We start from the raw sequence: 288,358 nt of genomic DNA, 5'->3' as shown, positions 1-288,358 counted from the left end.
CTATCTATCTATCTATCTATCTATCTATCTATCCATCTCTCCCTCTATCAATCCATCCATCACAGACTGACCTACCAAATAAATTTGTGGTGATAATACAGTGGGGAGAAAGAGATTAATGTACACCACCAGAGATAAATGAATTAAATTTAGAGTATAAATGAAATTATAGAATAAATTCATTGTATAGAACTAACATGTTTTCAAAAGAGGATTAATAATGGTTATATTTAAAGCAATACTTTTGGAGGTGTTTAGTTGATTTGAATAAACCAAATGAGACTAATTTTACGCCAAAGAAAGTACAAAATGAAATTTGCTTGATATTTTTTCTTTATGGCTCAACATTTACAAGCTCTATAGGGGGAAAATGGCAGCAAATGCCATTTTGCATTGTCAAACAAAAAACAAACACACAAAATTTTATTATGGTTTTAGGTCAGCATAAGGGGAGTGGAGTACAGTCTAATAGAAGCATTATACATAAAAAATCATTATAGTCTAAGCTAAGAGCTAATGTACAGAGTTGTATTAAAAGGCTTTCTTCTGTTCACTTTGGGAACTCTTCTGCTTAGTGTCTCCATGTGCCAATGGACAACTGTCAATCTGGAAGTGCTATTTTATTTAAAATTTACTCTCCTTCTTACTTATTATCTATAACAGGGGTTCTCAACCTGTGGGTTCCCAGATGTTTTGGCCTTGAACTCCCAGAAATCCTAACAGCTGGTAAACTGGCTGGAATTTCTGGGAGTTGTAGGCCAAAACACCTGGGAACTATCAGTACCCTATAGTACTGACCTATAGGGTAGGAATCTTTATGTTGAACCTGAACCCTGAAGGCAGCAAAATATTATCTTTCCATAACACAGCAACAGATGGAGTACTCGCATTAACAGATGGAGGCATACCCTCTTTCAGCTTTTAAAGATAGATGTGCCCCCTCCCTCCAGCACTTATATCTCTTAAATAATGGTCCAGGACTATGCATGGGTAGCCAGAGTGAAGCAGCTTAATTAGAATGAGTGTCATATATAAGGATAATGAGTTGATTCAATTTGATATTATTGTATTTGTTGATTTAACAAATTAATCTTACAAAATGTATTGCCATAGATTGGAAGTGGTGCTTGATACTTTTGCAGTTCAGGAGATATATATAAGTAAAAGTCTTGTCAAAGCAATATTTATTTGCATTGTTTCCATCAATTTGAATATTTACATTGAGTTTTCAATTCTACATTTCAGAACAATGCTACATTGTTAACAATAGAATGCCTCTGGTTGCAATCCTGCTCACATTTTTCTGGAAGTAACCACTACTGAAGATAACTATACATATTACTATGCACACTTCTAAAGGATTTCATTACATTTTGCAGTTTCACAGAATACTGCAGATAGAATTTAAACCTCCTGTCCACTATTTTTGAGATTTTACAAGTAGACCTACTCTTTGTGTTGCAGCAATTAAAGTGTGTGGTAGCTTTCTTTTAGTCAAAAACAAGTCTAGTTAAAAAAATACCTAACAAGTTTATTATGGCGTAATGTTTTATGAGCTTGAATTCAGATAGAAGTTTTAGGAACATTTGTCCCAACTTCCATTTATCTTTTATAGTCAGGCTTTCCTGATACAAATTAGGCCCCTCAAACCACCGCCATTACCATGAAAGATTACTTGGTTCAACCCCCCCCCCCCCCCCCCGCAAAATTGTGATACTTCAGCAAAGGGGACCTTGTGTGTATCATTTTCTACCCTCTTCTATCAGTGCGGGGTAATTTATATCATATTAGAAATGTCCACAAGGCAAATTTATTTATTTAGTTATTTGCTATATTTATACCCCACCCTTCTCACCTCAAAGGGTGCTTTACATTTAGGCAACAATTCAATAAAATAAAACATAGACATTTAAATTAAATGACACATAAAGACCCAACTGAGTACACAATGTTGTGGCTACATTGCATTAGTCATTTGTGAAAGTACCATGTCAAAAAGATGAGCTTGACACTATAGCAGATTTCCTACATGAAGCATGCATGAAATAATGCTGAACCTCCACAGTACCATGTCATCTCTTCACCCCATAAGGTTGTTAAAGCTTATGTTATATCTTATCAATGGAAAATGGAAGATGGAGGGTGAATCAGATTATGAGCGGAGAAGAGATGGGCTGCTTATAGACCATCCATAGCCTTTCCACTAGAACAAAGACAAAATACTTCTTCCATCTCCAAATGGCTTCCTCCTTCTATCACCACTTCACCAGTAAGGATCAGCAGTTCTTCCTGGGACTTGACAGGGGAAGATTTAAGAGCAGACAGGAAGGGCTAGAGTACTAGCCCAATGTGCCACTCCAAAAATACACATGTCAAACTTATACATGCATAACTTGTGATTAGAATTCTGACGGGAGTATTAATAAGGACTGACCTCCCACGCAGCCCCAAGTGATTGGCAGCTCCTTCCCACACCTTCCTAGGAATTAGGACAGCATATTGAGCATTCATAATTGGGAAAGGATTCAGTCATAAGGATGAGAGCTATCCAAGAAAGCCATTTAATTGAGAGAGAGAGAGAGAGAGAGAGAGAGCACATGATAGTCAAAACACAGATTTGTGATTTGAAGTGTTACATCACAGTGGAGGTAGGCAAAGTGCTGACTTGGGGCTGCACATGGCTTCTCAAAGATGGTTTTGTGGCCCAATGCTTCTGCAGATTCCATGGGCCACATGGTATCTGACAAAAAAAGCAAGCTGCCATTCCTGGAAGCTTCCACAAACAGCTTTTTTAAAAAATAAATATTTTGGTCTATATCTACATTGTTTAATTTTTAAAAAACCCAACAAAACTACCAGTGGAATTAGAAGTCCTTATGGCTATTGTGTGTATATTTGTGTGTAGCATGTAGCACTGGGGGTGGGGGGTGTCAAAGCAGACACAAACAGTCTTTGGACCTACACATTTGTCTGCCCCAATCTACAGTGAAGACTTTATATTTGCAGAGCAACTTAACAATTTAAAACTGAAAGCCTATGAGACTCTTCAATCTACGAAGGAAACAAGATCTGGCAAAGGGAAATTCTAATTGCTGACACAATTGTGACATTATCCACAAATACAGCTCTGTCAGCTAATCTATCAGATGTCTCTGAGGTGACAAAATGATGTGTTTTGTTTGTGGGAAAGTTACTTGCACTGAAGTAAGAGTTTTCTGGAGGAAGACCTTGTTATTTGTTATAAATAACATATTCATATATACGATGTGCAAATAAATAGTTATCTCTGGTTAATCCTCTGAAATTTGCCAAAGCACCAAATTGCATTTGTCTCTCTTTTTAATCTTTACTTGAAATGGTTTTATGACAGAAAAGCTACTCAGAGGTCACTGATTATGTGCTTTGGTATTCCTATAAGTAACTAATTAGAAATGGCACAACTGCAAAGCTTCTTTGCACATGTTGTGATGGCAAACTTCAAGCAACTCAGTTATCATTAACTACATATTAGAGGTGTGTGAAATGCCAAAAATCCACTTTACTTTTATTTATGAAATTTGTGTGACCCTCAATTTGATTCTAAACCATTTTGAAAAATTAGTAAAAGGTCTGTGTTATATCTATTATGAAGTTCTGAAAATTTTGTTAGCTTTTTGTATTGTTATTCCACACATTCATGCCAATGGGGACAGTTCCAGGGTTCCTCCTTCCCTCATTTTTAGGGCTACTAGGATAAAACTTGCTACAATCATATCCCACATTTACCACTGTAAGCTGCCCAAGTTTCAGAACATTTCACTCATACACCATTTTTTAGGAAATCTTTGGATTTTTTAAGAACATCTTTTTTTAAAAAAAAACCCACAAAATCACACAACACAACCAGGGCATCACTCCCCACAAGTTTTTGAAAGATTTTCACATCCACTGATCTTAGGGAAATTTTAAAATGTTGTTCTCTCTTTTTCACCTAACTCCACAAAACACAGACAGTCAGACATGCTTTGCAGATTCTGAGCTTAGACTCTTGCATAATTTTATCCTGTGTGGCAACTCAATAAAGATGACATGACTGGCTGGGAAGGCTTTCTGGTTCAAGGTGGAAATACAAATCCTCTTTTCCCTGAGATTACTGGATGTACCTTGAAGTTTTCAAATAGCATTAAGACAGGCATAATTGAGTTAATTGCACATTAGTATCCTGGAGATGTACTTAAAATCATTGTGAAATTTCACTACTCCCATTTCACTACTCTTTGACTACCTCCAGATCTCTCAGACATGAAACAATTTTGAAATTTGTTTCAAATTTCATTTAGGTGAAATCACATTTCTGGTGACAATCCTTTAATTTTTTTTTATTTATTTATTTCATGTCAAAAGCATTGCATAAATAAATTAGTATAAAACTGATAAAATAGAGTGAACACAAGTAGCTAAATATTTTTAGACCAAAAACAGGCAACAGTAACCACATTGTCTGTAGCTTTAAATAGTTCTTCCTCTGTGCATTGCTTTACAATCCTTTAGTATATGTGCTCTACTCTTAAAAAAATGCCTGCCTTCACTCAACTTTTTTTATCTTGTTTTGCTTTGCTGAAAGGGATGTGCACTGCACACACACCAACACATATATCCATGATTTGACTATCAATTTGAATAAAATTTGTAATGACATCACTATGAAACAAATGAGCTCACTGTGTATAAAAACTGTTTATATCCCTTGTAAAACCAAAGGCGGTGAACAGGTAAGACTTCAGAGCATGACTAATGAGAATGTCAGGTATCTTTCAAAAAGAAGAGGTGACCAGTACTGAAATATATTCAGAAGCTCATGAACCCATTTTTTTTACAGGGGAAGCAGCATAAAGAAAAGCAGTGATCAAGGTCACTGTTCCCTGGAACAGCAAAACAACAATAATGACATGGACTATTGGAAACTTCAAACATTTTATCAAGCAGGGAAAATGGAATTACTGGAGAACAAGTACATCATTACCCACAGCAAATATCAAGAGGCGTGCTTGGAAATTGCTGTACGGGCACATTTTGAACATCAAATACTTCACTCTTACACCCCAATAGACATGCAGGATGAGTGAGATCAATCATACCAAGCCAAGTGCAACTATTACCTTCAAAAGCAGCTCTCAGAGAATTTTTCCCTTTTTTTCTCTCATGCAGCCTTTTCACATGATCATATTTACTAATCAAGCAACAGTGAGACCCATACCTCTGGGCGACATTATTAGCACACTCTAGATGCTGGAGTGTCAAGGCCAACCCATTGATATATAAAACAGACGGAATCGTACAGAAGGTAAATTGCAAATGGAAATACTAATGAGAAAGAGGAGAGAAACCATGCAATGAACAGCATCCTATTTAGATACAAGCAGAGGAAAATTGAACACTTATCAAGAAACTAATGAATTGAAATTCATTTTGTCTGCCAATGGTACATATCTTTAAATTGGAGATTGACTGATCAGAGGTTGTGAGCTCTCTTGGCTTCACTCCACTGAAACATTGTGATAACTATGAAATAGGTAGGAGCCAGGGGAGTGTAGTCAAAATACTGTCATGCTTGCAGCACAAGCTTTTCTGGAATAAAAGGTGAATAGTGCCATATAACAACTAGGATGTGGATGTGGCTCATCTTCCCAATGCACATCATATTTGCAGCATATATATACTGTACTTGTGTATAAGTCTAGAAACTGTGGTCAAAACATTAACAAACAAAAAAACCCTTGAGTTGTCTTATTCATAGATCTATGCAAGCACCGCAACTCCATTCTTATTCAAAAATGAACCATCTCTGAGTAGAGTGGCAAAAAGCAAGAACTTTGTCTGTCCTGGAGAAATGTAAAATAAGCACCAACACCTACTACTTTATCTGCTGGCATTTTCTCCTCTATTCCGAACGATCCTTGACTTATCCCTGGATCACATAAAAATCCATAATTTTGTCCTCCAAACCAGCCCTCAACAAATATATAAGGTTGACATATACACTAATATATAGTAGAAAGTAAGCCTAATTCAGCAAGCTGCTCTAATATGGATGATCAGAATTACTCTAACTTCATAACCATAACGATAACTAAACCAAGTTTTTACCCCTCTCACATTCTCATTTTCTCTCTCTTTCTCTCTAGAGGCATGAACACAGGAACAGTAGAAATATTCAAAAGTAGCTTCATTGTTTCAGGGCAGCCAGTCAATGATGGATTTCATGGAAGTGACTTGACTCAGAGTATAACAGGGGCTAAATCTTTGGAGAAATATGTTCTACTCTTTCTGTGAACAATTCTATTCCCACCCTGCTTGCATAGAGAGAAAGCAATAGAAGTGGTAGTTATGAAGCTTCAAGCTAAACACCTGGCTTCCAAGAAATCCATGTAGTTCATGCAAAAAAGGAGAGGTGTTTTGGAGAACCATCTCTTCCACAGAACTGGCAATTATTCCATGTACCTTGTCCCCTTCACTAGACATTTTTCTTTACTTACCAGCATTACTGGTATGGTTTTCTTCTTGCTATGGTGTTTTTCCTCAGCATAACCACACCAGAAATATCACTAATCTCATATTTAATCAGAAATAGACAAAAATGAATGTTCTCTCTTTAGCCCTGTGCTACTAGTACCTAAATTTTTCATATAGAACTAAAGCCCTGATTGCCCAGTTAGTATTTGTCACAAGTTATTTAGACATAATGAGGACCAGAGAGTGTACATTCTGAATTATTTGCGTTTTGTTTAAATAAAAGAATGGAAATATATTGGTTTTGGACAAAGGAAGTCCTGTCATTTCTTGTGAAGTGAACCAAATAATAGAATACAAAACAGAGACTGGATATTAAAAACCAATTAGGAAAAGTTATGCTAATCTGAGGTTTATATTTCTGGGGTTTTTAAATAAAAAAACATGCAAATTACCAGGGAGAATATAACATTTCCACTTGACATTCTCTACCAAGTAAGAAGGCAGTCAGTTTCTCTCCTAAGCATTTTATGGTTGATTGAGCCATGAATAGCTTGTTTCTTGTTGTATGGAGAATAGGCATGAAAATTAAAGGCACATGAGCTTTGGGTATATTTTGCTTTACTTTCTTAATCCATTTTTTCCTCTTTCTCCTCGACAACCCCCATTTTTCTTCTTCTCCTCCTTGTTCAAAATTGTGTATCACTTAGGGATGTACATGGTTGTTAGTTTGTTTTCTTACTATTTCTCATTTTCCAGTTTTAACAAATCAATTCACCACCTTTTCACCCATGTTTCCATTTTTAGAAATACATGTGAATATTCCTTCTATGTTTCTCCTAATACATGTATTTTATACACACCCTTTCTTACTGTATTTTTGTTATTTGGCTTCCATAATAGAATGCAGTTTTGTATTTGATTTTCATATTTTATTTTTTTTTACTGTCTGCATGGTTGTACATCCCTTTCCTTATACTGACATTTTGGTATTCATTTTCCTTCTACAAAACTATATTGCATAGTTCAAATATATGTTCACCAACAACTGATACATAGGTACATTCTGCCCCTGCTAATGAAAGTTCCATAAACTTGGAAGGTTTCATGCACTCTGCTACCTTAAAGCCATTTAATTGTATGACCTCAACTAATTTATTAAATTCCATAGTTGTGCTGTGCATAACTCTAAAGTCATTATTTCTATTGCTACATTGTTTTGGTTAGTGATATGCATGTACAGGTATAAAATAATATGCTATATTATTTAAGCCTACGTATCATCTCTTTTTGAGTGATATTTTTTATAATAATGTTCTATTTAATGATGATTTTAGGACAGATGTGTATGCTCTGCCACCCACCTTAAAATATGTAACCACTGGCTGGTGACATCTTTCAGATCCATACTTTGCTGCCTGGAATATACTGTGTTCCCTCACTTCGTGATAAGTGAAATTCTACGAAGTAGGGACTCTCCCCCCCCCCTCACTCACTCAATTGACTTTTCTTCCCTCCAGGGGTGGCTCTCCTTCCCTCTGGGGGATCCCTTTGGTGGGCAGCAGAAGCAGCAGAGACCCAGATGGCGATGATGTGCCTCCTACACCAGGACTATCTGCTTCTTCAGTGATTGAAGAGGCAGTGGAGGTGTCATGGGGCCCAAGCAGGAATGAACTTCCTCCTCTACCACATCTGGAGCAGCAGCTGCGATGCCTGGGCCGAGCCTGTTGGCAGGAAGGGAGATGCTAAGGAGGAGGAGGATGAAGGTAAAGAGGGCAAGGAGACTGAGCCTACACTGCCACTGCCGCCACCACTGGTGGTCCGGCCTTGCAAGGTCTCCCAGATCTACATCTAAAAAAATTCCACAAAACAGCAAGACCATGAAAACCGAACCATGAAATAGCAAGGGAACCTATAGCAGAAAAGCCATGCCAATGCAGGATATAGCATATAAAAAGTGGTGGATTTGTATTCAGAAGTCTTGTAGGGATAAAAAAAAACTCAAAATGAGAGTATGGCTTCAGTCAAGCACCTAGAAAAATAAAACAACAAATCAAAAGATGGATGGAAAAATTGGGATTCTTCTCTGTCTTTAGAAGTACAGTAGCTTGGCCTACACAAAAGCAAAATTCTGAAACATTATCTAAACCATGCTAAAAAGCCGATGACTATGGTATTGCCAATTGTCAGGTATAATTTTAACACAAATGCTTATTACCGACTGAAGAAATTATCACAGATACATGGTAGGCTAAAGCATATAACATGGCAGGTTCATATGGCTTCACAACAAATTCAAATTCTGTACTTTTCCTTTTTAAAGAAATAACTTCTCACCCTCAGATGCCTCTGCCCTGTTAACCCAGATATGGTATGACTGATGTAGAAAGAAAACAAAACTCCCCTTATTTCTCCATGAGAGGAGGAGAAAGAGGAGGCAGTGGAACCATGCAATGTAATCTTCCAAAAAAATGCACAGTTAATATTTGTTGTGAAACAGAATGAAGTTGGTGGAATCTAAATCTTCATCAGGTATAGATGAGGGTTCCCCCCCCCCTCCTTTTTCTGCTTGAGCATGCCACTTACTCCTGTGCTGATTAAGCTCTATTCTACAACTGTAATTTAGATGGGAGAGCTGGAATGGCTAGATTGAATCTAATTGTGTTCCTTTGTATTATGAGAACAAAAAACAATGTATGAGCACTGGACCATAACTTTAGGAGTGCCTAAGAAAAGGATATCAACAGACAATGATGTATGTCATCAACAGGATTCTAGTCGCAGTCTGTGTTCGTCCTTGCCTGTCATTCTGTTCTTTCCAAGCTGTTTGAAACCAAATACATGGAAGTCACAGATGGGCAAAACCTGGAAATACTAATAAAGTTTAATTACTATTTAATTGTGGAATGTTAATGATTTGTAAATAGCATAACACCTTATTTGGTATAAGTTGGAACTACAAAAATGTATCAGAAAACTAAATACCTTTCTTTTTTGTGATTTGTTTTTTTTAAAAAAAATCTCCACATCTTGTCTTTTTTTAAATTCTGACATTATGACTAATAAAACAATGAATTAGGTAACAAAACATGCATTTAATGTCACATTCCTATGGACTCTCAATAAGGTAATTTACGTGCAATTTGGGACTTTTTGTTGAGAATATACTTGTACTCATATGTACGTTAATAACCTGTGGCATTAAAGGGGAAATACTTTACTGGGAATAAATAAAAAAGAAGCACACAGCAATTTTTCTACTTAGCCAAAGGGACAACTATGGTTACACTTGTATGATTTCCTAGCACGGCTTGATAAGCCCTGCTTCAACAGTTATCCAAATTATTTACAGAGAACTTGCTACACTGCTACTATCTTAAGAACATCTGCCACATTTTGATGCCCAGGATACCAATTCAACATTTTCCTTCTCTCTCTAGTTGCTCAATCATGTAACTAATACCCACTAGATGACTTTTGTTTGTAACCTTAAACACACCTATTGGGAAATAAATTTCATGAGTATTTCTTCTTTTAAGAAGACAAACACAGTTGTGTACTGTAATAGAAGTGAGATGTTTTTGAAGCTATTTGTAACATTTGCATGCCATCCATTCTCCAAGGACCTTAAGATAACACATGAATAATCACTTCCTGTTCAAGACCAGGTGCAATGTAAATTTCTTCTGGTGTTGTTTCATGAGTCTTCTGCTGTTCCTCTGGGTTTTCAGATATACAGTCACCATGCAATGAAATTGAACTGCACCCTTATCACTATGAGCTTCTAGGTAGCAGCTGCCTGCAGTCAATAAAGAATAAAATACTATTATTCTTCCTGACATTAGATGTACTGTTTCTCTTTCTTAGCTGCACATATACAACTGGAAAGTTCCCAATGACCCATTTCTTCCCATTATTGATTGGTTATGGGTTTTCACCCTAGTACAGTCATTGCAGTTGTACAAGGGGAGAACTGTTGTATGAAGAATTGCTGGATGCCTCATGCAACAGTGACTGATAACTATATATACTTGTGTAACAAAATGTTATGGCAAATTCTCTGCCTAACTTATCAGGCAGAGACATTGCGGTGGTGAACAGTCCTCCACCTGCCAGCTTCTTGTGGGACTTCTCCTTCCCAGGACCCCCTTGCACCCTGTTTGCTTTGGGGCCTCTCAGGTGCACAGCCCATCAGGACCAGACTCTGTCCTGAGCCATAGCTATCTCCATGTTGGCCTCAATCTGCCATGACAGATTCAGAGAAGTGTGCTGGCTCTCAAACCAGGGCCTCCAAGCTGCATACTCCCTCCTGCTCTGTGGTTATTTGACCTGTGTTTGGTGTTAGTTTTATTTCATAGTCATGTTTTTTCATCATAACTTGGGGGTATTTGGCATGGGCACCGTATCCCATTTGGAGCTTTGCTTACCATATGTGGATTTAGGTGGCCACTCATTCAAGATTGGGGCAGCCACCACAACCACCTATGGAGAGGTCCCAGCAGATATTAAGTGGATGGGAAGGTGGCAATCCTTTGCTTACACCTCATACATTCGGCCAAGCCCCTTGATGCAAGAATTGGAAACTGCCGGATATTCTCTTCATTTACTTTTGCAAGCCATTGCAACAGTGGATACTCCCCCACCCAACATTTTCTCTTGGGATTTCTCCTTCCCAGGAGCCCCTTGTGCCTTGCTTGCTTTGGGGTCTCTCAGGTGTATCCCCCCTTATTGGAAGGGGGGAGCGTCCAAGTGGCTTATTAGTGTTGCGGTAGTATCAGTGTCTCAGGATGGAACTGGACAGAAAACTGCTTGCAACCCTACTGTTGTTTGGTGAAATTGGTAAGCAGCGGGCTGTCCGATTCATGATCCAGAATGCATGCATGGCTGCCAACCCTGTTTGCATTGCAACCAACAAACAAGTTGTGGCCTTTGGTTATCACAACACCATTTATTTGTCTATTTGTTAAGGGAGAATGAGTTGAGGACGAGTTGAGAACGAGTTGAGGATGGTCACCCCTGCCCATCCAAGATTCCTCCCCCAATTTATATTCTCAATTCAATTTCAAACACCATTAAGCAACAGAGGTGTAGGATAGTATCTTGCTAGCTGCCTTAGGAGGACGATCAGGTGTAAAAACTGTCCTGGCATCATGTACCAGAACAAAGTGAGAGGAAATAAGGCCAAACTTGTGTTTTAAAGGTAGCTTTACACTTCATATTTCCTCTTGGAGAGAATGAAAATGTGTGAGGAAGGCAGAGGACCCTGCCCTTGGAGTAAAAAAAACATACTCCCTTAATCAACTGGAAGATATGCAAGCCATGGCTCGAAACATGTTGATGAACATCATCTGGGTGAATATGAGGGGCTTCATGGGTCAAGAGTAGAGCTGGGGTAGGATAAAGAAGGAAGACATGGAGAAGGAGGGGAAGAATAAAGCCCAGAAAGAATGTGGCGATGCCCATTTGAATCTTTCTGTAAGAGACTATATTACTACCTTATAAGCTTGCCTGATTTGTTTGAAGACTGTCATCCTTATTTACATTACCCACATAGCAAATGAAAAGCTTTCGACATGGATGCCAAAGCTCATGCCATTTCTCTTGCCTCCTTACACAGTGTGATGGCTTTGATTGCTTTGGAGCTGAGTAGGAAATCCTCCCCTTTTACAGGAGTGGAGGGATTAGGCAAAAATTGGGTAGAATGGAAATTTGAACTGCTTGTTGGTATACTATGACTGGGGAAAATCTCCTGTCCTTCAGGCTAGTCTTTGTGTCCTGTTCCTTCACAGGAGGCAAAGCAGCTTGGAATATTACACCCTTTGGCTAGCTTTCCATTTATTAGCTGGACCTGGAAGCAACTCAGAAGTCAGATCTGGCCACGGTGGTCCACGCTCTTGTCACATCCCGGTTGGATTACTGCAACGCACTCTACGTGGGGTTGCCTTTGAAGACTGCTCGGAAACTACAATTAGTCCAGCGAGAAGCAGCCAGATTGCTCACCGGGGTGTCATACAGGGAGCATACCACCCCCCTGTTATGCCAGCTCCACTGGCTGCCGATCCAATTCCGAGCACAATTCAAAGTGCTGGTTTTAACCTACAAAACCCTATACGGTTCCGGCCCAGTGTATTTGTCCGAACGGATCTCCCTCTACGTCCCACCTCGGAGTTTAAGATCATCTGGGGAGGCCCTGCTCTCGACCCCGCCTCTATCTCAAGCGAGGCTGGCGGGGACGAGGAGCAGGGCCTTCTCGGTGGTGGCCCCTCACCTATGGAACTCACTCCCTGGGGAGATCAGATCAGCGACCTCCCTTCTGTCGTTCAGAAAAAAACTGAAGACCTGGATCTGGGACCAAGCTTTTGGACATTCTGGCAGCTAAAATAAGGACCCACTGATGAGCAGGAATTGTTGGAATGAATGGACATTTCGGAACTCTGAATTTCACTGTGCATGAAATTGTTTTTATTATATTATGTAGTGATATGTTTTAATGCTGCTAAATGTTTATACTGTTTTATATATACTGTTTTATATATGACAGGCATCGAATTTGTGCCTTTGTTTGTAAGCCGCCCTGAGTCCCCCCTCGGGGGTGAGAAGGGCGGGGTATAAGTAACTGCAATAAATAAATAAATAAATAAACTCTGAGTTCCAGGAATTCATCTTGCGAACTATGATGTTTTTGCTCAGGGGAAACTGGAGAAAGTGGTCTGGGCAGACCAGCCACTTCAATCTTTCCTATACTAAATTGTTCTACCCACTTAGATTTACTTATTAACAAAAAACAAAAAACAAAAAGAAACCAAAGGAAAAATCAAACCAAAACAATGTAACAGCTAATAAAGTTGCCCTTTGTTCATTCCTTCTCTGTTGTCTGGTTTCTTAATACCTTTGGTTGGGCAGCAATAATACATTGAGATAGATAACACTATGTGACACCATTTTTGTTCCTGGATTATAAATGTTATTTCCTAATTGGTCCTATTATAATAACCCGGGGAAAGCTTATTAAACTGCAAAAACTTTGTTTTTGTTAGACACCCTGCAAGATATTTTGCTATAGTTTTTCAATGACTCTGAACCAATGGAACAGTTTGTGGCAGCCATAAAACTGGAATTTCTGGAGTACAACAACTACTTTCAAAGTATCACACATTTAAGCAGGAAATAACAGTTCAAACTAGGAAAAGATTTTTTCAAATTTTATTACATAGTATAATTTGTGCCTAATGAGTGTTGAGTACATGTTTGAAACGTTCGTCTCTAAACCATCTGCTATAGCACTAAATGCCATACATTTCTACACAACATGTAGAATGGGGAAAAAAAAAGATATTTATCAGTTTGTTACATGATACCAATAAAAGTAGATATATTGGATGGGTTGTTTGTATATCAATTGATCTTTCCTTTATAAACTGCTACATGAAGCTATGTAGAGGTATCACAAAAAGTAGACCAATTTGCTGCAACCCCCCCCCCCCCCCCATGTTTAAACTGCAGAAGATTCCACATGGCAGAATATTTCAGAACAAAAACATCAATTTGGTTTTGGCCTTACCTCTCAGCCATTGAGAGGTAGGGCAAGAGAGAGGGAGCTTGCTATTTTTTTAAAAAAAAAATGTGGTGACAGTATGATTTTCAACATATATTTGTTTTCAGAGTTTAAATATTTAGTTATTGTAGTATAGAGAGCAGGTGTTTCTTCTGATATTTCAAGAGGTGATAGCTGTAATTTAAAATTATACATTGTTTTTCACTGATCAGTAAAAAATTGACATGGAAGTTGCTCAGACACATTGAGTTGCAACTCATGAGGTAGGCAGAGTAGGAGTGACCTTTGCTTGAGGACCAAAAGAAAGCACAGAAGTGATCTGAGCCACTTTTTTGTTGAACCTTGACATCTTCACAGCATGGATTCCAGGATCTCAGCTGGAAACCAGGTCTCTGATCTCCCAACTAAAGCTGGTGAAAACTCATACGTCTGACTCAATTATACCTGAACTTCTGAATATTAATTTGGCATGGTTTGCAATTTTATTAACGTCTTTGTCAAGTCAAATCTCCCTTTCTTGTTCAGAATCTATTACGGTACCAAGCTTTAAGAAAGGTGATAAATGTGACCCAACCAGTTCTAGGCCGATTACGTATTATCTGTTGTAGGAAAATTTTATGGCTTCTTATCTAAATATAAAGCCGCTTCCTAAATTGAGAATTAATGTATACTGAACAAGACGAAAACAGGTTTCAGAATACTGGAGAAATACCTTCTCCTACCTTGTAGAGAAATTGATGACTTTTTATGTAAATGCTGCTTTGTTTTCTTGGATTACTTTAATAAGGCCTTCATTTTATTATACGGTATGTATCATAGACAAAATTACTCTCTTCTTCTGTTGATAAAAATGTTTTGATCCTTGAAATCTCACACCTTGAGGCCTAATGCTAGGTATCTGGATGATTCAACCATTCTCAAATACCATTTGATTTTTACTTGAGATAGGTTCAGTTGCTGCATCACTGATTCAAGGGGACCACTTACAGTGAACAACTTTGCACCTGTAGAGGTAGTTATATAGAATCTTTGACTCAAGTGCTTTATGTTGGTACATTTTATAAAAATGATTGATTCAGAGTAGTAACTCCTATTTTCTCGATGTCAGATTTTGAATGGTATTTGGCTTGCCTGTTGATATATATGAAAATTATATTGAGAAAGAATAATTATTAAGAAAGAATTTTTAAAATAATTAGAATTTAGAAAGGTCAAGAACTGAAGAAAAACAGCATGAAATTTCCTGAACTGTTCATTGAGTGGCTGTGATCTGGAAGTGAAAGACTTCAATGCAATGAGTTATTACCACTGGAGGTGTCTGCGCCCTAACACCACTGGAGAAATTACACTGCTTAGCCGGTATTGCAACCCCTGACATCTGCCGGAAAGTAGCAGCCAATAGTGAAAGGACCAAGACAGTGACATCTCCAGCTCATCCCTTGTTTGGGTATCAGCCAGCACATCAATGACTTAAATCAAGAAATAGTTTTCTAAGATCTACAGAGACACTCGCTGGAACACCTCAGCAAGTGAGAGCCCAAAAGTGGCAGGCTCAAACCCAGAACTTCAACCAATGGCTGATACCAGATGAGAGACTCCCCCCTGGGCACACAGAAGACTGGGAGACTTGGAAGGCGCTGAACAGACTGCGCTCTGGCACCACAAGATGCAGAGCCAACCTCAAGAAATGGGGCTACAAAGTGGAATCCACAACATGCGAGTGTAGAGAGGAGCAAACTACAGACCACCTGCTGCAATGCAACCTGAGCCCTGCCACACACACAATGGAGGACCTCCTTGCGGCAACACCAGAGGCACTCCAAGTGGCCAGATACTGGTCAAAGGACATTTAATCAACTACCAAGCTTGCAAATTTTGTGATTTGTCTGTTTGTTTGTTTGTTTTGTTCTGTTAGAAATGTAATACATTGTCTGGTTGCCCCTGACACGATAAATAAATAAATAACCGAAACTAGGAAGGCTTTTCCCTAGTCAACTAATGTTTCACTTTAGATGGCAAATAGAGGTTACTACAAATGAAGAACAAAATACTACTTACTTATGTTTTACATATTTTTTTACAAATCAAATATGTGTGGAATTTGAGAATGTGTAGGTGGCTCAGAAGACAAACTTGGGATGTACAAAACTTACCCTTACATTTCCATTGATACTTTTGTTTTGCTTTCCATTATTAAAGCACAGAAGAAACAGTAACATGCTTGTATGACAGGCTTTTCCAAAGCAAATCTAAATTCATCTTGCATGTGACATCTACTGTAATATTTTCAATAGACCTAATTTTATCTACTGCTCACTCAAAAGCATGGGTAATACAAATTTCCATATCCATATCTTTTGTGCAACTAACAACAGCAAAATAACTTCTATTCATTTTGGACATTTATGCATAACAGCAACTATGATGTTTCACATTGGAAGCAGAAAGCCACAGCTATTCAATGTACACAAACACATATTCTACATATTATTCCATTTTCTAGACTTTTTTAAATATCAGAGACCCAGGTCTGTTTTAGTCTTATCCTAGAAGACTTGTCCTCCTTTTAAAGCACCTTATATAAAATTCTTTAGTGAGGATAGGTGGAAAATGGATGCAGTAAAATAGAAACTTGTCTCACATATGAGAAACATTTTATTTAACTTAATGTGCATTTATATTCAACATCAAAACAGTGAATTTCATCATGAACTACATATAAATAATATATTTCTCCTAGTGAAATGAATCATCTATACCTTGTTGACAAACCTTTGATTTGATTTAATACAACAGTCTCCAAAAATAGTTAATGCTACTAACCATGAGTTACATTAAGTTAGACTACAATTCATCATCATATTTGAAACCAACAAATCCTGTAAGCATGTTTGTTACAGGAAAGATGTTAATCGCTCTTACACACCTTACCCAAACTGCTAGATACCATTACTTGAAAGATACACCGGAAACCCCTTTTATTGATAATATGCAACACTGGTAGCAATGATCAGCATTTATATAAAAAAAAGTCACCTGTTTTCTGAGATTATTTTCTTGCCTTATAATATTGTTGCTGCTAACGGTGTTATGCACATGTTGCAATATTGTACTACCACATAGGAAATTAATTTCAGCTTTATTTGTACTGCCCCACAATGATAGTCATAGTGGACAACCACTTAGAAATGAAATAGTCTCCAAGTAACCACAAAAGAAAACTTTAAGTCAAATGTGGACAAGGATAACATGTACAATGAAACACAACACAACTGAGAGAATGTGTATATTGAAATACATGTCGGATACAAGTTTGCTTGGACCAGCCATTTTGTCTTTTGATTCACAGTCATTAGCAACAGCTTAATAAAAATCATGGGCAGGTGATGAATTATGAAGCCAGTGCATAGGAGATAATATTTTGAGTCTCCTTATGAGGCAAATTTCTGGAAACCTGTGCAGATTGGCAACACATTTTCAGAGCAATAGAGAATGTCACAGAATAGAGGAACGGGGTGATAATTTTCCTGCTTGTGGTTCTTTACTGCCTGATGCAATCATCCCGTTGCATCAAATGGGAGAGCCAGTCTGAATTGAAATATTAGAGTTTAGCTCTATATTTTGCATTAGCTGTTATCTTTATCTGTATTGTATGTTACCTTACTGATAGACTACAGCTAAAGTGAATTATTTTAATTGAAACTCATTCCTAAAGGGTAGGAAAGAGAACTAATGTAAAGCTGACTTTTCTTTCATTATGATCCTGGCATGAAAGATCCATCACACTCAGGATTTCTTTCTTATTGTAGATCAGTTGGCAACTTTTCTCCCATATTCTCATAATTTAATAAATTATAGGCTTGTGCAGGAAGTGTTTCTTGAAAACCAAACTTTTGCAAAATTCTTTCAAAAAAGAACTTGCCTAGCCTCTATATAATATTTATTAAGAAAAGTAGTTTACATGTTTCACATGTTGGATGTATGGTACTAAAGTACTGGTGAAAGTTTGCTCCCCTCAGCCTGATATTTAGTTCAGGGTCTATTTTCTGTAAAATGTTAAATCTTTGTGGTTTTTTATACTGACATTTACCAGAATCCTGCTCATTATTTCCAACTAAATCATTTTTGAATGGGGAATCCAAACCTAGGTAGAGTAAATTGATTACATAAGTCTGCGTTGGTCATATGGCCCAATAGGATTTTGCCATGAAGTGTGCATTGGCAGATTGAGTACAAACATTTTCATTTGTGAATGGAAAATATGCTAAAACTTTACGATTTGCTTACTGAAGCAATACAGAAGCCATTTCCATTTTCTGGTCCACTGACATCAATAAGTCCTCTAATCAAATAAAAAAGGAAGTTCTTACCACCACACAAAGTTAGAAATCATGAATTTTGATACATTTTTCTTTTTTTAAAAAAATCACACTAATTTATCCATCAAAATGTGTTACTTATGCAGCTCCCTAAACTTTTCTCTTATTTAATTAATAGAGTATTTCCACAATGAATAAAAAGTGTGCAAATTCTCAAAATCACTACTTTCTAAAATATGTACACATGAGGAAACCTAGTAAAACTGCTGTGTGAAAATGATTTCCCTAAGAGAAACAGGTTCTTTAATCTTTTGCTTTAGCCTGTCAAATGATCCCGTTGGGTTTATTCCACTGCTCATTACCCCTCCATATCCATGATTTTCTGCTTTGGCCTGTTGCTTTTTTTTCTATTCCATGATACTTAGCTTCACATACCCCTAAATAATCACCATCTGGAACTGACCCCTGTGGTATCAACTGACCAATATTTAATTATTTTAAACCCTTTTAAATACTACTTTTTGGCTCAGGCAATTTTCTAATTAAACTGGGTCAATTAACAAGCTGCTAGGCAGCAAGCAGGGGGAATGAGAGGTCAGCTTTTCACCAGAGTCCTCTTCATTTGTATTGAAACAGATGGGCATTTCATCTTCTTACTATATTTCCCCTCTTTACTATATTTCCTCCCCCAGCCATGCAGTTTTTGTAAAGATGCAGGATGCGGGGGGGGGGGGGGGGATGTGTAGTGAGAATGGAAGTGAAAGCTGGTGTCAATAGTACAACTAAACATTCCTAGATTTTTGTTAGATAGTTCTGAGCTGCAAAGTTCTTGTTGACCCATCTTTCCCTTAAGGAAAAGAGTTTTAGAGAATAAGAGGTGACTTGCTGAAGATCCTCCAGTTTCAGTTATATATTTTTAAAGCATGATTCAAGTTTTAGCTTAAACTATGCCTGTCATGGGAAGAGCTCTTGGATGTCAAGGCTAGCTGTGTGTAAGGATGTTCAGGGAGATCAAGCTGTGCTCCTTTTTTGTGGAAGTCCTGCCAAAAACATGACATCTCTGAAGAACAGTGGAAGAATTTTAAAAAGTTGTCTTTGTCCCTCTTAAACAGTGGGGTTAAAGGACATTAGAAGGGGGGGGGGTCACCATTCCACCTGTAAGGAGTAGAAAAAGGAAAGAAAAGATGGTTAAAATCTCCAAGAAGCCTTCTTTATCCTTTTCTGGCTATGAAAAGTAGACTTTCTTTAGAATGTTAGATGGATCACTGATTTTTTTTAATGATAGGAAGATAATGGTAATCAATAGCCATGTCCGAGCCACTAAAATGGTTCAAAAGTCATTACAAAACTGTGTGTGTGTGTGTGCTAGCATTTAATTTCTAAAGTGTTACTGTTGTTAGCAAAAAAAAATTGTTAGTATAATGAGAATAATGAAATTCCATTACTTTTTCGTTATTTAAAATGAATTTTTGTTACTTTTTCATTATTTCTGTTAGTGCCTACCGGGGAGATTTCTAGAACTCCCTTTTCCTTCATTTTTGCAGCTATTGGAGTGAAATTTGCTACAATGGTAGAACACATGTAACACTGTTACCCCACCAATTTTAGGAACATTTTATTTATCCATGAATTTTTGGGGAAGTTTTTTTTAATAAATAACATTTTAATAATAAAGAAAATATATTCCTAGATTGAAAGTGTTATTTCCTGTTTAATGGTGTAGTCCTTACTTTGAAAGTAGTTTTTCTACTCCAGAAACTTTGTTTGAATGGCTCAAACTATGTTAAATTGGTTGAGACTTGATGATAAGCTATTCATTGAAAAATGATTGCACTATAGTACGATATCCCTCACACAAAGATGAAGTTTTTGCAGTTTAATAAACTTTTGCCGTGTTTCTATGATAGAACCAAATAGGAAATGACATTTATAACAGCAAGGGAAGTTTTAACCTACAGCAGTGGTTCTCACCTTTGATCCTCCAGCTGTATAGGATTTCAGATCCCAGATTACCTGACAGTTGGCCAAGCTTGCTGTGGCATCTGGAAGTTGAAGTGCCAAACACCTGGGTTACCAAAAGTAACCATTATCCTATAACAGAAGCAATAAAACGGGATGTTTTGTTTCTTTAAATGGAACCCTTATCTTCTTTGCCTCTATTTATCAGTATGATTATGGATGAGCTACTTAGCTATGCAAGTACTCTGAAGAGCAATGATGGATTTAACTAGTCAGACTGTGGAGTCTCAAGATTTTGTTCAAGGTCCTAACCATCACTTCTTGGGAACATTGATCTGAGAAAAATTAGAACTACAGCAGAATGGTGCCACAGGTACCACATAAGGTAAAAGACCCAAACAGTTATTGTAATCTATAGCATTCAATAGCCTGTGAATCAATGAAAAAAATGTTTCAATACTCATTACTAAAATAGGGGGGATTTTTTCTAAAGGGGGGGATTGCATCTAAAATAGGGGGGATTGTATCCATATCATAACTATAATTATTTTGGTTACTTTTTTTGTTAAGTAATTGTGCCAATGGGTAACTTCAGGAGCTCCTTTTTCGCTCATTGTTAGTGCTGTCAGCATGAAACCTGCTACAATTATAGGACACATTTACTAGGCCTGGGTAACAACGGAAAAATTTGTTTCTAAAATTGATTTGTAATTGGGTTTTTTTTTGTTTCGATATTTAAAATAATTACAAAATTTTCCCTTAAAAAAGTTCGGTATTTACGAAATTTTGTAAATATTTACGAATCGATTCGTTAAGATGGCGCCCGCGTTGGCGCATGCGCAAAGCATTTACAAAATTCGTTATTTGCTTGCATCGTTAATAACGAAACGATTCGTTAAGATGGCGCACCGCGTTAGCGCATGCGCAAAAAGGCATTTACGAAATTTCGTTATTCGTGCTAATTGCACTGTATTATATATAGCACTTTGTGTTGGCAAGAGGAGCGCACTGGTTGGAACTACACAAATAATGAGCGAGCACTGTATTATATAGCACTTTGTGTTGGCAAAAGGAGCGCACTGGTTGGAACTACACAAATAATGAGCGAGCACTGTATTATAGCACTTTCTGTTGGCAAAAGGAGCGCACTGGTTGGAACTACACAAATAATGAGCGAGCACTGTATTATAGCACTTTCTGTTGGCAAAAGGAGCGCACTGGTTGGAACTACACAAATAATGAGCGAGCACTGTATTATAGCACTTTCTGTTGGCAAAAGGAGCGCACTGGTTGGAACTACACAAATGACAAACGCACACACAGGCACACAAGATTCTTTCCTTTTTTTAGAATATTTTTTGATTTTTTTAAAAATAAAAGAAAGGTATTTTTCAAAAATATTTAAAAATGGAAACTTAACAAAATGCTCTCCCCGCTGTGGAGCCAACAGCCACAAGACAGGGGGAAACACACACACACAGGCTCACAAGATTCTTTCCTTTTTTTAGAATATTTTTTGATTTTTTTAAGAATAAAAGAAAGGTATTTTTCAAAAATATTTAAAAATGGAAAATTAACAAAATGCTCTCCCCGCTGTGGAGCCAACAGCCACAAGACAGGGGGAAACACACACACACAGGCTCACAAGATTCTTTCCTTTTTTAAGAATATTTTTTGATTTTTTTTAAGAATAAAAGAAAGGTATTTTTCAAAAATATTTAAAAATGGAAAATTAACAAAATGCTCTCCCCGCTGTGGAGCCAACAGCCACAAGACAGGGGAAAACACACACACACAGGCTCACAAGATTCTTTCCTTTTTTTAGAATATTTTTTGATTTTTTTTAAGAATAAAAGAAAGGTATTTTTTCAAAAATATTTAAAAATGGAAAATTAACAAATTAACAAAAACCGCCCTCGCTCTCCCAACAACAGAATTAAGGAATTAAAGAGTCAATGCAAGGAAATCCAGCTTAGCCAGCCAACCAAGCCAATGCAAGCCAATGCAAGCCAATGCAAGCCAATGCAAGCCAATGCAAGCCAATGCAAGCCGCCCTCCCGGACCTCCCTTCTCCCTCGCCTCCGCAACAATGAGCAAAGCGGCCACGCAGAGCCGCTTTTAAAGGGCTTCCCGGCCAATCAAAATCAGCCACGGTGCACTGCTTGGGTGCTTGGGAGCGCCGGATTGGCTCCCAGGCACCAGCATCCTCCATCCCATTTCCGAAACGGGCGGAAGCTCATAAAAAGGATGGAGGATGCCGTTTTGTTATTGAAAAACCCTTCCGGGTTTGAAAAAATGTTTTGTATTCATTTCGTAATTGCTAAAAATAACGAATATTTAACGAATTACGAAATTAACGAACGAAACCGCCCAGGCCTAACATTTACCACTGCTACCCTTCCCCCCCCCCCAAACAAGTTTCAGAATGTTTCACTCATCCTGAGTTTTGGGGATTTTAAAAAAAGTTTTTACAAACAATATATTTTTTTAAAAAAATACAAGAGATATTTCCTTGATTTTGGCTACAATGACACAAGATAACCACGGCATCACCCCCCCCCCCCCAAGCTTCAGAAAGATTTGCACATCTACTGATTTTGGGGGGAAATTTAAAGTTTTGACAAAAAACATTTTTTAAAAAAAGTCACAACAGATATCCCCTTGACACTATATGACAACAGTCACCCATGAACTGTTCCTGGGGGGCGGGGAGGAGGGTCACAGTAGTCTTTTGGAAGTCCATTGCCGTGGTCAGATGCACTTTACTGCAATCTTCTGGGTTTGAGTGTGTTCACCTGAGGGTGGGAAACCGTGATAGCTTTGGGATTCTGCTGGTGTACCGCCCATCCCGTGACTCAGCAATTTCCCTGCCTGAGCTAGCAGATGTGGTCTCCAATTCAGCCCTGGTCTCCCATCACCTGATTGTGCTGGGGGACTTTAACATCCATGCAGAGACCTCTTTAACAGGAGCGGCTCAGGACTTCATGGTCGCCATGACGGCCATGGGGCTATCACAAGTTAAATCTGGACCCACCCATCAGGCTGGACATACACTCGACCTGGTTTTTGTTGCGGACAGCAGAATGGTCAGAGTGGAAGAGCAAAATATTCTTCCATTGTCATGGTCTGACCGTCATCTGATCAGTTTTAGACTTGCTGTGGCATCTAACCTTCACAGGGGTAGAGGACCAATTAAGATGGTCCACCCTAGGAGACTGATGGATCCGGATGGATTCCTGAGGAATCTTGGGGTTTTTCCTGTCATGGAGCCTGGTGATCATGTCAACACCCTGGTTGATCACTATAACAGTGAGATGGCCAGGGTGATAGATGTGATCACTCCCGAACGCCCCCTCTTGTTGCGTAGAGACACACCATCTCCTTGGTTTACTGGGGAGTTGGCTGTGATGAAGCGCACGAGAAGGAGGCTAGAAAGAAAGAGAAAGAAAGAAAGAAAGAAAGAAAGAAAGAAAGAAAGAAAGAAAGAAAGAAAGAGACATCTATGTTTATCATCATCAACTTCCATTTACTTTAACACATTGGTCAGCCTTTAAAATATTTTGCTCTTGATAAATCCCAGTTTGGTACAATTGGTTTCTTTTCACAGAATAAGAACATTTGTGATGTTGTCATGCCCTTGGAAGCAAGTAGCAACATCAGATGAGATTACACAGCTTTCACATGTGCTGAATCTGACAGGGTCAGTAGCTTTTTAGCCAATATTTGTGGCACCTCTGAGGGTGCTTATATTTTCACTATCCTTTATAATGTTCTTTCTTAACTCTGTCCACAGAGAATTTATACAGAAGATATGTCAGTTGGAAACAATTGCTAACTGGAAGACTATGTTATAAAAATCCAATTTCATTCTTTTTTTTCTCTTTACAACTTGGTTCTTGAGGCATAGTTTTATGGACCAAAAGGAAGGACAGTTATTTCATTTTTACGTTTTAGGAAGAAAAACTCAATAATACACATAGTGAAGATTTAAGACACATCCTTCTTGGACAAATTATAATGCAAACAGAGAGTTAAAGGCATTTATTTTGTACAATATATATTAATATCAATTTTAGTAGAGATGTGTGACCTCCATGATTCAAGAAATCAACATAATTTTCCTGGATTTTTTATGGTTCCATCAAATTTCCTAGAGTTTTTAATATCATGGGATTCTAAAGTTTTGTCTCATATTTTTTGTTATAATCAATATTGGTAACATTTACATAAATCCTGTATATACATTCCTTACTATCTCCCAATCTTGCTAATTTCAATGTCATGAAGTTGACATGCAACCCCCCTCCCCCCTGTTATGTTCTGTCAAGGGGGTAATATGCACAAGATGTCCAAGAGTTCCAATTTTTACCTCTCCCATCCCTACAAACTTAGTTTTGTTTTGGTTTTTTCCATGTCAGGAGCAACTTGAGAAACTGCAAGTCGCTTCTGGTGTGAGATAATTGACTCTCTGCAAAGACATTGCCTAGGGGATGCCCAGATGTTCAATGTTTTACGATCCTTGTGGGAGCCTTCTCTCGTGTCCCCGCATGAAGAGTTGGAGCTGACAGAGGGAGGTCAACTCATTCTCCCCGGATTGGAACTGCAGTTCTGCTGGCACAAGGGTTTAACCCATTGCGCCCTCATGGGCTCCAACCTAGGGGTGACTTTATTATTGACTAAATTAACTTATAATGTTTTCTTCCTCTTTTTCTACTGTCATCATCTTTCTTAGCATTGCTGACCTCTCTTTAGGGATGGAAATATAATTAGAAAACATACTGGTGGACACTGATGATGTGTCAATGGGACAGCCTTTTCTCAGTCAATATCTCCTCTCTTTTTATTATAAAAATCATTTGATATTGACTGAATTTCATTTTCAAGTGGGGGATGACTTCACTTCCTTTCTGCTCATTCACTCTTTGTATCTCGCCCTCTCAAGTACATAGTCAAAGTAGCACCCTATTTCTATTGGTATTTCAATCTCTTGCTGGATTTCCTTCTTGTATTTTTTTTGTTCAACGTGGTCTTTGCTTCTGTTGGAGCATGAATGGGTATGCATGACAAGTCTCAGAAAATTCCCAAGTAAAATATTGCCTTTGTTGCACAGGATAACTGGCAGAATCTCTCTCTCTATTAAAATGTCACTGCTTACAACATGGCACACTTCACATGAGCATAAATGACTCACATGACACATTATTAGTAAGAGAAATCTATAATGAAATATGAACCAGATACAGTTCCTGCCAAATTTCACCTGAATATTTTCAGATAGATTTAGAATTGCCAACTTAGGAGAAACACCAATAGAATTGAAAGGAGTCCCAAATTCTTGAAAATACCAAATAAAACAATTCTATGTATACTTATTAAACCAGATCTAAGTATCCTAAACATCTTTCCTTAGAAAAATAAAAAGGTATGAAAACCAGAGCCCCGAAGAGCTTCTCAATATTCTGGAATTACAAGAAATGAATAGAATTGATAAGAAATTAGAAGAAATAGAGAATAGATTAAAAAGAAACCCAAAAGATGAGCAAATTAAGAGTCAGATTGTAGAAATAAAAAAACAAAAACATCACCTAGAACTAGATCAATGGGCAAAGAACTTAAAATTTTTAAAACAGAAAGAATTTCAAAATGCGAACAAACCCGGGAAATGGCTATCAAGAAAGCTGAGAAAGAAGAAACAAGCAAATCAAATTACTAAAATCCTCACAAACAATAAATTAAGCACAACGGACCAAGAAATAGGGAACGATTTTCATGAGTTCTATAAAGATTTATATGCAGAAGATCTGACTGGTTTAGACGAGATAACAGAATATATCGGCAGGCAGAAATTAGAAAAAATAAATGACCACCAGAGAGAAATTTTAAATAAAGAAATAACAACAGAAGAGATACAGAAGGCAATAAGAAAGTTGAAACCGTCAAAAGCCCCGGGCCCTGACGGCTTCACAGCCATCTTTTATAAGACAATGATGGAGGAGATTACGCCCTATCTGAAAACCCTGATGAATAAGATCATGACAGATCAGAACATCCCGGAGACTTGGAAGAAGGCAAATATAACACTCATACATAAAGAAAATACAGATGAAACAAATATCAAAAATTATAGACCCATATCGCTTCTTAATTTGGATTATAAAAATTTTTCATATATATTAGGGGAAAGACTCAAAACCTTCTTGGTGAATTGGATAGATGAAGATCAAGTTGGTTTTTTACCAGAACGGCATATAAAAGAAAATATAAGAAATATACTGAACGTAATCGAATATTACGAGACGCATTACGAAAAAGAAATGGCTCTAATGACAATTGACGCTGAGAAGGCTTTTGATAATCTAAATTGGAATTTTTTAAAAACTATATTCAAAGAATTAGATATTGGTTATAACTTTCAAAATGCAATTAATGCAATATATAACGAGCAAAAGGCGACAATCTGGGTGAATGGAATACCATCTAAAGAAATAACAATTAAGAGAGGCACGAGACAGGGGTGTCCCCTATCACCCCTCATCTTTATTATGTCATTGGAAATATTACTGAGAAACATCAAAGGAAACAAAAAACTCCAGGGATTGAATATTGGTAGACAAAAATATAAATATAGGGCATACGCGGACGACTTGATCTGCATAATGGAAGACCCAAAAGAAAACATACTAAATTGGCTGAAGGTTATTGAAGAATTTGGAAGGGTGGCAGGTTTCAAAATAAATAAGGGAAAGACAAAGATACTAACAAAAAATATGTCTAAGGAAAAGCAAAAGATATTGGAGGATTTGGCAGGAATTCAAACCTGCACAAAATTGAAATACTTAGGAATTTGGATAACGGCTAAAAACTCCCAACTTCTAAAAAATAACTATGAAGCTAAATGGTCTGAAATAAAGAAAGATTTGAATAATTGGAAACACTTAAATTTATCAATTTTGGGGAAAATTGCAACAATAAAAATGAATGTTCTTCCAAAAATGCTATATCTCTTCCAGAATATACCTATAATCAGAAATAATAAATTATTGGATAATTGGAAAAAAGAGATCTCAAATTTCATATGGAATGGGAAGAAACCTAGGATCAAATACACAAACATGATTGATCAAAGGAATAGAGGAGGAATGGGCCTACCTGATTTAAAATTATATTATGAAGCCAGTGGACTCTCATGGGTAAAAGAATGGATTTCATTGAAAAAAGAAAGAACTTTAACAATCGAAGGCTTCGACCTCAGATTTGGTTGGCATTCGTATTTATGGTATAACCAAACATCAAAAGAAAAAAACTTTAATAATCATTTTATCAGAGCTGCGCTAATAAAAATTTGGAATAAATACAAAACAAGAATGTACTCTAAAACTCCACTATGGGCATCACCATTAGAAGCGAAACAAAGAAGACTGCTGGGATGGACCAATTGGCCTACATACAAAGATGTACTAAAGAAAGAAAACAATGAACTACAACTAAAGACGAGAGAGGAGATAAATGTCAAGTTTACAAACGTATCATGGTTCCAATACTTACAACTTAAAGAATACTACAATCTAGACAGAAAAATAGGTTTTATGATAAAGGAAGATATATGGGATCAAATCTTAGGAAAAAAGAAGAAAAACATAACAATAATATATAACAAATTATTAGAATGGGCTACTGAAAAAGAAATAATAAAAGAATGTATGATTAAATGGGCTAAAAATATAGGAAGACAAATACAATACAAAGAATGGGAAGAAATTTGGAAAAAAAAGATCAAATATACCTACTTGACCGACATGCAAGAGAATTGGCTAAAGATGTTTAATAGGTGGTACATGACCCCACAAAAATTAGGTTTGATGTATGATACTGTAAGAAATAAGTGTTGGAAATGTGAACTTCACACCGGAACGTTCTACCATGCTTGGTGGACATGCCCTATGATCAGCACATACTGGAAAATGATAAATCAAGAATGTGAAAAGATCTTAAAAATAAAGATACATATGAAGCCGGAATATTTCCTACTGGGAATAACAGACGAGGAATTGGAACTAGATCAAAATAAGGACATTTTATTTAACTATTGTATTACAGCTGCAAGAATAGTTCTGGCAAAAAAATGGAAACAGAAGGAAATAGCCACAAAAGAGGAATGGATAAGCAAGATGAATGAAATCAAAGATATGGACAAATTGACGTTTGCATTAAAAGATTCTTATGGAAAACCAATGAGAAGAACGGATTGGAAGCCATATGAGGAATACCTAATAGAAGATCAAGAAAAGAAAGATACAAAAAAGGAGGAAGAATGAACTCGGCAGAAAAAGGAAGGAAATAAGAAAATGGAACCAAAGAGAAGGAGATTATGGAAGTCAAAAGACCCCCTCACCCCCCCTACCCCCATACCCCTCTTCCTCCTCCCCCTCTCCTTGATATCCCTCCATACTTGCCACCCCCTCTTTCCCCAACCCAATCTCTCACCCCTTGACCTAACCCAATCTACCCCACTAATACTCCTAGACCTACCTAATCCCGCCCTATCCCTCCCTTTCCCCCCTTTTTTACCTATATATTTGTATGAATATACTTCAATAAAAATTTATTATAAAAAAAAATAAAAATAAATATTCTGGAATTAAGAATCAGAAAAAGCTGGCTGCAAAAATCTACCCAGTTTTTCTGTGTGGTATTCCAGTGCCTGGCTTTCAAGAACATTGGTGGATATTCTTTAAAAAGTAGGGCATTGTCCTTAAAACAAATAACAACACAGGCACTCTAACTGAGAAAGCAACATCTCAAAATGCACAATGATTATTGTAGCAATGTAAGCATAAAGTAGTAGATAAGAACCTCAAGGTCAAACTTGGTGTGTTAATAATGCTGGATTTTTCTTCTAAAGCTTTCTCAGCTTAACAACTGAATTCCCAGATGTGTGAGCCTCACAGGAATTGAAGATGGCAGGAAGAGGTCATTTCCTTTACATTGTGCTATTTTATATGGACGTTCAATCTAGGAACTATTGTATATCATTATTCTATTTCCTCTACAATGGTATTTTGCACCAGTGCTTAGATCTACCTGATGTGCATGACCCGGATATGAATTTGATTCTCCTCCTCCAAAGAAAAATATAATAAAATCTAGAGCAATCAACTCTGATATGTCCCAGTTCTTGTGGGTTTTTTCGGGCTATATGGCCATGTTCTAGAGGCATTTCTCCTGACGTTTCGCCTGCATCTATGGCAGGCATCCTCAGAGGGTGAGGTCTGGAGCTGGGAGCTCCAGACCTCACCCTCTGAGGATGCCTGCCATAGATGCCCGAAAAAACCCACAAGAACTGAGTGATTCCGGCCGTGAAAGCCTTCGACAACTCTGATATGATATAATGGCAAGTCAAATTCAAAGACAGCTCTTGGGAGAAGCCCAGAATAAACTTTCAAGCTGTGCATAGATTTGGTGCCTGAATATGAAATAAATGAACTTGACTGCCATCCAAATTACAATGTCTATAAATGACTTTATTTAAGATGACATGATAGTTTGTCACTGCAGAAAAGCCACAGATACATTCAGATTTAGGTGTTTCAGTCATTGCATAATTCCTGTGTTCCACTTTATTAGTTGTAAGAAAGCAACTTGGAGTCCTTTTATACTGACCATATAGTGCAGTTTAAAGCTGACTTGAGGCTGTGGTGGCCACAAAATGCACATCTAGGAGTATACATGCATAAAAATTATCTCAGGAAAATCCAAATCCAAATTCAGCAAAAACAAAAATGCCAGTAAATCCTATATCTAGGGTAAAATCAGTTCTTCAAAATGCAAAACACATTCTACACACCCACCACTGCTGAACTGTAGTAAAGGATCTACAATTGGGGGGTTGCCAGAAATGGCAGCAGGGGCTAATCGATCCCTAGAGAGATTAATCTTCGTCCCCCCCCCCCCCTTTTCCCATCCACATGCCTCTGGTGTATCCCATGGAAATGGGGGTGTATATTAGGCATAGTTAGGTTTGGTCGGAATCTTCTTAATTTGGAATAAATTCAGAAAGATTTGCTTTTCGAAGCAATTTCGAAGTTTTTTAAGGAAATTGGAAGTCCCTTTGCCTTCTGAAACTTTTTCCACCATTTCTGTTATGAAGCAGTAAGTGAGTCGGAAATGATTCAGCTTTTCCCTGCTTCTGTCTCAAGCCTGGGAAGCCGTTTTAAACCAGAGTGGATGAATTTCCTCCCTTTCTTCTCCCCCACTTCTGTCTCAAGCCTGGGAAGCCATTTTAAACCAGATTTTCTGGTGCCTTCGTGAGATGAATTTCCTGGGAAGCCGTTTTAAACCATAGTGGATGAATTTCCCCCCTTTCTTTTTCCCCACTTCTGTCTCAAGCCTGGGAAGCCATTTTAAACCAGAGTGGATGAATTTCCTCCCTTTCCTCTCCCCCTGCTTCTGTCTCAAGCCAGAGAAGCCATTTTAAACCAGAGAAGGATGTATTTCCTCCCTTTGTCCCCTCCCCCCCATCCACTTCTGGAGTAAAACAACTACTTTCAAAGTAAAGACCACCCAATGAAACAGGAAATAACACTTTCAAACCATTAAGGAAGGATTCAGAAGTCTCGGAAGTTTTGAAAAGCTTTTAACATTTTTTTCTGAAAAATCAGAATTGACTTTATAATTGAACCATCAGTGCCCCCTACATCCAAAAGGAGTTTTGAACCAATTTTGGAGCAAACAAGCCTACTGTATATCATGAAAATGTAAAAGTGTTTGAGGCTAGATCCCATCTTTAATGTCATCACCTTCCTGGCATCAGATCAGTTCCAGTTCTATTTATCTGTTCACCTACCCAGAGAAACCAGTTTTTCCCAAACCAGTTCTTCCCAAACCAGTTCCAAGCTGGATCATATTATAAGTGTAGAAGGACCTTCAGGCTGTAGCCCTAAGTCCACTCATTATAGGATGGACAAAGTGAGTTAATCGAGGAGAGTTCATTGAGGTGATATGCACAAAAAGGTTTTCCTGTCTTGTTTTTAAAGTAGAATTGTACCATCAGAAACATGCATTTGTTTTAAAGCAAGGTTCATTCCACAGAGAAGGAGTAGGTTCAGATGCTTTAGTTTCAAAGGAAAATGCTACCAAGCAGGGATACAACAGCAATCACTTTTTAATTCTTTAAGTCTCCGTTTGGGGCAGAGACCACGACTACCTCATCAGATGTGGTCATTTTAGCATCCTAGGACACTCTTGACCCACCTGGGGCATGGAGACTGACTCAGGACATCAAACAACTTAGTGTGACTTCTGGTAGGCCCCACTCCCAACTGGAGTGAAAGTGTCACCGGATACTTCTACCCCAACATAGGCTTCCCATATTGTGCTGGTTCCAATTGAGCCAGCATGAGGGCCTCCCCACAAGGGTGACACTTTCTCTATGTGATAGGGAAAGCTTCATGAAGAGGGAGCTGTGTGCGTGGCAACAGATTTGCCCTGCTGCTCCCACTTTCCTTGCAGAAGCCTGGTAAAGCAGGACAATTCACCTGGGCTTTCTGATAAGGTCTTTGCAACGCAGTTTGTTTTTCCTTGTAGCTTACTCAATGTTGCTTTAATCCCTTTCCCTGATTCCTTCTGGATTGTGAAAGTGAGTCAATACATCAAAAGGGAAGGCAACAGGGATATATAGTTCTTTTGGGGACATGTCAGGAACTCATCATACTAGTGAATGAATTCACTTTAAATCTGGTTGCTGCTTCCTGCAGAGTTTACAGGGGAGCCTTTTACAGCCTCAATAAACTACAAACCACAGAATTCTGCAGGAGGCAGAAACGGGATTTAAAGTGGATTCATTCTCTAGTGTGATGAAGTAGTTAGATTCTGTAATTGTTGTTTTTCTTTGTAGACATGATGGGCACAGTTCTTAATGAGGAAATTTCTGCTACTAAATTTCTGCTTTAAAGTCTTAAATGAAGATTATTGGGGGGGGGGGGAATCCAAGTTTTGATAGATTTTCTGGTGCCTTCATGATAGATTTTCTGGTGCCTTTGTGCTTCTTGACCAAAATAATACAAAACAGGCAGAATGCATAGAGCTAGCATATTACCACATATTTCTCCAAAGATTGGGGAGGAAGAACAGAGAAAGAAAGAGGTTGCTGCGGTGTAGGGAGAGAGGAAAGAAATATATACATATTTACTGGAAACCTCTCCTCAACATAAGTGGACAAGGAAGACAATAAATACTTTATTGTTCCGGTTCCGGTTATGGCGGTCGGCAGCAACAACGCGGAGCTGCGCCGCTGAAGGAAAAACAATCCAAAGAATCCAGGGAATCCACCCCCCCTACGACCACCAGAGTAGGGGTGCAGGAGGGTCAACACTCCTACGACCCTTTCAGGCCCATGAGGACTGGAACACAAAAGAGGACTGGAACACAAAGAGCGCGGACCAGGAGACGGAGGTCGGGCGAGCAAGCGAACGCCGCCGCCATTGCAGCTCCCCTAAGACGCGGAGACGCAGAGACCTACCCAGTTTGCTAGGGGGCTCTGCCATCGGAGAGCGGCGATCTCTGTGGTTCCCGCCGCTGCTGGGCTGGCTTATCACCTTGCCACCTTGTCACCGCGTTGTTACAGGTGCTGCTGCGACCGCTGAGTGTTGTGGACGCCGCCATTTTGGCACCGGCCATCTGGCTGTTCGCCGCTGTTGCTGGTCCGCTGGTAGACCTCCGAGCCCCCTCAAGGCTGCTGTTTGCTCATTACCACCACTGCTGCTGCCCTGTCCCTGGTCGCTGCCGCTGGTCGCTGCTGCCGCTGGGCGTTGCTGCGCGCCGCGGCTGGTGCGGTCGCCATCTTGGCGCCTCGGCGCCGGCTGTTCACCACCGCGGCGGCTGCCGTTGGGATCGCTGGTGAGCCATCGGGCTGTCTGTCCGTTCGTGGGGGCCGCGGCTGACCACTGGGCCGCGGCGAAGCGCTCCCGACACCTTATCGACCAGGCCACCGTTCGTCGTTGCTGCCGCTGCGGCCTTGGCGTGGCTCGCCGTAGCTGCCGCTGCGGCCGGGTCTTCCTTGAGCCGTTGGGCCAAAACAAAGCGCAGAGCGCAGCGGCGGCGGCCGCCATTTTCTGGCATCGCGTTTTCCATCGCCACCGCCCTCCCGCAGCCGGACCACCGCAGCGGGGCCATCGCGGAGCCGCGGGGCCGAGCCGGGGCACGGGAGCACCGCTGCTACAGCCGCCTCTGTGACGCTTTGCCTCACCATCGCTACGGGCGGCCCACTGTTACCGCTGCAGCGATCGAGCTGCCTTGCTCTCACTGCTGCCTTCCATCGCAGCCACCACTATATGACCCGCCACCTTGTTACAGCGGCTTGAGGTCGCCTCTACCACCAGCTAACAGTGACTATGTTACCGTGTTAACTATTTTGTGTAGAACTTGTATGTGCCTGATTTGTGAAGACCTTTTGTGCAGACCTCAATTTAGTGTGTAGATCTCTTGAGCTGGCATTACTACTATGCAAAATTCCTGTGCTGGCCTAATTGTGTAGATCCTGTGCCAGCCGAATATTGTGTAGATCGCTGTGCTGACTTAATATTGTGTAGTCCTCAATACTGTGTAGACCTCTTGTGCGGGCCGAATATTTGTGTAGTTCTCTGTGCTGGCTTAATACTGTGTAGACCTTAATACTGTGTAGATCTTGTGTGCCGGCCTTAACATTGTGTAGACCCTTGAGCTGGCCCACTTTGGATTGATAGATACGCAACAGACTAACGGCGCTGACCGCCGCCGTGTATACCACCGCCGGATGCCCCATCCGCTCTTAGACCATCCGTCTAGAGGTACACCTGAATCATAGGAATTTTATTAATTGTTATTACCATCATCCTCGTAAGAGTGTGACTATATATACTATCATAACACACTCCCGGTTGTCCTCGCTGCTAAGTTGATACAAGACCTCTTTAGCACTTTAGGGCGCCTGCCACCGCTGCTAAACATCACTGGCACTTACGCCCCCTTCCTTACCCTCTATGCCGCACCTTAGTGAATACTGAGACTCAGTTTCAGGCACTTACTGCACTTTAAATCTTGCACTTTATGTAGGTGCCCAACAGAATATAGTGTTGTCAACCGAGTGGTACTGCTGTCTGTATCGCATCTAAGACTCTTGCACTCTCGCACTTTACAAACTGTCTAACGGGTGCGGCCGAAACGCCCCCACCACCTGTAGCCATTATCATCCATGTGGCCCCCCACCCCCCTGTTAATACTATCTCTGTTACTAGTAGTTAGCGGAAAGGCCAGGGGGGGAGGTGGGCTGGAGCCCAATGGGGCCGAGAGGAGGGAGGAAGGAGAGAAAGGATGTTGGCAGGATCCAACAAAGCATACAGCCGATGAAGCAGGAATCAGGTCCTTGATATTAGATCGCGGCATGGAGGGAGGGAGGAGTTCCACGAGCCGCGGGGCCCCCATAGAGGTCGTGGTGGGAAGGAGGAGATGCGGAAGAAGGAGACCTCGAATTCGGCCTAATTCGGACCGCCTATCTAAATTAATAACTCCCAACCGGTCTCCTAAGGTAAATTGGTGTAGCCAGGTGAGCGGGCCCTCGGGATTGAAGGTGGTGCTGCTGAACGCCAGATCTGTCAACGGAAAAACTACCTGGATCCAGGATCTAATCCTGGAGGAGCGGGCAGATCTGGCGTGCATTACGGAGACCTGGTTGGATGAAGCTGGAGGGGTAAACCTGACCCAGCTTTGTCCTCCAGGCTTCTCCGTACAGCACCAACCTAGATCCGGAGGACGGGGAGGCGGGGTCGCAGTGATCTACAGGGATTCCATCCATCTGACCAGGAGCCCCATCCCGCAGACCACAAATTTTGAATGCGTCCACCTGAGGGTGGGTGACCGGGACAGAATAGGGATTCTGTTAGTGTACCGTCCACCTCGCTGCACTACAGTCTCCCTGCCTGAGCTAGCGGGGGTGGTCTCGAGCCTGGCGTTGGAGTCCCAACGGCTTCTTGTGCTGGGGGACTTCAACATCCATGCCGAGGCGGCCCCCACAGGAGCGGCTCAGGACTTCATGTCTGCCATGGCAACCATGGGGCTGTCCCAACAAATAACTGGCCCCACCCACTGTGCTGGACACACATTGGACTTGGTTTTCTGTCAGGGATGGGAGCAGGGTGGCGGTGTGGAGGAGCTGTCCATCTCTCCGTTGCCGTGGACTGACCACTTCCTGATCAGATTTAGACTCACTGCGCCCCCCAACCTCCGCAAAGGTGGAGGACCCATTAAGATGGTCCGCCCCAGGAGGCTTATGGATCCGAATGGATTCCTGACGGCTCTTGGGGATTTTCCCGCCACCTCGGCAGGTGATCATGTCGAGGCCTTGGTCGCTCTCTGGAATGGGGAGATGGCCAGGGCAATTGACACGATCGCTCCGGAACGTCCCCTCTCAAGTAACCGAGCTAAACCTTCTCCTTGGTTCACTGAGGAGTTGGCAGCGATGAAGCGAAGGAAGAGGGAACTAGAGAGCGTGTGGCGCTCAGACCCAAGCGAGCCAAACCGAGCACGGTTTGTGTCCTTTTTGAGGGCATATGCCGTGGCAATAAAAGCCGCAAAGAAGACTTTCTTTGCGGCTACTATTGCGTCTGCAAAAAACCGTCCGGCGGAGTTGTTTCGGATTGTCAGAGGTCTTTTGACTCCCACCACTTCAGGTGGGAGCCCTGACAATTCGGCCACGCGCTGTGAAGCATTTGCTCGGTTCTTTGCAGACAAAGTCGCTTTGATCCGCTCTGGGCTGGACACCACATTAAATGCAGTCTCTGTGGATGTGACACGAGCGCCTGCTTGTCCTATTTTGTTGGATTCTTTTCAGTTTGTGAAGCCCGAGGATGTGGACAAGATACTTGGAGGAATGAGGCCCACCACGTCCATCCTAGACCCCTGCCCATCCTGGCTTCTGAGGGAGGCCAGAGGGGGATTGGCTGAGTGGGTAACGGTGGTGGTTAATGCCTCCCTTCGGGAAGGCAAGATTCCAGCGAGCCTAAAACAGGCTATTATAAAGCCGCTGTTGAAGAAACCATCACTGGACCCCACTAAATTCGACAACTTTCGGCCTGTTTCCAATCTTCCCTTTTTGGACAAAGTCATGGAAAGCGTGGTGGCTTCACAACTCCAGGTATTCTTGAGAGACACGGATTATCTGGATCCGGCACAGTCTGGTTTCAGACCGGGACATGGTACCGAGACGGTCTTGGTCGCCTTAGTGGATGATCTGCGCCGGGAGCTAGACAGGGGGAGTGTGTCCCTGTTGGTGCTCCTGGACCTCTCAGCGGCCTTCGATACCGTTGACCACGGTATCCTTCTGGGGCGCCTTGCGGAAGTGGGCCTTGGGGGCACTGCTCTGCAGTGGCTCCAGTCATTTCTGGAAGGCCGTACCCAGAAGGTGTTATTGGGGGACTCCTGTTCAACTCCACAGCCGTTGACCTGTGGGGTTCCTCAGGGTTCTATCCTGTCCCCCATGCTGTTTAATATCTACATGAAGCCGCTGGGTGAGATCATCCGGAGTTTCGGGGTGCGGTGTCATCTGTACGCAGATGATGTCCAGCTCTGTCACTCCTTTCCACCTGCTACTAAGGAGGCTGTCGAAGTCCTGAACCGGTGCCTGGCCGCTGTAATGGTCTGGATGAGGGCGAACAAACTGAAATTAAATCCAGACAAGACAGAGGTACTCCTGGTCAGTCGCAAGGCCGAACAGGGTATAGGGTTACAGCCTGTGCTGGATGGGGTCGCACTCCCCTTGAAGGCGCAGGTTCGCAGCTTGGGTGTAACCCTGGACTCATCGTTGAGCCTGGACCCCCAGGTTTCAGCGGTGACCAGGGGAGCATTTGCACAGCTTCGGCTTGTGCGCCAGCTGCGCCCGTACCTTGGGAAGTCTGACTTGGCCACGGTGGTACATGCTCTGGTCACATCCCGTCTTGACTACTGCAACGCTCTCTACGTGGGGCTGCCCTTAAAGACGGCCCGGAAGCTGCAGCTAGTCCAGCGCGCGGCAGCCATGTTGTTAACAGGAGCAGGACGCAGGGAGCATACAACGCCCTTGCTGTTCCAGCTCCACTGGCTGCCGATTTGCTACCGGGCCCAATTTAAGGTGCTGGTGTTAACCTACAAAGCCCTAAACGGTTCCGGCCCAAAATACCTTGCGAACCGCATCTCGGCCTACGAGCCCACGAGGACCTTGAGATCATCTGGGGAGGCCCTTCTCTCGATCCCGCCTGCCTCACAGGCACGTCTGGCGGGGACGAGAGAGAGGGCCTTCTCGGTGGTGGCCCCCCGGCTGTGGAACTCCCTCCCTGCTGATGTCAGACAGGCCCCCTCCCTCATGGCCTTTCGTAAGGGCCTGAAGACTTGGCTCTTCGAGCAGGCTTTCAATTAAGTGCTATGCTACGGGTAAAGACAACCGGACTGAACTACGACGACGAGATTGACTACGATTCCTTAAACATGACGGAGCGGATTTTTAGTATAAGTTGTTGTATGTATTAGTGATGTTAATTGTTGTTGATTCTTTTGTAAAGTGTCTTTTGTACTGTACGCCGCCGCGAGTCACCCTAGGGCTGAGAGCGGCGGCTAACAAATGCAAGAAATAATAAATAAATTTACCTGTCCTTGTTCATTGTATACCTGAGCTGCATTTCAAATTGCTCAACTGCAGTTTTAAGTTCCTGCTCTTTTAGAAATTTAGGTATATAAGCAACATTTAATGTATAGAGGATAGAATAATGTTGCCCTCATTTTCACCCCCACATCCTGGCCTCAATTTAGCTCTTTAAAAATACCTGCTTGTATCCATCTTTCACCCTTCTTTCCACTGTCATTATATCTGTTTGTTTGTTTACTTCTGGTTCATTGTCCTTTTTTGTCCTTCTGAAAGAGAGTTGAGAGGATAGAGACAGTGATTAATTTAAGCTGAATTCTAATTCCTGCTGGTCAGTACAGCTTTTGTCTGATTGTATAAACTGTTCTCCAGGACATACAGGTAATTATTTTGTTGTGCATTGAAGGTTCAAGGACAGGTGTAGGATAAAAAGGATTGTGCCTGTGGTCTGGATTTAAATCCTTTGAAAATGATCTGTCCCTCAGAGGTCCTGTCCTTCTGCTTTAAATGCAATGGAAAAACCAACTGTAAAGCACACACATTAAATTCTCCAGGTTTCAATATTAATACACAGAAATCCATATGCATATTTTAGTGTGCATTGTGATTGTGAATTCTAGAAGCTGTTAAGGACATCTTGCTGCCTGCACTAGAAGATCAAATGGCACCCTCACTATCCATACATTCATGGATTGACCCCTTTTAATAAAAAGTAAAAACAATAATAACAAAGTAAATTATTGGAATTTCCAATCACTAGTGCTGCCTTCATTCATGAGAGTGAAAAGTGTCAATGCATGAATGTATGAAGAGGTGTGCATTAACATATAAAAACATGAACTTATTATTAGACTGGGCAAATGAAAAGCAGAACATAATATTTGTGGTTACATGTGTGAGAAAAGAAAAGTGTAATTATGTCTGGGATTGAAATCATGTCAGAAAATGGCCAAAAACTAGACAGAAGATTGGGAAAGGACAATGGACAGCAAAGATATGATCATGAAGAAAGGAAAACACATGATGAGAGTTCATTGTTGCAATCTTTTGATTTAAATTGGAACTATGTTGAACAAATCCTGGACCTGACCTTGTCAGGGCGCTTCAGGCTTTCACTTTCATTTTGCATCTTTATCTCATGAAAATTAGTGGTCTTGACATTGTCAGGCACATTGTGCTAAAATACTTATGTGGACTCACATAGCATTTGGTAATTGTCTACCTTTTGGTACTTGTTTGGAATATCTGCTGTTTGGGATAAAAACTGTAATATATACAAATGTCTATGTCATAAATGTTATCAGTACCTTTAAGGTTCATAGATTTAAAAGAAATGACAATTTTAGAGAGTAGTATTATCTCCCCTTTCAATAAAAACAATGATTTTTTTTAACTTTACAGCTAGTATAATTACAATATTAGGATTAAATGTTGCCAACATCTTTGTGCCCCCCCCCCAAATTATTCAGAATCAAAATAAAATTGAGATGACTATTTTATTAAACCTACAAAAATCCCAATTTTTTGCTTAATTTTACAATCACATTTACACCATTGTCCTATTTCTGATTACATTTCCTCTGCAATAGTGTTTTACATCAGTGCAAAAACCAAATGACATGACCCCCCCCCACAAAGGGGGGGGGGGTCACCTAAACAGAGAACAAAAAGTGATTTTACAATATATTGACTTTTGTTATCCATTTTAATCCAAAAAGTGGCACATTGAGATAATTTTTGATACTGTTTGTTACTGTTAAGTAATGATTTTGGATAATATGAAGGCATTGTTTTATATGTTTACATGTTTTAATGTACTTTATAATTCTATTTAAATGTTTATTTTAACTGTACATTGTTTGAAGGAAACAAATAGTTGCTTAAGTGTAAGCCGCCTTGAGTCCCCTCCGAGGTGGAGAAAGGCAGAGTAGAAATGTTGTAAATAAAAAATAAAATAAATCCAAATAGTCTTTCATCGATTTCAATTCATTATCCTGTTGCACCTCAATACAAAATAAAGGGAATACAAATAACTGTGATAGTGGCGTTAAACGGTTTTTTGTAAAACTAGTTTTCATACTGTTGTATGGCATGGTCATATATTTGTGCTCTAGAGAGATTCAGTCAAAGTGAAATCACATTAAATTCACCAGAACAAGTGACACTAATTTCAATAAAACTTGAGAGTAATTATTTACTCTAGATTTGGATCTTTTCCTTTAAAATTTCAGTGATAGCTTGCCTTAAGATTTTAAGTCATTCTGTGACTGGGCTCTTAACTCAAAATGCTCTTATCTCAAAGTGAATGACACATTGAAATGCTATTATCTGTTTCTGCCCCCCCACCCACCCCCTACCCCATCCCATTCTTTATGTGTTTTAAAATATGAAAATATACTTTATAAATAACAAATAATGTATAAATGCGCGTTCACATGGAACAATTAAAAAAGAAAGACCAACTTTTAAATGGTAAAAAGCACTAAATTGTAGCAAGGAAGCACAAAGAAAAGAGGCAGAAGCATCATTTTCTTCAACCAGACTTCCTCCCTCTCTTGTTCTTTTTCCCTCTCTCTTTTCATGAAGCCAAACACACCAGGAATAAAAACCATGCAAAATCAACTAACCCAAACTTCCTCTAAGCTGACAGCAACCTCCCAAAGCAGATAAGAGCATGAGGCATAGAGGCTGCTTCCTTGAAGTTCTAAAGTTCTGTACTTTTTTGCTAGCTCTCCCTCTGGTGCTAGCCCTTAACTCAAAATGCTATTCTTATGTCAAAGTGAAACCCTGGTCAAACAACAGCTCTTAACTCAAAACACTCTTAAGTTGGAATGCTCTTAAATAGAGGTTCCACTGTATTTCCTTTATTGCAAAAAAGTTTCTATTAGCTAAATAGTGCCGTCATATAGAAATATGGTTTCATTTTGAGAAAACAGAATCCATTTGAATTATATTTAGTTTCCAGAATGTAGGAATAGTATACAAGCTCCCAGCTTGCCAGGTGTTTATCTCTTTCCATTTTCTAGATGTATCTCTACTACCTCAAGTAATACTTTTGAATAATTAACCAAAGTAGACTGGTTGGTCCAAGTGATGTATTTTTGCTGGCATTATAACATCAGAGCAACGTCACTTCAGTGATGAAATGCCTTGATAAGTCATTCCAGCGATACAGTTCTGATGATGTATGGTGCTACAAAAATACCTCAGCAGTCACACTTATGGTTTATTAGGTCAATATATCACCACAATACTACAACTTTGATGATATAGTACTGCTCACTAATATAATGCTAGCCTAAAATCCTGCATTACTTGATGTTATATTTTTCAACATATATCTTTATAAACCTTTGTTTAACCCAATCTGTTCTCTCATTGCTATTAACCGAATCTAGGATATATAAACCTATACAGTTATACTGTATTTATTTACCAAGGACAATCTTTATTTTGGGGTATATGTTTCTGGTAAATCCATACTTTCTTGTTTAAAATGGGGGCATCTGTTCATAATGTTAACATAAAAATACGTAGTGATCAATTTCATTTGTTGCTGAGCAATTAAAGTTTCCAATTCTTAACTATCATCCCAAATATCTAGAAGTTAGATCTTTGAGTGGGAATTGGCTGTCTTTCTGTTGTCGAACACCTGCATGTACAATATTAAAAATGAAGAAATATTTTATCCAACATAAACATAACTGTATTTCAGTGGAAGAATCCAGGGGCCATCCAGTACAACCTCATAGTGCAAGAAAAGCACAATCAAGGCGCCCCTCAACAGATGGCCACCCAGCCTTTGTAATAATAACAAGTTATAATAATAGTAAAAAGAGCAAACCCAGGGGCCATCCACTCTAACCCCCTTCTGCCATGCAGGAAAAGAACAATCAATGCACCCCCTGAGTGGTGGGAGGAAAATAGGATTTTGGAAGCAAGGAAGGTAGAGGGGGAAAGATCAGGACAATGAGGAAGGTGAGGAGAAAATGCTTTTGGTGGCAAGGGAGGTGAGGAGGAGGAGGTGGAAAGAGGAGGAAAAACTTGGAGGGGGCAAGTGCAAAGCCCCTTAGGATGCTTCCCAGGGGCTCCCCAGAGCACACTTTGTGAACCACCTAATTTGGCCTCTTGTGATAGCTTATTTCTAAAGCTGGGAGAGGAGATTTTGCTTAATTTTGGCCATATGCCCTTGCTGAGGATATGTTCTAGGAAGAAGGGGCATCTGCCGATTCACTGACTTGTTTGAGGAGGCATACTATATGTCAAGAATTCATATCCCCTTAAATAAATTTGTGACTTAAATCCAGGAAGCTAGGTTGAAAGCATCTGCGAAACAATTAAGAGGGAGAAACAACAGTAGCAGCACTATGAGGGTCCTAGATATTCTTCCACCCAGAAAATTGTGGGTGTCTTTCTGTTACAGATGATCAAACATTCAGAAAGAGAAGATACATTAGATCAAATACTCAGAAAGAAGAGAAATGTCATCTATCCTAAAATGTATTGGAAGTCAAACTCTTCCAAGAATATAAGGTCCAACAACTTTCATACTTGAGTCACCTCTGGGCTAGAGAAAGGCAGGGTAGAAATGTTGTAAATAAATAAATAGCGCAGACAACATTGTTCTCTGGAAGGTGGAAGACATAACAAAGGGATCGACTATTTTAGATTTGTTGCAACCAGTGGTGAGGACCTGGTTAATGGTTCAGAAATGGTGGAATCTTTAAGCACATGTGGTCTGGCTATGTTTTTCTGGAGTTTGTTATACAGACAAAAGGAGAAGGCGAACACACCCACACATTCCAGACTTTAAGAAAATTGGATTCAATAAATATGCAGAAATACTGTGATTCCATACTCAGGAATACTAAATGAAAAGAGAGTCTATGATGGATGAAAGGTTCTTAAAAGTGAGATATTGAAGGCATAATTTCAAACAGCTTCAATGAGGAGGGAAAATGAAATATGTCTACAAAATCAGATAGATGTTTAAAAAACTTTCAATTGAGCTAAGATTTCAGGGGGACCAAAAAAAAAATGGAAAAGGTGAGTGGAAAGCAAAAGATGAATTCAAGTTAGCCAGAATATGGAGGGAGAATATCAGAAAAGCTAAAAAACAGAATGGGCTCAAGATTGCAAAAGAAGTTGGAATGGATATATTTGTTATATTGGTAGTAAAACAAAGTACAAGGAAATGGTAAAGTCTCTGTGTAGAGAGGACAGCAAAATTCTAACATGGAACAGATAACTCAATGTGTTCTTTGTCTCAGTCTTCACCCAAAAGGAAACAGTGTCCATCCTGGGGGAAATGGAACAGATTACGCAGTGGGAGAAATGCAACATAGGGAATAGGTAAAGAGATCATACAACAACACCTGACTACTCTAAATGAACTAATCCCAAGGATATTAAAAGAACTGGCAGAAGTTATCTCAGAACCACTGGCAATAATGTTTGAACATTCCTGGAGACTTCCAAGCAGATTGGAGCAGCACAATGTGGTTTCCCCTTCCTGCAATCCTGGGGAGATAGAGCTATTTACTACCCCAATAAATTTGAGGCAAACATGCAAACGTAAATAGTCCCTGCCAAGACTAGTTGCAGGAGGCAGAGCACTGCTCTTAAGGCTGCCACCCCTTTAGCTCCAGCATCTGGGCTGTAATAGTTGGCCCACACTTCTCATCCTATGACAGTGTACCAAGGGGTTGCTTTGGGGCCAGGTAGGGATTTGTTTCCCCTTTAAGAGGGTGTTTTTCCCTCTACCCTACACTGTTGAGGTCCTGGGTAACTGGCATTGGATGGAGCCTTAAATAGGTTGCCATGCAGGAAATGGGGATGCAAGTTTACATCTCAGTGTGCCCCTAAGAAACCCATTTTGGTGAAGGCCAGAAATGGAAACCCTAACTGTGCATTCGGTTAACCAAGGTGGGAGTGAATAGCAATGGTCTGGGAGCTGCTGAGGAATTTTAATCCCACTGAAGTAATGAGACTGGGGGTTGGAATACTCTATGAAGTTTCCCTAAGCAGTTGCCCTGAATATGACTCAAGTGGAGTTATGCTCAGGGAACTCAGGTGTCTCACTCAAATTAGCTGAGGAGTGTGTCTGGATGGCCACTGCCTCAGCTTGTCCAACATAAAGTTCTACCTTCACTTTTAGTTTGTTGTAGTTCATGAAGCTAGTTTAAATAGGTAACAATTAATAAAAGTTGTCCATAGTTATCCCAACACAGTTGTCTTGTCACATTCATTGTAGGTTGGCTAATGGTAAGAGCTATTTTGCAGTGGAATATGCTTCCTTGGAGTATGATGGAGACTTCTTTGGAAACTGAATGGCCATATGTCATGGTTACTTTGATTGTGTATCCCTACATGACAGGAAAGGGTTGAACTAGATAGCCCTTGCGATCTCTCCCAACTCTATAATGCTATAATTTGTCTCTGTTCTTCTGTATTTTAGGGAACTGGGCAAAACCAGTCCAGAGGTAACACTGACATACAAATATGAATATAATATATTTATTTATTTATTTATTTATTTACTGCATTTGTTGACCGCCGTTCTCAGCCCTAGGGCGACTCACGGCGGTGTACAACATATAAAAACAGTTTACAATAGGCACTATCACAACAAAATCAACATAACTATCAATAATACAATTACACTAAATCATCCGCGCCGTCTCATCGTAGAATCATAAACCAAACTCGTTATCCATATTCCGTTCCGATCATCATTGCCAATTGTTGTAGCACTTAGTCAAACGCCTTCTCAAATAACCATGTCTTTAGGCTCTTGCGGAATGCCATAAGGGAGGGCGCCTGTCTGATATCTATGCCATAATTGCAAAATAACATGAAATGTAGTCAATGAAATCAACCCAAAGGCAGAACTTATACATTGAAGGACATTTTGAGGCAACTCTAGGAGACTCAACTCTTCAGAATACTGCTTGAGATTGCTCTAACATTGTTTCTGAATGATTCCAGCTAATCTAACAAGATTTGCATGATACAGGAAAATGAATATATTTCAATACAATTTACAGTTCATTGTATGTGCTGTATTTTGATATATTGCTCTCTGCCTCAATCCATGAGGAGCAGTAAGTAAGATGATGATGATGATGATGATGATGATGATGATGATTCACCATTTTTTCTATGTCAAATGGGGTTCACATTCTGGGATGCTTTAGTTTGTTCTTTTCAGTTTATTTGGCTCTCTCATGTCATGGCTCCAACAAACACAATTCTAAGTATAGGGAGATACTTGGAATTCTGTGCTAGAGAGCTCCAGAGAAAGTCACTAAATCAATGAAAAACATCTTTCCTGGAGAAGACTGACATCAATGTATAATTCGTTTTCCCAATGCTTGATGGAAATATATGATAGGTCTGGGCCAAAAACAGAACAACGTAAAAGATAAATTAATCAGATTCTGACACTTTTAACTTGCTGTACTTGGGTGTTTTTTTTTTTTACATCATTCCTAAATTAGTTTGAAATCTGTCACAAAGGTAGATCTCATCAAATTAATGATGGATGTTGCGTTCTTTATACATAACAGAATTTTATATCTTACCAAAGGAAAAACTTTATATGAATGTGCATGTGCTTGATTTTAAAGGAGGGCTCCCATGCCACTTAAATATATAATCAGCAAGCTGGTTGCTGCAGAGGTCTTGTTACTGCTTTCAGCGTCAGCAGACTGAAGCCTGATAACCTTACATGTATAAGCAGTACTTCTAGCTTAAACAACAATAATAAAAAGATACTGCCCTCTCCTTGCTAAATACTCTTGGGATGCAATTATATTGCTGTTCTCCAAAGGGATAGGCTGAAGGTATTATTTTTCCTCCAGTTTCACATTCTGTGCTCCAGAATTGTGATTACATGGCTCCAAGGATTCTTTGAAAAGAGAAACTCCCAAAGCACCTCCTACATTTCTGTTTTTCCCCTTCCCCATTTGTACAGACAATGCATTCTTTGAAATACATTTTGAGAATGGACTAATTAGCATGACAAAGCATCATTTATCCAGAGTGCTTCCTGCTTTTCAGTTGAGGCATTGAGCAATGGGCTGTTTGAAAGACACTTAAATGTTTCCCAGTGCTTCTATATCCTGAAAACATATAGTTTTCACAACTTCATCCATATTGCTCATGAAGTACAACTGAGAATCAAGAAGGGCTAAAGTGCCTATAGGCAGGCATGTAGCCGGGGGGGGGGGGGGGCTTGGGGGGCTTCAGCCCCCCCCCCGAAATTCTCATGGTGGTTTGCGAAAAGACCTTACTGGTGCATTATTTAAACTGTTATGTTTATTCATATCATGATCTGATCACCATACTCAATATATCCCATGTGCATGGGGGTTTTGGGGTAATGATACAAAAGGTTTGCTAGGCTAGACCCTCTTTCACTCAGACTCAGCCCCTCCCCCCCGAAACTCAGCCCCCCCCACCCCCCCTGAAAAATATTCACCCCCCCCCCCCCCCGAAACGAAATCCTGGCTACGGGCCTGCCTATAGGACAAAACATAAGGGAAAGCCTTTTCTTTTGACATAATACATATTATTTGTGACAGTGTTGTCACCTATTTTCTATAGCAAATATAGGGTAAAGGTAAAGGTTGTCCCCTGACATTAAATCCAGCCGTGTCCAACTCTGGGGTGTGATGCTCATCTCCATTTCTAAGCCAAAGAGCCAGCATTGTCCTTAGACAACTCCAAGGTCATGTAGCTGTCATGACTGCATGGAGCACCGTTACGTTCCCACTGGAGCGATACCTATTGATCTACTCACATTTGCATGTTTTCGAACTGCTAGGTTGGCAGAAGTTGGAGCTGACAGTGGAAGCTCACGCCGCTCCCTGGATTCGAACCTGCGACCTTTCAGTCAACAAACTCAGCAGCTCAGTCCTTTAACCCACTCACCACCAGGGGCTCCAGGTATAGAGGTGAATAAATTGATCAAGTATGCTTTTGCCTTCCTTTTCAAGCTCTAAGTCCAGTTTGCACTGATCCGATGCAAATTTGTTTAAGTGTGGGGGAATTTCCATCTTTTGGAATGTTTTCCTCTTCCAGACTGTGTTTGCTGTCAGTTTTTGTTTTATATTCTGTGGTTGAGTGGTATTTTTGTTTTATATTTTAGACTATTAAACAGCCAGAAAGTAAGTGTTGTTTTAATTAAATTGTTTAGCACAAACTGGGAGTCTGTTTGGTTCTTCTCTACCTGAATACGGCAGAGCCCTGGCAATGTGTCAGAAAATAACGACACCCCCTGCAGTCATGCTGGTCACATTATCTAGGAGGTGTTTATGGACAATGCTGGCTCTACGGCTTAGAAATGGAGATGAGCACTATCCCCAGAGTAAGATACAGCTAGACATAGGGCCCTTCCACACAGTCCTATATCCCAGAATATCAAAGCAGATATCATCTGACATCATCTGAGTGTGAACTCCGATAATCCAGTTCAAAGTAGATTTTGTGGGATTTTCTGCCTTGATATTCTGTGATATAGGGCTGTGTGAAAGGGCCTTTAATGTCAAGGGAAACATTTACCTTTTCTTAGCTGCTACCACAGAGGGACAATAGCTCTCCCCTATCCTAATTGGGGTTTTTTTAAAGCTGAGCTGAATTCTGGGAAAATGTAGTTTAGAGCAAGTCCTTTTGAATTCTCTGCCACAGGGGTCTTTGCCTTCCCAAACTACATTTTTCCAGAATTCTGTGCTCTTTCAGTCTCCTTCCCAGCTCACTCAGCTTCTTTAAAAAGGAATGGCAGCCTTTTTGGCGTTGCCTCACTTCCCTGTACTGAAAATGAAACTGATTTTGGGAGGCCTCTGAGGTTTATAGAATTTAAATGAAAAATATTGAGTGAGTGTTTTGATTCTTAAGTTTTTGCTTGGGCGCCCCCTCCCCCATTTCTTAATATTTGTTTGTATATGCAAACCCTATGATATAGATACAAACATGAATTCAAACACGTATGTGTGATTTAGCCTTCTTTGTGTCTAACAAGCCAAAATCAGAGAAACTGGTTTTGGCTGTCTTTGGTTACAAAAATGGTGTCTGACCCCTAGGACATCTTGACAGGGCAGAAAAGGTGTGTTACCCCAGATCAGCACTACCAGAAGCTACATTACACATTTCAGATGTAAAACCCATGGGCCAAATCTGACCCGCCATGTCATTTTATGTGGCCTGTGGGGCTTTAAATGCAAGGACAACATAGCATACTGTCTTGCAATTACTGTACTGTATATTCTCGCTATAATAATCCAAGGTCCATTCTTTCCTCTCTCCAGAGTTATATTTTAAAAGCAACAAATAATGTGATCCATAGTTTAAAAATGGAAAGCTAGATCATTCTGTTTATTAGAATCACTAAAATGTTCCAAAAGTAGCATGACCTTGCATGAGCCTTCAAGAGTTAAATAACACTGTTCGACTCAGCTGAATTTATACAACTTTCTTGAAGAGTCAGGACTAATTAAAATACATGAACTGTTTAGCCACTTCATCCTTTCCATCACATTTAAAGGTAAACAGTTGTTAGCAATACAAATAAGTCCCCCCTCAAATAAACATCAAAGAAGAGAATGCTATGTACACAGGATGTTGGAACACAGTTGAGAGTGGAGTGTGACTAACTTTAAGGACAAATATTGTCCTTACAAACTTTTAATTAACAATTTGCTTTTAGGCAGATTATTCCTCCTGGTCTTTCTGTAATTAACTTATTCAGTGTTTAATGTAATGCAAGCAGTGAGTTATTCCAGTACCTCTGAATAGTTTTGCCCTGCTTGCCTATATCCATATTATTTCCTAGGGCTTAATAGTAACATGAACATATACACGGGAGGTTGGCATAGTCTGGTGGCTCATTATAAAGGAGCTGGATCTGAAGCTAAACTGTAAATCGTGCTTGGGGATGTTTCTGCAATCTTCTTTCATTGTATTGACATATTGGAGTGGCCAATAGATGTCCCTGTTGTTGCTGGTTTGGAAAGTATACTGCTAAAATTAGGTAGTGTGGGAGCAACTTAATGTTCCACACACTTGGCTTTAATTCTTGAACACAGTATACACCTAACACAGGTTTTTTTTGTGAGAGGAGAATGTTGATCTTATGTGTATACAGAAAGTATTGTTCTTTCCTAAAATAAAACCCACACATGCTACATACTTGGTTTTAGCACTTTTATGAGGGAAATGTGGAGCATATAGCTCTAATAATATCTTATCAGATTTGATACTCAAAGTTAGTGTTTGAGCAAAACAAGGAATATTCCAAATAATGAGTTTTTCTGTCAGTCATAACAGAAGCAGTGGAGGAAGAGGAAGAGAAGGAAATATAATTCAAGCTTCCATAAAATCATTCAGAAAGAAGTTGGGAAGAAAGTCATTTTCACGCAACTTCTTTCTACATTTACATTCTCTTCAAGATTTCTTCTTCTGTGATACTCTAGATCATTACCATGTCATGAGCTTTAAGAGCCAGAAAAATGGACCTGGAAATGCCATTTGGTGATGCCATGGGGGATGGGCCTGATTTTAAGCATGATTCATTAAAATCAGTCATATTTTGTCAGAATGAGTCATTCAAATAATAACAAAAAATCAAACAAAATAATAAAGTTCTGCAATCCGAATGTGAGTACATACAACCCATTGTATCCACAGGGGAGAATTCCTGAACTTCTTGTGGATACATGAAACCATGGGTGATAGTGAAACTTATTGATTTGAAGAACCTCTGGGTCAAGAATATCATGTCACACTGAAGGACCTAGAAAATGACTAGAAAATGCATATTTTGTCAAAGATTGATCAATGAAACCCTGTCCCCTGGATATAGGGTTTTTATTATATTCCAAACTTTGCCTTGTACCAGGCTTGGAGGGGAGTCATATCTGTTTTTGACAACTTTTCAAGTAGTCAATTGTTTGGAAAATTCAGACATGGTCAACTAAAGAAATATTTACCTTGAAAAGGAAAAAAAACCCTGTAATCCAGTCTATTTTAAAACACTTTTCTAAACACAGCAATAATGTTAACGCAGGTTACAGGCCAATAAATATTCTATAAAAGATTTAAAAAGGAATGCAGGGTTCCACAGTTTCTTTAACAAGGAATACCCAGAGGTCGCTTTGCCAATTCCTTCTTCTAAAATATAGCCCATTGCACTTAGTATTCATTAGTCGGCTCCCATGAAAGTACTAACCAAAGCTGGCCCTGCTAAATTTCCAAGGCCAGGTGGGATTTGGTGCTTTTTGGGTATTTGGGAGCAGCATTTAACAAGTGATTAGCTGACAGATTTTGCCAGGCTTCTACTGTAAATAACCAATTCCTACCAGCTCTGTTAGAATTCTATCATAGTTAAAACATTTAGCCCTACCTAGCAATTGACAGTTTGGCAACCTTAAACATATACATTTGTGCAGATATTACATCTTTAAAAAGGCATCCTTAAGTTCAATTCATTCATGCAAAGGTACATCTCTTAAGTGAGTAATAATTTCCATAAAGATATCCAGCTTTATTATAAAAGAAGTTTACTACCAAAACTCAGATGAAGAAAGTAAAGAAAATGGCTTCTTACTTTCAGACTCTGATATGACAATATATTTGTGTGCAGCAGTGGTGGAATGAAAGGCATGGGATATACTTAGCAGTGATACTTTTATCATGGGAATGCCTTCAGATCAGGGCTTCTTTAAAATAAAGGGTACCAAGGGAACTTTCAAAGTCATGGGTGAGTGGACATTTTGACCGTGTACTAGAAAGGCCATAGACCATCAAGCAAAGCACATCTTTCTCCATGACAGCATGAAACTATACATCTTTTCAGTCTGCAGAAGTTCTGAGCTATCTGTCAGTGACTTGGAATATGAACCCATAAGGAGTTCTCTCTCCACACAAAAAGAAAATAGCAAGAACTCATGGCTGGAAACCTTAGAATCTATGTATTTAGAACTTACAAACCATTATTTCCCAAAAGACTACCCATCTTCCAGGATATCTTTCAAGTATCCAGTTTCCAAAAATACAAGAATATTGTTTTGCTTCAACAGTAGAGAATTGCATCATACATCTGCATGAAGAGACAAACTGAAGACAGGGGTAGTCACAATACCACTGAACAGATCCAAGACATTAGAGTGAGTTGTCAATTGTGTTTAACTTTTCTCTCACACATCGTTGTTTCTCTACAAATCTGTTTGATTTCACAATATGGCAAAATATTCCGAACACTAGTTAGATCTCTCTATATGTAATACATAAGATGGGAAATGATTTACTAAGGATAGTAGATATACAATCAGCATCAGAGCAAAAAAAAAAAAAAATAGTATGAGTGGCGGGGGGGGGGGGGGGGATAACTATAATTGTCTCCCCGCCCCCACTGACCCCCATTCAGAACAGGTTGTCTCAACCTCTCAACATCATGCCAAGGAGCCTGCAATCCCAAAAGAAATATTGTTTTCATTCATTGTGGTTTTTGCTAATATTAAAAATATGATTTTTCACATAACAAGCATCTTTCACCCTAGGTAAAGCTAAGGGTCCTTCTATATTGATTCAGACATCAGATCAAACCCACTAGGTGGCACAAATGGTACTCCTTGGCTGCTTTGGAGGCACTGCCCAACTATCCAAACACCATTCAGTGCCACTGGTCAGCCATCCAAAATGTCACCCCTCTCTCCATTTCACAGCTGTTACCAGCCACAACACCTCTACCTACCTTACTCTATGGGCACCCTGGCTGCCATCAGCAACTGCACCACTTATGAAGGTGGCTGGGTGTGGAAAACTTCTCCTTAGCAAGGCCTGAAAAAGGTAGGTTGTGGTGTCACAGCTGGCAACAGCTATAAAACAGGGGGATGAAATGGGTCTTCCATCATGCATCCCTGGACTGCCTGAGCTCAGGGACCACAAAATGGCTATCAAGACAGCTTCAGCCAGTTCTGCTTCACAACTGATCTTGCTACAGGATTCAAGTTTTTCCAGAGGAAAGCCACCTTAAGGCAGACTTCCCTTGGGTTAAGCTGGGATCACCCTCGTGCAGTATTTAACTGCCATGTGGATGATCTAGAGTCACACCAACACTGGTCAGTGTAGATATGTTCTAAATCAGTACATACAACCAGCACACACAGACAGGTTGGTTCATCACAAAAACTTACTCAATCCATGTAGTGTTACTACTTTCACCAGTGCTTTGAAAAAAATCTATTTTTGAAAAATGTCAATCACTCACTCCAAATCCCATTTTCAAGGAAACGTGTACATTTGCCTTATTTACTGAATATTTACATCCCTAGAACTGAAGCACACCTTATTCCCCTATCTTCTTTCCCTGATGCCTTTCACCTTTGTTTTTAATAGTATCTCATTTCTTTCCAAAAGAGATACTATGAAGTATTGCAATGGGGGGGGGGGGGGAGTCCTCCTTCACCTATTATTTATTTCCAGCTTCCTAATGTCTAGCATTATTGACACCTTTTGTGGATGCTTCACGTTTTGCCTGCTCTGGTAGCCAAAACAGAGACAGATTGGGAAGATGAGAAAACAAGGATTTATTTTAAAAGGTTCTGCGTAGAAAAAGAACATGCAAAGGGTTCCATCCACCCAAAAGCCCACAGTTCTGACAAACAAAGGCAGTCTATGTTTTTATAACCCTAACTTTCACAGAGTGGTATTCTCCTAAGAGCAGGACCTTATATGATTAAATCTCCTCTTGTCTCTACTTCCTTTTTCTCTTTCCACTAATCAACACATGCCTTCTTACTACCTTATCAGATGGGCTATTTGGCTCATTGTACATAAATTGTTTTCCCCTTTCAGAATGGAGCCCATTACACAATGCACATGTACTTCTGGCTGGGCTCTGTCCAGAAAGTGGGGACAAGCAGTGTATGTCACCGCCACAGCAACATGGGGGATTTCCCGTGTTGCCTTTCCAGCAATGTGCTGAAACCAGGTGGTGCCTCTTAATCCAGGGGATGGGGGAAAGGTAAGTCACATGATGTGGGAGTGATGGGTCTCCATACCCCTTGCCAGGAGCCCATGGATTTGCCACAATGCATGGTGAATTCATGGACCTTTGTGATGAGGTCCTTAATCTACGTGATTCATTGAAAGGCTGAACATGGTGATGAGAAAATTCCACCAATTATTTTTGTTAGGCCCTTCATTACTGTTTGGAATTACTGTACATGCTGCTTTACAATAAAAGAGAAGAATACAAACTTTTTTTTTGGCTTTCAGACTTACAATCTAAAACATGACTCATAAGGAAAGAGAATGACAGTTGGGGAAGGGGTCAAGTTCAATGTGTACTATCTCTCCCCCCCCCCTAAGGTCATGGCAGTCACATGACCTTAGATGGGGTGTCTTCCATCTCCATCTAGGGCTAAGTATGGTAGAATTATGACTGCCTCTTCTTTCCCACCTCCAAGGCCAGGGCAGTGGCAGTTAGATAGAGAAAGCTTTATATAAGCATCTGGGCCAATGTAAGATGCCTATGTCTTCTCTCCCTCTGAGACCACAGCAATGGCAGAGGTAGGGCCTTCTACCGCCCATTGTTGTCCTAGGCCCACTTGTGGAAAGTGCTATACTTTTGCTTTGGAGGTAAAGACCATTCCTGACATAGGTATCATTATCCAGGGCCCTTCCACACAGCCATGTAACGCAGTATATCGGGGAAGATAATCCACAATATGTGCTTTGAATTTAATTATCTGAATAATCATTGTCATATAATCCAGTTCAATGCTGATTTTATACAGCTGTGTGAAAGGGGCCTCCGTCTGGATCTACAGTGCCATATAATGTGATTTGCAACTGCATTCTATTGTCAGTGTAGACCCATAGAACAGTTCAATTATTTCTAGACACATTGTGTCTGTTACCACCCCTGCCTATGTTTAAAACCTTCAACATTATTGGATTTTGTAACAGATTTCCTCAGAAAAAAATGCCAATCTCCACCGGTAACCTTGTTGTATGTATATAACCTTGGAAAACCTTTCATTCTGGCTGCATAAGTTTTGAACATTAAAAAGCAAGAATCAGGTCAAAATTTGATAGCATGAACAATTATCCAATCCCCTCCCCAACCAGGCCAGCTAAACCCCATCTGGCCATTTCTGGACTGACAGTTTGTTTATCCAAAATAATTATTTTAGTAATTCAAGGGATTATTCCAATCACCAGCCACATGTCAGGCTAGAGGTAGACACCTTGTACACAGCTCAGCTTAATCTGAAGATCTGCTTTCTCCTTCAACTAGCTGTTTTTAATGTATTTAATGATATAACACTGCATGGGGAGACAGTTACGGGAAGTGTGAAATATAAGCTTTCTTTTGCAGTGTGAGGCTTTTAATACCAGACTACTGTTATTTTGAAAGTAAAAAAAAATGTATGAGGTGAATACATGAAATGTATAAAATAATTAATAGAATCTATTGTTGTGCCTTTTCTTTGCCATTTACAACCTGCATTTCTTTCTTTACAAAAATAACCCATGAGTTTAAAATCTAAACAGGACAGAGAAAGAAATGGAAGACAGTAGATTGTCTGGCTTCTGGATTCATGGTCTCCTGGCAAGGAATTTGCTTAGTGAGATGGCCTTATTTGACAAACCAATACAAATGCTGACCCTTCCTTGGTCAAACCACATGCTAGAGAATGGCTGGACACTAACCTGACCCCCCCCCCCCCGGATAACAAAGTACCCAACAACAGGGTTGGGACCATAAAAACGGTCCCTACCTTCCTCATGAGAAGAGAGGAAAGCTTAGAGAAGACAATTGTGCTGGGGAAAATGGAAGGAAAAAGGAAGAGGGGCTGATCAAGGGCAAGATGGATGTATGGTATCCTTGAAGTGACTGCCTTAACCTTGAAGGAACTGGGGGTGGTGACAGCCAACAGGGAGCTCTGGCGTGGGCTGGTCCATGAGGTCACGAAGAGTCAGAAGTGACTAAATGAAAGAACAACAACCACCTTCTTCTGGTTTAACAGCCTCACTAAACTACAAACCCCCCAAATTCTGTAAGAGAGAGAAACCTGATTTTAAATGGATTTTTTTCTCTAGTGTGATGAAGTGGTAAGACACTTCTAAAAATGCACTTATGCACTTTAGTGTATGAAGAGGAGGAGGACTAAACACGTTACCCATTCAGAATGCTGGCCAATTCTACTTGCACTATATGGCTGCCACGATATATCTTAAAGGAACACTGGTGCCAGCCATTTTTAATGTAACTGTATTTAAAACTGTTTTGAGGGTATTTGTTGTAATGTTTATATATGTTTTATTTAATTATGTCTTACTGACTATTTTGTTATATTTTTATCTCAATGCTTAATCCTTTGTGGTAAACTCACTGTTATTATTGTGCTCTATTGTGCATTTTGATATATTTCTGATATGTTTTGTGCTCAGTAGAGGAACTATATGGCTCCCTCCTGGAGCCCGAGGTCCTGCTGCGAATATCTCTCAAGTTACTGTGATTTGCACCTGGCACTTTTTCCTATGCCCCTACTTAATGTCAATTACACTGCCAATCTGCCGATTTCTTGCCAATAAGAATTGCACTGTGTAGGAATACCTCTGTAGTCTAATCCCCATTGCACTGTTATGAAAGATGACTTGTTAGCACTCCAGCATTTTAATTAATGGTGAGATCTCTGTTAGTTACTAATGTCAATGGTGCTATTGTGCGGTCACTTTAATTTTGCATTTGCACTTTACATCGTGTATTATATAATCACTCCCAACAATGGTTGAATGGCCGGGGAAAATTGGAGATGGTTTTATAAGGCAGAGGAATTGAACTACAATAATGGCGAAAATGATGGTTTAACAACCGCCAGGGCTATTGACATATCATATAACAGCGCACTAGTGAACTACCAGGATGTGGAGAATGATAGAGGGGGGAGGGAGGGAGAGAGGGGGTTCCGGTGCTTGGGGGGCCCCCATCGAGGTGATGATGGGGAGGGGGAGATATGGGAAAGGGAGAGTTAAAAAACCACTTCGGCCAATTTGTGAGCAAACCTTAAGAAAAATTCCCAAATGTCCTCCCGACATGGTAAACTTGGGTTCCAAGGTAGACGGTCCTCCCGGATTAAAGGTGGTGCTGTTGAACGCCAGGTCTGTCAATGGTAAAACATCAACCATTCAGGATTTAATCCTGGATGAAAAGGCAGACCTGGCGTGCATCACAGAGACCTGGTTGGACGAGACTGGAGGGGTTAATCTCACCCAGCTTTGCCCACCAGGTTATGCCGTGCAACACCAACTGAGACCCGGGGGGCGGGGAGGCGGAGTTGCAATAGTCTATAAAGATTCCATCTCCTTGGTCAGGGGCCCGGCCTTACAGTCGACCTTGTTTGAATGTGTCCACCTGAGGCTAGGAGACCGGGACAGAATAGGGCTGTTGTTGGTGTACCGACCACCCCGCTGCACCACGGCCGCCCTACCTGAGCTTGCAGAGTTGGTCTCGGGCCTGGCATTGGAGTCCCGGCAGCTTGTAGTGCTGGGGGACTTCAATGTCCATGCAGAGACCACTCTTTCAGGAGCGGCTCAGGACTTCATGGCTTCCATGGCAACTATGGGGCTGTCCCAATTAATATCTGGCCCTACCCACTGTGCTGGACACACACTTGACTTGGTCTTCTGTCAGGGCTGGGAAGAAGGTGGTGGTGTGGAGGAGTTATCAATCTCCCCTTTGCCATGGACTGACCACCACCTGATCAAGTTTAGACTTGCTGCAACTTCTAACCTCCGCAGGGGTGGTGGACCCATTAAGATGGTCCGCCCCAGGAGGCTTATGGATCCAGAAGGACTCCTGATGGCTCTTGGGGATGTTTCCGCTGCCTTGGATGGTGATTCTGTCGATGCCCTGGTCACTCACTGGAATAGGGAGTTGACTAGGGCAATAGACACGATTGCTCCGGAGCGCCCCCTCTTAAGTCACCGAGCGAAACCGGCCCCTTGGTTCAACGAGGAGCTGGTGGAGCTAAAGCGAACAAAGAGGTGGCTAGAGAGCGTGTGGAGGAAAGAGCCCAGCGAGTCAAACCAAACATGCCTACGCCTCTATCTAAGGGCGTATGGCATGGCAATAGAGGCCGCGCAAAATGCTTTCTACTCGGCCAATATTGCGTCCACAAGGAACCGTCCGGCAGAGCTGTTCTGAGTAGTCAGAGGGTTGTTGAATCCCACCTTGAGTGGGTCCCCTGACAACTCAATCTCCAGCCTGCTCCCAGGACTCCTTGTGAGTAGCCAGCAGCCCAGGCCTCCTCCAGTGGGGTGTGACTCAGCAATCTGCAAGGAGGCCTCTACATCTATAAAGCTCTACATCTGCGGCTGCCATCTTGCGTCTCGCTTTTCCATTGCCGCCGCCGTCCCTTCACCGCTGCCGCTGCGACCGGACCACCGCTGGGGCCAGGGCCGAGCCAGGGCTTCCCGCTTCTCCATCGCCGCCGCCGTCCCCTCACCGCCGCCGGTACGACCGGACCACTGCTGGGCCATGGAGAGCGTCGCGGCCGCTGAGGCCGCCATCTTGGCGCCCCGCCTTCACCATCGCTGCCGCTGCTGCGACCGGTCCACCGCTGGGGCCGTTGGGCCAAGCCAGGGCACGGAGAACGCCGCGGCTGTTGCGGCCGCCATCTTGGCGCCTCGCCTCACCATCGCCGCCTTTCCATCGCTACCGCTGCAGCTGCTGGGCCGCCGCTGGGCCATTGCTGCCGCCTTCCATCGCGGCCACCACCATTTGGCCCGCCGCCTTGTCATCGCTGCTAGATTTCACCTTTGCCACCACTGCTGGATCTTCTAGAGTTTCATCTTTTCAGCGTTGACTAATATTGTGTAGAACCTTTGTATGTGCCTTAATATTGTGTAGACCTCTTGTGCTGGCCTCAGTTGTGTGTAGACCTTTGGTGCTAGCCTTAATAGACCTTTAAGCCAGCCCCTATATTGATACATACTGAATGAGAGTTTGATTGACCATCTGTGCTGCCCACCGCTGAGTTGTCACCTCCGGAAGCCCCATCCGCTTGTATACCAACCGTCTAAAGATTCCACCGGGGATCATATCAATAGTTAACTAATTTGCCATCACTTTCATCCCCATTGGAGGGTAATATATACTACCAACTTAGTATATGCCTGGTTGTCATTTGTACCAATATGGTGAGAACATAATAGAGCACTTTAGGCGCCTGCCGCCTGCTGCTAGATTGCACCAGCACTTTCGCCCCTTCCCCATCCCTCCGTGCCGCACTTTAATTATTGTCGAATAGAGCACTTTAGACCTAGCACTTTATGATTGTGCCCGATAGCACGTAGTGTCTGCTGTTGATTAAATACTACTATAGACAGGGCTGCATTTAAAAACTTGCACTTTAAGATCTAGCCCATTGGTGTGGCTGGAACACCACCACCATCTGTATTGCTGCTATCCATGTGGTTCCCCATCCCCATTTATGTACTGTCCCTGTTACTTCTGTGTAGCAGAGGGGGCAAAAAAGGAGGTGGGTTGGAGCCTGCGAACGAAAATGGGATAGGGAGGGAGGGGGAGGGGGAGAGAGGATGTTGGCAAGAACCAAAAAATCTAACAACGAGCAAAGTAGAAAGCAATTTCTTGACTATGGATGGCGGCATGGAGGGGGGGAGGTCTTCCACTAGCCGAGGGGCCCCCATAGAGGTCGTGGTGGGAAGGAGGAGATGCGGAAAAAGGAGACCTCAAATTCGGCCTAATTCGGAACGCTTATCCATATTAACAACCCCCAATCGGTCTCCTAAGGTAAATTGGTGTAACCAGGTGAGCGGACCCTCCGGCTTGAAGGTGGTGTTGTTGAACGCCAGATCTGTCAACGGAAAAACGACCTGGATCCAGGATTTAATCCTGGAGGAGCGGGCAGATCTGGCGTGCATCACGGAGACCTGGTTGGATGAAGCTGGGGGCGTAAATCTCTCCCAGCTTTGCCCTCCAGGTTTCTCTGTGCAACACCAACCAAGAGCCGGAGGACGGGGAGGCGGGGTCGCAGTGGTCTATAGAGATTCCATCCATCTGACCAGGAGCCCCATCCCGCAGACCACAAATTTTGAATGCGTCCACCTGAGGGTGGGTGACCGGGACAGAATAGGGATTCTGCTAGTGTACCGTCCACCTCGCTGCACTACAGTCTCCCTACCTGAGCTAGCGGGGGTGGTCTTGAGCCTGGCGGTGGAGTCCCAACAGCTCCTTGTGCTGGGGGACTTCAACATCCATGCCGAGGCAACCCTCACAGGAGCGGCTCAGGACTTCATGTCCGCCATGGCAACCATGGGGCTGTCCCAACGGATAACTGGCCCCACCCACTGTGCTGGACACACAATGGACTTGGTCTTCTGCCAGGGATGGGAGCAGGGTGGCGGTGTGGAGGAGCTGTCTATCTCTCCATTGCCATGGACCGACCACTTCTTGATCAGATTTAGGCTCACTGCGCCCCCTAACCTCTGCAGAGGTGGAGGACCCATTAAGAAGGTCCGCCCCAGGAGGCTTATGGATCCGAATGGATTCCTGATGGCTCTTGGGGATTTTCCCGCCACCTCGGTAGGTGACCATGTCGAGGCCTTGGTCGCTCTCTGGAATGGGGAGATGACCAGGGCAATTGACAGGATCGCTCCGGAACGTCCCCTCTCGAGTAACCGAGCTAAACCAGCCCCTTGGTTCACTGAGGAGCTGGCAGCGATGAAGCGAAGGAAGAGGGTACTAGAGAGCGTGTGGCGCTCGGACCCAAGCGAGCCAAATCGAACACGGTTTGTGTCCTTTCTAAGGGCATATGCCGCAGCAATAAAAGCCGCAAAGAAAACTTTCTTTGCGGCTACTATTGCGTCTGCAAAGAACCGTCCGGCGGAGCTGTTTCGGATTGTCAGAGGTCTTTTAACTCCCCCTACCTCAGGTGGGAGCCCTGACAATTCGGTCACACGCTGTGAAGCATTTGCTCGGTTCTTTGCAGACAAAGTCGCTTTGATCCGCTCTGAGCTGGACGCCATATTAAGTGCAGTCTCTGTGGATGTGACACAAGCACCTGCTTGTCCTATTTTGTTGGATTCTTTTCAGTTTGCGAAGCCCGAGGATGTGGACAAGATACTTGGAGGAATGAGGCCCACCACGTCCATCCTAGACCCCTGCCCATCCTGGCTTCTGAAGGAGGCCAGAGGGGGATTGGCCGAGTGGGTAACGGTGGTGGTGAATGCCTCCCTTCGGGAAGGCAAGATTCCAGCGAGCCTAAAACAGGCTATTATAAAGCCGCTGTTGAAGAAGCCATCACTGGACCCCACCAAATTCGAAAACTTTCGGCCTGTTTCCAATCTTCCCTACTTGGGCAAAGTCATGGAAAGCGTGGTGGCCTCACAACTCCAGGTATTCTTGAGAGACACGGATTATCTGGATCCGGCACAGTCTGGTTTCAGACCGGGACATGGTACCGAGACGGTCTTGGTCGCCTTAGTCGATGATCTGCGCCGGGAGCTAGACAGGGGGAGTGTGACCCTGTTGGTGCTCCTGGACCTCTCAGCGGCCTTCAATACCGTCGACCACGGTATTCTTCTGGGGCGCCTTGCAGAGATGGGTCTCGGGGGCACTGCTTTGCAGTGGCTCCGGTCATTTCTGGAGGGCCGTACCCAGAAGGTGTTATTGGGGGACTCCTGTTCAACACCACAGCCTTTGACCTGTGGGGTTCCTCAGGGCTCCATCCTGTCCCCCATGCTGTTTAACATCTACATGAAGCCGCTGGGTGAGATCATCCGGAGTTTCGGGGTGCGGTGTCATCTGTACGCAGATGATGTCCAACTCTGTCACTCCTTCCCACCTGCTACTAAGGAGGCCGTCGAAGTCCTGAACCGGTGCCTGGCCGCTGTAATGGTCTGGATGAGGGCGAACAAACTGAAATTAAATCCAGACAAGACAGAGGTACTCCTGGTCAGTCGCAAGGCCGAACAGGGTATAGGGTTACAGCCTGTGCTGGACGGGGTCGCACTCCCCTTGAAGGCTCAGGTTCGCAGCTTGGGTGTGACCCTGGACTCGTCGCTGAGCCTGTATCCCCAGGTTTCAGCGGTGACCAGGGGAGCATTTGCACAGCTCAGGCTCGTGCGCCAGCTGCGCCCGTATCTTGGGAAGTCTGACTTGGCCACGGTGGTACACGCTTTGGTCACATCCCGCCTCGACTACTGCAACGCTCTCTACGTGGGGCTGCCCTTGAAAACGGCCCGGAAGCTCCAGCTAGTCCAGCGCGCGGCAGCCATGTTGTTAACAGGAGCAGGGCGTAGGGAGCACACAACGCCCCTGCTGTCCCAGCTCCACTGGCTGCCGATTTGCTACCGGGCCCAATTTAAGGTGCTGGTACTATCCTACAAAGCCCTAAACGGTTCCGGCCCAAAATACCTTGCAGACCGCATCTTGGCCTACGAGCCCACGAGGACCTTGAGATCATCCGGGGAGGCCCTTCTCTCGATCTCGTCTGCCTCACAGGCACGCCTGGCGGGGACGAGAGAGCGGGCCTTCTCGGTGGTGGCCCCCCGGCTGTGGAACGCCCTCCCTGCTGAAGTTAGACAGGCGCCCTCCCTTATGGCCTTTCGTAAGAGCCTGAAAACATGGCTCTTCGAGTTGGCCTTTAACTGAGTGCTATATCTTGGCAATGATGACCGGAATAGACCACGACTATGAGACTGACTATGACCCATGATATGACGAAGCGGATTTTTAGTATAAGTATATGTCAAGTAGTAGTAGCATGTTATGTATTGTTCTGATTACTGTAAATTGTCTTTTCTATGTTGTTGTTCACCGCCACGAGTCGCCCCCTGGGCTGAGAGTGGCGGTAAATAAGTGCAAGTAATAAATAAATAAATAAATAAATAAACTCGGCAGCGCACTGTGAAGCATTTGCTCAGTACTTTGCGGACAAAGTCGCTTTGATCCGCGCGGGCTTTGACACCACATTAACTGCAGTCTCTGAGGATGTAACTCAAGCATCTGCTTGTCCAGTTTTGTTGGATTCGTTTTGATCTGTTCAACTTGACGAGGTCATCAGGGTTCTGGGAGAGGCGAGGCCCACCACATGCATCCTAGACCCCTGCCCTTCCTGGCTGGTAAAAGAAGCCAGAGGGGGTTTGGCAGAGTGGGTAAAGGTGGTGGTTAATGCCTCCCTTCAGGAAGGCAAGATTCCAGCCAGCTTAAAACAAGCTGTCATCAAACCGCTGTTGAAAAAGCCATCACTAGACCCCACTCAATTCGTCAACTTTAGGCCAGTCTCCAATATCCCCTACTTGGGCAAAGTCCTGGAACGTGTGGTGGCCTCGCAACTCCAGGAATTCCTGGTGGACACGGACTATCTAGATCCGTCACAGTCTGGCTTTAGGCCGGGACATGGTACTGAGGCAGCCTTGGTTGCCTTAGTTGATGATCTGCGCCGGGAACTGGACAGGGGAAGTGTGTCCCTGTTGGTTCTGCTGGACCTCTCTTCGGCCTTCGATACCGTCAACCACGGTATCCTTCTGGGACGCCTCGCGGGAATGGGACTTGGGGGTACTGCCTTGCAGTGGCTCCGGTCCTTTCTCGAGGGTCGCTCCCAGAAGGTGACACTAGGGGACTCCTGCTCAACTCCTCGGCCATTGCACTGTTGAGCCCCGCAGGGCTCAATACTGTCCCCTATGTTGTTTAACATATACATGGAGCTGTTGGGAGAGATCATCCGGAGTTTTGGGGTGCGATGTCATCTGTATGCAGATGATGTCCAACTCTATCACTCTTTTCCACCTGCCACTAAGGAGGCTGTTCAGGTCATGAACCGGTGCTTGGCCGCTGTCACGGACTGGATGAGGGACAACAGATTGAAACTAAATCCAGACAAGACAGAGGTACTCCTGGTCAGTCGTAAGACCGAACAGGGTACGAGGTTACAGCCTGTGCTGGACGGGGTCACACTCCCCCTAAAAGCACAGGTATGCAGTCTGGGAGTTCTCCTGGATTCATCGCTGAGCCTGGAACCCCAGGTTTCAGCGGTGGTCAGGGGAGCATTCGCACAATTAAAACTTGTGCGCCAGCTGCGTCCGTACCTTGGGAGGGCTGACTTGGCCACAGTAGTACACGCTTTGGTTACATCCCGCTTAGATTACTGCAATGCTCTCTACATGGGGTTGCCTCTGAAGACTGCCCGGAAGCTGCAGCAAGTACAACGCGCGGCAGCCAGATTACTAACGGGTGCGGGGTACAGGGAGCACACCACTCCGCTGTTACTCGAACTCCACTGGGTGCCAATTAGCTTCTGAGCACAATTCAAAGTGCTGGTGTTAACCCTAAAGCCCTAAACGACTCCGGCCCTGTTTACCTCTCCGAACGTATTCTCCCCTACAAACCATCAAGACCACTAAGATCGTCTGGAGGGGCCCTGCTCTCGGTCCCTCCGCCTGCACAAGCATGGCTGGTGGGGATGAGGGACAGGGCCTTCTCGATGGTGGCCCCTCGACTTTGGAACTCCCTGCCATTAGAGATCAGAACTGCCCCCTCCCTCATGACGTTCAGGAAACTAACAAAGACCTGGTTGTGGAACGCAGCATTTGACAACTGATTTAATTGTTTGCCCACATGAAAGGAGGAGGATGAATGGGATTGTGATGGTGTTGGACGATTTGGCTCTTTTAACTGGGATGATAATGTTTTAATGTGTATGGTGCTGATATTTTAATCGTGTAATGAAGTGGCATTGTGTTGTTATTGTATATTTTTTGTATGTTAACACATGTTGTGAACCGGTCCGAATCCCTCTTTGAAGGTGAGAGGGTCGGTATATAAAACCTCGAAATAAATAAATAATAAATAAATACTTAGGCATTGAATGTCTGCCTTCTTATGTGCAAACTGCCCTGAATCCCCTGAGAGAGAGAGGGTGGTATAGAAATAAATAATAACAATTATTATTATTATTATTATTATTATTATTATTATTATATAACAGTTGTCAAACAAAATTATGGATGTTTTAGTTAAACTCAGAGGCTGAAATTCTACATATATTTACTTTGACATGTGTATCATTGAATTTAATTGGATTACTTTGTCACAATTTGATGAAACATCCGTCATGGTTTTACTTCATCCACCTACATGGTTGATCAAAGTACAAAAACCAAAATAAAACAACAGCAACAGTAGTATTGGAAAGACATGAAAGTGGTTGATTTACGCGCTGATACAATTCCTACTTTGCTGCTTAATGTCAGCTTAAAGCCTAATACAAAGTCTGAAACCTTTATTTCAAGATTTTGAGTAATGGTGACCTCTTGGAGTATGATGGTTGACAATTCGGATATTTTCAGCCTCTTACATTGATATAGCTATGAGGAGAAAAGGGGAATCATATGACTAAATCTGAGAAACAAACAAACCCAAAGCTCAAATACCACACCTCCTGCTTTAGGAGAATCTATATCAGACCATGTAGCCCCTTCACAGAACCAAAGTACTTGATTCCATCACTTGTGCAAAAGTTCCATGTGCCTCCCTTAAAAAAAACAACAATCTACAAATTGCAGAGCTTCTGTGAGGCCTTTAATCTGGTTGGGTATTGTGACTAGTGAGTATACCAAATGCCCATACTAGATCTATTAAAACTTTGATCTAAATCCTGTTTTAAGTATAACTCAAGTATATCCATTCAATCAATGGGATTTGCTTGATTGATTCACCAGTTCAATAATTTGTTGAATAAATCAGCTCTTGTTGGGACTAACCAACAAGATACCAGTTCTGTTATGAAATGTATTTCAATGTGGTATTTGTTATTTCTAGCTTGGTGTTTAAAACAGAATTATTTACATTGAGGACACAATCTATACAAATTTGGGCATATTTTTTTAAGTGAGTGTGTATGTGTAAACAAGTTTTTACAAGACTAAAATAACTAATCTACATACCATATTATATTTTTCTTCCTGATGGAAGAAGGGTGATTTAATATAGTACGTGCCTCTTTATTATGCCACCTGTATGATTTATTCTGATCTATCAATCACTGATAAAGACAACATGTGTAGAAACCTTTTCTGGATAGTACAAGACATATGCATGTCTACTAAATCATGCAAAGCTGTTGTACATTTATGAAATGTTACCTTATTCCCTGATTCACATGAAGTATTTGTGTCTGTTGCAGTTGTTTAAGACTTATAAAATGTTTTGTGTCTTCTTTGGTAATATGGTGCAGGAAAGTCTAAGTAGTCTGCAGAAGGATATAGTTAGCTGCTCCACATTGTGGAAATGTATCAATCTACCACCATATTTTTGTTCTGTACCACCCTAAATGCACCTGATCTCATCAATATTGGAAGTTAAGGTGAATTAGATCCCCATCTACACTGACCATATGTTGGATCAGTCTGTGAGTGGCTACAAAATTAATTTGGTTTAATCTGGATTAATCTGGGGAAAGCCTCTTGATATAGCTGTACCCTTGGTTAAAATAACATGGGGGAAAACCTGAATCCTGCACCAGTATTTGGACTTTCTACTATGTTCTGGCAATGCAGATGCCCACAGCCAGTTCATATGTGGAACCCGAAGCAGATGTCTCAACAGCAATCCTGCACTCTCCAGGCTCAGGTGGCCCAGGAATGCAGATGACAGGGGTGTCGCAGCTATGGTGTTGCTGCTTTATAGTTGGGGTTGCTTTCAAGTATTCAAACCCCCTTCTCGGAAGCTGCGCCCCGTTGGGAAAATAATACAATCCACAGAAGACAAACTTTCTTCAATAAAGTAAATGTTTATGCAATAGTTACAAATAACAGATTCAGTCCATCAATCCCAATATTCCAGCAAACCTTCCTTGAGCTTTTATAGGAATCTATTTCTCTTCCTTGCTCTCATCACCATCATCAGCATTCTCTGCTCATACTCTTCTCTACTCTTCTCTACCTCTTCTTTCAATTTGTAGTAGTTAAGCTCTCACAGGTGGCTTGACTGTTGCTGACCACACAATGACTGGACATGATTCCTGCAACCACTTATCCATTTTTCACTTAAGAAATGATCTAAATAACATAAAACTCTGACAAGGGGAACTTACCTCCTACTGGATAATCTTCTTTCCCACTTTTTGTGCCATGCAACTGGCAAATCAACCTAGGGAATGGATATTGGGGCTTCCCCCTACTTCTTCCAAGCTCCTTTGCCAGTTACATGGCACAGAAGTATGAAGAAGGCAGCAGCTAGGTCCTCTGTCACTAGTGTAGCTGGCAGTGACAGGGATGGAGAAGGGATAGTATTTGGGCTTTTGCCTTGTGGCACCAAACTTGACTTTGTCACAGTTGGGCAATAGGAATAACTTTCTGCCACTGAGGTGACTGGGAGTAGTCCTATAAATGTACACACACCATTAGACCTAATTGGCATTTGGATGGAATGCCTCCACAGAATACTTGAAATTACCAGGTACAAGGAAGAACCTTGCCTGAAACCCTAGAGAGATACTGCTGGTTACGTAAACTAAACTGGGGTAGATAAATCACGGACCAGAGGCCCTATCTACATTCCCATATAATCCAGTTTTTGAACACAGATTATCTGCTTTAAAATGGATTATATGGCAATATAGACTCATATAATCCATTCAAAGCAGATAATCTGGATTCAGAAACTGGATTATATGGCAGTACAGATCCAGCCTGACTCCATATAAGGCAGCTTTCTATTTTGACCTATCCTTCTTCTATACTTGAATTTGGAAATAAGGAGGCATCTGCCACTTTTGCCCTCTAGTATCTTGTGGAACTCTCAGAGGTGAAGGATGCAATATTTCTGCACTTTCTTAAAGACCACGCAAAAAAAGCTATTCAAGTTTTCAAATAAAGCCTCCCTCGGCTGTATAAAGTTCCTCCCAATAACAGAAGTAGGAGTTCAAGCTTTGCTTAAGTGAAATGGAGCAATCAAAGACTTCATTTATAATCTACTTTCTCATTGCATGAGATTGTTAGGAGTGGTTTATTATCCTGTGTTTCAGAGTGGCCTGTTAGCTTGTTAGACAAACAAACTCAGTAAACAAATACCAAGATTGTTCTTGGTGGAAATAATGAAGAAATCCATTTCAACCATTTGCACTCACAACTGCTAAATGAAACACCATTTTAAGGAGGGAAACACACAAATGAAGCAGACTGTTATTTTGATTGATGCAAACAAGTTATCTCATATATCTTGCTTAGACCACATGTTTATAGTTTAAGATTCAGGAAAGAAAACAGTGGATGAATGCAACTTCTTAGAGTTTATATTTTGTAAGCATTTGGTATTTTCCCCCTTTGGGGATCATTTTTCTCACATCTTATATTAATGAATGTTTTTTTTATATTGCTCTCTTTTGTTTTCAGATTGATTTTAAGCCTTCAATACGACTAGCAGCAGGCACATCTGATTGACTGTATGGCCATTTACTATGCAATGCCTTTTCGGTTCTAATTTCTCACGTGAATAATCTAGGAAGTACTTCCCTCACTCTCAATTATCCTCATTTAGCATCAGTGATGTCAGTACATAAGCATATCTAATTGGTCAAATAGCATGACAGCATCCCATTCATTGCATCTCTTATTGGTGAAGATCATCACAAAAGAGACTAATCTATGAAGGAAGCATTAGGTAAGGGTAAGAGAGGCAGGTAGAAATGCAAAAACAGCAAGCACTGAATAGGACTGAAAAAACCCATAATTAATTTCAAACACAGGAATAGTGTTGGGTGGGTTATATGTTGGGGTAAAGGTAAAGGTAAAGGTAGTCCCCTGACATTAAGTCCAGTCATGTCTGACTCTGGGGTGTGGTGCTCATCTCCATTTCTAAGCTGAAGAGCCAGCGTTGTCCGTAGACACCTCCAAGGTCATGTGGCCGGCATGACTGCATGGAGCGCCGATACCTTCCCACCGGAGCGGTACCTATTGATCTACTCACATTTGCATGTTTTCGAACTGTTGGGGAAGGATTGGTAAAGTTAAGATTTTCTCCTGACATTAAGTCCATTTGTGTCTGACTCTGGGGGTTGGTGCTCATCTCCATTTCTGAGACGAAGAGCTGACATTGTCCATAGAAACCTCCAAGGTCATGTGGCTGGCATGACTGTATGGAGCACCATTAACTTCCCACCGGAGCGGCATCTACTGCCTGTTTTCAAACAGCTAGGTTGGCAGAAGCTGGGGTGACAGCAGGAGCTCACACCATTCCCTGAATTTGAACCTGCAACCTTTTGGTCAACAAGTTCAGCATCTCAGCAGTTTAAACCACTGTGCCACTGGGAGCTCTGGGGAAGGAATACATTTATCGTATTGAAATCTCATGGTAGCCTAAAATAGAAGGTGGAAATGTAACACAATAGAAATGCATTTGGCTAATACTGATTTCTCACTATTACTCTTATTCTCCATGTGATGTACACTTTGCTTGCAACTTTAATGCTGGATTTTGTTGTTTATTTTTTCCAGATTATTTGTACCAGTACATTTTGACAGTGAAGACTATGGAAATTTTAAAACTACAACTCCCAACTCCAAATTTTAAAACTACAACTACAACACTCTGATTAAGAACTCCTCAATCAACTTTGACATACGTCAGCAGCTATGTACATCGGAAGCCCTTCCACCCAGGCTTTATGGACTCCCAAAAATCCATAAGGACTCCACCCCACTCAGACCCAACATAAGTGCCATTGGATCCCCCACATACGACCTAGCAAAATTTCTTGCTGCACAGTTACAAAGCCATATTGGGCTCACTACACACTACATCAAGTACTCAGCCCACTTCATAGAAAAAATCAGCAATCTCAAGCTAAATACCAACGACAAACTGATCAGCTTCGATGTGGTATCTCTATTTACCATGGTCCCGGTACCAGACACCATGGCACGCATCAACCAGAGGTTCCCAGAAGACATCACGGCTCTGTTTCTCCATTGCCTCACCACCAGTTACTTTCAGTGGGACAATGAATTCTACGAACAGAAAGATGGAGTAGCTATGGGGAGCCCTCTCAGCCCGGTCATAGCTAACTTCTACATGGAACACTTTGAAAAACAAGCCCTGGAGACAGCAACCAAAAAGCCCACGATATGGTTCAGATATGTGGATGACACCTTCACCATTTGGAGCCATGGAGAAGAAGAACTCAACAGATTCCTGGACCATCTTAACAGCATCCACCCAAAAATCCAATTCACAATGGAAAAAGAAAATGAAGGAAAACTGCCTTTTCTAGATGTCCTGGTCATCCGCAAACCAGATCAACAATTGGGTCACACCATCTACAGAAAACCCACACACACAGATAGATATCTACATAAAAACTCCAACCATCACCCAAGTCAAAAAAGAAGCACCATTAAAGCCTTGGCAAACCGTGCAAAAAGAATCTGCGAACCCCACCTCCTCCAAGATGAACTGAACCACCTCAACTGGGCTCTCCAGGCCAATGGATACTCCACCTCAGACATCAGAAGAGCTGCAAGACCAAGAACAAGCCACGAGAGTAAAGATGAAGATCCACCCAGAGGAAAAGTGTTCCTGCCATACATCAAGGGAACCTCTGACCGCATAGGGAAGCTGATGAGGAAACATAACATACAAACAATCTACAAACCCACCAAGAAAATCCAACAAATGCTACGTTCAGCAAAGGACAAGAGGGATCCTCTCACCTCTGCAGGAGTCTACCGTATACCATGCAGCTGTGGACAAGTCTACATAGGGACCACCAAACGCAGCGCCCAAACACGAATCAAGGAACATGAAAGGCACTGCAGACTACTTCAACCAGAGAAGTCAGCCATAGCTGAGCACCTGATGAACCAGCCTGGACACAGCATATTATTTGAGAACACAGAAATGCTGGACCACTCCAACAACCACCATGTCAGACTACACAGAGAAGCCATTGAAATCCACAAGCATGTGGACAATTTCAACAGAAAGGAGGAGACCATGAAAATGAACAAAATCTGGCTACCAGTATTAAAAAACTCTAAAATTACTACAGCAAAACAGCAGAGAGGAAACAACCAGGCACATCTTAACACCTCTCAACAGAACATTTTCCCAGGCTCAGCCAGGCCTTCAAATGCTAATAAAGGTGGTCAGCTGAAACATTCACACCTAGCTTCAGCAGAGAGCTCTTTGCCCCACCCCAGTCATTCCACAGATATATAAACCCATTTTCCTAGTTCCAACAGACCTCACTACCTCTGAAGATGCTTGCCGTAGATGCAGGCGAAACGTCAGGAGAAATGCCTCTAGAACATGGCCCTATAGCCCGAAAAAACCCACAAGAACCTACAACTCCCAAGATTTTATAGCACTGAACCATGTGACTTGCAGTGTGATGAGGCAGCAGTATTTTTTTTAGCATTGAAGGCTATGAAACTTTTAAAACTTTTAGAACTACAACTCTCAATATTTCATAGCATTTAGCCATGGCAATTAAATGGCACCAGATTGCATTCATCCTACAGCATTAATTCTCAACCTGTAGCTCCCCAGATGTTTTGGCCTTCAACTCCCAGAAATCCTAACAGCTGGTAAACTGGCTGGGATTTCTGGGACTTTTTGGGCAAAACACCTGGGGACTCACAGGTTGAGAACCACTGTCCTACAGTCTAAGACTCCTTGACACTGTCCTATATTTCAGGATCTGATCCTAGATTATCTACTTTAAATTGGATCATATGAATCTACTCTGCCAGATAAACTGGGATAAGCAGATAATTTGAGTTCAGATCCTGGGATATAGGAGCAGTGTATATCCAGCCTTAATGAATGTTGAGCAATTATACAATCTAACTTTTAGAGATATCCATTGCATGGAGATTCCATTAATAGGAATGGTGAACAGACGTGGGAACTTTTCCCTTCCTTAACTGGCAGTGGGAAAGCCTATTTGTATTAAAAGGTTTGCCCAAACTATCGAAATATTTGGAATAAACCCTTTCCCCCATTTTCTCCATTATAATTACAATTGATTGTGTAATATAGGACAATTCCCCTTAAAAAAAACCCCAAACCTTTGATTGGCATACCTTAAATCACCTTCTACGTTTGGGATGAGGGAGGAATAAAGCTTTGTTCAGATAAAAAGATACACACTAGAGAACCCTACTTTGTACTTTCTAGGCTCTATCTCCAATGCAAATATTTCAGTCCTGACCCAATTGTTTGTAATTTTTTTAACTTAATCTGATCCAAATGAGATTTCTATCTTAATTTGCTGTTTAAAGTTTCACTGCTGAAATAAAGGGATAGCTTCATTAAAGAAGAAAGAGTGTCAATTCCAATTTGCCTGCTTGTGAATTTTAATGAGCATTTAAGTGATAAAAAGGGTTTTTTAAAAAAATAAAAAAATAAAAAATCCCACCCTGGCATGCATGATCTTATAGCAGAGTGAATTGTGCACTACAATAGTTTACTGAACTCATTCTGTCATGGAGCTGGTGAGAAATTATTTCTCTCGATTTTGTTTCACATGTCTCTCAAAGGAATAATGAATCTTTGTTTGAACATGTTTCAATATATATTTTAAATATGTTATTAGCTTTTAAACATTGAAAGGTCATAAAGGAGAGTAATGTTTCCGTAGAAAAGAGTCCTGCATTTCAGGATTCCCAAATGGGATGTAACTGAAGGTGCACCTACACTGTAGAATTAATACAGTTTGCTATTACTTTAAATGCCATTGTTCAGTGCTATGGAATCATGGGAGCTGTAATTTTACAAGTCCTTTAGCCTTCTCTGCTAAAGTGTACTGGTTCCTCACCAAACTACATATATCTGGCTATCATAGCATTGAGCCATGGCAGTTAAATTAGCGTCAAATGCATTAATTATATAGGCTAGACTTTGGGGAAAACATCTATACTTACCATTTAGGTCAGCTGGGCCTTGGATCACTTCCGTGGTGGCCAAATACCACACAGAGCTGATCCAGAGTAATATGAGACAAGGCCACTTTTAAGTGGTTGGGGACTAGTCCAAATTCTGGGCCAGAATTCAGAATTTCTCAACTTTGTTTCTGTCTGAACAGTTAAGCTGGTTATAGGACTTGTTGCAATTGCTCTCTCTGCCATCCTGGACTAGAGCTGCTGTGGAGAACAGGATGGCAATTAGCATTCCATCCTCCTTGTTTCAGTGGTTTCCTGATGAAACACGAGTCTTACCTATAGGCCATTGCTTTCAATGGTTGGAGCCAGGTCACCTGGGCAATTGGGGAAGGAAGGAGGGGGGGACTCTTACTCTCCTCCCTCTTTCCTGTCTCATCACTCCGGCCAACATCACTACAAGCAATGGCCAGCAGATTAGATCTGTATCTTGACCAGAGACTGCAGTGACAACAACTGTGGGAGGGGACAGGAAGCATGGCTGTTTGGTGACACTGTACTTGTTCAGCCCACATTTATTGGTCTGTATAGATCTACCCTAAGTCTTCTTTCCTGATTGCCAGATCCAACATTTCTAAGAACATATATGTATACTCTGTAACTAACTATACAAATGCACTCCTGTCACTAGTAAAACAAGTAAAACCTGATCTTCCTGGCTCAGGGTTGAATCCCGAAGTATACCTTTATTTTCAAGTGTAACACTCTGCACCAAACCCTATTACCTGATTTCATTTTTGTTCAACAAGTAATCCAGTGGATCTCCTTCGTTAGAACTGAATTTAAGACAAGAAAAATGGGAATTAAACAAAATAATATGGGTATTTAATGTATCAAGTTATATTTTATTACAATAGGGAGTTTCAATTAGTTTACTCTTGAAAGGATCAGCTAATCTGATGTAGGTCAATGATCAAAGGAATTGCAGTTAATAGGATCCACATTTACACTTGATGACTAAATTTTTTAAAGGAATCTTCATCTGGTTGGTCCTGGTCAGGTATGAAGTATGGACTTAAAAATGTAAAAAAACCCAAAACCTTGGTTAAAAACAACTATGAATTGAAATATCATTGATTAGATTACACACACCCTTCTCTCTCTATATATATATGTATATGTATGTAATGTTACTGTTATGTTATGTGGCCATCTTGAGAGAAAAGGGATAAAAAAAGTTGAAATCTGAAAATATTTGAAAAATGGTAGACAAATAATAATTTTCATGGACACGAATGACATTTTTAAAAATCTGCATAGTAAAACAGGTTTTCTGCACAGAAAATCCAATGTCATGTTTAATTTGTGGGGACCATTGCTGAGGAATCTGGCATCAAGAATTTAAATGATTGTCTTAACATGTGTATTATTCTCTTTTTCTATATCCTCCGCAATCACATATCTTTCTAATCAGCACAAGTAACTCGTGTTTGGAAACATGTATGCTTTACTACTACAGTAGAAGTATGACTGAATTATCATCATTTTGTCTTTAATGTCCCAGTATTAGTGGAAATCAGAATTCTTTTCTCCCTTATGTCACTTCAGAAATCTTTGTAGAAATAGTAATCGTATCTGTAATAGTCCTATCATAACAGAAAACAGATAACATTTAAACACAGCAAAACTAATCACCAAGCTTTTTGAGTTACAATCTTTAAGATAATCAGAAGGAAGGAAGCTATGAGCAAACACTTCCCTTTGTAGGCTAAGCAGAGGGAAATTGGTAGCTACCACCATCAATCTCATTCAAATGGAGTATTGCATGTTTCTTATACTTGCATAGGTTTTCCCCCAAACTTTCTTACCACAGGCATTTTTCATAGCTTAACATAAAGAAGCTTAAATGAACCTGCCATGCCCCATGTTTGTGTAGCACATTTCTCCCAGAAATTAGATTATACTCTATTTTTGAAACAAATGTGTGTTGTTAATTCACTTATCTTTAAAAGACCAGATGGACAATTTAGTATTTACAACGTGGCTTTAAAATTTTAAACCTGAAAACCAATTTGCGTCCCAGTAATATGTATTGCTTTGTACAGGGCACATATTAGCTTGAACTCAGCTAAGTGATATTTATATGTACAATATGGATGTGAAAAGGAAGGAGGAAAAAAAAGTCATATGGTTTTTAAAGTGTTTCATGCTTATTTCCAGCATTTATTTTTCCCTTTCCACTCACCTTAAATAGCTCAAACAATAAGTGTTATATCCATTGTATATTTGGTTGCAGTAATTTTATGTTTTAGTCTACACAAAGATTAATTTTATGTAACACTAGTATTTTAGAGGTGATTTATTTGTCTTGAGTTTTTTTTACTATTCTGTGCAACTACTTTTACGACTTGATATTATGAGATGCTGTACTGAAGTAGTATAATCTGTGAAATTCTGCAATAAGGTGGACCCTCAGTGTCTGCTCATGTTTGTTTCCAAGTCCTCCCATGGATACAAAAACAAAAAAAGAAGAAGAAAAACATGGCTTCACAAGTCTCGTTACATGCAATAATGTTCAGTATATAAAATGGTAAAATTGAGGTTTGCTATTTAGAATTTTTTTGGGGGGGGGGCGGGAGAAGGAGATATTTTTAAGCAGTGGTTGATAGGATCCTTGGATGCAGAATCCATGGATATGGAGGGCCATCTGTTCAAAGTTGAGCTGCTGCCCTCATGCTCGTGATAAACTTCTTACTTAAATTGGCCAAAATGTTTGTTCATATTATCTAAATAATCCAAAACAGTTCTTAAAGGATTGCATTTTCTATTAGTCTGAATTAGGATGAAAGGAGGGACAAAAGGAGACAAATATCTTAAATTATGACACTTATTTAAGAAGGAATCATACGAATCATTCGATAATAATTATAAAATAAATCATGTACATTGTTAAAAATACAATTTTGATTTGTTACATTTGAATGTATGTATTTACCCTGCACAGCGGAGCCCCTGGTGGTGCAGTGGGTTAAACCCCTGTGCCGGCAGGACTGAAGACTGACAGGTCGCAGGTTCGAATCTGGGGAGAGGCGGATGAGCTCCCTCTATCAGCTCCAGCTCCTCATACGGGGACATGAGAGAAGCCTCCCACAAGGATGATAAACATCAAATCATCTGGGCGTCCCCTGGGCAACGTCCTTGCAGACGGCCAATTCTCTCACACCAGGAGTCACTCCTGACACGACCAAAAAAAAAAACAACCCTGCACAGCAAAAGTATTCACCAAGCTTCTCTCTCCCGACCCCTCCCCCACCTCATTCTTTAGAATCCTTACAGAGACTAAGGTGGGGAAAGCCTATGACCACCTGAAGCATAGGGTGAGCAGATTTCATAATATTCACATAGTTGGAGGCTAAGGCTATCAAAAAGTATAATGGTGTACCTTATCCCAAAATCTGGTTGTTCATTGACAGGAGAAGATGCCAAGCCTAAGAAAAAGGCGAAGAGCAATTGGCCTTGATCTTGTCAGCAAGCCCACAAGAGTGAAAAAAAGAGAGTTGCTATGTTAAGATTTCCAGGACTCCTTCCATATAATTACAATGCTATGATTTCATTTTACATGACACAATTCCATCCTATAAAACAGTGGTTCTCAATCTATGGGTCCCTAGGTGTTTTGGCATACAACTCCCAGAAATCCCAGCCAGTTTACCAGCTGTTGAGATTGCTGGGAATTGAAGGCCAAAAACATCTGGGGACCCACAGGTTGAGAATATTGGGATCTGATGTTTATGGAGAGGTAATTTGGAATTCCAGCCAGAAGGCTGATATGCCTTCTGGATTACAAACACTAGGGTTTTAGAGTGTTCTATCATGGCTGTTAAAGTTGAATCAGAGTGCTATAACTTTGAAATGTGGAAGACTGCCAGATTATTGTGTATTTTTGTGGTGACCAAGCAGCCAATGGTTGACATGTGATAGGGGCTTAGCAGGCCCAAATGAGTTCCACTGTTAATTGCACTACAATATGTTAGGTTGTTGAGGGAAGGCTTACAAGTCCCGTGTTCAACAGTTCTTTAGTCTATATCAGATGTACTTTTTATACTTAGGACAGTCAAACTATTTAAAGGGGGATCAAATCCTAGCCACTGGTATCTGTTTTAGGCAGTAAGTAGAACATCCTAGGTGAGACCACAGTGCTAGGAGGAATACTGGTTAGAGTTCCATCTCCAATTCATTGTCTAATGTTGGTTTTTAACGGGGAATACAATTGTTTGTTGCTTGGACTAAGACTTCAGCTTCCTTTAGGCAACTTGGATAAAGAGTGTTCAATTCCCCTTTCTTGATCTCCTGAGATGTCTGAGTGAATTGAGTGAGGTTACTGGGTAAGTTACACAGCAATGTGCCTCATAAAGGGGCAGGGGAAAAAAACTTGAAGAAATGAGAGCATGGTCCAAAATTTGGGAATTGTTATTCTGCTCTCTGATGTGTGACAAGTAGAGTCAGTACTAAGACACAATTATGATGGTTCTTTCTTAAGTAGTGAGAATTTCAAACTCAGGAGAATCATTTCCCATTCCATTTCACATTAAAGTACACACTAACCTGATTAGATGTGGTGACCAATGTCATTTGATTTATAATTTTTCAAGACCATAATCACATTAGTTGATATGTCATTCACCACTTGCTTCCAGTAGTTATATAAACTGACATTGGTAGTTATTTCCCTTATTTTAGTCCAAAATCTTTTAAATAAATATTTATCATGACAAACAATTGCTTCCATATTTATTGTTCTTGCTTTTAAAATAGCAATAGTCTAAATCCAGCAGTGAACTGATTGGATAACAGAAGCTTGTCTTCCTTTTTACTCCCTCTTCTGATTACAATCTTGTATAACAACCTAAAATGTATTATGGGGAATTTCTTAGCCATTTGTGGCAGGTTTTGAATGAGCTGTACAGAGCAGGGACATTGTTTTCAGAACTATCTTATCCAAAAAGCTCAAATTGCCACATATATTTACTTTTAATTATAAACATCACATGGTTCAATTGAAAATATTCACAAGTACACATGGGTAGATCATTCTCATTTGGGATTAGCTCATTTATTTTGGGCTTTTACAGAGAATTTAATTATTTTTTTCAGGAAAACCTGTCAATGTATTGTTATTAATTGCTATCAAGTTGAATTTGGCAGCTAGTGACCCTAAGAATCAGAAGCCTCCACTCAATCTGTCATCAGTATCACTGCTGAGATCAGTTTTAGGTATAATTTCCTTTCTCACCTCTTCCTAACTGTTGCTGCTGTTTGAAAACACATGTTGGAGAAAAGGAAACGAATGAAAGCTGCTTCCCCAAACCTCTTTGTGAAAAGAGCCCAAGTTCAAATGCATTTAGACTTGAATCTTTAAAAAGCTAAGTATTTACTTAGGAAAACAAGAAAAGTTAATTTCACACCTCCTCAGTTCATATGTTAACACCATCCTTATTCAGAATAAAACAAACTCTAACTTGCAACAAAATATTCAGCATTCCATCCAGGTCCACAAACCTTCTTGTTGGATCGATTCCAGATCAAAGGAGCTTCCAAATTTTTACCTGAGTTCAGTTTTTGAGATGAATGATGTGGGCATGAGATTCCTATGCCTGACAGATATCTGCCAATTCTTGGGGGGGGGGGGGAAGGGAGGCATAATCCTCTCTAGTAACAGGTTATTAATGAATCTGTGCTGTGTCTATCATACCATCTGTCTCACACCAGAAGCAGATGTCTGGTCTGAAGCTGGCACTATGGTTATCAGGAAACTCTGTGGCAAAATAGGAGATTCTGTTTCTGAAAAAGAGCTGAGGAATTTTGATAGAAGTGAAAATATATGCCAGGTGAAATTTCTGTCAGTATTTCCAGCGTACTGCATGCTTCATTATTATCTTTCTCAGGAAACTGCAAAAAGCTGCTTGGCAAATGGACTCTCTGTGTGTGATTGTGTTCTCTTGGACTGGTTTTTTAAAATATTTTGTTTGTCAAAATTCTGAACAAAGGAAGAGAGAGAGAAAGAGGAAAGAACCCCGGGGGGCTAGAGGAGCTTCCAAAATACATGGTTGGGTAGGAAAAGGAAATTGCATTTCAGAACAAAGATACATAAGTGAGGAAATCAGAAGCATAAAGAAAGCAAAAAATATATACAAGAGGTGGGGGGAGATGATGAAGAAATAACAAAAAGGGCCATTGGTAGCTATTGAATTTTGCTGGTAGGATAAGATATGGATGTTCAAGCAAGATATTCCCAATTTTAAGTCTCACAATTGTTGCATAAATTCACCATCCAGTCCAACCCTTCACAATGCAGAAACATACAATCAAAGCACTCCTGACAGATGGCTGAAAAACTTTCAGAAGAGACTCCACCATATTCTGAGGTAGCATATTCCACTGTGAACAACTCTTACCATAGGGAAGTTCTTCCTAATATTTAAGTTCCCTTCAATTTGAACCCATTGCTCCACGTCCTAGTCTCCAGAACAACAGAAAATAAGCTCGTCCCTCCTAAATCTGACATTGTTTCAAATCTTTAAATGTGTCCCCTCTCATCCTTCTTCTCTCCAAGCTAAACATGCCAAACTCCCTAATCCACTCTTCATATGTCTGGGCTTCCAAACCTTTGAACATTTTGATCACCCTTCTCTGGACATGTTCTACTATGTCAACGTCCTGCTTAAATTGTAGTGCCCAGAACTGAACATAGTATTCAATTTGAGTTCTGACCAAAGTGGAATAGAGTGAGACTATTGAAGCATCCTAGAATCACACTACCACAACACACTGCTGACTCATGTTCAGCTTGTGGTCTACTAAGATTTGTAGATCCCTGTACTGGATACAAGAATGAGACCCTTTCCTTGTCAGCAAGAGGGAGAGTTTTCAAAAGAAAATTCCAGTTGTAATTTAAAATGAGGCTTGCTTTCTTCCTAAAGGGCCAGCAGTCCAGGATGTCATTCCCTACCTACCTCTTGTTATAGACCCTGGCTGGTAATAGGCAGCTGCATGCCTAAAAGCTTTTTTTTTTTTTTGCAAGTCATATTTATTTAGTAGGGCTGGGCAATTCGTTTCGTTAATTCGTAATTCGTTAAAAAATTCGTTAATTTTTGAATTACAAAACGATAATGAATCAGTCTGGAGCAATTTTTTAAAAAAACGAATTTTTAAAGCTATTTTGTAATTGTTTTGTAATTGTTTCGTTATTATTTCAGCTCCTGGCTGCAAAGGGGCCCGAGCAGGGGCAAGGAGAAGGGAAGGCAGGCGAGAGAGAGAGACTGAGCGAGCAAGCTCCCTTCCCGGCCTGGCTTCCTCCCCTCGCTCCCCTGGCTCCCCCCGCCCCCTTCTTCCCCCTTTTCCCGGCTCACCTGGGAGAGGGAGGGAGGGATAGAGAGGGGGCGGACTAAAACTATTAGCCCTATGATTTAAGCCCTATGAGATTTAAGCCCTATGAGGAGCAGCTGAAAGAGCTAGGCATGTCTAAACTATTATTAAAAACTATTATTATTAAAACTATTATTTAAAACTAATATTTTCATGTTGCACAACCGCGTCCGCCATTTTAACGAATTGATTCGTTAATAATAACGAAATTTCGTAAATACCGAACTTTTAAAAAGGAAAATTTTGTAATTATTTTAAATATCAAAACGCAAAAAAACCCAAAAAACGAATCGATTTTAGAAACAAATTTTTGCGTTGTTACCCAGGCCTATTATTTAGCATAGCTCAGAACAGAACATTACCATTGTAGCATGCAAGGTATATAGGAAGAAACACTTTGAAGAAACATTGAAGAAACACTTCCAGTGAGATGTTTCTATCACCAAGACCAGGTAGTCTTATAGTGAACAATTAAGTTTGCAAAAAAGAGGGGTGAAGTACAGCTTAGGTGGTTCACATGGCATGATGGTATACTTTGAGAAATTTAAGGCAAATAGGGATATTATTCATCACTTATTTTTCTTTTCTAAGGAACAATAGATTATTTTAGCAATATTCTCAGTGTTTCTCCAGAAACTGCCCACTTTTCAAGACTGAGATCCTGTGCAAACAAATTATGATGGAGCATGATGGCAATGCAGGCTAACCTTTTCTTTCGCAACAATGCACTGAAACAGCCCGCTGTTTAGGTGGGAAAGCTGTACCTCTAGAAGGGAAGATACTCCATAAAACCTCTAGAAGGGAAGATCCTCCATAAAACAAGGCACATGTTTTCCTTAATATGTTTTCTCTCCAAACTGACAAAAATATTTTACAGAACCAGAAATTATCTTCCAGATACTTTGGGTGTTCCTTTTGTGTGGAGACTGGAGTTTCCTGAAGTAGGTTATGTGAACTGAAAATTAGCCCCATGTTATTGGACTTGTCAGTACTCCCCCTCCCTTTTCTTGGTTCATTTTTAAATGTGGCAGAATTTGTGGATATGGGGACAGTTTGAAGTACATCCACTTAAAGACATATAGAAGTGCTCTCTTGATTTTTATGCTCAAGGCACTGGGGTATTTTAAAGCAAACACTCCCAGGCCCCATCTAACATTTGAACACTCGCATCTCCCAACTAATGCTTGCATATAGCTTGTGTTCTTAACATTTTCTGGAAAGAGGGATCCAAGGAAACTTCATGTTGATTGAAAGTGTTCATGGAAAGAATGCTCTGTTTCTCATACCTAGACTAGCAATAGTACTCATGCTAGCCAGACATTCAGCCACAAAGCAAAGAGGTTGTGTGTCCCAGTGAATCTCCTCTGTTGCAAAAAAAGTATTTTAGACCAATGAGATTTTTCACTATGTGCAGGACAGGAAATGACATATACATAAATTCTAGCAGGTCATATGGTTGACAAGGAGTAGTTTGGCTAGTTTAGGCTGAGCTAGACCTGACTCCACATTCTTCTTACACTCATATTTATTTATTTATTTATTTATTTATTTACTTACTTACTTTATTTGTATACTACTCTTCTCAGCCCTTAGGCGACTCAGAGTGGTTTACAACAGTTTAGATATACAGAATACAAAATTATTATGCATTTAAAAACAATTACTAGTATTATATTGCATTACATTACAATATTATAAATATTATAACATATTAAACATTCAATTATGTTTCTCAATAATATGTATCACTACCCAGATCTACAAAATGCATCTAGCCTTAATTTCCACCAGCAAATTCTGACAGAAGAGTTTATTCCCAAATTCTGGACTAGGCAATGAAATAATACATGAGATGGACCATGTTAGGAGAACAAGGCTTGAAAACCAACGCTCAATAATTTTTTCTACCTATATTGTTGACTTTTCTTGACAAATTTTCTCCTTCACCTGTTATCCCCTCCACATTTAACCTCTGCTTCTACTGTATATAGTAAGTCTTGTTTTTGTCACAGGAGAGCACAAATGCTAAAAATGACACAAAACAAGCAAAGCAGTTCAAATCCCTGACCCCCAATCATCTGACCTGCTGCTTCAGCACAGCCAGCATGGGTTCAGGCAATTAAACAGACCTTGAATTACCCCTTTAGCTTTCGTCTTTAAAACAGAAGGACACTGACAATCCTTGAGCAGATTTCAGTGCTTTATATCTAATTGTTTTTGGCAAAAATTCAAATTAGTGCATATATTTATGTATGCGTATGTCCCTCTCTCTATGTCGATGTTTTCAATCTCCTTGCAGCAAGATTATTAATATTCACCAGAGACTCACATAAATACTTACATTTTACCAGCCAGTTTTCTGTACTCAAGTAATGTTTTATTTTGCTCCACATAGCCTGAAGGTTGGAAACCACTGCTTAAGGCAAAAGGCATGATGGATGTTTGCCCATTAGATTGCCCTGTGTTGCTATGTGCAAAAGGCAGGCGATGTCATTTTTAAACTATAAATGGAATGGGGCGGGGGAGGGCATATTTGAATGTTAATTTTTTAGATTTTTTTTTAAAAAATCATATTTTGGTACTGGTAAAGCATCTATAACATTCTTTAGTATGTTTTAAATCCTATGTTACACATCAACAACAATAAAAATTAAGGTATCCAAGCAGCTCGGATTTATATCTCCCTGGAGGAATTCCTTCCCATTCGGAGAGATCTTCTCTTGTCAATTCCAATTTTAAGAAATGAGACACACACACAAAAAAAAAAAAACCACAATTGTTCATCAGGAGTCAGAAAAAGTATCATCAGTGTACAAAGGTCTCACCAAAGCTGATAAAATGGTACAGATTTTGCTTCCCAGAAAAATAGGATTGAAAGAAATGAGACAGATGAGAAATTTATTGTGCCAGAAGTGTCTTAACTACTTCTGAGTACTAATATAACTAGCTGTTGTGGTTCAGTATTTACTATTCTCTTGACCATAGAGATTTCTTGGTGAAGAAGTAACGAGGGAACAGGAACATGCCTCTGTGTCAAGTAAAACACTTCAGTTTCTGAATCATAAAGTGGGGAGATTCACATGACTCTTTCTAAATACTACAAAGATGAATGAGGATTAAGACCTATCATTTCATTGATCCAATCTCTACAAGTCTGAGATACACTGGACAACAGAGTTTGCATTCACAAGCATGTAGAAAAACTTTGAGTGAGAAGGAGTCCTGGTCTAACATACCCCTCCATCCAAACAGCAGGAATAAATCAGGGCATAATATCAAAGTTAGAAAATCAGTGTGATATTTAGTGAAAGAGGATGAAATATGCAGATTCATTCATGAGATATAATAGCAGGGTATATTAGGCCTGATCATTGATAGGTCAAGGTATGATAGAGCTACGGTTGCCTATGTCTGAATGCTATGTCTCACCTGCAAAACCAATCTGCCTTTGATCCCAGCCTGCCCTATTTAGAATGCTTCATTTGCTATCCCATTAAATCCCAATACTGTGAGCAGAATCTTCATTTCTCTGAACATGTCAGGTGTTTGGAAGAGTAGGTTTACCATACAGCTCAGGCATACTCCATTTTGAAATTAAATTGATGATTTTCTTCCTTGCATCACACACTAGCAAACTATCTGCTTTATTCAGGAGTTCTCAGTTGATTTGCTATCACATTGTAGAGAGTCGTTCCTGCCTGCTATCCCTCCCTCATTTTCTTTGTGAAAAGAAACACCACTTCTCCTAGACTATGATTTTTGTTCCTAGGTTATGAATGTCATTTTCTAATTGGTTCTATCACAGACATATGGGAAATGTATATTGAACTCCAAAAACGTTGTCTTTGCAAGAGAGACATCCGGCTATAGCACATGTTCTCTAGTTTCTCAATGGTTGAATATCTTGTAGAGTCTACAGCCATTTAACATAGTTTGTGGGCACAAAAATGAAGTTTATGGAGCACAGCAACTACTTTCAAAGTAAGGATTACACAATTAAACAGGAAACAAGACTTGCAAACTAGGAACATATTTTCTTTATCATCATCATCATTATTATTATCAGAGGCAAGATGGTCATCAGTTCGGGCTGCTTTGATTGTGTTTTTGCTGCATGTCAGAAAGAAGGGGGTTGGATTAGATGGCTCTTGGGGTCAACTGAAGGAGGAGGAGGAGGGAAGGAGTTGTCTAGGGGCTCTCCCTTTGCTGCCTTTCTGGTGATCCTCAGTCTCTCACTCTCCCTCCCTCCCTCCTTCCCCTTCCCCATGTTGGAAGAAAGAAGGAAGGAAGGAAGGAAGGAAGGAAGGAAGGAAGGAAGGAAGGAGAGGAGGAGGAGGGAACACTTGGCACACACAACACAGCGAAGGAAGGAAGGAAGGGAACAAAGCCCCCAGAAAGTGCATGAGACAGAAAGGAACACAACATACTACTGATCTTCCCTCCTCCGTGAACAAAAGATAATAGTGGAGCTTTATCTCAAGGAGCATTTCAGCTCCTCCCACAAATTGCATAACTCTGTCATTTTAAAGCTGAGAATGACGAATACTATCACATGACAGTATTGACCATTTTGCCCATCTCTATCCAGATACTTTGCAAAAAAAGTCACTTCCCAACCAGCTTAGAAAGCATCTAAAAAGATAACCCTTTACTACCCTTTTAAACAGCAAAATATCTCTACCCTACACTTGAAGTCTACATCATGTGATGAACACAGTAGATTGCCGTTTCTTAAGTGGGTGGTTCAGTAGTATTTCATGAATGTGATGAAGTGGCAGGTGTTGTAGGAATGATATGAATGATAAAAGAACATGCCATGGTAGAAATAAGTGGAACATTGTTTTTTTTCTTAAGACATCTTGCAGTTGACTGCCCTCTTTCTGTTCTCCTCCTTTGCGTTACCATTCTGTATTTATGAACAGATTGAAAGTTCAATTCTGAAATGCCTGGGACCAAAAGTGCTTTCTATTTCAATTTTTTTAATTTTCATTTTGGAATACCTGCATTGGCATATGCATGGCATATATGCATAAGCAAAGAAATCATTTAATTATTTTATACCTTGTATACCTAGTCTGAAGACAATTTTATACACAACAATTTTAAAGAATTTTGTTTATTAAAAAAAAGCAAAGTTATAACAATCCCATCCACCCAAGTGGATAATTTTGGATTTTGGAAGGTTTTGGATTCCATAATGCCAGATAGGTGCTGCTCAACTTATATTAAGAAATCAAATTTTGAGAGGACAGAATATGCAAAGCAGTTTTCTAATTCTTAGGGCTCTAACATAACTTAGAAAAGGAGTGGGTAGTTTTCTGGCTTCTGAAGTGGCAAGTTATGGGGAGGAACAAACTTTATATTTTCCCTTCATATTTGATGAATTGTCCCATGACATGAAAAAGAAAAACAGGCATTGTTGTGAACCAAGAATTTGCCTCCTATCCCAGTCTGTGTTTACCTCACAATCTGTCTTTCCTCAATATGTGAACCTAATGAAAGACCCATTGAGCCCAGTGCCAATTTCTGTCTTACGCAGAAGTGATGACTTCACATGAGGGCTTTGTATAGATCTCGTAGTTTAGTGATGAAGTACAACAGCTACACTTAAAACAGGGATGCACCAGAGGTGCTGAAGCAGGACCAGCCAAGCTGGCCCATGTGGACAATGACATCACATCCCACAGGATTCAGTCCAGTGTGCATAGCCACTATTGTTGAAAATGGTGCCAGTTTGAAGCATAATGCTCTGGACTGGTCCCAGATTAAGAGGCATGTATAGACATTCCAAAAGAATCCCTACTTCTTTAAAGGCTTTCAGATAAGCAATCGATTCATTGCCTCCACTCTTCTTCTCCAAACCTTTTCCTCCCTTTCAGGTCAGAACTCACTTTTTCTCTTATTCTGTTGCTGCTAAAGTTACTTCATCTCTTCTCTCTTTCATATGAGAAAGTAGATGGATTACCCCACAAAGCATTCAAACAAGAAAGTTAGAGCAATGCTACATGACAGTTTTTCTGATCCTGTTCTTTCATTAGTGACTTTCCTGTCCTGCTAAATCTAGCAGAGAAAGGGCCACCCTGTTCCTAATGAATTCTAGCAATCTAAATTAATTAGTTATGTGCAGGATTAACATTGCCATTGATCAGGAAATGTATGGAGTTCAGACACATTAGGGGAAATGTTAATCAATTAATATTTTAATTAAATGTAATTATTTTCTAAGCCTACTTTTGACCTTCTGAGAAGAAGCACAGTTAGTTTGGTGGACATATAATAGACCTCTGGGTGTGCTTTGATTGTGTATTCCTTCAAGGAAAAGGGTTGGACTCGATGGTCCTTATTATCTCTTCAAACTCTATGATTCTGGGACTTATTGTTATCCTGACTCAGATCTCCTCTAGTACTAAATTATTCTATAAATGACAATAAAAATGGCAGCAAAACAAAATAAATGAAGGTAATCATAGTATTCAAGTTCACTGTGTTTACTTTACATGCATATCTGCTTTGAGTAAAGGGATAAAACCTGATGAGTGGAACATTGGGTATTCACCTGTTTACTTTTCCAGTGAAAATAAAAACAAAAACAAAACGCTTAATGTTCTTGGAATTGCTTGTATATATAAATCTGAAATGAATCATGAAAAACTTATCTTTCAATAAGCTCCCAACAGCACCATGAAAAATTCAGAAGACATCTTTATTGCAAAGCCATCTGACATTCCCAAGGATACAGTAGAGCTAAACAGTATAAAAATGTCTTAAAGAAAGGCAAAAGGAATCTGTGGAGTCAGGCACAAGACAGAAAAGCAAATGCATGAAAAATAACCATTGCACAATGCGATTATTTACATCAAAATCAATCCAAGAAGGCAGAAATGGCCACAATATTCTCCTAAGGTAGATAAACAAATACTTATGTTCTTTTTTTGTGAAGGAGTTTTAAATGTATTTTTTCTATATTTTTTTAAAAAATAAAGCTTCATTCAACTTACACTATCATTATTATTTTAATCCTAATAATATCGTCATCAGAATGTATAGGAATATTGTTAATTGTATAAGAATGTGCAACAATAAAGTACAGGTTTCCTTGTATTTTGGGATGAAAAGGAGCTTGCCTTTTGGTGGTTTAGATGGTTTTCCTCAGGGAACCATAAAATAATGAAATCAGACAGAGAAAATGGAGTTAATCAAGGGCCACTTCATTTGACCAATAATCTATTTAAGTTATTCATACTTGAGATGAGCAAAAAAAAAATGGGGGACCAATTTGATGTGGTCTAGTTGGGGCCAGGTGTCAATCTGTGATCACCTCTGTGAAATTGCATGATTGGGGTCTAGCAAGGGCCTATAAAGGCTTGGCAAAACTGAGGACACCATCTTAAGATATTTGGAACCTGCATTATGGAGAAACATAGGAAGTGAAGAAAAGTGCTGGTGGACTGCTGAAATAACTGATCTGGGAACTCTTGGTTAAACAGAATATGTTTACATGACCAGAGAAAATTGGGAAATCAAACATAATGCTCCTTACATTAAGGAGGAAAACAAACTTCTGTTATGGAATAAAAACAACATATGTGTAGAATTTGGGTGTGTCTGCAACTTTTAGTTAAACAATACATTGTCAATCAATTTAGAACAACAACAACAGGAAAATTCTCTACATAAAGAGATACATTCTTCTTGGGAAAGTGTGACAGTTCTGTGAGAATACAGCCTGTTCAACCACTGCCTCCTTTCCAAGATGACCTGAATGCGGAGGTGGTGAGTATGCATGATGAATGAATGAATTATGAGTGATTTCTGAGTAAATGTGAATGTTTTCCCCTTGTCTGTGTAATCAATATAGCTATTATCAAATCAGTACTATATCTGTGAGTCTACTTCTTTCTCTGAAAGTATCAAATGCAACCTGTCACACTGAAAATTGATTAAAAAGATTTTAAGCTTCAAAAAGTATTCATTACATTTCCTCAGCCTGTCCTTTGGGCAAAACATCTAACCCTAAGACCAATCCAAACCAACTAGAAGGCAAACCTAGGGCACCCTCTGCCAAGTTAAACTTTGTAAAAGAAAGGAAACCCCCCAGGCTAGCCCCAAGGTCAGCCTCCCTCGCGCGCGCGCACACACACACACCCACACATGGACACATCAGGTCCTAGGACCCAAAGAGGCTGTTCTTCACCACAAGAAGAAGGTATACATCAAACTCCTATATTCTCCCCTCAATACTTGTTTGAGGCAACATGTTTATCAATATCACCCTTAAACAACTGTCCAAGCTCCGGAAATACAGAATGGGGTTACACAAGAAACCCCAAGTAAAGGGGAAAAAATCCTACCTGATTCTGAAATGATTAGCTAAGCTCACACTGCACATAATGTGGGGAAAATGAGTTGTCAGTTGGAAACAAAAAGAGCTGGCCTTAAATAACCTAGACTCCACTAGCTACTTATACCAAGTTTTGGCACATCACCTCAGGCTTCTTTAATGACAGAAGCCATCAGTTCCAGTTGCCACACAGTCATGTGGGATAAAGTGAGAAATGTGTTAACACAATCCCAGAGGGTTGAGTGTTTAATTCCTTTAAAATTTTGAACTGTTTTATATTTAATTCTGTTTGTAGTGTGAAAATAGAGGGTTTGCAGTGGTGGTTGGTAGCTTCCATATCATAGGATAATGGAACTGCTCTGGATTTGTGTCTGAATTTCAAGACAATTATTATGGAACATATGATCAGTTTATATTATGCTACTTTACATATCAAATCCATGATCACATCATATATCCTGCTTCCTTCCCCCCCCCCCCCTCTTTCTCTCCCACCTCTCTCTCTTTTCTTCATTGACTATGACATAAATTCCATTTGGTACATCTTTGACATGTTTCATTTCTAGCTATTCCATTATGAAAGGCATTAAAATAGAACATGCAATAAAATGAATACATCTTTCCTGGTTTTAATTGCTATGATGGGAGTGTTTTATTGTTTTACCAGCATCACAGATAAATTACAAATGTTTTACTGAATGTTTTAGTCAGTAAAACATTCAGTAAATTCAGTAAAAAAATACATTCAGTAAAAAAATACATTACAGCACATGCACAAAACCACATATATACACAAACGCACCATATATACCCAAATATATACATACACACGTGTGTGTGTGTATATGTATGTGTGTGTATGTATATATATATATATATATATATATATATATATACACACACACACACACACACACACACACACACACACAGACTGGGCCACAGCAACGCGTGGCAGGGGACGCTAGTATATGTGTGTGTGCAGGCATGTAGCCGGGGGGGGGGAGGGCTTGGGGGTCTGGTAAACTGGGTCTGGTAAACTGGGTCTGGTAAGCTACCTTGACAATCCTAGAATCGTCTGGATGATGAATTCTATACAGAATAAATAACATGAAATGGATACATTGAGTTAGTAGATATGGAGATAGAATTTTATTTACTAAATCTGCTTTAGCAAAGTATGTCTACTAAATATGTCTACTAAAACAATTTCACATATGTGGACAGGTTGGGGGGGGGGGGGGAATCACAATCCAGACAAGATAGGATTTTGTTTTAAGATTTCTTTTGCTGCTCAGTCATTAAGTATACTTTTTCATTTTCATTTTAATGTGCATTGAATTAGCAATGATATATTGAAAAGATTTTTATTTGTGTAATTCCAAGGGCTTTTTCAAATGCAAACACAGAAATTACAAGTGTCTTAAAAACACACACAGACATAAACAGCTTCAAGCAAATCAACTGGCATATGCCCAATTATTTTTTTATTAACATGAATTGTTTCCTTAGGTAGTTTTTCTTCTTTGTAGGACTTTAAACTTTTATCGCCTATATTAGTTTAGCCATTCCTGTTTATTCATCTAAGAATGTAAAAGCCTTTTTTTATTTTTAGTAGCATTTTACAAATTTTAGCCTAATGGATTCCTGGAAGAAAGGTCACTTTACGCTTGCAAGATGACCTTTAATTTCATACCATAAAGATTTCATTCTGCTTGTTACATTTAGTTTATCTTTTGAGGGAGGGTGGGGGAGCTAAAAAATGTCAGCATTCGGCTGGCAAATCCAACTCATAACTAAACCTCCTGGGATTAGAGGAAATGGCATGATAAATGATATCCTAAAACTACAAATTACTACTCAAACCCCTAAAGGCAGGATTTTTATTTTAATATGAAGGCTTTAAAATCCCCCCCTTTCCTTGAAGCCAGACTGATTAAAATTTAAAGTGAAGTATAAGCTGGAGTAGCCAGCTTACTATGGTTCACAGGACAAAGCAAAAAAATGTTACTCAGTAATATCACCACTGCTACTGAGAAGAACAATATGGTGTAATTGATGAAAGATCCAGGCATTATGTTAGAAAAACAAGCATCTGTACTCAAGGTCAGATACTAGGCTCACTGGGCAGCTTTTACCCAGCCAAAGAATCAATGTTTTTTTTGTGCAAAATACAATTGGAGTCCCTACCATTTGATCACAGGACCTGTCTGGTGGTGTGGTTTGAGTGTTCAGCAAGGACTTTGGGAAATCAGGGTCTGAATTTCCATTTGGCAATGGTAATATGCTGACCTTGGGCAAGTAACATTTATTCACTGAGTGGTCTTGGGCAAATCACTTTTTTCAGCCTCAGAGGAAGGCATGAGCAATCCTCCTGAATAAATTGTGCTTACAACAAGCTCTTCTAAAGGGCACCATAAGTCCAGATCCATCCACTAGCACAGAATATATTTTTCCTGACTAAGATTCAAAATGCACACAGACCTGGACATAGTTGTCTTCTTCTGCTGTTGAGTTATTAATTAAATGTTGTTACAGTTGTCATACGATGTTTGAAATCATGTAGCCAAAGAACAGGAGTGGAAGACTTCGATTTTGCTTGTTCTACTTTATAATTGCTAATGTAATGTCCTAATAACTCAGGATTAATCCTCTACCACAATGAAAATGTTCTCTCTCTGTGTGTGTGTGTGTGTGTGTGTGTGTGTGTGTGAATCCTGAATCTTTATGTTGTCAAAACCATCCCTGCACAAGAAGATGATGTCAGAAGGCGTGGGAATCTCATAAAGAATGGGATACTCTGAGGCCCCTTCTACACTGTCCTTATATCTCAAGATCTGCTTTGAATTGGGTTACATGAGAATCCACTGCCAAATAACTTGGGATAAGCAGGTAATCTGGGATCAGATTCTGGGATATTGGGGCAGTGTAGAAGGGGTCTGAGATGCTGTCACACTGCACAATTACAGTGCTATGATTCTACTTTAACTGCTATGACAATCTTCTGTGGAATCCTGGGGTTTACAAATTCTGGGAGATATTTAAATTTCTCAGCCAGAAAAAAGTAGGTACTGGGAAACTAAATCACAAATTTCCATAGAATACAGACATGACAGTTAATGTGTAGGTACAGCCAAAAAGTTAATTTTTTGTGTACAGAATAGGTACTGAATAGTGAAGTTCTTCATCAGTCATGAACTCCTCTCATCAGGTTTTACCGAGACCTAAGAAACACTTTTAAAAAAAATAATAGTTGAAATATTATTTATGCTCCTTATGGGAAGATGGTCTAACGCCCCTTCTACACTGTCATATAATCCAGATCATCAAATCAGATAATCCATATTATCTGCTTTGGACTGAATTATATGAGTCTGCAATGCCATATAATCCGGTTCAAAGCAGATTATCTGGATTTTATATGGCAATGTAGAAGGGGCCTCAGAAATTGGACACATTCTGAAGTATACTTTCAATCCATATTGCCTTGCTCTCACAAACTATTTGCTAATATTTAAAGGAGCAAGCGATCCAGTCACAAATGTCTATGATTCTATCACCAGCGCTGTATTGCTAATGAAATTATCCACTATTCATCTAAGACAAGTTGGCAATCAACAATGAAGTATCCATTATTTTGTTGTGCTCTGTGTGATATACATATGCTGCATATGGTACAATAGATTTATAAGAAGCACTTTTCAAATGTTCTTAACGGCAAATGAAGAAATGATTGAAAGGAAAGGAAATAACAAGAAACCCAAAGTGTTGCATTCCTATCACTATCTTCTAGTAAGAGTGAGGGGGCAACAAGTTAGGAGCTTCTGTTTGATTACTGTTAATGGAACATCATTTTCTGCTGATTGACTATTCAAAATGACCTGGTTACTTCACAGGAAGTGTGGCAAGATTTGTCACTATCCAAAATGAAGTCAAAATGATGTTTAGCTTTTGTAACTTAAGACAAGCATTCTGAAATAAGAATATCTTGAAAACAAAATTCTATGTTTGCTTTTCCTGACAATCCAGAGGAGGAGAAATGGTGTTTGTTTACATGTATCCAAGTGGCTGGTGGTTTTCAACTCAGTGGGGTAATGCATCTATTGAATTGCATTCCAATGTTAAAAGACCTATCCCAATGTTCAGAACCTCAGACAGTGTATTTAATATTTTGATTAAGAAAAAAACTGACTTCTGACATGGAAATAAATAGTTGCCACTTTAGTTATATTCTGTTTGGTTTATAAATTAGTAAATCTCCCCTTTTTTTGCGGGGGGGGGGGTTCACCTACATTCTTCTTGATATAATTCTGGTTCTACATTCTTCTTGATATAATTCTTGATTGTCACCTGACCTCAGTTTTTTCCATGGTTGAAACTTCTAGAACATTTGGTTGATAGGCATTGAGAGATGTGTGACCATAAGATAGTAAAAGGGATACATGATTTTGGGTTCACTGATTTTGATTAAAATGTACAAAAATTCACACATGGCAAAAAAGTAAAAGTGACAGATTTGTCCTTCTCTTGATGAGAGATCAAAACTTGCCAATACAATTACAAATCAAAAATGCAAAATCAAGGTACAATTGACTTCCAATGAAAGCATCCTTATAAGATGATGTTGATGAATGTAGAGAATATAGAAGTGGGTGAAGAGAACACCTCTCTAGCATTTCTAGGTCCTCCATCTTGTTTCTTTGGTCTATTTTTAATTCTACAATATGACTACACCCTAGATCTACCCTGTGAATAGGCTGCCCACTTTTATTTATATTCTTGTCTTAAAGGTTTAATTTGTACATTGCCAACCAAGAACCCAGAACAGATCTTAGAACATGTGGCTACAAATTCTGAAGAAATAGAAAGTATGAAAGTGAAAGAAAGAGATGGGGGAGCAAAAGAGAGAGGACTGTGAAAATCTTTGAGAAGGAACTGTAAAGTAACTGAGGTCCCCCCCCCCCCAAAAAAAAAAAAACCTGGACATTCAGCTGGGACTGACACATCATTCCCTTTATGGAAAAGAGGAAAGAAAACATCAGTCACTAGACCCAACTACACAGCCCAAATGGGGTGGGATGGGAATGAATGAACTTTGTGGTCTTCATATGATACATAAAGCCAATGCCTACTCAGCTTTGTCCCACATTGAATAAAGTTGTGGGATGCACTGGAACTTCTTTGAAACTTTAGAGCTCTCTCACACTTTTGGAGAGTTTAAACAGTTGGACAAGTTCCCATTTGGAATTGGCCACAGATGTTTCAATAGTCATACCACTTTTCCCAGGCATGGGCAGCTCAGGGACTTACTATCTCTGTCCCATTCGCAGCATAGGAGTGACCTTTAGGCACAAACTCGCTAGTAGTCATCACTTCGCAAATGTAGTAATGATGGCCAGAATGCCAGAGCTATCAAAGAAGGGAATGGCGGGGGGGGGGGGGGAGGAACAGAGGATTATTTCTATTTTGCCCCCACTCTTCTCCCAAATTACTTCAGCTCTCCATCCAGTATCACTACATGTGATGAGGAATGACTTCCAGCAATTTTGTGCCCAGTTGCCCCAGTGAAACTGAGATCACAACGGAACAGTTAAGGATACCTATGCAAGAGTGATGAAATGGATTCAGTGCAGCTTACTAACTTCTCCCCACCATTGATCCAACTTGGTGACACACAGTATGGACAACTGCCAGGCACAGCTCAGCAGCTGGCTGTGCAGACTCCCCTAGCACAGATCTGGAGAACCTCACTTTAGATCAGCACTGGTATATATGGGCATAGCTGGTGCTACCAGAAATTGGATTATTAGGTCCAGCCTGCTCCTTAAAGTACAGGCTGGGCAAGGAGAATACAGTGTGCACCTCTCTGTCCCAATGCTGAATGGCAAGATGGTGGTAGAATTTGAGCACATTCTCCTGTCTAACCCACTGGTTCCCAACTAGCAGAGTTGATTCATAGCTTTGTGGGGAAGCTGGGCCATGTTTGTAAAGGACAGTTTAATTTTCCTCACCATAGCATCAACTTTATGCATGTTGTTGTTAGCACATTGATGGGTGTTTTGTTTTGTTTGTTTGTTTGTTTGTTTTTGAATTGTTGACAGAAAGTAGAAAGCAAGAAATAATTCTAAGTATTTGAAACTTATAAAACAGGTACTGGCATTTGTGAAGAGAAACATTTCTGGGACAAGAGGGACCTGCTGAACTCCAGGAAATGATTCTCAGTTAATTATTAATGACAAAAGAGGCTGACAAATGAAATTAATTTTAAATATTTTATGGGTTCATGGAGCAACGTGACCTTGTGGTCACATTCCCCGGAATCATTTGTGAAAGAGCTGGTTACTCATTCTTGTACACATTCAGAATCACATTTTCACCCCATTCTCTCGCTCTTAAAAATATAATCTTGACAAACCCTTCCAAGTAATAACAAATCTTCCTCTGGTCCATCTATTCTGTTTTCTGAAACCTGCTTTATAAAACAGCAAGTTGCATTATGCTAATCATTTGGCACATTGCCAAACAGCTCTTGCTTAGCTCATTTGCTAGCAGTCATTTCTCTTTGATGTTTCCTTTGCCCCACAAAGTCAAAATAAAGTGTTCTGGATTCTCTGTATTTTGCTCATCAGAGAGATGTGCTGAACCCTTTGCATCAAGTTCAAATCTTTCAAAGATTTCTTGATTGATAGATGGCTTAATTGATTAAATGACCAATACATTTTCATATTTATGTGTGTTCCTTTTCCATTTGCTAATCCAGTCAGGCATGCAAAAAGCTTATTTATAAATATGTGTATTTCTAAAAAAATATGTGAGATAAATTAATGCATTGATTTTGAATTTTGGGATTTCATTCCTCTATTCCCATCAACTGTCTTGTGGGAAAGATCATAGCAGAATGGGAGGGATGCAGGAAAAAAAGATTTGAACATTTGAAGATTTCCCAGCACATATTGAGCAAATGAGAAGGGAGACACAGCTGAACATAAATCAGGCCATAAAGCAAGCTATCTCTCTCTCACACACACACTTTTACTTGTGTGTATCTTATTAGAATGCTGCTTATACTCCCAAGTTATTTACATGGAGATCCTATACTTTAAATGACATACCAACTCCATCAAGCTTCCCACTGAATCTGGATGCCATCCCATGCTAAACTATTCAAATTTTATGTCAAAGAACATGCTTTGTGGAGTTAAATTCTTATCATATTGGGGACAAGGCCTGATGAGTGCCATCACATGACACTCAGCAGGCCTTACCCATTTACCCTACAAGTGCCAGGAAGCATTGGAAGCTGCTTCCTCGGCAACTACAGAAAGGTAAGTATGTTTTGGATAGCTCTGATGGAGCTTTCCATATTTTGTTGCCCTTTCCTCCATCTGATGGGGGAAAGGGCAATGTAGCCTGTCTTCACCATGTGATGGGGGAAGGAGGGAGAGTGCATAGGGTGGCATGAAGTGCCTCGCACACTTGCCATTTCGCCAGCGACTGCTGGTGCAATGGAATAGCGCCATAGGCTGTGTGAAGAGGTCCTTACTAGTGACAGCAAAAAATGAACGGGGTGGGGAAGACAGACAAAATTCTCAAGCTGGCTGAGCTTTTAATAAAACGGACAGCCTTTATGCTCAATGTCCTAATCAGAATGAAGTCACCATTCAGGTTTCTTTGACCCTCTGCCTAGTACATTCAGATTTGATTAACAGGTTCTTCCCACTCCTTCCCAAAGACCATACAGGCTTATGATAAGGAAATATTTTTAACTGTGTCACTTCCATTCACTTCCCTTCACAAACTCTCAAAAATGCCCCAAGGTAAGTTGTAGAGTCCTACTTGCAGAGCCAGAAGCAAGCAATGCCATTCAAACAGGTCAGCTCAGACTACACCACAATTGCATCAATATATGCCACAGTATTGACGTAATCTCACTTTACCCACTTTACTCAATAATGTAAATCTCTTACATGCCCCAATATTATTTTGTGCCAGTTTGACAGTGGTCACATCTGGTGGTCTGTCTCACTTGACCTGCCCAAAGTTCTCAACCACAATTAAGTTCCACAGCATTGCTATCTTGCCAACTTGGGTGATATATGCAAAACCTATTCCTGGATCTGTCAATACCATTGTAGGAAATGCCCATTCTCTTATACTGCAGTTCTATCATTAAACAAGAACAGAGTCAGATGAAGATGTTTAGAGAAAGAAAATGTATATTTTTAAAGTCCTAGGTTTCAATTTTTCACATGCTTGGAGTACCTCTACAAGCAGAACCATGTGAGGCGAAATCAGTTATCATTCAGGAAAACTGATATCTTGTGATTCTTATATAAGGATCTGTAGAATGCAGTTATCTAATACCATATTTCTTACTTTCTGAGCTGATCACCACTTCTCAACTGTAAAGCTAGATACCACCTTCCTCACCCTTACAAACTCCAAGACTATGCTTGCAAAGATAACTGGAATATTTCATACACAGGGTTGTACACCTCTGGAATGATTTTGCCAAGTAACCAAAATGAAGCAGGCCACCTACAATCCACCTGAAACTGTGATAACCTTTTTCATGCTTCAACAACCTTTCTTATGAGGAATGTGGAATAGAGATCGCCCCAAACTTCTTATCCTGTTAAAAAGGTTGAAAGCAGACAAGTTTAAAGTCATTATCTGAGGGGCAATGTCCATGCTTCTTTAATTGCACTAGGTTCTTCTTGAATACAACAGCATATCAGCATTAAAGTGAGGCTAAACCAAACATAATTTAGTTTTTTTAAAAAATACCACAACTCAAATGTATATTGAAGATCTTCAGATCTTATCTGTGAATCCAAAGAGACGTATTAATTTCCTTTGCAGAAAAGCATTGCACTCTGAAGATATCTTAAAGGAAAGAAAGGAAAGGAAAAGAAAATAGCCCTGGATGTCATGCTCTTTTCACAAAAAAGGACAAGTATTTTCTACAGGGTATTGGGAGGAACCAACATGTTAGTTTTCATTTCTAACTGAAACAAGATTTATAGGCAGGTCTGCAGAGGTGAAAAGCTTTTGCATTGTTTCACAGCCTGCCTTCACCTTTGTGACATCTTGTGTTAAAACTATGTCATAGAGTTCAGACTAATGGAGTTCTATTTTTAATTTATCTGTCTGTCTCTCTGTCTATCTATTTATTTATTTATCTCACTCATCTAAAATTGCAAAAGTACAATGGCTTATTTTAATGCAAAATCATGTAAAATTGTCCCTATTGGATCTTATGCAAATAACTCTTTTGGTAGGCATGTCTAGGGTCACAGTCTTGTAGCATACATAGTTCTAAACATGCTAATCAAAAATTAACATGACCATTTGTCCTCTACACTTATAGGCCTGTCTTTTGCAGATTTGACTATTCACATATTTGATTAAAATGTTCTGTCTAGAAATCTCTAGGTCATGCAATGACACTTCTATAAGAAATGGACCATAGAGTCACATTGGAGTACCCAGAGATTTTTAGACTGAACACATCTCTAGGAATCTCTGGTCCTCCAATGTGACTCTTTGTTCAGTTTCCATCAGAAGTTGATCAGAGTGCATGCTAGAAGGTCCAGAAATTCCTAGATAAGTGATCTTTCAGGTAAAACAAATAGCGATTTTGGTTTCCCCGTTCTATTGAAGTTGTGTGCTCCTAAGCTTGGCAAATGTGGAGGGCAAACTGCAAATAAAATTTAATCCATAATCAAGCAACTTTCAGAAGCAATTCAGGACCTTTTAATCTGAAAGCAAGTCATATTGACTTCAGAAATAATATATAGGATTCTGCAGTATAGCCTGGTGATCGTTTTCACTGTGCTTATTGCAGTTGATGTTCATCTTTTAAAAAGTAGCCTATGGTTTAAATTTATAGCAGTTTTATGGAAGCAACATCATGGGAGCAGGGGACCATTTGCAACACTATATACATCCATGGGCCACTACAAGTTGCCAGAAGCAACATCACATCACTTCTAGCCATCACTTTTGGGCTAGAATGTAGCAAAAGGATTCACATGATAGGGGGCAACCCAAACTGTCACACACAACTGCAAGCTTTATTGACAGTTTCAGGTAGCAAATTGTCCATATACTGCCTGGATATCCATATTTTTTTAATTGAACCTTTCAGGCTGGATCAACATTGCCTTAGAATTCAGTTTCTGGATCCAGATTATCTGCTTTGAACTGGATTATATGAGTAGATAATCTGGATTCAGAAACTGAATTATATGGCAGTGTAGATGGGGCCTTAGTGGCCCTAAACATATATTCATGTGGCCAATACACTGTGGGTTTTCCACCATGGCCTGGTGAGGGGAAGTATAGAGAACAAGCAGATATGGAAACAAAAGTTAAATGTCTCACTACTATTCATTCATGCTAGAAATTGTGTTAGTAGAGAATGTTTAGCTTGCTTAACAATAGTTGAACTTATTCTTGAAAATCAAGACCGTGTATAAGATAATAAACTGTTTTCTACATGTTGCCTTGATTTTCCAGAGTAAGATAAAATTGGCTTCATTTGACATGCTTTTATACCATAAGGAAATTTGACTCCAGAGAAATACAGGTTCTTCAAGGGGAGATCACTGAACATTGTCAAAATAGCAGCTTTTAGGATTCATTTGATGGGATTAGAATAGACGTCAAAAGAAGAAACTTTGTGGTTGCAATGTCATTTTTGACCTTCTTTTGCAGGCTTTGTCCTTATGGCTTCCTTGCCTTTTGTTGTTGTTTATTCGTTCAGTCGCTTCCAACTCTTTGTGACCTCATGGACCAGCCCACGCCAGAAAGGCAAGGTGAAAGGCCAGTGACTAGTTTTTGCCTAGTACTGCCAGGGCTAGTCTGATGCATTGTTGCTTTTGAGAGCCCTGGATTCAACAGAATATGTTGATGGGCCTAAAGGTTTACTTCATACTATAACCAGTGTCCCAGGACCCTTCCAGACAATACGTTTATCCCAGGAGGTCCCACAGCAAACTGAGGCGGCGGGGGGGGGGGGAGGGCAATTGCTGTTCCCTGTAAACACAGAAGCAGTCACTACAAACAGCAAAAACCACAAGATTTTCAGGTGCAGGAATATCCCAGGTCTGAGCTGAAAATCTGCATCTTCAAGTGTCTGTATATCTCTGCACTTGGAAAACATGGAATTTTTTTATCTGGGGTTTTAGGTGTTTGTTCCTTATTGATCAGTTCCTAAAAAGAAGGTGAAAATTTAGTAGAATGCAAAAACTTTGGTTTTTTGTTAGAAACTTCATGAAACATGTGGAGGGCACATTTTCTCTGGCCAGGACAAAATTGAGACCCCCCAGTCAACACTGTACATCTTTTCACAATAAGAACAATCAGGAACAGACATGTTTAACCTAGGAACAACACCCTGTTGTTTCATGCCATAATTACATCATGAAACCTGTCTGCATTGATGACCCTGCAGCTTATATAACCCAGAAACAGAAAGTACATAGTGATTCACATCATCACATGTTCACATCTTAAGTTTCTTAAAAAAAAAAAAAGAAAGCTGAGATTTCTGGTGAATATCCCGCAGTGCCCATCTTGGGACCTCCAAAATCCCAGGACAAAACGGCAAGTATGGATGATAAAGGCAGAAATCCCAGGACCAACAGATCTGTGTGCAGACCTCTTCTCAGGTTCTTTTTTTTTTTTTTTTTTTGCCCCTGACTAAAGCACACAATTTGGTGCTGGCTGGAACCACCCCCAATGATATTGTAGTCACAAAATGCCAGTGGTTACTATCAAGGGAAAAAATGAAGCAATTTCTTATGAATAACTAATAGAAATCCTGGAGGCCAAAGAGACTTATTACAATTGAGGAATATTTCTGTTACTGCTGCTGCCTCAGTTTAGTCTTTGCTATTTTGTGATTACTGCCTTGCCACATTCAGCGCCTTCATTTTCCCACCAAATACAAAACATCCACTACACATTCAAAAGTGAGTTTTAGTTAATCTAAACACTTCATTAATCACAGCCACTTAACATGCTGGAGTTCAACAGTAAAAATACACATAAACTTTACCTAACCTTTGCAAGGGACCTAGTGCAATAGCATATCTAATGCAGCATTTATGCATCTCAAAGGTTTTCAGCAAGAAATGTAAGGTGGCAGATAGAGTATTTGTTCAATATAATGATCTGTAGGTTGTAATTTATTCATATTTATAATGGTGATTGGAAGAGACAGGTGCTTTTAACCTGGATTGTTTATTCAGCAGAAGTTTTCAAAATCGTACATTCCACTTAATAGACATGCCTATCGCTATAGAGGAGCTAGTCGTTTTGTGCTCATTTGCATTCCTGCTGCATAATAAAAAAGCTTGTTGACATTTTTCCAATGCTGAAAGATTTTCAGTATTTTTCTTCCAATATTTATAAGGAATGTTCAACATACAGATATGCTGGGGAAACTCCCATGGATAGACTTCATTAGCGTACAAGCAAATTACCCCATAGGGCACAATCTGTTCAGAATTTTCCCCTTCACAAAGCCCCACTGAAAAGAATGGAAACAACATAACTCACAATATATAGTTCTATAACTTCTGAATTTGAAAATTCTGAAATCCAGTTAAAGGTTCGCCATTATTTAAACTACAGACAGATAAATTAGTTTATTATCAGTCTATTTCATGCATGCTTACCTTTCATGCCCTTTATATCCTATTTCTGCTCTAACCTGCTATTTTGAATGCAGCCAGAAAAATCACTTTTAAATACATACTTTCTTATGATGCACATTTCTAAACATATATCTACTGAAAATGTCCATTTATTGTATTATAATAGGTTTGTATTTCTGCAGACTGAATTTGGGACGTTTGGGACGTAGAATATATATATTCTACTAGATCATTGAGTTCTAATCATAGTTTATCTGCATTCTTGAAATGGATCTAGATAATCCTTTTCATCCAGAAACCCTTGGATTTGGAAGGTTTCTAGATGAAAAGGATCATCTAGATCCATTTCAATCTGGTTTCAGACCTGGATATGGGACATAGATAGCTGTAGAGAATTGGACATGGTAAGAATGCTCCTATTAGCTCTCCTGAACCACTCAGTAGCATTTGATACCATTGACCATGGTATCCTTCCTATGACATTCTTTAAGGGCAATTGATTTTGAAATATTCTTATGTTTGAAACCTTATGGCATGATTGTCTTTTGTTTTATTTTTTTTAAGTGTTCTAGTTTCTAATTCTTTGGCATGTACTGGGGTTGATGACCACCAACAATTTATAAATTGAGGAAAAGATCAGAAGCAGAATCTTGTATGTAATGTTGTGATCACTGGGGCTGGAGAAACATACAAAAATATCATTTCTAAAGTACCTTTATATAAAAGTAAAGAAAATAATGAATTTATAATAGTAGAATTTTAAAATACCATATATTTATCAAAAACAAAGCACAACCACCTGTAAATAAACAAAGTGAAAGATTTTTTTCCTATTTGATGCAGCATTAAATGCTCCTTTCATTATTTTCAAACATAAAAACATTAATTATGTCTTTATTAGGTATTATACATACAAATAAGAAATATCTTGTTTTCTCAGACTCCTAAGCATAATGTGATCCCGCTTCTACATCTTTTGCTTCATTAAATACCTCACACAAACTTTTGCTTTTAAATGTACACATGTGGTATACATTTCTTCAACACCTGATTTTTAATAGTTAATCATAAAACAGTAATAAATAAAACTGTTTATGTTCATTATAATATAAAATGCAATTGATATTTCCAATTGTCCAAATAGTTTTGATGTTGCATTCTTTACATGGGTTTCTTGAAATAAAATACTCTTTTTTTCCCAAGAAATAAAAAGTGGGTTATTTTGAAAAATAAAATATGCATGTTCCTCTTCATCCCAACTAATGGGAATAGTTGAAAAAATGTGAGATTTTTTTTTCTGGAACAGTATTTCTTGTATAGCCAAAATGGTCATATTTTGTGCAATGCCCCCTGTCAAAATACATGCATGAATATTTAAAATAGAATTTATTTGTCTCACTAAGGACAGAGTGAACATTTCTGAAAGTATCCAGCACCATTATCACAAGGTATAAAAATAATGATTCAGTAACTGGGACACAGCTGAATACCCCTTAGGCAAGTACATAAGTAGAATGGACACGTTGTGCAAAGTAGGCAATGGGGGCATTGTGGGATTGGGAGTAATTGCTAGGGACTGAATTATCATGGGTCCAACTGGGAATAGCAATGGCTGCATATATTAAAGGTGATGGTCCAGTTCCAAGGCCAGCGTGCATGCCTTGTGTGATAAAGTCCATTCAGAAAAGTGCTGCAGTATCTTGAGGAAGGACAAATACTATAAATATTCAAATGTAAACTAATCTTCTATCTCTATTACAATGAATAGATGTAACAACAAACATTAAATGTACCAAATAAAAACAAAAATATTATCTTTTCCTTTTCTTTTCTCCTTTCCTTTTTAAAACTGCTTAGTTCTTATTGGGGCTTCTTGAGAATGTGTTAAAACAACATAATTAGCATACCAGATGGTTCACATATTACATTTCTCAACCCACAGGATCATTCTTTATCTTTAGTTGTTTCAGATTCAACAGGTCTTGTTATTTGTGCTTTTTAAATAGTAACTTAACATTCTGTTCCACATGGCAAACTGTTTTTGAAATTGAGAAGGCTTTCAACAGATTTAATTTGAACAGAACCAATTAAAGATCTCAGCTGGCCCCATGTCTTGGGTACATCCGAGGTATATTTTCAGTTTGGAGCTCCATTCTCATATAATGTCTGTGCATATATAGTGTAAAAATGCAGTAAAGTGCTAAAGTACAGCCATAATCAGAGACATGACCTAACATAAGGTACAGAGTGTGCCAACAGATACTGTTGTGTTTTGTGATTTATCTCACCAAAAACAGCAGGTACAAATATATAGCAAAAAAGATAGCAGTGCTGTTGATGTTTTATTCTTCCAGCTGGAAAGAAAGTTAGTTTGTATATATTGGGCTAGGCCATGGACAAGTCAGAGCCAAGGAACAAGGCAGCAGTAGAAGGGGCAGATAGCCACCAGTGAAGAACCAAGCCAAGATTCAGTGGACAACAAAGAAGTACATGGTCAGCAAAAAAAAAAAAAGGTTTAGCAAATATCTAGGCCAGAGCATTCAGGAAATGTTATTTTGTTCTATCCTAGAAAAGATGAAGAAGAACCTGGAAATACTTGATGGACCAGGAAAATGATCTCATTGGCAGTTCCAGGAATTCAGCACTGAGGACAACTATACACAGAGAAAAGGGGTTCTCACTCGAGCCCTGAAATATCCTTCTAATATAGTTTAGAATATTCAAAATGTTTGAAAAAGGAACAAGCATGTTTTTGAGTCTCTGTGATGGTGAATTCTGGACAAATGATAATGTTAGCAATTTATTATTTATTTTGTGTATGGTTCTTTTGTGTATGGTTCTTTTGCACTGATAACAGCATTTTATGTGTGGGATACACCTTAATAACTGAGCAAACATTATTTTGTGACAAAAAAAATCTGCTTGCTGCACAGACAATTTTGTGCATGGTAGATTAGCACAGATTTATGCAGGAAACACTTTTTTCTGATGCAAACCCCATATTTTAATGGAGAAATATTTCTTGTGAAGAGAATGCTGTTTTCTGCAGAGAAAATGATTCCTGTGAAAAACAACCATGTGCAAATTTTATGGAATTGCAATTATATTTTGAAATTCTTGGAAGGGGTTTTCAAAGTCTTTCTCACAACAGGAAGAAAATTGTTAATGTTACTTGCTGCTTCAATATAGAAGAAAATTAGTGATTAACTTTATCTGTAGTGTAGCACACAAAGTAGCCTAACAGTAGGGCCTAAATTAGATTTTGCAATGTTAACATTTCCCTTCCATCCAATTTACCAGTGAAGGGGGGAGGTAGGGAGTTAGGTTTGCAATTACTGGACTATGCTCCCACTTTGATTGTCATGACATTCAATGGCTTGCTGGTATTTTCAGTTTAGTCTGGTAGTTAGTATTCTCAGACAGTGGTTTTGATGTTCTCAGCCAAATAGTTCTAGTGGCTTACCAAACTACAATTCTCAGGACTGTATAGCATAGAGTCAATTAAAATGGAATCTAAGGGCAAGCATTCTGTCAGTGATATATACATGCATAAGTGTGACTTAGACATGCATATGTTTCTTTTTGGATGGGGCATTTTTTTCTGATCCATGCAAAATTGTCAAGATAGCTGTTAGGGATGACAGAGGACAGAAAACTGTGGAAAATGATGTTTGCTTGCTTGATGTAGGATCTCACTCATTGTGACCCCATTAGGTAATGTAAAGGGGTCTTGAGTCATTTAGTTTCAGTTACTACATCATGCCTGGTTTCACATACATTGATACACAACCTGAACATATTGGAAGTCTTTCCTACCTAATTCCAAATCCCACCCTCCCTGAAATCTCTGGAGAGTACAATTTCTCATCTAAACTTAATTTCATCCACTGGCAGGAGCAATTTTGCCCAATCTTCTCTTTAAATAAATATGGCCTCACAAATGTGCTAACATGCTGTAGCACCTGATCAGTGTTTCTGAAAGACCCATGGAAGGGAAATATAAACAGGTGTAATAACAAACTTGGGGGCAATATAATAAACAAATAACAAAGCTACAATGTCCCATTGGGGCAGAAGACAGAGTGTAATCACAGCATCTTTGACAGATTAGCATCTAACAATCTGGCCAGCTGAAAGTGTTTCGGATTGAAACTTGAGAAGGTGTGCATTTGGTATGCAGTTTAATTGTTCTGCCTCTGAGTTTCAGTCTTTCATTGACTCTGGGAAATTTCAGTCATATTAACAACATAACAACAGTAAACAGAGTTGCCAGATTGAAAACTGGAGAGGGCTCTTGCACTTTGAATATAGGAGGAAGTTTCAGCATGGGTTGTTTGTTAAACAACGAAGTAACAAGCAAAGTCTCCTGAAATTTCCTCTTCTTCACAATTACTAAGTTTATTAGAGGACTCTTGAATTCCCATTTTGGCATCTCTACACCCCAAAACAAATAATTTATTCTGTTGTTGTTTACCCCTGTTGACAAATAAGTTTTCTTCCCAATAAGGCAACAACTTTCCAGATTTTAAAATGTTTTTATATAAAGAACATCAGTCAAAATTTCCTTGATTCATATTGCACTTTAAAGTATTTATAGAGGCTCTGCTGTCTTTGTGGTCTTTGGTATTTTGCTGAATAGTTTGTGTTTCTGACATTTAATAAATCAGCTCATTTTGCTTGCTTCAGCAAGAGGTGATGGCATCTGTTAAATAAATGGGCCAAAGCACATGCTCTATTGAAGACTTGAAGATTAATCTACAGCACCTAGACTTCCTGCTCAGATGGCTGAAAATGAGATGTTAACATAATTCAAAGTCGGGTGTGCATTCTTCTCTGGAAAGATGCAATGACAGCTCTTTCTAAGTAGTATGCGAATGAGACAATGATCTCTTCCCACTTCTTTCTGGAAATGTTTCTCCCTAAGGAAGGAAGGTGCTTGTGTGGGTGGAAGCCAGCACTAACTCTTTTGGCTGCCATCAGGAATTTTTATATGCTGGTTGCTATGCAAGGCACATGTAAAAGGCAATGGACATGTCTAGAAAGTGAAATAGTACAGTTTATGGTATCAGGCGGCTTTCATGTGAAAATAGTTTTGGCTTTTTGTTGAAGTTTTAAAGAAACTATCCAAAATACCAATTTCAATCTCAGAGTAGGTTTAGCACTCAGAATTATACATTTGTAGTGATGCAATTATGTACCCCTTTTGTTCTCAAAAATGGTGAGTAACTTGAGCAAATGCATTTCTAAACTGAGGTAATATTTTAAATCTCTGCAATTTTCAGAGACTGTTTTTGAGTTTAAAATGCATTCTGCACAAAATACACATGCAAACATGCACTACTTTCTGTGTCAAAATTATTATTTCTGCCTTGATTTTTTTCTGCCAGAAAATTGTGAAGTTGCAAATTTGTTCTGTGCAAACTTTATATATAGCATTTTCTACACCAAAGTATCTTTGTCTTCCTTACCCCATACTTTTCCAGGTAATGCTGTTTGCCCCTTAACCCCTGAAATAACGAGACAGACAACAAAGGTATGGATTCAAATTGGGCAACGTTTATTGAATGTTACCTATTTAACTTTTCCTGAACTAAACTAAGTGTCAAGGAACTTGGTGGCTAACCGAGGCAGCGTCCTCGGCTACTTAGTGTGTAAAATTTGTGTGCCCTGGATCCCCAACCAGGCAACCTGAAGGTAAAAGTCTGGAGAAGCCTGTGTCCGATTATTGATATCAGCTTATCTCCTTACTGTGCCAATTGATGTCCCCTCACCCATTTGGTGACTTCTAGGTGAGAGTTTGTTGTATAGTGACCCCCACCCTTAAGGGGTGCCTTGCGTATACCTCCATGCCTGTGTTTTCCTGATCTATTTATGCCACAGATTGGGGGCAAATGTCTATTTCGCCCCCATCCCCCCCCCCCCAAGCCCCTTAAAACTTCCTGAATGCCTAACTGCAAATCAGCCAAAAAATCGTGTGTTACCCAAATCTGTTAGTTGTACCCCATCGTAACGGTAAAACTGTGTTTTGTCGTGCGTGATATCTCTATGGTATATGTAAGATCCCCTGCCCCATGCCAAAGCCGTGCGCATGGCCCGGTTCACCCGCTTTCTGGCCTTCTCGAGCTTCCTGACGTCACCGCCTCCTGGCCACCGAAGGCGTGGAATGATGGCCGACCAAGCGATGTGAACCCGGGACCATGGCTGCCAGATCTTAAAAATGTCAGCATGGGCTTGTCAATACAGGGCCCTGCCGTTAAGCAGGCCCAGATCGTTACCTCCGATATGGAGCATCGGCCCAACGAAGGCCCCGAACACCCTTCCACTCGACCAATGCAGTGGAAGCGCAACCCAGATGCTGGCCAAAGGATGAGTTCCTGGCATATCTCTCCACCCAGTGGACATAACTATGCCCACAAACAAGGATTCTCCATCTATGCACCAGTCTGGCAGTCTCTGCAAAATAAACAACAAACAGACAAGCGCCAGGCGAACATATCGCCTTTAAGCGTCCCATTTCCCCCTGCCAATTGATTTAATGGCCACATCATTATAACCCAAGAGAGCTGCCAAAGATGCCGCCCCTATACGAAAAGAATGAGTGCCAAATTTATGGGAACCATAACCCCAGCATCTTCAGCGCCCTATCTGTGATGGCCCAAACTGATATTTTGCGAGGGGGTGGAATCCTGAAGGCAAAACAAATATCCCCCGACTTAACCCTAACCTGTATGAAATGTGCCATTGCCGCAACTGGGCATAGCTCGGGGTCACTGCATCTAGCTAATGCAACCGCAGCCGGCACGCGCAGGGGATCACATCAAACTTAACATTTTTGGAATTTTTCCTATACTAGTTGCAGTTAAATTATTGGTTGAGGCCTTTGCCAATTCGACCGTTCATTTTGGTGTGATAGGGAGTTTCACGAGTTTAGGCAGTTTGACAAGTTACCATCCACAGTACCGATTCCTTATGGGTATTTAGCGCAATTCTGTGTGTACTCACCCCGAAGGGGCCTAGCGCCGCACACTATTAAGTCCCAGCTGTCGGCGTTGGCCTACTGGTCCAAAGCGCAGGGCCTTTTAGACCCCCACGAACGATTTCTGCCTACATAAAATTATTGTGGGTTGGACCCGTCATCGAGGTCCATCGCAGGATAAGAGGGAACCCCTGTCACCCACAATTTTGAAGGGATTGAAGGAAACATGGCCCAAAGTGTGTCGGTCCGAGTATGAGCAGCGGTTATTTTATGTGGCGGCCTTGACGGCCTTTTTCGCTGCTCTTAGGATAAGTGAGTCACTCGCCCTGTCGAAAAGAGATGTATCTCAGCGGGCGTTGCTGTTGCCAGGTATAACAGTAACTTCCTGCAATTACCCGACCTGGAACGCCCTACGAAACCCTTCCATCCCTATAATGGATCTCAAATTAGGGGATAATGTGGGAAACCGGGGACCCAACACAGGAATATGAAAACCCTCTGAAAAAACCTTCCCATAGGTACTTAGCTGCCCCCCTACCTGGGTACTGATCCAGCCAAACCTTCAACTGATTTAACTTAATTGGGCTGGGGCCCTTGTGAAACTGCGGCCTGTCCTGAAGGTTTCTTAACAAATTGGGTGTCCCTAGTATTACCTCTCGCGGCTCTCCCCTTGGGGCAATTTCGGGACGGGTGGGTCCCATAACAAATAGAGCACGAGTGCGCATATCGACAGTCCTTCCATGAACAGGCTCCCTGAGCCACAAATTCCCAGCATAAAGGCTTTTGGCGCTGAGACTGCAGCTGGGGAGCCCCCTGCCAAGAGGGCTGTCCCGCTGTGTTCTGAATAGTGTGCCCACTGTCCGCCTTCAAGGCAGAGGAAGCCCTAGATGGATTCATAACTTCAATCCAAATTTGGTCATCGATCAAGTCCCAACGTTTGTCTGGGTGGCAAGCCGCTTCAGCTCTAAAACGCCTATCATACTCTAGACAAGCGTTAGGAGGGCCGCTAACATAAGCCTTGTTAATAATATTCTGATACTGCCACAAAGCTGTAGCCCTTTCCGGGGCAGCATCAGAAAGCAGATTTGCGTACATCGTGAAACAAGGGAGCCAGTTCTCCCAATTCTGCTCAACCTTGCGTTTCTTAATTTTCTCCTTACTGTCCTCATCTAACTCATCCTTCTCCTTCTTATCCAGATCCCTAAAGTATAGAGAAAATATATCGATATATTCATTTCTCAATATCTTCTCCATAGTTTTGGTTGCCAAATGGGAACCTAAACCTGAAAGACTGACAGTAGGAGTCGCCTGCGGTGGCCATTTTGCTGTGCCCCAAAATTTGTTAGCTTCCCCAGATCGGGCCGATTCCAAGGTGACAATAGCTGGTTTGGCCGATTGAGTGGTGGAATCATCCCTATTATCCCCTATACTGGGTTCTGACCCACTACCAGACTGAATCCCAACTTCCGCATGTGACTGAACCCCCACCACAGGTTGAGCCCGCCCCTGGTCCCAGGGCCATGTGAGTGAGGTGGAAGTACTTGCTGATGTGAGTGTGGTGGAAGTACCTGCTGGGACAGCCGTCACCAACTGCTCGTGCCCTGCTACATCAGTGGAAGCAGCAGTCGACCCCACTGACTGAGTGGACCCGGCCACGGCACTGGACGTGGAGGCCAATGCCACGGGCTGACTGGGTCCGGCCACAGCAGCCGCCATGGACACGGACGAAGACTGCACAGATGGACATGCTTCGGGGCTGGTGATGGTCTGCACAGCCGAAGACACCGAAGAAGAGCCCTCCGCAGCCCCCCAAGCCGCCGGTTGGTCAGGAAGCCGAACCGCCTTTTCAGCCCCCGCGGTCAAGGCCGACTCTAAAATAGAAACCCGGGACAACAAGGATTTAAACAATTGCTTCTTGCTTGCCCGGCGAGTGGGGCGTGAACCAGCCCCACCAATCCCAACCCCCCTATCCTTTTCGACTTGGTTAACACGCTGAAGAAGGGCCTCCAGATCTTCCATAGACACTCCATCTTCATCCGACGATGACCCGTCCTGGCGAAAAGGGTGCTTGTGACCCGTCTTCGCTGCGGGACCCTTCCCTTTAGGGCCCCCCTTGTTTTTCTTTGAAGGCATCCTAAGAAACAAAGGGGTGGAAGACAAAAACTCATGAGCATACTATCCTCTTATGAGGCCAGAACGCCCTACCATCCCTTCTCCAAAGGAGGTAAGAACATCCATACAATCACTATTACTAAGAGGGAGGATGGGCCAAGGCCCCCAAACATCATAGAATCAAAGAGTTGGAAAAAACCACGCATATTCGAATAACGCTGCCTCTATACGAAAAGCCCCTTCCACGCGTGTATGCACAAAACATCCCATTTACGGAGGTGGACAATACCTGTCGCATAATATATGGCCATGCTGATGACTAACTATAGCCCACACACTTTCTTTTTATAAACAGTGAATCTAATTTAGCCCTATAGTCATTCAGCAAACAGGGGAGAGGGGCTGTGGGTCATGTTTATTGCCCCCCATAGAACCATAAATTAAAGAGTTGCTGAAACCCCAAGTGCTAATCATAGAATCAAAGAGTTGGAAAAAACCCCCGAGGGGTGTGAGTTTTTCCTAATGTCCCCCTAGAAACATAGCATCAAAGAGCTGGAAGAAACCCCATGTGCCATTCATAATCCAATGGCTGGAAGAGCCTCCCAGAGCTAATAATAGAATCAAAGAGTAGGAAAAAAACCCAGGGGGAGGGTGGAGTTTGCCCACTGCCTAGAGTTGTAAGAAGCCCCCAATGCCACTCCTAAATTCCGTGCCACTCATATAATTAAAGAGTTGGAAAAAGACCCATGGGTCACAGAAGTACAAGGTAATAACATGAAACCCATGTGTCCTTAATTCACAACCCCACCACAAATAGCTATCCCACTAAGAGGCTTCAATAGTCCCCAGCTACGACAGGCCATGGCCTTGTCCCCGAATTTAGCGGGTTGCTGCGCTATTAAAATGGCGGCCCTTGCCACCACTGGACGCTAACTGCGTCATTCCTTCCAAAAAATGGCGGCCGTTGCCGCCAATCGCCATAAATTCGGCGAAAATCGCGGACCCGCCCCAAAATGGTGGCGACCCGCGAAAACACTTTAAATGGCGGCCATTGCCGCCGATTGACGCTAAATGCGTCATCTTTTATGCAAAATGGCGGCCGTTCCCGCCACTCGCCTCCCAAACAGGCGAAATTGCGGATGCGCCAAAATGGCGGCGACCCGCGAAAAACAGAAAGAAACGGCCCCCGCCGCAGGCCCGCAAAGGGCGGCCGAATAAAACCCCCAAAATGTATCGCCTCACAGGTAGGCCGCGGGCTGCTCCTTTTAGAGCCGCGGACTACACAACAGTGATGCGCCGCCAAAAAATGCGGCCGAGGCTTGTACTCCCCAGAGGCGCCGCTCCGCCACCGAGGGGAAAGGGAGCTCAAAGGCCCACCATCCCCGAAATCCGGCGAAGCCCACAGCCCCGGACCGGAGCCAGCCCGAGCACCAGCCTCCGCCGCCGCTCCAACCCCTCTACTCCTGAGGAGACGGAGAGAGGGTGTCCTTATTCCCGGAGCGCTCCAGACCGACCTGGAGCAACGTAGAACACGTCTTCCTGCCTGAAACGTCTAGCAAGACTGAGGTAAGGAGGCTGGCTCACGTGACTAGCCAGCCCCCGCCCCTCTTCCAGGAGGTTCTAAAGGAACCTCCGATTCTCTCCCTTCAGGGGGTGGGGCAAATCGCTCTCCCCACCAACTGTGTTGGTGTGGAGAGTCCCTTCCTGCAAAGAAAATTGTGTGTGTGTGTGTGGGGGGGGGGGGGGATAGCAAAAACATTGTGTACATTTTGTATTATTTATTTATGAAAGTAATAATTGTTGTGCTTTGGATTTTTTTTCAGATTTCCTGGTACATTCATATGCAGAATAAAAGGTTTTTTGTATATATTTTATATATTTTGTAATGTTAAAAAAACACTGAAGGGAGTAGGGGTGCTTGGAATGAAGGTTGCCTTACTTTTATGAACTCATACACTCTCTAGTTGACTGTATGCTCTTATCAGTCCTCTTTATTAGTGGACTTTCCTCCTCTCCATTGTCATCAGATGATTGACATGTACATTCTGATTTCAATTTTTAAAATGTGTGTCACACCATATATTGATATATTGTGTATATGTTGACTGGAACCATAAGAAATGTAAAAAGAAATCAAATCCTCTTTCCCCTGTGAGGTCCATACTCCACTTCGGAAAGCAAGGCTGTAGACTAGAGGCTAGAGTTTGAATCCCAGAGTTTCAAACTTTGGGTTACCCTGGGCAACTCAGGCTTTATCTTCATTAGCTGTGTAGTCTTGCTTCTAGGTGAATTAAAAACACAATAAACATAAGGCTTATGCTGCCCATGTGCACTGCGATACAGTAAATTCCCTGGAAGTCCAAATTTAGCCATAACATGCAGTGCAGTAGACCCAAATATATCCAAGATAACGAGTGAAATTGGCACTGTAAAAAATAGTACACAGTGTAGACACCTGCCCCTGTTGTAGTGTAGTAAAGAATGTAGAACAGGGACTGCCAAGAAGGGACACAAAAATATAGATATAAATATGTACTTTTCTGGATAGTTTCTCTGCAGCATGTTTGTGAAATTATATAAAATTTATGCTAGCTTTCAAATAGCTTTTTTTTTTTTTTTTGGCAGGGGAGCTTGCAAAATACAGTGGGCCCTTGTTATCCATTGTTATTCATGGTGTGGCTCCATGACTACCATCAACCCAGGTACCAAAATGTGGAAAACCTCATTATATACAGTTGTGTATTAAATTACTGTCCTTTGCGTAAATGTAAAAAGTCAAGTGGGTTTTTCAGATTTTTTCAAAAATGCAAGATCCTGTGAAATTTATTTTTACAAATTACTTTCAGTTCTGAGACATGCCAATTGGTCAATCCCTCTTGAAAATGTGAGTCAAACAAATTACTCACTCAACCTTGAAAAAGATTCACTTTGTGGTATTTCAATAAATCATCTTGAACACCAAACTCTATGAAGAAAACCTGCTAACATATTTCTTTAGTGGGACTTCCTCCTGGGTAAGTTTGTATTGACTGCAATCTCAAATACTATCAATTTCTTTGGGAGATTAAAGATGTAGACCAGGCCTGCCATGACCTTCAGCCCTCCAGGTGTTTTAGACTTCAGATCCTAAAATTCTTAGTCTCTGAAAAATCTGGCTAGAGATTCTGGAAGCTGGAGGCATAAACACCTGGATGGTCACAGGTTGTGAAGGATCTGCTGTAGACCAGTAGTTCTCAACCTTTGGTCCTCCAGGTGTTTTGGACTCCAGGTGTTTTGAAATCACAGCCATCTTACCAGCTGTTGACAACTGTCAGAGCTGAAGTCCAAACACCTGGAGGACCAAAGGTTGGAAACTAGGGCTGGGCAACCACGGAAAAATTTGTTTCTAAACTCGATTCGTTTTTTGGGGTTTTTTGCGTTTCGATATTTAAAAGAATTCCGAATTTTTTCTTTAAAAAAGTTCGATATTTACGAAATTTCATAAAATTACGAAACGAATAAGAAACAAATACGAAACGAATACGAATCGATTTGTTAATGACGGACGCGACCGCGCAATACACTAAAAAACCTCCATATGGGACAGGGGGAACTTCTGAAGCTTCCCTCTCCCTCTGTTGTTGACTGTTGGTGTGATATTTATAATTTTTTTTCACTGATTACACAAACAACAGCTATAAAACTTGCTCCAGACATGCGGAAATAATAATGAAACGATTTCGAAACGAACACAAAACGAATACAAAGCAATTACGAAACGAATTGAAAAATTCGTTTCGTTTTTTAGATGCTCCTGAATGGTTCGTTATCGCTTCGTAACAAAAAAAATAACGAATTCTTAACGAATTACGAAATTACAAAACAAAACCGCCCAGCCCTATTGGAAACCACTGCTATAGACCATCAAAATTTCATTGAAATAAATTGGACTTACTACTGAGAAGATATGGATAGGATTTGACTGTGAGTACCCACTGAAATACAGAGGATTTGAGATGCTTAACAGGCTGAATAGAGCCTGTAGTCCTGTTACTTTTCCTTCAAAGGGTTCCTGATAGCAGTATGATAGAATCAGATGTTAAAGAGTTTCTTTGAGTTCTTTTTCCTTTAATGTTCAGAGGAATGCTTTCAGTGTCATCAGGTTTATTTGATGATGTGCATGGCAATTTGTTTTTCTGATTACTTCTATTTTATTATTATTATTTTAAAAAAAGAAACAGAGTGCAAAATCTCAATGTGTGTATTTATTTGCCCCTTAACCCCTGAAATAATGAGACAGACAACAAAAGTATGGAATCAAATTGGGCAACTTTATTGAATGTTACCTATTTAACTTTACCTGAACTAAACTAAGTGTCAAGGAACTTGGTGGCAAGCTGAGGCATCGTCCCCAGCTACTGAGTGTGTGATGTCAGTGTGCCCTGGATCCCCAACCGGGCAACCTGAAGGTAAAAGTCTGGAGAAGCCTGTGTCCGCTTATTGATATCAGCTTCTCTCTTTACTGGGCCAATTGATGTCCCCTCACCCATTTGATGACTTCTAGGTGAGTGTTTGTTGTACAGTGCCCCCCACCCGTAATGGGTGCCATGTGTATACCTCCATGTCAGTGTTTCCTGAACTATTTATGCTGGCCTAGTTAAACCAAACCACTCCATCTAGCCCCTAATAACAGTATAGGGTAGGCGAAAAAACCCCCCAGAACATGAGAGGCAAAAAATTCCTACCCGGCTCCAACGGGCAACCCAAATTATACTGTCAATGGGCGGGAGTGGCGGGCGAAAAGTCTGACAAGACTGAAGGTAAGGGGCTGGCTCACGTGATAAGCCAGCCCCCGCCCCTCTTCCAGGAGGTTCTAAAGGAACCTCCTAAACTCTCCCTTCAGGGGGTGGGGCAAATCGCTCTCCCCACCAACTGCGTTGGTGTGGAGAGTCCCTTTCCTGTGTTTGTTGCATAGTTGATTGCTTAGGGGAAAATACCATCCAAAATATGCACACAGTAAAAGCCTTTATTTTTTCACTTCATGAACTATGCCAATCAGAATAAGTTATAAGAACTATGAGAAAAATAATGCAGTCCTATGCATGCCCCATGGTTAGATACCCCCATGTGAATTCATTTAGGATTGTAGCTTAAGGCTTTAGCTAAACTATACCTCTACGTTTTCACAAATTTTACTCATCACTTTAGAGCACAGAACAAATTTCTCTTGAGCAGAAGACATTTATTTATTTTTATTTATTTCGAGTACTTCTAACCCGCCCTTCTCAACCTCCTAGAGGGGACTCAGGGCAGCTTACAACTGGCACAATTCAATGCCAACAATTCAACAAGTAAAATACATAGCAGCAGTAATCACAAATAGTTAAAAACAATCAATTAATACAATAACAACTAAAAGAAAAGCCAATCTATTGGCTAACATTCACCGAGTTCTAAAATTCCATTTCCAATCTCCCCTACTTGGGCAAAGTCATGGCCAGTTTCCAATCTCCCCTACTTGGGCAAAGTCATGGAACATGTGGTGGCAACACAACTCCAGGGATTTCTGGCAGACACTGATTATCTAGGTCCGGCACAGTCTGGGACATGGAACTGAGACAGCCTTGGTCGCCTTGGTAGATGATCTTCTCCGGGAGCTGGACAGGGGGAGTGTGTCCCTGTTAGTTTTGCTGGACCTTTCAGTGGCCTTCAATACCGTCGACCATGGTATCCTTTTGGGACGCCTCGCAGACATGGGACTTGGGGGTACTGCTTTGCAGTGGCTCCAATCCTTTCTCGAGGGATGGTCCCAGAAGGTGTTACTGGGTGACTCCTGTTCGGCCCCACAACCATTGTTGTGTGGAGTCCCAAAGGGTTCAATTCTGTCCCCGATGTTGTTTAGCATCTACATGAAGCTGCTGGGGGAGATCATCCGGAGTTTCGGAATGCGATGTTATCTCTATGCAGATGATGTCCAAATCTGTCACTCCTTCTCACCTGTCACCAAGGAGGCTGTCCAAACCTTGAACCGGTGCTTGGCCGCTGTGTCAGACTAGATGAGAGCTAACAAATTGAAATTGAATCCAGACAAGACATAAGATTAAATAATGAATACAATACAGAATAAGTGATGAAATTGATAAAAGATAAATCGAAATAGGTAGTCCAGGGCCCCATCTACACTGACTACTCTATGCAGTTCGAAGATAGCTTCGAATTGCAGGAGCCAGACAGCAAATTCCCATGTGCAAAAGAAAGTACTTATTGTGCATCAATTCTCTATGGTTTGTGTAATCACAAGCCATGCTTCAAACTGGTTCCAGGATTCACTACATAATTATCTGCACAGCACAACTATGTTCTTCAATACTGGTTAAAACTACATTAAATGGTCAGTCTAGATGAGGCCTAAGATCCCATTGTTCAGTAGCATGTAGGTTATTCACTAATACAACAATATTGAGGTTTTAAAATGCATTTTTTTTTTCTTATCAGAGAAAATAGAAGCCAAAATGGCAAGCACTCATTTTCCCCACTTCCCCCAAATTGAAAGGAACCAGATCTCAAACTTCTAGGAAAGTATGAGTTTAATAATATTGCTCAGGGCATTTCAGCCCACTGTATGCTCTGGGGCCTTCCTCAAAGACTAAGAATATAGAAGGCATTAATACATAATAAGTAATTAAGGAAATAGTAAAAGACAAAACAAATAAGATTTCCCAAGTGCCTATGTATAATTACCCACTATTAAAAATGCTGACACGATCCTTGAGGAGGTTCAAAAAGAGATAACCAATAACTGAAAGATTGTTGGAAATAGCTTTTTCTTTATCTAAATGCCCATGTTGCAAATTGTCAAAAGGAAATCATCATTATCAACAACATTTTTTTTTCAAATCTAGAAATATATGTAATTTATTTTCCATAAAATATTCTGGAGTCCTTTGCAAACTATAGAATGAAGAAAATCAATTTATTCATTTTAACCCTGCAAGGTCAAAATTTTCAATCTATAATTTCTCAATTCCCTTAGTTACTAGCAAAAACATCCAAAGTTTAGCATTTACTAGTATTTTAATTAATTACCCAATATTTTCTATTTCATTCTGTGCATCCTCTCCCCATGCCATGTTGTACTTGTGGAACAAATTATTTACCATTTCTGATAGAATAAATGTGTTCTCCAGTTCCTAGATTTTCCTCAATGCCACATTTCTCTCAAGGTATTGAATAACATACACTGTGCAACTGGTATCACATGTTGTAACATGTCTCAAGACACTTTTCTTTTTCCTGAGTAGTGTAGTTTTCAAGTCTATGATTTAGCTAGTATGTTTCAAATAAATTTATTGACTACAATGATAATGCCCCATAAGTACTTAAATGTCAAAGTGCAAGGAGACACAGTAGTTTATAAGTTGTGATGACACCTGACTCTCCTAGGTTCCTCATAAAAGAAATGTTTTCAGAAGTGTGGGTGGAGTATTAAAGCTAAGGGTTTACTGTTTTGTATTAGAAAAAAATCCAGCATTTTGTGAAGATTGTAGGGCATTATGGTGGGTACAGAAAAGTCTAGGGGTGTTCCAGGAGTGAGGGGGGGGGGGAGAGATTTATTTCCTTACAAATGATTTTTTCCCTTATCCAAATGTTTAGCATTGCATTAACTAAAAAGGTTACTTGAACATTTAGAAATTCAAAGGAAATGAACACACCCATGTTATCAATAGAAAGTAAACACAGTGAATAGATTTTTTTAAAAAAAGATGCGTTTTCAATATTTTATGCTCTGCAATGGTAAAATTTTCAAAATTGGAGGTAAATTTAATTTAAAGAGAGAGATTTGTATTTCAGGGGGACTAATAGTCTCATTTTGGCACCAGTACCTAAATCCCTGGGGCTCTCCCATCGCCATTTGAGTGAACAACATGATCCGCAAAGTTCATTTTGCTGACTAGATTATTTATATATTGAAACAGAGTTGTGCAACACCGAGGACCTTATCAAATGCCTCCCACCTCCTGTGCTATTTTGCCAGCAAGCATGCTAAAATGGCAGGCATGCTGGGCAACTTTGTTGCCCTGTGTGCTGCTCCGGCATGACAATGGTTTCCCCATCAGGCTAACAAAGACTTTAGTAGGTACCCGATAAGAGCTAGCCTTCTAGCATTGTGGAGAAGATATGAGGAAGGAATGGAGACAAAGACCACTTTATGGCTGCGTCCTCTGGAAGCGGTACTAAAACCAATATATAATGAGGAATGTATAGGGGATGCCTAATGGAAGCAAAAGGACAATGGAAATTGAAAGGGAGAGAAGAGCTAAAGATAAAGGAATGGTTTAGATATTATCAACTACAAGATATTTGAAGGAAAGAATTTAAAATTGGGATCCCCCAAAGGAACCCATTAGAGAAAACATGCATAAAATGTTCTATTTTGTTGTTTATTCATTCAGTCGCTTATGAATCTTCGTGACCTCATGAACCAGCCAACGTCAGAGCTCCCTGTCGGCTGTCGCCACCTCCAGCTCCTTCAGAGTCAAGCCAGTCACTTCAAGGATACCATCAATCCATCTTGCCCTTGGTTGCCCCTTCTTCCTTTTTCCTTCCATTTCCCCCAGCATCATTGCCTTCTCTAAGCTTTCCTGTTTTCTCATTATGTGGCCAAAGTACTTCATCTTTGCCTCTAATATCCTTCCCTCCAATGAGCAGTCAGGCTTTATTTCCTGAAGTATGGACTGGTTGGATCTTCTCACGGTCCAAGGCACTCTCAGAATTTTCCTCCAACAGCACAGTTCAAAATATCTATCGTCCTTCGCTCAGCCTTCCTTATAGTCCAGCTCTCACATCCATAGGTTACTACAGGGAATACCATTGCTTTAACTATACAGATCTTTGTTGCCAGTGTGATGTCTCTACTCTTCACTATTTTATCGAGATTGGTCATTGCTCTTCTCCCAAGAAGTAAACATCCTGGCTGCAGTCTACATCTGTAGTAATCTTTGCACCTAGAAATACAAAGTCTGTCACTGCCTCCATATTTTCTCCCTCTATTTGCCAGTTATCTATCGGTCTGGTAACCCCTTGATGGATTGTCACCTTGTCATGGTGAGGGGGATTGCGTGTTCTAATAAACCTGTGGGTGCAATGACTGGATCCTGCACTCCCAGGAGCAGCCATGGGGGAGAATCCAGATCAAGCACAATCCAAAGACCCAAAGACCTCAATGGGGGAGCAGGCGCAGGATAACATGGTACATGTTACAACATCTGTGAAGGCAGAAGAAGACTGCAACAGACTGAGAAGCCACGGTCATTGTGTTAACCATGCCAATTGGTGGAACCTCACTCTATGAAGATTGTGTGTTGATCAGCTGTGCACTGACCTCCACACATTAAAAAAGAAAACTCACACACAGATGTCTTCCAAGAAAAATAAAAACAAACCAACAAAAGTCCCAGGGCGATCAGTGAGTGGCAATGGGGGCAGGACTGTGAAATCTGGAAGCCCCTAGTCACAGACTGGCACATGGGTGGTGAATACGGACTCAGTTGTTTTACCTCAAGGTCCAAGACAGTTGAGTAGTTTGGCAGCTGTATCCATGACTGAGCAGCCCTTTTTAGGATCCACACTGCTCACCCCACACGGGGAAGGGGCTAGAAAAGATGCCGTAAACATAGTCTCCCTTCCCTGACTGAACTGCCGTACTGACACTGATGGACAACACTGGCAGTGAATGCCCTGAACGCAAAACTGCTATCATTGCAAGAAAGCTGGGACACATTAACATGTGCAGCACTTCATAGCAGCACTTCAAGAGAGCCGGAGAGCAGGAGAGGGACAGCTGAAGGAAGACAAAGGAGGCTACACCTTCTTCTGGAAGGGACTGCCTGGAGAAGAACAAAGAATACATAGAGTTGGCTTTGCTATCAGAAATGATCTGGTGAAGTATCTGACCGAAGCACCCACTGGCATCAACGAACGACTCTCAACCCTCCAAATTATCCTTGCCACAAACCAACAGGCAACCATCATATGTACCTATGCACAAACACTAGATGCTGATGAAGTCATCAAGGAAAAAATTGACTGTCAGCAGAACACTGTCCTATCAGAGATACCTAAGGAGAACAAAATCATCCTCTTGGGGAACTTTAATGCAAGAGTCAGATGAGACTTCGACCTGTGACCAGGGAACATAGGAAAAGACGGGGTTGGAAACAGCAACTCGAATGCCATCCTGCGTCTCTCCAAATGTGCAGAACACAACCTTGTCATCACCATCACGTTCTTCTGCCAGAAAAACAAGCTGAAGACATAATGGAAGCACCCCTGGTCAAAGCACTGGCACCTCTTAGACTATGTAATAATACATGCCAGAGACCACCGTGACGTGCTTTTCACAAGAGCCATGACAGGGGCTGATGACTGCTGGACAGACCACAGGATAATCCAATCCACTATTGCTATCAAGCTCGCCCCCTAACACAGACTCCAAGGAAGAAAGACAAGGCACAAAATGAACACCCAAGCCCTTCAGGAGCTCTCCAAACAAGCCCTTCAAACAGCACTCAAGGACCATCTACTCATAGAACACCCCGAAAATGCTGAGGAACTTTGGAACAAACAGGAGACCTCCATCATCACAGCTTGCGAAGAAACTATTGGATATCAAACCAAGAAACATTTAGATTGGTTTGATGAAAATGACAATGAGACCCAACATCTATTTGACAAGACAAGGAAAGCCTTCCAAACATAGCAGAGAGACGTCAACTGTGCTGCTAAGAAAAAGATGTATGCCAGTGCAAAAGCTGAGGTACAAAGAAGGACCAGAGAACTTAAGAACATCTGGTGGACAAAGAAGGCTGCAAACTTAAGAACATCTGGTGGAGAAAGAAGGCTGAAGAAATCCAACACCTGGCAGATACCCATGATGCTCAGGGATTTTTCAAAGCCACAAAGGTCACCTATGGACCAAGAAACCATGGCATACACCCTCTACACTCATCCAGAGTGGAAATCATCTATCGGATAGATGGCAAGCTATTTAACCTCAGCAGACTGAAAGCCAAAACCAAGGTTACAACAACATCGGTTATAGAACTCCAATATGCTGATGACAACATCATCTGTGCGCATTCAGAAGAAGACCTGCAAGCCACTCTAAACACATTCGTAGAAGCATACAAGAAGCTCAGCCTATCATTGAACACTGAGAAAACCAAAGTGCTCTTCCAGCAGTCACCAGCCAATCCCTTTCCAATGCCAGAAATAAGGCTTAATGGTGTAACATTAGAAAATGTTGACCATTTCTGCTACCCTGGCAGCCACCTCTTGACAAAAGTCAACATTGACAGTGAAATACAACACTGCCTGAGCTCTGAGTGCAGCATTTTTCCAAATGAAGCAGAGTGTGTTTGAGGACCTGGACATCTGTAGGGATACCAAGATACTTGTTTATAAAGCTATTTTCCTCCCAACCCTGCTTTATGCCTGCGAAACGTGGACTATCTACAGACGTCACATGCAACTCCTGGAACGATTCCATCAGCGTTGCCTCCAAAAATCCTGCAAAACTTCTGGGAAGATAGGCAGACAAATGTCAGCGTGCTGAAAGAAGCAAAGACCACCAGCACTGAAGTAATGGTCCTCCGCCATCAACTGGACTGGCCACGTTGTCTGGATGCCCGACCACCATCTCCCAAAGCAGTCTACTCTATCTACTCTGAACTCAAGAACAGGAAATGGAATGTTGCAGGACAGGAAAAGAGATTTAAAGATGGGCTCAAAGCCAATCTTAAAAACCGTGGCATAGACACAGAGAATTAGGAAGCCCTGGCCCTTGAGCACTCTAGCTGGAGGTCAGTTGTGACCAGCAGTGTTGTAGAATTTGAAGAGGCATGAATGGAGGGCGAAAGAGAGAAACATGCCAAGAGGAAGGTGTGTCAAGCCAACCCAGATCAGGACCACCTTCCACCTGGAAACCCAAGCCCTTACTGTGGGGGAACATGCAGGTAAAGAATAGGGCTCCACAGTCACATACGTACCCACCACCAGTTCATCAAACTTGGAAGACAATCTTACTTGGTCAACAAGGGATCGCCTAAGTAAGTAAAGTAAGTACCAGTCTGCTTGCCACAAATGTTCAATAGAAGTTACATAAGTTACAAAATGGCACTTGCCTTTGGATGTTTTTAAAAAGAAGGCAAAATAGAGTTTGAAATAGTTGCACAAATAATTTATTAATGTAATGATAAGGATAGTTTTGTTATATACTAGTTCCATATGACGTGGTGTCAGAGGTCATGGGTGGTGGTTCACGGGTGGGACTGGGAAGTAATATGTGTATCCCGATTGTTGAATTTGGAAGATTGTATATTTTTTTCTTCATATACCGCAATAAAATTTTATACCCAAAAAGAAAACAAACAAACAAACAAAAAGGGCAGTCTATATGCAAGAGGATTAATAGACACGAATTAGAGACACAAAATGGGAACTGCCCATCAAGTGACCTGAGCCTAGATGAGAAAGAGTTGAGTAGTCCTTATCTGAAATGATTGGAACCAAAAGACTATTGAATTTTTGATTTCTTGAGATTATTGAATATGAGTGAATATATTTGCAAAAATGTACATAATCTTGCAGATAGGACTTGTCTAAATTTGAAGTTTTTTATGTTTCATATGTATCTTAAACACATAGTTTGAAGGTGACTTCTTACTGTATTTCTAGTACTTTTGTGCATGAAGCAAAGTTTGTGTAGACTCAACCATCAGAAATAAAATATGTCTCACTCCTAGGGCCTTTCAACAAAACCACATAACCCAGAATTTCAAGGCAGAATAACCCACAATATCTGCTTTCAACTGGAATATCTGAAACCACACTGCCATATAACCCAGTTCAAAGCAAATAATGTGGGATTTTATTCAGCTGTGTGAAAGGGGCCCTAGCCACTCATGCAAACAGTTTTGGATTTTGGAGATTTTGGGTTTTGGAATGCCAGATAAAGGCTGAATAATCTTTATCAGGAATTTCTCTTAGCACATGGGAAATAACATTTTCTATCTTAAGGTATAAAGTGGTAGAAGGCAAAAGATGAGAAGAGGAGAGGAAGTTTAGGAATGGCTGGAGCAAAATGGAATGAGCCACCAGAATTTATAAAGTTACTTTTAGAAACTATCAATACAGTGATAATTTCAAGGCCTCAAAAGATGTTTGTTACTTGTACAGTTTTAGGGTTTTTGAAGTTAACTTTTCACATTTTTTAAAGTAATGATGATAAATTGCTTTGAAACATATGAGTGCTCCTAGCCACTGGTCTGTGGCAGAAATCACATTCTCTTCCTGTCTACCTTGTAATTGCCTTCACACCCACAACAAGGTACAAAGCTACCATATGACATAGAATATGAGCAAACACTCAAGACACATGATCTACACTGTAAAAATAAGAGCATTTTCTCATAAAGTTATAATTGCAATACAGCTTAATTAAATTGAAAGTTTAATAAGAAAAGGGATGACTTCCAGTTAACTACCCTATATATTCATGTATAAGTTTCGAAATTTTAATTAAAAAGTCAACCCCACAAAACTGGGATGACTTAGCTATCCATGGACTTAGCTCCATGGGTCAATGTGAATACTGAACCTTAACTCTTTTCTAAGAAACTATCCCCCTCATAAGAATTTAAAAGAAGCACCAACCTTCTCTTCAACATGGGGCTATCTGGCCTTTTTGAGTATCTGGGCAGGGAAATGACAGTGGCAGCCAGGGACTACTCACCCCATGACTTATCCTTGGATCAATTCAAAATCTGTAATTTTGACACCAAAACATGCCCTTGACTAATGCAAGAAGTTGACTTATGCATGAGTATATACTGTGGCTATGTGTAACTGATTGATCTTAAGCTTTTTGAAACTTGTATTGTTGAAAGCTTTCATGGCTGAAATCACTGGGTTGTTGTAAGTTTTGTAGGCTGTATGGCCATGTTCCAGAAGCATTCCCTCCTGACATTTCATCTGCAGCCATGGCAGACATCCTCAGAGGTTGTGAGGCAGGCATCCTCAGAGGCTGTGAGACCTCACAACCTCTGAGAATGCCTGCCATAAACGAAGGCAAAACATCAGGAGATAATGCTTTTGGAACATGGCCATACAGCCCAAAAAACTTACAACAGCCCACTTTTTGAAGCTTTCTTATGAAGGAAAGAAATTGAGTGAGATGTGAGAACAAGGGAAAAAAGGGGGGGGGGAAACCAGCAAGCTGGGAGGGACATTACATTTCACATAGCTTTTCTTATTCAAACCAACACAGACACATTACAATGTGTGAGAATTCCTCTCAATACATTCTGAAGTTTAGCTCCTGAACACATGTTAAGATAGCCTCTCTTCTCTTTCTGTTATAGTAAAATCCACATACCCAATTAATGAAATGTTTTTATACTTGAATCATAAATTTTAAGAACTCCTATTAAAATAGGTTAGACACTTGATAACTCCCTTTATAAATGGGTGATAGATGTTAATTCCAAGGAGTAAAGGTTTCTCCTGAATGAGAGAGATGATGGCTTTTATAAGGAGGTCTACGTTTCTTGGAACTGTGGTAGAAATAATTAATTACTGATCAATTAAAAATGTAATTATCCTTTCTACGGGTTTTTGTTGCCCTTTGGTGCCCTTGTCCAGAAGATCATTTATAAGTTTTGCAACAGCATACTTTTAGCAGAGAATAATTATTGTATAGAGAAGTTACAAACAGGAATGCCAAATAATGTTAGTGGATATAGGTATAGTGGGAAGAAGAACTGACTTCCAATTACTGAATACGATACACAAACAACCTGCCTCATATATATTCGGTCTCCACTATTTCTTATTATATCTCCTTAATCTTGTGTTAGAGGTCTGTTAAGGTAACCACATTTGCAACTCATAGGGAGTATATATTCCAGAACTGCGTATAAGATGAAACAGAATTCTAATAATGTATCAAGGTTGTTGTGTTTAAATGGTAAAAAGAATTCTACTGACTACAATTTGGGTTTTTTTTAAAAAAAATGTTTAGTCATGTTTAGCTATATTCTGCATTATTTGATTTACTCTGGCAAGCACATGCTATTAGGAAATATAATAGAACCAAGATTTCATATCATGGATAAATTAGACATATAACCACATTTTGCTGGAAATAAAAATTTGAATTAAATTTGGAAGGCCAAACTGTACAATTAAGGGCCAATTTACCTATTAATAGTGTGTACATTCAGCATTACAGTATAGGCAGCCTCACAACAGCTTTGGGGCCGCATGCTTTGATCCTGGTTAGTATCCTCCCCTCCCACCTCTGCAAATGATAGTTCTACATAAAGAGATCCTACAGATTGAGCATTCCTTATCCAGAAATCTGAGATACAATATTTCCAAATCCAAAATTGTACACAAGGGTGGCCAAGATAGTGACACCTTTGCATTCTGAATGTTGATTGTACACAAATTTTATTTCATGCACCAAATTATTAAACAAAGTTGCACAAGATTATCTTCTGGGTGTGCATATAAGTTATATATAAAACAGAAATGAATTTCTATTTCAATCTTATTATTCAGGGGTGTGTGTGTGTGTGTGTGTGTGTGTGTGTGTGTGTGTGCAAATACAGGTAATCCAAAATTTGCAAAACTAGAACTCAAAAACACTTCTGGTCTTGACCACTGCAGAGCAGGGGTACTCAAGCAATAACAACTTTTGGCAATAGCAGCTTTTATCTTGAGTGAAACAGTGGTTTTCTCAATCTAGAGTATATTTTCACCACAACATAACATATACATTCACATTGTGGTCCAGATCTTGCCCTGTTGTCCACTGCTAAGCTGCTATGTGATACACACACACACACCAGTGCAAATATTCATTAAACAAAATACGGTGTTTGGCTATAGGCTCCCAAGCTGTCACAATGAGAACATTTTTATTTAATGCACTGAGAGATTCTAGAGTACCATAGATATAAAATTACAATATAGTACAGAAATATTCAGATGGTGATCTGAAAAAAGGCCTGGATTTTCAGTGGCAGAAGTAAATAACAGGTTTTATTCTCACAATTTGGATTTTTTTCCAAAGGAGATTGGATTGGGTTGCTGACAGTTTTTTGGGCTGTATGGTCATGTTCCAGCAACATTCTCTCCTAATGTTTCACCTCTGAACCTCTGAAGATGCCAGCCAGAGATGCAGGCAAAACATTAGGACAGAATGCTGCTGGAATATGGCCATACAGCCTGAAAAACTCACAGCAACCCAGTGATTCTGGCATGAAATCAATAAGATTAGATTGATGTAGACCTTGGGTGGATCTACACTGACCACTTATCCTGGGTTCAATCTGGAGTGATGAATGCATGATTTGCCCCAAGTTTGTTTAGGATATCCCACTCTTCTGGTTGCTATGGGGGTCAGAGTGAGTCTTGACTGTTCAGTGATGTCAAAAATAGTTTGGTGCCATCAGATGGTCACCCTTACCAGCCTCGCCATTCTACTGTTCCAAAGGCCAACAGGTGTAACATGGCTCATGTTAGTCACTCATCACCTAAAATGACATTTCCCAGGGCACCAGAATTCTATTCCCCTCCCTTCTCCAATTGCCTTGTTGCTCCTGCCAGGATCACTCTAGGCAATGAAGAACCAGCATGAGCCTGTTTGCTGCCTTGATAATGAGAAACAAGGAAGGAGGCAGTGAGTGCTGAGACTGGGGAATATGGGATGGCAGTGTAAACATTTGTGGTTGGTTCCATCTTGGGCCCGAAGTTGTGCTTTGCTCCAGATTCTCAGGGATGTTTCTCCCATATAGATTATTTCTTTTTCTTCTTCTTTTCTCCCCTTTCCTTAGCTATTTCCAGAAGTTTCATCTAATGAACAACCTAAAAGGTTGCTTCGTTTTACCATTTAAAAATAATGATAGTTGAAGATCTATAACCCTATCCCCATATGTTCTCTCCAAAGCACAGCTTAGCTGTAACAATTTTGTTACAAACAGTATGCTTTCCTAATTAGGATCTGAGCAGTTTTAAAGTACTTCTGTCATACCAGTAAAGAGATGGTCATTGTTATGCATGGTGTATAGAGCACCTCTTGCAGTAATTTGAAAAGTACAGATGTGGCCAAATGATTAGCGAGGTCTTAATAATCTAACACATAATATGTTTCTGCCAAGGTTAATGTAATGATATGATGCAAGACGCTGCAGTTAGTGCCTGCGATTAAGTACTGCCGTAACAAGATTTCCTTCAGTTTAAAGAAAGGTCAAGAGTGAAGAGCAGATTTTTGTTTTCAAGGTGATTCAGAGGGACTGTTCATCTTTACTGTTTAATATCAACAAAATTGTTTGACTGCTGCTATAACATTAAATTAAATCATCTGACAATGCAGTAAAAGCTAACATGAGAGTCAAGCTTCCTCTTTAACAGTATTTCTCAAACTCTGCTCCTCCAGGTGTTTTGGACTTTAGCTTCCTTGGTCTTTAGTCTAATTTGAGAAATTAACTCTTCCCCAAAAATAAATTTGAAGAAAGTTTATAGAATTGTTTAGATGGTTCAAATGAAAGGTGTTTGGAAGAAGGAAAACAAGAGAATTCATGTAAAGAATTCAAAGCAATTTTATTGACCATATGGATATTAGCAAAAGATACACATTGAGGAAGGTATGTTTCTTCTAAATTTTTAGGTGTGGGTGATAAAGGGCATGGTTAAAAAGGGAAAAGTGTCAGGTATGGAGAATGCTAACAAGCAATCACGCAGGCAGAAAAAGGAAGGGGTACTCATTTCCTCCAATCCTTTTTCCACCTACCCTATTTTTCACTGTTTGTGGGGTGGAAAGCAGTGTGCAAGTGGGCAATCAAAGAAAGAAAAAAGTGGTTGGTTCCCTCTTTCCTTTGCCCAGGTGAAACAGGTAGAAGTGCACATAGCAACAGAAAGAGAAGAAGTAGACACCCATAGGCCAGACACTCGCAGGGTAATAATAATAATAATAATAATAATAATAATAATAATAATAATAATGAACTTGTTTATTTATTTATTTTCAATGATCAGTGATGTTAACTGGGCTGACACAGTCTACAAGCCCAAATATAATAACAATTCTCAATCAGAAGTAGAATAGTGGTATATCCTCATATAATTTGGGAATGAGGTAGGAGCTTAAAATCAAGTGTACCCAAGTTTTCTATGTGAAACCATTAAGTTGTTTCTTAGAACTATTTGAGAGAAAATGTATTTTGTAGTGTTTTCAGAGGAAAGTAGGAGAAGGATGGTTCAACACAGGGTCAATTCAAGACAGTTTCCAGCTGAAGGCAGAACAACAAAGTCAAAGCACATTATTGTTAAAGACAACCAAGTTATTTAACACATGGGACGGAGATAATATAATAATCACAATATAAGTAGCTGACAATATCTTGCTCCTTTATACACTTTTGAATGTATTTATTATCATAAAATGAAAAAATAATAACAACAGTAAACTCAGATACATAAAAGGGGGATTTGCTCACCTAAGCCACATATTATATTATGCTTAATGATGGGGACAGTCCTATTTATCTGTTTCCTACTTATTGAAATAAGCCCCTGGTGCCACTGTTTTGTATGTGTTTGACAACACAATTAGTTTTGCCACTCTAAAGTCTAATTTGGTTTCTCCCTTCTTGTGCCCTTTAGGTTTTGTCAATTTTCAGCAATTTGTATTGTTTGTCTGGAGTTGCTGCCCTGCTATGTATTGATGAATAAATGGACATATTGATAAGAAAATAAATGCAAGCAGCAGCAACATACATACATATAGCTTCTTAATAAGACAACACAAAGGCAACAACACAGAAAAGAACTGAAATATCAAATCATCTTGGATCATTTTGTAGAACATGAAAGAGCATGTTTCACTTTATGACTAGGAATATGGTATCAAACAAACAACACAATATTTAGGAGAAGGCTCTTTTAAAATTCATAATCAAAAACCCATAAAAATATGAAAAGACAGTTTTTAAATCTGGGGTGGGAATACTATTTCTAAGTATTGATCAGCATGCACATGTGGTTTTGCAATCATATCACAGTTTGAACTAATGCAAAGAAAGGTCTTAATAACCTAAGGAAATGTTCATCTTAGGATCTGACTTGTGTGATTTATTATGCTTGGAAATGGTTTATAGAAAAGTTTTTAAAAAGCAGTAAAGAAGGTTCATAGTAAAGTAAGATAAGCCAGCATTATTGTTATCGGTTATCAGAACATATAAATCAAGTGCAAGGCCATCCTGAGTCCCTACATACCAAATATCACTTACTTTGAGTACCCCATCCCCCAATATCCAAGAACATTTCAGTGGAAGGGTGGGGCCATATAGACCTAATAGACCTAGAAGTCACACCATAACAAAAACAAAAACAAAACCAAATAACATAGGGTTCTAGCTCATGTAGAAGCTTCTGTCCTTATAGTTATAGATCTGAATACCCCTATCTGGAGGAATGTCATTCTTTGTGTGAATAGTGCAGAATGGGCTATTTGGCATGTGCCAACCCTAACCCTAACCCCTCCTGATTAGTCATTTAAAATAACTGACTACTAATTCTAATAACAGACAATGATGTTACAAATGACTAGTTGAGGACAGAGTGGAGATTTATTTCCTAGCAAGCCTTATGTTAAGCTGAGCCAAATTCAACTTTCTGGAAATTTATCCTCGGGACTGTCTAATTCCTCTTTCCTAACCAATAGAAATACATTATGATTTATTTTGTGCATTTAATAGAAGATGTCTATAGGTTCTCTATCTTAATATAACTCCACGGTATCTGAAAAGCCATGTTCAAAATTGTATATGATTGCAGAATACTGAAAACAACCATGCAGAGATATGTTCTGTCTGCATTGTGCAGTCCCTATATTGAATACAACTGTCGTGCAACATAGATGGATCAATGATAAATGCACATAGCTAACACCCTGTTGTGCAATTCCACTGTGATCTTCATTGATACCTGTTTCACCTGGGTCTCTGCATCCTACACAAGGGGTCTCTGCATCTTCAGGCCCCATTATAGCATAAGCAGAGACCCATTGCAGATTTTCCTCCCTGTCAGCTGAAATTGTTGTTTCAGAATGTCAAATAAAACACTCCACATCCACTGTGTACTTATGCCTGTGTATCTTAGTAATGAAATTTCTTCCATTATTCAGAATTAAGTTAGAGATCTATACACCTGTAAGTATCCTATACAGACATGGGAGGTCCCTTTCAATGCATTATAATGGTTATATTATTGAATTTTAGTGTGGTTTCTGACCAAGAGTTTGAAATGTCAAAACATTAAAATCAAAGGTTTTTTAAAACTTTTAAGCCAGAAGTTCAAAAGATTAAAACCTGAAAGTCCAAGATGTGCAACTATCATAATCGGCTTCATATTTGAAACATATCCATAGCAAGTCTAAAACATGTGGGTTCTGAAGCATGGTTTACAAATGATGATTAAAATCTCTGAATATAGATATTAAAATGTGTAGGTTAAAACATAATCTGCAATCTGGCTCCTTAATTTTATAGCTAAAGCACAAAACTTAGTCACTATTAAAGTGATCCATAATTCCCTATCTTCTATTAGATATTTTAATAGGGATATTCTGTACAAAAGGGATATTCTGTACAAAAGGAATAATAAAAACAGATTGTATGTCCTTGTAGAAGTGGCAATGTAATAGGACAGGCCTGACAGTTTTCACTTCCTCCAAACTGCATGGATACTTGCTCATGTTAGGGGATGTCTGCAAACCTACCCATTTCTTCCAGATATGCTTGCAACTCTACATCCCAGATATGTTGCTTGATGGATTTGGCTTTGTCATATCCAGGTTATTGAAGACTGGGGTAACAACTCCAAGCTTTTCAGCTTCTCCTGCAACATTGATTTCCATTTTGTCTGAAACTTGTATTTTAAAGTGAGAGGGGCCAAACCCGTGGGACAAAAAAAATCAATTTTAACTATAGTGGTTGGAATTAATTACTTCCCAAAGTCTCTTTCCTTTTTAGTGTAAAACCCACGAAGAAGCTTTACATAGGCATTCCCACACTTTGGAGCAGGAAGTGGAGAAGGCCCACTGGGATGTCACTATGAATTTCCACAATGAATGAGACCAATCCTGAATACACCACTGTTCTGAGGTCCTCAAGAGGGGCCCTTCTAAGGCATACTCTCTGTTGTTCTCCCATTAGCAGACAACCTTTGGAAACAGAAGGGTTTTTTAAAGAAAGGGCTTTAAATAGGGTGATATACTGTTGTGACTATTGTTTCTTAAACTGATTTTAATTATTTTTAACTGAATTGTTTAAAATGTTTTTAATGTTAATAATGTTCACTTTAGTGTTGATCTTTTGTAAGCCTTAAATATATTGTGTTTATTTTAATGTTTCAGTAATCTTGACTCTTGCTTTTGGGGAGAGGGTGGGATAGAAGTAAAACAAACAATAGTCTCAGTGGCAGTGACAACATAGATTCAGACGTAAAGATAGCTTTAAAATAGAAGCAGGAGTATCAAAGTACACTCATAGACTAATAAAAAAACAAATCTTACCACACCAGACTTCACGGATATAAAAGTAAAGAACTAAGTCATTTAAACTGGAAACAAAACCTTTTTAAAACAACAACAAAACAAAAACAAAGCCAGAACCTTTTCTAAGTAATGGTGAACTCTTGGCTATTTTGGAAATGCTCCACTTATTGAATCCCATGTCACACACACACACACATATGCAAACAGCCCCTAAGATGACAGCAAGCAAAGGTCTGACTTCAGGTACACCCTCTTCTATTTGTAAATGTTCTTTTCTCTGAATTTTGGCCCGTTTATTCTGTTTACTGTGTTTTTAGGGAATTAATTAATTTAATAAAAGCAAAAACTAAGAACAGAGGGTAGAACCGGAGAAGCAAATAGAAAATAGAGCAGCTGGAATACCTTGTGCAATTTTCATTGGCAGTATTATCTAGCGATAACCTTTCATCATTGCTCAGGATTGTGTGAACTTTGGAAATGTCAGAAAACAAGCAAAATAGCCTTTTCAGTGCACAATCTGGATGACTGGAGTTACATTTTGGTCATTTGTTGAGAAACAATATTCCCAAGAAATAGGTTTTATTTTCTCCTTGAATGTTGAATTAATGTCTAAAAATTAATAACAACAATAGTACAAAATGAAACTTCTACTATGTATGAATCTTGTTAACTCGAAAGCACAATGAAATTACTATTTTCCTGTTTTCTTTCCAGAAAAGATAATGGTGATATGTAGGAAAATGCTAGAAAAATGCATATCACTATAAGATTTCATGTGCTCTGATATCTCATTTAAAGGGTTGTTAGCCTATGTTTGCAAACTGGCATTTCAGCTAGCTATCACACAATGCTGTGTACCTCCCACCGCTGGTTTGTTTCTGTCCTGTGATTTCCCCATCCCTTTTAGTTGAGGAGTAAAACACATCACTTCCCCTCTCCGTCATACTATGTTTCCACTACTTACTTTAGTGCTATGTGTCCCTTCCACATTTGTGCCAGCATGTCAGCAGGTGCATGATGTCAGTGGACACGTTTCATCTTCTTTGCTTCTTCCCTTTCTCCTTTGGTATTCCCAAAGTTTTGATCTCTCTCAGTCACTTAATGAAGATAGGTGTGAATATCATTTAAAGGCCATCTGATAGATTTTTCTCTACTATTGTTTGTGTTTGCTTACCTATCACCATACAACAATTTAAAATGACCCAGGGCAGAGACTAGAAAATGGTGACCAATATAGTTATTTTACCAATGCAAAACCAAAATCAGAAACTTATGGGAGAAATCAATCAGATGTGCATTCTGCCTCTGAGAAACAGTGATACATTTATTCAGAATCAAAAAATATTTGGCAAAAGTATAAAAACAAATCAGTTTAAAAACAAAAAGAAAACCTAACATAATTGTCATATTGCTGTATGTGAGAAAAGTGGACTATAAATTAAGTAATGACAAGTAGCCAGATAAATAACAAATTGTCACAGTAGAGACTGAAATAGCCATCAAGAGTGTTTGATATCAAAAGGAAAGAGCTTATCAATAAACAATAATGAACTAATATCAAATATTTAAAAAATGTAATGAGTTAGTTGGCTCTCATGGTATCATTCAGTACCATGTACAGCAGGAATGAAGAACATACAAAAACTTATAAGATTTTTCCAAGTTGCATCAAGATAATATCTTATGAGTTAAAAAGCTAATACTTAGGTGAAACTAAATGATGCCCAATCAAACCTTAAATTCAAATTTGCAATGAAACCGTTGATGTTAATTTCTGTAGATTTAGTACTTTGAATTACTTTGGTAATTACTGGATATTTTTTTGACAGGCATCAGATATAAAACTTTGTTAAAATGTCAGCTGTGAGGTATGGAATGTTATTGAACACCAGTCCTTCAATATTGTCAAAGTGAAGTATTGCTGCACACCAGGTGTCATATAATGTCAATTTCTTTAAAATGATTCCATGTCAATTATGAAGGACAGTCATACATTCAGAATTAATATATACTTATACGAAACCAAGGACTGGAAATCAAATATAGATGTCACATAGTTTGCAAAGATCGTTCAAAGAGTATTTGGCATTCAAACTTTACAGAGGAGAATTTTGACAAATGAATTCCAACTTTAGGAACGATAGCCCACTTTACTGTCAATTGGCAGCAATCAGACTCACTCCAGGTATACTAGCAATGGCTGTTTTTCTGGTTTAAGCTTGTAATATGAAATGGAGACAATGACTCTTCCCAGATGATTTGATGTCTAACACCATCCAGTATTTTGGGGCAGACCATGAAGAGGACACATGTTGTTGCTTTCATACATAGCACAACACTGCAGCTCTGTTGGAAATAACTTGAGAACACTTTTCCAAGAATCTTATGGGATATTCAGGGATCACATTCTGATTGCCATTTTGGGCAGTTTCTGTAGTTATTTTATGTCATCATGATGGCTATTCTGTGTTATGCCACCTCATCATGATGGCTGATCATCAGCTAGGGTAAATAAATATATCTCTTTATGATAGCATTTAAAAGATACAGTCACCAGCCTTATCTGAAGCTCTGCTTCTGTAATGTCCAAAGATTCCAGTATATATATTTATGAGAGAGTTTAGAGTGTGAAACAAGGATTTATCTTTCAAACATGAAAGGCGGCTAGTGAGTTACTGAAGAGTTTGCATAATCCAGTACCAAAATCCTATTGGGTAACATAAAACAACATCCATCCATTTTAGCTCCTATGAAGAGTGATGAGAATACAAAGGGTTTGCATGCTGGCCCACATCAATCATATTCTATGATATCTATAGAACTATAGAAAAGTCCATAAGGGCTACCCAGTCAAACCCCATGCTGTGCAAGAAGGCAAGCATTCATAACAAATGGATGTTTAAGCCACTTTTGGTGTACAATGAATTGAAATGAGTGATGAACTCGCTGGATTCTTAATCCATTTGAAGGATCCAAGACTAAACAAGAAAGATTACTTTCAGAACTAACTAACATCCATTGTAATGATTATGACATTGTAATGTAAGTAGTTACTAATACAATTGCAATATTCAAAAATGAATTTTGTTTACCATTTCTAGAAGTAATTCAATTAAAAACCATTCTAACTAATAAATATAGAAGAATGCAAGAAACCACTGGCCTAAAAAACACATATTCATCTGATTATCATCTCAATACTCACAAAGTACAAGTCATCACTTCACCTTTGTGATTTCTAAACCCTTGTTTTCAATTGGCCAAACCCCCATATTGATCAAATTAGCTTAAAACTTGGAGTTGCCAGGAAAAGAGTGAATAAGTTTTTTTTATAGTAAAATCATATCTAGTAATGTCTTTGGTATTGAGAAGAAAGAGTTATTTGTAATCAATTATTCTTTACTTGTAACTTCCAAGTTTCAAAAAGAGATCAGATGAAGGGCCTTGATGATCTCATAAATCTTGGCTCAGGGTGATATCTATGATAGTTGCCATGATCTATAATGCTCTTGGAAATTGTAGACTAGGAAGTTTTGGAGCATGCTTTCTGTTGGTCTGTCATTCAAATAACTTTGTATTGTTGAGATCTGGGATCATGTTCATACTGGGTTGTTGTAGGTTTATCCGGGTTATATGGCCGTGTTCTAGAACCTACAACAACCCAGTGATTCCAGCCATGAAAGCCTTCGACAATACATGTTCATACTGTTTAAAATCATAGGTAATGTAGTTCTAATATATCAAAAGTTTCTAGATTTGTAGGTCTTGAAACAGGCTGGAATCATCTCTCTCAGCTACCTCAAACATACCCTGTTGAACACTGTATTGTCGAAATCTGAATGGAGTCAATCATTTAGAGCAAAAAAATGTATAAGTAGCTCCTTTCCACAGCTCCTCTGCTCTGGAGAAGTTTTTCCCTTTTGATCCATACAAAATACATTCATTCATTATTTTTAAAAATTAAATAAAAGAGCATATATTTGCATGTAATGTGTAGTTAAGCTGTATACAGAAGGGGAAAAATACATAGTGAACAGCAGGCGGAGAGGCACACAATGTATGTCAGGACACTCCTCCTCCTTCTGTTCAGCTGTTTCTAACCCAGAAGCCCCATTGAAGGACAACAATGGCTTGCAATTTCATTCTGGGCATTTGAAAGAATTTAAAATTTTCTAAAGCGGTTTGCTGAAGCCATGTGATTATGCAGTAGCAAAAGCTCAGGAGACCTTTTCTTCCTTAAAGCAATTTCCCTTTTCATTCTTGTAACCTGTAAATAAAAATGTGCTGTAACAATAGTGAATACATCCAATCTATTGGGGTTTTCCTAAGGAAAAGGAGTGCAGAAGCCTTTGACAGTGTAGACATCCTTCTTCCTCCTAACATATGGAGTATAATCTTTGCAGCCTTAGGGAAGAACAGGCTGCCAATAAATGTTTTCTAAACAAAATAGATTTAATCCCTTAATCCAGTCTTTTCTTAACATACCATCCTCCTGATTTCTTGGACTGCAAATCCCATTTTCTTAATGCTGGCTGGGAAGAATAAGACTTGCTTTACAGTATATGTGAAGGGTATGGCAACAGATAAAGGTGGTTCATTTAAGAAGAATTGTGGTATGATACATTTTCCAGCGGAGTATGTTGCAGCAAACCCAAGAAAGGATACTATGGCAAAGTACAGACAAAACATGACAAACCACGTATATTCTGAATAACCCTTCATAAGATGTTGCCCAACTGTGCCTTTTGATGAAATGGGCTGCTTTTTAAAATAAAATTTTTTAAACAATAATGATTTTATAAATATACATACTCCTTGGCTAATTTGGCAAAACATCCAGTTTCCTGTCTGAAATAACCCTGGGTGACCATTAAGGGAAATGTGATGGAGAATTCTGACCCAAAGATTTATTGAGGCCAGACTCTCCCATTCCTAGGCCATTTCCATTCACCCTCACCTCAGTTATTTCAACCACCGGTGAGAGTTTTCATTCCTGGCCTACACACAATTGTGTGCCTTGGGTGTAAACCAAAATATAAATCCCTTGCTGTTTTCCAGTATGGCCTATTTTAAACCGCACTTTCTCAATTCACTCTCTTTGAACAATATAGAGTAGGCAACCCCCCCCCCCCACCAGAACATAGGGGGGATTCCTGCCCGACCCCAAAGGTGACCAATTAATTGTTTTGTTAATGGGTGGGAGGGTGGGTCAGCTTCCAGAACATAATGAATACAAGGGGCGGAATTCTAACCCATGTAGCTCTACCCCAGAAAGTAGCTCTGGCTGGAGCTACTTTCTTTTTGTCTCTTCCCCAGTGGAGATGGCAAAGACCCTTACCTCCCAGCTGCACAGGGAGAGGGAAGTCAATTCCATTACTACTAAAAATAACCACATGTGCACTACACCATCTCAGGGAAATAGCTCTCATTTTCCCCTCCTATCATATAAGAGATACTCATCACACTTACTGAAAGGAACAGTCACTGGACTTCCTGTTAAAACCCCAATCCCAACTGGAGTGGAAGCATTAACTTTCCGATATTCAATATCCCAATGAATTTGTAGTAGTTGATCATCTCTAAAACAGTATAGTGATACATCAATTTCTGGCATTAATTCAGAATTTAAGAAGGCCATTCAATATTCTGAATTAATTATTCTGAAGCAATTATGTGGTTCTGCACCTTGGATAGCTCGTATACAAACTAATGCTTATGATTGGCTAACTGAAATTGAAGTCACAAGCCACCATTGCAATACATACAGGCTCACTTACTATATATAATGTATACATATTGTTCCTAGATCATGTGTCCCACGTCATATGCATAGCTTGCACCTCATGTTCAAAAGTATCTTGAACATAAATATATTGTGGAATGGGAGCAATTACTTCATGGAATTCATCTTCACACATCCATATCTATATTGGATTACAATCTGTACAGAACTAAGTAGGTGAAATAGAATTTTAAAAGTATGTAATATCATAAAAGATTTCAGGACTTCCTGCACATATGTATGTTGTCTTATTGGGCTGGAACCTGAATTCAACCAAAACTTGTCTGTGTCTGGAAAGGGGGCAGTGATACAAGAGAAAGATTACAAATATAAAGGAAGCCATGTTTAACCTGAAACATATCCCAAACCTTTTAACATGGTAATACAACAAGACACCCCCCCCCCCCCATGGATACCTGAAAGCACAGATAAAAGTGAACCTTGTGTATTGATTATTGGTCTAGAAGGATACCTAGACCTAGAAACAGTTCTGAGGAGAATTTTTTTGGAGAGCAAGTAAATACAACCATGGGTATCAAGTCTTACTGTAATCTCATTAGATCTACCAGAAAGTCCAAAGCAGTTTGGTGTTCCAGCTTTGGAAAAGAAAATTTTGAAAGCATGCATGGTCATGATAATGGGTGGTGAATTTAGTGTCACATTTTTTTTTGTTTTCTTGACAATGTATGAAGGAAGGGTCTGCATCTGCAGATTTCAACTTAAAATAATAAGACACCCCAGCCAATGGTCCTGGTCTTGTTTGGAAAAAGAAAGACAATGAAAAGAGCAATAAAAATTGATTCTCTGTTTAAGAATGCAACGTTTTTTTTTTTGAAAGCTGTCTCAGTGTGGTTTGTGATTTGCAGTCTACTTTTTTTGGAAATGAAAATTTCTACACATATAGTCTCTGTATTGTCAGCGATGGAGATTAATTTACATGCTTCATGAGAAAAAGCAAACCAATGAAAGCCCAGGTGTGTAGCTTTGCCTTTTGTTAAAGACACACATGACTCCTTACATGGAAAAATGACAAATGTGGAGAAATTGCTGGTATAGGTGCAAATCTATCATAGTTCATTAATGATGGTGGCCTCCACATGACTGCCTTAAGATACTGCAGACTTTCAGCTCATGATAATGCTCATGAAGGTGAGTGCTATTTGCTGTTTGTTGACAAACTGTGGAGTTCCTGGGAACTCTTCCTCTTACCTAGAGAAGCCAATAGATCAACTGGTGAAAAAGAGGAGGGGAGAAATCTCCAAGTATAGCCGAGTCACTTACAATGGACTCCCTCAAGCCCCCTGACACAATGCTACAGCGTGTAATGAGCAAAAGGATATCATGATGGCCAATATAAAATAATTTAACAATTTTATACCCAAGGTAATAATATGACATCATTTTGTTCAAGAATCAGTTAATCTACTGTCATTACTCTCTGGGCAGAACCTACTGACACAAATATGATAATTCAGATTGCCTAAATTTGCATTGCTATATTTCATTGACCTTCCATTGACCCTCCCTGACCTTCAATTGAGAGTGTTAACATGATACCCCTGGCACATAATAGAGACCAAATGCATCAATTTAATATGTCAATGTGTAATGCTATATATCTCCTAGTAATTAATTCCTATGCAACACCAGCTACAATATTCTTTTACAAGATGAGTCAGAGTTAGCTTAACTTAATCATTGCTAACTCTGCCTTTGACACTTAACAGAACAGACTGAAATTATTAGAAAAGATTATGCTTATTCAGGCTCTGTGTTCAATCAGCTATGAAGATTGTGTCACAAGGGAATGGAAATGACTTAATTAGGGAGGGGGGAGTCCTTATAAACCATTTGAACATAAACCACTTTTATGAATGACTTTTTAATCCCAGAAAATAACAAGACTGATATGTATTTGAAAAGCATATTGATCATGGAATTAAATCATAATGTGCCTGTCACAACTTGGCATGCTGAAAATATTGTAGACATTTGTAATGGATATGTATGAAAGATTTGTTCATAAATAGAGCTTGATTTGATCATAGGCTGTAGATGATAGAGCGTGAGACAAACCGAAGCAGTTTTTTTCAACTCCTGTCTGAAAAAGTAGCAAGGTAACTTTTAATTGGGATACAAGTAAAGTAAACGTTTCTCAAAGTGATCAAAATGTTTAGGGTCTGTCAAAGCATCCAAATGACTGTCCTTGTGTTGAAAAAATAAATAAATACACTTAACAGGCTGTCATGCTCAGAATATAGCAAGAATTGAGATGAATTAATCTGTCATTTTTAAAGTGCTCAAAACACTCTGTCTAGATAGGCAAATCGATGAGACTTACTTTCTCCCAAGTTCATTAAAGCAGAATGAAAAACAACTCAAATTGCTTCACATGAATTTATGAAGGTATATACTATTTTTGCTAATTAATATCAGGGATGTGTATTTCAAGTTTTTTTTTAAAGGCACATATACTGTATATGTTCGAGTATAAGCTGAGTTTTTCAGCCCTTTTTTAGGGTTGAATAAGTCCCCCTCAGTGAGAGTCCTGGTGGGAAGGTGTGGGGCTGAAAGAAGCCCCTCTTTGAGCCCCACAAAGACCCTCACCTCTCCACACAGCTCCAGCCCTTCTCCCTCTTCTGCAAGGCTCCCAACACACTCCCTCCCTCACTGGGCTGCTACTGCATTCTAGCTGGGCATGCAGGCCTCCCTTGTTCTTTTTGCCACATGTGTGGCCCTCCCTCACTCTTTTCATCACGAATTGGCCTCCCTCATTCTTCTCACTGTGGCAAGAGGAGGAGGGAGGGAGGCATGTGCAGCAAAAAGAGTGAGGGAGGTCCATGCATGGCAGGTCTCCCTTGCTCTTTTCACTGCATGAAGGGGCCTCCCTTTCTCTTCTCACCCAGGAAAGAAGAGGAAGAAGAGAGGCACATGTGGTGAGAAGAGTGAGGAAGGCCCATGCACATGGCAAAAAGAGCAAGGGAAATCTGCACACGGGGGCCTCCCTTGCTCTTTTTGCCACACCGAGAAGAGTGAGGGGAGCTCACGTGCAGTGAAAAGAGCGAGGGAGGCTTGTGCATGGAGTGAAAAGAGTGAGGGAGGTCCATGTGTGCAGCTAGAAGAGTGAGGGAGGCCCATGCACACAGCTAGAAGGCAGATGCAGAAGCAGTCTGGCGAGGGAGTGGGTGGGGCGCCCTGCAGGGGAGGGACTGGAGCTGCAGAGACGCACAAGGATACAGGTTGCAACTCCTGATTTGGTGTCACCGGCAGACTTTGGTGTCACCTGCATTTCCCATCCTTGGCTTATACTTGAGTCAATAAGTCTTCCCATTTTTTGTGGTAAAAATTAAGTCCCTTGGCTTACATTTGGGTCAGTTTATACCCGAGTATATATGGTATATCCTTGCAAATTATTTTCCCCAAATAAGCTGTAATTTAGATATTCTCTAAAACTATTCTTGCCAAGTGTTCTTTGGAATTTGACTTTTTTAACAAGCAAAAATAATTAGCAAAAAAGGAGCCCAAAGCCTACAAGTGCTTACTCAAACACATCATTAACAAACAGCCAATTCTGAAGCAAAGTTATTACATGTTGTATTTCTCATTAATGAGAATGAGAATTAGCACTGGCAAAATTATGGATGCCATAAAGACCACAGGCTAAATCTCCTTGGCACCTCTCTACCTAAAGGTCCAAATATAGATTAGACCCTACACAATAAAGACCTGTAGATTCATTGGCAAAACTTCATAAGTTACATCACATTTAGTCTGCCTAGAACTGGATTGTCACCTGGCTTTCATAATTTCTTGAATGATCTCTATAGTTCCATCTCTTTACATGAAAATAATCTATAAAAATTCATTTTATAAAAATACATAAAGACCCGGCTGTGCTGGTTCTGCTGAATTAAAGGACAAACATAAAAATGAAACACAATGCAACTTATTCATGTTTCAACTACTGTTACTAAAAAGTTGTAATATTTCTTTTAAAAAGAACCACATAGATTTTAAAACACAATATTTTAAAAAGGATGGAAGAAAACAAGTGTGTGAGAGAGAGTTATGGGGAGTGCCTTGTGGTTTGGGAGAGAATATCAAAAAGGGGCGAGAAACAGCAGTCTGGGGAAAGAATAGATAGTATGCATTGAAAAAGTGAATGTGCATAGAAAAGTATATAATAAAGCATCTAAAAACTGTCATGTAAAGTGAAACTGAAAATGCAAGGATTCTCATGAAATGATGTTCAGCTGAGATGGATTTTTTTAAAGTGTAGTTCATCACTAAAAGATAAAGAACAGTTTAAACAATGGAATGAATGTGAAAGTAAAATGGAGCAAAAACAGAAAGATTCATTGTTAAGTGCTAGTCTTTAGCTGGGAGGCTAGGAATTTCAATAGAACTGTCTTGTAAATTCTTTGCATTAAATCGACAACACTGCCACTATTTTTTTCTATTATTATTTTTGGTTTCAAAATTTAATAAGAATAATGGAAGAAAAACTATATTTTTCTATTACCTATTTAATTGATTTCCCCCCTTTTGTATTTCTTTTTTAAAGCCAAGCAGGATATTTACAGGAGATCAATGAAGGAAGATAAAAGGAGACATCAAGGAAATATCAGAGTGGGAAAAGGAGAGGTTTATGGTGGTTGAGGGATTCTCTGAATTGTATTCTAGAATGTAATTTGACCCATTAAAGTCAATGCTGTTTGTAGACACCATGATCATAGATATTTAGGTATTGGAGGACTGAAAGAATAATCTGGGTCTAAATCATAATTATTGGTCCCATCTAGAGTAGAGAAATTAATTTAATTGAATGCATCAATGTGCTGACCAATTGATTAAGTGACTCTACTAGAGGTGACACCAACCAAGACAATTTCAGCCTTGACTATTGAGCCACTTTCTTGGTAATTCTGTGCGCTGATTGAGAAAAGCAAGTTAGGAGAGGAAACCTTTTCATAATTGCTTCAGCACACAATCAGATTCCTAGCAAGATCTCACACTGTGCTACAGTGTATTGAATCAGAGAGAAAAAGCTGTTTCCTGTGCAGAAAATTCTGTACAAAAGCAAACATGTTCCTGTTTTGCACAGAATAGGTTCTGAATTGCAAATAAACTTCAACAACATGAAGGCAGTGGGGAGGAAATAGCTAAATTTGCTTATTTTTCTTTTGCAACGAAGCCAGTCATACTTTTTTGAAAGAGGATTAAAGCTTTCAGTTGATCAAACCATCTTTTTTCTCTCATTCTCATTTCACTTTTTAGGCTACCAGATTCCCCATAACAGCATGGGTGGTGCAGCCATGTTTTCTTTGGCTGCAACAACACACATGGTTGCCAAACCCCCCCCCCCTCCTGCTTTCAGTTTCTTTTGGCAATACGTGGAGTGTGGAGAGGCAGCTACACATGCACCTGGGATTCTCTTTGAGGTTGTGAGCCCTGCTACCTATCTGAGCCAATCAGAAGAAGAAAGCCACTCATGTGCTAGCTAACTCCATGTTTTACTGTAGTTCTGTCACTACTCTTAGAATCACTTCACTTGCTTTTGGACTCCATTCCTCCTCCTCCTTTTCTATTTTGCTGGGGGAATGAGGGTGTGTGTGTGTTGGTGGGGGGGGGGGGGTCAAATGGCATGTTAGGGGGAAGTGTTTATTTAAACATTGGGGTGGTTTATTGAAGGGAGGGGATAGCCTGACTCTCTTGAGTCCCCATAGAGAGAATTCAATTCCTCCGCAGTCCTATCTTCTTGCTTCTCTCTATACCCAGTCCTTCCGCCACTATCAAAAAGACTATTAAAAATTACAAAAAAAACCCTTTCTTCTTGTCCATCTCTTTGATTGACTTTCTCATTTATTTCTCTCCTCTGCCCTACTTACACTCATCCTTCCCCAGTTCACCTGGCTTGTATGAGTGTGTGTGTGCCCTCTGACTTGTGTACTTCTGCAAAATTCTAGCACTGCAGCGTTATTCCCCCAAAACAATTCTTTACAAAAAAATTAATAAATATAATAAAAATCCTCTGTATGCAGTTTGTTGTTCCTCTTTTACTCTCTCTTGTATTTTTCTCATGACTTCTCTGTGTGTGCACTCCTTCCCTCACACAAGAAGCCTGAGCCTACCCCCTCCCCCATAAAAATGGGTGAGAGCAGTTTTTAAAAAAAGTGATTTATAACAAAACAAAACAAAAATCAGTTAAGACGGCATAGATTTTTTTTTAAAGTTCGAAGTGCTAAAATTTGCAAGAAAGAGGCACTAATATCATGGTTGCCATCATGATCTGGTATGAGTTAGTGTCCAAAGAATGCTCAGCCACATGGGAGAGAAAGAACAAGAAAGAAAATGTTTGGGTGTTCAGGGATCTGTGGCATTGATGATGGTTTTATCAGGAGGCGCCCATACATAGAGAGAGAGAGAGAGAGAGAGGTATCTGTTTTGCTCTGAGAAGATCCAGCCCATGGGGGCAATGGGGAGACTTCTGAGACTCCCCTTAGTCTTAAGAAACCACTTTTTCTTCGGTTGTTTCCCCTAATATCCTTCAAATAGACATGGATTAAGGCATCAGACTTAAGAAACCACTTTTCCTGGGAAAAAGAATGAGGGTTATTAAATTAAAACAATTAAATTGTCAAGAGAAAAGATTGGAATGGAGTCCAAAAGCAAGTGACGCAATCCCAAGAGCAAAAAAGGCACTGAGATAGAACACAGAGCTATCTAGCACATGAGCAGTTGTACTCTTCTGATTGGCTCAGGCAGGCAGCAGGGCTCTCAGCCTCACAGGGAAATCTATCCAGGTGTGCGGCTGCCTCTCTACATTCCACGTATTGACAAAAGAAATAGAAAGCAGTTATTTTTGGCAGCTGCATAGTCTGTTGCAGTTGGAGGGAAAATGGCGGCAGCACCCATGACGCTACAGCTGGCCAAAATAGCCAAAACCGCCAAAGCCTGTTTTGAAAAATGGATCCATGCACAGCTCTATAATGTCAAGAAACACATTTCTATTATATAGATTAATATATATTAATTACAATCTAAACTCAGTGTTAATTAGGTATTTTGTTAAGCTTCTGTGGAGCTGATTTTCCCTCTCCCCCTCCTCTTCCTCTTCCTCCTCCTCCTCCTCCTCCTCTTAGTCACGTAACAGCTTGTCTTACTAGGAAATTGCTACCTGAAAGCACAAAAACACTGGATTCAGTGAAATGGATGATTATTTTATTAAAGCAAACTGACAGGCTACTTATATGCTAATACCAATGATGGATGAAGCTAAAGAACTGAACAACAGTTGGTGTACATTTTGTTGCAGTTTATGGAAGACTATATTCTGCTATTTTTGTTTGAGAGTGTTAATTTTAGTTATTTGCTTTTAACTACTTACACTCTACCTTTTCTACAAGGCATTCAAGATTACTGACAATAACAACACCCAAAATGATCCTTTAAATGTAAAGTATATATCAAAGATTAAAATGGTCTGAAATTCAACAGAAATTAATAACACTACAGTGTCAAAATGTGTAACGATGTCTGTGGAAAAAAAACATGAATCATACAATGATAGAAACACTGAGATGTAAGAGATCTTGTGAGCCATCCAGTCCAACCCCCTGTCAAGAAGCAGGAAAATTGTCTGATTTTTTAAAAAAAAGCAAATTGAAAGCATATACTAAATAACTTCCTATGATGGTGTCCACATGCTTCTAGATGTTTATGGATGAGGAGATGAGAGCCTATTGAAAAGAAGTTGTAGAAAGAATGAAATACTACTTTAAAAATGTTTCCCAGACAGCCTAAATCCCCCCCACCCCACCCCACCCCACCCCACCCCAACACCAAGAAAAAAATCTGAGGAAAAATATAATAAGAATACATTGGGTTCCCTGTTTACAAAGGTTTAAGCTTGCGTTGCTGGAAACAGACTTTGCCCAATAAAAGAGGATGCATGTGAGAAGAAAATGTAAAAGTCAGATGGAGGAATATAATTGTAACTGACAGAATGTTATCCAACAATCTTATGAGAAAAGTCAGGATATAATCACTGATGATGTTTATGATGATGACAGACATGACAACAACAGGGAAAAAGAGGGGGTTATCATTTATTAGAAAACACAGCAAAGCAATTGCAACAATCGTAGTCGTTTTCCTCATCCAATATAACTGTATAGAAGTATATTTGCATGTTTTCTGCAACTATCCTTCCAAGCTTTCACAAAAAAAAAAGAAGTCCATGGAGGCTGAGGTGCTTGCAGGTGCTTCTATTTTTTTCAATGTCACAATTTGTCTGCTGCCCATTGTTCCTTTCTTTTTCCTTCCTGTTCTAGAGGGATAGTATGTCAGAATAAGCATATCAAGGGCAGTTTCCATGTTAGGGATACTGTCAAACTGCTTTGGTCTTTATTTCAGACATTAAAGGAGTTACTAAAGTTGTTCAATTCTATCCTCCAAATAGATTCAACACCTTGGGTAATGTTATAAAGTCATAGAATTAGAGTTGAAAAAGTCAGAGGGGCCATCCTATCCGACCCCCTGCCTTTGAGGAACATGCATTCAGAGCACTTCCAACAGATGAAACATCTGGCATAAAACTCAGAATAGCTTCACCACACTACTGATACAGAGATCTCCTGTTGTCCCTGTAGGAAGCCGATATAGAACTGACAAGAAGCCTTCATTCTGCCTAAAAACAGTTGGCCTCACTCTCTCTAATGATAGTGTGCACTGACTAGAAAGAAATGTTGTATGTTGTTGGCATAAAATTGCTGCAGTTGTAATCCGCCTTGATTCCCCCATCAGGGGTTAAGAAGGATGGGGTAGAAATCTTGGAAATAAATACATAAATAAATACCAGAATTTGGAAATGTCATGTGTCAACTAATAACATTATTTATAATTGTATTCTTTTAAGGCTAACAGAGATATGACAATATTTCTATAGAAAATAATAATATAACAATTGGCATCACTTCTTTAATGAAATAAATAACATTTACTTTTACTTATCAAAAAATTTGCAGGAGGTTAAAATGGGTTGAAGAATTATTTTTAAAAAGCTATTTTCTTGAATTTCAAATTGAGTTTTCCTTTCTTTCTTTTTTTTTTTTTTGAAAGTAACAAAATTAGCAAGAAGTATAGTGGTCCATTTCAAAATGTCAAGCTAAGGACAAGGGCTGTTCGCTTGCCAAGCCTTACATGTAAAAAATGCAGGGGATATTTCCTTGTTGTTGCTTATTTAGTATGTCTCAATTTGATGGCAAACCTCAATGAGAATTTTTCAAGCTCATCAAGATTCCACTCATCCAGGTGAGAGCAAAACAAACAACTCTGTGTTTCCTCAATGCCACCACAATAATTTGCACAATCTGTCTTATAAAACTAGCACTCTCCTGCTTTGAGAAGCAAAGCTCACTCATACACAGAAAATACAAAATGACTGGCTGATAAAGACTCAAATAACTTGTCCACTTCTTCTGTTATTTACAAATGCATGGAACAAACCTGTAGCCATTTTCATTTTTACGCTTATGTAATTTCCCTTCAATTGTGCAATTTTGTTCATTTGAGAAAAGAGGAAGAAAAAAATCCACATTTACTTGTCATGAGCACCATAAAATGCCTCACTCCCTTACAGCACAAGGAAAGTAATTTTTATTCCTCATTGTTGTGTGCAGTGGCAGGAGACAAGAAAGGGTAAATAAAATATGTTTCTAAGGAACGTTTCACACAGGGGGTTTATGGCCCCTTTTACCTATTTAGGATTGGGCCTCCTGATTGCCATCAAACAATGTTGGCTTGGCCCCACACCCATTCCTCCCGAAGTGGAGTGGAGGTGTCACAATACACTTCCTCTGCCATGACAGAGAGGAAAGTGTTTTTTGGAGTGCTCTGATGGAGCTAACCACATTTTTCTCTACTTTTCCCCATATGATGGGGAGGGGGAGGCAATGGGGAAACATGTGTTGCCATCCTTTCACTCATCTGATGGGGATAGGGACAGGGTGCCACATCATAGCCATAGGATAGGGGAAGTAAGGAGAACCTGCAGGTCACCACAAGGTGTCCCAGGCTACTGCCATTTCACTGGCAACTGTTGGTGAATTGGCATAGCATGTGAAGAGGTCCCAAGTTGTTCTGCACAGGACTTGGGTGACCACGTTAGTGTTTTCTGCAATTCTGGACTATATCTCCCCAAATGTCATTCAGTGTAATCCATGATCAGGGATAATAGCAATTGTACCCAATCATATAGAAGGCAGCAGCTTGCTCATATCTGGTTTAAGAGTATGACAATAATGTAAACTCTGTGATGTGTTAGTTCTTGTGTCCTGAGCTCTGGTTTTCATTACACAAATAAAAGGTAGAGATGAGAGTTCTTTATCTGTCTTCTCACAAAGCATGCAAATAGTACTCAATACATTATTTGATATGTTATACATGCCAAGTCATGCTGCTAAGAGTACCACTTAACATCATAAGCAAACACTTTCTATTCATCTTTTGCATATATTTATTCAGGGACACATTTTCAGACCTTTACACAGTATTTAATAATGAGACATGGCTGAAACGGTTGTAGAAACTATCTACGTTGATAGCCTGAGCTATCATGCTGTCTCTGTGTTTTTCTGTCTAAAGAAAAGAGAAAATGAATTAATGAATTAATAATGAGTGTGTGAGATATTTCCATTTAAGTTTCAAAGAAAGATTCAGATCTACCACCTGATGTTGAATGGCATTGTTTCAATACTGAAAACATACTTGCAAGTGTACAAATTGAGCCCTAAACAATCCTACATATCTAGAGTTAGAAGACTATGTAGGTGACAAACAACAATAATACTTTACTTAATGAGAAAAAGAACAGAATCATTTCATGGAAGAAGCTCTAAAATGTAGTTTCCAATTCACCAATCCAAAATTGTTGACAACTTGCTGATGAATTTCAAATGCCAATGGATGCAGAATACTTGCTGGGCTATAAGAATTTCTTGAACCCAGAGATCTCAGAAATTTCCCAGAGGTAAGACTTGGCTGTCCAAAGGTAGGGAAACAGCTAAGTTGAATCAGCACAGCATACGATGTTTCTAGGTACTCTGAAGGCATAGTACATCTGGTGAGATTAGTTTCCATAAACTATGACAATTTGCATTTAAAGGGCCACAGAGAGATAAGAGCCAATAAATTTTAGATAAGCTAATGTTTATACATCACAAGAAAGGGATTTCTTGGCCTAGACAGACACCTGCATTATACAGCTATTGCTGCAGCTTTCCATTCAAAAAGTGAGAAGTTTTACAATATGTCATAATGCACAGTAGTGTAAACTAGATCCAGTTCTCAAACTGTGATCTGATATTTTAGTGATGTATGTATACATATTATTTTCTGAATGTTTTATTTCTTGCACAAAAAAGTGATTAAAATTAGCAAAAGTTAATTTCTTATTTCAGAAATATTAGGAAATGTCAGACATATTTCAAATGATATATTTGTACAATTTCTAATAAGGCAAAATTTCATATAGATTTTGTTAAGTCATATATTTATGATTAATATTTAATGTCTTCATAAACTTTTTGAATCATATGGACATATGAAATGGCCAGATATTATCTAGTTTAGTATAGTCTGTTCCGTATGGCAGACACATTTTTTTCCTCCAAATTCTCCTGATACAGATACTGTATCAGGAGATGAGAACTTTCTGCTCCTAGGACATTCCATGTACCACATGGAAAGCCAATCAAGAGACAACCATTCCCCACCACTACCTCCAAACACCCACACCCACACCCACACAAATGATCCCAAGCTATTCCAAATTCACTTCTGGATAGGGAAAATGTGTATGTTTAAAATATTAAACAATGCACAAACAATCTTCACATTATGAGGGTTAAACCTCTGATCTTTTTATAAACAGTGCATGGACACTGCTACTAAGCTAATGTGGACATTATAAGAGCAGGGTTGGGCAGGAAACATCATTTTCCTCTAAGAGAAAGGAACTTAGAATGACATCTGAGACATTGGGTCCTTCTACACTGTACATATAATGCAGTTTGAAGCTGATTCAAGGCTGTGGTAGCCATAAAATGCATACTAGCACTGCATCCTACAGCACACATCTAAGGTTATACCACACATTTTTTAAGCTCATCAAGAAAATCCAAGTTCAGCTTTTAAAAAATATGCTGCAGCAGATGCCAGTGTATCTCAAATTCAGGGTGAAATTTTCTCCACAAAATGCAGAGTGCATTATAGACACCTGTTCAAGTACAGTAAAGAATCTCAAATGGTACTGCTGAAAACTGCATTCAGGGGACTGATCAAATCCTTGGGAAAGGTAACTAATTATTTCTGCTGCTGTCACTTTCATTTTTTTCCAAAGATGAAAAATGAAGTCTTAAATTTCCACCATTACTTGGAAAATGAGAAGTTTTGTATTTATTGTTGTGCTGAGGCATTGGATGTTTGCCTTTGTTTGTTGGAATTTGCCCTGAGTCCCCTCAGAGAGATAGGGTGGAATATAAATAAAATTTATTATTATTGTTATTGTTATTATTATTATTATTATTATTATTATTTGTTTATAGACAATGTATTGTCGAAGGCTTTCATGGCTGGAATCACTAGGTTCTTGTGGGTTTTTTCGGGCTATAGAGCCATGTTCTAGAGGCATTTCTCCTGACGTTTCGCCTGCATCTATGGCAAGCATCCTCAGAGGTAGAGGTCATAGACACTTTCCCAACCAGCCAATCATCAAAGTCCCTCTGATATAGTATGGGGAAGCCAACCTACCCAGGTAAGTAACAAGTAACAAGGTCCCCAAGCAACCAGATAAACTCACATTGCACTGAGGGTGGGAAGTGTTGGGGTTCGGTCTGATCCTAATCTGGGTGAACAGGATTCTCTGATAGTTTTTCAAACTGAACAAGCTCTCCCTGACTCTGACAGTGTGGAATGTGTTGTTGATGCAGAGGTCAGTGGGAATAAAAACGAAACCCAACAGTTAGAAGATAATGTTTTGGAAGTTAGCCGTGATATCTCCCCACCTGGGCTTGATAATGAGGTCCGAAGAGAACAGATAGTGAGAGATAGATTTGTTTCCTAGTCTGTACGAAGGTCACAGCATCTTCAGCAGAAAGAGTCCCAAACAGAAAAGTCAAGGGGCGTTTCTAAGAATAGCTTCTTTGGTTTAAGAGCATCCCTGCCGGGTGATTCTTTAGGTCAAGCAACGTTTGGGACTGTGGCTGGTCTTGGCAGAATTCCTGTGTTCCATGGCCAGTAATCCCAGAGGCTTGTAGTTTCCAAGTTCATGGTTAGTAAAAGGCTAACAGACTCCTGGTTATTGTTTTGTGGCTTTTGAAGTTCAGAGATCCTATTGACTACTGTGTTTTTCTGTGGCTTTTTTACTCTGCATTTACCTTTCTTTTGTAATCAATTTTTCATCAATAAACAAGGATTGCTTTTCCTACAGTCCAGAGTGGTGGATTTAATCTTATCGTCTTGTTTCTTGAACTGGGATGCAACAGGAAGGTTCATTGTATTTAGACCTTGAAGCGGTATGTGAAGGAGTGGTTTAGGCCTTTACTGTTCTGCAGACATCATCCCCATCACCTGTAACCTTTTGATGCTTGGTTTCTGACCATAGAAATCATTAAAGATACGTCCTACTTGGAGAACTTGTCATGCTACCCAGATATACATTATTTCCTTTCCTTCAAACTGAAAAATATCTATGAGATGTAAAACCTTGTTATTGTCTATCTGTCCGTCCATCCGCCCCCCCTCCCAAGTACAGTTGTGTGATTCTGTAAAATCATCTGTAATATTCAGTCTTATTATTCCACAAATAGTGATGACATTGTGCAATTTGTTATTATATTGATTGTTTTTGTAACTTTCATTATGCTGTTTCCCTTTTATGATGTCATGACAAAAATGTAAGAAAGAACTGAAGCTGGGTGAAACTTTTTTTCACTTCCTTTTTAGAAAATCCAGAACAAGGGAGGATTTTTTTAAAAAGGGAAAGCATTGTGAACAGCTGTTTTGGTGATACATATGTTGCAAATGCTTGTCACGCAGGCAGCAATAACAAACTCTCTCTGCCTCATTTCATTCTCCAGAGAGTTGCAATCAGAATAGCCAAACAGCAGTCAATGAAAAATTAAAACCTGGAACAGCTATGGTAAATTATAGAATTGTTTTATATTTGTAGCAACAGAGATTTTGTGAAAAGTTCCATTTGATGGCGGGAAAAAGGCTTGTGCTTTATTGTATCGGGTTATAGCTTCGTTGGCTAGAAATCCTTTAAAATATTGTTTTGAATCTTGGGTACCATAAAATGCATTCTGTCAATGATAATGATTCCCCTCTATTTTGAATGGGGAGTGTATGCATTGTCTGAAATACTCTAAACTGCTGATTTTCATCATTTAGGCATGGACATGATATTTTAAAAATTCAAATAATGATTGATAATTACATTTTTGAGTCTCAGAAAGTCCTAATGAGGAGAATTCCAAATGGATTAGATTAATTCAGCATAAAGTTTACCCATTTTTATATAGAAAACAATATTTTTTTTCTGTGTGAAAACAATATGTGCATTTTGAAGACTTTCCCAATTATGCTCATATTTACCATTAATAGGTTCAAAATGTACATTGTTCTATGCACAGTTAATTTACCAGAATTATAATCCTTACAGATATGTTAATACTTAAGGCAAGGTCTTTTCTCACAACAGCTCTTGGGGTTTTTGGAAAGGTCTTTCATTAAGATTGATTGTCTCAGTGACGTATCTTTCCTAATTCATAAATGCATGTTGCTATATTTGGGGAGTTATTGTATGAACAATCCCAACATTCAGAGAAGTGTAAACAGCAATGAATTCTTAGATTGCAATCAGCATATTAGTCCAGAAGGTGCAATACAAGTTCCTGAAGCATACCTAATTGTAACATGGACTGCTTTAAAGCAAATTCACCTCAAGAGAAATGCAGTATAGCTTTAAGGATTTCTTCCCACTGAAAAATGACAGTACCACAGAGACCATATTTTCTCACAGATGGTCTGTGAGAAAAAGGCAATTCAGGCTTCACTTTATTATTCATAAAGTGATACAAACAATGAATGTGGTAGTCATCTCTTGACTCTATCTTATTCAAACACATATTTATGAATCTAATTTCTCTCTCTCTCTCTCTCTCTCTCTCTCTCTCTCTGCATAAGGGTTACATGCACTTCAGAATAAACTATCAGCTTGCAGAATACTTCTAGGTCTCAAGAGAGTTGTTTAATAAAAATAGATTCACATAAGTGTACAACAAGGGATGAGAAGAGAAGGTGGAAATCAAGGGGAAACAGGGACTACGAAATTCAGTTCATAAAATTATTTCACATCAACTTTCACCCTGTTTCCCCCCCTAAAGTATCCACATTAATATGTACATACCCCTCTGTCCCACATTTGCACACTGATGACATTATTCAATTCTCAGTGCTTTTGGCATGATTAAAAAATTATTAAGTGGGCAGGTGAAGTGCCTTTTGATGTGCTTGACCTTTTATTAAGACGTAAGTAGAGAAAATTTTGCAAGTATGAGTTTTCTCAAGAAGAATTCAAGCTGTGGCATTTCAAGAGTTGGATCATATTTGGTTCTTTTAAATAACTTCCTTAGTTTATTCATAAACAATCCTATTTCTGATTTATGGCAGCCTTTATTCCAGTCCCAACGAGCACTTTTTATACAGAATAATGCTGGAAAATCAAACTTGTGTTTCCTTTGCTCTGTGTACACATGCACACACAGACAGACACCAGTTCTAAATGGCAAATTTTGGCTGAATGACTATGAACTCATGCTTGTTTGGATCCTTCTTTCATTTATCTCTGCAGAAAATTCTAGCTGTATACAAATCACTTTGAATAAGAGAACACTTTATTTAAAAGACACTCAACATATTTGTGAATTTGTGACTGCCAGAAGGTGGACATGGGCTTTACAAGTAGAGTAGACTTCTAGATCTGGCAAATTCCACCCCCTTCAAAATGAAAGCCAAGGATTGATAGAAGGAATTACTTTCTGATAAACTTATTCATCAAAAGCAAAATGGACATTTGGAGAACATCGTCCAAAGGAAAATTGAGGAATGAAATGTAATGAAGAGACAAGAATTATACATAGACATACTGACAAATGAATGTGTGAAAATAGACATTTTATACTAACACATCTAAATGACACTTCAGGGTCCAATCCCTCTACAATTGCTTCTTATTCCTAATATTGCAGCTAGCTATTGGTTTGTTTGTTCATTTGTTTATTTATTTATTGCATTTGTATGCCAATGTTTATCCGGATCGGGACCCAAGGCAACTTCCAAAACAAATAATTGTCAAAATACAAATAAATATTGACTGCCTTATTGAGATCGCTACTCTGCATTCCATGGAAGTTGCTTTTGATAGGCTGCTTCCAAGAACTAAAAAATCTGCTGGGAACATTAAGTGACATAACTCAGGGCTATGGACATATATTTACTAGAGAGTTATAGAGTTGAGTGTTATCCAAATACTAATGCATTAAATTCCAAAACTCAGGGCAACCTTCCCAGCATTTTATGTATATATTTAAGAGCACAGGGGACATATTCCAGAGGAATGGCCACAAGGTCAAACAGGAATCTTCTAGCATTACCTTCTGGGCTGGCTACTCCAGGAAGGAATTAAGCCACATTAAAACAGTGCCTCCAAGTCCTCCCACAGCAAGGGGTAACCCAGAAGGATACTTTGATTGATGGTAAGTCTCTGACAGGTATAGTACATCTAAAGAGTCCCACTCACCCTGTCTACTGGTTGGTGTAGGTTGTTCACCAAGGCAGGCATCCTCAAACTGCAACCTTCCAGCTGTTTGGGCCTCTAACTCCCCAAATCCCAACCATTGAGCAAGCTGGCTGGGGCTTCTAGAAGTGGAAGGCTCAAACATCTGGAGTGCTGCAATTTGAGGATACCTGCACCAAGGCAACTAAAGCTGTCTTTATCATATTTCTAGCCTGAAACCATATTGATTTAGGCTACTATATACTCCAGAATGTTGCCTAAAAATTGAATAACAGTGACTGACCAATCAGTTTTCAGAATGCTGTTATCCAGTGGTGACTTTGGATGTTTTGCAGCCTCACTCAGACAAGCTGGATCTCTGCTTTATTCTAGAATGGCATTGATCACTCAGCCAGTCTCCCTCTACTCTTTTTATAAGCCAGGAAGACTGAGGATCAAGAATACATTTGATGACTCTCATATTTCCAAGAACATTTTCTGATGCCTCACAAAACCATGAAAAGACACCAAGATCCTTAAAACATAAACATTTCCAATTTCACCTTCAAACTTCAAGAAAAAATGGTGGATGTGAAATATTTACAACCATAGTGGCACTGCTGGAAGTATCATGACATGCTGGATATTTTGAAATATCCCATGGCAGTTTTTACAGAAATAGGAAAAAACTCAAGCTGAAAGGTGTCTAATCCCTCAGTGCATTAACAAGAGGGAAAATTATATATTTAACATAATCATTTAGATACCACTGAGCATGTTTTCCCTTTACCTTTGGTATAAAATAAACATGATCTATAGCAGGGGCTTTACAATTTTCTTTGTTCCATTGACCCCTTTACCAGTCAGGTGAAAACCACGGACCCAAACCCCATCTCAAGATGTGACAGCAGATAGTTTTATAACACTCAACATCATTATGTCTTTAAATTAAATTTTAGGATTATTCAGAATTGTGTTTTACAAAGATAATAAGTTGTTTTCATTTCTATTCCAACCCATGGATCCTGTGAGATCTTTCCAAGGATCCCCAAGGGATCCCTGATCTACATGAAACAAAGAAAGTATGATGAAAGTCTCTGATGGTTCTGAATTACAGTTATCTTGACTTTGATGGTTCTATTAAATTGACCTTCTCTTTATTTTATGTGTAATCTCTAGTGAAACCAAATGTTTACTTATGGGCCCAGTGGAAGCAAACCATATGGTGTGAATTCCTCCTGCTTCCTAAGATACTACTTATTTTATTTTTGAAGATTACATCTTTAAGTATAACAAATTCATATTCCAATATGTTATGAAAAAAGTGAGAGATAATATATTAAATCAGAAAGTATGATAATAAGACTTTCTTCTTGACTTAATGATAATATGTACATGCTTTTCCTATTTGTACCATGACCTTGGCAGAATTTAGATGGGCTAAATTGTCATTTGAGAACATGTTTGATAGGAACCCATGGAATAGGAAATAATTTTTTTTCCACACTATGAATGCATGCATGGGGGAATGGATTTCACGTTTTCCCTCCAGCCCAACATGAAGAAAGAAAGATGAACAAGTAATTTAATTATTTGTACTGTTACACACATCTGGATTTATCAAACTGTTAAATATTAGTGTTGGGTCACAGGAAAATGCATTCCCTAAGATTTGGTTAGGATGGGGAAAATGTTTGAATAGGGCTTTAACAATCTTTGCAAATTCATTATGTAAGTCGGAGGTTTCCCTACCCCTTCCTTCTATTTACAACTAAACCCGTGTAAGAGTTCAGGTGAACATGGTGTTAAGAAACACTGGACTGGTGTGATTCTCTGGAGTTTGTGTCTTATTGAACACAAACTTCCTATGGCTGTTTTGCACAGTATTTTCTGCACCAAAAGTAATATTTCTGCATAGAAATTATTGTTTCCCATGTAGAAAATATTACTTTCTGTGCAATACAAAAATGTGTGTATTGTGCACAGAATATGTTAGAATTTAATTCTTTTTTTCTTTTTTTTTAAAGTGCTTTTCAAGATTTTCTCACAGTGGGAAGATAATTGCCAACATTAATTGCTCATTTCAAGAAGAAAACAAGGAAAGAATCACATCTCTGATATGCAGGAGAGAAAGGCAGTCATGTACATAGCCCAGGTAGAGGATGGATGCAATAATTATGTATCTTTCCAGAGATATTTCAGCCACCTTTTCAGAAATGTTTTAGAACCATTATGCTCAAACAAGCCTCAGCATAATTTGAAGGAGGAGCAAAGGAGGAGGAGTGAAAAATCTAATGTGGGCTTATGATGATATGTTTTTATCTATAGACGATTCAGGTCCAGGGTATTTGGCTGACCTCATCCCCTTGTACGAATGTGCCTAGGCCTTTAGATCTTCAGGGGAGGCCTTTCTCTTAATCCCACCTCCATCTTAAACTGGGTTGGTGGGAACAAAAGAACAGGACTTCTCAGTAGCTGCCCCTTAAATCTGGAACTCCCTGCCCAGGGAAGCCAGAATGCCCCCCTCTCTGCTGTCCTTCTGGTGGCAGACTAAAACCTTTTTATTCAGACAGGATTTTAAAGATGAAGGTGTTGAAGATGTAGTCAGGAGGTGCTGTGGTTTTGAACTTTGAATATGTTTTTGATGGATTTTGACTGTGAATTTTTTTTAGTGCTGTTTGTGTTTAATTCTGTTTTAATGTTTGTATATTTGTATATTTAAATTGTGTACTGATACCTTCATGTCAAGCCTCTTTGAGTCTCCTTTGGGGAGATAAAACGGGATATAAATAAACATAATAATAATAATAGTAATAATAATAATAATAATAAGTATGTGACAATCAGTGATTTCATGTCCAGGGGGCTCAGTTAAAGAGAAGGGATTCAAACAATCTACCAGAGGGAAGGGAAGGATGAATCTTTAAAAGTATTGGGGCAAACAGAAAATATTGATGTTCACTTTGCCAAACTATAAAAATAGCTATCTCAAGCACACTGTGGAACAACAACTTTGGATTCATTACTGAAGAATCAAGAGAAATATATATATAAATTGCTGAATAATCAAGATATTGACTTTAAAGCAAAGGAGTAGGAGAAAAGAGGTTATTTGGATGACCTGGTGTGACGGCGCGTGTGGCGCCTCATATACTTAGAACTGTTAGTTGCAGGATTTTAAACTGCCATTTTATTTCTGTTTACCTTGTACATGTATAGTTAAATTTCATTGGTTACTATAGCTGTCAATTTATTGTTGTTGTGCACCAATTGGCTTCTTTCCCTAGTTCTGTTGTTTAGGCTCCGCCCCTTCCAAGGGAGAAAGGGAAGGTTTCTCCCTCACCCTTTTTACCTCAGTAAAAGACTCATTGGATGGACATGTCCAAAAGCTTGGCCCAAAAGCCCCTGGTCAAGGCATTTTTTACTACCAGTTTTACCCCTGAGTCTTATTCTTTATGTTCAGACCACCCTGAATAGAATTGTGAAGACCTCAGGCGCCCTCACACCAGTTCTTTGGCATCATAGGAAGGTCTTGTCCTTCAATTTAGGCCACTGAACTGGGGTTGTGGTTTGCTCCGGCATCCACAGCCATTGAGAGAGAGGGAACAGGAAAAGCTTCTCAGCTTATTACTCCTGGGACCCTGGACTTAGAGTTTACAAAGTGTTTTTTCCCAGTTGAAACATAAAGTTTGTGTCAAAGAAAGAGAACTGTTAACAATAAACACCATTTCAAGTTAACTGTTGTGTTCTGGTCCTTGGAAGTTCCAGTTCCCTAAAGGAGGGCAAGAAGCAATCCCCTGGGGAAAGCAGTCACGTCCATGTCTCTTCCTCTATAGCCCCAGGCGCGACGGCACACCTGGGGAAGGAAAAGAAGACCACTTCTTTAGAATCATTCACCTATGGCATTCCTCCATCTATCATTCCAAGGTTGACCTTCCAGTTTGTCATACACATGCTTTTTGTGATAGTGTGTGTGGGGTGGGGGGGTGGGGGTGGGGGTGGGGGGGACATATCTTATAATGCTACTTGTTACTCTGACCCAAATTCTGGTCTTTTGATCAATATTTTTCTCATTGGTACTAAACCTCCAAACCAACAAGAAGTATCACTTAGCTAGACCTGTAGAATAGGCTGTTCTCTTATTGATTATTGCTTTAGTGTTATATAATATATTGTATATACTCTAATGTAAATATTGATTTTTTTTAATGTTCTGTGTCACAGAACATGCAGGAGTAGTTTCAGCCCATTTTCTTTCTTTGCTCTTGGACTATTTTGTTCACTCTTGTGAGTGCTATGTGGAAACAGGCTAGAGGGATGCATCCCTCTTATTTTGCCTAGAACTATAAGTGACTTTCAATCAGACCGGGATATCTTCCACACTGACTCTTGATGTGGTTGCCAGATCATGCCTGCTTTGCAGCATGACAGTGACTCCCTAAGCCACCTCAGCAGTCGCAGGGAATCCCTACTACCTAGCCATACCCAAACTGCTCCTCCTCTATGTCACAGCTGGTTACAGCCATGATATAGACCCCTTCTGTACTTAGGTGTCCATGCTGTGTCTATTACTTTCTTTGCATTGGAGTAGAGAGGGGACAGCCTTTCTTCATAGGATGATTGTCTTGAGAAGCCATGTCTCAGGATTTGTGTTTTCCCATGAGTTGACTTAGCCTAGAATGAAGGCTACATTACTCTGCTTTCTCCAAGTTAAGCCAGAATAGCCCCCATGTGGTGTTCAGACAGCAGAGGCTGATTACTCCACACTGACCTTAGTGGTCAGTATAGATGTGCCCAAGAATTTTGGCCTTGCATAGTGTAAATGTTGAATTACCAGTTCCTTAATCATTCAGTGGGCCTATTCTAGTTGTGATTAACTCAGACTTCTGCTGTAGTTTAGCTGTGGCAATTAGATAGCCTTCTCAATGTTGTGAGTCTGTAATATTTGACATTTCCTACCTTAGCTATTCTAATTAAGGTTGCTATGACATGAATTCCAATATCATCTGGGTAGACACATAAATCTAATCCTTACTGAAATAGATTTGCATATGGGTTTGTTCAAATATCCACCCACAGCTGCATGACATTCTTCTATTGAATTTATAGGCTACTGTAAACACCATGGTTTGTGTCAATCTAGATCAAAAAGCGTGACATAATTATAATCATTAAACAATGAAACAAAGAGACTGGTTCATTCTCATACCCATACAATGTTATATCTTTGCTACATGTTTTCATAATTTCGACAAACTTCACCTGTCTCAGTATCAATTTGTCAAAATATTTTTTGGGAAAGAAATCTTTTCTTAAAACTGTATTTCAGAACCTCCTGGTAGTTTCTCTTTCTTTTTACTAGAAGTAACAGATTTGTGTCCTGTACTGAATTTCAATTGTACATCTTTTTCTTCTTCCATGTTTTTTGAAAATAAAAGAAAGAACTTCACCACACCATAATGACACCACCAGTTGTAGGGATGTTACTGATTTGTCAGAGTCTCCTACAATTTGTAATGAATCTACAAATTTGATAAATCAGCCACTAGCCTGTAATATTTTGTTTATCTTCCTTTGATGTGTAGCATGGTTTGACTTGAAAGTATACGAAACAGAGGCTTGGATTTAAGAGAAACTGTAATAAGTTTATTGAAGTATAGAAGCTTAATGGTTTCAATGTTCCTTAACTCCTAGAGGTACATTCCTTTAGTGGTTACATTTATAACCTTTCATAAAACAACTCTTAAGATGACTTTTCTTTCCACTAGATAGGTTTTAACCTTGTTTCCTTCAAAATGTGTTTCTTTCCTTAACAGATCACTCCAGGTACTAGCCTATTCTTTCCATCTGTTATCTCTATTGCAGTAAAGATTCTTACTGGGGTTCTCTTCCCTCCCCCCCCCCCAACTCTAACTACTAATCTACATAAGTCAACTTGGCCTACCTAAACCACACACGCTAAAAGCCTAAACCTTCCTGATTCTCCACACAGTAGAACCAGCTTTCCCTGTGGTTCTCTGACCACAGCCTGCTTATTTAAAATGCCTGCTTTTGCCAAGTGGCACTTGGCTCCTCCCCTTTTACCATGGCAACCCATCTCAGAGTGAGCTGAGCTGGCTATCATTCCCTCCAGTTATGCTATTTTAAATACTTACCCCTTTAAACACCTACCTATAATTATACATGACTATAGATTAAAATTCACACTTCACCACACTGGTTCATTCTCATACCCATACAATGTTATATCTTTGCTACATGTTTTCATAATTTTGACAAACTTCACCTGTCTCAGTATCAATTTGTCAAAAAAATTTTTGGAAAATAAATCTTTTCTTAAAACTGTATTTCACAACCTCCTGGTAGTTTCTCTTTCTTTATACTGGAAGTAACAGATTTGTGTCCTGTACTGAATTTCAATGGTACATCTTTTTCTTCTTCCATGATTTTTGAAAATAAAATAGCAAAGAAAGAACTTCACCATACCATATAAGCATTTATTTTGTTTTATTCTTTAAAAAGAAAGGACAAAAAGAATGCTACTTGCATCAAGTTCTTTTTCCACCTGCAGATCATGACATTGAAATTCTAGCTTCACATTTCAGTAACAATGATGGTAATGAAGGTGGGACAGTGGCAGAACATGAAACCATCCCAGCTATACTATCCATAAATGAAAGAAGAGAATGCTAGAAGTGTAACCTGTTTTCTGAGCATTTTTCCTATAATCGTTATGTGATGGTCCCATTTAATAGGTGTCAAGAAGGACATGTGAGATAGAGACATTTATATTTATCTGTTCTGGTAAAAGACACCATTGGCACCTATATATTCAGTTCACATATCCTATTATCTCTCTGTTGGAGACACAATTGTTTCATGCTCTCATTTTTTTAAAAAAGCATACTTTTTGTGTATGCCTAAAAATCCTGTGCAGAATACATCTTGCAACTTTTATAGCATACTTTAAAAACCCTAACCTTGTTTACCAAAGGGAGTAAAGTTATTCCAAGATTGAAAAAATGGATTGTTATTGAAATAATGCTAATTTGTTTAGTTAATCATTAATAAACTAAAAATCTAATGCAATTATACTTATGTGAGAATGCAGGAAATTCCTCCCTCCATCTCCTTCCATTAATTTTCAAACCCAAAATAAAACTTTCACCAAAATCAAACTGAAATGTGTGTGTGTGTGTGATTTACTCTTGCCCTCCCCATCACTGTTTCAAGCATAACAGAGAGAGAAAACAGCATGGATTTTTGAAAACTCAGTTTCACATATACCCTACAAAAAACCTCTTCTTTATTTTTCTCTTTCTCCATCTCCTATAACATGGCCTTTCTACTATTGTTAGCAGAGGCATTACACTTCTTTGATTCAGACATTCTTGCTTGGTTCTCAGTAAAAAGAAATTATGTGAAATTTGAGGAGCCTCTATGGAGATCTTCTGAATGCAATATTACCTCCTTTTGAAGGTGCATTATTATTTGCTCGTTCAAAATCTTTTAGTCTTTGGATTAACAGAAGTATCATGAAATAGCATGAGTTTTTTGGTCTTACGACTTACATTGTAAATTTTCCCAATACACACACACACACACACACACACTCATATATATATAGAGAGAGGGGGGGTAGTTTTATAAAAATCCAAGAGAACATGCTCAGACAGCCAGTTGGGAAGTGTAACATTTGTTACACTCTTTCCCATTTAATTACTTAACAATGTAATTCTTTAAGTATGTTAATGTCAAACTTATAAACTAAGTCAATCATTTTAGCTAAAAATAAATATAATTACATTTTCCCAATATGTCAGAAAGTTTTCATCTTAATTAGCCATTTAATTGATTTTACCTAGTTAATCCCCATCTTTTCTCTTTACACGTTAAGAGATTGCATGAGTATATTGTTGGGCTAAGTATTCTAAACATGTCTCTACCTGGTCATGAATAAGGCACGCACACCTACTTCTAAGGATGAAGAGCTGAGTGTTGATACGCTCAATGAAATTGCCAATTTCACACTTCCCAAGGCACGTAACAAGACAAAGTACATTGCGCCTCAGAAATACATACTGTTTTCCAGAGAAATCAAATATGCAGACAACCATGTGTTCATTTTAAACACATCAACAACTAACAATGTGTAAAGTTGAATAATATTTACAAATATCACTTTGTAAACATGAAAAAATATACTTTGGGAAAATGCATTAAAATGCACAAAGAGAATTATGTACAAGGATTTCTATGAATCTCCATGTGAGTACTAATAAGAAAGCCTTTAACACTCATAGTAATAAATGAAAATGCAGGTGGTATTTGAAGAGATATAATAAAATAATGAGGGTTTTTTTTTTTGCATTGCACACCAATATGCTTCGTTGCCACATGCCTACTGTCTACAATAGATTGGGGTGTCCACCCTTTTGACTTTCCCTGGGCCACACTGGAAGAAGAATTTTTTGGGCCACAAATAAAATATGCTAACATTATGCATTTAAAAGACCTGTGAAATATCCACCCCCACAGATATAATTTATTTATTTATTTATTTATTTATTTATTTATTTCAAACACTTGTACCCACCTTTTTCAACCCCTCCTGGGGGGGGGGGGCGGACTCAGGGCAGCTTACATCCGGCACAATTTGATGACATTACATATAAATAATACATACAGTAATTACATATAAGAACACAGTAAATTAATTTTAAAATTAGTTTTAAATAAAGAGTACATTAATAAAAAGTGCAATAATACTGGCTGTCTAGACTTATTAGAAACAAATTCAGCAAGCACAACACAATCAGAAGCCTGTGAATAGTCCATTTTCCATAACATTATGATCATAACCATTGTCAATTATCTGCCAGCTACCCAAAGGCCAGATCCCATAACCACATTTTCCTGAAGGTCTATTTTCCCCAAACTCCATCTGTGTTCATATTTGGGTGTATTGAATGCTTGTGCCAAGTTTGGTCCAGATCCATCACTGTTTGAGTCCACAGTGCTCTCTGGATATAGGTGAACTACAACTCCCAAACTCAAGGTCAATGCATTGCCCACCAAACCCTTCCAGTATTTTCTGTTGGTAATGGGAGTTCCGTGTGCCAAGTTTGGTTCAATTCCATCGTTGATGGAGTTCAGAATGCTCTTTGATTGGAGGTGAACTATAAATCCCAGCAACTTCAACTCCCAGATGACAAAATCTTAGAAGCCTTAGAAGAGATCCATAAAAATGTTCATTGCTAATTGGCTTCCAGGAAATTGAACCATACTTGACAAAATCATAATTTTTTGAGTGATGGTCACTCCTTGTGTTGTGAGATGTTTTGTTGCCAAATTTGGTGTGATTTCGTTCATTAGTTCTTTTGTTTTTAAGGTACTCATTATGCACAGAGCATTTATATATATAGATAGATATGTCCCATGATGCTTATGTACTTCAGTTATAACATTAGGTAAGCAACTAATTCTAACCTGCCTCTTAAGTATTTCAAATCCCCAGCTTTTATCTTTCTCAAATAAATGCTGCAGACATTTGCAGTTCACACTTATCTGTAGAATATTTATTTAGAATTATTGCAAGCTTTAGGATATTGAGCCTTATCAAAACATTTTGCAAGGTTAATTTAAAAACTCAGCATGTGATTTTTGTTTTCCCTAATTTACATTGCTTTCATGATCTAATGTGGTCTTCATAACAAAATGACTTCAGACTTCTTGGCTTAGAAGGCCCCTGTTAAAAATGCTTGTCATTTGCACATTGCTCATTGTAAGAATTAAGTCTGGGATCCTTTCTTAGTAAAGTATAACTTTTATGGCTCAAAAACTGTCAAAATAATTTTTAAATAAGACAAATTTTATGTATGGGTATGTGTGGCTCCTTTGTCTTTCTCTGAAATATGTCTCTGAAATGTCATGAATTGCCTAGTAAGTGCTCCATTTCTTTGTGTGTTTTTTCTAGTTCCTTTGATTGCCTTCATGCCATTTTGATGTAGTTCCTTTCCACATTGGATACCAAGGCAAATATTGGTTCACATTATAAAGTATAGATGGTCAATAGTGGTTTCTTCTTTTGTCAGTATAACTTTACAGCAATGGAAACACATACTTCTGGCATTTCAATTGTGGTCTTGGACTTTTTATATCAATTTTCATGATATGGAGATCACAGTAACACCACTTTCCAACATTGGTCCACATTATAAAAGATAGACGTTCAATAGTGGTTTCTTCTTTTGTCAGTATACTCTCAGAAACTAGCATCATAATCATCGGTCAGTCATACCTGATGTTGTCTACACTGATTGACATGGGTATTCAGAGCAACAGAAAGAAGTTGTTTTGGTCACTTATTATTATGATCAGCCAACTGTCCATTTTGGGCATTGACAACTTCTTCATGCAACACATGTGTTTTGTTTCTGCACCAAGAACTCTTCATTTAATATCTAGTTATCAAACTAGATATAGAAATACAGCTAAACAAAAGCATTTCATGTTTTCCTGGAAGCCAATTAGCAATGAACATTGTTATGGATCTCTTCTAAGGCTCAATGTGTGTATATATTTCCCACCTCTTCTTCATTGTTGGAATTCAAGTTGACTTATAAAGTTTAAACAAGGAAAAATTCTAAATTTAATTCTAAATTTAAAATATAATTAAACTTTAATGAAAATGAATGCAAAAACATATCCATAAAAACAGAAAGAAGGAATACTGACAATATGGTAATTATTAAAAGCTGCCCTGAGTCTTTTCGGGGAGATGGGGCAGGGTATAAATAAAGTTTATAGTTTATTATCTCCCTTTTAGCAGTCAGTTGTTAAAAGCCCATTAAAACAACACAACTACAAACAAGGGTCTTTACAGCCTTCAAATATCATGGAGGGGTACCACTCTAGTTTCTATAGGGAGGAAGATATAGGGTCTGGGAGTAATCACCAAGAAAGCCCTCTCTAATGTTTCATCCAGTATATATGAAGATGATGGAGCAGAGAAGAAGGCCTCTCCAGAAGAAAGCCAATCTTCTGGAAAAATATGGTCATTCAGAAAATCTGGACCTTTACCATATAGAGCTATATAGGCCATGTACTTTAAAACTGTGTTTTGATCTTCTGTCTGTAGTATTGTATATCCACATAGGAAATCAACATTTATGAACAAATAAGTTTTCAAGACAAGAATATCACAGTCACCAAAATTAAGGGAGTTGGGAAGGGCGTTAGAAGATTATTTTATTATTAGAAAAATACCTGTTGGTAAGAAAAAAAGAAAAATCTGACAGGGGAGGAAAAGAAACACTCATTGCCACTTTTGCAACATAGATGCTTTATTAAGATTGCTGTCAAAATGCAGTCAGAAAGTATGAAAATGTTTCCATAAGCAGTCTAATCAGCAGAAAATGATGAAAACATCATCAGAGCAAATATGGCCCAGAAGAGAGTAATCTGACAAGCTGGCAGAATCAAACACATTCTTATCCTCAGCAAGTCTGGCTCACCGACAGATAAGGGCTGAACATCAGCTGAGTAACCTCTTCTAGCCTCTCTTGAGGAATATAATTGTCTTGTGGATAACAAGAATGCTCGTTGTAGTTTCCACACATTGAGATGTGAACATACAATATTTGTCAGCATGCTCAAGAAGAATAAAAGAACAAAGACTGGCAGCCCAACAGGTTGATATACTGGTGCTACACAGGTTGTTTGGTGAAGCATAGCCGATTATATACACTCCTGGACTGTGCGAGCATACAAGAAATTGACACATTAATAAAATCATAGAAGTAACCCACTGATTTCTGCTGAAGTGTATCACTCAATAAATATTGAGTTCTGTCTGACTGTAGGAGAGAAAAGGATGCCAAAGGAAAGCCGTCCGCACCCCACTGTGACCATGCAGCACAAATGGAGTGATTCTGATAAGAGTTAATTGGGCAGTTACCAAAAAAGATGTTGTGTCAATGGTATTGTCATGAACAGCATAATGGCCACTTTTTTCCTGTGGAATCATCATGTTACTTTGAAACTTTCTCATCAATATGACAAGAGTGGAAGCACTTGAGAAATCAGATATCTTAGTTTGTGTGTGTGTATCAATATATATGTTTGTGTACACACATTCACTTCAAAGAAAAAATGCATAGAATAAATACAATAATGGAGAAATGCTTTCTCTAGTTGATGATGCTGCTGCAACTGGCCACTATATTATTGCTGTTGTCAATATTGCTGCTGCTGTTGTTGTTGCTGTTGTGTTTGTAGTTATTATAGTTTTATTTTTATTTCTGCTGCTCGAAAAACATTATTCCCAGCAACCTTGCTTTCCAAATGCAACTTTCCTTAATTAAACATCTGTATATACCTGCAACTCCCCCCCCCCCCACACACACACACACAATCAAAACATCTCAGTTTTCTAAGAATGAAACTGTACTATAAGTGATGCAATTCAAATGGGGGTCTTTGAAGGGTGAGAGGAACCCTTTGATAGTCAGGATACAATCCCATAATGGGTAGCTTTCTAAGGCAGCACCAAACTCACCCAGACTGGCAAAATATTATTTATTTATTTATACATTCATTTATTTTACATGCCACCTTTCTTCCAAAGCAGGACCCAAGCAGTTTGGGAACTGACAGTTTTCATTGCTGTACCATTTTTATTTTCATAATCAAATCATGTTTGTCTAACTCTGATGTATTTCTTGGACAGGCAAACAATGAACAAACTACATTAAAATGTGTATTCAGAAAAATGTTTTGCAAAAATCAGATATATTTTGGGAAAAATACATGCCAAAATGTAAATAAAGTTTCATTTTTTAATTTAAAATAATGTTAATTAAAAAGACAACTTTATTCTCTTTCAGATTTATTTATCTAATCTATAACTTTTTTGTCAACATTTGGGAGATCTCATTTTATTTTTAAAACTATAACGCTAGCACAAATATCAAGTGCCTGAATCTTTGCTCCATTCAAAGTTTTTGTTCTCTGTAAACCCCCTTCCCACAAAGTCTTAAGTCTCAGTTCCTCTATCTTATTCAAGAGGGCTAAGATGCAGTCAGTAAACATCTAGGTTACATTGATAAGGAAAAATGTAATAGCGGATCAAAGAATATATTGTAAACTAGGGTTCCTTTTCTTCCATGAAGACTTGCAATTAAACAAATCAACAGTTATACATTTTGTCATCAACATAAGCCTTTTAAAAATACTCTCAATTGCATGAAAATTAAGGAGAAAAGATGAAATAAATAAGATGTGGTTCATGTCTTGTAGGGCTTTCACATTTTTTGTTCACATAATCACAAAAACCTATAGTTCTTAGAGCCATTTTTTTAAGCAATTCATGTTCCTTAGTGTCTTAAGCTTATCTTTTGAGGACTTTGCACACTACTGTCATGAGATGCAATTAGTGTCCAGGAAATAGACAAAAACAAAAGATTAAATAAAGCAGTGCAAATTTTAGGTTTCACCCAGTTTGCTTAGTAGTTTGGCCAAAGGTCCTTCTTCATCAAGTACACACTACTTTCCAACATGTGCTTTGAAATAGTTTGCAAGAACACATTTAGCATTTTTTTCAGCATGTCCTGAGCCCAATCATTTGTGGGATTAGTCTCTGGAGATAATATGAGTAGGCTTGGGCGGTTTCGTTCGTTAATTTCATAATTCGTTATTAATTCGTATTTAAATTAGCTTACGATTCAATATTGAACCATGCAGGAATAGTGTGAGGAGTAAATTAGATTCAAAACAATTTTTTCAATTTATTTTGTAATTATTTTGTAATTATTTCGTAATTATTTCGTAATTATTTCGTAATTATTTTCGCATGTCTGGTGCAAGTTTTATAGTTGTTGTTTGTTTTATCACACCAACAGTCAACAACAGAGGGAGAGGGAAGCTTCAGAAGTTCCCCCTGTCCCATTTGGAGGGTTTTTTTAGCATATTGCGCAATCGTGTCAGCCATTAACGAATCGATTCGTAATTATACGAAATTTCGTATATTTTGACATTTTTAAAAGGAAAATTTTGGAATTATTTAAAAAAACGAAATGCAAGGGCCCCCTAAAAACAAAACGAGTTTAGAACCAAATTTTTCCGTGGTTACCCAAGCCTAAATATGAGCATTATACAATGGCCAAATTTCTATTCTGAAACCATGGTTTGTGTCTATGCCTTCCAGACTTGAACAATGCTAGGCCCTGAGGTGTGAAAGCCAAAACCTGACATCTATGACCCTATCACACACACATATGGTGCCATTTCGGCAGCAAGAGTGGCAAAATGGCAGGCATGCAGGGTGACAGAGTCAGCCCATGTACTGCTCCAGCATGACGATGCTTCCCACAATACACAACGGAAGTGTCGCCCAACTGGGGAAGAACTGAGTTGGCTCCATTGGAGCCAGCACAACATAGGAGCCTTCTTAGGATGCTTGCAAATACGTTGGAGCTTCTGCTAGAAGTTGAGGGATGTCGTCTGATGGGCTGGGGCAGTAGCATCCTAGGGCACTAAAAATTCCTCATGTAACGGGGTCCCTAAAGACAACCTCTTGTAATGTCACAGGAACAGGACACTGGTAATGTTACAATGATGATTTTGAAAGGGGCAACTCAGGTGATATCATTAAAATGCCCATTAATCACTAAACACAATTAGACAAAATATGTCATTTTATTAAAGAAAAGACAACAACAAAGTCCAAAATGTGAAGGCAAAAATTACCATAACTTTTAAGACAGTTTTCTCACACAGTGAGGCCACTTCCACACAGCTGTATAAAATCCACATTGAAATGGATTATATGACAGTGTGGACTCAGATATTCCAGTTGTGGATTATCTGCCTTGATATTCTGGGTTATATGGCTCTGTGGAAAGGCCCTGATTCTTCTTCATTCTGCAGATATGAGGAAAGAGGGCCCAGGTTCTGTGATCTGAGAACTCTGTGTCTGTAAGAATCTACTGTTTCTCCTTGATTGTATCAAAGTGTGTTTTTAAAGGTTAATTTCCATTTGCTAGTCTCAACTAAAGTAGAAAATTAAATCAACAGAATTTATATAAGTACTGCCTTACCATTGAACATCTGGAGTAGCCTAATTTGAACTAGTAATTGCATCCAGCCCTATGTGTTATTCTGCTATTCCAACATAACTTTGAAAAATAAACTGAGAAAAAGGAAGGCAATTATCCATGTTAAATTGTCAATGAACATTTTCCCATCCACAATTTTCTCTTTTAGAACAATCTCCTTCACATTCATGTAAGCTTCTAATCCTTCAGTATCTACGTAAGATCCAAGAACCTTGGAAAATCCTTCCTCTCACCCCCTTCCCATCTTCTAGCATGTTATTTTCTCAAGCCAAGACAATGTGAGGAGGAAAGTTATAAAATCCAGGCACCTTTTCTTTAACTTTTAGTGGCTTAATTGGGGCTTGTGGGGAGGGGTGGGTGCTATCCCACACCTTTGGGTTAGAGGAGTCCAAAATGTTCAAGATAGCAATGGAAGCTCACCCCTGAGTAGTCCCAGAACTACTCAGAAATCAGTCCCCACAGGGCCAATACTCCATTAGACCCTGGCCTTTCAGGACAACTTTGATCTAATGGGGTATCAAATTAATTAAGAACAAACCAAGGAAACCTTGATTTATTCTGAATAATTTTTTTTTTCACCGGAGGCACTGTTTGGATGCTCCTGGTAAAACCGAGACAGATCCTGGTTTTTGGACCTGTCTGGATGGGCCCCCAGGGTGCCGCTACAATTGGATATAGCATCTACAAACAGTCAAGGTGAGATGTTTCCAGGGTGATGCAATGAATACATGAAATAAAGGTAGTATTATTGTAATCACTCTGGTTGCAAGCTAAGAGGTGAAAATCTGTTTTTGCTTTTGTTTTGATAATGCATTCTCTAGTTATTTTAATGGGCACTCTGTGTTGAAAGAAAGAAGCAAAGGTGAGAGCAATCCATGCCCTGGCCAATGAACAGTTAGGCCAGCATCAATTTCACCTAGAAATGAAGGCAACTCGATTAAAAAATGAAAAAAAGAAAACCATCTTTAGATGCAGATACATTGTCTTTCATCAAGCACACTATAGCTGGCCTCTTGTGTTGAAGGCTTATACACTTTTTCCTACTTAATATTTTAAAATTGATTTTGGTTTTTATTGGATTTCTTTCTTCACTGACAAGAAGGTGTGGATTAGACAGGGGACTTTTGAGTCAGCTTATGCCCAGAGCGGCCAATCTACACTTTTAGCAGTTCAGCAGCTATTTAATTTTAATTGCTCCCCAAGCATAGGCCAATTCTAGATAGCAAAAAATGGAGCAAGCCTCTTTCACAGAGCCTTTGAAGTTTGAAGAACCTGCATTGACATTGCCTCGGGCACCCATCCTTGCATTTATGTGGGAGAAAAAATTGGAAGCAGCTGAACACCTCAGCTGTATGTCTACAATGGCAAATTTACAGGGAAATATCTTGTCAAGAGCAGTTGAGGCTATTCCTGAGGACTGGACTTCATGTTACGGATCTTAAACAGGTGTAATGCTAGATGTAATAAAGATGTTAAAGGAATCCATGCAAACAATTTTGATAGATATAGGTATCACATTCCATTACACTAGGCTTTCATCCAACTTTAGAGGAATTTAAGTATAATATCTATAAATACAGCCTTGAGTTAAGGTAAAAAGGATCTTTTTAATACATAAGGAAGTTTGAGCGAATAACCAAAATGTTGTTCTTCTGCTAGTTTTGGAGGAATGTGAATTACCTTCCTCACTTGGTCTTCCTATAGTTGAGTAAAGCAGTGATTTCTTCTAGAGAAAATTAAACATGAAGAAATTAAAGTAGCCATTAGTACTTCATACAAAGTAAAATGATATTCAAGGAAAATTGGAGACAACCATTTGTGATAAAAGATCTGGGGAATTTTGAAGGGAACAAAATGTTGAACAAGTATGTGGAATATGTTAAGCATTTAATATATGTTTGGAAACATATTTGTATTTTTAAAGAAGAGATTTTGGGAGAAGAAATAAAACAAAGTCTGCAGGTAAAATCAGTCTGCAGGAATTCTAAGGGCTTGGTTTTTTTTTTCTATTTGGTCGATATTTTTCTCATCTTTCTCCTGATGTGTATGGTTCTGAATGTATGAGAAAACACAAAACTATCTTTGAAACAAATAACATTGCACAAAAAGTGTAGAACACCTGGGTTAGATGTAAAAGTGATCACAGTGTTATTTCCATAAGAACAAGGAATCACAGCAATTATGTATAGATTATAGGTGAAACCCAAAAATTGCTAAGTCTGGTCTCCATACACATCTGTTACTTTGTCTCTAATATGCTGACCCAGCCTATTTCCTCTGGCTGGAGCCCAGACTAAATTGTGACAAATAGTAGCATCATGGAAGAGAATAATGTATCATCTCACACAGTTACCCTAATCTGCAGTGTAGCTTGCCTAGAACTACCTGTTCCACTTTGGATGCCCTTCTCCACTTGTCTTCTTTGGATATTGAGTTTATTTCACTCATCTGAATTGTCTCCAGTTGTGACAAATAGGAGCAATCTTTGGCATCATCCATTTTTGTTAACAATAGACAGTCAATATTTGCACCAACTCAGAAAGCAATCCAAAATGATATGCAGCTTCAGCCTCACATTGATCAATTTAATAATACAGCTGCTACAGCTAACCAACAACCTAACATATGGTACATCTCCAGGGAAGAAGAAAAATGCCACAATGACATATAATTATTTATTACTGTGCCCTAAAAGTGACCAATAATGGCTTAAAGAGTCCATAGAGCAGCAAATGATGATATGGTGCATGGTTTGTGGCCAGCTGGAGTTCATGTGCACAAGCCAATCTAATGTACAGTGGAATCCACAATAGAAATACCCTGATGAAACTTTCCAGTACTTCAAGACTGTGTGGTCTAATAAGATAGGTAGATCTAATGAGAGCTGTATATTGCAGCCACTCCAAACTCTTCAAATACTGTATCTCCAACCATCAGGGACTCAGCCTCAGCACAATTGAGGCCCTTTTACAGTGTCATGTAAAATCCACATTATCTGCTTTGAGCTAGATTATATGGCAGTGTAGACTCATATGTGGGTTATCTGCTTTGATAATATGGATTATATAGCAGTGTAGAAGTTGCTTAAAACACTTTGGCTATTTGTGGTTGGGAGCAACATTATGATTCATGCAAACCTAAGATCTGAGATGTGGAACTTCTGAAAAAATGCATTCTGTAACTATATCAGAATTAATAAATTGTCTGGAGACAAAGGCCCCTTCTACACTACCATATACAATCTAGATTATCCGCTTAGAACTAGATTATATGGCAGTGGAGACTCATATAATGAAGTTCAAAGTAGATTATTTGGATTATCTGCTTTGACAATCTGGATTATATGACAGTGTAGGAGGGGCCACAATAAGCACCCAAGAAGTGCTTACTTTGGCATGATCAACCTTACACCACTTTCATGTCAGATTATTTGTGTATGAGATTTTATAAGATCATATGATATTGTTCTGGTTCACTTGGCAATTAATAAATTTGAAACTCTAGAGGCATGATAGCATCAAAGTCACATTTCTGATAAGCAGCTATCTTACTGATGAGAGGAAAACACTGACTTCCCACCACTGTTATTTCATACTTCTTTTAGTCATCAGTGTGGTCTAAAGGATTCCAGGAGCGGAAATTGATCACCAGATTCAGCAGTTTCTCATCCCACTTTATGGACTGGGGTGCCTGAATCCCAAATTTGTCTCCGCTGCCTTAAATTTGTATCTTTACATGTAGCTTTCCCCTCAAAGTCATTTGGGGAAATATATCAAAAATATTTACACAATAGAAGATGGCCCTATGAAATATAGTGCTGGGTATTTAAAGAACAGCACAAAAATGTCATTCCTATACACTTGCAGATTTGATCTTTTAAAAATGGAATTCATTACAGAATCAATGCAGCTGATTCTGAGAATATATTATACCATAGTGTCTAATTGTTCTGCCACCTGCTGTGGCAGTGGCAAAATTATGTACAAATTTGGTCATTAGTCCATGCAGTTATTTCACGCATGAGAATTATCATTTTTAATTTGGCAGGAGTGAACTAACACCCCAGTATGTGTTCAAAACAGCCAGCTCAAAAGAGTAATAAAAAGAGTTGATTAAGTTGATTAAGACAATAAAACTATTGGGATTGCTTTAGGGCTAGCAAAAAAAAAATGCTTAGCCAAACTCTTACTGTTTGTAATTCTATGTATCCTTTTCCTGGTTTTTTCTTTAAAGCATTGACAATAATGTGGACTACTAATTCAAGCAGTAAATTAAAATGTACATAAAATGGTAATAGAGTTCATAAATTTAGGAAATCATCCCTTGGAACTCTAATTATCAAAATATTTCAGTGTAAACCACAAAATGAAAAAAGATACTCCATTTATGCACTTAAAATTATTTCATCCCCACAGAAAGATTACCAAGTCTGCAAGGAATGAAAATGTAAATAAGCAATTCAAAGAATTTACTAGTGCTTGTGAACTGGGATTTCATATTCCATTTCAATTTATTTGAAAGCATAATGGGCTCCTCTGTGGCCAGGAGAACCAGGCAAAAACTGCAGGTAATCAGATGACATAAGGCCGTTTTTTAATTTTTTAATTTTTTCCAAAAACCATAAAGAGCAAGTGGCATACTCTAAAGCAGGATGCCTAGAATGCATATTCATGTATGTGTGTCTCCGTGTTAACTGAACTCTGTTTGTAGCCATTCTAGCAACATTTTAAAAAGGACTAGGCAATGTTTTTTCCATGTGAGAGGAGCAAAAAAAAGGAAGGTGGGAATCAAAGTTGTAAACAGCGATGTGAAAATTTCCAATTTGTTATTTTTTTCAATCTTAGTTGTACAAGTTGAGCATTTTTTACCCAGAATTCAGAAATCCACAATATTCCACATTCTAAAGCTGTCCACATGGGTGGCTAAGATAACAACCTCTTTATTTACCTAATATATTCACTACCCGGCTCCAATTGACTAAAGCCATAATAATACCTATTTCTGAATGGAGTGTTTGAACTATCTGGACTTTTAAAATATGTGCAGACATTTATGAGATCTCAGTTATCCAAGATGTCTGATCTAAGTATATAACATACATTTTGGGGGTGAGAGGTGCTTATTCTCACAAGTTTTGAGAGGTGAGAAAGGCTATTTCAATGAAAACTATAAAATTCAACAGAAATCTCTTCTATTGTAAAAGGCAGGCATAGCCTGTCCTAAAGTGATCTCTCACTTCAAGATTGCATATGCAAAGCCATAGCTGTGCCTGAATGCATGCTTTCCAAAATATCCTGTTAGATGGTGTTGTTATGAAACCTAATCTTATGATGTTTGTTGTGTAAAGACATGACAGTACCTTTTCTCTACAGGAGTCCACGTACAGATATTAACTAGACTGCTAGCTAACTTTAGCTTCAGTATTGATGAAAAAGATCATTATTCCATCAGACCTTATGGAAAAAAAGTTGCTTAAGAAGATTAAACAGTTTTGTAACAGGCAAGAACAGCTGGGTCAAAGGGCTCAGGAGGAAAAGTAAGGCCACTCTGGCTGCTGCTACTTTCAGCATCTATCACCTGAGTTAGTTGTCTCATTCTGTCCAAGGTTATTCCCTACTTTCCTTGACTTTAAGGATATTATTTCACAAGTTCTGGGACTGCATACCCATCTTATTTGAGACTAGTGTATAACTGGATATCTACCTATCAATCCATCAGAAAGAATGGGTTCAGTTCTGGGGCCCCTTTTTTTAACAAGGATATAGACAAATCATAATGAGTTTAGAGAAGGGAACGAGGTTGATAAGAGGTGTAGAGAGGTTGAAGAAGTTGGGCATGTTCAGTTTGGTGAAGACTAGACTAAAGCCTCATCTGTATTTCAAACTGCTGTGACCATATAACAGCCAGCCAGAAAAGCATGCAAAAGAAAACCCACAATGAGCATCTGCATAACAAAGCCACTTTTTTCAATGCTGGTTTGAAACGGCATTAAATGGTCAGTGTTGATGGGACTTGGGATGTGACATGATCATACTCTTTAAATACCCCAAGGGCTACTACAAAGAGGATGTTGAAGGCTACTTCTATGCTTCCTTAAAAATAGAAATGGCTCTAAAACTTTAAAAGGAATGTCCTGACAGCAACTGAACCAATTGCCTAGAGAAGTCGTAGAGTCTTCTTTTATGAATGTCTTCAAAAAGAGTCTGGACAACCAACTGCTGCTGATGTTTTAGCCAGAGATCCTGAACTGAGAGGGCTGTTGGACCTAATTGCCCATAGGACCCCTTCTCTACTATTCTTCTTTTTCTTAACAATTGATTGAATACATACTATGTGCCTATCAGGAAGCGATCATTTGCTTTACCAGTATATCCACTGGAATGTCTACCATAGTTGCTTGCAACTCATGAGATTGTTTTTGCACTGTCATATCATATGTCTTGCATCAGGATGATTTGAATCTCCTTTTCCCCATATAGTTAATTCAATCTACAACCCACATCTTCCACATATTGTCCTTTCAGTGCACAACTCACAGCATAGCTATCAGAGCAGGGAAAAAATTAAAAGAGGAATCTACTAACCCTTCCAATCTCTTTACTATCCACTCCAAACAGAGAATTTGATCATATTGATTCTCTCAGTAGATCCATTAAATATGGAATATAAGTCTTGACTCAATTTTCAATAATTAATTAAATGCATTTGCACTAGTTGGGATTACCAAAATGATTTGAGTCAGTTTAACAACCTGTGCAACTTCCATAGAAACATTGTGCAGTTCCTATCACTACGAGGTGGGGAAAGAATTGGGTGCCACAAAGCTCCAGGAACAACATTACATTGTTCCAAATATCCGCCAGGAGTCAGAAAATTCAGTATTTACCATCTCTACTGCAGACACACCAGAAGAATGGGAGAAAGGCGGGTAGAAATTGATTACACCATCCTCTTTCCAACAGCAAGATCATTCTAGCCGAAACTTCACATAGAGGTTGACACCACTGGTGGAAAAGAAGCTGGATCAGCAGTCTCCTTGGTTGGAAAGGGTGGGAGGCATATTCTGTATACAACAAATGTAATGAAGCACATAAACCTTTCCATGTTGACTCATTACAAACACAGATCTCTCTAAAGGAAAGCAAGCAAATGGTTTGGCTTCTTCTGTTTCAGGCATCATGGTAACCTTCCACTTATATTTGTGCTGACCACAGTTTTGTCTAAATGGGCATGACTCTGTCTAAAATCAATGAAGATTAGTTCTGCTTGAGTCATTGAGCTCAAGATGGGTCAAGGTGAAGAAATGTTACCAGAAACACCTACAGAGATACAGTTAGCTTAGACTCAATTCAATACTCTCTCTATTTTAGCTTCCAACAGCAAATTTTACCAAATCAAGATAAATGGGTCTTTCAGCAATCAATCTTTCATCCCTACAGTTGTCTTGTCCTACTTTTCTGTTACTTTTCTAACATGAAGTAATTCACAATAAATAATTCTTTGATTTTCCCTCTCTCAAATATCCCGACAAATCTGAAGAACAAGGCTCCTACAGACAGTAAGAAATTTAATGCTTCAGCAATTACTTATCAGGGAACAGTATGCATTTTAAAGCCTTTTTTCAGCCTCTGTTAATAATACTCTACACAAGTAATAGAAATGTTTCTAGGAGGGCTGATCAGTGAGTGCCCCCCCCCCCAATACAAAAACTTTCTCAATGGCATTCTCGAGAGAGAGAAAGTGTGTGTGTGTGTGTGCGGGCATGTATATAGGGGGGTGTTGTCTTCATTAACCAGGCTTCTGTTGTGTTTGTTGTTTTAAGTATCAAACTGAAGGAAGTGTATGCCAAAGGTTCACAAAATCATTGAATTAAAAGTGACTGAGAGGGCCATGTTGCCCATCCCCTACTGTTATTCAAAATCTCAGGGTCAATCCCAGCATGCTAGCTCTGATCGATTCCAATCAAGACACACAGACATGAGGACAGAGTCAGAGATCACTTCATTGCTTCAGTTTACCAAGGAATGAGGCCAAGGGTATTCCCCAGATCTGATATACCTTCCTTTGACAGATATCAATATTTTATGGATATTTGAAGGTAATAGACATTGCTCTGATTGGTAAAGATAATGTTGCACAAACTTATTGTTTCAGAGCACATTCATTGTTGGCATGTTTTACGGTCTGTGATTAGTGAAAAGTGTGTGGCAGGACTGTGCTTCAGATAAAACTATCAAGCAGGAATAAGCACTAAAAGACCCCTGAGTTTTCAAAGTCCTCAAGAATTTTTGCATTACTTGGTAGAATAGAGTAGAAAGGTGGATTGAATGAGTGAGCAGGACTGGGAAAGAAGATGAGCTATAGGAAAGATTTGGGATGAGAAAGAGAGGTTAAAAGAACCAATGTGGCAGAGGTTTAAAGAACTATCCTTAAAGTAAGAATATATCCACTTAAATATAAATTTTAAATTTATTCTATCTGAAGGGTTTCCCAAAAGGTCCATATCAACTTTCTTGTAGATTGCCTCTCTTCATCTTTGTCTGTTTCTTTTGATGACACCTGAAGTTTATTTTTGCATCTTCTTTCCTGTTCGATTATGTGGGGTTCCTTGTTTTGAAGTTGGATTTGTCTCAGATTATCTGCTTTCATCTGATTTATGTATATCATGAATACTTTTTGTAACTTAAAATGTCCTTTTATTCAAATTTCAGTGAGACAGAGTATATCAGGCACCCTACAGAGAAAGAAGGTAGACACACAGGCTATATAGCTACATTGGTTACACAAAGGGAGCATTACATTTTACTCCGCATTCACACACACATATACATAATAAAATGTAACAACAACAACAACAACAACAACAACAACAACAACAACAACTTTATTTGTATTCTGCCATATCTCCCTGAGGGGACTCAGGGCAGATTCCAACATAACAATGAAAAACACTCAATGCCTTCATAAAACAAATAAATACTGACATAAAATCCCAGAGAAACTCCACATAAAAATAATATTAAAACCTAACGTCAATTTAAAGTCTAAATCAGTAAATTAAACATAAGATCAATAAATTAAACTACATGTAGTCAAACAATAACATAAAATCTAAACAAACATCCACATTGTTTTACAACAGTCAACTAGAGTTCACAAAAGAGTGTGGGTTGGTTGTATAGTCAAACAATGGTCACTGGACTGGCATGGACTAGGAGAGTCCAAATATGAAATAGTCCATCTACATGCATACCATTCCTTTTTCCTGCTCCTGGAGGAAAGGCCCACATGTGGGACAGATCACATTTCTTGCAAATCTGCCATTCTGGTAATACATCACCTTTCTCCATCCCTTGGAAAAAGGGGCATTTTTGTAGTCTGCCACACTTTTGAAAAGTACGAAGGTATCTTAGGAGAGTTTTGCTTTTTCTGGCAGCAGCTGTAAATTCTTCTCAGTCTGAACTTCTGGAATGTAGCCTACTAATTGCAGTCTTTTAAATTGTGATTATTTTAGCTTTGGAGGTTTATCAAGGAGCATAGTCCAAATTAGTAATAAATTGTTTTCAGCTTCAAGCAAGTTGGTCTTTGTCCCCCTTGAACTAGGAAAGTCCCATTTCAAACACCCAAATAAAAGAGTGGGGAGGAATTTTCTTCAGCTTAAGCAAGCTGGCTCTTAAATCTTCCATCCCAAGTTTAACAGATATAAATGACAAGCAGTATTTAACTTGCCTTACTTTTGAGAAATTCCCTGTAAACACTCTTCATTAAAGTTGATTAAAATGCTGTTGGAAGGGTGTTTTATCATGGAATTTTTCAGCTCTATAATTTAGGCCCCTTCTACACTGTCCTACATACCAGGATTTGATGCCAGATTATCTGTTAATCCCAGATTATCTGGGAGTGGAGACTCATATAATCCAGTTCAAAGCAGATAATCTGGGATCAGATACTGGGATATAGGACTGTGTAGAAGGGGGCCTTAGGCAGTATTTGCAGATGGGATAAAATGATGACCAAAGCCTCTGCTTTATATGTGCCTGTTCCTCCCTTTTGGAGGCTCGAAGATCACTTAAGGCAAATTATGGCTCATTGAATTATCCTCTTTAGTATTTTATACTTAAAAGACATCTCTGCTAGTTTTGGAATCCCCCCACCCACTCAAAAAAAATCAGTGTTTTATCTGAAAATTGCTACTCCCCTACAAGAGATTGTGAGAGAGGACTCCTCACTCCAAACCATGACCTAAAAATCTACCACTATATAGTTATTTTGATTATGTGTTTGCAGAAGAAGAAAGTAAGATTATGTGCTTTTTCAGTTTTTGTGAGCTTTTAAATTCTATTGTTATACAGTAATGTTCAACTTCTACCTCCCAGTCCTGCCATCTTCTAAAAACCTGAACTATTTAGTTGTGCTTTCAACTCAAATAAAAAAAATATGAGAGGACCAAATTATAGTGCGGAAATTGTGCTTCCTAATCCTTCCCAGTTTGGAAAAGGAATCACTTTGGTGAAACACTTTTGATCTTGGAAAATGTTTCATTGGAAAAATATTTGAGCAGCAGTCCTACATGCTGTGGGAAACTCCTTTAACACCGTGTAGTATGTCAGTTCTGCCTCTTTGACAAGAGTAGAGGGAAGGACAGGATGGAACTGAGTAAAGCCTGGAAACTGAACTCCAGATATTGTTGGAAGAAGGAGCTCACCTGGAGCTCTCTCAAATACATTCCTTTCTGTTCTCCTTTACTTGTAAAGTATTGTTTTAGACATTTTTGTCCAGAAACACTATTTTGGAACTTGCCTTTGTTATACTATAGCACTAGCCATTCTATAGTTCTAACAGATTTATATGTTATCTCCCTGTTTAAAATAGAGGAAAGAATGGTCGATGCTGTGCCTTACTTTGGAGATACCAAGTTACCCTGTAAGAAGAGAGTAAAGATAGAGCACTTTAATTCTGTAGTGAAGTTAGACACTCATACTAACTTTGGGAATTGCAGCTCAGAAGAGTAGAGTTGTAGTCTTCAGCATAGAATACCTGAAAACCTAAAAACCCCAGGATTTTCCAATCCCCATGATTTGTGCACCACTGGCATCATTATTAAATAAATAAAGGCATTGCCTTTAACTATGAATGCCAGAACACTAACAGTTCATACATGTGTTTATAGAATGGTCGCTCTTCTTCATAAATAAATTTATTGGGGATTGGATTGGGTGCCTTGTCAGGATATAATCCATTCTAAATCCATCTACCCAAAAGTAAGCCCCATTTAATTCAATTGTACTTACTGCTATACAGACATGCAAATGATTTCACTGTTTAATTGATTAAAAATAAATAAACCAAGCTTATGCCAAAGGTGGAAAGCTCTTTTTCCTTCATCTGTTTTGTAATCCCTGAGTCAACATGATTGTTTCCATTCAAATAATGCAATGTGGGCATAAAGCTGAGCATTGGTGTAGTTAGGTAGCCCAAGATGCCTTAACCACAACTGCAAACATTTTGAAATCTCCATTTCTGGGAAAGCAATATTTGTTGAATATCTGCATACCATGTAGCTATTAAAGGTTCTGGGCCTCAGAATGTGTGCTCTAGTTTGAATATCCATCCTTATTTTTGCTATTTACAAGACAATTTTGGATGAAGGAAAAATAAAGCCTGCATTACCAGAACTTTCCTAATAAAGAGACACAAAGCTCATAGATTCTTGAAACATTCGCATCCCTGATCCTGTAGACATTATCGTTTTCTCTTCCTTCTGCAGGGCGCTTGAACTCTTCAAGCAGTTCAAATTGATAGAGAAAAAGCAAAAACAAAGGAAAAAAGATAACAATACAGGTGAGCCCAGTATATGGGCATATAGGTCTTTATTACTGTGACCTTACTGAAAAGATCTGAACTTTCTGATAGGACAATGTAGGGATACATTCCATCATCAATGAGATTGACACAGGCAGATTCAGATCAGCACAATGAAATGATTAGATCCAAGTATGAAACAGTTTGGAATGATTCTAAACAATATGCTCTGTAATGCAAATTGACAGCTTTAACCTCCAACCTGAATCAAGAATTTCATAAATAGCATGCAATAGCATGCTATAGCAGTACTGGTAGCAAAGGAAAGATGATGTGTTATCAAAACACTCTTATCTATATGTAGTTGACTTCTGAGCACTTCTGTTTGTTTCTGAACTTTGTTTCTAGACACCTCACATAGGCTTGTACATTTTGGCTGAACCTTGAGCCATTTCTGTTATTCAGATTCCAGGGGGCAGGGGGAGGGCTGCAGTTCTGTTTTTGTACACCTCCCAAAAATGGGCGGGAGTCCAAATGGGCATTTTTAGCCTGCAGCTAGACAATGTGACTAGATCTAGCTCACTGGTGGCAATGGGGGGGGATTGCTTCATCGTCCCCCCTTCTCATTATTTTTAGGGTTATCAGGATGAAAATGGCCACACTTGGAAGACACATCTACCACTGCTGGCTGACCAGGATTCATAACTTTTTGGTCATCCCCTGATTTTTAGGATTTATTTCTTTTTGAAACAAAATCTTCTTTGAAAAATTCCCCAAAAGGTATCTCCCACTGCCCCCCCCCCTCATAACTTCCCCAGGAGCAGCAGCAGGGCACCATTCCTTCCTGCCAAATGTCAAAGATGCACTTTCACATCACCCAGCCCACCCACTATTAGACTTTATTTATTAATTTAAAAAACAACAAATTCTTCCAAAGCATTTGAAAATTGCATTTTTTTGTTCTCACAACATACTGGAAGAGACCAGCGGTCCACCATCCACAAGGAAGGAAGGAAGCACACATCATGTCCCCTTATTAGGAAAAAAACCCCACTCTTGTATGATCTAAAAATCATTAGGTATTGGTGGTAAATTTAGGTGGGTAGGTAGGTAGGTAGGTATTTTTTCTGAGAATGAGGCTTTGTTGTTTGCTGAAATTCCTATAATTATTAATAACAATAACATTTTAAAGTACTTCTTTGATGAAACAGAGGAGGGAGGAGAGATAAGAGAAGAAGCTAAAGGCTTTAGTAGAGGCTAAAGGGTGACCTAAAGCTCACAGCCACCTTAAAAGAAAAGCACATCCACCCAAGAGTCCACAAATGCCACATATCCACCCACCTGCACTTTTCAACTTCTGGTCCCATTAAATAAAGAATAAAAAATAAAGTAAAATAAAACAGATTCAATGCTAGAACCCAAGCCAAGTCAGAAGCTAAACCTGAAAGCAAGCAGCAAGGCAATCGGACTGAAGCACCTCTCTCTAGAGCCAGGATACAACTGAGAAATGGAGGTGCTCGCCTCATTAAATAAACACAGCTTGCATAAGACACATAACGGCTTTCTTCTATACTGATTGTTTCAACAGGCAGGATTCACAGGAAAACCCCATACAAGCACACAACAACTTCTCTGTGTGATGTATGATCCCAAATAGAGCAGAAACAGGTGTGACTGGCAGCCACATGGTTCGGCTCTGTTGAAAAATCCATGGTGGCAGAGCCCTTGCTGTTACCAACATCTGAAGAAGCCAAACAAGTTGAAGATGCTGAAGGAAAATGGCCAAAATGAATCTGTGAACAAGTCTTGTTTCCATCACCTAACCACAATTTATTTTCTCCTTTGTATTTGCAGTTTGTGTGTATCAAGTTTCATAATCTACAAAGAGCAGACCTTCTTCAAAGACACTAGTTGGGTTTGATTGAGCACTCAGTAGATAAGACATTGTTATTTTCCTTTTTTTTTTTAAAAAAAAAATGACAATTTAAAGGTGTCAAAACAATGATCCATTGAGCTACCTATCTTCAGTTTGGCAGGGAGTATTTACATACTATGCCTAAAACTGAACTAGATTCACAGGAAGCACATATAAACATGTAAAATATGCAAAGACCTGGAATGACTATGTAGGAAAGTCAACAGCCAAGTTTCAGCTGAACAGTGTTTTATAATGCCATTGATCAGAAATAGTCATATGTTTGCAGTTTGGTCCAGATTCATCATTGGTTGAGTTCAAATGCATTTTGCATATGGGTGAACTATAACTTTCATCATCCTCACCAGGATTTAAAGTTCTTCACATTGGGTATGTGTGCCAAGTCTGGTCCAGATCCATCATTGACTGTATTCACAATGCTCTTTGATTGTAGGCGAACTTCAACTCCCATAATCCAGGATCAGTTTTCTCCAAACCATGTCAATATTTGTGGAGTTCACAGTGCTCTCTAGATGTGGACTAGAATTCCTCCCATTCATGGTAAATTGTCCCAAACCCCTTGAATACTTTCTGTTGGTCTGTGTGCTAAATTTGGCTGAGACCTACCATTCATATTTATTAGACAGATAGATAGATAGATAGATAGATAGATAGATAGATAGATAGATGGATGATACATGTCCTTCATAACTAGTATACAGATTTCAGTACAATAGATTGAATCAGTGATGATATTAAAAAATGCATCCTTGCTTTCTATTTAATACCATCACCACAGCTCACATAGCTGTGTGTCAAAGAGAGGGAGGGAGAGAGAGAGAGAGAGATTGAAGGAGTGACAGACTTAGTTTTATTCTTGAGGCTTAAAAATAAATAAAACAATTTTCATATAATCTATGTGTCATGTTTGCCCTTAAGAGCCAAGTATGTGGAGCTCTTTGCCCCCAAAAGTTTTGCTTTCTTGACTGCCTCCCCCCCTTAATGTCTTTACAATTTTGATTCTTCCATTGTCTCAGCTCATTTATTGTATATAATTAGTGATGGGTGATAATTTAGTTTCAGTTAATTTGGGAACATATTTTACTTTTTCAGTTCATTTTATCATGTTCATAATTGGGAAAAAAGTGTTTTTAACTCCAAAGCATAATAACTGAGCATTAAATTTTGTTTCCCTTGGTTTTTTGAAATAATTCACAAAAATCTGCAGATTTACTCAATTAGCTAAGATTTAAAATGCCTGAATGTGAACTGATAAAAAAACAAGGCAAATAAAGTATGTACCACTCTTAAAAGCTTAGGCTTACTTCATTAGATTTGTGATGTAATAGCTGTTGTTTTCCTTCTTCCTTTTTTCTTCCAAAGAATCTCATTACCTTTTATGGCCTGTATCCAAAGGTAAAGTAAAAATAAAGGTTTCCCCTGACATTAAGTTTGTTTTTGTCCAACTCTGAGGGGTAGTACTCATCTCCATTTCTAAGCCAAAGAGCTGGCATTGTCCATAGACACCTCCAAGGTCATGTGGCCAGCATGACTGCATGGAGTGTCATTACCTTCTCGCAAGAGCTGTATCTATTGAGCTACTCACATTTGTATAGTTGGCAGAAGCTGGGCCTAACTGCAGGAGCTCCTTCTGCTCCCTGGATTCGAAGCGCCAACTTTATGTTTATCAAGTTCAGCAATTCAGTGGTTTCCCGCTGTGCCATCAGGGGGGCCCTATCTCCAAAAAGAAGGAGAGCAGACATGGCCCTTTCCATGCTCAGAATATTTATACTTAATAGTCTTTTTTCTTAACTGAATAATAGCTGTTATGTACTATTTAATCAATTTTTGACTATAAATTATCAATCTCTACTACAGTTATCGACACCTCTCCTCAGGTCTTGAAAACTCAGGTTTGGGGGTTCCTAGATTGATGTATTCCAGTGTTCATTATAAAATAGAAAAAAAATCCATTCATAACAGCAGTGTAAATTTTGCATTCAGTGCTTTTCTTTAAGCTGAACATATTTTGATGGTCAGTTGTGTATATGCTTTCGTATTTTGTTTTTTTGAAGGAGGAAAGCAAGGCCAACACTTCCTTAGGTTCATCTGAACACATAAAAATGCTTCAGACGTTCTGCCCCTGAGTCAGGCTGAATTTATCTTGTCAGGCTGAATTTATTTCAGTTAAGACTGCCACCCTTACCTGCTGCGTCATTTCCATTGTGGTAGCAGCCAGTAGAGAGCTCTGGGGAAATCCTGGACATTCCCTGTGGTTCTCCTTGGTCATGATAAAGCCCAGTGATGACCAGGAGCTCTTCCGCATTTTCCTGCATGCTGCCATGGTACCAAATATCACAAGCCCCAATCCATTTCCTTTTCCCTGTGCTTAGCAGTTCAGAGAAAAGAGGATAACAATGCTAAGCCATGTAAACTGCAGACAAGTTTATTTTGGAGCTGGTCTGCTGCCCAGTGCACTCCAGATTTTTGCCAGAACTCTAGCATATTCCCCAATGTTGGTTTATTTATTTATTTATTTATTTACTTCATTTATATACCACTTTTCTCAGCCCTCAGGTGACTCAAAGTGGTTAACAAAAGCAAAATTCAATGCAAAACATCACAAAACGATTATGGGACAGTTAAAACAATAGCATAATCAACAATTAAACAACAATATAACAATCATTAGCGTCTCATCAGTAAAATCAGAATCCAATCTCATCACCCGTTAATCCGTGTTCCTATATTCATTACACTGCTTAATCGAATGCTTGTTTGAACAGCCAGGTCTTCACTTTCCTTCGAAACGCCAACAGGGATGGGGCCGATATGATATCTATAGAAAGGGCGTTCCACAACCGAGGGGCCATATTATGTTAACATGTTATGGACCATGTTGGTCCATGTTATGGATTGGAAGTGACTGGGCATTGTTTAGACATCCAGATTTGACTTCTGTTCCACTTCCAGTTTAGATAAATAACAGGCAATGGTGTCCAGACAAATGTTTCATAACATCTATTAGTATGTTTCACACTCTAAATCAGGGGTCCTCAAACTTTTTAAGCAGAAGGCCCGGTCACAGTCCCTCAAACTGTTGGAGGGCCGGATTATAATTTGAAAAAAACATGAATGAATTCCTATGCACACTGTAAATATTTGATTTGTAGTGCAAAAAAACACTTAATACAATAGAATAATTAAAATGAAGAACAATTTTAACAAATATAAACTTATTAATATTTCAACGGGAAGTGTGGTCCTGCCTTTGGCTGATGAGATAGGATTGTTGCTCTTGTTATGTGCTTTTAAGTCATTTCAGACTTAGGTTGACCCTGAGCGAGGGCCGGGTAAAAGATCTTGGAGGGCCATATCCGGCCCCTGGGCCTTAGTTTGAGGACCCCTGCTCTAAATAGCAAATCCAGGGAGTTTATCAAGCCTTTTGCCTAATAGCATACAACAAACATATATGCTCAGCTTGGTTGCCCATAAGTGATTGTCTATGATGACGATGACGATGGCTCACAGTATGCACTTTCCTCATGTAACAAATACTTAAATATTAGGGCTGGGCGGTTTCATTCGTTAATTTTGTATATCGTTTTTTTTCCGTTAATTTCCCATATATGAAACGATATCAAACTTTTTCCCAAACCCGGAAGTGTATTTTCAAAATCGAAACAGCATGCGCCAAATATTTTTGTATTTTCGTCCATTTCGGAAATACGTAAGGTGGCTAGATGCTTGCTGGGAGCTCCGGGAGCCAAAATCAGAAGAACCCACGGAGCTGATTGCCCTGTGGGTTCTCATGATTGGGCCCGCAGTGCCTCCTGCTGAGGATTATTAGGCTGGCTCTCCTCTCTCTCCTCTCCTTAGCCAGTCAGAGCATGAAAGAGGAGGAGGAGGAGGAGAGGGCGGGGAAGGCGCCGGCTGAGCAAGTGAGCGAGAGGGCGAGCGACCCTCAGCGGGAAGGCGGCCCCGTCCCTCCTTCCTCACCTTTGCGGTGGGTGTGCTTTGGAGGAGCCGGGCCCGATTCGGCGGCAGCGCTTGAGGGCCCGCCAGAGTGAGTGCCTGCCTTCCCTCCTTTCCCTTCCTCTTTTCTTTCTTCTCCTTTCCCTCCTCTTGGTGGAGAGAGAAAGAGAGAGAGAGAGAGAGAGCCCGCAGGACTCAGAAGGGTGGGACGGAGCTGGGAGCAGTGGGGAGGCTCAGTCTGTTTGCCCTGTGGCTCTTTTTGGCAAGCATTTTCTGCCAAATATTTTTTATTATTATTAAAAAATAATAATAATTAAATTAAAAAATATTGAAAAAATATTGAAAAAAATTTCGTTGATGCTTTATTCTTTGCGCATGCGCAACCGCGGGCGCCATCTTTACAAAACGTTTTGTAAATATTAACGAAATTTCGTAAATACCAAACTTTTTTTATGGAAAATTTCAGATATATTTTAAAATACAAAACGCTGAGGCACCCTAAAAACGAAACAATATTAGAAACAATTTTTTCCGTTGTTACCCAGGCCTATTAAATATGTATCAGAACCAGGAAGATACAATATTATCCTTTTCCCTTTTTATATTTTAACCAAAACCTAGAATTTTATTTCCCGCTGAACACTTTTAAAGGACCCTTGCTCCTCAAAGTCTGAACAGTTTTGCATGCAGTAAATAAATAAATAAATATGAGGTGTTTTGTTTTTTTAAAAAATGGGATACAAATAAAATAGTGTGCTGACCATGCCTCTATTACTCAGTGCTTGCTGCTCATGGGAGGGAAATGTTAGATTGCAAAAGTGGAACTTGATTTCACGCTTCTTGGAGAAAGTCACATACTGCATTTTACAGCGAATACATCTAAAAGTTAAAGTGAGAGATGTTCTGCAGTGGGTGGGGGTTAGAAAAGAGGAACTAAACAGAAAGTCTAACAAATCCTACTAACTGTGCATCTTCATACATGTTAATCTATCTGCTGTTGCTCTTATTTCTTGGGATGAAATCTCTAGCTTGCTTTGTGCTCAGGCATGAAAATAAAAAGCTGACATTTTTTAGCTTCACACAATGGCATGATTTTCTGCGAGCTTTGCCTTTATGCTAATTGTTTTTGAACAATGTGCATAAATAGAATAGATTGTGTCAATTGTGCCAAAATACAGTAACTTCTGCATTCTTGCCGACCTTTGCATATCAGAAGCATCAGGTGCTTTATTTTTATTTTATTTTATGAAGCTTTTTCCTCAATGGGAATACCCTTCTGTGATTATTATATATGTGTGTTGTGCAGAAGTTATTTGTTCAATTTTTGAAAACTTTAATTTGGAGAGAAAATATTTGCTGTCCTCATATTTCACTGGAGCATATAGTCTTTAAAGGGTTTTGCTGATATACTATCTCAATATCCCACTGCAACACTAACTTTTGTGAATTTTCTTCACATCCCCTCTCATTGCCAGATTACTTGAAGTTAAATATGTGAATGTGTCTCCCAAATTTCTAAAAGCTGTCAAAGTATTTTTAAAATAACAATGATATATGGACTTTCATTCTGAAATATTGATCATCTACTATTAATGTATTCTCAAAGGCTTTCATGGCCGGAATTACAGGGTTGTTGTAAGTTTTCCAGGCTGTATGGCCATGTTCCAGAAGCATTCTCTCCGGATGTTTCGTCTGCATCTATGGCAGGCATACTCAGAGGTTGTGAGGTGAAACGTCAGGAGAGAATGCTTCTGGAACATGGCCACACATCTACTGTTAGTTATGTTTGGTTGCCTGGAACTAACTCTTTGTTTCACAAAATTCAGTCTTCATTTCTTGATCCTTGGCCTTAGATTCCAACAACTGGAGTCTTTCCTTTGTTTCCTGCCTTTGTATTCAAGTCAGCTATAATAATCAACCTCTTCTGTTTTTTTTTTTTTTGTGTCTGATCAATTTCTTCTGGATGCTGGCTCAGAATCTTTTGATTTCTTTAAATTCTCCCTCTGCATTTGGAGCATAAACTTTGATTATGGTTACATGAGTGGGTTTTCAATGTACTTTTATTTACATTTTTAGTCAGACTTTTCATTATAGAACCTGGCTGTTTTTCTTCAATCATGATACATTATGCTAGCCCATTTCTTCATCTTCAACTATGTTTGTAGTGTAAAGCACTTTTGTAATTATACTATTTGATTGAAAGATGTCACATTCTAGTTCACTTTAGTTTTCTCATGCCAAAGACTATAACGTACACACATACTTTTTCTATCTGTTCATGATTCATACTTTTTGGATTGCATGTTCATATTGTCCCTTTCTGGACAAGATACTGAAGCATATGGTGGCTTCCTAACATCAGGGATTTCTGGATAAAATGGACTATCTACAATCATTTCAATCTGTTTTCAGGCCTGGTTATGGGGCAAAGACAGGTTTGGTCATCTTGGTGGATGACCTATGCAAAAATCTCAGCAGGGGGTATGAGGCCCTTCCACACAGCCATGTAATCTAAAATATCAAGGCAGAAAATCCCACAATATCTGCTTTGAACTGGGTTATCTGAGTCCACACTGCCATATATTCCAGTTCAAAGTGAAAAATGTGGGATTTTATGCAGCTGTGGGGAAGGACCCACAGTTTTCATGGATCACTCAGCAGCTTTCAACACTATTGACCATAATGTCCTTATCGGCTGCCTTTCTGGAATGGAATCTAGGGGCACTGTTTCACAGTAGTTCCATTCTTTTCTGGATAGGTAAACCCAGAATGTGATGCTGGGGGATTCCTGTTCAAACCCTTTGTCATTAGCTTGTGGGGTCCCTTCGGGCTTGCTTTTGTCTCCCATGCTACCAACCTATTCATTGATCCACTGAGAGATCTCCTCCAGAGTTTTGGGGTGTGGTACCATCTAAATGCAGATTACAATCAGCTGTTCTACTCTACAGATTTCTTTTTTTAATAATATCTTTATTAACATTTTCATAATACATAGGCAATCAAAGAATGCAGATAAAAACAGATAGAGGGGGGAAAGAGTAGAAAGGGGGTAACGAGAGGAGAGATGGTGGGGATTTGTGGGCGGGGGGATTGGGTGTGGTTTTGGTAGGATGGGGGGGCGGGTAAGATATAGGTTATGGTATCAAAGGATAGTTTCAAGATTGAAAAAGAGGTATAGGTTAAAAGAAAAGAATTCAAGATAAAAGAAAATTTTCTTGTCCATCTATGTGACTTCCAGGACTCTTCAAGGTTGGTTTTTTTCCGTTTCCTTCTTTCCTCCTTCTCTCTTCGTCTTGTTGGTTATTATAACGACTGTCTTATTGGCTATTGATCAATCCCACCGCTGCCACCAATTATAAAGGCTCCTTTATGGCTGTCTGGGCAGGGGGGTCAAACAATATCTCTGGACAGGGGGTAAAGCAAATCCCACCAACTGTCCCTCCACTATAAAGAATTTACACCACTTTGGTACCAATAGAACGTTTGAGGGGATTAGTCTCACTAATTAACTTCCACTGCCACCATAAACAATTATACAGGAACACTCTAGCTGGTTAAACTATTAAAAATGTTTTTAGACCACCAAGTATTGTGTTTTCTTATTTTCTTCTTTAAAGGGAAGCCGGTGAGGTTGAAAAGGAAAAGGGACTAAATCCACAAATGTACACTTGACTCAGGCTTTTAAGTTTCAAAATAATAAAGAAAGTTTATTTAATATAGTATAGAAAGAAAGTGTAAATGCTGTTTAATAAGCTTGGCTGTTACAGATAAAATGTTCTGGTTCTTGAAAGCGTGACGGTTGCATGAGAATGGTTCTTTCTTTGATACAAATACTGTATAAAGATTTACTTCTCTTTAAACACAAGTACTCTTGACAGGATCTGAAATCTCTTGCCAAGATACAACTGTAGCCTAGCTACCCCCAAAACCCAGCTATTTTTTCCCTAAATAGCTGCGCCCAGTTTGCTACAGCTTACTTCGCTGGCAAACTTCAGGCAAACTGCCTATTCTTAACATGAACTCCTAAAAACTTCTGTAATCCTGCTCTAAACTCTAACATCAACAGACTGCCTGAAAAAGCCTCCTTCTTTCCCTCCCAAACAGTCTAACTCCGCCCCCCTTTAATAAACCAATCCTGGCTGTTCTAAGGCTGGCTCAGGCCTAGGCCACTCCCCCTCTCTGAAATGGAGCTTTTCCTAAACTAAAATGGCTCCTGCTGCCCTCTGCCAGGTCTTCCAAAGGTAAGGGATCTTTACAGTTATATACTTAGATTTGACTAGTATTTTTTTGTTTGTATTTGATTCTGTTTCGTTTTGTCTGTGTGTGCTTCATTACCTATTACTTAATTTTTTATTTTTAAGTATTCCTTAAATTTTGTCCAGTCGGTTCCTGCCTCTGTTACTCCTTTACTCCTTTGTATTAGATGATTTAGACTGTCCATGTTTCTGACATCCAATATTTTTCTTTTCCAGTCTTCAATTCTGGGTGTTTCTTTTTTCCTCCACAGTTTTGCAAAGCACATCCTGGCAGCTGTAGTGGAGAGGAACAGCAGTTTGTCTGTGTTTTTGTCTAACTTCATCTTTGTAAGGAATATTTCCGCTTTCAGTGGTATATTAATCTTCAAAATTTTTTGCAATAACTTCTGGATTTCCTTCCAGTACTCTCTCGCTTTCTTACATTGCCACCACATGTGATGTAGTGTCCCCTCCACTTCCCCACATTTCCAATCTACTCTACAGATTTCTACCAAGAAATCTGTTATGGGTTGTTGTAGGTTTTTTTCAGGCTGTATGGCCATGGTCTAGAGGCATTCTCTCCTGACGTTTCACCTGCATCTATGGCAAGCATCCTCAGAGGTAGTGAAGTCTGTTGGAAATAGGCAAAAGGATTTATATATCTGTGGAATGACCAGGGTGAGACAAAGAACTCTTCTCTGCTGGAGCTAGGTGAGAATGTTTCAACTGACTACCTTGATTAGCATACAATGGCCTGACTGTGCCTGGGGCAAATTTTGTTGAGAGGTAATTAGATGTCCCTGCCTGCTTCCTCTCTGTTGTTGTGTTGTTGCAATTTTAGAGTTTTTTAATACTGGTAGCCAGATTTTGTTCATTTTCATGGTTTTCTCCTTTCTGTTGAAATTGTCCACATGCTTGTGTATTTCAATGGCTTCTCTGTGTAGTCTGACATGGTGGTTGTGAGAGTGGTCCAGCATTTCTGTGTTCTCAAATAAAATGCTGTGTCCAGGTTTGTTCATCAGGTACTCTGCTATGGCTGATTTCTCTGGTTGAAGTAGTCTGCAGTGCCTTTCATGTTCCTTGATTCGTGTCTGGGCGCTGCGTTTGGTGGTCCCTATGTAGACTTCTCCACAGCTGCATGGTACACGGTAGACTCCTGCAGAAGTGAGAGGATCCCTCTTGTCCTTTGCTGAATGTAGCATTTGTTGGATTTTCTTGGTGGGTCTGTAGATAGTTTGTATGTTGTGTTTCCTCATCAGCTTTCCTATGTGGTCATTGGTTCCCTTGATGTATGGCGAAAACACTTTTTCTCTGGGTGAATCTTCATCTTTATTCTCGTGGCTTGTTCTTGGTCTTGCAGCTCTTCTGATGTCTGAGGTGGAGTATCCATTGGCCTGTAGAGCCCAGTTGAGGTGGTTCAGTTCATCTTGGAGGAGGTGGGGTTCGCAGATTCTTTTTGCACAGTCTGCCAAGGCTTTAATGGTGCTTCTTTTTTGACTTGGGTGATGGTTGGAGTTTTTATGTAGATATCTATCTGTGTGTGTGGGTTTTCTGTAAACGGTGTGACCCAATTGTTGATCTGGTTTGTGGATGACTAGGACATCTAGAAAAGGCAGTCTTCCTTCATTTTCTTTTTCCATGGTGAACTGGATGTTTGGGTGGATACTGTTAAGATGTTCCAGGAACCTGTTGAGTTCTTCTCCGTGGCTCCAAAAGGTGAAAGTGTCACCCACATATCTGAACCATATAGTGGGCTTTTTGGTTGCTGTTTCAAGGGCTTGTTTTTCAAAGTGTTCCATGTAGAAATTAGCTATGACCAGGGTGAGAGGGCTCCCCATAGCTACTCCATCTTTCTGTTCGTAGAATTCATTGTCCCACTGAAAGTAGCTGGTGGTGAGGCAATGGTGAAACAGAGCTGTGATGTCTTCTGGAAACTTTTATATTTTTACTAGGTTTTAAGCTGTTTTAAATAATTGTTTTGAATGGATGGCTGATTTAACAGTTTTTAGCCTAGTTGTTATTAGCTTTTTAGTTGTCCTTTCCTACAATTATATAATTTTAGAATGGGAAGGGGCCATCATGGCTGTCCAGTTTAATCTCCTTCTAAGGACAAGGTGTTGATTTTGACTTTTAAAGGCCTACATGGTTTGGGTTCTGGTTACCAACAGGGTTGCATTCTCCCTTACAATGTGCCCTGCACACTTAGGTTCTCTGGGGAGCATGTACTCCAACCAGCCAGAACCTGACTGCCGACCGGTACCCATTGGCTGCCCCTAGACTGTGGAATTAACTGCCAGAAGAGGTCTGACAGTTAAAGGAGCTGTCTGATTTTTTTTAAAAGTCTAAAGACATTTCTCTTCTGGCAGGCCTACCCAGCCAGTATTAATCATGAATTTTAAATTTGCATCCTGTGCTTTGATCTCTGTTCTGTGTATTTTAATATGTATTTTATAGAAGTATGTTTTGGTGTGTATCTTTTATAGAAATATATTTAATATGTGTATTTATAGAAACTTTGTGGTTTTTGGGATTTAACTATGCTGTAACCCACCTCGAGCCATGAGAAGTTGATAAAAATATTATTACTACTACTACTATTCGGGAATACACAATTGACACACCCCTGGGACAAATTAATTTTATCTCAATTTGAAAATCTCCAAAGAAGGAGAGTTCAACATCTTCTAATACAGACTATTCCACTGTTGAATAGCTCTTACAGTAAAGATATTCTTCATAATAGGTAGAATATCCTTTCCTATAATTTGAATTAACTGATTTATGTTGTGTTTTCTGGAGGAGTAGAAAAAACTCACTACACCCTCTATATTGTATCCATTCAGATATCTTAAAATGATTATCATATTACCTCTTTGATTTCCTGTATTTGAACTTTCCATCCCACCCCATGCCTGGCTCCATAAGTCATTCCTCACAATGCTTGTTCTTTTTTCCTTTCCTTTTTAATGTTGGAGACAAAAATGGTCTTCTCCAATCTGTTGGGAACTCTCCTGCTCTTCAAAAAGTCTCCAAGATGATTGACACTGGCTTTCAGATTACATATGCATGGACTTGAATATGTAATCTCAAAACTACTGTCAATCATCCTGGAGAGTTATTCTGGATGCTGAATGCAGTCCGTCCAGTCCTGAAAACTTGAATTAATTTAGAATAATCAGGTATTTTTGCTATCTAATCTAAACTTTATGCTATTTTAGTATCAAGACTTGTAGAGGGGTTCCTCAGATCTGCTTTCACACAGATGGTCACACTGGGGGCAACCCAGCTATGGGGTTACCTTCAGGGCTCAGGTGGTATAACTAAAGGGAGGACTGAACAAAAAGCCAAGGGTGATGCCTACATCAGACAATCTCACACTAGGTTGCCCCCATGGCTCCTTTTCAGTTCAACACAGTTAAATGGGTTTTAGATTAAATAAAGTGGTCCTCATTAAGCCCAATTTTGTGTTTCCAGTATTGTTATTCCACTGTAGGTCAGCAGTGCTGTCACTCTCCTTTCCTATTTGAATGTTTTTGTTGTTTGCTTTGTTTTTACATAGGCCTCTCTCTATATTACTATGTTCCAATACAGTTTGCTTTTATCTATATGGTAAACCATCTTGGGTCCCATTCTGGAACAAAGGTGGGATGTAAATAGATTGGAGAAATGGATGAGTTTTGAATATTTGTTACATATGAATATTATGCTAGGGGAGGAAGCCATTATTCATGGATAGAAGTTTGCTGTCTTGTGTGGATATCTTTTGTGCTCTTTTTTCACATGAGAAAAATATGAAATAATTAAACAATCCAGTGTATGATTTGACATTCGTGTTCTGAATTAGTTGATTGTATCTACAATTTGAAATTGTGGCAGCATAGTTATGTTTTGAAGAGGCTTAATTTCATATGGTTTTCTACTGGACCTTGAATGGATGGTTGATTAAACTTTAATTGATTTCAATAAATAAGAGAATGAATAAATGGGAAAATGTTTAAAGTTTCTTGGCATTCACAAATCAATATGCTTATTATTGATATACTTAAAAGAACAAATAGGCATATTGTGCAAAATAAAATATTCACTAATGTATGAGGAAAAAAAGATTTCTTGTATGTTTAATGTCAAGAGGTTATTCTTCTCATCTGTACATTGTAAAAATGACTGAAATGAATTAGTAAATGCCATATTTGGCATGTTAAGTTTAGCAATGTATCTTTTATTTCCCTTTGTCTTTTTTTAGCATTTCCAGATTACTTGGGTAAGTATTTTGTGATTTATTAGTTATTTATTTAAAATAAGTCAAATGAATATATTCCAAAATGCAAAAGTAGAATATTTAGTGATTTCACTGTGTGTGAAGATATGTAAGCAGAATACAAAAAAAAAAAAAAAGACTTTGAGAGTCTAAGGCAAGTTACAACCTGACTAGAGGGAGAAAGTGTCTTGCCTCAAATATATCAAAGACTTTCTGTGCTGTCTGTTTAGGAACAGAACAGCTAAAGAAGGTCCCAGCAGGATTTTATTTATTTATTTATTTATGGTATTTCTATCCCACCTTTCTCAGCCCAAAGCTGACTCAAGGCAGCTTACAAATTGGCAGCAATTTGATGCCACAACAGTCATAAAATGCAATTAAAAAATTTAAGACAACATTATAAAAATTCATACAAAAACCATTAAGAACATATAATCACCAATGTCTTCCTCTTCATCTGATTTTCCAGTAGCATTGTCTAAGCCATTCCATGTTTCACTTTTTCATACTTCCATGTTTATCTATTATGATGCATTTCCAAAAGCTTGTTCTAAGAGCCAAGTTTTTACTTTTTTCAGAAAGTCAGGAGGGAGGGGGGCAATCTTATATCCCTAGGGAGGGAGTTCCACGGCCAAGGAGCCACCACTGAGAAGGCCCCATCTCTCGTCCCCACCAGACATGCTTGCAAAGAAGGTGGGATTGAGAACAGGGCCTCCCCAGATGATCTTAAGTTCCTAGATGGTTTGTAAGGAGAGATATGTTCAGACAGGTGAGCTGGGCTGGAACCGTTTAGGGCTTTATTTATTTATTTATTTATTTATTTGCTTACTATATTTCTATACCACCCTTCTCAGCCTGAGGGCGACTCAGGGCAGTTTACAAAATGGCACAATTCGATGCCACAATAATATAAAAACAGCTAAATGCATATAACATACATAAAATTCCATAAACAGTAAAATCAATAAAAGCATAAATCCCCCGCATCTCAATACCAAAATCGTTATCCGATAATAATAATAATAATAATAATAATAATAATAATAATAATCATCTTTATTTGTACCCCGCTACCATCTCCCCAAGGGACTCGGTGCAGCTTACATGAGGCCGAGCCCACAATACATCAGTACAAGCAATAAACACAACAATAAAATGATCACAATTGTCCAGTCGTTCCAAGGTCAAGAAGTTACCTGCTACACTGCATTTGAGAAAGCCTACTCACAAAGCCATGTTATGACGTTTTTTACAAAATATTAAGAGGGTGGGGGGCGATCGAATGTCCCTAGGGAGAGTGTTCCACAGCCGAGGGGCCATCACTGAGAAGGCTCCATCTCTCATCCCCCCAACCGAACCTGTGAAGAAGGCAGGACCGAGAGCAGGAGCTCCCCATAAGATCTTAAATTCCTAGATAGTTCATAAGGAGATATATGTTCAGCTAGATAAACAGGGCCAGAACTGTTTAGAGCCTTTATAGACTAAAGCCAGCACTTTGAATTGTGCCCGGTAGTAAACTGGCAGTCAGTGGAGTTGGTGCAACAGAGGAGTTGTATGTTCCCTGAGCATTGCTCCAGTTAGCAACCTGGCTGCCGCCCATGGGACCATTTGAAGCTTTTAAACAGTATTCAAAGGCAATCCCATGTAGAGCTCATTGCAGTATTCTATATGGGATGTAACCAGAGCATGGAATGTGTGGAATTCTAGAGAAAACTATACATATATCAAATATAGATTTGGATAACAAAATCTGCCTTTCCCTCCCCCATTCATTTTTTAAAAAATGTATCTTGTTCTACTTTTAAAATATTTCCACCCTGTGAAGAATTTTTGCAAGATTTAGTATATTTGTTAAAATCAAATTATCCCACATATTCAGAGCTAAATTTGCTAGATAACAGCTATTACCTTCATCAAGATGACAATGCCATTAAATGTTGAAGATTAAAAATATAAAGAAGAGAAAATCTAATTCAGTACCACAAATCTGATTGAGTAAACCAAAAATCAAAGCAACACTTCTTTGATTTGATCACAAAAAACCCGGGATACATGAATATGTTTCATATACATATCTATTGTTTCCATCTTGAATATTTAATTAAGAATTCAACCCCCAAAACTAGAGTTGAATTATCTATTGTCAATAATAAGTACTTTGTCTAAATCATTTCTGAGTAGAGTGGCAAAATGTGAGAACTTAATTTGTTCAGGGAGAACATAAATCAGCACCAACTCTCCCTACCCTCTCATGGCACAATTTCTGGTCATTTTGGATGCATGGGCAGGAAATGCTGGCACCCTGAAATGTTTTCCCCTCTTTACAGAATTACCTTTGTCTTCTCCACATGTCATCTCAAAATCCATAATTTTGGCCCCCAAACCTCCCTTTGATTTAAAAATAAAAACAATTTCTACGCAAGTATATACTGTACCTAATGTTCAGACTTATAAAAATTGAAGCCACATGAGCAGCTTGTTCCTGTTTGAGACATTGGGTAAATCTACCTGCCATAGATAGAGATGCATTTTTCATATAGCTACAGATTTCTTGGCTGATACCATAATATTTATCACCTTAATTAAATATTTAGTGTATTAAGGTTATTCCTCGTTTTTGTATCTTCCTCTGAGTAAGACAAGAACAGCTGGGAAAAATGTAGACAAGCTTAGCGATGAGGCATAATGAAGGAATATGGTAGGGAGGGCACTTCCAATAAAGTGTAGCACTCATCTTGAAACTTAATTGTATCCATAGGTCAAAGGAATGAGACTTATAGTAGGGAAGTGAAGATTAACATGCATACAGAACATATGCTCATATCTGAGAGGCATGATGAAGTCATATTCCATTTTTCCACACAAGAAAAACAAAAGCTCTTATAGAAAAAGTACATACTTCTCTAGGAATTTTACATATCTGCATAAGACTTTCCTGTGTTAAAAGCATGATTAGTCTGTTCTGTAAGAATGATCATGGGTTAAATGTTTACTCCCCAGTTTAATTCTAAAAATATTTTGAGGTATTTGCCATAAGATAAAACATTCTTCAAATGACATTTAAAAGAATGAAATTGCTAGAATCATTCATTTCTTTAATTTAATATTTAAAAATTATGTGTAATTCAAAATAAAACCCCTTCAGGCAACCCTTTATGAAAATACCAATTTTAAGCAAGGAAAATTCCCATATGCATAGTTTATGCCTGCTGTTCTTTTAGCTGCCTCTTCTATTAGGCAACATTTAAAGCAATACTGATAATCAAGACATATTGAAGTAAATAATCTATTGCCTCCCCAACCCCATGAGTGCAATATGTAATGCAAAATGCATTTTTGTAAATACTTGAGATCTTTGCCTGGACTGCAGTAACTTTATGGGTAAATAAATATGTCAAAATAAGTCAAAACTTTATGGGTAAATAAATATGTGTCTGGGTGAGAATGTCTCCTAAAGCTTCAGCTACAAAGAAATGAAGAAAACTGAGTCCCACTGAGCCATAAGCCAACACTTAGCTTTGCTTAGATGTAAAACATTTTGTGGACTAAAATCATTATGATATGGGTAGGGAGCCTTTGGACTTCCAACCTGTACTATTAACCAATCTGCCAGAATATTATTGGAATCTTTATTTCATGTCATATGCAAGATGTCATGTTCCCAACCCTGCATTATAACGTACTTAACTATACACACTCCTCTGCACTGGCTGAAAATAATTTTGAGAGAAACTGAATTTGAATTAAACCTTTAAGCTTTTATTGCTTTACCTACATCTTGATATAACAAGCAACTACATTTGTTTAATTGACAAGATTAGACATACATTAGAGCTTGTACAGTTTTATCTGGTACATTACCTCCCTCCTTCAATCCATCACACAGTTAAGGCTATATAAAACCTCTGTAGCAAATATCGGTATTTCATTGCAGATAAATTTGTCTTCCTGTGATCACTTTCACCCTTCTTTGGTTTTGATGTCTTTATGAGATGTTTATCCTCATGAAGTAGATGAGCTTGCTCTCTGTGGAAAACACTGTAGCAAGAGCTGTTATAAGGTGCAGTGCTCCTAAAGCAACAAGATATAACCTTGCCATTCACCTTTTATCATGACTTTTAAATTCCACTAACTATTTCACTCATGATATAAACTATGATCAGCAAATGTGAAGCCAGGTGTACCCTTTAAAGGTCCATAAGGGTTTTCTCCAAATATCTACAGATGTAGTTGATAATTGTTTGTTATTTCGATTCCCTTAGTGACATAGTGTGTTTAGTTTAATACTATATTGGCTTGGTAATAAGGTAAGAAATAGATCAGGGACAAATATAAAGGACAAAGTAACAATGACAAAACTCCACCTGTTCATTGCACACTAACATTAAGTCAAACAGTGATCATAGAACCATAGAGTTAGAAGAGACTGCAAGGGCTATCTAGTCTAATCCCCTGCTATATAGGCACAGTCAAAGTAATCCAGAGGGCCATCTCACCTCTGTTGGAAACCTATTTCACTGTTTCACTGTTCTTTGTCACTATCAGAAAGTAAATGATGTTAGTTTTGCTGAGCAGTCTGGCAGTAAAACTAATATCATTTGAAAGGTTTTCCTAATGCTTCAGCAGAATCTATTTTCCTGAAATTTGAATACATTGGTTAGTGTCTTCATTTCTAGAGCAGCAAAACTGATGATATTCTCTCCAGTATTTAAACATGGCTGCCATGTCTTCTCTCAACCTTCTCTTCTCTAAGCTAAACATATACAGCTCTCTAAGTCAAAACTTTGACCATTTTATTCATCCTTCTCTGGACATGCTTGTCAATATCCTTCTTGAATTGTGATGCCCAGAACTGGACACAGTATCCCAGTTGAGTTCTGACCAGAGCAGAATAGAGTAGTGTTTCCCTCAATTTAGATACTATACTCTTATTGATGAAGCCTAGAATTGCATTGGCTTTTTTCACTGTCATGTCACACTGTTGATAGGAGTTGGCTAGCTGTAGGATGTATATATCTGCATTTAATCTCTTCTAAGAATGAACTCATACAGATTTTCAAGGCAAAACATATTTTCACAATCATGCTTTGTTTTTCTGTTGTTTTTTTTTGTCCACAGTCATTATCTCTGTGTCAGTGTTTCTCAAGCTTTTGTCAGTGAATTCATCTGTGGTGATAGTTTACTGATGATAATCAAAAAATCCCCACAGCTCCATTAAAGGTATTACTACTCATTGAATCCCAAGGCAAGTGCCTCCCTTCTTGAGAAAAAATATTAAATTTTCACAACAAATTAAAAATTAAAAAAACCCAACACAGACACTTGGGGTGGGGCGGGGCGGGGAGAGAACACAAGGGTCTACATAACTCCGCAAAAAAGTTTTGATATCTCCTTCTCTGCCAACCCTGGAGAAATGTTTCATAGTTTTGCGAGATTCAATGTCCACATGTGAAAAGGACTGGTCTGATTGTAGACCTATATTTCCCTGTCTGAGATGACTGTCCAAATGGTACATCCCAGTCACCTAGATCAATGTATCTCCCAAATTAATTTGGCTCCTTTAGAGCACACAATGAAATAAAATCCAGAAGCACTCTTTTTTTTATTTCTGGGAGTAATAATAGAATCATAGCAAAACAAATGGGCCACATTTTGTTACGTTGACATGACAATACACATGAATTGTTGGATACCCTGACTCAACTGGTTAATAGTTGAGGCAGTCCCAATTATAATTTATATATGACTCACTCAGAAGCTTCAGGTTCTGCCTTTTTTCTGTTTGATATTAGTATCCCACCATAACTGATACCCTTAACAATATAGCTGATTCTCCATACATGCCATGTCTGCCTTGGTTGATCTCATTTTACTAAAGTTTAAAAGTATTTTTGGCCTTCCAGGGTTGTCCCCTGGTTGTAAATCTTCAGACACATAGGCCAGTCTTTGAACATCCTCGCCATCACTTTCCAGTTCAGATAATTATTTGTGAGTTAATTTCTTTCATTGCTTCTGGGCATCTTGCAGTCATAAACTGACTACTTTTAATGAAATATATATTTTTAATTGCCTATGTTTTTCTGTCAGCCTCTCCAAAATTTGTTCACTCAAATACTTGTGAGATTGTCTTGATTTCCTCCTCCCTTTCTGGATTCTATCAAAATGGAAAGTTTTGCCATGTCCTGAGGTCCACTTGTCAAACCTGCCAGATCACTTTGTTACATTTCTAACTCCCAACATCAGCAGTAGCAATTCTTATGGCTAGCCTACTCTTGCTCCTGGATAAGGCCTAGCATATTAGGGAAATATATCATACAGAAGCTTAATTGAAAACTTGGTGATAATTTGATTTGAACCTGTAGACATTTTTTCTTAATTAAAAGGAGGGTTGTGTCACCTTACACCAAGCCTGTTTCCCGAAGCTAGCAAGATCTGTCTCTCCATTACTTCTGCTGCTGTCACTAAGCGTCACCTTTAAATCTGGTGATGAGGTCTACAACAGAATGTCTGCAATGCACACGAATTTCTGTCTTCATTGTCTCTTCAGTATTCCTGACTTTCTGAATCAGCCTGAAAAAAGGGAAGAAAGGATCCTGTTCTTTCTCATAATTTTACCATTAAAACATTAGGTGAACTCCCTGATAGTAAAATCTGTTCATCAGTGGAATATCCTAGCTCAAAGTGTCATGGAATTTGTATTTTTGAAGATTTTTAAACAGAGGGTAGATGATCATTTGTCAGAAATGCTTTGATTATATGTTCCTGCATGACAAGGGGTTAGATTGGATGGCAGTTATAGTCTCTTTTCTCTCTATGGACTGTTCCATGCTGCAGGCAAATTAGCATTGAAGTTTGGTAATAACTTGTGGTGATATTCTCTATCAATAGATGCCATGTGGATAGCTTCAGGTTTGCTCCCTCCTCCCCATGGTTCTCCTAATCACACTAAATTTCAGTGGAATCTTGATTTATGAGCATCCCAAGCTGTGAGCCTTTTGAATCAACATGTGAGCCAGATCCAAGTCATGAGACCCCTCCAAGACAGTGACTATACTGGGAGACTGAAACAGAGAGAGAATGGCCAGAGCGTTATCCTCTCCACCCTCCTACCAAGGGATTCTGCCATCACTTAGGCCTGGAACAGGCTATGTAAGGCTGGTGAGAAAGCTTGAGGAGAGCCTCTGCAGTGGAGAGAAATGCAAGAGATAGCCCCAAAGGCAGGTCAAATTTGGAGGGAGGGAGGGAGGGAGGGAGGGAGGGAGGGAGGGAGGGAGGGAGGGAGGGAGAGGTCTTGGTATGGGTGGCAAGAGGCCTCTTTTCTCTCCATCTCTGCCCCTGAAGGGTGGATGACAGTAGGGAGGTTAAGAAGAAGCCACTCAAGGAGGGAGGGAGGGAGGGACTTTGGCATGCGTTACAAACTTAGTCACAAAACAAATTAAACTCGTACGTCAAAGTATCATTGTACTTTAATATGAGAAGTCTGTTCTACTTCTGTGTTGGTATAGTGGCCAGAACATGATGTCAGGGAACTGGTTTCCTCTCCTCTCCCTTCATGCCCCCTCCCCATTATCAAATTAGATGTTTTCTTTTATGTTATATACTACATATGCCCATTTTTGTACTAAAAGCTTAAATTATGCAATTGCTTTAAAAATTAAAAATAAAGGAATCGCAGTAGTGCAGGAAATCAGAATTGCAAGAGTATGTGAAAGTTTGATTACAGGAAAACAAACTGACAAATTGGCACAGTTGCACTACTGAAGAGACTTGTGATTCTGAAGGTACTTGATGCCGTATGTACCGTTATCTGCACTAACACAACAGTAGCAGAAAAGTGGTTTGGTATGATAAGGTCCTATGTTTCTGTGATTATATGCTTGTGTATTCATAGAAAGGACATGAATAGGCAGTAACAGCAAGGCAAGAGTAGATGAGAATTTAATTTCACTTTGTGTTTTGATAACATTTGACAAAACCCCACAAATTTCTTCATACACAAGATGGGAAAAAACCTTTAATCCCCCCTCCCCAAAAACCCTCTCTAAGTATGTGAAATATTGAAAATACAAGCTTAATCTATCTATCCAGGGCAGGGGTTTTCAAATGTTTTAAGCAGAGGGCAATTTCAAGGTCCCCCCAGACTGTTTGGGGGCTGGGCTATAGTTTGAAAAAAATGGAACAAATCCCTATGCACACTTCACATATCTTATATGTAGTGCAAAAAGATTATGAAAGAACAATACAATATTTAAAATGAAGAACAAATTTAACAACATAAACCTACCAGTGTTTCAATGGGAAATGTGCGGCTGCTTTGGTTGATGAGATAATCAAGATAATTAGGATTATTGTTGTTTTGTGACTTCAAGTTGTTTCAGACTTAGGGTGATCTTAAGTCTAAAATTTAGGGTGGAGTGGGTAAATACATTGGAGGGATGCATCAGGCCTGGGGTCTTAGTTTGGAGCCCTCTGAGGTCAGACTTTTGGTGAAAAACTGTTTGTTCATGATTCCCTATATTTAAACATAAGTAAGGGTTTTCCCCCTTCAGAATTTTTCATCTTTTGCACCTACCAACAAGGCCAATAGATGAACTACAATCTTTACCATGATTGGATTAGATGTACTGATTGACTTTGACTGGGACAATATTTTGTTTTTGGAAAAAAACATCATTGACTTTCTTACGGTTTTTTCCCCAGCACTAGGACTCAAAAGCAATTTTTTGTCAAGTGCATTTAACTAACTTTCAACTTATGATAACTATCATGAGGTTTTTATATGCAAGGTTTATTCAGAGAGGATTTGCTATTACTTTCTATTGAGGCTTAGAGGGCGTGACTTGCCCAAGGTGGAAAAAAACTTTAAACCCTCCAAAACCCTCTCTAAGATTCTTGGATGAAATGAATTATTGGTTCTCTTAGACATCTTAGTGGCTCTTGATACCATTGACTATGGTATCCTTCTGGGACAGCTTTCCCAGATCCTGAACCAGTGTCTGGCCACAGTGATGGACTGGATAGGGCTAACAAGCTGAAACTTAATCCAGACAAGACAGAGGTCCTCCTGGTCAGTCACAAGGTTGATTGGGTTATAGGGTGGCAACTTTTGCTCAGTGGGGTTACACTCCCCCTGAGGAGACAGGTCCACAGTCTGGGAGTCCTCCTGGGCTCAGCACTGACGCTTGATGCTCAGATATCAGCGATGGTTGGGAGTGTCTTTGCACAATTAAAACTTTTGTGCCAGCTACGACCATACCTCAAGAAGCCTGGCTTGGCCAAGGTGATCCATGACTTGGTTACATCTAGATTGGATGTAACCAAGCACGGTTACTGGGTATGAGAGAGAGGACTTTCTCAGTGGTGGCCTCCCAGCTCTGGAACTCCCTCCCCAGGAAGATTAGATTAGCCCTCACTCTGTCCACCTTTCACAGGGACTTGAAAACTTGGATGTTCACGTGTACATTTGAATAATAGTTAGTCCTTGACAGAGGCAGCCTTAGGTAATTTTCAATGGTAAGCAAACAGTATCCCCCCCCCCCCAACCAATTACTGATATATATATTTTCTGTTCATCGTGGGAGTTCTGTGTGCCATATTTGGTTCAATTCCATCATTGGTGGAGTTCAGAATGCTCTTTGATTGTAGGTGAACTATACATCCCAGTAACTACAACTCAAGGTCTATTTTCCCCCAAGAGTGCCCCTGGGCAAAATAAACTATACTGCAAATGCTTACTTTGTGTAATGGGTTGAGCCGCCCCTGGTCCTTGATCATTAATGCCCAGCCCTAATTTACTGATAAGGTTTATTCAGGACTTTGCCACCAACCCTGACCTATCATTTATGCTTTACACAAGACCTGGTTGATTTGATACATTTTTATGATGTTTTATACTTTGCTTGTTTTTAATTGTTTTAATTAGATTGTTTATGTCCTATTATATGTTATGTTTCTAATTGTGTCTTAGCTCTTAAATTCTGTTGTATTCTTGGCTTAGTCCCCATGTAAGCTGCCCTTTTGGGAGATGGTGGTAGGGTATAAGAATAAAGTTATTGTTGTTGTTGTTATTGTATTATTATTATTATTATTATTATTATTATTATTATATGAAATATTGTAAATAAAAGCTTAATCTAAGTATCTATCCAGGCCTGAACAGATATTAGAATCAAAGCCACTGCAATTTGGGCTCTCAAAAAGCTTAAAAAGCTTAACTTCCTGATATTTAATAATCACTGTAATTAAGAGCACTAAAAAGTTTTTAAAAAACCAAAACAACAGCAACATAATACTCTGTTAATGGTCACCATAATCTGTGCAATCAGATCTCAGAGATCTGCAAAAACAAAACAAAAAAAGCAAGACATCTTCATCTGTCTATGGAACCCCATGGATAATGCCAATCTAGCCTTTCCAGAATATTTGAGGTTCTGTTTCTCTAAATAGAAATTCTCTCTTAATAGTAAAATGAAGGTATTTTCTCATTAATATAATAAGGCAGAGTGATAGATTTGGGAAGCAAAGGTTTGATTGCAGAACTCATGAAAATTCATGGATTTTATCTGGGATCTCACATCCCTTAATACAGTACATTCTCCATGTCCATAGGGAACGTGTTCCCAAACATTGTGGATATGTCAAACAATGATTTACAGTGAATTCTATTGAGATGAATACCAAGAATACGATAGGCATGCTGTGATATCTAGAAATTGTTTAAGAGAATACATATTTTTGTTATATCTGGTTAAATGAAACTGTGAATACCAGTTCCGTGGTTACAGGAGTCACAGTGTATTATATGGTACCTTAACTCACTTTGTAAGTTTTCTTTTAAGTGATGAGATGGAATTCCTTTTCATCCATGTCCTAAGGGCTTGAATCATTGAAGCTAACCTGGCACAGCTTGCCTTCCACCACACTGAGCAGAATCAGGTCCAGATGCTCAGAAGAAGTAAACAAAATCCACTGTTTTTACTTTTGCTTGGGACTGCAAAACCAATCACTTCACAGAGCCTATTACATGACTGCTCAATGGGTCCCAAGTTGCCCCTGCCTGTGCTAAATTTCCAGTCGATTCAAAACCAACATTTCAAATCCCCTGGCAAATACTTTAAATGGTTTATAAAGCTGTGTCAGTGAGTTGAATCTAGAGAGACTAAAAGGAAAAAAAAGTTCTCTTGTATATGTGTTACTGCAGCCCTCCAGCTTATTCTCACGAAGGTCAATTGAAACCACACTGTTTTAATATCTGACAGTTCCCAGGATTCTATTACAGTAAATGCATGTTGCACAGTGCTACATAATATTACACTATGTTACATACGCATCAACCCCCAGTAGATGAGATTAGGAAGGGGACACATTGCAGGCAAAAATATATCACAATATATCCCAGGCTCATTCATCTGATACTGCAAAGAGGAAAACAGCTTTCTCTTATCTGATCACCTCTGTGCATTGTAAAATGTATGTGATCCAGAGGTGTTTAAAAGAATAATAAGTGATGAGACGGGAATAAAGGCTTGAATGCTCTAGGCCAGAGAAATATCACTATTTACTGGCCTACTCTAATTTGTGTAAAGACTATCACATCTCTAATTGTTACATTTGTAAAGTTTACATTCTTGTTTCCTGGCTCTAGGATTTTTCTCAGGATTTCTCAAAACTTGGATATATTCTTCAATCATTTTTGAATATATTCAAATATATCCAGTTATCCACATATATCAATGTGATATCTCACTTGTGGAATCATGTGCACATCGTGTCACCAGATTCAGAGCATGGCTCTGGGTCTCAAGGCTTTGTCACCTTCTCCCATCTTCAGAGTAAAAGGAGCAGAGTGTCGAAGAGACATACACAAGAAATGGAAAAGGGGGAAATAACCAAAGAGGAATTCAAACAAATAACCAACATATGTAGTGAAAAGGTAAGAAAGGCTAAGGCACAAAATGAACTCAGGCTTTCCAGAGAGATTACAACCAATAAAATGGGGTTCCTTGGTTATGTCAGTAGAAAATGAAAAAAAGAAAACGGTAGGAGAAGGTGGTGAAATTTTAATAGGGGTGGGGAAAATGCAGACTTGCTTCAATACCTTTTTTGCCTCAGTCTTCTCCCAAAAGGAGATTGGTGTTCAACTTGACCAGCATGAAGCCAAAGAGTGAATAGGTAAAGAAGTAGTCCAGGAATACCTGGCTGCTATAAACAAATTCAAGACTCCAGGGCCAGATGAAGTATATCCAAGAGTATTGAAGAAACTAACAGAAGTCGTTTCAGAACCACTGGCAATATCTTTGAAAATTCTTGGAGAACAGGAGAAGTCCCACCAGACTGGAGGAGGGCAAATGTTGTCCCTGTCTTCAAGAAGGGAAAAAAGAAGACCCAAACAATTCAAAATGACCTTAACATATTAGAAAGCTGGGCCAAACTAACAAAATGAATTTCAACAAGAACAAATGTAAGTTACTACACTTAGAAAAAATGAAATTCAAAGATACAGAATGGGTGATGCCTGGTTTGACAACAGTCTATGTGAGAAAGATTGTGGAGTATTTGTGGACAACAAGTTGAACATGAGCCAACAATGTGATGTGGCAGATAACAAGGCCAATGAGATTTTGGGCTGAATCAAAAGGAGTATAATCTCTAGATCAAGGGAAGTCATGGTACCCCTCCATTTTGCTTTGATCAAATCTCACCTAGAATACTTCTGGGCACCACAGTTCAAAAGAGCTATTGACAAGGTGGAAAGTGTGTAGAGGAGGGTGACTAAAATGATCAAAGGTCTGGAGACCATGCCCTGTGCAGAGAATCTTAAAGAACAGAATATATTTAGCCTACAGAAATGAAGATTGAGAGGAGACATGATAGGCATGTATAAACATGTGAAAGGATGCCACAAGGAGAGGGGGCAGACTAGTTTTCTGCTGCTCCTGAAACTAGGGGCCCTTCCACACAGCCCTATATTCCAGAATATCAAGGCAGAAAATTCCACAATATTTCCTTTGAACTGTGTTATCTGAGACCACACTCTGATAATGTGGGATTTCTTGCCTTGATATTTTGGGATATAGGGCTGTGGAAGGGCCCTAGGACTCAATGCAATAGGTTCAAATTACAGAAAAGGCGATTCCACATGAACATGAGGAAGAACATCCTGACCGTATGAGCTGGTCAACAGTGGAACTCTCTGTCTTGGAGTGTGGAGGAAGTTCTTTTCTTGGAAACTTTGAAACAGAGGTTGAATGGCTATCTGCGAGGGATACTTTGTGCTATTCCTGCATGGTAAGGAGTTGGACTAGATGGCCCATGTGGTCTCTTCCAACTCAAATATTCTATGATTCTATGAAAGTGAAAATCCTATTTTTAAAAATGTGTGCACACGTAAAGGTATATTAAAAAATAAACTCTTTTGCATGGGAGATACAAAAAAATATGGAACATTTTTAAAGGGTTTGTTCTTATGACTAGGATTCTGTCAAAACACTTGACCATTCTTTGTTTGTATGCCCCAAATATGAAATACAGAAAATCCATTTTTGCGGTGCTTTCAATAGCAAGAGTGTTATAAAATTCTATATCTCCTGAACAACTCTGATGTATTCTTTTCTGAGATTGTTGCAAGTTTTATTCTTGAGATTACTAATTTTTAATCATGTTTCTCTTTTTTATCAATGGTTTGCTTTTGTTACACATGGCTGCGCTGTGATTTTGTTAGTAAACGCCAACAGAGGCTGTTGTTGTTGTTGACTTGAAATAACATGGTCTATATACTGTAGTTACTGCTTGATGTATCTTGCAGAGACATCACCAAGGATGCTCCTTGTGACACCAAATGGAGCTGTCTGTAGTATTACGGTATATGCATGTATATGACTAAGTTTCTGTAAGTATCATCTCCTGTGTGTGTGTGTTAAGGGAAAAACACCTGGGCAATTGAAGCAATCAAGGTTAACAAGCTTGAACCACTCCTTGAATGGGGTATAACTTGGGGAGTGTTTTGTAATGAATTTTGGGACTTACTGAAACACTTGCTTCAGAACTTACACAGAGTAAGTTCCAGGCTGAGAGTCTATTATGCTGGTATCCTTGCACCATTTGAAGAAAAAAGAAAATGCATGAATTTAATGCTAAGGACTTTGTGTGAGTGTTATTTCTGCAGATGGACTGAGCTATTTCAAAGCTGGATATTTTGTGTTTTTAAAGCTGCTTATTTGATTCTGTTACTTAAGAGTAAGTTTTGTTTTTCCCATTTACTTGGCTCATATTTACTCGTTGTGAATGCACAAAGGGCTGGAAAGTCTGGAAAGGACTGCACGCATTCTGGGTTTGCTTTCGTATAAACCGCAACATGTAGGACTCTAGTTATGACCCTGAAATCTCAGGATAACTTTGATCTTGTTACTCTATACACACTTCTCTTTTTATCTCACAATTGGATCACGTTCCTTATTCTTCTCAGACTGCTCTTTTTGCAGGAAGGGCTCTGTGTTTTTTATAATCGCTTTTCGATCCTTCGGTGTATCTAAATTGGGGTTGCCTAACTAAGGACTTCATCACATTGAAGCAGGGAAGTGTTTGGTAGAGTATGTTTATAGCAGCACTCAGTCATACTCCATTTAGAAATGAAGTTGATGATTTCCCTACCTCCATCACACTGTTAAATCTATCCATGTCTGCAGTCTTCAGTTGATTTGCCATCACACTGTAGAGATTTGGCTCCACCCACTCACCGTCCCTCCTTCATGTTCTTTGTTGAAAAACAACCCTCCTCTCTTTGAAATCTTAGGGTGGACATTGCATGCAATGAGGTTAGGGAGATGTAGCCTTTTACCCACTTTTTACAACTTTAGACTTGAAGATACACTACTTTGGGGTATTAAGGGATGAATCCATAAAATAACAAGAATATATTAGAATATGCTGCCTTGGAATGCATTGGAAACTCTTTCTTTAGGTGACCACTTTTATTATGTACTAGCTTGGGTACCCAGGAATGCCCGGCTTATTTAAAAAGGGCATATATTGTTTTGGGATGTTTGGTAATATCAGTTTGGTCATATGTTATGCTATGTCTCAGAAAAACAAATCAGTCTTTGCTTTTGTTTTTTATGAATGCTCCCATTAGAAAATGCATAAGGGCATGGGTGAACTACAATTCCCAAAATCGTGGGTCAATCACACACACCCCCAACCCTGCCAGTATTCAAAGTTGGCCACATTGGGTCTGTGTTGCAAGTGCAGTCCAGATCTGTCAGTGTTGGGGTTCAGATAGCAAAAGGCTATTGGAAAAGCATCTATGAAACCATACAGGAAATACTGAAAATGAAGTTCCAAATGAAGTGGTAATCTAAACTAGGGAAGAATGGATACTGAAAATATTGGGCATAATGAATATGGATAAGATAACTTTATCTAAAGACTCATCAAGGCAAACCAAAGATAGCAACAGACTGGACTTTATTGGGAAAAAATGAAATCAGAAAAAAAATCAATATAAATCACCTCCCACCCACGCCCTCCATATCTTTGAAATAAAAACTATATGATAAAAGACAGATATTATTTTGTCCCGTGTGTCTGGAAATAACTTTTGGGGAATAAACACTGGACTTCGGACCAGCATTTTCAAAAGTTGCCAATGTTGAAGAGGGCTCCTGCTTCTGAGAAATGTCCACAGGTGTGGAAATGTCTGACTATTTGCAATTAGAAGTAAAGTGAATGGTGCAATTCCTATCTGCATTGGATGTAGACTGGTGGGAGTTAAGAGAAGGAGATGCACTTTTGCCATAGCAATATGCTTCAGACAACAGGGATTGGCAATAAAGAATGAGGGGTGTTCAATAGAGTGTTTGGGATTAAAACTGGCACATGATTCACAGATTCTCCATATGGGGAAAAAAGTTTTTACAAAAACCTTACATGAAACATATGTAGCTGAGATGTTTCTAATGATACAGTTCTAGCTGTTGGTGACATAACTTCTGTTATTTTCCATCCATTTATATAAATAGCATAGCCAGAGACCTTGACCCTATTGGATGATCCTGCTGCATCAAATGTAACCAGCTTATAATCAGAAACTCTGCAGAAGAATTGGGATGAATCTGGACATCAAAGGGAGGGTTAGGCAGTCCTCCTAATAGATAGTAAATTGTAATTTCTCTTGATTTCTGTTCCAAATGGCCTTGGGGAAATGACTCTTCAAAAGGAACCTGGGTTTTTATATTGTACTGGCTATTGAGTTTAAGGTTTCGGAAAGAATACCAAGAAATCTCAGTTTCTGTTGCATCATATTCTTTCTCACTGAGATATGTGGAATGAATATAGTTACTGCTGCTTGGCAGCCAACTGGTTTCTGCTGATGTTGCAGTGACACTCCAAAGTTACAAGAGGGTTGGTGCAATATGTAAAGTACTTCCTATGTGGAAAGCACATTGCAACTTATCAGAATGTTCTTTGTCGGTCATACTCTGCATTGAAATCCTATAGGAATAAAACTTCAGATCCAGATTCCCAATCATGGCTTTCACCTGGCTGCTGTGCTTGGTATTACAACATAAATCTGTATTGGCATAAATATTATAGTTATGCACTTCTCCCCAGTTATCTGGTACTTGTGGTGGATCCCAGCTGACAATTACCAGCAATCTATCTGGTATGAGTAAGGTTCTGGTGATAAGGCACTATTGTCTGGTCATCACACATTTCGGCTCTGAATCCTTTAGACAAGAGATCAACACACACATCTTCATCAGGGTTGTTGTTCCCTTCCTCACTGCTAGCATTTTGGTATGGGCAACCTATTTCATGGTAGCAATGATACGAAATGTCACTAGCCTCTAAAGGAAGAAAACGTATTTGACCATTACCTAAAACGTCTATCAGATTGGAAGGTATCATCCATCTCCAACCATCCATCCACTTCCCTTCATAGAAATCATCTCCATCCATTTCCACACTGATATAAACAAATTCTCTGGTTGTAAGTGGAAGCTCTCTCTCAGGATTTTTATTAGGGTCATCACAAGGATTGTAACTGTAGTGTGCCAGAAAGACAAAGTTGGGGGAGTCCCTGGGCCAGAAGGTGAAAGCATTCAATTTGATTATTATATTGAATTTCTAATTCTTTCATTTGAGCTTCAAGCTGTTCTGGTGTTCCTCCATTTCCTCTTTTTGTTTTTGTCTGGATTGGATAGATCTGTTGTATTTCTTCTTTCTTCTGCAGTGCTAACAGGGTTTGCTCATGTTCAGATATTGTTGCCATCTTTCCACAATCTTTTTCAAACTGCTAATTGTTTGTACTAACTTCTGAACTTTGCTTTCAAGTCCCTTACTCAGCTGAACAGCAGACTTACAAACATCACTTGCCTGCATTAGTTTCATATTGACCTCAGTGTTTTCATTTTCAATTTTCTCTGCCAATTTATTCTTCTTATGGAGATGGGACTTTTCTTCAGAAATCCTGATGTTTTCCTTTAGTACTTCTTTGAGCTGTGCTTCCAAATCATCACAACTCTTTTGTTTTTCCTTCATTTCATGTTCAAGGGTTTCACACTGTTTGCTTTTATCAGAAAGCTTCTCTTCTAATACTTGCATGTGATATTTAAGTTTGAGGTAGTATTCTTGGAGACTTTTGCCTCTTTCCACCCCCCTCTTGACAATGCCTGCCAGATCGGCATGCTTCTTCTTTAGATGCTTCACTTTCTCTTGTATTTCTGTACAGCTAGTCTTCCTCAGTAGGGTGATGTAGAAGGGTTTCGTGGACTGAGCACAACTCTGCACTCTGTTTCACCAGCTAGCCATAAAAGTCTCCAGACAGCTCTAGGGGTTGATCCTGTCCTCCAGTTTCAACAGACCCTACAGCACTAGTTTTTGTCTTTTTGGGAGGCAGCTCCCCACGCTCCTTTTGCTTGACTCCATCCTTCATGGATATCTTCTCTCCCAAAGTGTCGGAATGCACCTGTTGTTCTCCCTGTGAGCAATGGCTCTTGTTCTTCATGGGCTCCACCTTTCCTAAACTATGCTTGGGTACCTCTTGTTCCATGAAACTATGGAACTCCATGGGCTTCTCCCTTTCCAAAATACTTTCACCTGCCTGTTGCTTTTCTGAGCAGTGGCTGTTTTTTCTATGGGCCTCTGCTTTCTCAAAGCATTTTCAAGTGCCTGTTGTTGCTGTCCCAGGAGCAGCATCTCTTTCTCCCTGTGCAGCAGCTCTGTTCTTGCTTTTTGGGAGACTCACAGCACTGGTTCAGGTCACTGTCCAATGAATGCAACTTGGAGGCTTTGCAGACTGCCATGAGGCTGATCAGGGAGAGGCCCACTCTTGGTGACCTTGGCCTGGTCGGAGGATCCCCTAAGTCTGGAATACTTAAAGGCACACAACAATAACAAACAACAACCATAATTAAATCGACTATCTCATCAGCTGAAAGCAGGCCCACACAGGTAAAGTTATGTTGGTTAATTTTTTTCTTCATTGAAAATATTGTATTGGTCTTTGATGTTGTTTTTTTGTTTGTTTGTTTGTTTGTTTGCAAAATAGCAGAGGCAACAGAAAATAGAATCTGTCATGAGGCTGTAAAATGCCGGTCACTTTAAAGAAAAAAAAAGGGGGGGGGGGTTGCAATGGAACATGTATTAGTACAACAGAACTGTTTATTGTTAATCCTATATTCAGTAATTCAAAACCACCATCCTAGGTTTAATGATGGCTTGGCTCCCTTTGGATCTTGCACATAATTATAGTTTGCTGTTTAATTATTCTTCCTCGTGTACTCAATTTATGATTAAGATTAGCAGCTTGCCCTAGAAGCAAAAAGTGCTAAGGTGGACACTGGTGAGTCAGCAGAGAGCAATTTCTCCAGCAATGTGGAACTGTTCAGAAGCAGCTAAAAGCAGATTTCACTCTAATCATGATATTCAGAACTAAAGCTGAGGAAATATGGCTCCAACAAGAGATCGACCTCTGGTTACTCCCCAGAGTGAAAAGATTAAGGGGCCAAATTCATGGCATTTAAAATGGACATAAATGCATTTTCTGTCAATGAAAATTGTTCTGTATTATCATTAGGAATCCATCCTTCACACTCTATTTCACTTTATTGCTCATTTATCATACATTCTCTAGTTTGCAATACTTGTGTATGTGTGTGTTGTTTTCAGCTAATACAGGACATCTTACATCTAATTTGCTAGGGAATGTTTTGAGGCTGATGATGTTATTCTATCTGGCAGCAATTAGTAAGCCTGTCCTAATGTCACAAGTGGTAATTTATAGTCATCTGAGTGCTGTTAAATTTTCCCATCAATTCTTACCAGTGAACCAATGAACCAAAGTATGGAGATTTAATTCCAAAAACATCTGGAAAACTAGATAATTTATGTTAGGAAAGCACAAAAGTTTTCATATGAACAATGTACTGGATAGGCCTGTTTGATCAAGAAAAAAATTGTTTCTAAAATCGATTTGTAATTGGGGTGTTTTTTTGTTTCGATATTTAAAATATTTACAAAACTTTCCAAAAAAATGTTTTGCTATTTACAAAATTTCGTAAATACTTACAAAACATTTTGTAAGTGTGAATGTTGCAGTAATGGTCACCTTGATTAGCATTGAATGGCTTTCATTTCTCCCACCCTGGACATTCCATAGATAAAACTCCATTTGCCTAGTTTCCAACAGACCTCTGAGGATGCCTGCCATAGATGTGGGCAAAATGTCAGGAGAGAATGCTTCTGGAACATGGTCATACACTACAGCCCTGAAAACTCACACAGCCGGCCTCCGCGCGCCATCCAATCGGCTCCGGCTCCTGCACCCTCCTCCTCCTCCTCCTCCTCCCAGCTGTGTTGCAGGAAGTGTCAGGAGGAGGAGGAGGAGGAGGGCGCAGGAGCCGGCCTCCGCGCGCCATCCAATCGGCTCCGGCTCCTGCGCCCTCCTCCTCCTCCTCCTCCTCCTGGCACTTCCTGCAACACAGCTGGGAGGAGGAGGAGGAGGAGGAGGAGGAGGGCGCAGGAGCCGGAGCCGATTGGATGGTGCGTGCGCGCTCACCCTTACAACCGGCCTCCGCGCGCCATCCAATCGGCTCTGGCTCCTGCGCCCTCCTCCTCCTCCTCCCAGCTGTGTTGCAGGAAGTGCCAGGAGGAGAAGGAGGAGGAGGAGGGCGCAGGAGCCAGCCTCCGCGCGCCATCCAATCGGCTCCGGCTCCTGCGCCCTCCTCCTCCTCCTCCTCCTCCTCCCAGCTGTGTTGCAGGAAGTGCCAGGAGGAGGAGGAGGAGGAGGAGGGCGCAGGAGCCGGAGCCGATTGGATGGCGCGCGGAGGCTGGTTGTAAGGGTGAGCGCGCGCGGGCCGGGCACCCAACAGGCAGGGGCGGTGCACTGCTGGGGTGCTTGGGAGCGCCGGATTGGCTCCCAGGCACCAGCAGCACTCAGCAGCCTCCATCCCATTAACGACACGAGCTGAAGCTCGTAAAATATATGGGGCTGCTGTTTTGATATTTTTAAACCCTTCCGGGTTTGAAAATGTGTTTTGAAATCACGTCGGATGTGGTAAAAATAACGAATTAATAACGAAATAACGAATTAACGAACGAAACCGCACAGGCCTAGTACTGGATACTAGAGGTGTGCAAAATGGTAGAAATCTGTTTTGATTTCATTTCAAAAATGGATGTCCTCTGTTTTATTTCAGGAAGTTTACTTTGGGGGGTGGGGTTGATTCATAATTTGAATCCCAGAGTTTTGTTGTGAGGCTTGTTTCTCTGTCTTTTTTACAGCTATCAGGAAATGTGCCACACTGGTAGGCCACATTTATGACTGTTAGTCTGCCAAGTTTCAAAATGTTTTAGTCATCTACTGATTTTTTTAGGATTTTTAAAGAAGTATTTACTTTTTCTAAAAAAACAAAACAAAACAAAAACAAAAAGATGTAGCCACTTGAATTTCTCCACAGCAACAGAACATGTGCAGGGCAGCATTCCTGCAAAGTGTCAGAAAGATCTAGTCATCCACTGATTTTCAGGAATTTTAAAACTTTTATATATATTTTAAAAAGTTTATATAAGCCAAAAGAGGTATCCACTTGTATTTCTCCACAGTAACAGAACATAATCAGGGGATCATTCTTGCAGTTTCAGAAAGATCTGGTCATTCACTGATTATCCCCCCCCCCCCCAAATTTAAACACCTTGGGCAAGTCTCAGCCTTAGAGGCTTGAAAAATTAGTCTGTTTTTGGCTATCAGGATGAAATCTGCCACACTTAGAGACCACATTTATGATGGCAAGTGTGTCAGGTTTCAAAAAGATCAGCCAAAATGCCGGTCAGTTAGCTGCTGTTAAAGAAAAAAAAGCTCGCTCTCCCCCCCCCCCTCTCTATATATATATGAATGAGAGGGGGAGAGAGAGAGAGCTACTAGTAGCTAGCTAGTACTAAATTGAGTTGTATTACATGGAACAAGGGCCAAACAATTATAGATATTCACTCTCTTTCAGATATTGCCCAACGTCTGCAAACTGTGCAGTCAAAAAGTGTAGCAGTCTGAGACAGTTTGGCAAGATCTCCATTAAATAGGAGTAAACAAGATAGTTAAGCACTGATTGCAACAATGAGGTCATTTCCTTGTCAACAGGAGGGAAGGAGTTCAAAGGAAAAATTCAGTTTGTACTTTAAAATAAGGTTTATCTTCTTCCATGTTAACTGGAGGTTCAAGAGGTAATTCCCAACCCTGTCTCTTGTAGACTCTGGCTTGCAAAAGGCAGCTTCCTGACTAAAATCTTGCTAACAAGTCATATTTCTCCCCCTTTTAGGTCTGAGAAGACATACCTCACAATGACTCCATAGCAACACTCTGGCAACAATGGACAGGTTCTCTTTGTGGCTCTCTTTTCCTTCTTTATCCCTCATGCAACTTTTCCCTTTCTCTTCTCTTCTTCTCTTGCTTTCCCTCATACTCTTTCCCCCCTCTTCTTTTTCTCCCTCTTTCTTCCTTCCACTTCCCTTCTTTTTCTCTATTCCCTCCCTATCATTGTTCCATCTTTCATTCTTTCCTTTCCCCACTTCTTTCTCTTTCTTTCATTTCCCTTCCTCATAAATTTTCCCTTTCATTTCCTTTTCTATCCTCCCTTCCTTTCTTTTCCTCTCTTTCTTTCCTCATTTCCTCTCTTCTGCTTATACACATGTCACTTAGCAGTAGCCGTCGCTTTACTCCCTTTCTTTCCCAGTGACATAACAAGTGACCACTTCACCCAGCAACAGCTAATTCTTCACCTAGTCACAGCCAATTCAGTTTGATTTTTTTTCTTTCCCTCTGCTCTGGTCTCAAAATGGTGTGGGTTTTTCATTTACAGCTCTCAATTATTTGAAGTTAATGGGGACCATATTTGGTCCCCATCTATTAAGCCATTTAAGAGCCTTTGAGGTACAAGCAGACAAACCAACCAAACAACAAATAAACATGCATATATATATATATATATATATATATATATATATGAGAGAGAGAGAGAGAGAGAGCACATTACTGTCTAGTAGTGGACTTCTGGATATTGAAAAGAAACAACTACACTGGAAGCTCATCATTAAGTTTATTTATTGTTACTGGAAACCATAGAAAGGTAGTTCAGGGGAAACAATTCCTAGACTTGAAACCCATCCAGTGCTGAATTCTATGCAAAGTAGGGGTTGCAGATCTTCACCCTGTTTCATGGTCAGAAGAAAGCATTTCCCACACATATTTTCAAAGATTTTATTTTCTATTTATGTACATTTCTTTAAAAAATCATATATTGGTTGTTTAAAGTATATTTTGCAGAAAATACATTTCAGGCTAACTGAAGGAAAATTGGGGTCCTGAAGTTACAGTTCTTACATACTCTATAGCTTACCAATAAGAACAAATTCATCTATAGAAGTATAAATTGTGCTGAACCAAGATTAATTTTTCAGTTACTAAGGGACATGACATCAGTGGATTGTTTATGAAATCAGACATCTAAATGAACCATTAACAGCCAATAATACAAGAAAATGTATACACATTCCTCTACTCAGGAAGCTATAGTTTTGCATGTTCTGGAGTGCAAACTCTACTCATAGCAAGGTGCTTATCAAATGTTCTTTTTAGCTAAGGTATTTTCTTATCTATAAGCAAAATGTGGCCATACTGAAATATTCCACAAATCAAAAAGGAATGTGTTATTGTTATATGCTGTAAAGTCAGTTTCAGCTTATCATTATCCTAGGAATGAGAGACATCCAATTAATAGTCACACTTTAATCTCACAAACTCAGGACTACAGAATCCTTTATTGAGTCAAGGCAACAATATACATGATTCTTCTTATCCTATAGCCTTCCACATTTCTGAATAGTATTCTCCTTTCCAATGAGTCATTTTGTCCAATGATATCTCCAAAGTATGATCCCCTCCGTTTAGTAATTTTGTTCTGTAGTGAAAGCACAGTCCAGGTTTGCACTCAGGACCAGACTCTAATAGGTTGTCTAGTTACTTCATAAATTACCTTCCAAATCTTTGGGTTTTTTTTTTAAATCATCAACACAATCTCTATTTTAAATGACAGTTGTCTGAAAAAAAGGAAAAGAAAAGCTGAAAAGAACAAAGTCTAAAAACAGTAATTTTTCACTTAGCAATGAAAAATACATCAGTCTTAGATCCAGACAAGAATCTTGCCCCAACTTAAAGTATCCCAATTTTTAGATTTCCACCAAACATTATTGTGAAGGGATGTGAACTAGTCTTTTTTAACCTATTGCAGAGGCTACAACAGGAAACAATATATTCAAATAACAAGAAATTTACTTCTGTGTAAACATTAGGAAGAATTTATTTATTGTAAGAATTATTCAACTATGAAGTAGGCTTCCTCCAAAGGTAGTGAACTCTTTCAAGCATTCTTGAGAAATTTCTCAAGAACCATGACTATGTTGTTCATGGTGTCTGCTGGATCTGTAACTACTCTACTTGCCTATCCCCTCATGTCATTATTTAACTTATTATTAACATGGGAGGCTACCATTTTGGATTTTTACAGTGTATGGCTTTAACAATAGAGACAAAAATTAGTCTGAAATGTAAGCTATGCAAAGTGTTAAGCCCTATGCCTAAAATAGATTCAGCTACTTTAAAGTTAAAGTTCAAATCCAAAGTAGACTCATTGCCCCACTGCTATAGATGGCACCATTATATGGTTAGTAAGTTAAAGCTTATTCTAGGTGGGATACCCACTGTTACTTCACTAGTGTCTTTGAGAATCTGGTTTGTAGATTGATTTAGGGAGAGAATGGTATCAGATTCTGTCACTGACCTACCAGGAATGATGTCCCCAACAATAGACACACCAGTACAGCAAGATTTTTTATGTGCTCAGGGCTATCTATGCCTACTAGAAGACTTAACTGGAGAAAACCTATCTAAGAAATGAAATCTACATATGCATAATCTTACCACACAACTATTAATTCATTGGATTTACTCTAGTCAGGTTTAGGCCATAGTCAGATAGATGCATGCAGTCTGATGCTATGTACCACCACACTTTATTTTCCCTCCCCATGTGTTCAATATCTATGTACCATGGAATGACGAACCTGTCCTCAATGCTATATGTCAATACTGAAAAGATCTTGGAGACTTTCAAGATCTTTTCAGGGACAGGCAGGACAAAAAATGAACTTGGTTGAATCAATGTAATGTTGAGGATCCATTCTCTGATGCCTAATATACTTCCCACAGAGTTATAAGAAATACAGAACCTGAATTAGTCTGATCTCCACTTCCCCTTCAAGTGATCTCTAATCTGTAATGCCTTCTAGTGAAATAGTTGCTGTCTCATTTTTAAATAATTTTTTGCAATATGTAGCAGATGCAACCACGTGTAGTGATTTAATGGAAGTTTCCACGCACTGAACTATTCACCAGTTTTGATTCAAATGATTAAATATGAAGATTGTGTTTTTTTTATTTTTTACTGAATCATGCTTCATATATGTTAGCACCACTTTCTCTATGGTCTTTAGAAATGCAAAGCATATCCTCACATAATGCAAACCTATAATTGCAATTCACTAGGAAGCTCTTATAATAATGGGGTTTTAGCTTGGCCTATGCAATGATGTAGGGAATGGGAGGATTAAAAAAAACTCCAATATTATACAAAAGGCAAGGAAAATGACTCACAACTGTATAAAATACATATTTGTCTTGCCTCATTTTGTTCACAATTCGAATCTGAGCAACAGCTAGGCAGTTATGACAGCTTGTGCTTAAAGGCAGAGCCATGGTTTAAGTACAGGTAGCATAGATGATCTGCCAGCTTAAGGAAAACATTTTTGATTCTGGCTTAGCATAGAGGAGGCCAAGAGTGCTACTCTGATTTCATGGTGACAGAGTTTCTGGACAAAGGGAGGGAGGGGGAGATAGCACAGAAAAACATTCATTTTTTTTGCCAGTAAACAATTGACCAGATGATAAACCAATTGAATGTGTAAACACTGATACTGAATTAACTCATCAGATCATCAAGAATACAGATGTGAACAAAACAGAACATTCACTTTCCAACAAATGACTCATGCCTGTTTGGATGTAGAACTGCCAATCTTTTTTAAAATGTTGTTTGTTATAATTTTTCCTTAGAAAAAAGGACTAACAGCATTTCAGAAATGGCAAAACCTTCATATAATTATATTTATGTTATGATTTCTGAGAATTTTGATTCGGTTCAGTGAAACTCACTTTACTATCAACCTGATTTAATGCAGATTTTAGGGGACCTAAACCCATCAGAGGAAATTGGGTTAGCTGAGTTAGTACAATTTGCATTGGATTAAGATGTATCAATAGGTTCATCAAGAGAACTGTGAAGACATATGAACTGCACATGTCCTCAGAATTAAGTTACCTTGAGTCTTATGTAGGCATTTACTGGCACATGTGAGAGCTAAAAAAATGTAGGGTGTCAGAGGCATGCATTCAGGTTCCTCTAGAGGTCTTCAAATGTTAAGCAGGAAATCCCAAAAAGTGTTTTTGCTTTTTTAAAAAGCTGAATGCTATTAGAATTCTCTACACAATTAGAACCTTGTCTCATCTGAGTTTCTAGTCAACACAGGCTGCTAACTCTTGTGGCACCTACAAAGCTAGTAGCGAGAGTAAAACCTACACAAACACTTATAGTTGGAACAATATTTTAGTAATAACTAAAGACTGACATCCTCCTTGTAAATTATAGTGACACTCCAAGGGAGCATCTGCACTGTAAAAGTAATGCTGTTTGACACCACTTTGGACCTGGTGTGGGGAACCCATTAACCCATGCCTCACATTGCCCAACCTTCCCCTTACCTAATCCACAGAGGAAAGCGTCCACTGCCTGACTTCCCTTCGTTGATCCATATGCAAAACAGGTAGTTTCCCGTGTTGCCATCGTAACAGCTTACAACATTGCCTCTTCACTTGTGCCACAGAGCCCCAACAGAAGTAGATCTATGTCATGGGATGATAACTGGTGGGGTCCGGGGCTGAAGCAAGGTGAAAGCAGCATAGAATGGAAAGTTTTGCCTGTATGACGAGGCACATAAACTGCTGTAACTCAATGCTTAGAGATCATGGGAATTATAGTTTGGTGGGACACCATCACTCTTAGCCAGAAAAGCTTAAATACCTTGTAAAATCATATCTCCCATGATCCTATGAGAAATGGCAGTTAAAGTTTTGTCAAACTGCATTACTTCTGCAGTGTAAATGCACCCGACATCCCTTTTATGGATACAAGTCTGTATACAACTCTGCTTAGCTTGCTTCAGCTTGCATCCAGATTTTAGTTCTGGTTCCATGTGTTATTAGATACCTTCTACCTTAGTTTTTACTCTAGGTTGGAATAAGGACATTCAAAATATTCCTAAATGTAAGAGTACATCCACACTGTAGAATTAATGCATTTGAGACCATTTTAACTGCCGTGACTCAATGTCATAGAACCATGGGAGCTGTGGTTTTAGCCTTCTCTGCCAAATAATGCTGAAGTCTTAGCAAACTACAATTCCTATTATTCCAAAGCATTGAGCCATGGCATTAAAGTAGTTTGGTAAGTGATATCAAACTACATTAATTCCAAAGTACAGATGCATCCATTGACTCTTTTTATCCAAGCAGAATATCATGGAGTACCCAGTTTCCAAGAGACCTCACAACCTCTGAGGATGCCTGCCATAGATGCAGGTTAAATGTTATGAGAGAATGCTTTGGAACATGGCTATACACCCCGAAAAATTTACAACAACCCAGTGATTCCAGCCATGATAGCCTTCAACAATACATTACCCACTCTTCCTTATTTTTTCTGCCAGAAATGGGCTAACAGAAAGCATGCAAGGGAATTATGCAATTTTTGGAATAAAAATGAAGAATTGCAAATGTTTTCTCTGCACTGGATATGATTAGATTTTTATTATTTTAAGAAATCTAAATAAATCTAGACTTTATTTTATGGTACTGCCTGGTGCGGGATTCACTGAGAAAGTGTTTCCATTCCTGGCCTCTTCAGCCATCCTGTGTGATGATTACTTAACCTCAATATGAAAGGTGTTTCCAAGACTTCAATCCAGTAGTCACCATCAGCTCAGGTTTCCTGCTTTTATTTCACATTTGTCACAGCTGTCTTCAAGTGTGCCTTAATGTCTCTTTTCAAATGCCTCAGCTAACTCCAGCCATTGTTTGTGGTCTTTCTGAATTTTCAGTTTCTTCTTCTTTATGAATTCTTCAGGCTTTTGTTGCCTATTTTAACTTCTTCTGCTGCCTTCTGTCTTCTTGACAATCTGTTCTTGACTGCTTGCCAGTGTGGCAACTGGTCATAAATATTATTGATCCAAAAACCTTCAGCCAATCATTCTTTTCCTGGTTAGAATTCTGCTCTCTCCATGAACTAGTTTAATGCAAAGAACTAACAGCAACAGAATGTCCTCAGTCTCACCATCCAGAATTTACTACTTTTGGATTCCTTCCATCTGTGCATAAGGCAGAAACCTCTCTCTCATATAGCCAGCTTCTTGTTTAACATAAGTGACAAAATAGCAGTTTAACTGCAGTTTGGCAGTCTGCCATTGTGACATTTGAGCGCTGTAACCTCCACTAGTAGATGCCCTTAGATACATTTCCCTCTTCTGTGACAATTGACCTTTCACCTCTCCATTCTTGTTTCAAAATAAAATGTATCAACCCACTTAACCTCGGGTAGTATCAATTGATTTTTTCAGATTGGTTCAGCAAAGTACTGCTAAGATTTTCACACAATTATATCTTATATTCAGATGTCATGAAAATGTGTGTTTCATGTGTTTTCATGTGTGTTTCATACATGCCAAAGCAAAAGGGTGCTGAGCTAGTGGCTCTGAGGCCCCTTCCACACTGCCTATAATCTGTATAACGTCTGTATAGATTCATATAATCCAGTTCAAAGCAGACACTGTGGATTATCTGTTTTAATAATCTGGATTATATGGCAGTGTAGAAGTGGCCTTAATCAGTGAATTCACTCTGGCTTTAAATTTGAACTTTTAAAGTGCTATCCAAGGTACTGATTCCTATCCCAAAATAAGTCCGGTACTTTTGATAGTTTATTTCAATGCAAACTAAGATATACAGTGGATTGACACCCCCTTTCTGACATAAGAACCATGAGCTCTAATCTGAAAAAGAAAAAAAAGAAGAAGTAGTAGCAAGAAACATGTACAAATACTTTTAAAGGGGTATTGTCTTAATTTGCTCTATGGAATCCAAGGATTCCAACACAGAGGAATCAGACATTGAAAGGCTTCTGACTTCAGATGATGCCCCTCCCCCATCTCCAAATCTGGTTAGCTACTGAAAGACATTGTTCACAAGAAAGCTATCAACCAACTCATCAACAAGAGTAGCTTTGAAGAAGGTAATACTTCTTATAGAGGTTTAAATGAGAAATACTGACCAATTAACCACCTGGAGTTTCAAGGCTAGGGCCCTGTGATTCACAACTGTTCATTTGACCACTAAGCCTTGAGTTTCTTTTAGATGAAAAAAAAATAATGTGCTTTTCCTAGGTAGCTGGATGCCTAGGTGAGCCAAGGAAGAAGATTACAGTTCAATGACTGAAGAAACAACCCCCAGAGTCTAGTTATTCTCTCATACTTAGTATGTTCTAAAATGACTCTTAATGCAGGGTTACTAAAGGCAACAACCAAGCCAAATGCAATATTTTTATGGAATAATTTCCAGGACAAATCCTGTCTTTATCAAATTATATTTTCCATTGTTTGCTGGTTCATCTGTTGATTAAGGTTCATGTTACTCTTTTATTAGTAAGAAGAGGCTCACAAAGTTACTCATTGCAAGCACTTGCTTCTTTTATTTACTATGTTTTATATTGTACAAGGAGAATTAAAGGACATTTTGCAAAATGAGAAACTTTTTAACAACTTGTTCACTCAGTGTCTTAGAAATACAACTGCAAAGCCCTCAAAGCCAGAATGAGTTTGGGAAGTAGTACATACTACAGTATATACTATATGGTATTTGTAAAGGGTGGACAACTGTGCAGAGAACAGAGCCTGTATTTCATTCCTCTATTACTCCAGGAATAACAGCAGAATGTTTTTCTTCTTCTTCTTCTGAGTTCTAGGTGGTTTTGGAGGGTGGGTTAAGTTTTTGAACCATGTGGATATTCTTGGGGGAAGAGAAATAATTTTGTAGTTTTGAGCCATTTTTGCCCATTTTGGTATGGAAAAAAAATCACATACGAAATGAAAATGAGGTGTTCAGTTCTTGGAGGGTTGGAGGGTTACAAAATGAACTATAGGTAAAACAGTATTCACCTCCTCCTCTCAATATACATTCTCATAGGTTTCATCTACAAGTACTGCAAAATTCAGAGCCAGTCCAGAACAATTATGCTTTGGAACTGCCCTTGGATTCCACAGAGTTGTTCAGATGCTCTGTCCCTGATCTGCAACAGTAGCAGGAGCAGAATCCATACCATCTATTTGGTTCAAAACTGGTTTGGCCACACTGGATGATAACCCTTAACTCACTTGCCATCTTTGTCACTGCAGCAGCTGGCTGGAATGCTCCAGGGAGCTCCTGACATCAGCAAAATTGCCCTCATAATCAAGGAGAAGGAAGGAGAATTAGGCCACATATGTCTAATAAGGATTACCATATATGCCAATCTGGAAGACATGCTTCAAAACGTCTGCTTGAGGTGAAGTCATGTGCCTATATCCAAACTATAGGTTCTACATTCCCATGTCCATCAAGCCAACAGGAGTATTTTCTGTACAGAAATACTGTTTTCTGTGCAAAAAAAAGTCGCATGTATTTCCTTCTTGCATCGAGTAGGTCCAAACTATATAGTCTTTGAAACGGTGCAGTTTTGACAACTTTTTTAAAGAGGAGGAAAATTGTGATTATTCATTCTTTTCTATGAAGTTTTACATTTTATGAGCCAATAGTCCCCACCCCCTTCACCTGAATGCAAGTGGACAATAGGTTATGATAGTAATCGTGTTAGAATGTAGAAATGAGCCATATTAATATTAGCTCTTTAAAATGGATGGGCAGGCCACTGAATACATTTTGTTACATGTGACACATGCAACCCCAAGGTTCTCAGCAATTCCTTCAAACTTCCAAACTGATGATGGAATAATGTCTTCTAGACATTATTCAAGAAAAGAAAAGCCTTCCAAACATGGCAGAGAGACATCAGATGTTCTGCTAAGAAAAAGATCTACACCAGTGCAAAAGCTGAGGTCCAAAGAAGGACAAGAGAACTGAAGAACATCTGGTGGACAAAGAAGGCTGAAGAAATCCAACACCTGGCAGATACCCATGATGCTCAGGGATTTTTCAAAGCCACAAAGGTTATCTATGGACCAAGAAACCATGGCATACAGCCTCTATGGAACCAAACTCCTGAAGGACCAAAAATCAATTGCACTACGTTGGAAAGAACATTACCAAAGCCTCCTGAATCACAGCTCCAATGTGGCCAAAGAGGTTCTCTCACAAATCATGCAACAACAAACCAGGGATGAGTTTGCAACACTGCCTAATTTGGATGAAGTCCGCAATGCTGTCAACCAACAAAAAAAAAAAAAATAACAAAGCCAGCAGACCTGATGGGATACCTGCTGAAATCTTTAAAGAGGGAGGACCTGAGCTGACACAACAACTCCACCAGCTCATAGAAAAAGTGTGGGTGACTGAGAAAATCCCAGCAGATTTCAAGGATGCCATCATCATCACCCTCTTCAAAAAAAGGGAAAGAACAGACTGTGGAAACTATCGAGTTATCTCCCTTCTAACCTCAGCTGGGAAAATCCTCATAAGAATCCTTGTGAACCACCTTCTGCCCCACTCAGAAAACACCCTCCCAGAATCCCAGAATGGCTTCCACCCCTTCAGAGGAACCGTGGACATGATCTTCACTGCACAACAGCTCCAAGAAAAATGCAGGGAACAAAATCAACCTCTGTACATGGCATTCATTGACCTTGCAAAGGCATTCAACACAGTGAATCGCAGTGCTCTCTGGACCATCCCCCTAACAAATTTGAGAACATCCTCCACCATCCGCTCTGCTGGACCGGCCACGTTGTCTGGATGCCTGACCACCGTCTCTGAAAGCTGTTTCTCTACTCTGAACTCAAGAACGGAAAACGGAATGTTGGTGGACAGGAAAAGAGATGTAAAGATGGATACATAGTAAAGATACTTACAATGGCTTCACAATAATCTATTCTGCTAGGTAATTGCCTCACTTTACATATTCCTGGATAATGCAATAAAAATGGGTAGGAGAAATACGCAATGAGAAGCAAGAATGACCACTAAAATCTTAGGTCTCCTATGCAGATGTGGGAGGAGACTCACATTTTTTTTTCCAGTAGTAGCTCTGTGTTCTAAGAAGGAAATGAAGTGTGAAGGGCTGTCCTGCACTGATTTTTGTGAATGCTACAATATTCATTCCTATTGATGGCAACAAGCCACATTTTTCTACTAAGGTAAATATCTTTGGTGATAATTAAAATGGGTCTATGTTCTTTCTGAAACTTGGGAGTGGGTATAAAGGGAGTATAAAAGAAGCATGAAAAATTACAGTGACATATCACATTATTGAAACACCCACTCTATAGATTGTTCTTGTGAATTTAGACTATACAGTTGCCTAATGTTATTTTGTAATCAGTTCAATCACATATTAAAATGTCTATCTCATTTTTCTAAGTGGTGGTCTTAAAAGCAATATAAACGCAGATATTAAAATAGAAAAAAATAGAAATAGTTTAAACAAACAATTTGGATATATTGCAATAGCTATATACTATAGATTAGATATATAGAGTAATTCAAAAAGTTTCTTGGTTTATTGTGGATTGGCAAGGAATTCCATACATATATATGAGAATGATAAATGATAAATACCTAACAGATTAATTTATTGAGTCAGAAATTATGGGGACCTGAGCTGTAGTAGTAAAATTTTAAAAGTTATGTTAAGTCAGACCAACACCTTATCAAAGCCGGCTCACTATTCATGTGGTGGTTTTTCAGCTACTTATGAAAAAACCCAAACAAACAAAATAAAACAACATGAATACACTCACCTGCTTATCTCCCACAACACTTGATCCATAGGAAGCACTCTTCCTCTGATGCTACAGGGAATGTATATACATTTATTCAGGTTAATCAATCGCTCTGTTTATTAAGCTCTCTTGGAATATTTACTTAATACATAAAACCAGACAGGTATGTGCATATGCTATCTTCAAAATTGTGAATGATTGTGGCAGAAAATTACCTCCTGGCTGCTGGAAATGTCACCTCTATCTAGAGAAGAGAATAAAATGATACCCACCTGCTTGAGTGGAACTAGCAATGGCAAACTTTCCATGCAATATAGGTTGTTGTATCCACTTTGTCTGTGACCAAATAGGAGGGAAATGCATTTGAAAGTCTTCACTTTCTGGTGCTTGGAAGGCTCCCTGCAGCTTCTCTGTTGAAAATGGAGGATTATTGTAGCTAATGCTTAACACCTCTGGAGTGGCAACCTTTCAGGATGATTGTGGCTAGAGAAGATGAAATATCAGCAGTTTTAAAGTGAACTCTATTTAGGAACTCTGTTAACGACTAGCAATTTTACCATAGGGCATGTCACTCACTGTTTTCTCAGTCACAATTTTCCTTCTACAGCGGCTGATGTTACTGTTTTATACACACCTGGCTACAGAGGATAAAAATAGCCAGTTTTTATATGCTTAGGGGCCATTCTATTCTCCAGAAAGTTTTTCCAGGCTAAAATGATATCATTATACTTCTATTGTGAATCAATTTCTCTATAGTTGGTCAGGCTTAATAATCAAATTGGTACTCTCCAGTGGTGTGGGATTCAATGTTATCAGGCACATGTATACTCAGACATACAACCCCCTAGAGTATAGCATAATTCAATTATAATCTACAGTATATATGTTACTTACCATTTAGTAAAATGAAATATTTTCTCATGAATGAATATGGAACCAGACATGGAAGAAAGAAAAATATACACTTTGACAAGATCTGGAGTTCTAGTGAGCCCAGGGTGACTTTTCTTTTCCTTAATAGGAGGGAACATTAAGATTAAATTGTAGTTCAGACAAAGGTAGATATAAGGTTTGTAAGATCTGTGACACTCACACATTCCATGTAAGACCAGATGATCTATGAAGAACAAGATAGGAAAGCTGTGCATTTAGAAAAAAGTGTGTATTTTACTGATGGAAAGGCTACTCATGTTTTGTGGTCAAACATGAATTTCTTAGCCGCAAGAAACTCTGAAAAGAGGAATTTTGGACTGATGAGAATTTACAAACTTTGGGATTTATTCTATGCAAAATGTGCATATGATAGTTATGTAAGAAAATATTTTGGGGGGGGGACTCAGAATATAGTATTTCTGCATAGAATAAACATTTTATGTACAGAAAGCAGTGTTTGAAAAGAATAAGGGTCCATCTGCACCATAGACTCAATGTGGTTCGAAACCACTTTAATTGCCATGGCACAATGGTATGGAATCATGGAAGTTGCAGTTTTACAAGGTCTTTAGACTTCTCTTTCAAATAGTGCTGGCGCCTTACAAAGCTACAACTCTCAGGATTCTATATCATTGAGCCACGGCAGTTTATTTTATTTATTTTATTGTGTCAGAAGTGAGTTGAAGGTACAGTTAAAGTGCATTTAAAAACACAAAGTTTTTAGGAAAAGCATAAAGCAACTGTTATTTGGCAGCTGACATAACTTCGATGTTGATTGAGATTATTGTCATGGTTGGTTCTTAAAAGGTCTGTTTGTTTGTTTGGTTGCATGCTGGAAGATGCTTCTGGTGTGAGTGAATCAGCAGTATGAAGACGTTGGCCGGGGAAGCCCCAATGTGTTACAATCCTGCGGGGAGGTTTATCTCATGTCCCCTAGCCATTAGAGTGGTGTCAAATTGCACTAATCCTACATTAGATGTATCCTAAGGTATACTATAATCCATTTTATCTTGGATTTGGGATATACAGGAATCAGATGCACCATATTTTTCGTCTGAATTCAGACTTTCCTGAGGCTTTTTTTTTAAAAAAAAAAAATCACTTTATCACTCTTGATGTCCATTGCAGTGTGCATTGCTATTACAGTCTCGAGTCAGCTTCAAACTGCAATATAGACTTAGTGGAGAAGCATCTTAATTTTTAAACTGTGCATAGTCTTTGAAATTGTCACTGTTTTTGAAGGTTTTCTCAGAGTAAAAAAGAGTACTGCCTAAAATTATTCATTGCTCCCATTAAGAAGTTTAAAAAATACATCTTGAGAACATTTTGTACCTTGGAATGTGTTTCTAGTATAATGATTTAACTGAGTTCACAATGAATTGCACCCTGGAGCTGCCCCATATTTAGGACAGACCTACTTGTTGAATTCTGTGCTAAGTGGCCAGGTGGTCCAGCCTGGCTCATTGCTGGCCCATTCTGTTGTCCCTGTACTGCCATTGACACTCTTTGGTGGCCACAGAGCTCTCTCCAGTTGTCTGGCCACCTAGTATTGCATTTGCTCATGTTAGAATGGGATTTCAGAGAAAAAAGTGAGAATGATGATAGTGACATAGGGATTACCAATCAACATCAATCCCAGTAACCAGAAAAAGTGGGCATGTTCAGATTCAAGATGGCAGGGCAAGGCTTGTGCAAAATGCAGAACAATAGGGATGGGGATGGAAGTAAAGTGCTGCAAAAAACCAGAATAATAGGTTAGGGCTGGGCAGACCTGATTGGGAGATATACCATTATTCAAAGGCACATCCGAGTTTTCAAGTCTTTATGGATAGTAGACAGTGAGGACTAATCTAATCTCCCTGGGGAGAGAGTTCCAGAGTCGGGGGAGAGTCTCTCTTGTCCCCACCAACTGCAGATGATATCAATCAAACTTCATCTTTCAAGACTGACAAGGCCCTTTTTCAGGTACTTAGGCTAGACTCACAAGACATGTATAACTAGGAAAGTAGATAAACCAAGTTTAGACATGACCTCATTGCAGAGACTGGGTTCATAAAAAAGAAGAGAAGCAAATGGATTTAATAAGCAACTCAATCCAATGTTTGTCAAAGACAGTAACTTTAAGGAAACAAGAGAAGGTTTTGTATTTCCTCAGGAAAAATATCCAAAGCATTTTGAGCAAAACCAACTTAAATTAGATGAACACATTTCTTTTTATGGTAATCTACATACTTATTTATGCTTATTTTATGAGTCAACCTGCATTCTAGGAAGCTGATGGTCATTTCTGCCTCAACATGGTTCTTAAATATGTTGAGAGCTTGATTTGGTTTTAGTTTGTTTCTGCATTCAATTCATGTTTTACCTAAATGAATTTCCACTTTGAGCCTAAACTGAAAAACAAGCAACGTGGAAAACAATAAATAATACTCTCAGCTTTTGGAATATCTACATAAAGAAATTGGCTTCTTTTATTTCTTGGTGCTTGCTTTGAATCAAGCAGTCAGTGGGTTAGAGAAAGTGATTCTAAAAAGGGAAAGCAATGAAGCACATTGAATGCTCCAGGCTTATGTCAGAGTGATGGTACAAAGCTATTTTAGCTCTATTTTAAGGGAAAAGATCAGGTCCTAGTCACCTCTTTCTCTGTTAGAACCTTCAATTGCTATTCCTCAAGTCAGAAATGGCACTAATTAATTACAGAAGCAACATAATAGTTGAACTGGAAGTAGATGTAGCAGAGAAGATGCAGTACTTTATTTCAAAAACATTTTTCATTGTGAACCATGCATTGTATATACATATTTTTTTAAAAAGCAAACCTACCAATACCTATTTTCTTGCAGACCTCTAACAGTCTATCTATTTTCTTCCTTCTATCTTACATTTCCCCCCTAGTGTGAATTCAGTAGCTTATTACTACCTTAAGGACTCTTTCCAGCTGAAATGCCTGTCACTGCAGCAGTGGAACAGTCACACAAAGTGCTGACATTAAACCACAGGAGCCAATTTTCATAGAGAGCTGCTTAAGCATTCTAGAGCAGCATTTCCTTATCAGTCAAAGTTTTAGGAGGCATTTTGTGATCTGCCAGAGTTTTAACTAGAAGGAAAGGAATGGACCGAGGAGTGCAAAGAAAGTGGGGCTGTAGGAAAGGCAATCTATGAACTTTATCACAACCTGACATTGAACTCCCACCATGAAATAAAGAGACGAGACAAAGGAAAATGGTTGTAAAGGGCCATTTCCTGACCCTCTTTTTTAAAAAGTTTTTAAAAAACCTCCTGGAATAACCTGTGAATGAAAACACCATTAAGGGGAAATAACCTGTAAAGACATAATTCTTGGGTTATTAGCCACCAAGTCCCTGAGTCAGGGACCACTTAGGCAACATAGATCCTGAAGGTCACCCATCATCACTGGAAGGCTTTCCTGAAGGCACTCCCTCCCAAACCATAGGGTTCTTTGAGAGTGCGAACTTTCAGTCCAGATCTGAGGGTAACCCCCCCCCTCCTTTTCAGGCCCCCAATGCCCAAAACTTATAGGAACTGTTATGGAAGTCAACCCTTCACTTCCTAAGGGAGGAGGGGTGCCACAAGGGCAGCCTGACCTTAAATAGCCTGCTGCTCTGGTCTCCATCACATGAAGCCAACTGGCTCCAACCAACTCTTACTTTCTTCACAGACGCCTTCAAATAACCCACCACACATTAGGCTTCATCTGCTGACTGTGGGTGGGGCTTAAAGTAGGACCATGACCTTTAGTGATGGTCTGCATTACATGATGACACCTGCATCCCACTGCTAACCTTCCTCCTTCTCACATTTAATACATCCACAATTGTTGAAGGTCAAGACCCATCAATAGCTGCCAGTCCCAGAATGTTCCTATCACCTGCCTTGTGCAATGAGGTTGTCCCAGTTCTGTGTCAGAATGCAAAAAGTAGAATCAGGGGACAGATTTCAATTTGTCCCCCATTCTTGTCCCCCCCCCCTTTCATTATTCCCAAGCTACGTATTTTATGACTTGCATTAATATTTGGCACATTATATACTAGAACAGTAAAATCACTACTACTACTACTACAATATGGAGCAGCAGGGAAAACAGATTATGAGATGATGTGGTAGTATGATTGAGGGACTGCAGATTGGCAAATCAGCATAATTATGTGAGTGGAGAGAGGTGTGATTACGAGGGTGCTCATGCAGATGTCATCTGGCATTGATGATTACACAACTGTAATGGAATAAGAGTTTAATGTAGTACAGTCTTGGGGTGCTTCCACACAGCCCTATAACCCAGACCTAGCCCCCCTCATTTTGAATGTTAAAATATGTTCCACTATAAGAAGGCATCTATAATGCACTTTGCATTCTGTGGCGTGTATCTCACAATATGTTTGTGTTTTATATTGCGGGCTTGCTGAATCACATTAATGAGTGTAATGTGGACTTCCTTGCCGCTTTGTTTAATGTGCTTTAAATGCTTTAATTCTTAGTGTGCTTTGGAGTTCTGCATTTTGTAGCCAGTTTGAAGTTGCATTAAGTGGTCAGTGTAGATAAGTACTAATAATGCTTCAAATAAGACAATCAGGAATGCCTATTGATGTATACAAGTACATTATAAGATTTCTTGGAGATGGGAATCAAATGGAAACACAAAATTTTGTATATGTTTGTATACACACAGACTGAAGCCAATTTTATACACAATATGTTTGTAATTTTTTCGTGAAACAATGTTTGTGCAAATTCAACCATTAGAAAGCAAGGGTGTCACTTTCTTAGATTTCAGAATTTGAAATAAGGGATGCTCAACCTGCTTAATTCCTTTCAATTTGATGAGTATGCTTTGCTCAAGCTTTCTTCTCCAAGTACACAAGATTGTCCTATTTCTAACCCAGCAGCTTTGAAACTAAGGAAGAAGACTCTCTGGAAAAAAACTGCATTTCTGAGGGGGCTTTTAACACCAAATAGGTATACCCCAAAGAAACTTCTTTGATGCTGCCACTTTGAATCAGACCCACCTGACATTACAATAGTTTTTTGAGGTATGATCTGGTGGTCCTTCATTCAAATTAAACTTTGTGATATGGGTATATTTTATTCACAGAGTTTTGGGTGGGAGAATGAGCAACGGAGAATTGCTCTCCACAGCTTGCATTGTGCTTCTGCTTAAAGCGAAATGTGTGAAATGACTCTCTAGTCAGGAATAATTTGGAAAGTGAATAGCTATGAAATGTGGCTTTTCATAAAATGCAATGAAATTTTAACCCGGCTGTCACTCCCTTTTGGCCTATACTTGTCACACTAAGTGCAGACTGTAAGTCATTTCCCTCTCCATATTAATAAATGCAGTCATTCTGATGCACTTTATATCCAGCAACAGCTTCCTTGATGATTCACCTTATTTTTTGGTATCATGACTGATGCACACAAACTTTTCATCCATGTGATCAACAGCTGAATTTAGAATCAAGCAACCATATGCATACATAGAACCATAAGAATACCCTTGGGGAATGGTCCATAAAGCCGGTTTGGTCCCATATTCTGCCCATTGTCCATTCAGAAATTGACATACACTCGGTGGTATTGGAGGGACATACTGTATACACATCAATTAATTTTGATACTTCTTTTTAAAAGCCATCTTTTTGAATTTAGTTATTGTCATTATAGCTTCTGATAGGAAGCTCCAATTTTAATGATGAGTTAGGATATATGTACTTTTACTGCATTAAGCAGTACATTTGTATGGTAATTTGAACTTTTGGTTAATTACAAAGAAGATCCATGTGTGTAGTAGTAGTAGTAGTAGTAGTAGTAATTAATAATAATAATAATAATAATATGGCAAACATTCAATGCCCTTATACAATTAACAACAAAAACATAACAGTATATAAACAGAGGTCAAGGCTTCCCTCTTTTCCATCTCTGGCATCTGGAGACTGTGCTCATCTCCGGCCATTGGAAGGTGCTGTTGTTCCATTTTCCATGCTGGGGAGCCTGTTGTCTGTGGACACCTTGCTGATAGAATTGTCAGCATGTCTTCTGGGTACATTTTTACCTCCCCTCCGAAGTGATACCTATCAATCTACTCACATTACTGTTTTCGAACTGCTAGGTAAGGAGAAGCTAAGGCTGACGGTGGGACTTGAACTGCCGACCTTTCTGTAGGCAAGATTTTATGCAGCTGGCGGTTTAATCTGCTGTGCTATCATGGCCCCTTGGATATATTATTGATAGATTCAGAGAAAAATGGACCAAAGACAGATTGGCAGAATGTTAAAATTTGATTTTTAAATCTTAGAATGTTTGTAAATGTTTTAACTGTTGTTGAATTATGATTGTCTAATTTGATGTTTGGCATCTAATGGTTGCCTATTGTAAAGCCACCCTAAGCCCCCCCCCCCCAGGTGAGAACGACAGGGTACAAATGCTTGAAACAAACAAATAAATAAATAAATAATCATCAGTTTCTAAGACACCTGAAGGCAATATGAAAAAGAGGTTTAAGATTGTGTTTCTGGCTGAATCTACATCTTAAGAAAGTCTGGACTCAACCCCATTGACTTCTCACAATCCCACATGGTTCACCTACTTCCAGTGAATATTGTGGGTTTTACAGGAATTACTCACACTTAAGGCAAAGTTGGGAAATATTCAAGGGCAGTTTGAAGCAATAGAACCATGTTAAATTTGGAACAGTCCATTGTCCAGACGGTACACCACTGCCATCATTCTTTGTTCCTCAGCTCAGGGGAAAAGGAATGGATCGTGTCCATGTTGCTGCCACCACTGCCTGCCAACCAGAGCTCCTGGTTATCACAGTAGGTTTGTCTGGGAGTGCCTGGCTGCCATCAAGGCCAGTTCAATCATATGTGCTCCACGAGAACTGTGCATTATAGATTCTTACACACACAGTAACATTACCTTGTGCTTTTACTTTTCAAATGATGAAATAATACCCCCCCCCACACACACACACACATACATTGCTTCTGCCACAGTTAATAGCAAAGCATAGCTCCCTAATAATTAAGGGATTAATGGCTGAAAGATGTTTTATTGATGGTTTTGTTGGCTTATGGTTTGTAATTATGGTACATTCCACATGTGTGACCTGGAGAGAAACAATTTGACAGTTTGGAAACAGACAGAGGGGGAAAGCAGCAATTCTTGCTGCTTGTTGGCGGGGCCCTCCAAGCATATGCTATTTGCATTTTAACAAACTGATACTACTTTACAAATTAATGCTGTCTATCTGGGTGCTTGCCTGCCCTGCCATATTCAATTTACATGTTTATAGTAATACAAAATTGCCATATGTTTCTACTAGTCTATCTTTCCAAGGAAATTGACCTTACAGAGGCTATTGTGAAATTTCTTGGGAAACAGAGATGTGGAAAAAATAAACTCTCAGTAAATTTCATTTGTCCAGGATCTTACAAGAAACATCATTTATATGTTATTTCAGATTCACAGAGCTGGAGCATGCAGGCATGTTCCTCACTGTTAAATAATTTCTTTCATTTTCTAGAATGTTTGAGTGCAGATATGATAGTCCTCTTTGTTTAATGTTTACGATAAAAACAGTATTTTGATAGGGCAGAAATATCTCCAAATTGTATTTCTGTTATGAGAATATTTACTTTTTGTATACTTTTCCATCCAAGCAGGAATTATTTAGCAAATGGATGGTGATGCCATTTGAATCATGATATTACTTGTAAGTGAACATGCAATCATTTAGGGAAATTGTAATGCATAGCTAAAAAATTAGTTGAAACTCAGGGTTTGGGGAAACTGTTTTTTTCCCCAGAATCATGTGAAACAGGACAGTCAGAGTTTGGGCGAGTCTAAGAGCTATAATTCAAACAAATAATGTTTCAAAGTTCTACCAAATATACCTACTACATTGTATTGTTGAAGGCTTTCATGGCTGGAATCACTAGGTTACTGTGAGTTTTTTGGGCTGTATGGCCATGTTCTAGTACAAGGGTCCACAAACCTTTTAAACAAAGGGCCAGGTCACAAACTGTTGGAGGGCCAGATTATAATCTGAAAAAAAAACATGAATGAATTCCTATGCATACCACATATCTTATTTGTAGTGCAAAATCACTTAAAAACAATACAATAATTAAAATGAAGAACAATTTAACAAATATAAATTTATTAGTATGGCAATGGGAAGTGTGGGCTGCTTTTGGCTCATGAGATAGGATTGTTGTCATTGTTGCTGTGTGCTTTCAAGTCATTTCAGACTTAGGTTGACCCTGAGCGAGGGGCAGGTAAATGACCTTGGAGGGCTGCATCCGGCCCCCGGGCCTTAGTTTGAGGACCCCTGTTCTAGTAGTTCCAGTAGCATTATCTCTTAACATTTCTCCTGCATCTGTGGCTGGCTTCTTCAGAGGTTCTATTGGCAGTGGGATGTGGAGTGTGTATATATATATATACCTGTGGAATGTCCAGGGTGGGAGAAATTTTATTTATTTATTTATTTATTTACAGTATTTTTATTCCAGCCTTCTCACCCTGCAGGGGACTCAGGGTGGATTACAATGTACACATATATGGCAAACATTCAATGCCAAAGACACACAACAGATATAGACAAACAGTCAGAGGCTATTTAACATTTTCTGGCAGCCAGGGGAGCTGTCGCTTTCATCGTCCATCTGCGACACTGATGAAGTACTTCCACATTCCCCGCATGCTTTTTGCTGGAGTGCTTTGCTGGAGTCTTTTTTATGGCCTCGCAAATTTTGTTGAATTAGCCTCCCCACACATAGGTGGTACCTAATTTTCCTACTTGACAGATGCAACTGTCTTTCGGGTTGCAAGGGTCGACAACAAGTTACACAATTGGTCAGAAGCTCACTCCGACCCGGGCTGGCTTCGAACTCATTACCTTGTGGTCAGAAGTTAATGTAGCTGACACTCAAACAGCTGTACCTTGCCTGCTTAAAGCAAGTGTTAATGTTTCAGTTGGCCATCTTGGATTATCATTTGAGTAGCCATGAAGTTTGTAAAGTCAATCAGTGAGGGAATCTGCATAGAGGTAGCCTGACCTTTGTTGCCTAGAGGCACTCTCTGTTTTGAAGGTGTTAGCTGGCCCTAGATTGCTTATTGTCTGGAGTCCTCCTCTTTCTGAGTGGTGTTAATTATTTACTGTGTTGATTCTGATATTTTTAACATATCCTACATTTTCAGCTCACTTACAGATATGTTTAAATTTATTCGTACATTTGCCATCAGGTGTGCAAATTATGACTTGATTTATCCTCACATGGTAAATTGCAGAACAGATTTTTTTTTAAAAAAAAAATGCTGGCTGCCATATGCTGAGATTTCAAGAGAGGAACCTATCAAAGAAAATGTGCACATTTTCAAGCCCTCCTTTGTTTTGTTTTGTTATTTGTAAAATGAACCAATTGAAAAATGTGATAACAATTGTCTTGTTGCATTCGCTAACAATGCCACTCCAGGCAGTCATGCTGGCCACATGACCTTGGAGGTGTCTATGTACAATGCCGGCTCTTCGGCTTAGAAATTGAGATGAGCACCAACCCCCAGAGACAGATATGACTGGACTTAATGTAAGGGAAAACCTTTACCTTTACTTTATACCCTAAAAAAGCACTGGATTGGTTGGTTGTGCCTTTGCCATCCATCAGCCTGTCCTGACCTTCTTGTTATGTGTTTGCACTTAGTTTAAGAAAGAGAAAGGGGCATTCATTTTGCACATAGACAATAATTTTGCACACATACTTTTTTTTTTGGAGACAGCATCATACACACCCTTCCCTTTTAGCTCTTTTGCAAAAATGGGAGCTCCAGTGGAGTTGCATAAGTCCCAATAGGATATTTAAGCCATGTTGAGAAATCTTGACTTATCTTGCCTGTGGGAAGAATTTTTTTACATCTGTTAGTGAGAGTTAGCATTTAAAACATTTGCCAAATAATCTACATTTAAATTGGAATAGCTAGATTCATGTTAGAACAGTGTTTTTCAACCTCGGGCCCATGAGGGGTTTTCAGAATGGTCACCAAAGACCATCAGACAACACATATTTCTGATAGTCTTAGGAACCGCTTTGGCAGAAAAGGCTGAAGATCTCTCTCCATATGCTTCTCTTCCTTTTTGGAAACAGACGGCAAATCCTCCCACCAAAAGTCCTGCTCCACTGTGATTGGCCAGCTTCTCAGCCAAAGGGAGGACTGTTTCTGAGACTCCAAGCAGAGAGGGGAGAGCAAGCATGCTCAGCGCATAGCAGCATGGTGCACATGTGGGGGCGAGGAAGAGCGTGTGAGGCTGGAAGGAGGTTTACACCAGCAAGTCCTTTCAAGGCATGGGGTTGTGTGGGGGAAGTTTGGTCCAATTCTATTCTTGGTGGTGTTCAGAATGCGCTTTGATTGTAGGTGAACTATAAATCCCAGCAACTACAACTCCCAAATATCAAGGTCTATTTTCCCCCAAACTCCACCAATGTTCACATTTGAGCATATTGAGTATTTGTGCCAAATTTGGTTTAGATCCATCATTGTTTGAGTCCACAGTGCTCTCTGGATATAGGTGAGGTACAACTCCAAAACTCAAGACCATTGCCCACCAAACCCTTCCAGTATTTTCTGTTGGTCATGGAAGTTCTGTGTGCCATGTTTGGCTCAATTATGTCATTGGTAGAGTTCAGAATGCTCTTTGATTGTAGGTTAACTATAAATCCAAACAACTACAACTCCCAAATGACAAAATCAATACCCCCTCCCAACCATACCAGTATTCCAATTTGGGCACATTGGGTATTTGAGCCAAATTTGGTACAGTGAATGAAAAAACATCCTGCATATCAGTTATTTACATGATGATTCATAACAGTAGCAAAATTACAATTCTGAAGTAGCAATGAAAATAATTTTATGGTTGGGGGTCACCAACCATAAAGTTTTATGGTTGGGGATCATAGTATTAGAAAGGTTGAGAACTACTGTGTTAGAATAATGCATTGTGCCCATTACAACAGAGAAATTGTCTCTTTTCTTTATTCTTCTAACTGAAACTGTTCCTCAGCATAAATGGGATAATGGAAAAGTAACCCAGAAGTAAGAAATTCATGATAATACAGTACTTCTCAATTGATTATTCTTATGTTTCTTCTTAAAGCAAAATCTGAAATAAAATTGGACATTTGATGAGTGGTTCCTCCAGGTGCAGGTTGAGCCCCTTTACTGCCATTTGGGATCCTAAATAGGGACTATGAATGTGTAAGAAAAAGGGAATAGAGCTTTTACATCACTGAGCAAGAACTTAGATGATAGAAACTTTCCATCAGCAACCAAGATTCTTTCTTTGTGCAGAAAAAAATACAAGTAAAGTGTAAAGTAGGACAGAATTGGAAACATTAATCATGATGCCAGTAGGAAAGAAGGGATTTTCTAGGGCTGGGCTGTTTGGGGCATAGCCTCTCTCCTGATGTCATTTCACCCTCTAATTAGGTGCAGGTGAGATATGGACCTAAAATGGTCTTCTTCTAATATAAGCTATATTCTTTAAACAACCCCAAAAAAGATTCCCAATGTATATTAATGCCACCTCTACTGTATATAGTAAACATTTTTCCAAAAATATATTTCTCAGTTATATTTCTTCCTGGGCTATCCTCAGAGATAGATAAGGAGTATAACCTATTTGCTTAGAAAACCTGATATTTTGGTATTTCACCGCCAAACCCTTAAATGAAGATCCCTGAATTTTCTAAATATCTGTTTTACCCTGGAACATGGGAAAAGATCATTCATGCAATGGATGGATTCTGAACAATTCTTTAATGTCCAAGAAGCATCAATAAAAAGATCCATCTTCACAGTCTTCAAAGAATATGCACTGAAGCAAAGGGGAATGAAAAGCTCTTATAAAACCAAAAGGAAACTATCAGGTTTTGAATTTATTTTAGATAGATTCTTTCTAGTCCAACCCATATCTGTTTCCAGCAGCAACAAGCAACTGCATGCCTTTTTAGAAGTGATCCTCCAAGTATCCCCATGTGGAAAAAAATCCTCTAATGGTGTCAGTCGAGTGGCAGGAAGAATTCATGTTTCAAAACGGTAGTACAGAATTCATCAAATTTGGGAAACCTTGGAGTAAAGAAAAACAAAGTCCTGTTATAAAACTCAGCAAACAGCTTAAGATATTATTAAAGCAAATTAAATAAGAATGAAAATCAGACTGCCTCCCAAGAGAAGCCAATTTTGTTGACTAAACTGTACAATCCATATGTATGTGCCATAGTATGTTTAGTGCCAAGCTTACTTAACTTGGTCCTCTATTCACAAAGGCTTTTAAAGTACCTTTTCATCTGCAGCATTGTTTGTGGTCTCAGGAGCATAACGTTCAAGCATCATGGCAATCATGGGAGAATACTTGCAATACTTGCAACATCAAAGCAGATTTATCATGATTTATTAAGGCTTTCATTTCAGTAAGTAAGGATGGTGATCCACCAACTAGACACAAATGTGCATGAGCTTAAAATTACATCCCAATGCAACATGAAAAAGTATAATTTGTGATTTGCAATTAATATGCAATAGAGAAACTACATAATCATCATCATAAAAAAATCTTGATTGTAAATGGTATGTCAGAATTGGAGAGAAATGATGAATTACAAGGCAAAGCTGACACATTAGAAAACCTAATGTAGAAATGCAAAGGATAATAGAATCACAGCAGGCTAAAGTTGACAATGTGTTGAAATGGATAAGATGTAATAATCTTCCTTTAATTGGCACCTTAACAGACATGGAGAGGTCTTGCATATAGGACTTTCATTTGCAAGTATAACTTACCCTTTTGGGCACTGACAGATTCCAAAATTCATTAGTGAATGAAAGTGATTCTAGATGAGTTCATGCATGAACATTATCTGGGCTCTATGGGAAGATAAATGTAAAGATCTTGGAACTTTTAGAATGAAGTTGAATTTTAAATTTTACTGGACTGGAAGTTAAAAGCCTTTACAAGTTTGAATAGATATTGGACAAGAGGGAATGTGTTTAGAAAGACCATGTACCATTGAAGTGAGAGTGTTAGGTATATAATAGGGCTGGGTGGTTTCGTTTTGTTAATTCGTAATTCGTTAAAAATTCGTTATTTTTTCTTTATAACGAAGCGATAACGAACCATTCTGGAGCAAATTAAAAACGAAACGAATTTTTAAATTCGTTTCGTAAATGCTTCGGATTCGTTATGTATTAGTTTCGTTATCAGTTTGAGGTCGTTTCGTTATTATTTCCACATGTCTGGGGCAAGTTTTATAGTTGTTTTTTGTTTAATTAGTGAAAAAAAATATAATATCACACCAACAGTCAACAACAGAGGGAGAGGGAAGCTTCAGAAGTTCCCCCTGTCCCATTTGGAGGTTTTTTAGCGTATTGCGCGGTCGCGTCCGCCATTAACGAATCGATTCGTTATTGTTTCGTATTTGTTTTGTTAATGTTTCGTAATTTTTTTAACATTTACAAAATTTCGTAAATATCGAACTTTTTAAAAGAAAAATTTGCAATATAGTTTGAATTCTTGTCTTTTTATGGGGAATAAGGTTAAAAAAACCTTTGAGTTTTGTAATGTATGCACCCTTTAATAATTAATAATTATGGTTATTATTTGAAGAAATAATAAATTAAATACTTTTATATTGAAGAATAAATGTTATAATTTAATCAAAATTACAAATTCCATGTTTCATGTAAGGTTTTCAAATTATGGTTCCTGTGTAGCAATCTACTTACTAGCATTGTTATAGCACAGTTTCAAACTTCACTTAAAGTTTCTCTTGGAAATTTCTGACACTTCTCTACTATTGTAATCTTTAATCTGATTAAGGGTAGGTAAAGGTAGTCCCCTGACATTAAGTCCAGTCATGTCTGACTCTGGGGTGTGGTGCTCATCTCCATTTCTAAGCCGAAGAGCCAGCGTTGTCCATAGACACCCCCAAGGTCATGTGGTCAGCATGACTGCATGGAGCGCCATTACCTTCCCGCCGGAACGGTACCTATTGATCTACTCACATTTGCATGTTTTTGAACTGCTAGGTTGGCAGAAGCTAGGGCTGACAGCGGAAGCTCACGCCGCTCCCCGAAATCGAACCTGCAACCTTTTGATCAACAAGCTCAGCAGCTCAGTGCTTTAACCCACTGCGCCACCGGGGGCTCCACTGATTAAGGGTATATATATTAAAAACAATGCAAAAGGAAAAAAGTAATCTAGAATCATAAAATCTTAAGGCTGTATTTTTTTTGTTGGGAGCGGGGAAGGACTGGATTTATAGGGACTGGTTATTGGCATCTCATGGTATTCCAATTGATATCAACCACTTTATATACATGGAGTGATACTGACCATAAATAAAAAAAACATATTACAATAGTCTCAGTTCCACAGTTAGGCCCTATAAGATGTTTACAAAGCAGCAAATTGATCGTGGATCAGTTTGTTATCTAAGTACTTGGATTAAAAAGATAAGGCTGCAGTTCATTCCAGCTTGATATGTGGTCAGTATCTATCCATCCTATAACTAGTCTTTCCTCTAGAGAAGACATAATGGTGTCTGAGCAGTGTGTCCACGTTGGTTAATATCAGCTATAACAAAGCATTTATCAAGGAAAGCATACTGAGAGATCCAACTTAAACTTTCTGTTAATGGCATGTAATACTTAGGGAACAGCTACACTGACCATTTAATGCAGCTTGAAGCAGATTTCAAATTGTGATGGATGCAAACTACATGTCACCTAAGTGCACTGCAACATGACTTAAAGGGTTTAATGTGCATTAAGCAAAGTTAGGAGAAAGTTTGAGTTAAACCTCTTAATGAATTTCAGGGAGTCCTAAATCTAAACCATATCAAATGGCGAAATCAGTTTTGCAGAGTGTGAAATGCTTTATAGATACCTGCTTATGCTGAAGCACATTTTAAAAGTTAGAATAAGGCTTTGGGGGCTGTCAAAAATGCCCCAAGGGCATAGCTGGGCAGCAGACGGTCAATTTTCCCCTGTGGGACAGTTAAAGTGATTGTTAGCAGTGGAGGTAATCATTTATCTTTTTCTCCCTGTCTTTTATGCCTCCAGAGCATTGGTGTTCATCTCTACTGGAAATGGAAGAAAAAAATATTGTGGCTTCTGAAACCTGATGGAGGTCCCTTTCTACAGTTAATGTAATCACCTTTCTAGCCTCAAACTTAACACTGCCATGGCAATCTATTTATCCACACAGTGAGACTGGTTTCTCCCAAGCTCATTCCAGACTGACCCAAATGGGCACTCCAGTGTCCTTAGTGCTTATAGGCCTATATAGATCAATTTATCAAATGCAATTGGTTGGATCCATTCAAAGCCAATGAAGAGATGCCGTTGCAGCCTAGCCACTGATCTGATACCTCTGCACACAAAATAACACTTGGCCAACACGGAAGCAGTCAACTGAGTTAAAGTTTATTTTAAAAATAAGTGTAATATAGAAAAAGCTCATTCAAAAATACATTCCAAAGTAAAAACTAGAAAAGTCTCTTCAAAGTTTACATAAAAGGCAGAAGCATGAATACATTCGAAATTATGGTTTCAAGGAACATTCCAAAATGCAGGTTTCAGTCACAATATTTTTAATGCAGAAAACCACAGAGATGACTACAGAAGGTAAAGCTAGAAATCCACAGAACTTAAGACTAGAAGCTATATCCAAAATGTGATTCTCCAATTCCAAACCAGGAAACATGACATTAAAGCACGGCCCAAAATCTTCTATCTTGGATCTCATCAAAATAGGATAATTTTCTCTTTAAAATGCAAAGTTGCTCTCACAAAGAACAACTCTTAAGTCATGAAGCTGACTTAAGAAACTGACTTTCCATGGGGACACTTAACGATCTACTACCTGGCATTTTGTTTATCTTTTAGACACTGTGAAAATCTTAACTGCCTTTGTCTAGCATTATCTCATCTTAACTGAAGACGCCAAAATATAGCCAACAGCCCAGCCTCTCTCTCCTCCCTGACATCATTCCTAGAGTCAGGCTGAGCCTCTGGCTGTGTTTCATGTGAAACATTCTCGTCACAATCATATCTGTCTGTGAAACAATTCCCATCATTCTGAGAAGAATTATTTTCTCCCTGAGGCACTACAGAATGGTGGGCTCCCATTCAGACTCTACTTCAAGAGTATCAGGCCCCATCACCAAAGGGTCTCCCCGCCTCCTTCTCAGACCAATCAGTAATTTATACTTTCCCAGACAATTTACCTGCCTCTAAACTGAGCCACTCTATCTATTTGTGTGTACTCTAAATGGATTGGGGAAGTCCATTCTATGATCCAAGTTTTGATAGGATGGATGATACCTGTCCATTAACCATCAGAAGGGAAAATACATGCCCAATTACTATTGGAGTTTTTAAATGCTCCATAGTAGCTCTGGTCTTTTCTCTGTCCTGCCTTGGTCCCAGGATACAGAATTCGTGTCACAATTATGCAGATCCAGCTTTAGTAACTAAATTTCTGTATGATTTCTTTTCTAATAAAGGTCAATGAATACTGGAGAAAAATAATTGCAAACCACTTCTCTCAAAACTCTTTCTGCTGACCAAAGTATTGCGTTTCTTTTTTTAAAAAAATTGTGCCAGATTTCCCATTGCCTTGATCTGTTTTACCACCTTAGATTGAAAGCATTTACATTTCCTTTTCATCTGGAAATGTAACTTATTTACTTTGAACTGCATCAGTAAGCAGATGAACTAGATGGCCTATGAGATCTTTCATTTCCAAATTCTGTGATTCCATAATTGAGGTTAAATGTGAATTAAGTAAAATAGGGGAAAATTAATTACTCAATCTCTAGCTTTATTGTATGAGCTAGGTGATTACATGCATGACAGATATAAAAGGATAGATTCATTGAGGGTAATTGGGGAATATCAGAGTCCAAGAAGGTAATTCATTTCATTCTTTGGAAAAAATACATATCCAGCCAAAAATGTTTTATGTGGATTTTTATAAACTCAAAGAGAAAAATAAAATTCGGAAGATTAATGATTCCCTAAGTACATTATATATGTCTAAATTATCCCATGAAATTGTCAAGAAGCTTCAGGTTAAAAATTATTAGATGATACTTCGGCTTTTGGTGAACCTAAACACATGAATATTAAGTATCTCCTGTTGAAGCAAAACTACCTGTGCTCCACACATTAGTCTTCCTGATGGAAGGATCTAATGTACTTTTCAAGTCCTCTTCATGTGGTTCAGATGTGTAGGATATTGGCAGTTTGAAGCAAAAAGTTAGGATATGATCTATAGAAAAGAATTCCAACATAAAAGCTGCTTTTCTTCTATAGGAGCTCAATAAAATATTGATTCCCAATTGATTAGGCAATCTAACAATCTGCATATTCTTTATGAGAATGCTTATTTATATGTATCATTCTTTTTATAAACAGTTCTTCACAATCTGCAACCATAAGAGGATGGGACAAGGCCTCAGACTATGTTCCATTCTCCCTAGGGTGACTGACTTATATGTGGATAATATGTGACCAAGGAGTCATAAACAAAACAACTGACATTTGGGTTAGCTTTGGGTATTTAAAAATAAGCTGTTTTAGTGTTGTTAAATTTTTAATAAATACACTTAGGATGCAGACAGTAGAACCACAATATTATTCAGGCTCAAATTATTCAAAAGATTGTAGTAAGAATGTGCATCTGATGCATATTTCTCAAGGGAACACCCAGCAGCTCCATGCCTTTCCAGTCTGCCCTCACTAGGGATCCCATCACATGCCCCCTTTGGGCTGTGCCATTGCACCACTAAAGGGAAGGCATGTGGGTGGCTCATGACATCCCATGCACCCTCCCTCCTCCTCTCATCACATGGTGGGAATGGGGCAGGGTGTATTGTCACCCTTTCCCTGCCCTCAACAAATGGCAGAAAGGGCAACAATGCATGTTGCTGCCCTTTCTGCCATCACACAGCAGAAAGGGGAGGAAAGTATGGATAGCTCCATCAGAACTATCCAAACAACACTTCCCCCACCCCCCTAGTATTGGAGGAACTGCCTTTCAGCACTTCCACCTCAGTTTGAGAGGAATATGGGTGGGGCCTGCCATGCATTGTGTAATGGCACATGGCAGGCCCCATCCAAGCCACACATAAAAGTGGCAAAACAGGGCAAAAATGCCCCATGTAAAGAGTTTGAAGGACAGTTCATCCTTCCTGAACTGGCACACTATGGGACTTAACAATGGTTTGTTGTTTTATCATTGTACCAATATAACAAATACTTAATTGAATGCTGACTGGATGCACAAATCTTATGTGTTGTAGGTTATATTTTTGCTTCAATAAAAAATCTAATGTGTTCATGTAGGGTAAAAATCAGGATACAATGTCTAATTCTTGTACTTCAATGAGAATTCCAATGCAGTCTCAATGGAAGAAATCTCCCTGACTGAAACTCATACCGAGAGTACACTATTTCTGCTTTGTTCCATCAAATTTACCAGAAAGTAACATACTATATTTCACTCAAATACCAAAGTATTTTAAAAGTTAGAGTTACGTGTCCCAGTGAATACCTATTCTTAACTTTTAACCACTATGCATAAAGGGAGAGTTACTAACATGGCCATTCCACTTTCCCTGTCTGAGCCCGGAGAAAGTAGGACATTCATGTGAATAGTCAAGGTCATTTCCCAATAGAAACTGGCCCAACTATTTACATCACCACAAAGTGTGGGCAAGCTCTAGAGCTTCAATAAAACTCTGGAACATCTTACGTTGTCTTTTTTTTAAAAAAAACATGGAACAAGGCTGTGTCAAGTGTTTTTAGGCTCTTTATGTCATGTGAAGCCCATGAAGTCCATTCAACTCCATCTCAACTCATTTGGCTTATGTAGATAGGCCCTAAGACGGGACTTTAATAATGTGGCTTCAAAGCCTCCTTCGTATTCTCAAGTGAATGGAGGTATGTGATGTTTTACCTTATGATGTGAAAGCAGCATCACATATAGTCATTTCCAGTTAGAATATCAATATTCTGGTACTCTTTAAAAAATTACCTGGTCAAGGGAGCACTTATACATTCTATCTGCTTAACCATTGGTTCCAGTTTCTTATAGCAGTGACTCTTGGATTGTTTTGTTGTACTTTGGTCAATGTATGGGCTATTTTTCAATATAAATATTCCTTGGAAAGCTCAAAAAAATAAGGAAAAGATATAAAAAATAAATCAATAATAAACAAGTCAATAACAAGTTAAAATAGCATATATAAGGGCAGTGGAAAAACCATAGCAACATTTAACATCTAAAGAATGAGGTGAAGAAAATCCATGTGGGGGGAACAGGGACTCCATAAACCTTCTCTTCTAGAACTACCAGCTATGCTATTTTAATGGTGGATAGATTCAGGAAAGGGTCACTTCCAGTTGATAATTTGATGTTGACTCTGTATTGGGCCCAAGGTTTAAGAGTTGTAATCAAACTAGTTATCTAGATGCTTGGCTTTTCAATAAGAAAGTGCACACAATTAAAGCACTCATCTATAGCCTTAAATGAAAAACAATAAATCAAAAATTCTGGTGTGGAAAAAAGTCAAAAGTGAACTATTGTGTGAATAAAACAACAATTCCAAGAAATCCTTCTTTGCAAAAAAATATATCAATTTCTTTATATTATCCTAAATGTGCCCTGCATATTCTTGATGTTCTTGTAGTTGTAGGAATATCTCAGTATTGCTTTGTGGTAGGTTTGGGAACCACTTCGGTGAGGAGATGGGTTGCTTGCATTTGTTCTAAGCTGGATTCCTAATTGTTGCAAGCTTTGCATTAACTTACATACTTTTATCTGGTCTTAGTTTTCAAGATGATGTGGAGACAATACTTGTTAAAGCTAAGATGACCTTTTGAATCTTCTACATTGGGTTTATTGGCTTTGTGATATATAGCAGGGAACGGTAGATGAATGAGTGCAGTCAGTGGGTAGATTAATTATTATGTGGTGGGAAAGTCTTATGTGTCTACCATCTTCTCATAATCCTGTCCCTCATTTATTCCATCCCCAACAATTATCTATGTCTAGATCAGGGGTCCCCAAACTAAGGCCCGGGGGCCGGATCCGGCCCCCCGAGGGCATTTATCCGGCCCGCAGGGTGTGGAGAAGGTGGGGGAGGCGGCGGGCGAAGCAGCTTCGGAGCCGCTTCGTCCTCCGCCTCCCTGGGCCCAGCTGGCTCGCCGGCAGGAGAAGGGGAGGAGGCTGCGGGTGAAGCAGCTTCGGAGCCGCTTCGTCCTCCTCCTCCCTGGGCCAAGCCAGCTTTTCTGCCTTTGGGAAAGGGCCACGAGCTGCGTGCATCCGCAGAGCAAAGCCTCCCGAGCCTCTGCCTGTCAGGGCGGGGACTCCATGGGCTTCCCTGCAAGGCAAGGAAGGGGGTCAGTGCGGAGGGAGCGAGCGAGGGAGGGAGGGGTCTCCTTCCACCAGGGAAGCACCCGCCAAAACCCTCCTCCTCCTCCGCTGGGCAAGAACCCCCTCCCTTCACACACACACACACACACACACACACACACATCATCTTTGATTTTGGGCTGTATGGATGTGTTCCAGAAGCATTCTCTCCTGATGTTCTCTCTTTGGTTCCATCCTTCCTTGTCTCTTTCCTTCCTTCCCACCCTCTTTCTCTTTTTCGTTCCTTCTCTCCTTCCTTCTCTACCTTTCTTTCTTTCCTTTTCTCCTTCCCTTCTTTCCCTCTCTCTCCCTCCTTCTCTCCTTCCTTTAATCTCTACCCTTCTTTCTTTCCTTCCCTCCTTCTTTCCCTCTTTCCTTCTCTCCTTCCCTCCTTCTCTACCTTTCTTTCTTTCTTTCCTCCCCCTTCTTTTTCCCCCTCTTTCTTTCTCTCTTTCTCTCCCTCCTTCTCCCCTTCCTTCATTCTCTACCCTTCTTTGTTTCCTTCCCTCCTTCTTCCCTTCTTCTTTCCCTCTTTCCTTCTATCCTTCCTTCCTTCTCTACCCTTCTTTCTTTCCCTCTTTCTTTCTTTCTTTCTTTCTTTCTCTCCCTCCTTCTCCCCTTCCTTCATTCTCTACCCTTCTTTCTTTCCTTCCCTCCTTCTCCCCTTCCTTCATTCTCTACCCTTCTTTCTTTCCTTCCCTCCTTCTTCCCTTCTTCTTTCCCTCTTTATTTCTCTCCTTTCTTCTCTGCCCTTCTTTCTCTCCTTCCCCCTTCTTTCCCTTTCTTTCTCTTTCTCTCCCTCCTTCTCGCCTTCCTTCTCTACCCTTCTTTCTTTCCTTCTTTCTCTCCTTCCCTCCTTCTTTGCCTCCTTCTCCCTCCTTCTTTCTTTCCTTCCTTCTTTCCCCCTTTCTGTGTATGCGTTTTGTGTGTGTATATTCATAGATGTGTGTGTTTGTGTGTGTGTGTGTGTGTATATATATATATATATATATATATATATATATATAATTTTGCGCATGTATTGTAATGTATTTTTGGGGGGATGTTGCTTTTTAAGTCTCTTCCGCTGTGTTTTTCAGTGTTTTTATGAGTGATAGTCACTTGTTGGCCTGATAGGTGTATTTTGTCCAAATTTGGTGTCAATTCGTCCAGTGGTTTTTGAGTTATGTTAATCCCACAAACGAACATTACATTTTTATTTATATAGATTTTTCAAATTATAATCCGGCCCTCCAACAGTTTGAGGGACCGTGACCCGGCCCTCTGTTTAAAAAGTTTGAGGACCCCTGGTCTAGATCATTACAACCCATTGCAAATGGCCTGCTTCTGTACAGGAGAATTGAGGGGTTTAGTGATTGACCTCCAGATCTTTCTGGATAGAACAGATAGTATAAATAACTTCAATCTGACTTCAGACTTGGACATGGAATTAAAATATCCTTGGTCACCTTGAGTGATTACTTTTTTTGGAAGAGAGACAATCTTATTAGCCCTTGACTTCTTGTTGGCTTTCATTACTACTGGAGGAAGTTGGAAGTATGAAGAGCTGCACCAGATTTGTTCCATTCTTATGCTGTAGTACCTCTGCACATTTTGGAAAATGTTTACATTGAAATATTAACTTTGCACACATTTATTCTTAAATAATCACTGCTTTTAATACTTCAAATCGAAACAGTGAATCTAAAATTCAAGGAGGTGTGTAATCCAAATGGTCACACAGTTCTGTGATTTAGTTCAAAAGGTGTGAACCTGACATTTTTTTCTATAAAATTTGGTCTGAAAAATTTTCTAACATCCTTACACTTCAAATAACTCTACAGATAGGGTGCTGAGTCCTCCCCTTTTATAAACTTTGGCATTATCCATTCAACTTCAACATTTTATGCTATCCCTATAGCTTGAGCATGCTTTTCAATAGCTTGCCTAGAGAATCATTACTATTTTCATACATGTCTTCATGTTTGCTAGCATTATTGTGGCGTTCAGCATTTGGACCAGGTGGTTTTAAAGGATAACCATCAAAGCTCTCATAAATATAATATCCTTGTTAATTATCTGTCCCTGAGGAAAAAAAAAACTTTAGCAATGCTCTTCTTAAGTGATCACAGAAATTATTGTAATTGCCACAGTAGTTCACAATCGTAATTTTGTAAATGACATTGGAGTCTGCTTCCATCTGCTGTTCCTGGTGTCACTTTTATTTTGGCTTGGATGCCAGTAAATGTTCAGTTGTTTCTTATGACTGATGTCATTATTCTGCTGCTTCATGTTTATAACATGACTGATTTGCCTTCTAGCAAATCTTTTCTTTCCACACGCACACAAAATGTAACAGTTACAGTCTGTTTCTACCCACTTGACATTCTTTTTAAAATAAAAAGGGCATTGAAGTCAGAGCCAGCTAGCACATTACCTTCTCCACATGGACAACACTGCCATATGGCAGTAGTTCTGTCCCTTAGATGTAGTATTCTGGCACTTGATTCCTCCTGCCTGCATGAAGACTTATGCTTCCAGCCACGTGAAATATCTTTACCAGTTCTTGATGTATCTGGATGCATCTGTTTTTCATGTGGAGACTATCCACACAGTTAGGTGACACATGCTGTATTGTAGAACCTATAACTGATGTAAACATTAACTAGCTACCCTGAGTTACATAAATAATAAGTGAGATCTAAGGAGTAGATAAACAGAATATTAAATGACTTTATCACATATTTGAGATAAATGGCAGGACCATGACATTTGTTGACCATTCTTGTCACATGACACCATATGCATTCCACTCCCAGTCTGCCTGCTCCCTGAAATTAACCCATCACCTGCTATTTATGGGAAAAACCTGTCAACAACTGCCAATCTTGCAACATTCTTATCACCTGCCTTGCACAATGAATACATTCCACCTCGTGACTTCAGGAGGTGGTATCCTCATCCTTTATCATTCTCCTCCCTCCACTCCCTATTTCTGAACCTTTTACTGTATTTTATAAGTTGCAGTGATATTTGCCATTTTTGAAAAATAATCATTGCTGAGATTGCAAAATTACTTTAGAATAACTTTTAAAAATTACAAAGCAGAGAATGTGTGGGAAGGCAGGGTTATAAAGGTATGCAGAAGTACAATTTTTGAATCACGGATCAGTGAATTAGCATAATTGTGTGGATGGAAAGATGTGCAATGACAAGAGTAGTCATGCCAATATGCAGCTGTTATCAGTGATTAAGCAACTGCTGTAGAATAGCGCCTTTGTGCAATGAAATCTATAGTTGTATCCCATCTTTCCTACAGTCATGTACATAGCTTTTCCCCTTAGCCTCACAACATCCTTGTCAAGTAGATTAGGCTGAAAGAGAGTGAGTTGACCAAAGAAGAGTTTCGTGGTTCAGTGTGGTCTATATTTTAGCTCTCATAAGTTTTATTCCAACTTTAATGAAAATATTCTTTTCACGCATCTCTTGCATGAATGCCTACTGATTTTTAAAATCTTGTCTCTATCTCTATCTTTTGTCTTTAATATGTTCCCTCTAGGCCAGTGGTTCTCAACCTGTAGGTCCCCAAGTGTCTTGGTCTGCAATTCCCAGAAATACCAGCCAGTTTACCAGCTGTTAGGATTTCTGAGAGTTGAAGGCCAAAACATCTGGGGTCCCACAGGTTGAGCACTATTGCTCTAAGCATTTCCTAGGTCCTCCAGCATGATTCTATGGTATGCTTCTGATAGAACCTGTTCTTTTCTTACTTTTTATTTTTAAAATATGTTTATTAACACATAGTTTCTTATACGTTAAACAATTAAAATTATTATAAAATACAAACAACCATGCATCACACATACCTCCAACCTAAACAAAACAATAACTAGATTAGATTAATTGAAAAAGCCCCTACAATGCTACATAGAACTTCCCTGCTTTAACTGGTAATACTAACCAATATTTCATGTATTTCCTGTAATTGAAATCTTAGGCACACTTCTTCTAGTAGCATAACTCCACTTTGAAAAAAAAAAACCCAAAATGGTTACATTTCTACAATATTCTTTTTAAAAATAATGTTTAAAGTTATAATTTTCTTAAAATCTACCAGATAATGGTTTTTTTTTTATCTTGTCAAGTTCTCAATCTTGACCAATTAGTCAGTTGGTATAGGAGTCAATCATTTCAATAGGATTCACTATTATCCCTGGTTTCACATTTCTGTGGCAAGTCAAGGGTTGTATTACCCATGGATAAGGGAATTATATTGCATTAAATTTGAGAAACTAAAATTAAATATGGAAGCTGTACACTCTTATCATAAATCAACGCCAAAAAACAGGCCCCAGTAGCTGATCTAGCATAAAATGGGTTACTTGCTCAGAGAATGCATTTTGAAAAAAAAACCCACATTTAGTTCTGGACAAATAAATACCTATCAAAGTACTAGAGAAATCAGAATACTACAAGAAATCTCCTTTAAATGAAGTTATGAAAAACAGTATGATTTACAATCCTGTCATGTCACTACACCCAAATTACACCAAACTCTGAATTTGGAAAATAAAGCCAGTTAGAATTTAGAAAAAATATATTCAGATAAAAATGTGATACAGTGTTTCCTTAGCATCCACTGGTCTTTGGTTCCAACAATCTCCAGATGCTAGCATTCATGGATGCTGAAGTTTCATTGCATGCAATGAGAGAGTAAAATGGTGCCCCATATATACAATAGTAAAATCAAAGTTTATTGTTTGGATTTTTTTTTCAGAGGAGAGACATTTGCTTGAAGAAATATGGGTTTTAAGCATAATTTGGGTTTTCAAGCTGTGGATGATTGAATCTGGGGTGCAGACTCTGTGGATTTAAAGGGCGAACTGAATGTCCAGGTAGGAAATCCAAATCCAAATCCTAAAAACCTGTTTTCAATTATGATTGGCAATCATGGATAGAAAGAGTCAGTTAACTTAGGGCACTTCCAGACAGCACTAAATCACAGGTTTTAAACAGGGGCAAAAAGTCCCGGGACTTCAGAAGAGGTCTATATACAGACCTGTTGGTCCCAGAATTTCTGCCTGCATTGAACAGACTTAATGCTTTGTTGCAAGATTTAGATGCTCCCAAGATGGTTGCCGTGTGCTGTACTCCAGAGCAGGAACACTTCTGACCTTAAACACCACACCAGCTTGGTAAAATCGGCAAGAAGTTTTTTCAAGATTATTTGTAAGCAAAGCAATAAAAATAGCAAAACCAGTAAAGATCCAATATAAGAAATAGTCCCTAAGCTTCAAAGGAAAATAAGATGCATGAGTACATAAAAATCCATTAAACTAGGCACTTGAATCCATGAAACAAGAGAGCAAGAAAATCTCATAGATAAATCTTGAGCTTGGCAAAAACTTGGTACACGAAACTCAGAGCACTTGAAAACACGACTGTGATAAAATAACAATGTTGACCCAACTGAGGCAACTCATTCCCATAAATCATTATAAAGCTTTTTCAGATCCCAAAACTTAAAGGAAAGCATTTTTCTTGACCTTCCCACCAGAAAAAGATTTGTTTCTTTCTTTTGCTGTAGCCGAACTGATTGTCTCAGCCTCTAAAGACTTTGCCTCTGTTTACTAAAATTTTGCTTTCTCTTCAAGCTTTCTTCTCCCTCACTAACTTCTGTGCCTGACAAATCATGTTCAGACAGATGTTCTCAGAAAAGAAGCCAGGGGCTTCTCTCAAGATGTGGCCTTGTGAATCCTCCTGAGACAGATCAGGTCTTGCTTCTGAACTTAATTCAGGCCAAAGCAAACCCTCATTCCCAGGCCCATCATCATCCCCATCTCAGTTCTGAACATCAACATGAACATTATGCCCATCATGAACATCAACATGAACATCAGACACAATCACAGCCTGAACAGGCTGGCATACAATACCGTGGGCCTTCTGCTGGAAACTTCAGCAGTTGTTTTTTTTAAAAAAATGCGGAGAATCATTGCAGCAAATCACTGTCAAAGTTCCATTCTTTGTCCTGATGAAAGAAACTATGCCCTCTAGATGTTTCACAAACAAAGTTTATGAGGTAGGACCACTTCTGCCCAAGTCAGCACTGTACAATCAAACAGGAACACACATTTTCAAGCCAGGAACAGAATCTTTTCATTAATGACACTTTTTAGAACCTGGCCACCTGGCCATCTGTCCAGAAAGATTTGGTTGTGTACTTGTGGCATCAAACAACAGGGTACTGTTCCTGGGTTACACATGTCTGCTCCTGATATATCTTCTTGTGAAAAGATGTACAACATTGAATAGGGGAGCCACAACTTTATCCTGACCAGAGAAAATGTGCCCTCTACACATTTCATAAAATTTTTGGTACACAAACAAACTTTTTGCATTCTACTCAACTGTCACCTTCTTTTTAGAAACCAACCAAACGGGAACAAAGATCTAAACCCGGGAATAAACTTAGATAAAAAATCCCATGATATCAGATTGCAGGGACATATAGACATATGAAGATGCGGATATTTGTCTCAAAACTGTGATATTCTCACACCTGGAAGTCTCACTTTTTTGCTTTTTGTAGCGATTATTTCCACATTTACAGGGAATGGCATCTGGCCACCTTCTTGTTTGCTGCAGAAACTCAAGGGATAAAGGTACTGTCTGGACAGGCTCTTAGTATAAAACTATCCTATCCTTATGAAAGATAGAGCAACAACATGCAATAGAAAAGTTTGCAAATGGGACACAGATCAACACTTACTTAGGGCCCTTCTACACTGCCACATAATCTAGACTATCAAAGCAGATAATCCACATTATCTGCTTTGAATTGGATTATATAAGTCTACACTGCCATATAATCCACTTCAAAGCAGATAATCTGGATTTCATATGGCAATGTAGAAAGGACCTCAATGTTCAAATCAGAGGGATGATAGAAGGGATAAAGTAAATGTGGAAAGTATTTGTAAAACTTTTTTATCATTGAAGAATGAACGTTTCCTTTTTTCAAATTTCTGTTTGTTTTTTTAAAGACAATGTCAGTTATAATATCTGAAATAAGGTTTAAGTTACATATGACTATATGATATCTTCTCAACAGTTTTAAGGCATGTTTGGTCACTTGGGTTTTCCTCTGCTTTCCTAGACTTCATGGTTAACTGGGAACATGTCACACTGGAGCATCTGTTGAGCAATACAGAATATAATATAGCAATCATATATAACCTAGTCCATTTGCAATGCCATATATTCCCAGAAGAAAGTTTAGAATGCAATTAAAAACAATTTCCCAGAAATCATGCCAAGTGTCTTCCTAAGTAAATCTGTCAAAGCCAAAAGCAGATTTGTTATCCCATCCTCCTTGCACTCTGCTGAGCAAATTGGTTTTAAAAAGTACGAATTGTTAAAAGAAGAGCTGCTGTCAAAATAACAGGAGCTTAAGAACTTGGAGCATCTGTTTGGAGTGATAACAGCAGCCACGGTCTTGGTGGCAGCCTAAACCCTGAATTACACAAACCCCAAATTCTGATTCTGAGAGCGAATGTAAACAGTAATTTGAATGCACTTGGAACGAGAAAGGGTATTTCAGATTCAGATTGGTCTTCTTTCTCTGTGCCACTGAGGTGAGATGTGTATGGATCTTCTTTAACATTGTGATGGCTACAGAGAAAGGATCAAGTAGATCAAAATCTGATATTTACAATTCAACAGATTTAACTTCACATTGAAAAAATACAGTATTTCCCTTTGTACAGGTGAAGTACTTGATGTGTACTTGAACATCAGTATCCAAGATGAGTGGATTAATGCAAAGATCTCACAAGCCCTCCCTTCTTTGAGTCAAGAGTTTGGAATTTGGCTACAGGGACTATAAGAACATAAGAAGCCATCTGACTTGCAGGTAAGTCTGTCCAAATATATTGCTTTCAAAAGAGGAGAATGAGAACTGCAAAGTGTGTAAGGTGAAAAGAACATGAGAAAAAAAGCTATAGTCTAATCCTCTCCCCATATAGCACTCCCAATTTTAGCATTTTAAAAGCAATGCTTCATAATAAGGGACTAAGGGACGGCTTAATTCTGAAAGGATTGAGAGGAGTGGCTATTTACAGGAGGAAGATGCAACTGGTTATGGCTTATAAGGGGGAAAGAAATGAGGTAGTCCGTAGCCCTATCAGAAATTTAATCAGAGTTTTCTGTATGTAAACAGTGCTCTCTGTCAATGAATTACAATCCTCTAGTTAATGTTTCATATTACTGGGGGGTTATTTTGTTTTGTTTGTGTGGGGGAAGCAGCATATATTGGTATTCCCTTGAAGGTATGGAAAGTGCTGGCACCGACCTCTGACAATAAAGGGATTTGGTTTGTTCCAGGTGCTCTGGATTTGTGCATTTTGGGGCTTTCTAATATTAGGAGGATAATGGCAGTTCTAAGGAAGATCTTCAGTCCTTATCTAATTTGCAATTACTAAGTAGTACAACAACAGAAGCAAACATCTCCAGAGTGAGACTGCTAGCAGTATAAATGATAAAAGATATGAGTGCACTAAGCAAACTGCAGGGGGGAGTATTTTGTCACAGCTGATATGCTTGGCAGTAGACAAAACTCAGAAAAGAGTCCTCTTATTGCCTCATTATTGCTCATTTGTAGATATAATGTTTTGAAAGGTGCTTTCAGATCTGTTTTGGGTCCACCCTCCAAGCATCTCATGGGATAAATTCCTTTGATTGCAACACATAAATGCAAAACACAGGCCATGAATTATGGTACAGTAGTCAAAGAATTGGAAACAGAAGCTGGCTTCACATTTTCTTATTCTAAGGAGTAGATTGCCATTTTAATGTCAAAATATCTGTGCTGGGATAGAGGTTCAGTTATTAATTTAAGATTCAGAGGCTATGTTTAAGACTCAGGCCCCTTCTACACTGCCATATGATTTAGATTATCAAAGCAGTTAATCTACACCATCTGCTTTGAACTGGATTATATGAGTCTACACTGCCATATAATTCTGTTCAAAGCAGATAATCTGGATTTTATATGATAGCATAGAAGGGATCTCAGACAATACCTTGTTTTTCATTATGTCATGATTATGTACATTCATATTTGCTGCTACAAACCAAACACAAAGATACTGCAAATAGGAAGTTTTTACTGTTAGGAAGTATGAAAGATAATACAATGGTCCCGTCACATAAGGGGGAAAAGTGGAGGAAAGTATTTATTCATCCCCATCAGACAGGATGTGCTTCTGCCCATTTCTAGTTAAACCGCACACTTCATTCCTCATCACACACTATTGTTGCTGTAACTGCACAATGTCAAACCTTTGAAATTCTGCAAAATAATAATATAAGAAAACCACTGTGATGTGGGCATCCTGTACACAATGAAATGAGGGGAGGTGACTGTTTTTTCTTCCCATTCTGTCATCCACGGAGTGCCCTCATCACCATTTTTGTTTGTTTTTAAATGTACAATTATAGAATTTTAAAGGTTTGACATTGTGCAGTTACAGCAACATTTTATAAAGGATGGTTCTTTTCTGTGTCTGAAGAGTAATGATGGTAGAAGGAGCATTGATGGGCATGAAAAGACTGCTCACATGCCTGCTGGCACTGAAATATCACAAAACAAGCTAAAAACTGAAAATGCACCATTTCCCATCCCATGGAAAAATACCTGATTTGAAGTGTTACTAAGCACAAGGAGATGAGTGGAGTTGATTCTAGCCCATCTTTCAAATCTACCAATTTTTGCACCCCATGGAGAAAGAGTCTCAAAGGCAACCCACAGAACGGGGTTGTGAATCATTTAATGAAATACATGAGATTTCATCTTTGCATTGTGTAGAAATTGAGGGTACCTTCTATATGATGAAATCCAAGATCTCAAAAGCAGAGTAATTATGTGACATGGCAGAGCTGAAAAACAACCAGTTTTAAACATATTCACACACAGAGTCTAGCAGAGCAAAAATGAGTTTAGTGTTAGTAAAACATGTAAAAATAGCTTTATTTATTAATGTTTATTAAACATAGCATCTGAAGGTACTCGATAGAGTTCTCTGTCTGGCTAGGAGCAACACTAGCAATGGCAACATGGGGAAAGGGAATTAGAACAAAGAAAGAGTGATGGGAGCACTGTCTGTTTCCAGAAGGGATTGGGCCAAGTTGTACCTGATCCAGCTCGTATCTAGATTGTCCAAAGCCACAGAAAATTTGGGAGTTTCAAGCATACTCCTGAGTGACCCCCCCCCAACTTAGATTAAAGCAAAACAAAATTGTTGAAGGCTTAAAAAAAACCCATGTGATACTTTCCAGAAGTCCCCATGCAATACCAGCAGTATATTCACTGTGAGCCCAGTGTTTTTGCCCATGTAAATGAGAACCTAGTGGAACCTCTCCCTTCCTGTTCTCTTCTAGTCGGTATACACTCATTTGATGCAGCTTAACAGCATTAAACTGCATTATATGAGTCAACACTGACCATATAATGCAGTTACACACTGCATTATATGGCAATGAAGATGGGGGTCACAATTGTAGTTAGTCTTCTCTCCCTCCTTAGTACTTTACTTGAATACAAACAGTTTACACACAATGAAACGTGGAACAAGCCTTGGCTCTCCTGTGTGAATATTACTTTTCAAACTATCCATGCTATTTTTCAGCCCATAAAAATATCTGAATAAAATTTAACACTTCTAATAAGATGTTACTGCCATTTCAGCTGTAATTTTGGACTTACCTTAAGTCAGTTCTCATTCAACTTCCATCCATCAAGTTTTAGTTATGACATTCATTCTGCTGCATGGACAGAAATCCTCCTCTGCATGTCTGAAAATATGAATACTCCATAGCTGAATACCAGCATATTTATTTATTTATGGGCCCGGTTTGGGGAGGGGGGGGGAGAGAGAACTTTTGTTTACTTTCTGTATTTTGAAATATCTCAGAGAGAACACAAAAAGCAAGGGAAATGTCAAGGTTTGTATTATAATGCATTGATATCTGTATGATTTTAAAAATAAAACCATTTTTAAAAAGAGCAAGGGAAATACAACATTATCACTCTATACCACCTTGAACCAATTATCAGAATGGCTGCAGATGGAAAAACAACAAGCACCTTCTAAGGACGACCCTCACGAGCATTGTTCCCTGTATACATTATACCTTTTATGAATGTGAGAATACAATACATCCATGAATTTTATATATATGGTCCAATAAAAATGTAGGATTCACTGTTATCCACAGCTTAAAATAGCCAAGAGTGTGTGTATTTTGGAATGTATCCACTGTGAATATGGGGGATGGCCTGGTCTGAAAGATTCCTTCTGAGGAAATTTAAAGAGGAAATCTTGGAGAGATCCAGAGAGGAATAGCTGAATGATTTTGATTGGGTATTTTTTTTTGGGGGGGGGGGGTTCCCCAGTGTGGGGAAGGCCAAGATAACCTTTAATGAGTTGCCTACTCATTTCATTATTCTATCAGAAAACATTTCATTATTCTCCAATTTTTTTCCATCTCTGCTAGGAGTTGCTAAATGGGAAAGAGGTTCCACAAGGATACCCTAAACCCCTCAGCTTGGATTAATGTAGACTAGTAAGCAAAGAATATTTTAATCTTGTTTTCCTGAAATGTGAATGCAAGAGGTTTAAGCTAGTAAATTTCTCTTGATTGGACAACTGCTTGCCAACTTGACAAAAGACTTCAGATTTTTGAACATTCATAACAACTATGGCAAAAATAATATCTGAACTGTAATGAAGGGTCCAGTGAACACATGCATAAACATTTACTAATGCACTTGTGAACCATATCCAGGAACTAGGTCTTGGTAAGACTGGTCTGCAACTAGATAATTGAATTCTGAGTGACTCAGGACAAAAATATGAATTTAAAAAACAATTAATTGATTTACTTCCTTCCTCCTTGGTTGCTGTTCGCCATGTCTTCCCATTTTGCTTTATGCCTGGATGAGTCAAACAATGTAACAAGCGTTGTAACCAGAAGCAAACTGAATATTTTTGAAGGGATGATTAATCTACTAAGGTATATTCTTTAACTGTTGTTATTGCTATTGTTTTTGTTGTTTATTTATATGCTGCTTTTTCTCTCCACAAAGAAGACTCAAAGTGGCTTACGTTAAAAGCATTTCAATTCATTTTATAATTTATAAATATAAAAACATAACAACAAAATTAACTATCAATGTTATTAAAACATTCATGGTTAAAATCCATAAAAACTGATTAAAAACATATTCAAAGTTAAAACCACAATACCCCTGATTTGATTTTAAAGCCTTCTTCTTTAAAAACCTGCCTGAATAAAAAAGGTTTTAGCCTGTCACAAGGACATCAGGGAATGGACCATTTTTAATTCCCTGGAAAGAAGGAAGTCCCAGAGTTGAGGGGCAGCTACTTAGAGAGATGGCCCATTTTCTCATTCTCACCAGCTGAGCTTGTGATGGGGGTCTCCTTGAAGACCTCAGGGCCAGCCTTATACAGGGAGATGTAGTCAGTCAAATAGCCTGGACCTGAGCTTTATAGGGGTTTAAATGTCATAGCCTGCACTTTGAATTGTACCAGAAAACAAACTTACCAGCTATCTCTTGTGTAAAAGCAAAACCATTCACAATTTTGGGGTGGGGAGAATTAAGGCAGGATGCAGAGCCTGACTATATGGGGGAAAAAACTTTTCTTTTAAAATGTTTATTTCCTGGCTGATTTTTTTTATTTTTGCATTTTTTACATTGAGTAGGTTACCATGGATATATTTGTCAGTATGTCTGCAGGCTGAATACTATGTGCCTGAGTGTCTACAGGATGTAACAAACAACACAGCAGTCTGCTCAGCAGGCCTGTCTCATTTAATGCATCATTCAAAATGTGATGCTGAGGTTCAAAAACTGTCCATAACTTTTCACTAACATTAGACCTAGCTGCATCTTAACAGGATTCTTTGCCCCCTCCCCACACCATTAAGTTCATGTGTTCCAGAAGCTGAACTTTCAGGGGTGTGTGTAAAGAAGAGAAAGCTGAGACACATGGTTTTGTTATGGTCCTGATTTTGAGACTCAAGCAAATCCTTTTATGAATTTGTTCCCCTTTTTGTTTATTTAGAGCATTGCCTTCATGCAACTGGAGGCAATGATTCACGTGCCCAAAAACTCCATGCTTCCACTTCCATTGAAGTCATTGGTTTTCCCACTAAATTTCAATGGTGTGGCAACAAAAGTCAGCTTCTTTGCTTCTAGCATATTTTGTTCTTGTTGCTGTTGTTTGGTCTGGTTATTGCTTTAGAAAAGATCACCACCATGCATACACAGATATTAACAGTCCCCGGGTGCAGTTTGATCCCCTTAGTTTGCTCTAAGGGCCCCTCAGGACCCATGACTAATAGTGAAACCTATATTTTGACAATACTTGGGTCAGAACAACATGTAATATTGTATTGGAATGCATAGAGAGGCCCACAACACTTCTAGTAGGGGGTAGGTTTTGGAATATAGGTAAGTGAAAACCTGGATATCCAACCTGTGAGTAAGGGAATCGTACATCTAAAAACCTCCTAGAAATTAAGAGTCTGCCTTGCTTATAAAAACAGCAGTGCTATAGAGATGAAACTAGAGTTTTTAAGTCAAAATTTCATTTGTAAAATTGACAGCAGCAGCATAGTGCAGCCATTTGAGAAGAGAAGTGGTCCCTAGACCCATATAAATTGTCCATATGAGTGGTCTCTGGACCCATATCGCATTGGTTTAAGAAATATCAGTCAACATATTTCCCATGAATACTCAAGGTAAGACACACAATTGCCTATAAAGTTGTGTAAAAATGGTCACAAAAATATTTGCTATTTGTGGATGAAGAAAGAATGGGTGTAAACTTTTAATCATATTCCTTCAAGGGGACAAGGAATTCTCCAATTCTTTATCTGACAACATCCCATCTCTTTCTTCCCTCTCCCCAATGTTTCATTTGTTATTGGAGTTCTCATCATTGCTTTGAGAATTGTTTGGAAATTAACATGATGTTTATTCGTTTAGTCATTTCCAACCCTTCACGATCTCATGGACTAGTCCATGCCAGAGTTCCCTGTTGACCGTGTTAACATGATACATACTGATAAAGTTCATTACTGCATGTAACTTCAGTTGAATCAAATAATAATAATAATAATAATAATAATAATAATAATAATAATAATATAGCTTTATTTATATCCCACCCCCTCTCCCCAAAAGGACTTGGGGCAGCTTACATCAGAGCATTAATCTAAGAAGGTACATAGCAGAGTTGAGCACATCTATATGTTATGGTTGAATAATTTTATTCATTTCATCAAGAAATTAAGGGATATGTGTTGAGGACTTTTAAAGACTATTTTAAGTATTCCTTTGCTTGATTTTTCAAGCTTGCCATGATCCTTTAAAAGGAACATCATGTAACACCTTCTGATATTCTACTTCAAGTAAAAAAATATTTTTGCAACTTACATCTATGGCCATTAATTAAAAAGATTGGGTTGCAGTTCTGCTGTTGTTTACATTGAATGAGAAACTGCATATCTGAAAAGAATTAAATCTTTCCCGTGAATTTGAAAAATGCCTCTCTGTTGGTATACTGCAAATGTCAAGTATGTTAAACAGCCTGAAATAGGCCTTCCTCTCTTGATACTACTCAGATAAGCAATATAAAGCGGAGGGTTTAAGGTCTAAAAGTAAGTAGGGATCCCTGCTATGTGCCTACATAGAGTTACTATAGAATTATGAATTTCAACATGGCAGATATGCTAGAGCTGAGTGAATTCTTTTAATTATGTGCATTACTGGAGCACAACAGAACAGACACTAGCGCATAAAACATACACTTCAAGGATTCTGAAGGATTCTCTCAATGCAGTGAGCCTTTGAATAACCTATGCAGAGTGGTGATAAGGCAAGTATCATAATGTTCTTATGTAAATCAATGGCACAACCACATCTGAAGTGTGTACGGTTCTGCTGGCCTCTTTTGCGGACCTGGAAAAGACTGAAAATGGAGACTAAGAAGCATGATTTAAGGTATCCTTTTCTATGTAAAAAATGTTTGCGTAGTATAGCTTAAGAGAAAGATGAATGAGAGGAATGGAGCGTACATTCATAAATAGTATGGAGGATTTCTTCCCCTCCCTGCTTTCTCACAATACTAGAATTTGGGATTATTAAAACTAGTAGATGTAGCAATAAAGTCTAGGCAGTTAGTAATTAAGAACTGCTTCCTAACAGAGTGCATGATGAACTTATGAAACTAATGCTGATTCTATATAGCCAATTAATGTGGGCTAGAACTGACATCCAAAATGCTGGTCCTAGTCTGTGTTGTGACCCAACAAAGATACCCTGAGCTACCTTGGCAGCAGGAAGGCATCTCTAATGCCCACCTATGCCATAACTAGTCTGGGACTTCTGGGCAAATGGCCAACTTCAATTCCCCTTCCTTTTTCCCCAGGCTCTTTGGCTAGTCACATGGCATGGACAGTCCAGCAGCAGGTACATACCCTATTGCCAATGTAGCTGGTATCTACAGGGACAAACAGAGCAGGACAGGATAACCATCCTGCATCTCCAGGCAGCCTGAGTCTGGAAAGCATGGGATGGCTTTTGGGACACGTGCTTCCAGTTCTGAATAAGGACCAGTGGTAGTTGTCTACACTTCCAGAATTTAGGGGAATGCTTGAATGCTGGTGCAGAATTTAGGCTTTTCCCTGAGTTATATTAATCCCAAGATATAGTCAGCCACATTAAGTAGCTTTCCCTAGGTTAATCCAGATCACCCATATATGTATTTCGTAGCTATCTGCAGGCTATTCCACCTCCATACTGACCTAAATGGTCAATGTAGGTATGTCATGAGATGCAATATATGGAGCTTACCATTATATTACATCAGTCATACTTGAATTTATTATTATTATTATTATTATTATTATTATTATTGACAAAAAAACACAGTATATCACAGCAAACAAGATATATATGCTGGATTTTGTGTTACAAAATCACAAGTCGAGCACTTCCCAAGTGTCCAGGACTGTGTGATGTATTTTCGAATGATGCATGCAGATGATAGATCGTGATTTTGTCAATGTTTATGGTTTGCAAATGCCAGCTGAGGTCCTTGTGTGCTGATGACCACTGGGACCACCTGTACTGGTTTATGACAGAGCCTTTGCAGTTCGATTTTGAGGTCTTGATAACGGCTGAGTTTTTCCTGTTGTTTTTCCTCAATGCGACTGTCACCCAGTATGGCGACATCAATAATTCAAACTTTTTTATTTTCCACAATCGTGATGTCTGGTGTATTGTGTTCCAAAACTTTGTTAGTCTGGATTCGAAGGTCCCACAGTATTTTTGCGTGTTCATTTTGTACCTCCTTTACAGCTTTATGATCCCACCAATTCTTTAACTGCTGGCATGTGGTACTTGTGACATAAGTTCCAATGAATCATTTGGGCCACAGAATTGTGCCTTTGTTTGTAGTTTGTGCAATATTCTTGCAACAGCTGAGGATATGGTCCATGGTTTCATCAGCTTCATTGCACAGTCTGCATTTTGGGTGATCAGATGATTTTCAATCCTGGCCTTAATGGCATTTGTTCTGATGGCTTGCTCCTGGGCTGCAAGAATCAGGCCTTCTGTCTCCTTCTTCAGTGTTCCATTCGGGAACCATAACCAGGTCTTCTCCCTGTCAACTTTTCCTTCAGTTTTGTCCAGGAACTGCCCATGCAATGCTTTGTTGTGCCAGCTATCAGCTCTGGTTTGGAGTGTAGTTTTCTTGTACTGATTCTATGTCTGCTGTGCTTTGAGAAGCTTCTTATTACTTACTTCAATTAAAGCAGGTTCTTGACTTTCCTTTACATATTCTGCCAGGGTGTATTTTAATTCTTCAACTGCTTGTTTTACTTGTAAGAGTCCTCTGCCACCAGACCTTCTAGGCAGATAGAGCTGGTCAACAGCACTGCAAGGATGTAATGAATTATAAATGGTCATGAGATTTCTTGTTTTGTTTTTTTTGTCTAAATTGTCCAGTTCTGACTGCATCCAGTTTATGATGCCAGCAGTATATCTTTGTTTATGGCCTTGATGGTACTGCCTCCATTGAGCTTGCTTTTGAGAATTTTTCTGACCTTTTGAATGTATTCTTTGCAGACCATAGTTTTCACATGTTCATGTTTGGTGTTGTCCAGCTGTAGTATGCCCAGATATTTATAGGCCTCTGGCTGGTGACACTTTATTGCTGGGCCATTAGGCATATTTAGGCCCTCACTTTCAACAATTTTTCCCTTCTTCAGTGCCATTGTCGAACATTTGTCCAAACCAAACTCCATAATGATATCACTGGTAAAGATTCGAACAGTGTTGGTCAGAGACTGGATTTCAATTTCGGTTTTCCCATACAGCTTCAGGTCGTCCATGTACAGCAGATGTAAAATTTTGTGAGATTTATTAGACATTTGATAGCTGAGGTTTGTTTTTTATAGGATTGTTGACAGAGGGATCATGGCATTGATAAAAAGCAGTGCGGACAATGGGTCTCCCTGGAAAATTCCCCTCCTGATGTTGACAAGTCCACAGTTTTCATTTCCAACAAACAGTTGAGTTTTCTAGTGCTTCATCATATTTTCAATAAAAGTGCCAATGTTTTTACAAATCCTGATGGTGTCTAGGCACTTGATGATACAACTGTGTGGTAGTGAGTCAAAGACTTTTTTTGTAGTCAATCCACATCATGTGAAGATTAGTTTTTCGACTTTTGCAGTTCTCCAGAATCATTTTGTCAATTAATAACTGGTCTTTTGTGCCCCTGCTTTTCCATTTGTTACCTTTCTGTTCATCTGGCAATATGTTCTTTTCTTCAAGATAATCTTGCATCATGTCAGCTATGGTGCTGGTCAGTAGTTTAAACATAGTGGCCAGACATGCTATCAGCCTGTAGTTTCCTGGTGCTGCTCCTTTTGCTGGTTCCTTTTGTATCGGATATGTTCTCCCAGTTTTAAACCATACTTCCTTTTTGCAGCATCTCACTGAATTGTTGGTCCACTTTTTCATGTAGAGGTCCTATTATTATTATTATTATTATTATTATTATTATTACTATTATTATTATTGTCATTATTTATTTATTTCTCACATTTCTCCCCATGGGGACTCAAGGAAGTAATCATCCTCACTAGACAATTTTAAAAGTGTGTTCATACATTACATCATGAAATGCTTCTGATCTGGACTAATTCAACCTCCCTTCTGTTTTCTACCCAGTTTTCCATCTCTTGGATTGTTTTCATCCTCTTATGATCAGTCAGTCTTTTGTGGTGGGTTAATAAGGTTGGATTTATTTGATCTATTTTGAATTTTCCTCTGCCCTGTGACCCCCCCCCCCCCCAAGAAAAAAGACTCTTGTGATGTAATTTGTACAAATAAATGCATTGTAATATCTTCACCTTATGTGATTCATGCAATTTGGTTACATGGGAATTGGAGTGAATGGGTTAATATTTCAGGATAATTGATGTATTCAGGCTTTCAAAACTGTTAGTATTATCATAATTTTATTATTAGCATTTTAATAGCAATGAATTCCGAGCAATAAAAAAGAGGAGACAAACAGCACATAATACATATACAAAGGCAGCCATTCACTGACACAAATATGGAAGGAAGGGAATAGTATGAGTGCGGAATTCATCAGGTAGATGCAACTCTTTCAGAACTCATTTGATTACAGTGAACAATGTGGTGATGTGTCTTTGTTTCCAAATACAACTCCCTTTTGTTACCATCAATATGCCAATTTCATTGAGATTGTGATTCAACAGACACTCTAAACCAAATATTCACACTATGATCTGTTACTATCCTGACTAGCAATTTGAAGACCAGTGTGATGTAATATTGTAATGTTTTAAAGATGTTTTAGTTGTATGATTTTGATGAAATTGTTTATTTTAATTGACTGTTTGCTTTATATGTCATTGAATTGTTGCCCATTGGGGTGAGAAGGACAGGGTATAAATATGGTAAATAATAATGGTTTCATCATTGTATTACAACTCTGGGCTTTATCAGACTAGCATTTTAAAGTGGGCAGAATTCTGGGAAGTGTAGTTTAGGGTAGGGCCTTTACAATTATCAGCTAGAGAAATCCTAGCAATTTTTTCACAAAATAACTCCTGAATTCCATACTTTCTTCCATGAAATTGCAAAACAACACTGTACACTTTGAGGGATGTACAAGCTGTTTTTGTCTTTTTGAAATTCTTTCAAACCCCATGAGTTAGATATTGCATACAAGCAGAAACCACCAATCTTTCTTCAACAGTTGCTTCAGAAGAATGTCACTTCATAATGTTCAGCCATTCCCTGCACTTGCATAAATGTCCCATCAATCAAGATCCACCTACACGATTTTCTATAACATCACTAGTGCAGGCCACCCACTCAATATTCAGTGTGTTGCTGAAGAAATGTCTGGTGTTAAACAGAAAGCTGTTATGGTAGAAATCCATCACTGTTCACACTTGCTGAGGAAGGAGACTTCTTGACCATGTTTTCTTATTATTCAGAAAAATGTATAAACATTTTGAATTGATTTGCATATGTATGCCAGTATTCCTCAGCCAGTATAGCCTTGCACATGCCAGCTGTGGAATTCTGGGAAGTTTAGCTATATAAAATACTTTTCCCCGAGCTCTGTGTGTATAAATCCTACTATTTTGATCCAGTGCTTTAAAAAAAAAACACATAGGAATTAACAAACAGCAGAAATTTAATTTAAGTGGCTTCATTATTGTGCTCTTTGAATGCATTTCCAGACAATGAGGCAACAATGTTAAATGGGAGGAAACCCTTTTGATGGCCTCCAGGAATAGAGACCACAAAGGTATTCCATGAGGTGTTATATGTGAAAAGACTTTTATAAGAGCACAAGTTAAAAGCTACTTAAAGCTTGGCCATCCTCTCATATGCTTTTTTAATGCTTAAATGTGACCCAACCTCAGGTCTGTGTGACATTTCCTGGTCACTTCAGGGCCAAGCAGGAATTTCTCCCTAAACACACACCACATATACGCACATACACATATATACAAATACACACAAAAAATAGGTTAGGTACCCATGTGATGCCTGGGTTAGGTCTTTTATAACAATAAACATAAAAAGTATTCACTGTTGGCTTTTGGGTTTTATGAATGGTCCCAATAGAAAATGCATGAGAATATGGGTGCCAGGTTTGGTCCAGATCCATCATAGTTTGAGTTCATAGTGCCATCTGCTTGCAGATAGCACTGCAATTCAAGGTCAACTACCTTTAAATCCCTCTAGTATTCAAAGTTGGCCATGCTGGGTGTGTGTGCCAAGACTGGTCCAGATCCATCATCATTTGGGTTCACAGCACTATCTAGAAGGGAGTGAACTCTAAATTCAGGGTCAGTTTCCCCAAACCTTACCAGTATTCAAAGTTGGCCATGTTGGGTATACATGCCAAGATTGGTCCAGATCCCTCACCATTTGAATGGATAATGCTCTCTGATTGCAGGTGAGCAATAACTCCCAAAATTCGAGGTCAATTCCCTCAAAACCTCATATTTAAAGTTGGCCATGTTGGGTCTGTGTGCCAAGATTGGTCTAGATCCATCATCTTTTGGGTTCACAGTGCTCTCTGGATACAGGATACAACTTCTGCCATGGTGGATCAATCCCCCCAAAACTTTTCCAGTATTATCTGTTGGTCATGGGGATTCTGTGTGCCTAGTGTGGTCCAGATCCATCATCAGTGGGGTTCAGAGTGCTCTCTAGGTGAAAGGAGAACTACAACTCCCATCATGCTGGGTCAGTCCCTGCAAATCACTTTAGTATATTGTTTTGAACATGGGGGAAGGGATCTGTTTGTTAAGTTTGCTCCAGATTAATCATTGTTGGGGTTCACAGTGTCCTAAACCCCACCAGTATTCAAAGTTGGTTACATTGAGTATGTGTGCCAAGTTTGGTCAAGATCAATCATCATTTAGGTGCACAGTGCTCTGTGAACTATAACTCCCAACTTCTATGGTTAATCCCCTCCAAACCCCACCAATATTTAAAGTTGGGCATGTCAAGTATGCTTGCCAAGTTTGGTCCACCTCCATCATTGGTTAGGCTCAGAACACTGACTGCAAGTGAGTGAGCTATAAGCCCCAAATTCTAGGGTTAATTCCGCTCAAATCCCTACAGTATTTTTGATTGGTAATGTTGGTTATGTGTGCCAAGTTTGTTCCAGATATGTCATCAGTGGGAATCAAAGTGATCTCTGGAAGTGAGAGCTGTAGTGGAAATCTGTCAACCACAAATATACATAGATGACATGTATCCAAACTTTGAATTTTATTACTCACTACTCAGACAATAGGTTAGGGTGGCATCTATAAACAAATGAGGGAAGTATTTAAGAGTTCAGTGTTCACCTTGGCACCCCTTTGGCATAGGGTAACTCTAGAGTAGTCGCTATGAGTCAAATGGCATGGGGGGGGGGGGGCTGAAGAAGCATGACTTTAAAGTAAACCTGGGGAAAATGCACATTTTAAATCTGGGGCAGGTTCACAAACACATCTGTCAGTCCCAGGAAATGATTCCTGCCATCCTTTTCATCTTAATTTGTAGCGGATCAAGATGGAGGGCAAAAACAAAATTCACTCCGTTATGTACTGGACATCATATGTGCACATGCAAATATTTTAATGTAAACACACAAGCAGAATTCTTATCTCTCTCTTCATCCAATTGTTAATTCAAGCTATGTTTGATATTATAGTATTAAAGAGATTCAGAAAGTTCTAATTGCTTTCCACTTGTGCTTCCCTTGAGGCACCTATGTGTCCTTGGCTCCATGTTTTGACAGCCTGATCAAGTGATCAGCTGGTTTGGGCTTTTAAAAAAACACATGGAGCAGTCCACACAGGGGGAGAGGAGGAGAAGGCCAGGACAGGTTTTGCATGACTACAGAGATATACATGCATGCAAAGGTGCAATTTTGCAATTTTGGGGGACAGAATTTTTAACATGTGCTTTTCAGCTGTTAACTATTCCTCCCACACATTGGCTAAATATGATATAGCCCCCCCCCCCACCACCACCACCACCTTAAGTTCCAAGTTTTTAGCCATGTGTTGAAGGGCTTTGAGAGGCTATGTGGCTTCAGTGGGAGTGCCTGAGTTTTATATTCCAATAAACGGCTGGCTGAGCAACCCAAATATTTGAACTGCTCCCAAGGCTTAAGAGACATATCAAGGGGATTCAGAATAACTCCCAACTTTGGATCTGTTTGAACAGTTGGACCAGCTCTGAAATGAAATTAACCCCAACTGTTCTCAATGCTATCCTATGTTTTCCAGGCTTGGGTGGCTCAGGAACACTGGATGACATTTACTATCACCTTCTGTCCTCCATGTCACAGCAGTCTCCAGCCTTGACATGAGCCCTATCTGTTTGGTGTTACTTGCATTGATGTTGGCTGGGGCAATCAGAGAAGTGAAGGGAGATGAGAGGGTCCTGGTAGACATCACTGCAGGTGATGGCAGACAGATAGGACTGAGGTCACAGCTGTAGACTACCATAATATAAAGGATGGAAGTGGGATCATAGGGGTGGCTGTTGAGCAGTGCCAAACCATGTTTGGCATTGCTAAGCATACAGGACTGCCATCCATCTCCACAGCAGGTAGGAGAGTGTCTGTCTGACATATATCAGGGATTATCTGGCATATTCTGAATCACACCTGGTATAGTGGGTCAGTGTAGATATGCTCTTTGTGTCTGGAATCATTCTATGGTTGCATTTCCAGATATTGGAACTTTAGTAACTAGAAGACATTATGTAGCTACTTGTTCTAAATTGATTTTCAATACCCTCCTCTTACCCCCCCCCCCCAAGAAACACAATGAGAGAAAAGATGTTTGAAACCCCTGATGATGTCACAGAGTGTGGCTCCCAGTGGCAAGACTAAATCAACTTTTCCAAACTTACCATTGAATACATAAAATATTCCTACCTGTGCTTCAGCGATGGTGGGACATAGCATTCAAGGAATTCATCTTCTCCAAGCTTTTATAGCCTGATGTATCATAGATGTAGTAAAGTTACACCTCCTAGGAATCTGATCTGGATTACATGTTTTACTTTAGTGATGGATAGAAACTACAGTGATGGATAGAAACTACAGTAGTCCTAAACATCTATTGGGGTTCAATTCAAGGACAAATGTAGAAAACAAGACCCATGGATGTACAAGTCCCATTATATACAAAGGGATACTAAAATAGTGTCTTATTTTATAAAATAGTAAATTCAAGTTTTTCTTTTAAAAATATTTTGAAGCCATTGATAATTGAATATGTGGATGCAGGATCTATAGATATGAAGGGCTGACTGTATGTGGAATTGTTATGTACTTTCCAGAGGCTTGTACAATTTTCTTATTTAATCATTGCCAATATAGTGTAGGCTTTGTGACTTTTCTACCCCTCCCTTTGATGTGAACCATAAGTTCATTTCATCTGAAAAAGGAAGTCTAGACTACATAAGAGGAAAATAGCTATTACTCACACACATATGTGCACACATATGACTTTTGAAAGAAAACAGAACAAGTAGTAGATTATTCAGAGAATGGAAAAAAATCTTACCCCATTCCACATACAAATCCACTCCTTCCCTAAGAAATCATATCTTAGATCCTCTTCTCTTTTCATGGGAGTACTCTAAAGGCTTCATAACCTATCTCATCTTGGAAGTTAAGCAATGTCAGTCCTGGTTAACGCTCGAATGGGGAATGACTAATGAATGTCACTTCTTGGAGGCTATATTTAAGGGCAAGAAATTTGTAAACTGTTGTTGAGTATCCCCTGCTTAACAAACCCTGTGGATTTCTTAGTAACTTGAAGGCACATACCTCTTCTTTCCAAACCTGCTGCAATTTTCACCTATAAGCACTAATGACAAACCAACCAACCATTTTATATAATGTAGATGGAATAGTTGTGGAGCTGTAAAAACTTTCTTGGTTGAATTCTTCCTTTCTCTTGTCATTCTCTGTCTTTTTTTTAAAAAAAATAAACAAAGTTTCAGCATCAGTATAAAGAAAAAGTACAACAAAATTAGTTTGTTTCTGTTGTAACTCTTAGGAGGAAAGTAAAAAAGAAGAAGAAATTAACAAAATCTGAAAGTCCACTCATGTAGACTACTGACATAGGGTACACTAAAACTGTAGAATAAATAGAGTTGACACCACTTTAACTGCCATGGCTCAATGCCATGGACCCCTGGGGTTTGTGGTTTGATGAAGCACAGCACTCTGGCTGAAAAGTCCAAAGACTTTGTAGATGCACCCATGGACACACACTATAACGATGCTGGGAAATCCAGAATTCCTTTGCAATTCTAATTCTACAATTTAGGTGCATCCTATTTCAGTGGTCACATCTCTTAAGTTTTTGTTAGTTTATTCTTCCTTTCTTTTCTTTCCTCCTAAGAGTATACTTATTACTTATAAACAAGTCTCAAAGCAGCAGTTTTCAACAATAGGAATACTTCATGAGCCAAATTATCAGATACAATTACACACACACCCATCTTCAACTAGCCAAAAAAAGCTGCTTGAAAAAGAAGGAAAATTATAATCAGAGTTTCAATTGTTTCCTGTGAATAATGCTGTTAATATGGTGGGAGAAAAAAAGTAAGAAAGCAATAGGAACAATTTAAATACATTTAATATCAAAACATCCCCCATTTTTTTTTTTAAAAAAAAGGATGAGGGGAGTTCAAAAAAACATTTATTAAATTAGGGTTTATTTTCATGTCCATCTACTGCTACACAATCCTTGCTGAGCAATCCAAGAAATAAAGCAACCAAATGTAAGAAATGAGATGAAATAAGGACAACTTTATGAATGTTTACTTGAATTCTTTTTGTTTGGGTGGGGAGGGGATAAGCACATCTAAATGGAGGGAGCAACTAGATAGATGTGGGAATGTAAGAAGTCTTATCCAGACTAGAACCCTAGGTGAAAACACTAAGAGGAATCTGTGAAACTCAGGGTTGCTCATAGGTCCAGAGGGTGTAATCCATCAAACTGCTTGGCCTCTAGTGAAGGAAAAAGGACCAGAAATTTTTCCTCCAACCCTTGGATCACTTGATATGCAAGAGAAGTTTCAAATTACTATTCTGCACCAATATGCAGAAGGTGTGAGTAAATCAATACGTACTGCTTCAGGAAGGTAATGGCCCTCCATGCAGTCATGCCAGCCACATGACCTAGGAGACATCTATGGACAACACCAGCTCTTCGGCTTAGAAATGGAGAAGAGCACCACAACCCAGAGTCGGACTCCACTAGATTTAATATCGAGGGGAAACTTTTACCTTTACCTGCCAAAAATATATACATATTGAGCTTTGGATAGCATAGTGAAAAGTTTGCACCCCTGTGGGGTTTGTTTTGCTGCCATTGCCCCTGTTCAGAAAATTTCACCTCACTATCTGACCATGTGATAATTGGATTTAAAAAATGGCTTGTGGAAAAAAGGATCGGCAATAAAGCTTCAGTGGATACATTTTTTTCCTATGATAACACTTTTGGGAGTGAATTTCCTTTCTGAGGGGTAGATTTTTCTCACATCCTGTTATCTTACCCCTGTTCTGAACAATGAGTTATTTGTAAGTGATATGTTTATAACTTGGGGACTGTCTGCATTTACACTATGAAAAAAGGCAGAAGAGTGGGTCACAAAATCAATGAAGCAGTTAAGGGGTGCTCCCTGTCTGCTAAGTCACATTCTATAATTCTGAGTGCAAATTAAGAGATCTCCCCTCCTGTGCTGATTTACCCCTTCAGTGGGGTAAACCAATTATTGGAAATCTGATGTTGGTTTCAGCTTACCCTCTGTCCTCAAAGCTGCTCCTTGATTAATATTGTCTGAGATTATTGGGTGCACTTATGTTCTTTGCTAATGACTTTTCTGATTGTTGATTTTATTGGTGCTTCTCTATTGGTCTTTAGTAGGAATGAAAAGAATATTTAATTTCTTTCCTTGTCATTCATATAATTTGAAAGGTTTCAAGATAGTTTTTCTATTATGTGTTTGTGTGTATTTGTTTATGTATGTTGTGCACAATACATGAAATCTGTGCCGTTTTCATTTCCAGTTTCAGCTCCCCCCTTTCCATTTTCCAGGAAATTCCCAAAATCAGGAGGTGGGGGGTGCTCTTTTCATTCCTGTGAGATTCGGTCCATTAGAACCAAGGGGGAGGCTTTAGAGGGCCATTTCTCTGTCAATTTTAGGCCTAAGGTGAAACCTGTCAAACTTGTAGACTGCATTTATGACTACACACCTGCTAAGTTTCAGAATGTTTCACCAATTCACTGATTTTGGGGATTTTTATTTTGAAAAATATACGATAACATTTTTTAAGAATCACAAGAGGGGGTTCTGGGAATTAAAGTCCCATCCAGTTCATACTACAACAGAGGGGAAGAATGGACACAGTCAACCAGGCCTCTGATTGGTTGAGAAAGAAACATGAGAATCAGAGAGATATAAAAACCTCACCTCCCATCATGCCCCAGTAGGGAGCGCAGAGGCTCCTTCAATGTCCATGCCATGCAAAATGCTGCTGGGAAAATGAGTTCCTGGCGAGGCCCTCTAGAGAAGCCTTTTTCACCTTTTTCTCCTTGTCTCTCTCTTTTGAGCCTTATTTGCCTTAAGAAGGTACTCCTTACTTTAGGACTTAATGAAGGGATGGAGGAGGCTTTGAGGGAAGAAAGAAGAGGAGGAGCCACCACTGCCAGGTGCCTGCTCTTGCTTGATTTGCGAGGCCACTCACACTCTGTGGTCTCCATCTGAGGTAGAGTGCCACTCAACCCCATAGCCCTCATTAGCTGAAATATCCTGCTACTTGTGGTCCATTCCAGTCATGGCTTCAGTTGGTTACTGCCTGGTCCGTTTTCCTGAGTCCCAAATCACCAAATGGAATTCTGCACACCCCTAATTATTTATTTATTCTGGTCCTTTTCAGGGACAAAACCAATGTATTTGGAAGTGAAATACCTAACATTTCATTCAAAATAGATGTCTTTTTTACTTTTGCAAAAAAAAAAATATGGATGGAAGCATGCAAAAATAGGAGAAATTTCTTTAAAATGTGTGAGGGGTCTTTTATTGTTTTCAAGCAGGGACAAAACACAAAAATGAAAGTACAGAAGATTTCAATTACTACTTTACAGTTCCTTTTCTCTCTCAAATTTATCACTCATAACTGTCTCACCAAAAACTCCTGCTCTGAATCTTCTGCAGTTACATTACAAGAAAGCAATCTCCTGCAGCTTACATGGTTACATAAAATAATCAGCTCTACTCTTTATTGAATAGAGCTCTATTATCTTTATTTCTAATAAAAATCAGGAATAAATCTGCATCTTAGAACTGTTTCAAAAAGGCATTAAAACTCAGTTTAAGACATTTCGAGGGTGGGGTATCCATAAAACCTACACCCCCAATGCAGCCTTCATCCAGCTAGAAACAGAGTGTGACAAAAACTCACTGGAAATTCTTGGGGTAAACCCATAAAATCTGCTGCAGCCAATCAATGTATAATATCAATAATAATAATAATAATAATAATAATAATAATAATAATAATAATAACTTTATTTTTATACCCTGCCTCCATCTCTCTGAGGGGACTTGGGGTGGCTTACAAAGGGACAATGCCAAAGACACACACATTAAAACACAATGAAATAAAGAAAAATAAAAAAACAAAATCAAAATATCAAAAATAAAATAAACACATCACAATAACACAACACAACATCATAAAAACAAACCATGGGTTGAACAGTAAATAGTATTTCCAGAGGGCTACAAGTTTGTGCAAAAGTTTCTGGATAGGGCTAAGGGAAACTGCAAATTCCAATAGAAGTTTGGGCTGGAAGGGTAATGCCATTTGGCATAAAAATGCCAGGGCTATATGGAAGAGGGGCAGTACTAAACTGCAGGAACGGATTGGTAAGTTACAGTTAGGGGCCAGTTATCTGGTGAACTAGGCACAATAAAACATCCACATTTTCAGGCCCTTGCGAAAGATGGACAGGGTAAATGCCAGTCTAATCTTCCTAGGGAGAGAGTTCCAGAGCCGAGGCAGACTGGAATGCAGAGTGCTCATCAGGACAGTGCTATGGCTGACACATTTGAAACACTGAGAAACACCACAGCATTCCCATGGACTTGCTTGTTTTCCTCCCCTTTGTTGCTGTGCCCTGACTTTCTCTAGCACTGATCCAAATTGGGCAAGCTGCTGCCCATCAGTCCATCAAACCACCAGATGAGATAAGAGCAAAACATTTCTGAGTTCAAATCAATTTGCAATCGGTAGATCATTGTAGCCACCATCTCAGCCTCCAATGAATTACTGCGGTGTTTCTGCCTCTGAAGTGGGACAGGAGCACCATAGTCCTACTGCATTGAAACTGGTTCAGCACAGCTGGGAATGGGGCAGGATCCCCTCTGCCCAACTGAGATAGCTGCACTTAGGTTGCAGTAAATTTATGTTGTATTAGAGCCATTACTACAAAGTTATAGATACTTGTCACTTAAGTCACATTGCGTTCACTATAAGTTAAGTCATAGCTAACTTTTTTTACAGGGGTGCCAGTGGAACATAAATGCTACAAACGTAGTCTGAAGATAACCCACTGGACCTTTTTCCATTTGATTTACTTCTGTAGTCAAATGGATTAAGTTTAAATGTCACATTTTCAAGCTGCTTAAAAAATACCAGCAAATCCTACCCAAGCAAGAACAGCATCCTTTCCTTTTTGAATCTCTTATCAACATCAGAAATTACTTAAATAAAATTCTTAGCCCCAGACCTCTCAATCTTAGGGTAGTCACTTGTGTGATAGAGAGAAAGGGGAAAGGGGAAGACAGAGATGGAAAAATTGAGAGTAGTTTCTAAATTGGTGTTTATCTTCCCATTTGTTCAATAGGACAAAGAATGAAGTCCAAAACTTCTGCATGCTTTTAAAATGTGTCAGAAATCACCACTTTGGAAAATGTTAATTGCACCCATCAAGGTGAAGGGGGAAATGTTTTACAAGGGTTGGCTGAAAGACTTACCAATAACCATGATAGAACTTCAGACTGTTCAGAAAATTTCACACGCACACTCTGATTATGCTTTATTTGCAGAGAGGTTGCTTAGGAATCACTTCAAAGGGGTGATTCTTTTTATAGCTAGGAAATAACAGTAAAACAAAAGTTTAATTTATAGGATTTTTTGGATTTAGAAGAATATATGACTGAATCAAATCAGAGATTACTGTCAGAAAGGGCTACAGATTTCAATTGTTTTCTTACTGCTGATTACACAGGAAAAATTTAGATGGATTAAAAAAACCTGTTTTGAATTAAACAAATCTGAATTTGAGTTACAATTATTGGGTAGAGCTGAACTATCAGCCCTTCTGTATCTCCCATATGGGATAATGACACTGGAATAAGCTCTGAAAGTGAGCAAAAAGGCAGGCAACAAACCATAACTTTGGCTGAAGGATCTGCCAAGTCCCTGTACTGCTTGTAGTCCAACCTACTCCCAGCACTGATAGATAAGGTTTAGTCTAAGAATCAGTCATTTATAGAACTTCAGAGTGCACATAAGCAATATTTAATGTACACGTGATAATCCTTATCTGAGATATATATCAGTTCAGAATGTTGATGAAAATGTTTCTCAGAATGTGTCACTGCTATAACATCTGGCTGTTGACCCTGGAAATGTAATATTGCAATTGCATCATTTCTAGCATAGCACAAAGGATAGTTATCAGCAAACTATATAGTTCATTGCAAGATGTCAGCTCTTGTCAAGATGGAGTTGATTAGGTTCTCTAAAAAGGATCATCATAAGGCTGAATCTTTAATTGTTTTATGCTACCACAATAACACACTGATGAACATTTCATTGGTTAAATGTACAGATTTGTGTTAAAAATAATATGGAAGAGGAACTAATTAGACATGGTATGATAAAATTTTGGATAGAGCTAAAATTGAACAGTGTTAAAAGACATAGTCAAATGGATTAAAATATACTTTGTGTCATGATTTAAAGACAGCTGTTATAGGATGAGGTCTCAATAATATATGACTTCAGAGAAATTGACCAGAATGTATAAAAATGTGTCCATTGTATACTGGAAATGTGAACAGCATGAATAGATATTTTGTCATTTGCAATGGATATATGAAATACACACAAAGTTTTGGATTCAAATGCATAAATTTTAATAGAAGATTCTGAAGGTTAATATTACATAAAAAACAGAACATTTCCTCTTGGGCCCGATGGATGAACAGTTGGAAAGGAAGAATGGAAGATTATTACAATATGTGACCACAGGAGCAAAAATAATACATGTGCAAGGATGGAAGACTCTGATAGTATCCAAAAACAAACACTGTTAAAATTGAATGATGCAACTGAAATGGACAAAGTCTCCACTTTGATAAAAGAAAAGTCAATATTTTTCTATATTTTGTTTCTCTTTCATTTTTTCTTTCTATCCTGTTTTGTTATTATTATTTATTATAGCTCTGTGCTTGTTACTTTTTGCTTTTAGAGTATCTGAAAACTTTTAATAAAAAGAATAAAAATGAATTACCTTAAAAGGTAACAGAGATTTGCATAAAATGTGCACACATTAAGTTATATGCACATAGGCAGAAGTAATTTGTTGTAATTTAAACTGAAATCTATCAACATATGGAAATGGCTGTAAGCAGGTGAGCTCTATAAAGGATCAGTGAGCTATCCATATGCTAAGAGTTTATGTTGACAACTTCAAGGCCAATATTCATAAATATGTTTAAATGGATTTTAACTGTGATTTTTAAAATACTATTACGTTTAATTCTGTTTTAATGTTTACATATTCGTATAGTTTAAATTGTGTGGTAATACTTTTAATGTAATCCATTTTGAGTCTCCTTCAGGAGAGATAAAGCAGGATATAAATAAGCATCCTCATCATAATCATTGTCATCATCCTCATCTTTCATCTTATTTCTCCTAAAATTGGACTTAGGACAGAGGATTGTTTTCTGATAGTCCATCAAGCAGAGGACCACTGCCTGTCAGGTAGGACACATACCCAAGTAGAATTCTATAAGTTAGCTCTGCATTACTACATCAATATTACAGGTGTCTGTAATGGTGGGAAAAATGTGTAAGGCTAAAAAGAAAGAAAATGTCTAGAGCTAACCAAGGAACTGGAGAATAGTTGGTGCATCATTTTAAATTATATTTAGTTTTTACTGGGCTATGTTCAGTTTTCAAAATGCTATCTTGAAATCAGCCTTCATGAAAGAATACAATTTGTGCTAAGGGTACCAATTTAAAATAACAGAAGTAGATACTCAGAATGCAAGGCTGGAAGAGTGCAGTCCTTTTCTAGAACTCCATCACCCAGTCAAACAAATCATTTATCAACAGTATGTCTACTTCTGAGGATTGAGCTTTGTTTGTTGGCTTTCATCCAGTTCATTAGTGATCTCAAACACTGATTCAGCACTTCTGTCCCCCAAAGCTGTTGAAAGGAAGAAACAAGCCTTCATCAGACACTGTGAAATAGAAATACATTTAGAGCTCTTCCATCAAAAAGAAATTACAGTTTTTTTTTAAGACCTTCTCCATTAATATGGAAAATATGGGGCTGGAGGGGATAAGGATGCAATATATATCCTCACTCTCCTTCATGGTTCCCAATATGTAAAAATAGTTATTGGCATGACAGTCTTCAGCATATTTCCTGTATAACGTGAAAATATCCCGATGACCTTACTCACTGATTACCATGTCAGAAGTATGAAGGACAGGTTATAAAACCAGCTTTCCAGCAGTCAGGAAACTCAGCAGAACTAATAAAAGAACAGTGGTATTTTCCACAATTTTATCCTGGTATTCAGCGTCCTGTAGAATTGTACAACAATTATTTTGTAGAGAAAAGCACATGAGTTTTTTTTCCAAACAAAAGCCATCTCTCTGCAGAAAATGTCATTGTTTCTGTGAATATATGTGTGAAGCAAATTGTGATTTTCTCCACAGAATATTCCCAGCATAACACTTCAGGATGGTTGAATCGAAGGAGAATACTGCAGGGTAATCTTTGTTTTCTCTTGCAGCAAGGACAAAAACCATTTAAATTATTCATCCTCACATGAAAGGAAAAAAAATATTCAAGGATTTGCATTCCTACTGCCTTCTAAAACTGGGCACTGAAGAAGTAACAGTAACTCTGAAATTATCCACATCAACTATCCAGAGTAATATCATGGTCAGTGATATTAAAAGCCACAAATAAGTCCCAGTAAAGTAGCAGTGTGTTATGCCTACTTGGGCTGTGTCAGTACTGCAGCCATTATTAAAGCTAGCTACACATGAGACATATAAAGACTCAACAAAGAGTGCTTGCGATTGCATGACAATCACTACTTGAGCAACTGATCCTGGAAGTATATTGTAAAAGGAAACAAGAAGCAAAAAGGGAAGAAAGAACAACAGCTTTATGTTAATTGTGATTAAAATCCTATGATAACTGTTTCCTATGTCTAAAGCTCATCCAAAAATAAAGGAAAAGAAAGAGGTTTGATTCAGGTTTTGGTTGCCTCTCAAAGCTCAAGGTCAGTTCAGAGTTCCTCATAAGGCAGAAAATTAGAGGTGGTTTAAAATAGATTTATAGAGTTTCCAAAACATAAACAAAACATTTAGGTTTATTTCATGAACAATTTATTTAACATTCATATCAGATAACATTAAAATGGTAACAGGACCACTTTTGCAAGTAAACACCATAAACAAAGAGATGTAGGTCACAGCAGTATTGGTTAGAGCTGATAAACAGAGTTAGACCATCCTAGATTCTAATTATTGACTATTCTTTTGACCTGCTGCTGAAAATTATGAGATAATGGAAAAGAAAGCATGACCCACTGCCCTCTAGTGCAGTTCCCCCATCACAATGAGCCAAGACCTCCCACACCTCAAGTCCCTATTAAGGGAATCCCCCCCCCCCCCGCATCCATCCAGCAATGCCTTACTGACACTGATAATATCTATCCCTGAATTAGGGCCTATACCAACTGCTCTCAGTTGTGACAATATTACACACAGATACACACACACACATACACAAGATAAGACCAGAATTACAAGATGATGCAGGAGGAAAGAATGACTACTGAGACTAGGCTCAATCAGCCAGTTAAAAAAACCACACAACCTGACCAGAATGAAGACAATCCATTCAATTTTAACTTGTAAATTTTAACCTGAAGAGTGAATTTTATATTTGCTGTATGTATTATAATAGTGTTTAGTTTCATTTTACTATTTTAACCATGTTGTACCCCACCTCGTCACAAGGAGAGCCACGTAATAAATTATGGGGATGACAATAACTGCTGCCTATTCCGGACAGAAGTTCAACCACCAGGTTAGAACCCATTGGCCGGGAGTTCCTTCCACTTCTCCCTTGTCCATAGTGGGAGGATGCAGGCCTTGGAAGAGTGCCACACCACCCAACAAGCCAGCAATTGTCCAGGGCATTCAATTATGTTATGCACCTAATTTTGACTTTCTTATATCATATAGCTCTGTTCCTGGATATGGTGTTCATACTATTTAAGGAACAGACACACTTTTATATTCAGCAATCAGACCATATATAATTCGTCATTCAAATGATAAGGAAAGTTTAAATCACTTGCCTCCCCAATTTTTCTCCCTTTATGTTTTTCCATCCATATTGTGGACTGTAGTCTGGCACACAACTGCATGCAAATACCAGAAAGAGCTTGCTACAGAACAAAGCTATCATTCTTGGAGTATATGAAGTCTCCTTAGAAGCTTATCCAAGGGTCTGGAATGATACCAGCTGGCAAATGCCTTTGCAAAGAGTTTAATGTCCCAAGTGAGCTGAGTATGTACCTTAAAATATGCTTTATAGCATGAAAAATGTTGGATTTTTTAAAACTACAGCTTTTACAATCTCCCATGATGGGTTTTTCCAGAATAATCTTCAATGTAAAAAAAAAAAAGAAGATGTGTAATAGACTAGGAAATGTGCAAAGGAATTACTCAAGGTAGAAAGTTGGAACCCCCTGATTTAGGTAATCTTCATCTTTTTGGTTGGACATTTTATTAAATGTAAAAATTATTGAGAGAGGTTTCATGAAAAAGAAACCCATTAAAGTAAAATCCTTCTTCTTAAGCTTGATACCACTTTCACTGCAGTGCAAGTTAATCATTTGCTGAGCAAAAATCAATAGAATTCTCTCTCTCTTTGTTCTTACCGCTGTATGATTATTAATGGCTTCTTGTCGGCACATTATGCAGAAATGAATTTTCAATAAAATAAAATAACGGATCAGTCTAAGATTTTGTATATTTTACCTATATTCTTTGTAGCTGTACAGCAAAGTGAATTCTACCTGCCTTGCTAACTGGAAAGATATTAAATACTAGTTAGACAGAGCCCTCATTTTATCCGAGAAAGCAGCTATTCCTCAAACTGGACTTTTGTCCCTTAACACTTAAGAAGATTACAAAATTAGACATTCATTCCCTGAAAGCAGACATGATGAATTACTTAATCCTTCTTTCAATGACCACAGTGCTTTCCTCCAGCTTGCACTCAAGTACATAATCACACCACAGCGCTCATATAAGCTAGTGTCAGGGTTGGAGGTTTGTAGAGATGGGAAATAAAGTCTCTGAATTGTGTGTGTGTGTGAAAGAGAGAGACTCAAATCCCTAAATTAAAACTGAAAAAAAAGAATATGATTGATAAAAACACCAAGTGTGACTGAGAAATAGTTTAAAGCAGTGATTTACAAACCTACCAGGTATTTGGGACTTCAGTTCTCAGAAGTCCCAATCACCTTGATCCATGATCAGGGATTATGAAAGTTGGAGTCTAAATATCTGGTGGACCAAAGTTTGAGAGCTGTTGCTTGAAAATTAATTGATAGAGTGGCGATTTAGCATATCCCATGGCATAAGAATTGTCTACCTGGGTCATATTTTAGCTGGATCAATTTAGTCAACCATTCAATTCTGATAGTATCCTACAAACAGTTTCTGGATGCTCACCAGAAAGAAAGTGGGGTGGACTCTGTCAGTGGTAATTGATGTCTCTTGGATTTGGTGGGACAGATATCATATGAAGTCTCTCCAAGGGGGAGCCAATGAGTCAATTATGTCTAATTTGTCTCCCGGCTGCTTTTGTTGCAAAGATTTTCAAAGCATTTCTACAATGTACAGTCAGCCATCCATATTTCCAAAGTTTCCAAAGTCATTATAAAAATGTTTCTAAAGTATACTTAGTGAAAATTTCATTACTACAACGAGAGTAATGGAATGTTGTTACTATTTCATTACAGTAATTGTGCATAATTAAATTACTATAATTGGGGAGCCTTTAGGACCTCCTTTGTCCCTTATTTTTACAGCTATTGTGGTGAAACTAGCTACACTGGTAGAATGCTGTTAGCCTACCAAATTTCAGAATGTTTCACTTATCCATGGATTTTTGGGGATTTTGAATTTTTTTTATAAAGAACATTGTTTTAATAATTGCTTACTTAGGTGATCCCTCGTAGCCTGAGGAAGAGGGTCCTCCAAATCTAGCGTCTTAGTGGTGCGTTCATAGGTGGCTAAGGAGCCCTATTCTTGATCCGCATGTTCTCCTACAGTGAGCACATTGGTTTCCAGATAGAAAGTGGTCCCTGTCAGAGTTGGCTTGACATGCCTTCCTCTTGGCATGTTTCTCCCTTTTGCCCTGCATTTGTGCCTATTCAAATTCTGCAGCACTGCTGGTCATAGCTGACCTCCAGTTAGAGCACTCAAGGGCCAAAGCTTCCCAGTTCTCGGTATCTATGCCACTGTTTTTAAAGTTGGCTTTAAGCCCATCTTTAAATCTCTTTTCCTGTTCACCAACATTACATTTCCAATTCTAGAGTTGTGAGTATAGTAACTGCTTTGGGAGATGGTGATTGAGCATTTGGACAACGTGGCCAGTCCAGCAGAGTTGATGGTGTAGGAGCATTGCTTCAATGCTGGTGGTCTTTGCTTCTTCCAGTACACTGACATTTGTCCACTAGACAGAAGGGCACCATGCAAACTGTCCTGACAGATGGCCATCCAACCACTAAACATTAATATGCTTCCCCTATTGAGTTGAAACGGACCTCCAAGGACCATTCCATGGGCCCCCAAGGGCCATTTATTTAAGGAGCCTTTTGAGATTTCCAAATTACAAACAAAAACATATCGGGTAAGTTTTGATTCTAACACTTTTGGTGTGGACCACACAAATAATTTGCATATTGCTTCAGATGTACATAACTTTCACATTTCCTTCCAACTTCCAATACTTCCAATAATTATGCTACCTTGCTGTAGCCTCCCACTATTTTACAGATCCACGTGCTCCCTCTGACACTCATTTGTATTATTTGCCATTTTATATAAGAGGTTCCATTTTTCTTCACCATTGTATATAATAGGATGATTATAGCACCCATGAGAGGTTCACTGTATTACAAATAGTTAGCATCTATGTGAACTGAAGAATAGCTTCCCAGCTTTGCTCTGAAGGAATGCATATATATTTACACACCTGGTTGTTTTAGAATACAAATCTTGTGGCCTTCCCAATTCTGAAGTGCCATTCTGATCTTATCTACAACATCATGAATAGATCATCCAGTTGACTACAAAGGCCAGGTAAAAAAACACATATTCTGGTTTCTCCAAACAGTATGTCAAATATCCATGCTTAAAGTGAACAGATGTCATTATCATATAACCTTCTCAAAGTATCCACGTTTTGCAATGTTCAGAGATGACTTTTTAAAATGACTTTGAAAACATGCTAGCAGAAATGACCTAGCTATTAAGAGCACGTTCAATAGATAAAGAAGATTTGAAATGATATGTTTCTTAACACATGCATACACTTCTGTATCCCTGGATCTATTAATGGACTTTTAAATGTCAGAAGCTCAAATTAAATTCAAAGTAGCAGACAGTTTCTTTAATTCAGATCTTGAAGATTCATGCTGAAAACTTTCATTTTCTGCATTGTGTAAGGGCATCAACAGATGGAGGTCCAAAGCTGTGGAAGAGCGGGGGAATCTGCACGACAGAAGGGGAAACCATGGGGCAGTGTATCACTTTGTCTCCTCACTTTCACACTGTTTTCTGGCTGTCCATGCCTTCCTCCCACTCTGTCCCCAGCTTAGTGAATGAGAACACGGTTAGTCACCCATGTTGTCAGGGCTGCTTCTGACCATGCTGCCAAGATGCAGCCAAAATAGAGTCCTGTGTTTTGTGATGGGCTCCAGCATGCTCCATCCTGGTTGCACCATTGCGGGGTCCTAACATGAGGACTACCCATGTGATGTAGTCTTAAGTTTTTCTGTAATTCATTTTCAAACTTCAAAGGCCAACAGAAATCAAAACAAGTATATACTAGAGATTGACAGATTGCCCTATTACTGCAAATACAGGTGAATAGCATAGGGTCATCAATACTTACATTGTTTAAATAATTCACATACACACAGCTTCAGTGAACTCCAAAAGCACATCTACACTGACTATTTTAATGCAGCTTGAAGTTGACTTCAAACTGTGGCAGCTGCAAAACATAAACTGGCAAAGTGTGCTGTTGCATGAGTTAAAGGGTTTAAAAGGGGATGAAGTAAAGACATATGAAAGTATGCTTTAAGGCTTTTAATGTGCATCAGTGAGCCCTAAACCTAAAACACATTGCATGGCAAAATTAGCTCCACAGACACCTGCCTGTGCTGGAGAGAGTTTTAAAAGATGAGGTGCAGCCTGCAGAAAAACAACCCAAAGGCATAGCTGGGCAGCAGAGGGCTGATTTACCCCATGGGGCATGGAATTGATTACCTCTGCTGCTAAGTAACACTTTTTTGCCTTTTATTTCCCCAGAGCACTGGTATGCACCTCATATACTGAGGATTCTGGAGCCAGTTTGAGCCCAGTTTCCATGGTTAATGCATTCACCTCTAACCTGTTCCTGTCATGTCATCATCTGCACAGTGAAACCAGTTTCTCCCAAACCAGTTTCAAACCAACTTAAGTGGTCAGTGTATATGAGCTCAATGTCACAAACAAGCAGCTGTCATTGGGTAGCTACTAAAATAATCAGATAACAGCAATGGAGTATAAAGAATTGAGGGGCCTAAGATAAATAGGGATTCTGAAAAATGGGAGTGGAAAGTAATATATCCAGGTTTAAAAAATATCCAGGTTTAAAAAAGCAGAAGAGAACTGATCATAAAAGAAAAACCAGTTTGATGTCATTGGAGTTCTTTTTCTTTCCAGAGACATATGAACACATGTTACACTTTTGTTTATTTGTCTTAAATCCAGCAAAAATGCTAAATTTAGTTTTTTGATCAGTGCCCCTATACAATTTGAAGATTTTCCAACATTAAAACAAACTCATCACCAAATGCCTTCAGCTTAAACATTTTCCTTTTTTTTTAACCTTTATACCTTGTATTCAATATAAACACCAAAATAAATAACAATGGTAGCAATGGACACCCTTCATTTCACACTTTTGTTGATTTTCCATTCAAATTATTTGCACACTCTGTGAACTATACAATATACATTAACGTGGAACCTTGTCAGATCATATTACACTTGATTCCAGTTGATAAAAATTAGTCTTCCTGACACTTCAGTCTAGGTTTATCGCTGAAGGCTTGCCAAAACAGAAATATTTTCAGTTGCTTTTTGAAGGAAGAAAAAGAGGCTGCTGTTTGGACTAGTTGCAGTTTCTAGACACTCTTCAGGACAGTCCCACGTAGGTGAGATGTAAGTAAGGCATGAATTACCATGGCCAAGTCTGGCTTCTTCAGGTTCAGTTGTAGTTGATGCACAAGTGTTAATTGTGCAAAGGCCCTCCTGCCCACCGCTGAAACCTGAGCCTCCAATTAGTCTAGGAGGACCCCTAAACTGTGGACCTGTGATTTCAGGAGGGATCTTGCCCCATCCAGCACAGTTTGCCACTCTATACCTCTATACCCCGATCTGCCTTATGACTGACCAGGAGGATCTCTGTCTTGTCTGGATTCAATTTCAATTTGTTTGTCCTCATCCAGTCCATTACAGCTGATGGGCACTGGTTCAGGGTCTGGGCTGCTCCCTTGGTTTTTGGTGGAAATGAGTAATACAGTTGGGTATCATCAGTGTACAGATGG

The 288,358-nt window shown here is 39.1% G+C and overlaps 1 protein-coding gene and 1 pseudogene across 1 annotated transcript; one reads left to right on the top strand and one right to left on the bottom strand.

The window, feature by feature from the left end:
* Nucleotides 1–56,069: 56,069 nt before the first annotated feature.
* Nucleotides 56,070–69,971, top strand: LOC137097126 (uncharacterized; the record flags this gene model as incomplete). The annotated part of the gene is made up of 3 exons (XM_067468489.1): nucleotides 56,070–56,145; nucleotides 57,304–57,602; nucleotides 68,595–69,971. Coding segments are annotated over exons 1-3 (1,752 nt in total), but the record flags the coding sequence as incomplete, so codon positions are not given.
* Nucleotides 69,972–98,729: 28,758 nt separating this feature from the next.
* Nucleotides 98,730–266,442, bottom strand: LOC137097125 (uncharacterized; annotated as a pseudogene).
* Nucleotides 266,443–288,358: the final 21,916 nt, after the last annotated feature.

Source organism: Anolis sagrei, chromosome 5 (genome assembly GCF_037176765.1).
Source record: "Anolis sagrei isolate rAnoSag1 chromosome 5, rAnoSag1.mat, whole genome shotgun sequence".
NCBI classification, from domain to species: Eukaryota; Metazoa; Chordata; class Lepidosauria; order Squamata; family Dactyloidae; genus Anolis; species Anolis sagrei.
Note: the sequence above shows the minus strand (reverse complement) of the source record. Positions and strands in the feature narration are given on the sequence as shown.